General features: G+C 47.2%; 1 protein-coding gene, 2 long non-coding RNA genes and 1 other non-coding gene across 9 annotated transcripts; 3 read left to right on the top strand and 1 right to left on the bottom strand.

Moving 5' to 3' along the window:
- The first annotated feature begins 16,385 nt into the window (after positions 1–16,385).
- LOC119859585 lies at positions 16,386–16,492 on the top strand. Its single transcript, XR_005294251.1, has one exon. It is a non-coding gene; the product is annotated as a U6 spliceosomal RNA (small nuclear RNA).
- Positions 16,493–48,802: 32,310 nt separating this feature from the next.
- On the bottom strand, positions 48,803–164,297 carry PAX2 (paired box 2). 6 transcript variants are annotated; one of them, XM_043518890.1, is made up of 10 exons: positions 164,031–164,297; positions 147,720–147,888; positions 146,457–146,654; positions 108,350–108,435; positions 106,270–106,389; positions 82,446–82,621; positions 80,574–80,700; positions 60,259–60,360; positions 53,659–53,745; positions 48,803–52,481 (listed from the first exon to the last, which is right to left on the bottom strand). In XM_043518890.1, the coding sequence occupies exons 1-10, from the start codon at positions 164,053–164,055 to the stop codon at positions 52,360–52,362; spliced, it is 1,212 nt and encodes a 403-aa protein (XP_043374825.1). In that variant the 5' UTR covers positions 164,056–164,297; the 3' UTR covers positions 48,803–52,359. The 6 variants fall into 6 exon arrangements, with proteins under 6 accessions (XP_043374825.1, XP_043374826.1, XP_043374824.1 ...); XM_043518891.1 differs by having other exon boundaries at positions 147,720–147,885; XM_043518889.1 differs by lacking the exon at positions 164,031–164,297 and adding an exon at positions 151,323–153,712 and having other exon boundaries at positions 147,720–147,885.
- Positions 126,553–128,714, top strand: LOC122461049. Its single transcript, XR_006282747.1, has 3 exons — positions 126,553–126,697; positions 127,754–127,860; positions 128,310–128,714. It is a non-coding gene; the product is annotated as an uncharacterized LOC122461049 (long non-coding RNA).
- Positions 158,836–176,012, top strand: LOC122461048. The gene is made up of 4 exons (XR_006282746.1): positions 158,836–158,939; positions 159,515–159,807; positions 161,292–161,369; positions 175,908–176,012. It is a non-coding gene; the product is annotated as an uncharacterized LOC122461048 (long non-coding RNA).
- Positions 176,013–288,358: the final 112,346 nt, after the last annotated feature.

Genomic DNA, 288,358 nt, shown 5'->3' with positions numbered 1-288,358 from the left:
GCCTTGCTCCCTGGGTCTCACTGCAGCTAGTCTGTCTCTCCCCCACCTGAATGCCTTCCCATCTGTCCCATGGCCCATCCTCCCCTTTGCCTTCTATGGCAACAGTGACTGCCTCATTCTCAGGATACTCACCAGGCAAGAGGCAACCCAAGGCTACAAGCTGGGCTTCTTTTACCTTGGAAAGGAGTAGCCAGGAAGGGACCCCGTTTGCCTAGAACACCAGCATTTCTTCAGCCTGGGGGGAGGGGTGGGGAGGGGAGGTATTTGGGTTCAGGAAGTGGAACAGCTGATAGGTGAGGACAAGGCTGACGATTTTCCATCACCGCACAGGACTAGTCACCCCTGCATCCCCCCACCCAGTGCCGGAGAGGTTTGCTCCTCCTGGGAAGAGGGGGTGACTTGTCACTTGCCTCTGGATCCTTTCCAGTTTCTCTACATCCTTTCTATATGGTGGTAACCAAAAATTGGACGCAGTACTCCAGCAGAGGCTTAACCAGTGCCAAGCAGAGCGGTACTGTCACCTCCCGTGACTTGCATGCTGCGCGTCTGTTAATGCAACCCAAAACTGCATTTGCTTTTTTCACTCCAGCATTGTATTGCTGGCTCATGTTGAGGCTGTGATCCTAATGGACTGCAGGGGGGATTTTCTAAAGTGCCTAAGTGACTAAGGAGCACAAGCCCCAATAGGACTGGAGTGCCTCAATTACCTAGGCACCCTGAAGTCCAGCCTTGCTCTCCAGTGATCATGCAATTGGCCAGACTGACCTGCACGGTCACGCTGGGGAAGGGGAGCCAGGTTGGTCATTGCCAAGCCTGGCAACATACGCTAGCAAGGCCTTGGGGAAGCTGTCTGTGGGAGTCATTGATCCCCATCTGCAAAGCACTACGCTAGATTACCTGAAGGCATGGGAGGGGCTACCCAGCCCTACCTAAGACTCACTTGTCAGGGAGTGTCCTTTGGATCAGCTGTCCGCGATGCTCTTCTCTCCTTACCACTCAGCCTCCTGCAGGCGATTCCATTATGGAGCCTTGGGGCCAATCCCAGTCCTCCCCTCCAGCCCTTCTATGCTGCCCCAGCAGGATATTTGGGAGCCAGGGGAGTCACAGCAGCCCTATACTGACTGCCTTAGTACAAAGCCCAGCACAGGCAGGGTGGCAGGAGCAGGACCAGAGGTGGGAATGGCCATGGTGGGGTGGGTCTGTTACTCACACTGCTACAGAGATTAAGCTGCTGTGGACAGTAGATAATCCTTAAGGGGTGGCCATGAATTAGAGCATTCCTGGGGCTGCTCTGATTTACACTGGGGACCCATTTCATCCCCGGCATAGCCCAGTATCCCAAGGGTGCCAAAAATGGCTTAAAGCTACCTCCTTCTGTCTGGAGGTGCAACATAGAACCTCAGCCTTATCGTTGTCACAGCTGAAGCTTTTAGAGTGTGCCCATCACCCTAATAACCTGCCTTCCCCCCTCCTCTTCTTCCTCCACTCTTCCTCCCGGTCTTCCTTTCCCTTCTCTCTTCCCCCTCTGCCTTCCATTCCCCTGCCTGAATTTGCTGCTTCTTGATTAAAATGTTGACTTTAACTTGGAATTAACCTGATTAATGTAATTGAAAGTAAAAGTCCACTACTCAGCACTTTGGATGATGAGTGGAGATGGATTGAGAAAGAAAGCTTTCAGATTGAATACACTTCTCTCCTCTGGCTGTTAATTGCACCGTTTACTGGTACCTGACTCACTGACCGTCAGTGTTTAGGCCAGTTAATGATGATACACAGTCCATACTTTCCAGAGATAATTAAAAAAAACATTTCAGCAGACTCTGTGCTGCAGGGAGCTTTCCTGCCTGTCGCAGTCAGCAGGCCCCAGGGCTTGCAGCGTTTGAAGATGGAAACGACTGCTCCTTGGGTGCACCGAGTTGAGCTGGCCTTTGTTCTGCTGTTGGGTAGGGAGGAGCAATGGTAGCAGTTCTAAACTCCTGCTCTAATGTCCTGAGTGAAGATAGTCAGTGCCTAATTAGCTCACTAGGGCGGGAAACTTGTCACCATGCTTCCTACAAGGAAGGCTGGTCTTGTGAGTAAGGCCCAGGGCTGAGACTTAGCAGCCCTGGGTTTGATTCCTTACTCAAGGCCAGATTTTTAAGTATTTAGGAACCTAACTAGGCAGATAAGCACCTAGCTGCCTATCTCTCATTGAATCCCACGCGACTGAGGTGTTGATGTGCATTTAGAAATCCCCTTATCTACAGCTTTAAACACCTAAAGGCTTGTTAAAATCTGGCCCTCTGTGCTTCAATTCATGATCATGAAACATTCGCTGAGAGAAGGGGCAGATGGGGAGTTTCAGAGTCCGTATGGAAGCAGGAAGGCAATGGAGGCAGGGAACCCAAGAATGATATGTTTAATGGCGCAGTGGCTCAAAAAGCTATTCAGATCAAATCTGGTCATAGCCACACCATGAGAAAGGAACGTCAATTATAGTGAGAGAAACATAAGATGCAGGTTGGGGTGATGAAGAACTTTGTCTAGCAAATAACCAACCACATTCAACAAATAGCCAGACATCCTTTACGTAGCCCAGAAACATAACACCTGGCAAAGAATCAGCAGGAGCTATGAGAGGGATCAGAACATTGCAGAGAAACTAAAACCATCTCGTTGTGGCAATCTTCACTGCAGATGATGTTGTGGAGATCCCTTCCCTGGACCTAGTCTGTTCAGGCAAGAAAGGTGAGGCACTGTCAGAGACTGAGGTGTTAGAAAAGTATATTAGAACAAGCTCCCAGGTGTAGATGGTTTCACACAAAAGTTCTGAAGGAGCTTTAGAATGAAGTGGCTGAGCTGTTGATACAAACATGGACTCTCTCATTGAAATCAGCTACTATATCAGAGGGGGGCAAATGTTACATGTTTAAATGGCACTAGAGGTGATGTGGAGAAGTGCTGAAAACCTTTACTTCAGTACTGGGGTAAATTGGTTGAAACAAGAATTAAAGGCAAATGCGATTGAAATATCAACAGTATCTAATGGAAGGAGGTGAGAGCACATGGTCTAACAATCCCACAAGCTTTAAAGTGGCCAGTGCCCTCACACAGCAGTGCCTGCATCCCCACTCATGAGAGACCTATCTAATGGAGGAAGGGGAAGCCCAGGACAGCAAGTTAAAGAGAAACCAGCCTGGTGTCTGTGAAAGAAAATCCTTCCTCTCCAGTCTACTAAAACTCTGAGAGTATCAAGAAAATCAGAGATAAAGGAGAATTGATTGAGATCATTTTACTTGGGCTATGCCTACACTACGAAATTAGGTCAAATTTATAGAAGTCGATTTTTTAGAAATTGATTTTATACAGCTGATTGTGTGTGTCCCCACTTAAGATCATTAAGACCATTAAGTCAGCGGAGTGCGTCCACAGTACTGAGGCTAGCGTCGACTTCCGGAGCGTTGCACTGTGGGTAGCTATCCCACAGTTCCCGCAGTCTCTGCTGCCCATTGGAATTCTGGATTGAGATCCCAATGCCTGATGGGGCAAAAAACATTGTCGCGGGTGGTTCTGGGTACGTGTCGTCAAGCCCCCACCTCCCTCCGTGAAAGCAATGGCAGACAATCGTTTTGCGCCTTTTTTCCTGGGTTACCCGTGCAGATGCCATACCACGGCAAGCATGGAGCCTGCTCAGCTCTCCATCACCGTATGTCTCCTGGGTGCTGGCAGATGTGGGACTGCATTGCTACACAGCAGCAGCCAATTGCCTTGTGGCAGTAGATGGTGCATTACGACTGGTAGCCATCCTTGTCGTTTCCTGGGTGCTCTTGACTGGCCTTGGTGAAGTCAGTCGGGGTGCCTGGGCAGACATGGGTGCTCCTGGCAGATCTTGGTGAGGTCTGTCAGGGGGACCTGGACATAAATGGGAGTGACTCAGGTCATTCTCTTCTTTAAGTTTTGTCTAATGGAAATTCAGTCCTGCCTGGAATATTGGCAGAGGGATAGCTCAGTGGTTTGAGCAGTGGCCTGCTAAACCTAGGGTTGTGAGTTCAGTACTTGAGGGGGCCATTCTGCCACTCCAGAGAGGGCCCCCCCCACGTTCTTGGGCATCTGGGTGAGGAGGCTATGGAACTTGGGGAGGAGGGCGGTTGGTTACACAGGGGCTGTAGCGGCGGTCTGTGCTCCAGCTGCCTTTCCTGCACCTCAACCATATGACGGAGCATATCAGTTTGATCCTCCAGTAGCCTCAGCATTGACTCCTGGCCTTCTGTCAGCAAGCTGACGCCACCTATCATCTTCAACCCGCCACTTATTATCTTCAACCCGCCACTTGTCCTCGCGTTCATATTGTACTTTCCTGGACTCTGCCATTGTCTGCCTCCACACATTCTGTTGGGCTCTTTCAGTGTGGGAGGACTGCATGAGCTCAGAGAACATTTCATCACAAGTGCATTTTTTGCGCCTTCTAATCTTCGCTAGCCTCTGGGAAGGAGATGATAGTGTGAGCGTTGAAACATTTGCAGCTGCGGGCGGGGAAAAAAAGGGAGAGTAGTAGTTAAAAAGACACATTTTAGAGAACAATGGGTAGATTCTTTCAGGGTGAACCTTGCTGTTAACATTACATAGCACATGTGCATTCGGTACAAGGTCGCATTTTGCCTCTTATATTGAGGGTCTGCCAGTTTGGTGTGAGAGATCAGGGCCGGGCAACAGAATTTGGCTTTCAGGCAGCCATGGTAAGCCACAGTCTTTTAGCTTCTTTAACCTTCATAACATGTGGGAATGGTTTCAAACAGCAGTGCCCTCATTTCCCATACCAAACAGCTGTTGGGTTGACCATTTCAAATGGGTTGGCAATTTAAAAGGAGGGGCTGCGGTTTTCAGGTTAACGTGCAGCACAAACCCAACTAACCCCCGCTCCACATACCCAATTCTCTGGGATGATCGCTTCACCCCTCCCTGCACTGCATGGCTAACAGTGGGGAAGATTTTTGTTCAGCCACAGGCAAACAGCCCAGCAGAAATGGCCACCTCTGAATGTCCCCTTAATAAAGTTACCCTATTTCAACCAGGTGACCATGAATGATATCACTCTCCTGAGGGTAACAGAGAGAGATAAAGAATGGATGTTGCTTGAATGCCAGCAAACACCGGGACCATACGCTGCCATGCTTTGTTATGCAATGACTCCAGACTCCGTGCTACTGGTCTGGAGTGGTAAAGTCCTACCATGGAGGACAGAATAAGGCTGCCCTCCCCAGAAATCTTTTGCAAAAGCTTTGGGAGTACATCCAGGAGAGCTTATGGAGATGTCCCACTCCATCCCCAGACACGTTAACAGACTTTTCCAGTAGCTGTACTGGCTGCAAATTAATCATTAAATATGCTTTCTTTTAAACCATGTATTATATTTACAAAGGCTCCAGGTCCAGGGTGAGAAACAGTTCCTGGCTCTCGGTTTCTCTGCTTGCTTGCTGTGCGCTATCTTCAACCTCCTCCTCATCTTCCTCGTCCCCAAAATGTGCATCCCTGTTGCGTGATAATCCATTGATGGAGTCAAAGCACAGGGGTGGGGTAGTGGTGGCTGCACCCCCCAGAATGGCATGCAGCTCATCATAGAAACGGCATGTCTGGGGCTCTCACCCCGACTGGCCCTTTGCCTCTGTTTTTTTGGTAGGCTTGCCTGAGCTCCTTAAGTTTCATGTGGCAGTGCTGCAGGTCCCTGTTATAGCCTCTGTCCTTCATGCCCTTGGAGATTTTTTCAAATGTTTGGGCATTTTGTCTTTTGGAACGGAGTTCTGATAGCACAGATTTGTCTCCCCATACAGCGATCAGATCGCATACCTCCCATTCGGTCCATGCTGGAGCTCTTTTACGATTCTGAGACTCTATCATGGTCACTTCTGCTGATGAGATCTACACACATGGGCAACTTGCCACGCTGGCCAAACAGGAAATGAGATTCAAAAGTTAGCAGGTCTTTTCCTGTCTATCTAGCCAGTGCATCTGAGATGAGAGTGCTGTCCAGAGTGGTCACAATGGAGCACTCTGGGATAGCTCCCGGAGGCCAATACCGTCGAAATGCGACCACACTGGCACAAATTCGACCAGGCAAGGTCGATTTCAGTGCGAATCCCCTCGTTGGGGGAGGAGTACAGAAATAGAGTTTAAGAGTCCTTTAAGTCGAAGTAAATGGCTTCATCATGTGGCCATTTACCCTTCGTCGTGCACAGGGTTAAATCGATCTAATGCTGCTAAATTCAACCTAAACTCGTAGTGTAGACCAGGGCTTGAACTTGTAAAAAGCCTTTGACAAAGTCCCCTACAGGAGATATTAAGGAAAGAAAGTAGCCATGCGGTGAGAGGCAAAGTACTGTCCTGGATCAGAAATGGGCTAAGGAGTAGAAACCCAAGAGTAACTAGTCAATGTTCAATGTGGTGAAAGAGTAGCATGGGTGATCCATGGCTTTGTAATAGTGCCCAAGTTGTTTAGCACAGAATCATAGCAATGTCAGGCTGGCAGTGTCCTCAGAAAGGTCATCTACTCCACTCCCCACATTGAGGGAGGCTTACAAACCCCTAGATAATCCCTGGCAGGTACCTGTGTAACCTATTCTCCAGTGATGGGGATTCCACAACCTCCCTTGGTAACCTGTTCCAGTGCTCAACTAACCTTAGAGTTAGAAAGTTTTTCCTAATATCTAGCCTAAATCTTCCATGTTGTAAACTGAGCTGATTCCTTCTTGTCCTGCCCTCTGTGGACACAAAGAAAAATTGATCACCATTCTCTTTATAAGAACATTTGATATATTTGAAGACTGTTATTAGGTCCCCCCTCAGCCTTCTCTTCTTGAGACTAAGCATGCCCAGTTCTTTCAACCTTTCCTCACAGGTTGTGTTTTCTAAACCTGATTATCATTTTTGTTGCTGTCCTCCGGATTCTGTCCAATTTGTCCACATCATTTTTAAAGTGTGACACCCAGAACTGGACATAATACTCCAACTGATGCTTCACCAATACTGAGTAGAGTGGGACAATTACCTCAGGTTTCTTACATACGACACTCCTGTTAATATACCCCAGAATGATATGAGCCTTTTCTGCAACTGAATCACACATATTCAGTTTGGCTCATATTCAGTTTGTGATCCACTATAATCCACAGATAGTTTTTGGCAGCACTACCACCTACCCAGTTATTCCCCATTCTGTAGTTGTACATTTGATTTTTCCTTCCTAAGTAGAATCCTTTTCACCTCTCTTTATTGAATTTCATCTTGTTGATTTCAGACCAATTCTCCAAGATCATTTCGAATTCTAATCCTGTCCTCCAAAGTGCTTGCACCCCTCCCAGCTTGGTATGATCTGCAAATGTTGTAAGTGTACTCTCCAGTCCATCAAAGTTGTTAGTGAAAATAATGATGAGTACCAGACCCAGGACAGGCCCCTGTGGGACCTTGATATGTCCTCCCAGTTTGACAGCTGAGCATGGTTTTGCAACCTGTTGTGCACCCACTTTATAATGATTTCATCTGGACCCCATTTCCCTAGTTTGCTCATGAGAATGTCATGTAGAACTGTGTTAAAAGCCTTGTTTGAATTCATTCACTAACAACCCATGTGAAGAGCAATCTGGCCCAGAGACTCATCAGCCACGATTAGATCCCAAACAAACAAAACTAGCCCAGAGTCCAACCATCCTTCGCAGCAAGTTTCCAAGCACTGAGATTGCCCTGCATGCCCCATTTTCCCCCTCCAGCACAATGTTTCCAGAGAAGTCCACTGTCCAAGTGTTTCAGTTTAAAGGGCCACTGTATGGAATTAAGACTAATGCACCGACCATCCCACCGAACAGTGGTGATAGCTTCACCTGTTGCATTGCTCCAGCGGAAGCTAATTCAGTGCCATTTGAAGTAAAATACATGCATGGGAAACTCATTGTGGACACAACCGTTAATTCGGGCATGAGTAGAAGTTGCACTTGCACTCGTTTCTCAGGAAAGTGCCAGGTAAGGGGCTGGGTGGGTGCCAGTGGCCAGGGAAACATGGGTCAGGGAGGACACTGGCAGGGACAGGAACTGTGGAGTGTCTCCAATTATTGTCCCTTTGCTCAGGCCTTGGAGGAATCGTGTGCAGTGCAGGAACTGCATGGTGTTTACTGAGGAGGGGCTCAGGACGATCTGCTTCTGGGAGTGAAAAGAATGGGAAGAATTGTTAGGGATAGTCCAGGGCTTGAACTAGAAGAGGGGGATTCAACAGGGTTGGGGATCCAGTTGCCATTGGACGCTGGCACCTAACTGCTTTCGGTGCCTTTGAAAGTCTCCCCCCAGGACAATGGGGAGATCTGGCTGGCCATCAGGGGAAGGTTTCCTGGCTGTGGGCTAGATCCTGCCCATGACTCTGGTGGGGTGGCACAGAGGGAACGGAGCACCCAATATGGTCTCCCACAGGAAGCAGTGGGACCCAGAGTGCTGGAGTTACAGAGAACTGGGCCCTTCCAGGGATGGAGTAGGGGTTCTAATAGGTCTCTAGTAGAGTCGGTTCCCTGAGCCCTGTGTGAGGGGGTGGCACTGCCCAGACTCCTTAGGGGTAGGGGCCCCACTATGGAGTAGGACGAGCAGCAGAAGGGGTCGCTGTGGAAGCATGGAGGCCAGCCAGGCTCTCCTTTGCTATTCCACACACACACACACACAGCCCCCTGCACTAAGTGACATCAAGCCTCATTATTTTCATCACAGGCCACATTTGTAACCTGTTACCAAGTAAATTGTGATAAAATAGACTGCAGCAGCCCCGGCTCTGACTTTCTTCACTGAGAACCTGCAGGGAGCCTAGCAGCAAGGCAGAGAGCCTCGCACAGCTAACTTCTTAAAGAGGCAGGGCACCTTTCCGTACAACAGCAGGGCTTAAAGCATGACAACATACACCAGAAGGTGGTTTAACAACATTCCCCTCGCACTTTCCATGCAGGGATCACAAACATGAATTGGTTCATCCTCACATCAGCCCCAGGAGCTAGGTCAATATCATTATCCTCATCTTACATCTGGGGAAACTGAGGCACAGGAGATGCAACCTGCCCAATGTCACCCTGCACCTGGGCTGGGAACAGACTCGCAGCCTCCTGACTTCCAGTCCTGTGTCTGAAGCACAAGACGGGCTCCTCACGGTCTAGGATTAAAGTAGCAGTGTGAGCAAATGTGAAACATTTCTCTGCCTCCTCCACGCCAGGTGAGTCCTGCTGAGCCTGGACAGTGCTGGGGTCCGCTGCCTGCTGGGCTGTCTCTCTTTGGAGAGACTGAAGGCAGCTCAGGGTTTCCCAGTTACTGAAAGAGATCTGCTTGTAGAAACAAGTTCTATCTTAGCTTCTTTGCAGCCCCATGACCACGGCATCTGAGCACCTCACATGGATGAATGTATTTACCCACCCCACACTGCTGGCAGGTAGGGCAGTGCTATCATCGCCCACTTTACAGAGAGGAAACTGAGGCACGGAGCAACTAAGGCTCAGATCCTCAAAGATATTTAGATTTCTATACTCCATGAAATCAATGTAAGTTAGAAACATAAGTACCTTTTAGAGTAGCAGCCGTGTTAGTCTGTATTCTCAAAAAGAAAAGGAGTACTTGTGGCACCTTAGAGACTAACAAATTAGTACCTTTGTGGACCTGGGCCCAAGTGACTTTCCCAAGATCACATGGGAAATCTGTGGCAGAGCAGGGAATTGAATCTAGGTCTCAGGCCAGTGCCCCAACTCCATGGCCATCCTTATGCCATATTCTGGTACACAGAAAAGTGGCCATCACAGTCACTGTATTCACAGCAAGGAATTATGGTCATTCTTTGTATTCTGGTGGCACCTGGGTTCTCAGCTGAGATCAGAGCCCAATGGGTGCAAGGTACTGTGCATGCACACTGTTAAAGACCAAAGGGATACACTTCATAAGATGATACCCTCGATACATGGTTTATAGCTTGGATTACTAGCTGTTATAGGCATGAGGAGCATGTGTTTTCGATGGCCACAAGCACAGCAGTAAAAGGTGTTTGGGATGGTTAGAAGCAACCACTGTTGGACTCGAACAACTGGTAACAGCAGATTGGCCATTTATTAAGACATCTGTTCATCAGGCATTATCCTAGTTTAATCATACCTTAATAGAACGTGTGACCCATTCTCTGTCTGCGTCTTGTCCAGCAGGCAAAAGGAGCACTAGGCTCTGCCAGGTGACACAAGGAATCTACGGCAAAGCCAGATCTCCAGAGTCCCTCCTTCCACTCACACCATGACCTGGGTGAACATAATTTTTAAGCCAGTCTGGTTTATTGCTAAAGCTACGCCACTGCAATAGGTGGCTGTGCTGGCTGGGGAATGTAGCAGAACTCCATTGTCACCCACCTCTACTGTCCAGGGCACCTGCTCTTCTGGTGCTCAGTAATGTCATTTAATTAGTGATATTCTTCTCCCTCTCTTTCCTTCCTTTCTTCCCTCAGGCTGGTATCCCTGCCTCTCCCCTTACCTTCCCCAGATGTGTTCTGGTCCAGACCTGCAATCCTCACTTAGACAGTACTCCCGTGGAAGTGCGGCCCATGCAAGGGCTGAATAAGGCCTCCAGCATTTGGGCCTCTGTTTATTCCTCTGGGGTTAAAAGACTTGCCCAGTCACAGGGCTAGGAATAGAACCAATGTCTCCTGGCTCCCAGGCCAAGTTCCAAGCTTGTTTTGTATATTCCAATCTAACCTTGCCCTCTCTCACTGTGTTCACTCTTTAGACTGTACCTTTCTACTAGCTGACTTCCCCACTTCTATTTTCCCCATGTGCTGTTAGCACTCATTCAGATTTCTCCTGCCTTGTTGTAAAGAAACACACCTCTTGTTACGGGTTGGCACCTCCACTATTTAGACTTAGATTCCTTAAATAAGACATTTCCAGACAAATCAACACTGACCCCAGCACCCAAGGTGAAGTTCCTTCCCCCCCACACATAGGCTACCAGTCCTGGGTCATCAACAAATACGAGAGCCCTGTATGGTGGGAAGTTCCATCATTCCAGCAGATGGGTTCGTGGAGAGGACAGCGTTGAAGCCCTAGACGCAGCACTGCAGGCAGCCCCCTGGGTGGTGGTGGTTTCCTGAAGGGTCAGGACTGCGAGTTCTGCTGTACGTGAAATTCTCTTTTCTTTCATGAATTGAGGGTTGGCTGGTATGGAGAAAGTGACTGGAATAGCTCCCTATTTGGACACTGTTCTGGAATGAAAGTGATTTGATTCCAGAACAATGTTGTGGAAGTGCATTAATATTCCAGAATAAAGAATTATTAATCCAGAATTATTCTGGAATGGAGTGTCCATGTGGAGACATGTTCTGGTCAGTTTCCGCACGTAGACCAGATATATCCATACACACTTATACTTTGGCCAGGTGACAGCTTCGTCCTCACAGCCTAGCAGTCTGGGGCACACTTGGCAGGTTGGCTTCTCTGCGAAGGGACAGCCCTGTGTTTATGGCAGCCACTGCTTCCCTTCGGAGAGCATTCCATAATTGACTAGATCTCACTGGAGGACGGACCCTCGGGCTGAGCAGCAAACACACACTACTCCTCTGAATAGCCTCATTGACTCAGATGGGCCTACACATGGGAGCAATGTTAGTTACATGCATAAGTGTTTGTAGCATCAGGCACTGAATTTCTCCTTCTTTAATTCCACCCCATTACTCCTCTTTATACCCCCAACTCACTGCCAGTAATTCCTCTCCTGCCTTGGAGTCAGACCCTAAATCATGCTGAGTAGCACCTGACTCCGTGATTGGTCCATTGACTTCAGTGGCATAAGATGCTATTCAAGGTGCTAGGTGCCCAGACACAAAGATATGGGTGTGGTACAAGAACCCAATTATTTATCTGTATTACCGTAACACCTAAGAGCCCTAGTCATGGACCAGGAGCCCATTGTGCTAGGTGCTAAACAAATACAGACCAAGCAGACAGTGATTGCCCCAGAAAGCTGCCTTAAGTCCCTATCTATAAAATCACAGGATATGGTCTGCTTTTACAGTGGGGTGCAGAGTACAGACACTGGAGTGGGATCAGGTCTCTCCCCACCCATGAACAACTGCTGGCGATTCCCGTTTGTGAGGTATGAGGACAGCAACCCCTAGCCCAGGTATAAATAGCAATGTACACAGTGAGGCACTGCGTAGGCGAGTGGAGGGCAGACAGGCCTGAACCCCTAGGGTATATACCATACACAGCTTTCTACGTGCCCAAGTAGTGCCTTGCCCATCTACACTGCTAGGCTATGCCTCTGTGCTGCCGAAGCCTTTCATTGCTGCCTGTAGCTATACATTCCCTACCTGCAAGGGTAGACCAGGCCTAAGAAGACAGGCATTACCCAGGATGGGCCAGATTCTGCTCTCAGCTGCATTGGTGTAAGTCATGGACGATCCCACTGACATCAGTGGGGTTCCTCTGCATTTTCACCAGCATAAGGATGGGGGAGTCTAGCTGTAGACATTCCTAGATGGTAGGGTTGCCAACCCTCCGGGATTGGCCAGGAGTCTCCCAGAACCAGCCTCAATCTCCCGGTGACTATTAAAGGCAACCCGGGAGATTTTAATAGGCCAAAGTCCGGTGGGCAGTGCAGCGTGGCTCCCGGAAACGGCTGGCATGTTCAGCTCCTAAGTGCAGGGGTGGCCAGGGGATTTCTACGTGCTGCCCCCAACCCGAGAGCTGACTCCACAGCTCCCATTGGCTGGGAATCACAGCAAATGGGAGCTGGGGGGTGGTGCCTGCAGGCAGGGACAGCTCACAGAGCCATCTGGCTGCCCTGAGCCTAGGAGCTGGACATGCCGGCCAATTCTGGGAGCGGCCCGAGGCAAGCACCACCCAGCTGGAGCCTGTACCCTGCAATCCCTCCCGCACCCCAACTCCCAGCCATGAGCCCCTTCCCACACCCAGACTCCCTCCTGGAGCCCACACCTGGCACCCCAACCCCCCAGCCCTGAGCCACCTCCTGCACCCAAACTCCCTCCTGGAGCCCACACCCCAAACTCCCTTCCACACCCCAACCTTGGCCTGCAGAGGCCTCACTGGGGGGTCAAAGGCGAATCAAGTCTCCATGTGCATTAAATGCTGGGGTTTCCTCATCCCAACTGGCCTGGAGAGGTGGCCTGTGGAATGGTCCAGGGCCTCCACCAGGTCTCTCTAGTGCTGAGTAATTCAGATGGCTCAGAAAGCTCGGCACCAGCAGCTATTCAGGGCTCTATGGAGAGCTAGGGATTATGTCACTGAGCTGATTACAATGGGAGCCAAGATAGCCACCGGCCTGGGATCGGGTGTTGGGAGGTGCGAAGGCACAGTGTCGGGAAGCTGCATCCCAGCTGCCTCGGGCACCAGCTCCTGCTTGCAGCCACCTGCACCTTGGTCAAAGGCATCTTGGATTATTCAGGTGCCCCTGGAAAACTCTCCTACGGCAGCAAGGAAAGGCTGTTTGGCTAGGAACGAAGTGCTCATCGTAGGCGGCAGGGCAAAGTCTCACTCCTCCTTTGCACACACAACAGCAGTGGCAGGAGAGCTCTCCGCCTTCATCACACCAGGCCTCATAATTAGGCCAGGACCCTGTGATGTGCAGTGCTCCTTCCACTCCCATTAGCTTCCAAGGGAGAACAGCATAAAGTCAGGCCCATTTCACAGCCCATCCCTGCTCTGCAGATCCAGAGACGACTTGGGGCCTGCTGAGAGGGGGGCAGAGTGCGGGCAGCCAGCTTCACCAGCATTACTGAGCATGCTCAGTACAAGCGAAGCAGCAAGTCTTGGGGTGGGGCACCTGACCCCGCATGCCCCCATCCACCTGTCACCTCTGATATGTATCCCAGCATCCTTTGTGCTGCCTTCCATAGTGCTTCAGTCCTATGGAAATCAGCACCTTTTTTTTAAGGGAGCTCCTGGAACACCCCCTTTCATGGCATTCCGTTTCTCCGCTCATTTTGGTCCGGAAGGCTTTTATTTTACGTTAAAGGTGAGCAAACAAGATGGCACCAAAGTGCAGCCTACATGAGAGTGAGCGCTCTGTGCTCTCTCCACCGGCACCATGCTGCATCTGCCCTGCCCCATGCCCAGGCAGCTGCCTCCAGTGACAGCAGCCTCCCAGGCATAGAAAATGAAAGCCTAACAGTTGCACCACTTAGATAGATTCATAGATTCATAGATACTAAGGTCATAAGGGACCATTCTGATCATCTAGTCCGACCTCCTGCACAGCGCAGGCCACAGAATCTCACCCACCCACTCCTATGAAAAACCTCAGCCATGTCTGAGCTATTGAAGTCCTTAAATCATGGTTTAAAGACTTCAAGGAGCAGAGAAGCCTCCCTCAAGTCAACCATGCCCCATGCTACAGAGGAAGGCGAAAAACCTCCAGGGCCTCTTCCAATCTGCCCTGGAGGAAAATTCCTTCCCGACCCCAAATATGGCAATCAGCTAAACCCTGAGCATATGGGCAAGATTCACCAGCCAGATACTACAGAAAATTCTTTCCTGGGTAACTCAGATCCCATCCATCTAATATCCCATCTCAGGGGATTTGGCCTATTTACCCTGAATATTTAAAGATCAATTACTTATCAAAATGCCATTATCCCATCATACCATCTCCTCCATAAACTTATCAAGTAGAATCTTAAAACCAGATAGATCTTTTGCCCCCACTGCTTCCCTTGGAAGGCTATTCCAAAATTTCACTCCTCTGATGGTTAAAAACCTTCGTCTGATTTCAAGTCTAAACTTCCTGGTGGCCAGTTTATACCCATTTGTTCTTGTGTCCACATTGGTGCTGAGCTTAAATAATTCCTCTCCCTCTCCTGTATTTATCCCTCTGACACTTAGGCACCACCGATTAAAAGCCTAGGAAAAGGAACTGGAGTGGGGTCAGGTCTCTCCCCACCCATGAACAACTGCTGGCGATTCCCGTTTGTGAGGTGTGAGGACAGCAACCCACAGGCTACACTGAAGCAGAGACATCTCAATGTTGACAGATGCTGCTGTCCTGCAAGGAGGGACCACGTTCTGTCCCCACAACACATGTACCTTGTGTTTGAGCCTTGTGTGTGCAGCCAAGCCTGGAACTGCCCACATAAAATGGAAACACCACAAAATGAAGAAAAAGGAAGCAAAACTTAATGACATCTACTTCCTGAGCAAATGCAAGAAACAAAACATTGCCAGAGGTCTCACCATCTATAACCTTCTGACCGCTACACACAATTCCAAATGTGCTGAACAGCCTGCAGACGGACTTCAGAAAAACTGAGGAACCACTTCCTGCACCTCACATACTTCAGAAGGGGCCACCTCAAACAAGAAATCACCACACGCTCCCACACATTGCAAGGTGTGTGTGTGTGGGGGAAACCGGAAATTTATCTGGAAATCATGTGAGAAGTCCAAAACAGCTACCAAAAAACCTGATGACAGCCATCCAACACAAAAAGAAAGTGGAACCAACTACAACTACTTCACAACCCACAGAACACCATATCTGGGAGAAGCCATGGCACCTGTATCTACCCCATGAACACTACACAACACCTGAACATCAGTTTACCAAGACTACCCTGAACTGGAGCTGAATTAGCTGTACTCTAAGGGAAATGAACTTCTGCCTCACTACAAAACCTTTTACTGTACTAACGTGGAGAATTCTTCTGCCGACTCCACCTAAAAAATTCTTTCACAACAATTTCACAATTACCATGTCCCCACAAACAATCATAAGAAATAAGAATCCTCTGACTGGACAGAATGCATGAAGTCACACACTTGATCATTACATTGATTGTCTCAGAAAAAATACTGACTGTGAAATCCTTAACAAAGATCACATCCACCACAGTCTCTCCGCTGCCAAGAGGACAGTTATGCAGTCCCTGAAATCTAACTACCAGATAGATAAAGGTTGTAGTCCTCAACCGCAATGACTACATTAATGAGGCCAATCATTGACTCTCCAAAACCATCTACTAAAAAGTACTCAAAGAAGTACTCCACACCACAATTTACCCAGGAATTTAAGTTTATCATCAAATCTTTCCCCAAACAACTTCAAGAAAAACTCTACAAGCTCATCCACCAAGAAGCCACCCCCAGGGACCTTCTGCATACTTCCCAACATACACAAGCAAGGGAACCCAGACAGACCATATCTGGCCACAGCGATCTTACTGAAGGAATGTCAGGACTCACAGAAACCATCCTCAAGGCCACTCACCACAAAAAGAGCCAGCTTCTTCCAGGACAGTACTGGCTTCCTCCATAAACACCACAACATTAACAACCTCCCTCAGAACACTATCTTTGCCACCATGATTGTCATCTCCCTATACACCAACATCTCTCACAAGGACAACATTGCTGCCTGCCTAGCACATATACTAAAACTGGAATGATACAGAGAAGATTTGCATTGCCCCTGCGCAAGGATGACATGCAATTTCAAATATTTACAAGACAATGGATAAGTCTCAGTTCTCCACCCCAAAAACACATTGTCAAACTCATCCCTTTCATTCTCACCAATAACAATTTTATATTCAACAAACACTTTGTCCAAACCCTGGGAACAGCCCCAGGTACTAGGATGGCTCCCCAGTATACCAACTTCTTCATGGGTCACTTTGAAGAAGAATTTCTGGACAAATGTGCCACAAAACCAATGATATACCTAGTTTCAGAGTAGCAGCTGTGTTAGTCTGTATTCGCAAAAAGGAAAGGAGTACTTGTGGCACCTTAGAGACTAACAAATTTATTTGAGCATAATCTTTTGTGAGCTACAGCTCACTTCATCGGATGCATTTGATGAAGTGAGCTGTAGCTCATGAAAGCTTTTGCTGAAGTAAATTTGTTAGTCTCTAAGGTGCCACAAGTACTCCTTTTCTTAATGATATACCTGTGATACATTGATGATATTTTCATCCTCTGGACAGACAGAAAACTCCCTCAGATTTCCATCACAACTTCATTAAACTCTCTCTGGCACACTGTCACACTAGCATCAACTTTTTGCACACTAGGATCAGTTTCAACAATGGACCCCTACAGACAACTATATACAAGAAACCCACAGATCACCACACATACCTTCACAGATCTAGTAAACAGCCCCAAACACAACAAGAAATTGGTCTTCTATAGCCAGGTACTCAGATACCACAGAATATGCTCCAAAGAGAAAGTCTGGGATATACACCTTAACACATTCAAAACCATCTTCAACAGACAAGGACACTCCACCAGAAAATTATATTGCATCATGGAATGGGTCACCCAAATAACCCAAGAGAACCTGCTTCAATTAAGAAATAAAACCCCCTATGATTGCATACCCTTAGCTGTCACCTACCATTCCACATTGGAACCCATAAAGGGTATCAAACTACTACAACCCATACTCAATGGGGATCCCATCTTGAAAGAAATATTTCCTAAACTCCCTCTTCTGGCCTTCAAACAACCCCGCAACCTCTCCAAACTCATCATCACAAGCAAGCTCCCCATAGCCCAGGACACTCCAACTCAAAGCAGCACCAGACCCTGCCAGAACAACAGATGCAAAACCTGCAGACACATCTCCACTGCTACAATGATCAGCATCCCCCATAACACACCTTTCAAGATCCATGGGTCCTACACATGCCTATCACAGCATGTGGTGTACCTCATCCAGTGCACTAAATGCCCTAATAGCAACTATATGGGTGAAAGCAGACAATCACTACGCTCTCAGATGAACTCACACAGCAAAACTGAGACAAAAACACCATACCATCTGTGGGTGCAGACTTTTCAGAAAGCAATCACTCTATATCTGAGCTCTCAGTCCTCATCCTCAAAGGAAACCTGCACAATACCTTCAAAAGATGAGCCTGGGAGCTTAAATTCATAACTTTGCTAGATACTAAAAATCATGATCTTAATAAAGACACTGGATTTATGGCTTATTACAACAGTGTGTAACCCACTTAACCCTCCTTTTTGTCCTGTGACTATAGGGCTCTTAACAGGTCACTTCACCTTGAATGGTCCCTTAGAATATGTGCTAACTACTAATGCTAAATTATCTGTTCGATCTTGTATTTAGCTGTGACACTCTCAGTACCTTTCCCAGACTTCTCTGTGTAAGAAGAGTGTGGTGTAAGTTCAAAAGCTTGTCTCTCTCACCAACAGAAAAGGTCCAATAAAAGATATTACCTCACCCACCTTGTCTCACAATCTCAGGCATTTATGTTGCTAACTCTCCTGATGTTATCACTAGTCTCACAACGGTTGGTGTTTTTCTTAAAGGCCCAGCTCCCAGAGTCAGGTGATTGCATGAGAATCTCAGCTTTTGTTTCTTTAAAACAGATACATTTCTAGCTGTGGTTGCTGAGGAGAAAGGCTTGCAAATGTGTCCTCAGTGCACCCTAAAGGATCAGAAATCAGAAGGCAAAGAACCTCCCCCCACAACATTTATTGAAAATTTCATGATGTTAAAATAATCTTATAAATGTTGATAATGCTTGTGTATGAAAACATGGATTTCAACAATACTCACTGGTCAAATGTCTCATCACCATGGTCTGCTGCTACAGCTGAGCTGCTTATGCTATCAGCCTATAGATGTGAGTGACTGGTCTTCCTAGGGGGATCTGGGCTATAGAAATCACTTTTCCCACTGGTTTGCTAGAATGAGAAGATGTACTGCAGCATTCTGCCCTGCTGCGTATCAGGGTCATCTGCATCCCAGTGCACTGTGTCCCTGAGCTGTAATCTGTGCTGCCCGACAGCTTGTCAGCACCACCTGCATCCCAGTGCAGTGTTCTTGCAATATACTGCTGCAAATCAATATCATCTGCATCCACTGCAAACCCCAAAGGATGCTGCAGCATTACTGCAAATAACTATAAACTACAGTTCAAAGTAACTCTCCAGTGGCCATTAAAGCGACTTGATGCAGTACAGTGAAGCATCCCACATGGACTGGGAACAAATTGATCACCTACACACCAACCCAGGGAAGGAGGCTGCCATGCACTGCAAGGGGACAGTGCTCTGAGAAACATACTGCAGGAAGGCAATGCCAGTATGCTGTGATAGCCCCTGTATAAATCTCTCCTCTGTTTTTTCCACCAAATGCATCCGATGAAGTGAGCTGTAGCTCACGAAAGCTTATGCTCTAATAAATTTGTTAGTCTCTAAGGTGCCACCGGTACTCCTTTTCTTTTTGCAAATACAGACTAACACGGCTGCTACTCTGAAGCCCCTGTATAGGTTCACATCAGCAGTGCAGGGCTATTTGGAGTGACAAGGAGAGACCAAGCACTGCACGGAATTGGGAGATGGAGATACTGTCTTTCCCATAGAGGCAGTTTTCCTAGAAATGGGCTAAAGTGCATTAGCAGGCCAATGCAGGGAACTTTACATTGACATTACTGCTGTTGTGTCAGTTGTGTTGAGGAATAGATAACTCACGTCTCCAGTACTGTCAATCTTACATCTCTGACATATAATATGGCAATCCCCAAGCATTCAAAAATTGAGAGTCAGGCCCCCCAAATTCATGATATTTGGCTTAAAAATCAAGAGATATTCAAAATAATAGCTTTGGTGTCCTACTTATTTTACTTTTTTATTCTTTACTGGCCACATTTCCCAGCTTTTCTCTACAACCACAAGAGCTAGAAAGGTGCCTCCTTTTAAAAGAGGAGAGCTGAGTCTCTCCTGTAATCCCAAGACTTCAGCTGCTGGGGTCTTACTAAAAAACAAAAACAAACCCCAAATACTTCAAGACTCATGATAAAATCAGGAGAGAACTTGGCAACATTGGTAAGAGAAGTGTGGGTTGGTTTGGAACAGCTCAGGGAAGCCTACTGCATTAGACTAAGGCCATGTCTACATTACAAAATTATGCCGACCTAATTTACGTTGGCATACAACAGCTGCAGTAACTACATAGCTTGTGTGTGTCTACACTTTGCTCCTGGTGTTGGTGGTGCGTGTATTGATTGTACTGTCAGTGTGGGGCATTGTGGGATGGCTCCTGAAAGCCAGTAACAGTCAATGTCAGCAATGTAGTGTCTACACTGTCACTGCGCTGACCTAACTACATCGACCTTGACTCTATGCCGCTCGTGGAGGTGGAGTTAAGTTGGCATAGCCAGGCAGTTACTTTGGCAGGAGCGAAATATCAGTGTCGACACTGCCCGATTCCATGTAACTGGTTTCTAATTCAGTGGGGAGCCAACCTGCAAGACCCTGCTTCTGATACTGTTTGCCAGTGGGGCGAGGCTGGTGCCCAAAGAGGGGCAGCAATAGACTAGATGAGATTTCTCCCAGTACACTCCAAGGGTGCTACAGAGAAGCGTCTTGAATGAATTTGGTCCCTGAAGAAGTGCAGCTCTGGTGTGCTATAGAGAGGGGAGGAGCCCAAATTCCTGAATGGGCTGAAGACTTGTTTACCCTGTTTCTCCATGTCGGGTACTTGCACAATAGCATCACCATGGCACCTCTCTTTCCACAGCCAGACAAAATGGCTTCTTTCCCTGGCCCAAAGGCTCTCTGAAGTGACCCGACAAGGAGAGGTGAGATGATGCCCTTTCCTTCTGTACTCTAAGCCTTGCACCACAGGTAAGTGCTGATGAGGCTATGCACTCACCCGTGCTGCCTGGCTTCAAGTACCAGTACTAGGGATGACTCCCTGCAGCCAGCCACAGATCGTCTCTATCTGTGTGCACTCCTCAGTGGAGCTGGCTAGAAAATGTGGCTTTTTTCCTGGAAGTTTTTGATGAAGAAAAATCTTTTTCCTCTAAATCAGGGGTCAGCAACCTTTCAGAAGTGGTGTGCCGAGTCTTCATTTATTCACTCTAATTTAAGGTTTCGCGTGCCAGTAATACATTTTAATGTTTTTAGAAGGTCTCTTTCTATGTCTGTAATATATAACTAAACTATTGTTGTATGTAAAGTAAATAAGGTTTTTAAAATGTTTAAGAAGCTTCATTTAAAATTAAATTAAAATGCAGAGCCCCCCGGACCGGTGGCCAGAACCTGGGCAGTATGAGTGCCACTGAAAATCAGTTTGCGTGCTGTCTTTGGCATGTGTGCCACAGGTTGCCTACCCCTGCTCTAAATCTTCCACAAAAAATTGATTTTTTTTTCAAATGAAAATTTAAATAATGAAAATTTTCTGCCAAACCCTGAAATACTTCAGTTCAGAAATTCTGCCATGGAGTTGTAGGTTGGGATGCCTCATGCTTCCATTGTCTTCCACAGGTTGAGCTTCTTGGTTAATTACACCTCTCTTGATGCACCACACTTTCCCCTCTTGGAGAAGGGCAGCCATGCATCAGAGAACTCCCTGGCCATGGTGCATCATGGGAGATGTAGGGTACAGCTAGGAAGCTTAGACCATAGCAGAGAATAGGGACATGAAGATACCAAACTTCCTCTCCTATGAAGCATCGTGACAGCATTTCCAAATCGAAATATTTCAGGTTTCTGGTATTTGGGATTTTTTTGGAAGGGAGGGTGTCAAAATTTCCTGTGGAAAGCAAACTTCTCACAAAAATATTTGTTTAATTAAAAACCACCATTTTCTGTTGAAAAACATGGTCATTAGAAAATTTTCAACCAGATCAACTCCTCACACACTAACAGAGGCCATGCCACGTTGGGCAGTGCTCAGGTCATAGCTGAAGTGCTAAGCACTGTTGCATTTGACAAGCACTTGGGTGGATAACCTTCAAGGAAAATTTGGGTTCTGGAGGAAGAGAGATTTGGATTGTTTGCCTGAGAAAGGAGATGAATAAAATGGGATAAGATAAATGTATATAAACTAATGAATGGTCTAGTGAAGGTGGACAGGTAGAACAGAGGCCCCCAGTCTTGTAATACAAGAACAAGGGGATAGCCAAGGAAAATGAAAGGCAGCAAACTCACAACTGAAAGGACACCTTGTACTTTTTCACTCAGCTGTGGAACTCACTGTCGCAGAAAGTCATTGAGGCAAAGAATTTAGCACGATTCAAAAAGAAATTGGACATTTATATGGATAAGAATAGCCAGAATTATCATCAAAATTAATGATAAACATACTGGAAGGGATATTAAACCTCCTGCTTCAGGGCTTAAGCCAGTCTCTGACTATTAGGACTAGTCTACACTCCTGTGCTACATCAGCACAGCTGCATTGCTGTCGCGCAAAGCTGAAGATGTGCTACGCTGACGGGAGAGTGCTTTCTTGTTGGCAACGATCCCTCTAATTTGTCCCACCCCTGTGCAGAATGAATTTTGTTATGTGCACCAATATGGAGGGGATGTGTGACACATCACCTTCATATTGAGGCACATAAAATTTATGTGTTGGGGTGGGGCTGAGGGGCTTGGAGTGTGGGAGGGGGCTCAGGGCAGAGGGTTGGGGTCGTCCTGGGAGGGGTAAGGGCTCTGGTTGGGGGTGCAGGCTCTGGGGTTGGGCTGGGGATGAACGGCTCAGGGCTGGGGGAGAGGGTTGGGGGGAGTGAGGGCTCCAGCTAGGGGTGCAGGCTCTGGGGTGGGGCCAGGGATGAGGGGTTTGGAGTGCAGTGGGGTTCCCTGGGGCTACAGCGGGGAGAGGACTCCCTCCAAGCTCTCTGTCCCCGCAGCAGCACCCTGGGCTGTGGGGGGAAGGCACCTCTTCCCACTGTGGCAGGTCCAGGCCGGGCAGGGCAGGGGGAAAGGTGCCTGTGGCTGGGGGCCAGGCTGGTTTTGGACCGAGGGAGGGGCGCCTGTCCCCCAGCCACAGCAGCTCCAGGCCAGGCTGGGCCAAGGAGGGGTGCCTGCCCCCCGGCCACAGCAGGTTCTGCATTGAGCTGGGTTGGGGCTTGGGAAGAGGCATCTCTCCCTGCCTCAGCCCTGAGTGCTTGTGTGGCACTTAATAGGCAGCTGCGCGGCCGCACAGCTTAGAGGGAACTTAGCCCATTGGCATAATTACTCCACTTCAAATGAGAGGCAGAAGCGATGTCAGTGACGGAGCATCTCCCGCTGACATAAAGTGGAGTCCACATTGGTGCTAAATTAATGTAAATTACATCGCTACAGGGGATGGCTTTTTCACAGCCTTGAGCAAGGTAACTTGCATTGTCTTAAGCAGTAGTATAGACAAGCCTTTAGAGACCAGGGTGAGACCTAATGGGGGACAGATTATTTCATGTCTGCTTCTGTGGGTTCTTACACCTTCCTCTGAAGCAGCTGGTGCTGATTAGTGTTAGTGATACTGGACTACATGGGCATCAGGTCTGATCTGGTCTGGCAATACCTATGTTCCTAGAAGTGTTAGCCTTACTATCCTGATCAGTCTGAGCAATTACATCCTGCCTCCCTCAAGTCAACCTATTGTTTCAGCTCCACGGGCTTTTCTCCTTCCCTGCTACTAGTACAAGTGTAGTACTGCTAAACAGCTGCCACTTTCCACTCAGAGGTGGCTGCAGCTCAGTGGTGGTTGAGGCACTCTCCATAAATGGTTATAAGGCTGAGGGTTCCTTTGAAAGGCAAGGTGCTTTATAAAGGACAGCTACTATGTCAGAATTGAGGATTACTCCAAACCATGCCCTGAGTGGGGATCAGTTCTGACTGCAGGCCTCAAGGCTTTAAACAGGGCTGGGGATGACATGGAGTGGTGCGATAGAGACCTGGCTCTGTCTAGAGCTCACTTACACAATGAGTGGGTGCACATCTGACAGGGAAGGGGAAGTGGTGCAGAGGGGCACGTGAAGGGAGATGGCTGTGGTAGGGGCTGCTGACCCAGTTTGTGTCTTCTGACTCCTTCAGCTGCTAGGACTTGATATATTCTTCTGCTTCCCCTTCAGGTAGGTCCTGGGTGGACAGGAAGCAAGGTGAGCACATCAGGGTCTTCTCTCCCTCCACCTGCTTAGTCCAGGGAATGGGTGGGAGCACTGAGAGCTTTCTTGCAGGGGATTTTCTAACTCCCATCCCCATGTTTGGCTGGTGGGGAAGGAGCAGACTCTAGGGGCAGGCAGAGAGCAAAGCATAATTGCTTCTGCTCCCAGCTTGTGGGCTGGGCAACTGTTCATCAGCTGAGAACAGCATGAAGATCTTCATGCACTTGGGCAAATCTAATTTTCATTAGCCAAGCCCCTCAGCACTCACCTTTATGCACTGCATGTCAGACAAGCCAGGCGGGCTCAATTTGGAGAACCACATTTTAAAGACACAAATCTGGGAAAAGTGAAGGGGAGAGCAAATGAAAAAAGTGATCCCAGGGTTTTGGGAAACAAGTCTCCTCAGGGCAGAGTACGAGCTGGGTGTGGGTGCAGGGGGGCCAGAAGAGAGGGGGAAGATCCAGTGGTTAGGGCAGTAACCGGGTCTTGGCAGACTTGGGTTTAGGTCACTGTTCTGCCACAGACTTCCTGCATGAGCTTGATCATGTCACTTACTCTGTGCCTCAGTTCCCCATTTCTGAAATGGGGGATAACAATATGTCCCTAGCTCCCAGGGGTGCTGTGAGAATAACCACATTAAAGATAGTGAGGTGCTCAGTTACTATGGCAATGGGGGCCTTACAAGTACCTTAGATAAATAGGATAGGCAGCATAATGGTCTTGTGATCCAAGCAGTGCTGCTGTTTGCTGTTAAACATGTTACATTCCCCTCCAGAAGTGGCCGTGTTTCAGGGGTGACTAAAGTGACCGTTGCACTAACTGATGTTTGTGAAGTGCTTTGGGATCCTTGGGGATGAAAGAAGCTAAATCAATATAGAGTGTCATTCTAAAGTGGTTAGGGGTTATTCCTGTTGCTTGCTAAGCACAGGTGACCTGCTTCCGAGGCACATTGGTGGACCAGGAGGACAGAACAAGGCGAAAGGGACTTTAGATGCAGCAATGAGAATTCACAAATCTCTAGGGGCCACAGTCCTAGCTGGGGTAAATCGGCATTGCTCCATGGAAGCTACACCAGTTTATGTCAGCTGAGGACCTGGCCTGCGACTCTACAGACAGGTTGAGAATGGGGCAAGGTGCCAGCCAAGGGAGGTAGTGCAATAGATGGCACTAGAGAGATTCTGGACAATGGCTCTCAAGGGCTGGTCAATGTAGTGAGGGAGGGACTAGACTACTACAAGATTCTAACAAGGGAGGTTTCACATTGTACATTTCACAATGGTACTCTGTCTCCTCCCCAGGCAGGGAATCATTTACAAACAGTCCCTGAAACTACACCGGTTTCCTCGGTGCTGAGATAAAATAAAAGCCTGAATTTACGTGTGGCCTCTTCCTGAGCTGACACAGGAGTTCCATCTCATCTTGGCTGATGGGTCTGTCCTCCCCACTCCAGCCAGACCACTAGAGTCTTAGCTGCACAGGGTATCCCAGTGAGCAGGGCCTGGATTCCACACACACTGAGAGCAGGTAAAGGCATTTAGGAAAAGTTTATAGAGGAGATCTATGGCTCTCCCTCTCTACAGAAGATATGGACCAAGACACAAACCCCGGAGCTGAACACTCCCAAAGTTCAGACCTGTCTCAGGAGCCAAACACTCAGCAGAAGCCCTGTATCTCTTGGGCCTAGAGTAAATGAGGTGGGTATAGGAGGTGCATAGATACCTGCAGCTCTTTACTTGTCAGTGGAAGGCAAACCACCCCAGGATGGAGGGAGGAGTGTCTATTCCTCCCTGGGATGCTTGAATCAGAAAACATACCCTTGTTTGAGAAAGCTGGGGAACCACTGCTGCCTTCCTGTGCAGGAGGACCATTGCTGCCAGGGGCTAGTTAGCAGTGAAGAGACACAGTTGCTCAGGCTTTCACAGGTAAGTGAGGCTAGAGTACCCCGCCCACCAAGTCAATTGCAAAACTTGTATTAAGTCAAGTGGCCAACATTTTCCCCAGAGTTTTCCACCCGGAGATGGGAGATTAGGGGTTGCACATGGCTGATGTGTAAACCCCTGGCAGGCACCAGTACATGACAAATGTCAAACAGGGTTGCAAGTCAGTTGCATGCTCCTGTCTAGGACTGTAGTCAGGAGTCTCTTCCAGTTCCTGTGCAGATTCTTTAAAGGGGAAGCATCACGCATGTGCTTCCGAGCCTTAAAGGCACAGTGAAGGGACAAATCACCAAACTCCCATTCCAGCCACTTTGCCTCCCACCCCGCATGGCTTTTAACTCTTCCCTGCCTGAGAGGGCCACTTCTACCCAGAGCACCAGCACTGCTCTTGCTGGCTGGCCCCCTTGGTTGATCACGCTGGGGCAGTGGAAGGGACTGGGTGCAGAAGCGACCCTTCTGCCCACATGCTGTGGGATCGCTTCCCAGTGACAAGAAGGAAAGTTGATGAGTCTGTACTGAGACAGCGAAGTGGCCGCCGTGCTGCTCCACATAATTAATAAATAAAGCACTGGGGGAGTTTTTGCCATGGCGGCTGCTATGACAGGGCTGTCTACGGTGCACTTAAGCATTAAATGACCAATTTCTGTCAGACTAACTTCCCAAGCCTCTCTCTCTCTCTCACTCACAGAGCTAGCTTCCTCGCTCCCTGCACTTGGAGTTTTTCAGCAACTGATGGCTCCTGGTTCATTTCTGTGGAATTAATTGGTCCCTGAATGAATTCTGTTGACAGGGCAATTTATCATGTGTTTGGGTTGACAGTGCTGGAGAGTGGCGGTGGGGGGTGGGATGAGTGGAGATGGACAGGATGGGGGTGGAGGACAGGAAGATGAGGAGAAGGAGGAGGAGGAGTGGAAGAAAGAGGAGGAGGGGAAAGGAGGAGGTTGTTTTGGGGGGGAAAATAAAATTCTATTTATCTTTTGCTCCCTCCCCCGCCCCAGCCTGGTGCTGTGAATACGAGAATGGGGTGGCTGTTTGCCTTCTGATGGCTCCTTGCCAAAAGTCACACCACTGGCTGGACAAATAACACAGACAAAATAACTTTCCTGGTAGCTCCAGGCTTAGCCCCAGACCTCTGCACCGCCAGCAGGATCACAGGGCAGATCAGATTAACTCTTATAATGCCATCATGTCCCAAACAGCTTCTCCAGCGGCATCCCTCTAATAAGGCACAACCTGAGTTACCCTCATGGCATGGTTAGCCACAGTACTCCCCTGCTGGCCATGGTTATCAAAGCCAGCAAGGGGATTTGTGTGCCACTAGTTTTAATGGGAATTGGCCTTTGACAATCTCAACCTTGGCATTATGTCAGGTCATCCAGGTTTTGGACAATAAGGGAATTGTCACTGTAATTAACATGGGGGGGTCATCTTCCTGTAGCTCAGGGACATACCTATATATAGGTCTCACTACAGGAATCTCCAGGTGACAATCTGATCTGTGCTATGCAGGTCAGCCTAGGTGACCATAAGTGTCTTTTCCAGCCCTGGGTTCTAGGACACTTCACATGGGACGAGATACGGGCTCAGCATGCAAAGAGTTAAAACCAACCTCAGCAATGAGGGAATGAACTGGCACCTAGAGAGAGAATGAGTTGGGTAAATAATCTAGATCAAGTCGCTGGTCTCTCTTCCAGACAGCTGGTAGGCCTTTGTGTAACTTAAGGACACGGCCTGGAAACCCCCGTGCTGAAGCCAGGTCTCTGGGGTGTCAGTAGCAGCCCCAAACATTATCTTCACCTTTGTCCCCATACTACCTCCCTGCCACAGCCCTAGCTCTGCCCTCCACAATGGACCTCGGACTTTCCAGAGCACTCATTGTTGGCCTGACTCTGCTCCTGCTGAAGACAGTTTGAGGGTAGGAATTTTACTATTGACGCAACTGGAGTAGAGTTAGGCCAATGCTGTTTGCTTCTGAAAGTCTGGACTCTGCTGGGACCTGCATTTGGCCAGTGGAGGCAGGAGAGGCACTGAATTTTCAGTGGCCAGGCCAACTGAGGATGGTGAACCATCGAAGTTACACAGGAAGTGCACCAGGATTCATCTGCAATGGGCTAACAAAGCTCTCCTGGGATGAAATACAGGTACATTTCTACTAATGCTAGAAGGTCCAAGATGCAGTGGAAGACTTGGGGCTCTTGGCTTACAAAGGGGACAGATCAACAATTATTGCTGATGGGACTTAGATTGTAAACTCTTCAGGTCACGGCATTTTTTGTTCTGAGTGTTTGTGCAGAACCTCACAATGGGGCCTAGGTACTAACAATAATAATAAATAACAAATGGGGCACTAGGTTTCCCTGTTACAAGTTATACAGGAAGGATAAGTTAGCACACTGAGCTTGGGGAATGTGAGAGATATAGAAAGGGGATCATTTCAGGCTGGGGTGTCTGAAGGTGGAATCTAGCTGGTTACAAATTCCATGTAACAGAAATACCTGCCGAATGGTTTTCTATAATACACAGCCATTTGTACAGAAGCTGAGATCCAATGTGGTCAAATAGGTTTGATCTCAGAATACAGATCATCAATGTTTATCTTAAAGAAGGTTAAGCGGTGACTTGATCATTGCCTATAGGTACTTATGTGGGGAACAGAAATTTGATAGTTGAGGGGTCTTCAGTCTAGCAGACAAAGGTATAACAAGATCTAATGGCTGGAAGTTGAACCTAGACAGATTCAGACTGGAAATAAGGCCCAAGTGGTTAACAGTGGGGATAACTAAGCACCGGAACACCTTACCAAGAGATGGAGGTGTTACGCTCTGTACCTTGGGGGAACACCCAGCACCCCCATGTTCATCCTTGTAAAATGATTGTGTGGTATCCAATGCAAAGTTTGACATCTCGGGTGTCTTCGGAAGGCTCATGATGCACTGAGCATTTTTGTTATAGTGATGTTATAGGTTATAATTTCATGTATATAGTTTGAGGCTGAAAATGTGTCTTCATGGCTTAAAATAAGCCCAGTCAAAAACTCTCCAAGAGCAGAGAGGCAGTTCACACGTCATCAGGGCAGGTATAGGACAAACCCAGCCCAGCCTCACAGGAACAAAGGATGCTGGCATAGGCAGCAACAAATGGATCTGTTGGACTCTTGAGTGAGTCACTCCCCTTCCGTTGGTCCGTTTGGAACTGCGATGAGGTAATGCTCACCTGACTCTGAAGGGGGGTGGGGCACAAAGCCAAGAGGGAAGAAAGGACACGATAAAAGGGAGAGACATTTGCTATGCTCTTCCTCTCTTCCATCTACATCTACAGATACCACACCAAGTGACTAAAGTGCTGATCAAAGGGAAGAGCCTGGCTGAAGGGCAACCAGCCAGCCTGTGGTGAGAAGCATCTAAGTTTGTAAGGGCATTGGAAGTGTAAAGATCAGCTTAAATGGGTTTTGCTTTTATTTCATTTGACTAAATCTGACTTGTTATGCTTTGATTTATAATCACTTAAAATTTATCTTTGCATTAATAAATCTGTTTATTCTACCTGAAGCAGTGTGTTTGGTTTGAAGCGTGTCATAGACTCCCCTTGGGATAATAGGCCTGGTACATATCAATTTCTTTGTTAAATTGACGAACTCATAAGCTTGCAGCATCCAGCGGGCATAACTGGACACTGCAAGACAGAGGTTCCTAGGGTTCTGTCTGGGATGGAGATATTGGCTTGTATCATTCCATTGTACAATCCAAGGAGCAGCTTACATGCCAGAGGCTGTGTGTGAACAACCCAGGAGTGGGGGTTCTCACAGCAGAGCAGGGTAAGGTTGGCTCCCAGAGTCAAGGATTGGAGTGACCTAGCAGATCACCCGTCTGGATAACACCAGAGGGGAACATCACAAGTGCATTCTCCATCACTACAGATTTTTTTTCATACAGATACAATCAAGATTGGCTGTGGTTGAACTAGAACATCTCAGAAAAACAGCCATTGAAACAGGAATTAATGCAGGGAAATTCTGTGGCATGTGTTAGACTAAAGGATCACAGTGAATCTTTCTGGCCTTAAGAAGTGATTATGAATCTGCTCTGGGATAACCGTGGCAATGAACTTGAAAAGTTTAAGCTAGATTCCAATCTCATGTAGCCCCCTTTTACATGAGTGTAACTTCACTGACTTCAGATACCTGATTTACATGTTTCAGAGTAGCAGCCGTGTTAGTCTGTATTCGCAAAAAGGAAAGGAGTACTTGTGGCACCTTAGAGACTAACAAATTTATTTGAGCATAAGCTTTCATGAGCTACAGCTCACTTCATCAGATGCATTCGGTTCCACCAACTGCATCCGATGAAGTGAGCTGTAGCTCACGAAAGCTTATGCTCAAATAAATTTGTTAGTCTCTAAGCTGCCACAAGTACTCCTGATTTACATGGTGGAAGTTGAAGGAGAATCAGGCCTTCTGAGAAAGAAGACTGTATGGAACCAGCCAAGAGAACATTGGGTTGTAAAAGGACATTGTTTCACTGAAGTCAATGGAAATACAGCAATTTAAGCCACATGAGAATTTGGTCCATTGGGTCATAAACACCGATTTTTTATGAGATACATAAGAAAAGTCCCTTTAAGAAATCAATGGCTATTAGCCAAGATGGGCAGGGATGGTGCCATTTGCCAGAGGCTGGGAGTGGGGGGCAGAGAATGGATCACTTGGTGATTGCCTCTTTCTGTTAATTCCCTCAGATGGATCTTCAGTCTCATCCAGTATGACCGTTCTGATGTTCTTAAAGTGGTGAGTAAAACCTATAATTTGAAATGGAGATGAATGTCAGTTTTAGGGTTGAAAAAAACCCATCCATTAAAATCTGTGCTTTAATAGCACAGATACCAAGTAAGCTGCACATTGAAACTAGAGTATGAGGGACAAATAGCCAAAGATAGTAGGACAGAAAATTAACAAATTATTCAACACAATCTGCATGGGCTGGAGAACTGATTGCTGTTAGCATTTAATGAAAGAGGGCTGGTGAGATCTCCTCCCATTCTCTCACACTGTGGATTTAGGAAAATAGGAATTGCCAGGTGGGATGAGACCTGAGGCTCATCTAGCCCACTATCCTCTCTCCAACAGTAGCCAGCACCAGATGCTTCAGAGGAAGGTGCAAGAACCCCCAGAGTAGGCTGATGTGGAATAACCTGCCTTCTGCATTAGGACACTTCCTCATCACTAATAGCTAGAGATTGACTTAAGCCCTAAAGCATAAGATTTAATATCCTGCCAAAGTTTGTTGGCATTAATTCTGGCAATTTTGGATATTCTTGTTATTCATATTCAATCCCTTTTTAGCCCTGGTAACTTCTTGTCCTCAAGGGCATCCTGTGGCAGTGAGTTTCACAGTCTAGTTGTGTTGCATGAAAAAGTTTGATCAGTTTTGAATTTTGCTACCCTTTACATTCATTGACTGTCTCCTTGTGCTCTGGTGACTTGCCAGGCCTGGGAATGCTAAGGAGGCTGCAGGCTCAGCCTCTAGGGAATGAGGCACTATGTACTGCTTGTCAAATAAGTCCTCCTTGGCCAGGGAATGTCCCTGAGACGCTGGGCTATGCAGATAGCTTAACCAGTTCAATGGCCAATGAAATGCAGCACGGCTAGAGGTAAGGGAATGGCTCTGGGGCAAAACTGAGCTGAAGTCCTTGTAGACACTGGTGGCCCCTGAACTTTCAGGATACTTTGAAAAGGGACCCCCTGGAGTCATTGTGGATGGTTCAGATAACATTTCTGCCCAGGGTGCAGTAGCAGCTAAAGTAAATGGGATGCTTAGTGGAGGAGACAATACATAGATTATCCTGACCTTACACTGATGGATGGTTGCCCACAAGTGGAGGACTGTACCCCGTTTTGGTTAGCTCACTTTAAGCTTAACACAACAGAGATTGAAAAGGTCCAGGGAAGGGCAATGAAACAGACAGCAATACAGCAGGACACATGCATAGATTAAGACCCAAAGGGCCCATTCTGATCATCAAGACTGACCTCCTGCATAACATAGGCCAGAGAACCTCCCCCAGTAACTTCTACATCAAACCTGGACTTCTGCTTGAGCTAGAGCTCCCTATCATTAACCTAGGTAACTGTAAGAGAAAATGCAGGCAGAAGCTCAGTGGGGGCTATCCTGTTTATTGCACTCAGTGTAGCATGTATGATTACCTGCCCTGTGGGCGGGTGGTGTGTGTGTGCATTTGGTGCAAGAAGCTCCTGGTCCTCAGAAACCATATATGGGCTTTGGAGGCCAGGGTGGTGGAACTGGAGAAGCTAAGGGAGGCAGAGAGGTATGTTGATGAGGCTTTCTGGGACACTGTAGATTTGTCCCACCTCCGGTCAGACAGCCCCTGCACTATTAAGGAGGATGAAAGGCCCAGAGAAGGAGAGCAGTCAATGGGAACAGAGGGAAACCTTCCCATAGTTGGGACCCTCCTTCCAGATGATGTTGGGGTATCCTGTCACACTGAGGTTACCTCTCCAGGGGAGGGAACTCCAGTCATTAGGAAAAGGCAGGTCTTAGAATGGGAGATTAGATCATTAGAAACATAGATAGATGGAAAAAAGAAAAGGAGTACTTGTGGCACCTTAGAGACTAACAAATTTATTAGAGCATAAGCTTTCGTGAGCTACAGCTCACTTCATCGGATGCATCCGATGAAGTGAGCTGTAGCTCACGAAAGCTTATGCTCTAATAAATTTGTTAGTCTCTAAGGTGCCACAAGTACTCCTTTTCTTTTTGCGAATACAGACTAACACGGCTGCTACTCTGAAACCTATAGATAGATGGGTTTGTGATGACTGGGAGAACCGTATGGTGACTTGCCTGCCTGGTGAGAAGGTTGCAGATCTCTCGAGGCATCTAGATAGACTTGTGTGTAGTGTTGGAGAGGAGCCAGTTGTCATGGTACATGTAAGTACCAGTGACATAGGGAAGGGTAGGGGAGATGTCCTGGAGGCCAAATTTAGGCTGCTAGGAAAGAGACTGAAATCCAGGACCTCTATGGTGGCATTCTCAGAAATGATAGCAGTTCAATGTGCAGGGCCAGGTAGGCAGGCTGAACCTGGTGAGATGTGGATGAGACGATGGTGTAGAGAGGAGGGGTTTAGATTTATTAGGAACTGGGGAAACTTTTGGGATGGGGGAGCCTATACCGGAAGGATGGGCTCCACCTAAACCAAAGTGGATCCAGACTACTGACACTTAGTTTAAAAACTGCTCTGCAATCTTTTTAATGTTAAGAGATGGGGGAAAGCAGATTGCTGCAGAGACGCACGTAGATTGGACAGAGACTTCTCTTAGAGGAGAGTCTATTGATAGAGAGTCTCTAGGTTTTAGTCAGGAGGAGGGGATGAAAGAGGATAAAGTATGGGCCAGATCAGACGAGAAACATTCACATAAAGAATCTGACACATCAGAAAAAGGCAGACAAATAAACAGAAGTTTTTAAACTTCAAACTAAACTTTAAACTTTTAAACTAAAGTTTTTAAATTGTGCTTGTACACAAATGCTAGAAGTCTAAATAATAAGATGGGTGAACTAGAGTGCCTCGTGTTAAAGGAGGATATTGATATAATAGGCATCACAGAAACCTGGTGGAGTGAGGACAATCAATGGGACACAATCATTGCGGGGTACAAAATATATCGGAAGGACAGAACAGGTCATGTGGGGGAGGGGAGGTGAGTGGCACTATATGTTAAAGAAAATGTAGAATCAAAGGAAATAAAAATCTTAAATGAATCCACATGTCCCATAGAATCTCTATGGATAGTAATTCCATGCTCTAATAAGAATATAACAATAGGGATCTATTATCGACCACCTGACCAGGACAGTGATAGTGACAATGAAATGCTAAGGGAGATTACAGAGGCTATCAAAATAAAAAACTCAATAATAGTGGGGGACTGCAATTACCCCCATATTGACTGGGTACATGTCACCTCAGGACGAAATGCAGAGACAAAATTTCTCGATACTTTAAATGACTGTTTCTTGGAACAGCTGGTACAGGAACCCACAAGGGGAAAGGTAACTCTCGAGCTAGTCCTGAGTGGAGCGCAGGATCTGGTCCAAGAGGTAACTATTCCAGGACCGCTTGAAAATAGTGACCATAATATAAAAACATTTAACATTCCTGTGGTGGGCAGAACACCTCAACTGCCCAACCCTGTGGCATTTAATTTCAGAAAGGGGAACTATGCAAAAATGAGGAGGTTAGTTAAACAGAAATTAAAAGGTACAGTGACTAGAGTGAAATCCCTGCAAGCTGCATGGACACTTTTCAAAGACACCATAATAGAGACTCAACTTAAATGTATACCCCAAATTAAAAAACACAGTAAAAGAACTAAAAAAAGAGCCACCGTGGCTTAACAACCATGTAAAAGAAGCAGTGAGAGATAAAAAGGCATCTTTTAAAAAGTGGAAGTCAAATCCTAGTGAGGTAAATAGAAAGGAGCATAAACACTGACAAATTAAATGTAAAAATGTAATAAGAAAAGCCAAAAAGGAGGTTGAAGAACAGCTAGCCAAAACTCAAAAGGTAATAAAATGCTTTTTACGTACGTACGAAGCAGGAAGCCTGCTAAACAACTAGTGGGCCCCCTGAACAATCGAGATACAAAAGGAGCACTTAAAGACAATAAAGTCATTGCAGAGAAACTAAATGAATTCTTTGCTTCAGTCTTCCCACCTGAGGATGTTAGGGAAATTCCCAAACCTGAGCTGTTTTTTGTAGGTGACAAATCTGAGGAATTGTCACAGATTGAAGTGTCCCTAGAGGAGGTTTTGGAATTAATTGAGAAACTGAACAGTAACAAGTCACCGGGACCAGATGGCATTCACCCAAGAGTTCTGAAAGAACTCAAATATGAAACTGCAGAACTATTAACTATGGTTTGTAACCTGTCCTTTAAATCAGCTACTGTACCCAGTGACTGGAAGATAGCTAATGTAACACCAATATTTAAGAAGGGCTCTAGAGGTGATCCTGGCAATTACAAACCGTAAGTCTAATGTCAGTATCGGGCAAGTTAGTTGAGACAATAGTAAAGAATAAAAAGATTGTCAGACACATAGAAGAACATAAATTGTTATGCAAAGTCAACATGGTTTCTGTAAAGGGGGATTGTGTCTTACTAATCTATTAGAGTTCTTTGAGGGGCTCAACAAAACATGTGGACAAGGGGGATCCAGTGGACATAGCGTGCTTAGATTTCCAGAAAGCCTTTGACAAGGTCCCTCATCAAAGACTCTTACGTAAATTAAGTTGTCATGGGATAAGAGGGAAGATCCTTTCATGGATTGAGAACTGGTTAAAAGACAGGGAACAAAGGGTAGGAATAAATGGTAAATTTTCAGAATGGAGAGGGGTAACTAGTGGTGTTCCCCAAGGGTCAGTCCTAGGACCAATCCTATTCAATTTATTCATAAATAATCTGGAAAAAGGGGTAAACAGTAAGGTGGCAAAATTTGCAGACGATACTAAACTGCTCAAGATAGTTAAGACCAAAGCAGACTGTGAAGAACTTCAAAAAGATCTCACAAAACTAAGTGATTGGGCAACAAAATGGCAAATGAAATTTAATGTGGATAAATGTAAAATAATGCACACTGGAAAAAATAACCCCAACTATACATACAATATGATGGGGGCTAATTTAGCTACAACTAATCAGGAGAAAGATCTTGGAGTCATTGAGGATAGTTGTCTGAAGATGTCCAGGCAGTGTGCAGCGGCAGTTAAAAAAGGAAACGGGATATTAGGAATCATTAAAAAAGGGATAGAGAATAAGAAGGAGAATATCTTATTGCCCTTATATAAGTCCATGGTACGCCCACATGCGTACAGATGTGGTCCCCTCATCTCAAAAAAGATATACTGGCATTAGAAAAGGTTCAGAAAAGGGCAACTAAAATGATTAGGGGTTTGGAACAGGTCCCATATGAGGAGAGATTAAAGAGGCTAGGACTTTTCAGCTTGGAAAAGAGGAGACTAAGGGGGGGATATGATCGAGGTCTATAAAATCATGAGTGGTGTGGAGAAAGTGAATAAGGAAAAGTTATTTACTTATTCCCATAATGTAAGAACTAGGGGCCACCAAATGAAAGTAATGGGTAGCAGGTTTAAAACAATAAAAAGAAGTTCTTCACTCAGCGCACAGTCAACCTGTGGAACTCCTTGCCTGAGGAGGTTGTGAAGGCTAGGACTATAACAGGGTTTAAAAGAGAACTGGATAAATTCATGGAGGTTAAGTCCATTAATGGCTATTAGCCAGGATGGGTAAGGAATGGTGTCCCTAGCCTCTGTTTGTCAGAAGGTGGAGCTGGATGGCAGGAGAGAGATCACTTGATCATTACCTGTTAGGTAGACAGGATACTGGGTTGGATGGACCTTTGGTCTGACCCAGTATGGCCATTCTTATGTTCTTATATAGAGTTTGTCTTTTAGAAAGACACCCAATTGTACGTCAATACTGCAAGTAACAGAGAATCCACTCTGATGGGAGCTGGCAAAGGCTGGAGCTAGCATCAGGGGATAACTCCAGTTTGCGTTTTGTACTCAGTAGCTCACATGCTACTATAGATGAGGGGTCATTGTGGATCTTTTCCAGCCCTTTCCCACTGCAACTCATCCTAACTCCAACTCCATCCAATACTTTTACCCCCCACCCCTTTCTTTGAATTATTTACTTATTTAAAAGCCAGAAGCCACATCTCTGGCCTTTATGGAGTCTGGCACAGGGCATGCTTCATGGGCTAGGGAAGATAATATTGATGGGAGTGGAAAAAGAGAGAGACACTTGGCCATCTGTAATTTTTCCTCAAAACATCATGCACCTCCCTCCCACACAGAGCAAAGCAGACAGTCAGAAGGGCTTCATGGAAGTAGCCTCCTCCTTTCCCCCAGGAAGGCTCCACCATTACATGGCAATCCCCTGAGCTTCTTCTGACTTCCAAACAAAGACCTAATGAACAAATGTATGCTTCATATGCCTGCACCCACACCTCAGACCCAATATAGCCCCGGGCATAAGCAGGCACAAGTCTTTAGGAGCTATGTCCACTTAAACCAGGGTGAAGCTGGGCCCAGATTTCTAGCTGTCATCTTCATCTCAAACCAGACGTGTGACCTTGTGCAAGTCCCTTCACTTTTGTACCACAGTTCCCATCTGTAACATGGGGGCAACAACATTCTTCTCCATCATGAAAGTGCTTTGTACGACACCAGATAACCTGCTAAATCTGGCCATTCTAGTTCAGCCATTTGTGAGTTATTAGCATGGGGGGAAATCCCTGGAATTTCCCCCAAACTCAAAGGTCTCATATGGAGTCTCAGGCCAGGAAAACCTTATTCTGGAAAGGGACTAAAATCAGAAAAGTTGTTCTCAAGCAATAAAAGTGTAAAACTTCACTAGGGCTCTATCCAGCCACAGGATCAGGACTTTTGATTTGGAGCTTCTCCACCAAGTGAAAAGTGGTTATTTCTACTACGGTATTGCCTGGAGCCCCATGGTGCTTGGCACTGTACAGGCTCCAGGCACTGTACAGGCTGAATAAAGAGATGGTCCCTAGCCCCAAACAATTTACAAGCTTAGTGAGAGACAAAGCAGGTGAGGTGATATCTTTTACAGGACCAACTTTTGTTGGAGAGAAACAAGCTTTCAAGTACACAGAGCTTGAGACCTGAAGAAGAGCTGTGGGGAGCTCCAAAGAATGTCTCACCACCAAAGTTGATCCAATCACAGATATTACTTCACCCACCTTGTCTCTCTAATATCCTGGGACCACCACTCACTGCAAGCTACCATCTTAGTAAGACAAGGGATAGCAGGCAGATGGGAGCACAAGGAAATAGATAGTATTGTATAGCATTGTATACAATGTTGTACAAGCTTAAGTGTTTTAGGAACAACAGAAAGGTGACACCATTGGCACTCCCTCTCATGGCCAGGCATGGCAAATTCTCCTCATTCACCACCCCCAGCTGACAACCTCTTTGGGCTGCCCCTTCTTCCGACTCAGCCCTCCAGCTGGACACTTTTAGTCCCACCCCTTCTGGGGTAACAAAGAAGGCAATAAACTGAACTCAGATCAGCTGAACTCTTCTCCCTTTCTAGGCTCTGTAGGGCTTGCCTCCCACTTCTGTGTGGGGTTACACCTCCAGGGCCCAGCTCCAAACACAATAGTCCATCTTCCCCTTGTGTCAGGGTATTTCTGCACAACCTTTTGTAGGGGAACCAAGCAATCCCCTTTGGGAGCAGCCCAGGGACCCCATAGCAAGCAGCTACACCCCTGCTCCCTCAACTCCTCACTGTGTCTCTGGACTCCTTCCTATCTTGACTTGCCTCTGAGTCTAGATCCTTCCCCACAGCTCCTCTGTGGGCCTGCTGTACATTCACTTCTCTCTCTAGGTCCTTCCTTCACACCCTAGCAGCCAGCAGGACTGTAGCCTCCTTTCCAATCCCCTCCCTTTATACTCACCACCAGCTCCTCGCCCCGCTGGGCGTCCTCTCCAGTTGGGCCAGGCCCTCTCTCCATGTGCAACCAGGTGCACTAATTGCTTGTGACCTCCAGTTAACTCTTGCATTACCTGTGTGGGATACACAACCCAACCCAGGCACTTACAGAACCAAAAAAGAGCTTGAGTGGAACATACCATATACCCCAGCTGGCTGGAGAACTAGGGGCAGATTTTTCATAAGGATTCAGGGCCAGAGTTTTGGGGGGAGCCAAATGCTCAGCTCTCCTTTAGGAACCAAAAGAAGGGCCAGATTTTCCAAAGCACCTAGCAACTCCCAGGGTGACACCTATTGCTGGGTTGTCAAAAGGGCTCAGTACCCAATGTGCACCCAATGTCCTGACCTCTTATGAAAATCGGATCACTTCTTTATGTGCTTAAGAGGGAGCTGGATTCTGCCCCAGACTGTGCTCCTTTCCAAATGTCCACCAGGCTGGAGTTGTGACCCTCTGGACATTCTGTGAGTGGTCAGAGATCTAGTCTTTCTTCTGGAGACTTGTGTGGCTTTGTAAAAAGGCAGCATTTCCTAGTGGCTAGGGCACCACCATGGGAATCTGGAGAGCTATGTTCTTGACCTGGAACTGCCACTGACCTGCTGAATAACCTTGGTTGAGTCACTTCCCCTCTCCATCATGTTGATTTAGTGTATAAAATCTCTGGGGCATGGACTACCTCTCATGCTGTGTTTATACAGCACCTAGCACATGGAGCCCTGATCTCAGCTGGTGTCTCCAGGTGCTACTGTAATATGAATAAGAATGCACATAGATTGCATGTTGTTTTCCATGCCTGGCACCTGTAACTTCACCATTTTCTAGGCTCATCCAGTACCCCAGTGCTGGTTGCTATAAGTGCTGACTTTCTCCAAGCTCTTTTCCAGAGCTTGACCAATGAACCATGATGCACAGTTTGCAGCTTGATTTCACAAGCCACGCCAGCAAGCGTCCATGTGAGTGTTAGCTGGCACAATCAAGCATAGAAACTAGCCAGTGTCTCAGCTGGTGCATGTCTCACTTGCCTGAAGTCATATGTTCCAGATGCATTATATTGCCAAGTCCAAGCATTCAAACGTCAAGAGTCAGACTCCCCAAATCCTGAGAGCAGCTTTTTATGAGCTTTTTTTTAATCATTTTTTCCCCTTTGCCTTGTGGGTTCTATGCCTGTAGGTCACATTTACATTCTCAAGCTTTTCTCTACAACCTGGAGGGCTAAAAAATGAGATTCTCCCCTAATTCCAGGATTCCAGGAACTAGGTTTAAAGTGCCAGATATTATAAGTCCTGTGATCAAAGTGTACAAGTTAGCAATGCTTCCACACAATCGATTTCTGAGAGAAGTGGCTAGCTGCAGTTGTGCTAAGCAAATTGCAGCAGCACCCACTAGACAGTACAAGAGACCAAGGGGGGATAGAAACAAAACAGAAGGAAAGAGAAAATAGAAAGTGAGCAGGGCTGGGTTTGTGGGGTGGCTTGAGAGGCAGATCTGCAATCAGACCGCAGCATGGCAGGGGGAACAAGCTGCCTGGGAAGGCAAGGAGCTAGTGTGAGGAGAATATTCCAGTTCGGACACTCTCAGAACTTTCACCCAAACTGTGCTAGAGGCTCCAGAGCAGGGAGTGCTGTTGCCATCTTTGCTGAGGGCTAAAGAAGCTTCCAGGAACCGTGTGTCAGACATCTTTGTTGTGGGCAGCAGAGAAAAGTACAGAATCTTATAGCAGAAACTGGTGGGAGCAGTTCAAAGGGGCTGGCTACTGAGAATCTGCAATACCAGACTAAACAGGAAGGATGCAGCAATGAGTTAAAAGAAAAGGAGTACTTGTGGCGCCTTAGAGACTAACAAATGTATCTGAGCATAAGCTTTCATGAGCTACAGCTCAGTTCATCGGATGCGTTAGTTACAGGTTTGAAAGCAAACAACATCAAAGAGCAATCAGTGGCATGATTGTTGTATTGCCTAAGATCCCAGCACGGAAGGGATGGGCTTTGTCTACTCTAGCACTTTTGTCAATCAGGGATGTGAAAAAACACACCCCTGACTGACAAAAGTGCCAGTGTGGACAGCGCTATGTCGGTGGGAGACACTGTCCTGCCAACATCGCTAACGCCGCTTGTTGGGGGTGGTTTAATTACGCCGGCCGGAGAGCTCTCTCCCACTGGCATCGAGCGGCTGCCCGGGAGACCTTACAGCGGTACAGCTGTGCTGCTGTAAGGTCTGTATTGTAAACTTAGCCTTACTCGGTATGGCAGAAAGGGATCAGCAGCATCAGACATCTGTTGGGTGCCCTTGATACTGAAAGCCCTCAACTACCTATTGCCCTTCTGCCACGCTATGGCCCAGACTGTGACAGCGCAGCCAACTCTGCCTGTCCAAAAATCAGGATGCAGGCCTGCAAACAAACTCTGAGATTAGATTCAAACTAACAAATGTGGGGTTCTTTTTATTTGCCATCTGGTTTTGAAACCTTTAAGGAGAGCTACAAACTTTTTTTCTAAATATCTGAGATTCCCACGTAACTACCAGACTCCGGGAGCTGGGGCTCTAAGACAAACATCAGACATCACTAGACTCACCATCAGAGCTGGCAACACAGCTGCGAGTGGCCCATCTGCAGCTACATGGAGGGTGATGTAGTGATCAAGAAGGCTTCCCCTGCTCCTGCAGCTGCCTGGGGACTGCCCCACACCAGCTGGCCCTGAACTCTGCGGAGTGCTCATGTTTGCTCTTCTCCTGGGAGCATAATGCCGAAAGAACAGTGGGGAAGAGGTGGGGCCATAGTGGAGAGAAGGCGGGGCCATAAGTGGAGAGGAGGCTGGGTCATGGCTCCCCATTTTGCTGTCATAGAGTGTGAGTTTCACACAAACCATGACTAAGTCCTATGGCCATACCAGGCCACTCATTGCTGGTAGACCCAAGCACTGCCCAGCCTCACGGTGCCTGTTTGAATGTCACTTGAAATCCCCTCTAAACAGGTGATAGCTTCAATAGGCAGGGTGTGAAGTTCCCTGGACTCCAGTCTCCATGAGGAACAACCTGCACCCCACAGCTCTAACTTCCATGGAGTGTGTGGAGTAGATTATTGCTGCTTGCTATCCAACCTCTCTTTCCTGTGTCATCTTAAACACCCCTTCCCTCTCACATCCAGGGTCTTGCACACTTCCTTTCTCCAGGGTCCTGGCTGGCAGGATCCTGTGTCTTCCATTGGATGGGCAATTGGACCTTGGTGGGGTGCTCAGAAAAGTGTAGGGAAGGACTTTGGTGGTGTCACTTCCCACCCAGGCTCTGCTGTGGCTCATCTCCCAGAATCCCAATGGCATAATCTGCCAGATCAAACAGTCTCGCAACGCCTTTCCAGTCATCGGGAAATCTGCCTGCGCCGAGGGGTCGCGGCTTTAATTCACTACATGAGAAATGATGTACAGAACAAAGCCGATGGGGGCCCCAGGCCTTTCCCAGGGCCAGGAGGAAAGGGACGAGCTGCGGATTTTATTGAAACTGAAAAAGGCAAACTCCCCCCTCCCTCTTCCCAAACCCCAGCCACCAATAGGAATTCAAGGCTCCATGAAGAGAGTCCCTCTGAGCACAGGGCTGAACCGGAGGAGTGACAGGTGCCTCCTGATATGCCTAAATGAGAAGAGCCAATAGGAAGAGCCTGCTCAGCTTTTGTTGTCATCTGGCTTTGCTCGCAAAAGATGCGTTTGATTGACAGATGCATCAAGGTTCACAGTTTATTAGTTTTTGCAAAAGAGCCAGATCTGCCAATTTAGACAGGGGACTGACACAAAACTTTCCATCTAAATGGACTAATTTTACCACAGGGAATTCCCAGGCAGAGCGCGCCAAGGCAGGCGCAGTCCTGTTTTATTTTTTAACAAGGACTGAATGACAAATATAAACGACAGTTCGAGGCTGATGGAACATCAGCATTTGACACTTCACAGGGGAGCAGTGAAATAAACAATAGGCAGAGAAATTGAATTAGAATCAGCTGAGAGTCAGGGGTGCTAGAGGGAGAGAGATGGCCTGATCCTTCACAATCATTTACATCAGGCCAAAGTGAGTGCTAAGTCGGTGTAACACAGCTTTGTTAGCCGTTTGCATCCATTTGCATTGATGTACATGACTGCACAAAGATGCATGGCAGTGGAGACCCAAGCCTGAGGGCAGCTAATACCTCTCTCCCTGCTAATTCAGGTAATCCAGAGCTGCGTTATTGACAGAATCATCGAAGTTAAAGATGGCAAAGAACTACAGAATGGTTTAATTGATCTCCCTGCCAATGCTGGACTGTTCTTTACAGGACATTGTCTAGGTTTCTATCCACTCTTGTTCATTCTGCCATCTGCTAACTTTCGAGTGCTTGGTTTTACAGCCTAATTTTAATTTCATTTTTTGTATGGAACTTCATAGATCACAAAAATAAATAAAAAATCGCCATCATGTGCAAGTGTAACGGTCCTGCCCATAGGTCATCAGCCTAGGCCTTTCAGCTTAACAACAGAGCCATTACCACTTGAACTATAGGAATAACGCTGTTAGCTGATAGCAGTAGTAGGCTGTTATCCTCTTTGTGCACAAGCCACTTAGGGAGATGTGACTTACACACTTAGCCAGGGGTGTGATTTACACACAACTATTTGCTACACTAGCATGCTGGGAATTTGGATTCTTAGGTTTATTCCTTGTTCAGGGGTTGAGAGTGTGGGCTTGTCATCAGAACCCAGCCAGGGGACTGGAGGGATACTGTGATGTAGGACTCTTAGACAGAGCTGGGTGCATCACTGATTTTTATTTATTTTTTTTTTGGTTTCGTGGTCAAACCAAAATATCTAAAAACAATTTTTTTTATTTCACACAAAACAACAATTTTTCCTTTTTTTCTCACCAAAATAATAATAACTCTCTCCCAAAAAGGTATCGTTTCAGGCCGAACAAACATTTTGTTTCACATGAAACCAAATGTTTTGTTTTAAATATTTTTAAGCATTTTTGTTTGTAGTTAAATCTGGCTAAATTGAGAGGTGAAAAGTCACACCATCTCATTCAGAAAATGTCGAAACAAAATATTGTGACTTTTTCAGAATTTTCCCCCATTTTTTTCTCCAGCTGAAACTATTTGCCAAATTCAACTTGAATTCATGAACAATTTTACTCAACCCCAAACTGCATTTTTTTGTAGTGAAAAAACCCTCAGGGGATCATGGTGAATGCAGAAGGAACTCTGAGTGGACAGGAGAGTGGGAGAGGAAAGGGGCAGAAACACGGGGACCATGTGCATGGCAAAGTCATGTAGAATGTGAATGGACAATGTGAGTGGGACAGAAAACTGGGTGGGAGAAAGAAGGGGCCCACTGCAGGGAGAGGCAGAGCTGCTGAGGAGGGCCAAAGCATAGTGAGAGGAGCGGGGGATGGAGGGGGACAGACCGGCAAATCCCCCATCCCAGGGGTAAGGCTAGGGTAAGTGGAATGCCCTCTCTGCAGCCAGGGAGGAGGCTGCATTTATGTTTATGAATTTAACATTGAATCTGGAACTTGAAGGGACAAACACACCTCGGAAGGGTGGCTTCTCCTACAGACTCAAACATCAGTTGGCAGCAGGGAAAAAAAAGGATATTTTTGTTTTTAAAAACCACCCCAAGACCTCACGATTTTTCAGTCAGTCTCATGATTTGTGTGTGTGCCTGATTCATGCTTTTTCAATGTTTATGCTTGGCAACATTGCTCTTCCTTTCCCCTCCCACTGCAGTCCCCACTCTCCTCTTCCTCCCTGTCCCAGCACCTGGAAGCTCTAGGGAGGAGTGGCGGCAGGGAACTGATAAGCCAGCTACCACCAGCTTCCGTACTATCCCAACTTCTGGGTCTGTGGCCTTGTCAGCACTCAGGATATTATCCTAAGTCTTGTGAGATTTGGGGCACTTCCAGAAGCTCCAGCCCCTGCAGGCCTGCAATGACTTGAGCAGCTCAGCTTTCATTAAAAGAGAAGCAAGTTTCTGGCTCTCAAGATTTGGAGAAAAACTTGAAAATGTGCCCCAAGTGCTCCCAAAGGCTCCAAAACCAGAGGGCAAATAAATATTGGGTTCCTTTTAATATGCAGGTTTTTAAAAATCTCATGATTTTACCCAAGCTCATGATTTTCAGAGGGCCGGACTTGTGACTTTAAAATGATTGGGCTTGGCAATCCTGGATTTGACAAACTTCCCATGATGCATCACAGGAGGTGGGGGCAGCTCCTCTGTGCTGAATCATGGGAAGTTAATTGGCCAGACACTGCCCCCAGCTGCCATGCCAATGCAGTCTAGTTTTTGTTATTTACAAATCTGTGCAGTTTATTGTCCATGTCTCCATTAGCCTCTAGCTATTCCGTGAGTCTTCCCCTCACCTCCATATTTCCCCAGTATTTTACTCCGGATAAAAGGACTAATATGTAGACGCGTGAGCTGTTAATTAGCAGAATCATTCTTCTTTTCTTTAGAAGATGGGTACCATATTTGTTTTTCTTCCATCCTCCCCAGTCGCCATGGTTTTTCAGAACTGATTGCCAGTGGGACAGAATTCATTAGCTAACTCAATATCCTCAGATGCATACATCAGGACAAGTTGGCTGGGACCATACACACTCATGGATTCCAAGGGTTCTGTTACCTGCTCCTTATTCAAATCTCTTTTTATAGGGCCTTCGTCATGTCAAAATAGTTCCAGCCTCTTTTTCTTGTCCAAGTAGCTATAAAAAGGAATACATTGTTTCGGTCATTGTTGTGCAATCCCTTATTTCATTCCCTTCCTTGTTAAGGCTCAGATTCTGATGCCCTTACTCATATTGCATAGTATCTTCCCCTTGAGAATGGCCGTGGGCTGCAGTAGGATTAGTAGAGGATGGCAGAATCTGGTGCTTTCTACTATTTCTTTTTTCCAGGCTATAACAGCTCCTGAGACTGGATGTCTTTCTCAAACGATGTTGTAATTCAACCATGAATTAAAGGCCTAGAGGCCGGAATTAGAGTGAAATTTTCTGGCCTGTGCTACGCAGGAGATTAGACTAGACAAACAGATTGGCCTTAAAATTCTATGTAGCTATTATTAAAACAGAATGAAATTTGAAAAGCCATTTTCCTTTTCACCAGTGACACTGGTTGTTGATTCTTAGTCAGATACTCAGCTCTGACAGTGAATGTAGGTTGGTCAATTTCCTTTGTTTGTAATCAGGTTCACTTCCCAGTTCTCACACATCAGCCCATTGCTATCCTGGGGTACAGAGGTGCTGGAACAATTTGCATAGTGGGGGTGCTGAGAGCTATTGAACCAAACTGTAAAACCTGCATATGATGGAAGCCACTTCAAGCCGGGGGATGCAGCAGTACCCTCCGCGCCCCTAGTTCCTGCACCTATGCCTGGGCGGATTCCTAACACCTGCAGCTGTGCAGAGAAAGGTAGTTTCGCTTTGTAGAAGATATTGATATTTCAAAATTTGGTCTTGTTCTCATTTGGAACAAAACCCCAACATTTCAAAATTCTTTGTGAAAGGGACTGGTGGCTCTGGGCCTGCCTGCCTGCCTTGGGGAGCTGCCATGAACGCTGGCTGGAGGCACTGGGGTCTCTGGCTCTGAAGCAGTCCACCAAGTGGTTCTGTTGCAACTTCGTCAATTTCGACAAATTGGCATTCTCCGAAAGAAAAAATGTTCTGGAGAAAGCAAAATTTAATTTGAACCGTTTTGATTACAAAAACCAAATCCAAAACAATTTCATGGGAGCCTTTCTGTCCAGACTTCAGAGGAGCCTTGCTGCTTTACAGAAACTAGGGATCTGGTCCATTGATGTCAATGGAACTATGCAAATTTACATCTGCTGAGGATCTGGCCCGTTGATTTTGTGTAAAAACAGTTTAAAGAAGCATGAAAAATGTGGATGCAAACCTAGTTTGGCCAAATTGCGAGCACCTTGCTAGGGTTTCACTGGGCCTATACTAAGTTAAACTTCCTTGGACTTCATGTTGAGCAGACGCTTGAGGAAACATTGAGTAAACAGGTCAGGATATGGCCTGTTTACGGTGCTCCTTAAAATAACATGCAGCTATTTCTTATGCAGAGGATGAATACTAAGGCTGGTGACTGGGCTATTAATGATGTTGCATTAAGTTTTGTCCCTCAACTGACCAGGATGATTCAGAATAGAGAGGAGGGTGCAATAAAGAACCAGGTTACAGGGATTCCACTCATGGAAAGAAAGCATATGTCTGTTAGTATAGCAGAGTGGCAGGGGTCAGCTCTGACAGCTGTCAATCATCCTGCCTTCTGTTGAGGCTTTGCAAACTACACCCACTCTGTCCAATTACTTTGGTTGAGAATTGGGCCTAACTCCGGAAAGTTAAAATATGCCCGGAAGACACCTTGAACAAGTGATGCTAACCCCCAAATGAGACTACAAGGAGGCGGGAGAGGGGTGAAATGGGACTGGTGCCCTAGGTCACTGTAATGCAATGGCTAACCCAATGACATCTGGACTTCTTGGGAGACACCAAATGTAAGTGTATCATTGGGAGTCCATTGAGAGAGATCAGTGGAAGAGGGAGTTCCGCTGGCACTTCACAGGGCTGGGAAGCTGGGCTAGTGGAAGCTCACAGAGGTGGGACGCATTGCTAGAATGCATATGGTGCCTTCTATCAGGAGTGTGACAGTTAGAAGTAGTGGTGTTTATTGATTACAGGGTGCCTAAAGGTGTAGGTGCAGGGAATGTGACAATCCAGAAATCCTGGAGTGAATCTACTGGAAAGAGAGAAAGAGAAACAAGCCAGGAGCCACCAAGGTGACATACAAAAAAAAATTGTTTTTATTTCTCATGTGCGCGCACACACACACACACACACATACACACACACACACAAAAGAGAAGAGGAGGAAGAAGAAAGAAGAAAAGATTCAAACTGAATTGAAGCAATGAGGAAAAGCCAAGAATGGCTGCAACAGCCTAGAACAGATATGACCCTACGCCTGACAATGCCCTCCTCTCCCACCCAGCATCCTCCCAGTGGCCACCGCTAGTTCTGGTTCTGGTTTGATTGTGTTGTCAGTTCTTGATTTGTTATTTGATCCCTTTTTCCTGCCTTTCAAATCTTTGTCACCTTCCCAGACCTGAGCGAGGAGCACATTGCAGTAGCGTGGGTGGGTCCTACAGAAACCATCATCCAGTCGATCCCGAGCAGGACGGGTCTGGCTGTTGTTTCTTTCCCTAGGGGACTGCATATCCTTTGGGTGAAAAAAGTCTTTTTTTTTTCCAACAGTTCAGTAAAACAAGATTCCTTTGGGGGGGGAAATGTATCCAGAATAACATTCGCAAGGAGAGATGGATGCAAGGTTGTTTGGGTTTTGTTTGTTTAATATCCTCACATTCATGTTGGGATTAGTTCTGAAGCCTTGTTCTGTATTTGACTCAGCACTATTGATGGGTCAGAAAGCATGCAGACATGTCCCCTTTTCAGCACGCCGAGGTAAAAAACCCCACATTTACAGGTCATAAAAGGTGTCGCTTTAATAGAATTGTCCCTCCCCCATTGCCCCCACATCCCAGCAAGGCCGCTAAACAAGAGGTCAGTTAATGAGAGGACACAGGAATTCAGAGAACAGGCCTCAAGTGCCACCTGGTTCCAAATGCCACACTTCCTGTTCCTTCCAGCAAAGCACGTCATTTGCGACAGCTTGTGGGATTCTTTCCCCCGAAAAAAAAAAAGGGGGTTGTGCCACCTTTCTGCTTGGTCCGTTAGAAAAAGCAAACGTGGCGATGGAGCAAAGAATGAATGAAAAAGACAAGGAGAGCAAGGAAGAAGAGTAAAGAAAAGAACAAAAATAAAGAGGAGCGAGAGAGCGAAAGGGGAAAGGAAAAGGAGAGGGAAGTGCAGTGCAGTGGAAATCATTGCTATTGCTAATAATACTTTACACTTCTGTTGAGCTTTCTATCCAAGGACCTCAAAGCAGTTGGCGAATGTAACAAATTCAGCCTCACCCCACCTCTGTAAAGTAGGGAAGTATTATCATACTCATTTGACAGGCAGGGGACTGAGGTGCAGAGAGATGATGTGGCTTGACAATGTTTACCCAGAGCCAAGAAGAAAACTCAGGAGTCCTATCTCTGTCATCTTCTCTGACCACTGGAAACACCAATCCCCTCTCCAGAAGTGATGGTGGGCTAGAAATGAAGGCATAATGGAGGAAGAAATAAAGGGTGTTGAGGAGGGAGATAAAGAAAATAAATGAAAGGAGGGAGAGGAAAATAAAGGAGAGCGAGGGAAGGAAAGAAAGCAGAATGGAGGAGAGACGTGAAACACAGCGACAGATTTAGATGGATTTTGCATAGTGATTTTTTTCCTTCCAAACTTTATTTTTTGTTTGTTTTTTTGTTGTAATTTTTTTTTAAGAAAAATGAAAAAAAATCCACCTAAAATAAACTAAATCCCAGGCTCCTGGGGAAGGAGCCTTTCCACAATTTGGCTGTTCCCTCAGGTTCTGGGTTTGTGCTGTGCTTTATTGAACAGATAGTTTTGTTTTCAGTGAGCACAACAAGACTTGCACAGTACAGACAGCGCGTTCCTTATGTACAGGATGAGACGAGGCTGTTTTAATAACTACCATGATGAAGATGGAGATGAACTTATATACAAGAGGAATTGCCTTCACATTACACACATTATCTTCCTACAAAGCAGCAATTGTTTTTGCAAATAACATAATATTAAATAATTGGTAGAATTTCTGTGTTTCCTGTATAGTCCAATCTAATGGAATCTATATGAATATTGATGGTTTTCTTCTGCATAATATCACCACATAAATCCCCGTGTCAGCTATTAGACTTCAACTATAATACTGCTTTACAATGCATCCATTGACTGTAACTCAAAACAACCAACACAAGAAACTCTTTGGCAAATGTCATTCAGTACATTCGCATGGGGCTTTACGGGGGAGGTGATGGAAGAGGATAAGACTGCCTGGTCCTCTGCATATTACTTCTGTTTTCCTGATCAAACCCACTTGCTGTTCTTTTAAATTTTCCAGGCCAAATCAATGAGTGGGGGAAATCCCCTTGCATCAGTGGAGTTAAACCAACTATGAATTTGGCCCTCTGAGCATCAAATTAAGCCAGCCATGACTGAGCCAACCAAATCCTGCCTTCTCAGCCTATCTTGTCTCTGTGAAATGCCATCATAAGAGTGGACTTTTCTCAGCAGCTAGCTGCTTTGGAACAGGCTTCCTGAACTGCAGTTTGTCCAGTGTGAGGTGTGTCAGTCTCATGTTTTCTAGCCCCTTGGGTTATTCTAGTTGTCATGGTTGGGATTAGATACTTCTGGCCTTGACCGCATGCTAAGTGAAGCTGGATTTTGGACAAGGAGAACAAAGGTACTATTGAGAGAATCAAATGGGGACATCACGGCTTATGGCCCAGCATTTATCTAGTATGTGGGGAACAAACCGAGGGGATGATGAGGGTGAGTTTTTTAAAATGATTAACCATTGTCTCTTTTTTCATTTGAGATAGACTGAGACAATAGGCAAAATTCTTGACCCAGTCACATTGACATAAATCTGGATAAATTCCAATAACCATTGACTTCAGTGGGTTCACAGTAATGAATCTGGAGCAACGCCATTGACTTAGTGGGAGTGGAATAACTCTATTGACTTCACTGGAATTACTCAAGATTTACCAGAACAGATTTTAGGCCCTTATCTTCTGTGTAAACAAAAACACTACCTCTTAGCATTCTGGGCCATCCCATTGCAGAAAACGCATCCATATAGTCAGCCTGAGATGTGCAAGTGCTGAAAAGAGCTCTGGGTGAGTGGGGTCTTTGGGACCATTACAGCCAGTTGCTGATGATGGACTTTTCTTGCCTTCAGGCTAACCCTGGAGACAAAGCTGAGTCCATGCGCACATTTCATTCAGGGGCTGGGAACCATGGGCTTTATACAAATGCTAGTTTCAGAAATTGCTCCATGGTTCACATTTCCACCCTCAATGGGTTGACTTTATCTTGCCTTTATTCATGGACAGTGGCCCACTCATCTTATCCCAATCCTCTCTAAACCAGCAATGAGAATCTACCTCTTGCTGCCCATGAAACCGGCTCTAGCCTTCATGTTTTCTTTGACTAGTTTTTGGGAGTGTCAGTCCAAAGAACAGGAGCAGCTGAAGTTGCCAGCAATACAGGAGTAATAAGCATTTCCACTGACAATCAGCCTTTCGAAAAACAGTGCTTGGGAATCACTGGGGAACCAAAGAGAGCAGAGAATCACAACAGAATCATTACAAGAGCATTCAGAAATCAGGGAGTGAATATTACGGTGTGAAATATAGGATTGAGGGTGCAAGGACGAGAGTATAGGGGATAGATGTTAGGGTGCACAACACAGATAACTAAGCATAGGGATTAGGGTAAAGGGACCGTGGGAGTGGGATAGGGCATAGATAGCAAGGCTGTAGGGGCTTGGGAATGGAGAGTAGAACATGTAATGGGGCTGTAGGGATTAAGGTGTAGGTATTCGGGGACTGGTGTAGAGCACAGGTATTAAGGTGTGGGAGTTAAGATGTCAGGCTGACTGAGGCAGGTATGGGTGAAGGGAGTAGGTGCAAGGTTAAGCACATGGGAACCAAGTGGTAGGGAACCAAGCAACAATCCCAGCCAATTCTGAATTTGTCTGTCTCAGATCTGCTGGCTGAAGGGAGATCTAATGGACCTGCATGAAACCCCATACATTCCTTTCTACCACAAGCACAGTTAGAGCAAGAGACTGGGTTTGTTTTCTTTGTTTGATGACAATGGACACAGAAAAAGCTGACTTCCCAGGGGGTGCGTTTAGTTGGCTGGTTTGTTTGGTAATTTTTTTTTTGCCAGATGTGAATTGTCCACACTGCTCCCCAGAGAATGGGATTGGGATTAGGAAAAGAGGAGGTGATGGGGCAGAGCTGGCTTCCAATCCTCTCCACCATCACATTCTAGTGCAAAACAGAAAGGAAATGAAACCCAAGAGTGAATGGGGAGCATCAAACATCAGCGGAACTTGTGTGCCATTCGGGCGAGGGGATTTGGGTTTATTTTTGTAGGGTTTTTTTTATTTTGTTTTTTTGTTGATTTTCTTTTTTTTTTTTTTAGAAAACTGGGGATTTGTTCATTTTTTTCCTTTTTACAGACCTTCATGACAAAGCATAAAAACACAGTTATATTTATATATCTATTTATATATTTCTTCATTTCATCGGTCGGTTGGTTGATGTCGCTCCATCCTCCTGTCTGAGCTGATTGTGTGTCACAGAAATCATGTTTGTGTGTGTTTCAACCCAACTCCGCCCTGTGAGGTCACAACATGCCGGGTGTGGCCTTCAAACAGAACCTTGAAGGAAGCCAAGGCATGAAGGGAAGAGTGGGGATGGAGCACACAGAGAGACCCGGGGGGCGGGAGGAAATGGAGAATGTTACGCTTGGGCCTTTCCTTCACTGCCAGATGGGTTGCCTCATCCCCATGCTAGCCAGACCATTCCCTCAGGCCTCTGAAACAGGCTTGTCGGTTAGCCTTTGGAAGCTTCCACCACGGAAGAAAGTTTCTCGAGGGAACAATTTGTTGCAGGTGGCTTCCTCCCCGCTTCACCCTGCCTCTACCACTCCCTGGAGAACAGGGTCCTGTATAAACAAGGGTTGCGGGTTGCATTGCTTGAATTCCCCTCAGTCTTCAAAATCAGGGAGGCCTTGCATGGCTGAACTGTGCCTGGGATTGTTTGAAGGACTACAGCAGCGGGTGAGCTGGCCACAGGCCTTTCCGGTTGTCCATGGAAGTAGTTAGGTTGGGGCGAGGGACAGAGTGCAGGGGACGCGTATTTCTCAGTCTGATGTCACGAGAGCTCCGATCCAACACGTTCTGCGGGGAAGGGGAGGGATAGCTGGGCGTGGAGGGGGACGGAGAAGTTCTCTTCACTCTTCCCAGGGATGGAGAAAGTTGATCAGACAGGTACAATATGAAGGCCTAAGCTGTCGCCCTGCAGTTTCATGTGGTTTCCATGGTAACTAGTGGCGGTCATAGGCAGCGGCAGCAGTGGGAGGTGCAGCGCCTCGGGATGTGGCACTATAATAATAAGGGGAACCTGAAAGTTAACACAGGAGAAGAATGGACTGGTTGAAAGGACAAACAGTAAAAAAATAAAAATTAAAAAAAAAGAAGAAAAGAAAATGAAACAAAAGAAAAGAACAAAAGGAGAAGGACCAAAGGAAAGACCTGTGGCCAGGAGCAGGTGGGCCAACACTCCCACCCACCTGCTGTATTTCTCTGAAGATACATTGCCACACATCATGCTCCCAGCAGAGCTGGTCTCTCCGGGGCTGGGAAATCCTTGTTCCTGTAGACTAGCGGTTCCCATGCTATGGGCCCCGCCCCCACTTGGGGTTATGCCATCAGCAGGTGAGACTGCGATCCCAATTGAATATGATAATGCCTCTGCCAAATGGCGCCCTCTGCTTGATCTTGCAAGCACACCTATTTCTGCTGGGGCCCTGTGGAGGCCCTGCAGAATGAGCACCTAGCCTTGGATTCTTTGGTTGCTTTGCTGCTGTCTGGCATTGCAGGAATCAATAAGTCTCCAAATGGGGGTGTAAAGGCAAAACATTTGGGACCTGTTGCTGTTGCCCTTCTGCAGAGGGGCTCAGAGGTCAGTGTGTGAGCATCACTCTGGCAGCACCCCGTACCTAAGCTGCAGCAATTCATCTGCAGTAGGCCTCTAGGGGTTGGATTGACTGAACAGATGTGATATGGAGCTGTGAGCCATCTCCAAACGCAGCTGGGGGAGAAACAAAACAATTGTCCTTTGTTTCATTGCTTGGGATTTTGGTCACACTTGGAACAGAAGCCCTCCGGGTGGTTATTGGATGGGAGTTAAATAGTGATTGATTATTAAAATCACATTTGTTGAGGTTTAACAACACTGGAATAAAATGTGTATCTATTACCCAGACCTAATCTGGAATGGACTGTGGGTGCAAGCCATGGAGAAAGGAGAACCTCAAATGGATTTCTGACCCCATCTGAAGTAGAGTTTTGGAGCAGCCTCAGGCTGGAGAAAAAATAGATGTCATGAAAATACCCACTGAGAGGCCAGACTGGAAAGTGAGGGAAAAGACCTTTAGCCTGGCCAGATACTTGCAGACCATTTCAGAAAACAAACGAACAAACAAAGAAAAGAAAACAAAGAGACGCACAGAAGGAGCGCGAGGTGGGTGTGTGTGTGTGTAGGCAGGCAGGTACTCACTTAGTAACGCTGGGTTGCTGAATCGCCAGGCCTCATTGTAGGTCGTGTACTGAGGGTGACTGTAAGGGTTCCCCGAGAACTCGCTCCCTGCAAGGAATAAAATAGGAAATGAAACACAGTGGGAAAGACATGTCTCTACCCTTCCCCCAAGCTGGTGCTTAGGTCCGTCTGACCCAAGCCATACCAGTTTATGTAGTTTCTTCACCCACCTGGAAGTGCAATTTAAGGATATACAATTCTTTAATGTTCAGTGCAATGCTGTCGAGCCTGGACAGTCAAAAAGCATGAGTCATGCCCTCAAAATCACAAGATCTTTCTAAAATGTTTAAAATATTGGTTTCTTTTTCTTTGCCACCTGGTTTCCAGATCTGCAGGTGCACTGGGGAGTCATATTTTCAAGCTTTGCTCTGCAACCATGAGGAACTTGCTTTTTTTTTTTAAATGAAAGCCAAGAGCCACACCTAATCCCATGACTCCAGGAGCCGGGCCTTTAAAAGAAACACCAAATATTGCAAGACTCATGATAAAACCATAGGAACTGGCAACACTGCCAATAGTAACTCGCATTGGTCAGTTTTGTTCTTAATAGGATGCTGGGGATTGTGAAATGGGGAAGTTTGTGAAGGAGGAAATCATGGGTGGTGATCATCAGAAGCACTTCACAGAGAGGTGAGGGGAAATGCTATACATGAACTTCAGAGTGGAATATGCATGCACAGCCCTTTCTTTCCTCCCCTCTCCATAGCATCATCCAAGCCACAAGAGTGGCTCGGATGTGATGGGCGCCCCATTGATATTCTCTCAATGACTCTCTCAAGTACATAAAAGGTTATTACAAAGAGGAGAGAGAAGAGTTGTTCTTCTTAACCTCTGAGGATAGAACAAGAAGCAATGAGCTTAAATTGCAGCAAGGGAGGTTTAGGTTGCACATTAGGAAAAACTTCCTAACTGTCAGCGTGCTTAAGCACTGGAATAAATTGTCTAGGGAGGTTGTGGAATCTCCATCATTGGAGATTTTTAAGAGCACGTTAGACAAACGCCTGTCAGGAATTTTCTAGATAATACTTAGTCCTGCCATGAGTGCTGGGCACTGGACTAGATGACCTCTCAAGGTCCATTCCAGTCCTATGATTCTATGACTTCCATACAAAACTTGCTCAGGTTACAAGTCAAAAGGTGATTTTTCCAATTGCTAATGCAATGGACGCTGCTTGGGTTTGAAAGGTGAACTGGGTTCTTTCTGCCTCTGGGTTCTCTTTGTCTCTTCATCTTTGCCTAAGATGGGCCCAAACCAACATGACTATGAACTCTGTGAAATGCTAGAAATCTGGACCAGGATCCAAATTTTGCAGCTTTGCCTCAGAAGAGCACTCAGTGCACCTTCCATAGCTATATGGGCTCTTCAGAGCTCATGAATTTGCAACTTGGAAGATATGACTGGAATACATATGTTGAAGTCAGACTGGGTGATCATAATGGTGCCTTCTGATCTTAAAATCTATGAATCTGTTGAGTAAGGAGATGGCATTTTAAAATAGATACTTGTCTGATCATCACCTCTCTTTAATGAAACTGCAGGCAGGCTGGGAAAGAGCAATGTAATGCACTCAAATGACACTAAACATAGGTCTGAACTTTGACAGTGGGAAAAGAACAAAGCGGCCATGGTGCCTGGTCTGTACAGTCTGATAATAACTTGCCAGCTATTCTCTGTAGAGACCAGAGTCCTTGGTAGAGAAACAATCAGTTACAAAGCATCCAGGCCTTCTAATAGAGATCTAATAGCATGGAGGTTAAAGGCAATAAAGCAAAGTACATGGAATGTCTTGGACACAATTATCAAAGAGATTTCAATTGATTATTCTCTAATCTCTGCCAGTGCTTCCTTCTCAGGAGCATTAGAGCCAATGGGCCATATTCTCTGCTGGTGGAAACTGAGTCCATGGAGTCAACACAGCTACAATGATTTACCCTTGATAAGGTTCTATTGGGTTTTCTAAGCAATTCAGAATAATAGCATAAAGTAGTCACCATAAAAAGGTCAACTTTTGTCAAGAGCTACACCCCTCTTCCATCCTCCCCTCTCTGGGATCTGAGGTACTGCAGTTACAGTAGTTCTTACTTTGAGGGCTTGTCTGCACTTGAAATGCTACAGCTGTATTGTTGTAGCTCTTCAGTGTAGACACTACCTACGCCGATGGGAGGGGCTTTCCCATCAATATAGGTAATCCACCTCCTGGAGGTGTGATAGCTAAGTCAATGGAAGAATTCTTCCATCAACCTAGTGCTGTCTACATGGGGACTTAGGTCGGCTTAACAGTGCTGCTCAGGGAGGTGAATTTTCACACTTGACTGATGTAGTTAAAATGCCCTAATTTTCTAGTGTAGACCAGGCCTGAATATAGGGAAATAGTTCAGATTCTCAGATTCTACCAAGTGGGAGCTGTTGGCAAATATTGACTTTATAATGGCAACTACTGAGTGTGCTTCCAACCCAGAAACATCCAGCCCTGGAAACCCTGATGGATAGATGGGGGATAGTCACAACATCCCTGCTAGAGAGAACATGGGATGCCATGGGGGGCAGGCAGAGGGAGACTACACAGAGGCAGAGTACCAAGCATGGCCCTGCTGTAACACTACTGAAGTGAGCTGCTCAGCAGAGTAGTACCAGGGAGAAACCTAGCCCAGAGAGAAGGAAAAGGCCAGCCAGATGGGCATTTCTGCTCTGAGCTGGTTGATATAGCATAGCCCATGTCTCAGTATGGCTGCAGGGGAGAGCAAAATTCTGATATTTCAAGGCCTCTCTCTCTCTCTCTCTCTCTTCTCTGTTGTCATCCTAAACTGTTACTGTGTTCCTGAACCACAGGTTAAGTAGTGGAGAAAGAGCCCCACTCTGGTGCAGCCATGGGGAGCTGGGGAGGATGGAGGGCAGTCACTGGAAACGGTGTTTATTGACGAGGAGTGAAAGCATGCATGCAGCAGGATAATGAGCTTTTGAGCTCAACTGTGACCAAGAAGAACTGAGCTATTGCCTTTCCTGATCGCTAATGAAACAAGTGTAATTTCCTCATCAGCATTGGATTCTGTTTAATGCTCCCCCCGTTGTTGCTACCAGCCCTCTGCAGGCTCCATGCTGCTCTCTCTAAACCCCTTCTCCTTTTGGAGAGTCCTCCAGAGGGTTTGCAGAGCGACTCCAACAGGCAAAGGGATTGAGGCTGGGGCTGACGGCTTCTCTAAGACAGAGGGGGAAGGGAGACAGGGATGGAAGGTGTCCTGTCACTTGAGCACAAGCCTCCCAAGCCTGGAACATGCACAGATCCAGCATAACATTAAAGTAATGTCTGATTAATCCTCCTTTGACTGACCAATTCCTGCCCTTTGCAGGAAGATGCACTCAGTGACCTAGTAGCTTCCATCCATCTCTAGAGCCAGTGAGCCTAAGTTGCAGCTGTGAAATGTGTGCAAACAGGTGACTGTGAATGCAGGACATATCTTAAGGCAGCATCTGCATGAGCCAAAGGGATACGTGCACCCCAGATTACCCATTTTGCACATGCCTGTGTGTCTTTAAGGGGGACAAACTCCCTTCTGTTATACCAATGCAAACCCATGGATGTCAGCAGGGTTTTACTGAGCTAACAGAGATACATTTGGCTAGAGCTGGTCAAAAATTTTTAGATGGAAAAGTTTTCCTTCTCAAAATGCTGCTTCAACTAATTTGAAATATTTCACAGGAATGTGTAGATTTCAATGAAATTTTCAACAGACAAGCTTCACAATGATTCAAAATTGAGTATTTCGTTTAGACTTGATTGTTTTGTTTCAACTTTCTCATTTCATCTTAACTTTCTTCTTTTGTTTTATTTTGCTTTGACATATATTATTGAAACTAAGCATTTTGATATTATCAAAATGTTTTGTTTCAATGTTACTGCATCAAAATATTTTGGAATATTTTGTTCCACCAAATATTTCAATATTATGATTTTTTGTCCCAATTTGAGATAATTTTTTTTAAAATGTTGGAATTTTCTGCAGGATAGAAATTCCATGTGTGTCCCTTTGGATCCTGAATGAAATCCACTGAATCTGAACCTTTCTTCACAGAAGTCTGTGTTGTCTCTTATGATTCATTTCTAAGTTTAGGCCATACATCTGCACTTCATGTTCAACCACAGAATCACATCTATGCTCTGACATCTGCATCATGGCAGCTTAACACAGGAAACAATAAATCAGGGAGGACCCAAAGAGGCTCCAGTGGTGAGGACCTAGCCTCAAGATCCCTGCAGTGGAGTGTATGTTCAAAGCAACTGAAAGATGCAGCTCTCTGGCATTTCGGCACATTTGATTACATACCAGGAAGATGTTCTCCGATTGGTCAGCAGGGAACCTTCTCTTGCACACTGCCTGTTTCTGATACACTTAAAGAGTTCCTGCTATTTGTATCTAAGTCTCTGGATGTTTGCACTTCACATTCCCCATTAGGCCTATCAGCATCTATCTTATGTTCTATGGAACACAGTTATGTTGGCTCCAGTTGGCCTGGGATACAGGAATTGCCAGACCAGTGGTCCATCCATCCAGTCCAGTATCCTGTGACTGAAAGTGGCCAGCACCTGGCACTTCATAGGGAGGCATGTCCAAGTAGGTCCCAGGAAAAATTTCTTCCTAACCTCAGATTGGCTTAAGCCCCAACATGGTTGGATTTTCATTTTCAGAAGGACACCTATTTGGCTTGAATAATTTCCGATGAAGTGAGTTGTAGCTCACGAAAGCTTATGCTCAAATAAATTTGTTAGTCTCTAAGGTGCCACAAGTCCTTTTCTTTTTGTGGATACAGACTAAAACGGCTGCGACTCTGAAACCTGTTCTTACACATTGTAATTTAACTAGCCTGTTTTTTTTCCCTTACCTTCCTGCTTCCATTCTTTGTTTGGGTGTCTGCATGCTCTGGGTGTCAACTCTGTTGTCATATGAATAAGCTGAATTCCCTTACCCTTGACTTAAGGGTCTCTCTGACTAGCTTCCTCACTGTTGTCAAATGCACATTTTCTAAAGTGGACTGTCCCAGCCTAGTTTTTGGTATGATCTCTGCCATGGAGATGATGAACTTCATTATGCAGTAGTCACTAGTATCGAGTGCCTCAAGGAGAATTACTTCTTAAATAGACTCCTGTGGGTTACTAAGCCTATGTCTACACTGCAAAAAGAGGTGTGTTCTTAATTTGGGTTAAAATAGTAGAGAAGGTATGGCAACACTGCTTTAAGCATAAACTGATTATAAGCTTTAAATATGTGGTTACCTGAATTCACCCATTATGACTGGTTTTTGACTGCTATACATCATTTTTGTGTTCCCCTCGCTCTCAAACCAGCTGGGGGCCAAGCCAGCCCTTGGCACAACTTAGAGCAGGTTTGGGGTTGTTCTAAATGATGCTGGCTCTGAACCACTTGGAGATTTCAACACACAGATAGCTGGCGGGGCAAACTTTGCAGCCTCTCTGCACTGCTGGAGTGGTGCAAACGGGCTGGAGTGGTGCAAAAGGGCAGGAGTGGTGCAAGGAGTGGGAGCCAGAATCTGACCCTATCACTTTTCCTGATCCTATAATCTTACAAGTATATCCCCAGTTATCTTAGAGCTGTAGGCGGGTGGGTAGTTTGTTAGCCCTGGGCAGAGAACACTACTACTACTAGCCAGTACCTCTAGGGATATAATCAGGGATTAGTCAATTAAGAATATTAGAACTCAGACCTGCACACATTTATCGACAGTGATAGTGCTCACTGTTGTGAGTAGCCCCAGTGACTAGCAGTATGCTCAATAAGGTTTACCAGATCAGTCCGTTAGCTAGCTATTCCTGGGGTCTGGGCAATGGCTAGTTGGCCTTTCTGTGAGCAGCAGGCAGTACAAGTTAGGCATGCATGTGCTGAGTGAAAATATTTATCCCTAGCCAATGGGTAGCAGAGAGCCATTTGTCTCTTGGATGCATGGAGCAGGTAGCTAGAAATCCTTATTCTGTGGGTAGTGGCTGTGGATAAGAGCAGGCAGTCTGTGGGTGGCTGGTTAGCCCTTGGGTTGTTACAATAAGTAGTTTTCCTTGAACTGTGCAACTTATTCTTGGTATGTGGGCAATGGGTTCTTAGTGAGTCTAGGCTGTAGCACTGTAGCCACCCATGGCTGTAGATATTAAGTTACCATTGGCATCTGGTTCTTAGCTGTCCTGGGCTTGGAAAAAGATAGCTTGTTACCGTAGGCAGTGGGTAGTTAATTATTATGAGCCATGAATAGTGGATAATAATTTACATGGACAGTTGGAAGTTAACTATGATTGTTAATGAATACTAAGATTAATTAATTACCATAGGTTATAGATAGCTAGTTGCCCTTAGCTGTGATTAATCAGTTTTCATGGGCAGTGGGTAGTGCATTATGTTTGACTGTGAGTCATGGGTAGCAGGCAGGACTTTAAGGGCAGCAGAGACACTGATGGGAAGGGACTTAGAGCGTTAGCAGAACACTCCATTGCCTGAGCAGAATGATCAAGGCCTATACACTGGCTAAGCACAACACAAATGCTTTTGGCATTGACTTACCAGGTACCATTCCTGCGAGAGTTGAGGTTGGGTAGCTGCCCTGTCCAGTCGGTGGGACATGGGGTGGGTAACCGGGCAAGGTGGTGCTTGCCATGTCACGACCTGGAGAGAGAAGGAAGTGGGGACAGAGGATGAGCAGTGACTTGAACTGAGATCCTTCAGCACAGAACTGGTGGCTCCTTTGTCCACACCAAGTGGTCAGGAGCCTCTTGGGCAAACCACTCTGCCTGGGACCTCTGACTTTCCTTTTCATTGGAAAATTTTGTTTTGGAGATCTTGATGCTTTTGAGTCCAAGCTGCAAAGAGGGCACTGAAAAGGAGCCTCTTCAAGGCTCAGAGTTATTCATTTCATCCCACAGTACACACTGAAGCTCTTGGGCAGCTTGGATCTATTTCACCTAATCAAAGCAAATCTAAGCTGCACAGGAAGTTCTACCTCATTCATCACTGGAGTAGCTGAGCTCCTGCATGTGGTGCAGGCAGAGATAGGTGGCATGGTCCAGTGCCTAGAGCTATCAGGAGACCTGTCTTCCATTCCTAGCTCTGCCACTGTGCATCCTTGGGCAAGTCACTTCACTTCTCTGTGTCTCTGTTTCCCCTCCCACTATTTGTCCGTCTAGGCTGTAAGCTCTTTGGGGCAGGGACCATCTCTTCCCACACATGCACAATACCAAGCACAATGGGGCCCCTCTAGGTGCTGCTGTCATACAAATAAAAAATAGGACCTGAGGTTTTAATTTGATTCCCTCTTTACTTCTGTCACAGATACAAGTTTTCACTGGTTCTTTTGCAAGCTCCAGAGTCAGGTCACCTTCCCCACCAGGGGATGGGTGCAGGAGGAGAGGGGCATAGGCCAGTAGATCATAGAGGTTTATTTTTCACCACTGAGTAAGTGCAGCTGTAGGGTCCTTGCTTGCTGCCAGAGGCATGTCCTCATTGGGTTCGCCTGAAAGCAGGCCAGCGAGAAGGGCATTTTGCTGTGAGTGCTCATTGCATTTAAATGAACTAAAATCATCTCAGAAGCTGCTGGGAATTTCAAGCCAAAACGAAAATAAAAATCCCTCTAAATAAATTAAGACAATCCTTTCCCCACAGCTGCTGGGATCTTCCCAGCTCAACCTCCTATGCTACCTACTGAGCCCTCAGCCCACACCAGCCCTCTAGATTCCTATGCTGAGCTGTAGCTTGCCATGGAGTTTGTGCCATTGGCTGCTGCCTTGTTAAATCCATTCTCTGTTCTGTTTGGAGACCTGGGTCCCAATTCTTCTTCATCTGTGCCAATGTAAATCAGGACCAGTAACCCCCTGGAAGTCAACATAGTAGCACTGGTGTAAGTAAATGTAAGGAAAACCAGGCCCACTGTTTCAGCTCAGTTTATGGGACAAATGAAATCTGTGGACTGGGTCCTGGAACCAGCCTTACACCTGGCACTCAGAGTAAATGAACCCTACTTCCCAGCAGAGGGTGGTTCTCTCTAGGGTGTGGTGGGTAGAATCAGTGTCACAGCTTTTGGGTTTTGATTAGTGATTGGTGAACCAGACTGGTTAAAATAAGAAGAAATGCAAGCCTTGGTCTGTCCCTTGAGAGAGTCCTCACCCATTGCCATCTCGCCTCACCCTTGATTGTGGGAATTGGTGTGTTGGTTCTGCTGCATTCTGTCCATCATGCCATTCTATTCTCTTCTATTCTATAGGTTCTTATCCCACCCTCATCACGGTGGTATCCTAGTGATTTCCAGTTATGCATTATGACGAGATAACTGGCTCTGTGGATGAGGGGAAAGCAGTGGATGTGTTGTTCCTTGACTTTAGCAAAGCTTTAGACATGGTCTCCCACAGTATTCTTGCCAGCAAGTTAAAGAAGTATGGGCTGGATGAATGGACTATAAGGTAGATAGAAAGTTGGCTAGATTGTTGGGCTCAACGGGTAGTGATCAATGGCTCCATGTCTAGTTGGCAGCCGGTATCAAGTGGAGTGCCCCAAGGGTCGGTCCTCGGGCCGGTTTTGTTCAATATCTTCATAAATGATCTGGAGGATGGTGTGGATTGCACCCTCAGCAAGTTTGCAGATGACACTAAACTGGGAGGAGAGGTAGATACGCTGGAGGGTAGGGAGAGGATACAGAGGGACCTAAACAAATTAGAGGATTTGGCCAAAAGAAATCTGATGAGGTTCAACAAGGACAAGTGCAGAGTCCTGCACTTAGGACGGAAGAATCCCACGCACCGCTACAGACTAGGGACCGAATGGCTAGGCAGCAGTTCTGCAGAAAAGGACCTTGGGGTTACAGTGGACGAGACGCTGGATATGAGTCAACAGTATGCCGTTGTTGCCAAGAAGGCCAATGTCATTTTGGGATGTATAAGTAGGGGCATTGCCAGCAGATCGAGGGACGTGATCTTTCCCCTCTATTTGACATTGGTGAGGCCTCATCTGGAGTACTGTGTCCAATTTTGGGCCCTAAACTACAAGAAGGATGTGGAAAAATTGGAAAACGTCCAGCGGAGGGCAACAAAAATGATCAGGGGACTGGAACACATGACTTATGAGGAAAGGCTGAGGGAACTGGGATTGTTTAGTCTGCGGAAGAGAAGAATGAGGGTGGATTTGATAGCTGCTTTCAACTACCTGAAAGGGGGTTCCAAAGAGGATGGATCTAGACTGTTCTCAGTGGTAGCAGATGACAGAACAAAGAGTAATGGTGTCAAGTTGCAGTGGGGGAGGTTTAGGTTGGATATTAGGAAAAACTTTTTCACTAGGAGGGTGGTAAAACGCTGGAATGCATTACCTAGGGAGGTGGCAGAATCTCCTTCCTTTGAAGTTTTTAAGGTCAGGCTTGACAAAGCCCTGGCTGGGATGATTTAGTTGGGGATTGGTCCCGCTTTGAGCAGGGGGTTGGACTAGATGACCTCCTGAGGTCCCTTCCAACCCTGATATTCTATGATTTTACAATTAAGCAACATAACTAACATCTGTCATATGTGGGTTGTTCTTTTTTTCATCCTCTCCCTCGGGGGAGAATTGTGTGTACACTGGAACGTCCAGGCTTCGGACTCACTGGGCTTCCCAGGCTGAGCAGCCTGGCACATTATAGAAGGTGTCAAGTGGGGAAAAATGTCACTGAAAAATGGTGGAGAATTCTAGGCTTGACATCCCTGTACTGAAATGCTGCCGTGGCAGATGAAGGACATACACACTGACATTCCTACTCAGATGTGGGCACGCAGGCACATGCACACAAATCACATCAGATCTATGCACACTCAGATCTAGGTACACTCCCTTCAGATTCACACCCAGATCTAGGCACATTCAGATCTAGGTATACCGCCTTCAGGTTCATATCCAAGTATAGGCTTCCCCACCCACGCATTCATACCCAGATGTAGGCACAGCCCCCACCCTACATTCACACCCAGATGTGGAAAATCCAGTGGGAGTTGGACACCTAATTCCCTAAGGCTCCTTCAACAGTGCCAACCTGGAAAAAGAAGGTGACAGCTCTCCTCCATCTGGGTCAGTGTGGTGATGCAGACTGTCCTACCATCTTGGCTGTGGTGGAATCAGACCAGATTACACATCAGCATTTCTCCATGGGTTTCTCTGCTGACATCACATGGGGGCCCTGCTTTACTTTGCTGCGATTTCACTTGGTCGTAGATTAGTAGAACCTGTGACACTCTGGGGTCACAGGGGATAAAGCTGCCTAGTTCTTTAGATGGTGTTTTGGTTGCCTCTCAAAAAACATCAATGGCCACATTGCGGAACCTTTTTTCAGGGTGGTGAACACTCACTGACATCAATGGGACTATTCAAATAAAGAGAACAGCAAGGGGAATAAGGGTTCTGCAGTGGAACCCTGAGCATGACCTGCACACAAACTTCTTTCAGTGTCAGTGCGCAAACAGGCTCAGCACCTAAGTTCCCTGTAAGCTGCGTGGCCGCCATGCAGGCAGGGAGAGGCACCCCTCCCCCAGCCCAGCCCAGCCCAGCCCAGGCTCACCAGAGCTGCCGAGGAGAGAAGCCCCTCCCCGGGCTTGACCCAGCCCAAGCCCGCAGGAGCTGCCGGGGCAGGAGCCTGTCCACCGGCCCCGCCCAGCCCAGCGCAACCCAGCACCGCTGGAGCTGCTGGGGAGAGAAGCCCGTCTGCCGACCCAGCCCGGTCCAGCCCAGCCCAGTGCCATCAGAGCTGCGGGAGCCCATTGCCTGGCCCAGCCCAGCCCAGCCCAGCCCAGCCCAGCCCAGCCCCGCCGGAGCTGCCAGGGAGAGGAGCCCCTTCTCTCTCCCAGCCCAGCCCAGCCCAGGCCCACTGGACCTGCTGGGGAGAGGAGCCCCTCTCCTGGTCTGGCCCAGCCCAGGCCTGCCGGAGCTGCCATGGCTGGGGAGAGGCACCTCTTACCTGGCCCCAAGCTGCTGTGGTGAGAGAAGGCTGGGGGGGGTCCGCTCTCACTGCCACAGCCTCGGGGCAGCCTGCATCCCAAACCTCTCATCCCTGGCCTCACCACAGAGCCCGCACCCCCAGCCTGAGCCCGTACCCTCTCCCACACCCTAAACCTCTTCCCCAGCCCTGAACCCCTCACTCCCAGCCCCACCACAGAGCCCGCACCCCCCACACATCCCAACTCTCTGTCCAACCCTGAGCCCCCTCATGCACCCCAATCCCCTCATCCCCAGCCCCACCCCAGAGCCTGCACCCCCAGCCAGAGCCCTCACCCCCACACACCCCAATCTTCTGCCCCAACCCTGAGCCCCCTCCCACATTCCAGACCCCTCAGTCCCACCCCCACCACACATCACCTCCAGATTGGTTCACCGAACAAAATTCATTCTGCATATGAATGTAAAAAAATAGAGGGAACACTGCTCATCACCCACCTGAGCTCACAGGTCAATGACAAAGTCCGATTTCTGACAAGCCTCCATTGCCAGGCCATTCCCGCAACCCAGGAACCTCCAAAGTGATCAAAACGGAGCCCTCGACTCAACTGTGGCTCTGAGCTAGAGAGCGGAACCTTGAGCTTTCTCCCATCTACAGTTCCCTGGCCTGAAGGCAGAGAGATACTGAAGGAACCTGCGTCTCCTGAAACATTTCACTGTGCTCTGCTCCAGAGGCTGCTTGTTCAATGTGCAACTAGAAGAGCATTAATGGAGATAGCTTGGGCTTGGAGAGACACAGAACTCAGAAGCACCACGAGGCTGCTTTAAAGCTTGGACCAAGAAAGCTCACAATACTGTTTTGCTCTCTGGTTTCCTACTGGGAGGTCCTCAAAAGAGCCAGAAAATGAGGAATAGAGATTTTAACAATGCAAACCTTGAGGAAAAGGGAGACATTAGAGCAGGGGTGGCCCGAGGGCCACATCGGGGTGTGAAACTGTATGGAGGGCTCGGTAGGGAAGGCTGTGCGTCCCCAAACAGCCTGGCCCCCACCCCCTATCTGCCCCCCTCAGAACCCCCGACCCATCCAACTCCCCCACTCCTTGTCCTCTGACCACCCCCTCCCAGGACCCCTTGCCCCTAACTGCTCCCCTGGGACCCCACCCCCTATCCAACCGCCCCTGCTCCCTGTCCTGTGTTTGCCCTGACCCCTATCCACACCCCCGCCCCCTAACCTTCCCCCGGGACCCCACCCCCATCCAACCCCTCCTGTGCCCTGTCCCCTTGACTGTCCCCTGGGACCTCCTGCCCCTTATCCTACCCCTGCGCTCCCCACCCCCTTACCATGCAGCTCAGAGCAGCAGGAACTCGCAGCCCCGCTGCCCGGCCGGAGCCAGCCACACTGCCAGCATGGCTGCAGGGGAGGGGGACAGCAGGGGAGGGGCCAGAGGCTAGCCTCCCTGGCAAGGAGCTCAAGGGCTGGGCAGGACGGGCCCATGGGCCACATGTGGCCCACGGGCCGTACTTTGCCCACCTGTGCATTAGAGGGAATAACAACAACATAGGAAGTAGAAGGTAGAGGTGGCACTGTTTGCACTGGGCACTTTCCAAATGTAAAGTAGTCATGGGCCCTGAGCTGAAAAGCTTAATGCACTGAAAGAACATGAAACACATTCCCTAGATGGTAGAGTCAGAACTGCCACCTTGGGTCATCCAGTCTGAGTCACCACACACTTTTGCAGGATGGAGTTCCTACTATTTGATAGACTCCAAGGCCAGAAGGGACCATTGTGATAATCTAGTCTGACCTTCTGTATAGCACAGGTGAGAGAGCTCCCCCCAAATAATTCTTGTTTGAACTGGAGCAGATCATTCAGAAAAACATCCCATCCTGATTTAAACATTTCCAGTGAGGAGGATTCCACCACAACTTTTGGTAAGATGTTCCAATGGCTAACTACCTTCACTGTTACAATTTTACACCTTATTTCTGGTCTGAATTTGTCTAGCTTCAACTTCCACTGCCATTGGATGGTCTTAGATCTTTCTCTACTAGACTGGAGAGCCCATTATCAAATATTTTTTCCCCATGTCAGTACATCTAGACTAAGATCAAGTCACCCCTTAAACCTCCTCTTTGTTAAGCTAAATAGATTGAGCCCTTTGCATCTATCACTATAAGTCAGATTTTCTAAACCTTTCATCATTCTTGTGATGAAACCCACCTCTGAACCCTCTTCAATTTGTCAACATCCTTTTTTAATTGTGGGCATCAGAACCGGACACAGGATTCCAGCAGAGGTAAAATAACCTACCTGCTCATCTAACCTGTCTTTGAATCTCTGCGGTGTTGGTCCCTCAGTTGCCTCCCACAGGAGTCTGTTCCATTGTCCAACTGCCCTGGCTAGTAAAAAGTTTTCCTAGTATCTAACTCAGATTTTTCCTTCTTTGACCACAGGCTTCTGCTCCTTGTCTTAGCAGCTTCTTCCACTGTGAAGAAGCCTCTTTCTTCATTTCTATTGTTAGCTCTAAGGCTGGCCCTTCTGAAGACAACATAACTTTATCACCTCCGCTCTCTCCCCACCACACCTCTTATCTTTCAGCCTTTGTACCATTCTTGTATTAGCTCCAGGTTCTTGATCTCTTTCCTTAGCTGGGGGCTAGGACTGTTCACAGCAGCCTGGAGATGCATGCACCAGAGCAATGCAGAACAGCACTACAGCCTCTTTAGTTCATCCCAGGATTCCCCAGTCCCAGTGGTTCTCAACCTTTTCCATATTTGAGCCCCACCTCAGCTCCCACTCCCATCTAGTTGTGACCCCTTCTCCCACTTAACTACATGCAACCAGGAAACCTCTTTGTGACCCCCCCCCTCCACCCACGTAGAGAACCCATACATAGAGAACTCATGCCTTAGATACAGCTCTGAGGATAGCACTGGCTTTGGGGCTTGCTCTGTTAGCTCCTGTTCACTTTTTTAACTGACATTTCAGGAGTGTGCAGTTAATCTCCTCCTCAGATGGGACTGAGCCGCTCGCCAGCAGCATCCCCTTTATGCATGAATAATCCCTGTTCCCTGCCGTCCGAGGCTGGCTGCTGGACTGCCCAGAAGGGGTGCCATGGTGGAAGGTCATGAGGAAGGACTGGAAGTCAGCCTGCCCACAGCTGGCCAGTGTGATGAGGGTGAAAGGGGTGAGGGAAGCTCCTTGAGGCTCTTGCTTTATCCCGAGGGGAGTGAAGAGGTTTTCTGTAGTAGGGCAAGGGATGGACAGAGACAGACAGACAGAGTACAGGGAGAACAAAATGTGTGGATGAAAATGGAGTGATTAAAAAAACAACAGGGAGATTAATTTAAAAAATGACAAAGGTTGGGGGTAGATCCAAGGAGCTGGAGTTGAGATAACAGAAGGGAATATATGCAAGGGCCCAGGTTCTGATCCCAGTGATGCCTCTGCTGAGATGGTAGGGAGCAGTGAAGCAGGGTGGGGAGGAGAGGGACGCATAGGAGGGTGTGGGGAGTGGGATGCAAGAAGAGGCAATCAGGACAGGATAGGGTGTGGGGGGAAGCAGTGCAGGGGGCAGGGATGGAAGAAGGATACTCTGAAGCTACTGGACTGTTCTTCCTGCTCCTCTGTCCTCTGTGGGGTCAGGGTGCATGGCAATGTGGTGCCAAAACCCTTTTCCCTAGGAGAAGTCACTGCTGTGTCATCTCAGACCCAAGCTAGGGTTCCTTGGTGGAGGAGTATGGTACATCTCCATTGAGAAACTTATGAATGGGAAACCCAGATGTGGCAGAAATGGGCCAGGTCAAACTGGCCCTCAGAGTACTCAGTGAAGACCCAGGTAGAACCTAGTTCTCAGGGAGATAGGCTACCAGACAGATACCCTGGGCCCCCAACCTAGGTGTCTATGTCAGGGACTCACCCAGCTCAAAGATCTAAAATGTGGCTATAGCCTAGCACCCACGGTCGTTTGTGCCCTCAAGAATGAGGCAAGTGTCAGAAAATCTGGAAGAGAAGACTGTATGGTGGGATCAGGCCCAATCCAAGTTTGATATGGCAAACCATCTACCCTCATGTCAATGAATGGCATCACTCTGCCATCATGGTAGGTATTGCCAGGGGCATAAAGGTGAGTCAGCTTGGGTGACCTTGATTTGTACAGAGTTAGGCATGTGATAGATGGCAAAGTCTTTCAGACTCTCTCATCACTTGGCCGGGCCTTATCAACTTCAGGTGCCCGAATTGATGCTAGGTTATAATGCCTGTCTAGGTGGTGAGAGAGGGGAGAGTTTCTATCTCTGAGTGCTGCTTACTGTGAGTGCACCATACGATCCCCAACATATCTGCCTCCAGCACATCTGTCTCAAATGCTGGTAGTCAAAAAGGCAAATTTTCTATGTATGGTCTCCTCCAGGGCTCTGGAACCTTTATGGACAACAAGGAACCCTGAGCACTGGGACCTCTTTGCAATAAGTCTGTCTGCAGTGAGGACACACGTATATGGCACATTTCAGTGCAAAATGACAAATGTGGTGAATCAGTGCCCAGGTACCTGTACCAAGTGCACTGTGGTCTAGCGTGATCACTCACTACCTTTGTAGCCTGGAGATTTGCATGGCAACCCAGCAGTGTAGAAGCTGAGCATCTCCCACATAACTGGGGAGAAGCTGCCCTTCCAAACTGGGGTTCAATAACCAACCCAGGACAGATTAGCATCAGGCATTTGCAGGTCTGTATATCCCAGCGTAGCACAGCAGGCATGGCTGGCACCCAGAAGGAGAGGGGGTCAGAGAGCAGGGCTGGTGGAGGGAATCGTGGGTGGGCAGGAGTGAGGGGCGGTATGGGCAGAGGTTAATCCTGTTTGCACAGCCCCCAGGCACATGGAGTTTTTCCAGTCCCTCCTCTGCTTTATTTCTCTTTTAAAGCATTGAATTTTCGGCTCTAATCCCTTCTAAACCGCAACATTTTTCAGGTGCTCTGTGTAAGTGAAACCATAATCTCTGGTAAAACAGACTGCTTAAGCTGCTGCAGCATTAGGCCAATCTGATCCAGCCCCTGGATTTCCTCTCTGCCCAGCCACCACAGAGAGGATTTCAGTTTGAAAGGCTGACTAAAGCCCTTGCAATGGGAACAACAGCACCAGGCCTTGCCTTGCAAAGCTTGGCAGGGTTAAGGGACCAGAAGCTATTTGTCCCAGTGTTATGAGGTGGTTAAAGCCCCTGCCAGACTTGCAGTGGAGATGATCCCAGACCCCACTTGCACACACCAGGGCTTAGGAAGAAAAATTCCTCACACCTTTCAAAGGCAGCACCTCGTAATCAATGGAGAGGGATATAGGGGTGGAGAGCAACACGGCATGGGCAACAGGGATGCAGATATACCAAAGACTTTCCTCTGGTGGGCAAAGAGTGAATCATCAGAGGGCCAAAGATGAGCATCTGTCTGTCACTCCACACTAGGAAACTGCATAGTTGTAACTCACTTGCAATACAACTCCACTGGTGGACAACACATACACACATCTACCACCATGTTATCTAACCCTGTCCTGAGTAAAAGCACCTATGTTTGTCTGCAACATAGCTTTCCCCATTTCTACCACTGGTAGAGCTACCCAGGTAGTGAAGTACAGCTACACAGTCTTGTCTACATGGCTACACTTGCCATGTAGACAAGATTGATCAATCGAACCCATCCTCCTAAGAATCTCTCTCTCTCTCACACACACACACCTAAGCACCTAGAAGAGACACCCATTTTTCATTTTAACCCATCCCAAATTTCAGTTTCAGATTCAGTCTGGATCGTTGGCCCTTTCCATTGATTTTCACTGTAGCTCTTTAATCCTGTGGTATTTCAGGTAAAGGAAGGCAGACCTCTCCCCACATCTCCCCCCATGCACACACATCCTGGCAGTGGCATCAGTCCAACGAGCCGTAGTGCTGCAACATACTGGCTTGTCTCTTTCTCATTGGGAGGGGTGTCCCTCGATAAGATTGCATTAGGGAACCCCAGCGGTATCTGTCAATGTCTTATTACTATGGAAATCGACCAGCAATTGAATCAGAAATGGAACAGCTTGTGACCACTCCCAAGAAGTGGAGAGCCTCATCCTAGGCTCCCTACACATTGTAAAGGGCACTCAGTGTCCTGATGCTGCCCAGAGTCATATTGGGGAAAGTTTTGTGGGGCCAGGGTGTGGGGGGTGTAGCTACTAGGACACTCATCTGTGACAGAACAGCAGAGGACTAAATATCTTCCCCACTTTCAGCGCTTCTCTCCCTCCTGCACTGGCTGAGTTATGGCTGTTTTCCTTCCCTCCTAACACTCTCCTCTGTTATCCTGGCGGGCAGGCGGAATTGGTGACCTCTGGCCTAAATTCCCCCCACGATTTTGGCCAGACAGTGAGCGGAAGATTCACAACTTTGCGTTCCTTCAGAGACTCATCTCGGCATTTATTGCCCTCTCTGCGGCTGATGGGGGAGTGGGAGAAGCGGGTTGGTTTGCAGGAGGGATAAGCTGCTTGTTTTTCAGTGCTGATTTCCTGGAGGACAAACTAGCTGCATTCGGGGTTTCTTTTCTTTACACAAAACAAGGAAGGAAATGGCATGTCCCCACTCAAGGGGTCACTAGGCACACCCTCTTAATGCAATGTCATACACTGTCTTACCAATATTTTGTAAGTCCCTCAGCATTTCCCTGGTCTATCTAACATCCTTATCTGGCCCCCATTCCTATTGTATCTGAGCACTTTCTGATCTTTAGTGCATTTATCCTCACACTGCCCCTGTGAGGTAGGGTGCACCATTATCAGCTATTATGATAGCTCTTGACTGACTCTGATGTAAAATAGATTGGTGGGTCCATATCACAGAATTGAGGCACAGAGAGGCTAATTAACTCACCCAAGGTCACACAGGAAGTCTGTAGCAGTGCAGGATCTTGAACCCAGCTCTCACAAGTCCTATGCTAATGCCCTAACCATTGAACCAGCCTTCTTCCCCATGGCAACTCCCCCTCACTTAGAACAGATTGTCCAGGGCAAACTGGCAGGGCCAGATCCTGAGTTGCTGTAAATTGGTGAAATTCCACCAAAGTCAACAGAGCTGTGCCAATTTCCATAGTCAGGATCTGGCTCCAGAGGTCTTACGAGTCCTGCAGGTGTGACATACTGTATCTTGCACTGTGGCTATTTCCACTCCTCATTCCTTGACCTTCCTTTTGCAAGAATGTTATGAAAATCATGCTCCAGCTAAAAATCATACTGTATTTAAAACTCTCTCCCCCTTTCCCTGTGTTATAACATCCTTGGTTATAACAATGGAAAGGATGCGAAGACTCTAATCTGCTTTTCAGGGCCACTGCTCTTGCTTTCTGTTTGCACTGCACTCTGGGTGGACAGCAGAACATGCAGAGCTAGTTTCTGTTTCTGCTCCGATTCATTCACCATTTTCCAAGCCTTAGCCCAATGCTGTCCTTTGAGTTCTCAGCACTGCAGGGAATTGCTGAAATACATATGCAAAGGAACAACCCCAGACCTGTTTTTTCTTGAAAGTCAAAGCTGTTGTGATTTTATTGATGTTTATATCAGGTTTTGTAATGCCCTTGCACCTTCCTTTTTAAAACTGTATTTTACAAAATCTACATTTTTGAGGTCGACAGTAGCTCAGTAGTTGAGTGGATGCATGCATTCTGTCGGAACATGCTTAACGTTAATCAACTGTGTAGCCCCATTGAAGTCAAGTCTACATGGCTCTAGGAACATTTATCTGCAGATACAACTGTTAAAACCTGGACAACGAATGATGTGCCTGGTAAATTTGGCAAACGCATTAATTCAGTGCAGCCTCATTTGTTGACTCCTAGTTCATTGGGAGGTTGCATTCACATGAGAATATTTACATGCTTAAAGTGAGGCACGTGTTTAAGTGCTTTGCTGCACTGGGGCTTAAATGTGGCCAACTAAATGAAGGTGCCTTCAAAGTATGCTCAGAAATACTATCAGAGCAGGAGACATGTCAGTTTCCAGTATACCCCAGGGCCATCCTAGGCATGTGCAGTCTTTCCTCTGTAGAGATATTCTTCTATTGATACTGAGGCACAATGAATTTTCCTGGAGAGTCCCTCCCCAATTCTACACTGATGAGAGAAGGCCAGAGCCTTCCACACACTATCCAGCTCTCTGAAACCATGCAGGGGCAGCTCCCACTCTACTGGCAGATGGCCTGCCTGAATATAGCCCAGGTTGGTGGAGCTGAAAAGTCACTGCCATTTAATGATAGCTGTTGACTGACTCTGATGTAAAATAGATTGGTGGGTCCATGTCACAGAAATCGCCATCACAGGAGGCACTCATTGGCAGCCTCTTAAGAAAAGCCTAGGACTGAGGGGGCATGGGGACTACATAATCTTCTTCCCTAGAGGTGGCCCCTTGTGTTCAGGGTTGAGGCACAATTGCAAGGTCGTACCTGCACTGAGGCCAAAAAGATCTAGGAATGTCAATTCACTACTATCTCTAGCACCAAACTAACTTAAACATTAATTTAAAGGTGGCATCATTTCTTGCAGGTCCAGCCATATCCAGCTTATCATGCCCATCTGCCTTTCACGCCCATTCAAGCCTGAGATTCATTAAGTCCTTCCTCTTCAAAATCCTTGTCTATTCCCTCCTCTGTGCCTTCACAGTTATTCTCAATGAACCTCCCCTGAAAGCTTGGAACTACCTCCTCTGATTCCTGTTCTCTCCCTGCTATTGCTAAGCTGTCTGGCCAACCATCACCTTGGGCCATTTGGTCCTGGAAGTCATTAAGCGGAGTGATGCCTTTTGCTTTCCCACCTCTTCTGATAAGATTAGGAGATAACATCTCTCCTGGTGCTGGAAAGTCACTTCTTGTCTGCAGACGTGCCGTGAGATCTATTGCTATCATCTGATCCCAGTTAGAGAAGGAGCTTACGCTACATCTAGGCTCTCCAAAATCTAAACAGGTATCTTGGAAGGATACAGTTGCGGATATTCATCCTCAATGCAGTTTTCCCTTTCCTCTTAATCTGCACTGGCTCTTTGCACTTGACCTAATTTGACATATTTCCATGCTGCAGTCTGTCCTTCTAACAGAAAGTATGTCCATTCTGCTGGAGGAGCATAATCAATCCTAGTAACAAATGATCTTCTCAGGGCTTGCAGCAGCACCAGGTGTATTTGTCCTTTGCCTCTTGGTGACTGCCATTCAGTAGAGGCACTGGTTATGCAGGACTGAGCATTTGGCGTAAGAAGTTCCAGCCAAGAGAGTGACCTGTAAAAGCTCAAAGGTCTGTCTTTCTCTAGCTTTTGCCATCTATGAAGCAAATTCCTAACTCCCAGCAGTTAACTGCAGAGGATCTCAATCCCTGAGCAGAATTGTTCCCTAGAGTCAGTGGTTACAGTAGATTGGAGCAAGAGGGGAATTCTCACCAACCCAAGCAAGGAGCAGGGGAGGTTGCTTCTATCTCAAGCCAGGGAGAGGAGGGGGAGTGTTCTGCCTCATTTTATTCCCTGGCTACAGTATTGTCTCAAGTTCTTTGTTCAGTCCACCAAAGCACTGGGGCTCTTACCGTGCCATTGGAGAGACTTTTCTAACTGGAGCTCACTGTTAAACTGTTTCACTGCAGCTTGCTTGAGTGGCAAAGACAGCAGCTGAAGGTGTTTGCTATAGAGGAGATCACTATTTCAACAGGTGGTGAATTCTATTTTCTTAAATGTGGACCATCACAAGCACATTGCTGTGCTTCCAGGAACTAGTTCAAATGCATGTAGTTTTGCTCCAGAAAGGAACAGGATCAGGTTCTCTATTACACTCATTCCATCCTTTCTCCATGAGGATATCCTCTTTTCCTTTCCTCTGATGCACAAGGTCTTGAGGAAGGTGAGATTTTAGGGCACTTGCACATTTCTGGTAGCCTCTGCTTGGGCACATCATGGGTTAGTTCTCAGTCCTTGACACTCTGGATGCTATTTGTTCCTCTAAGGTCAGGCCTTCTTTCTCAGGGAGAGGGAAGGGTTTTTGACGAGAGCCAGTCCCCCGGCACTTGGTGGCTTTGCTGCTGAGAGCCATGATGTGAAGCCTATCCTGCTCCTGTCCATCCCGCTAACCAGATCACTGCAGTATCTCAGAATCCTCCACGTCAGAAGACAAATGGAGGTCCTTTTCCATTTCAGTTGATCACAACGTGTTTTAAAGTACCTGTTTGCCCCTTTGATTGTATCATAGCTTAGTCTGGACTGCAGGTGGCTGCAGTTAAGGTTCATTTAGCCGATACTGCACCTTTCTAGGAGCGAACTGAGGGAAAATTTTTCTTTTCCTTGCCTACAGACAAACTTTTCTCAAAGGGCCGTCTCCAGATACAGCCGCCTGTGAAATAGAATGTTCTCAAATAAGCTTGCAAGTCAATTGTGAGTGTTCACTAGGTTTTATTTTACTCAATATTGGACTTCTCACACCTCCTGATGGCTATCCTGTTGGTTAACCCTCCTTGATTGAATTGAAGGACCTCCATCCTGATACCAAGCTATTACTGAAAGCCACTTGAGAATTCCATCTCAATATTCTCTTCTGTTCTCAGGTGCATATTCCAAAAGGGGAGACTTTCCTCCATATGGTGGATGTAAAGGAGGAATACAAAAATTAAGTATATATTTTCACATTAGTGTTGCTTTTTGCTTTCCCAGTACTACATACCTTTCCCACTCACGTCTATGGGGACTATCAAAACACATAGGAGGGCCAAAATCACCAAGGGACGTGATGGATTCTCCATCACTTGAAGTCTTTAAATCAAGATGGGAGCTCTTGCTAAAATAAATGCTCTAGCTCAGTCACAAGATATGGCTGGGTGCAGGGATCACTAGGAAACATTCTCTGTCCTATGTTATGCAGGAGGTCAGACTAAATGATCAAAAATGTCCCTTCTGGCCTTGAAATCTAAAAAAATTGGCACATGTGGGTGGCTCAACATTAGTCACCTCACTTCCTAGTTAGGTAAGGGGCCCAATTTTCAGAGGTGCTGAGCACCTGCAGCTCCTACTGACTTCAGTGTAAAACACCTCTAAAAATCAGGTCTCGCTCTTTCAGGTTCTCAGATATGGCTGCAGCTGCCTAACTTGAGGCCCCTAAGCTTGGCCTTGGTTTCTGAGAAAGCTGTTCGGTTCCCAAGGATCTGGGATTTGCCCGAAGTTTCATCTCCCAAGCACTAAGCTTGCTGGCATGAAGGAGCCTGCCCTATCCCCCTACGCATGCAGAAGATGAGCTGAAGGAAATGGGGCTGCTAGCGGTTCTGAGGCCATCCTCTGGCACCTGGGGGACAGCAGCAGCACACTACACAACTGCACGGTATTAGCTTGGGAAGGAAACGGCCAGCCGATGTTCCAGAGAAAGCGTAAGGGTGGTCCGCCCACTCCACTGTGAACCAATGACATCAGGTGGTCTCTCTTCAGGAGGTGGCGGGGCAAACAGATCATCAAAGGTGTTCCAGATTCACTGTTTGGAGGCTAGTCCTCAGTGTTGGCCGTGCTAAGCAAGGTTCTGCCTTTTGTAACCACACCACTGCAGCTGCTCTTGGAATATGCACTGTGATATGCTGCTAGTGCTCTTGGCAGATTCTTCCCTTCATGGTGGGGAGTTCCCTGTCTTCTTTGCTTCCAGTAACATCATGCAGTGTCGGTGACCAGTGGCCCTGACTTTCAGCACCACACACTTCCCTTTGCTCTCAGTATTTCCCTAGAGCACTCTGTGGATCAAGGAGCCTACTGGTGAACCTGCCCTTGCATGGGACACCAGAGGAACACAAGCCATGCTCTGCAATCCCTCTGGGGTTACGGGCTGCAATATTTAATTTACACACCTCCCAATCCGATTTCACAGACAGAAAAGACACCATCAACCCTTGCCAAAGTAAAGCCACTCACCATATTATTCTTTCTGGAGACTTCAGAGAGAGCCCTTCCTTCTGGCTCGAGCTGGCTGGAGCCCCTGGAGAGCCACTCCCTCCATCCAGCCCCCTCCTAAACTGGCCAGAACTTGGACAATAGGCAGCACTCTACAGTCTCAGAGTGTATCATGTCCAGTGTTCAGAGGCATCGCCCTTTCCACAAGCTGAGATGGCGCGCTGCTGGGAATCACAGAGACCCCCAGCAGTACAGAAGAAAAGGGTCCCTTAGGTATGGGTGACCCCGAAGCCCCTTTATCTCATCTCCCAGCCTCATAAGACTTGGCCCTCATCCTAGCACTCAGTTGTGATGGTCATCCCCATGCAACACACTGGGAAAATGAGACACTGAAACCTCACATGACTTGCCCAATGTTACACACCAAGAGTGAAATTCTGGCTCCACTGAAGTCAATTGCAAAACTGCAGCAGGGCCAGAATTTCAGTCCAAGTTAGAAACAGCCAGGAACAGAACCCAGTTTTCCTAAGTCCCAGGCCAGTGCTGCATCCACTATGCCACACTGCCTCCTCCGAGCACCCTGAGCAGCCAAAGCCCTGAACTTCAGGCAGGCACATCCAGTGTCCCTTTGCTGAAGGGGAACCTGCTTTGCCACAGAGTACCCCTCATGGTCCTGCCCCCCCCATAGCTCCTGGCCAATGGATGATCAGGAAGTGAGGCGCTGCTCCTCACCTTGACAGCTCCTCCAGAAAACTCTGCCTGTCCCCATAACAAACACATTGTGAACCATTCATCTTTAATGGCTTATGCAAATCAGGGGGGACATCAAATCAATGAAGATCAATAACTGCAGCCGTTTAATTGCCAGGAAAAACATTTTAAGAATGAGCATTATCTGCAGCCCTTTCTCGGGTAATGGCGCCATTAATCCAAATGTTGGATTCCGGCCTAAGTGCGGAGGAATAATCCTCCACCCCTTGTTCTCTGCCCCTCCCCGTGCCTCTTGGGTTGGGTTTTATCCTCTTTTCATTTCCAGTATCTGAGTTTCCCCGTCATTACCGCTGGCAAACAGCTCCCAACGTTAATGGTTCTGCTTTTGTTACTCTGTGCCTGATTGAAATGTCGCATACAGATTGAGATGTTAGTGCTAAGTTGCCACCTGGGAATGTCAAGCTGGGCCTGAAATGAACTTTTTCTCACTCTCAGATCCAGATGGATCAGGCGGGGATGTTCCCAAGCTGAGCTGGGAGTGTTCCACGGTGCAGGGTGGGTGGATGGCTGGGGGAGGCACTGAGCTCAGTTTCTGCAGCAGCTCAGGGCCCCTTTTATAGCCCCTCCAACCCATTCCTGAGGGTCAGATCCAAAATGTGCACAGAGTCTCAGGCCTACTGGGATTCTGCTCAAGTCCCACATTGGATGACGTTCTCTGGCCTGTGCTATGCAGGAGGTCAGGCTAGATCATCTGATGGTTCCTTCTGGCCTTAACAGCCGTGAATCTTTGTTCCCCTCCCCCATCACAGGCCAGTGGAAGGAAGAAGAGGGGATGTGCTGTGTCTGATCCTGCTCCCTGGGTCAGAGAGGTGCCTGTGTGAGAGAGATAAGGGTGTCCTATTCTTCTGGCACTGCCCCATAGGTGAGCGAGGTCAGGTCCCCCAGATTCTGTGCTCTTTGTCAGGGAAGCACCCTTTTTTAGAGGTGTGTCCGGCCCCCTCAGCTGGTCTGTGCCCAGAGGTGCATCTCCAGCCATATATATCTGAGTAGGAAGGAGGAGAGGCACAGTTGTCCCACAAATTCCATCTGTCTAAGTAGCTCTGTAGTGCTGGGCTGGGTCAGCCTCATACATACCCCAGGTCAGGCTCTGATATCAGCCAAACCAAAACCTATTCCCCAGGAAGTCTCAGGACTCACATCGCTTGGCTCCCTCAAACCGAGCCCCTGACCTTGCCCCAGTGCTCAGTAACCCTTTTCAGGCCTCTGGCCAAATAGCCCAGGTATCTGTGGGTGACTCTCACTTATGCTGCTGGATCCCACCTGGCAGTCAGAGGTCTCCAGATCCTAACATGGCATCCTGCAAAACCCTGTGGTCAGTGACTACTCTGGGAGAAGCTGAGAGATGCTGGAGTCAGCATTGCTGGCTGCCTAGGAGCCATACCCAATTCGGCCACCAGCCACACTGACCCTGTGGGCTACTAGGCAAGACTGTTGCAAGGAAATGTGGGAGTCTCCTACAAAGGATGAGTGAGGGCATATGGTCCCCCCGGAACTGTCCCCTGACTGGCCACAGAGCATTTTCCATTTCAGGGGACTGCTCCCCAAACAAATCACCTAGGCAAATGTAACCTTGGAGATTTGGGGTACTAGAGCCATCCACCCACTGGCTCAGCTGCCTCTGAAGACTGGAGAGCAATGCCATGGCCCTTAAAGACAGGGTATGTCCCATGGCTCGCTGGTGCATTTCCTCTGAAGGATCAGCAAGAGTGTCTGGGCCCAGCCTGAGATCCCAGCCAGCTGCTTCCCTAATGAGGAAGATGGCTCAGCTCCATCTTGCTTCCTTTGTCATTACCACCAGTCCTTAGTGCCATTGTGCTTGAGGTCATTGCATCTCCCTGTACCTCCCCTATTCCTCACTCAGTCATGAGATACTTCCGCATCTTCCACCATTCTCAGTTTTCCTGTCTCCTGGGGAGCTGCCCCTTTCTCTTAGAGCCTCAAATGCTTCACCTACTGGAGTTTTCTCTAGCACGTAGCCTTTCCCCCATGGTAGGCTTCCCCAGGGCTATCTGCAAGCAGCTGCACCCAGGCTACAGGCCTCCAGGAGAAGTTGGGGCCAGCTCCTTTTCCTGTTGGATGATTTGAGGCCAGTTCTGTGGCTATGAGTCAGCTATTTCTCTTGCTGATAGGACCTGAGTGCCTGGCTTGTTCTATTCATAGATACCTGGGCCATTGGGATCTCCTGTATAGCACAGGCCAGAGAACTGCCCCAAAAATAATACCTAGAGCAGATCTGTTAGAAAAACATCCCATCAAGACTTAAAAATGGCCAGCGATGGGGAATCCAACATATCATTCCTATGATTAGTTACCCTCACTATCAAACATTTACGCTTTATTGCTAGCCTGAGTTTGTCTAGCTTCATCTTCCAGCCATTGGATGTTGTTAGATCTCTCTCTGTTAGACTGAAGAGCCCTTAATTGAGTACTTGTTCCCCATGTAGATACCTATAGACTAATCAAGCCATCCCTTAGCCGTTCCTCATCTTACATTGCTATGAAACTAGACAGTCTAACTCCGGCCCAAGGGTGCCACCCCCAGCATTAGCATCTTCTGAGCCATCCATGGCATGAGGATGCAACAATGAAAGAGCCTGCTGGCTCAGAAATTGTCTGTTGCTCCTTTGTTCCATGGTCCTCCAGCTGTCTCGCATTTGGTTTCATTTCCTCCCTCTGGCTTCCCACTAACACCTGATTTTAATGTGCCTGCTATAAGGGAGAGGGGAAGCTGGGAGCTGAGCTATTTTGACAGATGCTGTAGGAGGCACATGTGCTGAGGGGTGGGGGAGCTTAGCCAGGATAGTTTAGCAGCCCTCTCTTACAAAGGAGAGTCCTAGCTTGCAAGTATCCCTTCCAAACATTAGGGCCAAATACAAACCTAAACAGCTAGTGCTCCCTGAGAAGTCCAGGTGTGAGCAATGAGTCTGTTGTTCCAAACATGAAGGAGAAATCTAGGACACAGCAACACAGGTTCTCTTCTCTGTCTGTCTATCCTATCCCAGTTCACAGCTGGGCCGACCTGTCCCTGAGTCACACCTGGGCACACCTGTATGTACCCCTGGCTGCCAGTGCTGTGAATTTTAACCTTGTCTTTACCTCTTATATTCCTCAGGCCCCCTTGCTCTCTCTGTCTATTCCGGTGTTAGCCACAGAGCTGCATCTTGCATCGGGAGAAAAAGCAGAAGCTAATGGTGATGACTAGGGAATAAACGAAAGTCTTAGGAGTGCCATTTGGGCAGGCAGCTTACCGGTCACCACGGGGTACGTCTGGGGTCCTGACACGTTGGTCCCCAGGTCTGGGTTAGCAGAGGCAGATAGACTTGACTTGACTTCATCAAGACCAGGGGTCAGAGCTGGGAGGGAGTACTCATTACCCTGGGGAAGAGAGGAGAGAGACAGCTCGCTATTGATACACCGAGAGGAAGGGATCAGCATACAGATGGGGGGAGGAAGAGGAGCGATGCCAAACGCTGCACAGATGGGAAAGAAGGAGGAAACGGAGCAGATGAAAGAAAAAGGTGGCTGGGGGCAGGGAGCTGTGGACGAGACCCTCACTTCTGCTGTGAGCAGTGGCTCCTTCCCCATCTGGGTAGCAGCGATGAAGAGGGACCAACAATGGGAGTTATTCTGCTGTGGCTGAGCACAGAATGTGGCCCATTCCCTCTGGTGTGGCCAAGCTTTCAGACCTGTGGGCGAGGGGGAAAGTTTGTGGGTAGAAGCTCAAGGGGGAGCAAGAAGGGATGTGGCAGTCTCTCTGGCGAAGGAGAGTTAGGGTTATGGCTAACACATACGTCCCCATGGTTGGGGCAGGATGTTAGAGTGAAATGACAGGGATGTCGGGGCATTTCTGCTGCAAATAGGGCCTTGTAGGCCGGTGGCCATTGTATCTGAGCTCAGTTTGCTCGGAGATTCCGCCCACCTCTTTCCTGGCTCTTGAGAAACAAAGAAACCTCATCCCCCACCTCTGTCACTTTGTGCATCGGGGTATGAAATTGGGGAGGGGGGAGAGCCACATGGCTAACAGAAGGCTAGGAGGGGAAGAGCCACTGAATCTGAAAGGGTGTCCTGTCCGAAAGGCTCTGGTAATTGCCTTTTGATTGTGGCAGCCTCCAGACCAGACGCGGAGCCAGAGAAACCAGAGGGACTACAAAAACACAAGAAAAGTTGCTCTGATTAATATTACGTTAAATTAAAACTGATTTTCTGCTCTTTCTGCTCTGTTTTTTTCCATCCACTTCCCCAACCCACCTATCTACCCATATGCTGCCTGTAAGTTGCCCCATCCCTGCCCCCTCCTGTCCCCATCCGGCCACGATTGCCTAGTCATTTCCAATTCCTTCTCGTATTGATCTTCCTGTAGAAATCAGTTTTGTAATTAGCTGCAAATTAGGCCTTCTACTGGGGGTGAGCCTGCCCCCTGATTTATCACCAGAGTAATTCACTGTGATCGGAGAGAAATTAAAATGAACTCAATTAGGCTTTGGATTTGCTTTATGGGCCCTGCTCAGAGTTTCAGGGGGAAAAATGACGGTGTCGGTGTTTAATAGTCTAATGAAAGTAAATAAAGGTTATTCATTGTAATAAAGCCAGGGACTCGGGGATGAAGGGAGCCACAGCCAGCTTCTCCTTCCCTTCCTTTGTTGGTTTATGGCTTGGGGCGGTTTAAAAAGACTTTTGATTTTCATTTTATTAAGACAAACAGCTTTTGGGATAAAAGGCGGAGTGTGGGGCAGACACTGCTGAAGCACAGAGCGGAGTTGGGCTGTGAGAGAGAAGCCCATGGGTTTTGGAACAAGCTCGTAGCTCCCTGGTTACTGGTACATTCTGAAGTTGCACATGTTTCCATACAATGACGTGTGCATGTGGATATGCAGAGGGGTGCATGTACGTGTCCATGTGGAGAGGGCCGTACATGTGTGTCCATGCAGAAAGGGATGCATGTGCATGCGTTTGTCCATGAAGTGGTATGTGTACATATACATAAGTGCCAAGATAGGCATACATGCAGCTGGTGTGGGTGTCAATGGTGCATGGGAGAGGAAGGAGCTCACTCCCTGCCATGTCCCCCGTGTGCCTGATTAGAACCCATTTGTACCCATGTTGCCAGGCAAAGCCCCCACCTGCTCAGATTTGATGTGCTCCGATGTTTGAAAGACATCAGGGTAAGAAGGACGTTCAAAGACTCGATCTAAAGCTTCCAGCTGTTGCTGGGTGAAAGTGTCGGCACGAAGGTGCTTCCGCAAACTGTCCACGCTGCTCTGGGAGTCTCCGTTGGGAACCGAGCCCTCAGACACATCTGTGGGACACAGACAGAGAGAACAGGGAGTTAGCTCCACCCAGTCCCTCAGGAGAGGTATTTGTTGGCTCAGATCAACACATGATGCAGTGCAAGGCCCAAACGGGCTAGGAAAGAAGCACTCCCCCCGCCCCCCAACTCCAAGGGAGCTGCACCTGTGGGAATGGAAGGCTGAGAGGCCTTGGGGATGAGCTCCTGTGCCCTGCCCTCACCTCTGGCTTCCATGGGGAACATTACTGTGCCCCCGCCCAGCATGCCTGGGGCCATGGAGAATGGCACTCAGCTCGGAGATGAGTTTCAGTTCCGCTGATTTCCAGTGTTAAAAATCACCAAATCTCCATTGCGGAGCGTAAAATGGGAGCAAAGCACAGATATTAGCATTGCTAGGGACCACCGGAGATGCAACTCATGCCAAAACGATGGGCCTGAGGAATGGAGACATGTAGCCAAATCACAGCATGCCAAAAACATCTGGAATTTAGGGAGTGCTGTGGTGCGGCATCAAAAGATGTGGCAAGATGTGTCTGTATTATAACAGCCTGTTCCATCCAAAGAGACTCCGTCCGCGTTCTAACCCCCCTTCCCGCCAGAGGCAAGTCCGTCTGCGTTCTAAGCCCCTTTCCGCTAGAGGCTAGTCTGTCTATGTTCTAACCCCTGTCCTGCCTGAGGTCAGGATCTCCCTCTTTCACTTCTCCTTCCCCCCATTAGTGTTCAGCTCTGTTTGTTAACCTCCTCTCTGGCAGGCCTCTCTGTTACACCCCCATTCCAGGGATTGTGCCATCTCCCCAGATGCCAGGCTCTCTCTGAGTCGCCCAATCTGTGAGGCTCCCGAGTGAAACTCATCCCTCACGACATGGTGCAGGGTGCAAGCACCCACTTTGGCCTCCCCCTGCTGCGTGTCATGGTGGCCTGCTTTTGGCAGGGACAGTGACCCAATTAGCACCTTGCCCCCCAGAGCCCTGCTGTCACTTGTCTGACCCTCCCGCCCTGGAGCGATTGCCTCCACGACATAGTTCCTACCCCTACCTGAGACCAGACTGCAGTGGCCCAGAGGAATAGCCCAGCCTGCTCCCTCCTAGCTGTAAGATATATCCCTTTATAGGTGATTATATGACATGATATAATCAATAGTACATTATATACAGTAACCTAGTACAGTGCCACTTGCACGACCATAGAAAATATTACATATTGATTTGTCCCAGCTGGCAGCCTTCCCCTGCAACAGCCCCTTCTTGCTCTCCCTCCTCGGCCTTGGAGGGGGGCAGCACTTCCTGGCACTAAGCCCTTTTTCCCTCTCTCTGATCTTATTCCCTGGGGCCATGTCCTGAAGTCTTTATCCAGGCAAAGCAAGGATTTCAGTGCGCAGGGCTTGACTGTTGAAGAGCTAGGCGTACTGGGTGTGGTGAGCTTTGGGTGAACTGGCTGTTATGTCAGGGGGTGATGTTCAAAAGTATCTCAGGCATTAAGGAGCACAAGTCTCAGTGGCTTTCAATTGGCTTGAAAATCATCTCTCCAGGTGCCGAAGCAGCAGTTAGGCTCTTTTGAAAATGCAGGCTTCCAGTTCAGATCCCAAGGAAAGCCAGTGCAGAGCTCTTTGGAAAATCAGGATCCACACTGAGAAAGAGGAGCATGTGTGTGTTGATGTATGTGTGTGCCTCAACCTGTCTGCATCTCTAGAGACCCCCATCTCTCTGGAGAGAAGGATGTGTATCTCTTTGGGTGTGTCTGAGTCAGTGGGCATGTCTGCACGAGTGTGGTACCTCATATGTCACTGTGTGTGTCTCTCCACCTCGGTGCTGTGTGTACTAGTACAAATGTGTGATTCTAGGCCTCTGAGGGCTTGCATCAATATGTGTACCTGTTATTTCAGTTATTTGTGTGTTTGCATGCCAGTATGTCTGCATATCCATGGTGTATCTAGGTGGCAAAGCTCCCACTGACTTCTGTGGGGCCAGATTTCACCCTCTCTGTTTCTCTGCTTGGTAGTTTACATGCTTTTGTGTGCATGTGCTTTTTGCAATTTATACATGTACATCTCTGTATCTGCTATGGTTCTGCACTTGTGTATCTCCAATGTCTCTGTGTGTATGTGCACGGGCACTGGCCAGGCTTGTGTGTGTAGGAGCTTTCTTAAGTTGCTGCAGGAGTCTCTTTTCCTTCATTTATTCAGGGGCCCTTCAGATCTTGACAAATCTGTCACTCTAAATTTGCGAGAGATTATGGTGCTCTCTCCCCAGCACGGAGAGAGGTGATATATGATATCTGCTGCCTCTATTGATTGCCTGATCTGGTGGCAGAGGGCTGGCGAAATGAACTTGAAATGAACATCATGCCTCAACTCATTGTGCGTATAATACACTACTTAATCCCACATTTTTCAGCCGCTATGGAATTCAATTGATCAATCATGTCCCACTGATAGTACTGTTTTTAGGGGTTATTGCTGCTCTGCTCACTGACCTATTTATTTATTTATTTATTTATTATTTTTGTTGGTAAACTCAAGACCTGGTGATAAGACAGGGCCTGCACAGTCCCTGAGAGACGGGGCAAAGGACGAGAATGGGGGGAGGGAGGAAGGGCCAAAGGAAGAGAGAGGAGGAGGGACTAGATGGGAAATGGGTTTGTACCAGGGACATAAGGAAAGTTATAAAGAGAAAGAGACACAGGGAATGCTCTAGCTCAAAGAGGAATTATGGGCTTGGTGCAACAATCGCTGGGTGAGGATCTCTGACCTGGGCTAAACCGGAGGTCAGAGTAGGCAATCAGAATGGCCCATGCTAACCTTAAAATGTACGAGAGATGAGGAGCACGGCGCAGAAGGGAGGAGCGAAGGCTGGTCTGGCCTAGGGTCATCTCCTAAACTCTCCCTCGGGGTAAGAAGGATGGTTCCGTAGCCTATGGCTTGGGAGAACCGGGTTTAATTCCCTGCTCTGTATGACCTGGGGTAAGTTATCAAGCCTTGCTTTGTCTCAGTTCCCATCTGTAAAATGGGGATCATACCACCTCCCTGCTTCACAGGATAAATATATTCAAAAACTTGCCACATGCTTTGAGATCTACCACTGCCAGGAGGTAGGTGTTTTTATTATAAACACAAGAAAGCAGGGCTACAGTGCAGTGCTTTGAGTTCCCTACACTGTCCCTGAGAGGTGGCTTATGAGCAGAGAAGGTCAAAGATTTGGGGGTTTCCAGGTGGAGTGTCGCCAGCTCACAGAGTTCCACCATTATGAGTTTGGCCCTCAAAAATCAAGTGAACTTAAAGGAGGTTCTATAATTATTTGTGTTTGCCTACTGCCATCGGACCCTGTCAGGTTTCCTTTTCAACTGCAACCACAAGGGCTAGAAACTTACTTCTATTTTTTAAAAAAAGGGAGCTGAGATTCTCACCTAATCACATGACTCCAAGAGCTGGGGCCTTAGGGAAAACACCAAATGTCATGAGAATTGTTATAAAATCCCCATGGTTAACAGCACCATGGGTGGGAGAGAAACAGAGGAGAGAGACACTATGAAGAAGGGATGGGGGATGACAGAGGACACTGGGTCAGAATGAAGGAAGGATTTGGGGGAAAGAGTATGGGATGGGAAAGGGGAGGAGATACCGTGGAGAATGGGCATCGTGATGGGCCAGGGGGGACTGTAGAGAGTGAGACGTAAGAGGGAGGTCCTAGGGCTGGCTCAGGAGTAGAGGATGTTGGAGAAAGAGCCCGGGGCTGTTCAGAAGGAGGAAGGGCAAAGAGAAGAGCTCACGGGGCGAGAGAGCTTCTGTGGGTCGGAGGGCTCATGGAGGAGGGCGAGGGTCATGGGGAAGGCTCAGGGGAAGCAGGGAGATTCTGAGAGGAGACAGGGTTCAGCTAGGGAGGGACCACTGTTAGGTTTGGTAGAAAGGAAGGAATGACAGAGAAGGGCGTTATTATGGTGAAGTGAGGCTGCAGGCAGGATTATTGGACAGGTGACAGGCAAGAAAGTGCCCAGGCAGGTAGCAACACTTTTGGGATTGGCAAGAGAACCCCCCATTCGTGTCTGGACCAGGGACCCCACCAGCCCAGTGACACAGGGCCCCCATGTTGGATTAGGAAGGCCTGCACGAATAGCTTGAGAGCTGGACCACAGACCACAGTCACAATCTTTCTTACAACAGTGTGTGAATGGTGTAAGTACAATCAGAACCAATCCTACACACACAATGGGAACCACATCTGCTCCCAGCAGGCTGCCAGGAGAACCTGAAAACAACTGCACAACTGGCATAACCGCCTGACAAGAGACACATCAACACCCCTGTGTGTGTGACAGAAACACCCCGACTGGTAACATGGAAACACACTGCCAAGTGACACAGAAACACACCCATGGTTATCGCAGAAACAGCCCTACACGTAACATAGAAACACGCTGCCAGGCGACACAGAAACATCCCCATGGATGATACAGAAACAGCCATACAGGTAACATGGAAACGTGTTGACAGGTGACAGAGGGACATCCCCAGGATGTCACAGAAAATAGCTCTACAGTTCAATGTGTTTCCATGTTATAGGTGACACAGGGACACCCCTGTATCATAGAAACAGCCCTACAGGTGACACAGAAACACTTACGTCTCTCATGAGAACATCCATACAAATGACATAACACTCACACTATGTTCTCTTTGGAGCAGGGACTCTCTCACTGTGTGTTTGTGTAGTGCCTAGCACGGTGGCATTACCAATAATATTCACACTCATAACAAAAATGGATGTATCTGACCTGTGGATACCTGCCTGGTGACACAGCAACGCTCATCAGAAGTTCAGGGGGAATGCATCTGGGTAAGCGAAGCTGCGACAGAAACGCTGTCCCTCTTCCCCAGCTTTGTCATCCTGGGGATGGTCCCCGCCATCTGTCTGTCCCAGCACTACCCTGGCCTAGGATGACCAGATGTCCTGATTTTATAGGGACATTCCCAATATTTGGGACTTTGTCTTATCCAGGCACCTATTACCCTCCACCCTGTCCCAGTTTTTCACACTTGCTGTCTGGTCTCCCTGTCCTGGCCCTCTGTCTGACGGCTGCTTCAGCTCTGTTTTAACCACACACACATCTCTCCCCTTATAGCAACACTGCTCTTTCCTTTCCTCCTTTTCCCCTTCTCTTTTCCCCCCTCTGATGTGTTGCCAGGTCCCAGTGCAGCCAGGGCCTGTCAGGTATTTTTCCTGGACATCCACTGTGGGGGCTTTCACAGTAGTGCCAGTTGTTGCAGTTTCAAACTCAATTGTTCTCCTCGGTACTGAGGCAAATGGAGTCATTAATTACCTTCCATCGGCTGGGCCGAGTTCAGAACGCGATCAATACTCAGCGCTTGTCATTCACGGCAGCCAGCCCTGCACACCCCCTGGCTCTCACTGCATTCAGCACAGGCCCACGGAGCTTTGCTCCAAAGCCCTAGGGCAGCTCTCCTGGAGACGAAGCAAAGCCCCAGCTCTGGAAGGGAGATTAAACCTCCTGCTCAGGGTTCAAGCTAGTCTTTGATATGGGAGGCCAGAAAGAAACACAGCAGGGCATATCACTCCACCTCTGCCCACTGCAGGGTTTTTCCACTTCCCTCTGATGCATCTGGTGCTGGCCACTGACAGGATATTGGATGAGGTGGACCTGGAGCCTGATCCAGTCTGACAGCTCCTGCATTTCCAGACACCTCAGTTTGGCCCCTCTATGCTTATATCAATACTAAGCTTTTGTGACGCCTGAGGAGGCCTATACTCGTGGCAGGGGGCAGAAAGCATCTTGTCTGTGACGTTCCCTGGGCCCACCCAGCAGGGGAGGCTGAAATATGGGGGTCACAGCTCCCCCCAGAGGGCTCTGCCCTACATTTAGGGTACCACCGTCTCTGGGTGAGTCAATTCCATGTCGAGCAGGGCTGCCAGAACACATAGGGCTTTGACTGAGGATATTGGTGCAGACAGGGTGGAAGGGAAGGGCAGGGATTCAGGTATGCTGACAATTCAGCTGGGAAGGAGCTCACGGGGATGGGAGCAATGTTTGAAGGGTGCCAGGAAGGTGGGGAGGGTAATGAGGTGGAGAAGGGATGTGTTAAGAATATTGCAGTAGTGGGAGGTTTTGCAGGGAAGCAGGGATAGTGGGTGGGGGGATAGCAGCTTGGTAAAAGGATATTAGCCTTCAAAAAAACCAAATATGTATTCAAACCCCCATGTCCATATGCATCGGGTAAACCTATGTGTCTGAACCTCTTTATGCAAACCCCAGGTCAACAAACCTATGTCAGTTTGTAAGCAGGGATCTCTGTCACCAATCAGCATACAAACTAAGCACATTTGCTGTGTATCTGGACAGGTGGAGGGACGAACGGCAGCAAGGCTGTGTGTTCTGGCATCAATATACAGCTAGGATTATGAATCTATGAGTGAGGAAGACTGCATATACACAAATGTGCATGGGTACAGAATGGATAATGTGGTATGTGCATTGGGCATTTAATACAGGAGGTGCAAAAATACTCTTAATTGTGGGGGCTAAGGTGCATTTAATATTGTGTGAGTGTGCAAATGTGCACTGGATGAAGTCTGTGCATGCAAAGAGCATGCAGTTAATGCTGTGTTTATGTGTGCAAATGCATATGTATTAAGGTCTGTGTGCAAATGTGCATTGGATTACTGTGGAGCATGCAAATGTGCATTTAATGAAGTGGGTGTATGCATACAAAAATAAAATGCATTCAATACAGTTTGCAAATGTACAAATTCAAATTCAGAATTTGAATTTGAGTCACTCTGGGTTTATACCAATGTAACAGAAAACAGAATGTCGGTCCAATAACTCTTGCTAACTGTGTTAGGTTTGACCCTTTAGAAGATAGAAATGCGGCTGTCCTTGGTGTGCGTACTTCCCTTGTTTATATCAGTGGAGCAGTAGCAATGGTACTACACAATGGGCCAGACCCCCGACTGGTATAAGTCAGTGTAGCTCCATTCATTTCAATGGAGCGATGCTGATTTATGCCAGCTGAGGATCTGGCCCTCCAATCCTCTCCCCAGGTGATGCATACATTTCCTCTAGCACGGAGATGGCAGGCAGAATGCTGCTGCCTAGCTAATGCAGAGCAAGCAGGGCTACTGCAGCTCCGTCTCCCAGGACAGAATACCTACTTGGCTTTGTCATGGGGTACAGCTCTCTCCCTTCAGATCTTGAGCCTGTGTGTCGTTGTGCTGGACCTGGTGAGGATCCCCTTGGTGAGTTTATTAAAAATGGTGGCTTTTGTTAGCTCAAAAGGACACAAGCAAGGCAAAAAATTACATTGCATGCAGCCCTAACTATGCTTGTTTAGAGAAACTGCTTGCATTTATGAAGCCTTTGGTGCGGAAAGCAGGGTTGCAAATGACTGCATCAGATCGACAGTAAAGGCCATTAATTTCCTGTTATGTTTTCCTGTGTTGGGGGCTTTATTAATTTAATTTTACACTGTCGAACAACAGCGAGCGCTGACACCGCCACGCTCAGAGGGGATTTTTTTTCCCCAAGCAGCGCTTTGCCTGACATGCAAATCAACACCATTACCGGAACCAATAAAGATGAGGAGGGAACGGTGGTACCCTTGCAACCCCATCTCCCTGCTTCTTGAGAGGCTCGGGTTCCCAGTCAGGGTGCTGGTGCCTGATTTAGCAGTTGGTTGCCTGAGATCAATTGACCTGTCTCAAGCCCCAGGCAGCTCTATGCACTCCCCAGATTTTATTGGTTTCACCCATCCTCTCCTCCCAATAAAATACTCCTTACTTCCTCTCTCCTTTCTGTTCCATTCTGTTCTCTCTCAATCCCAGATCCCATTCCCCCTACATCATCCTACCCTGGGTCACCTCAGAACCCACAAATCCCTGTCCTTTTGCCCCATTCCCATCATTCTCCCCATCCCCCACATACACACCAGCAGGGGCAAACGCACACTCCAGTCCTGAGCCAGATGCCAGTGAATCATTTTATTGGACACTCTTCTGAGTCAGCAGTGAACCAGTGCCCCAGAGGGGATGTTGTTAGAGGCTGCCATCTTTTTGATGTGCCATAAAACAAAGGCTCTGATCACTCTGAGTTGTTAAAATTCCCATGGCACTTTTTGCAAGAGTGCAGACATTAACCCGGCTGGCCTGACAAATTCCAACCTGAGTGATTACTCACTGCCTAGCTAAATGCCCTATGCAGTTTCAATTGGACATGGCAGTCTCGTTCCTAAACTGCTGTGTCATTGCTCTGCACTGTTCAGTAACCTCTGTGCTCCACCCCAGACTTAGCTGCATCTCAGTGAGGACTAAAGTGGTTCCTATACAGTGAAAATTTCCAAAACAGCCTGTTTTTTTCTGTCACTAAGCAACTGAACTGTGACAGAAAGGTCACTGAAAAGTGCAATGCACTGAAATACTGCATGCATGCAATGCTATAATACACTGCAACTATCTGGGATGTGCACTCTACTTCAGTACCATATAAACAGAGTGTCACTGTACCCTAGTTCCCCATAACTCCTGTAACTAGCTGGGAAAGCGCTTTGGGATCCTCCTAAATGAAAGGTGCCATATCAATGTAAAATGAAACTGATGAAAAACAGTCCCTTAAAGCAATATGAGTTCTGCTCATCATTAGCAAAACAGTTCCAGACACACAAAAGGGAGCAGGGCAGAAAAAACCCAAAAGACCTTTAAGGCCCTACAGGATATTTATTTCTCCCACTGGGAGGCTAAGATGCACCCAATGTCATAGAGGTGAAAGCATATGGGACTCAACCAAATCCTCCCAAAATATGGGAAAGTTCAGATCTGAATGCAGGGTCAAACTCTGTGCTTGGAGCCTATCTCTCTAGAACTTCCTGCCTTCTCCCCCTAGCCCAGAGTTCCCCCCAGCCACAAAAGCCTTCACCCCTCTGGGAGCCCAGTTATGGAAATGTTGCACCACCTCCTGCAATGGCATTGATTGTGGAGAAGCGTCTCCAGGAGGGTTAGCAGGTCCTCCAGAGCCTGGTGCGTGTTTCATGTGCAATTGGTGTCACGTTAAAGTTTAATTAAGTGCCTAGTGAAGACACTTCATTAGGAGCCTGTCCCAGGGAGACATGCAGACCCCCTTGCTTGGCCCACCAGCTGCGCCCATGGAAATTCTCTGCCTCAGCAGCTGTACGACACCTGTGAGCTGCTGACAAACACAGCACGAGGGGGAGAAGGGAAGCTCCTCAGCCCGGGCTGGCTGCCTCCCTGAACCAAACAACACTCTCCGCGCTCTCAGCCCCCGCAGGCTCTTTCCTTCCCGCCCGGCTTGGGGGAAGGGGGAGAACCAACCCCTACAGCCCATGTAGCTGGGCACTCGACACATCTCAGCAGAGAGCTACATGGAGGGAGAGCGAGAGAGTTCAATAGAAAGGTGGACAGAGGCAATTACTGAGGCCTTTATTCTCCTTGACACTAAGGCCCCTCCCTTTCCACCACTATGGTAGCCTTAAAGTGGGCACAAATTACATTGGGACCCACTTGAAGCTGCCAGAGCAGTGCCAAGGGGCTTTCCTAGATATGAGAATGAGGTTCAAAGAGTTATAGGCAGATTAGAGAGGCAGGTAATCCATCCCCAGGGTCCTACAACTACTGGAGACGTCCTCGATGCACAGGATCATAACCTCGCCCCAGCCTCGGCAGGCTGACCCAGCCAGCGGGCGCGTCTGTTCTAGGAGCCATTTGGCAGCAATGCTGGCGTTTGGAGGGGATCCAATGTTCCCTGAGAGGTGAATTAAAACTTCATAAACTGTGTTTTCTTGAACGCAAGTTCCTGTGGCACAATTCAGCCAGAGCTCCTTCTCTCTCTCCCCATCTCCAATCACCTTCCCTCCTCTGCTTCACTCATAGTGGACTAATCGCTAGGTGAGATCTCCCCACCTCCCCTGGATCAAGTGAAATGCAGCTGGAGGATCTGATGCCGTCCCCAGACAAGCAAAGAGCTCCTGCTCTTCTTTCAAATAAGGACAACCTTTCTAAAATCCCCAACTTCGGGGGATTTCCCCTGGCTCAGACCAAGACCAAGGTGCTCAGTGCATTCCCTTAGCAGACGAAGACTTGCCTCTGGAGGGGTGGTTTCCATCTGCGGGCAACAAACAACGCTTAATGTTACGTCATCTCCACCGTTGGCTTGTGAGCACAGAGACGGCCAAATTAGGAGCGAATCGGCACACAGGGGATTGACTGTCAGGCCCCAGAGCCGCTTGGATGTGGTCGAGGAGAGAGAACACGAGCCATCCTCCACCGACGCCTCCATAAAGGTTGGGATTTCTGAGGCCGCCGTTGTCTACTGCTGTCAAGGTCAGCAGGTTCGGGTTCACTGAACGGTCAGGACGGTTTGAATTACCGGCGCTGCCTGCCGATTCCCTCGCTGATTGCGATCCGTCTTCCAGTGCCTGGCCGTGGGATGCCGTTCCCCGCCTGTGTGCCATGCACAGTGGGGGGAGGGACGGGGGACGCGCAGGGACGTGGGAGAGGCAGGAGCTCTCCAGAAAGGAGATGAGTTTTCAGCCACATTTCAAGAGCGAAGTCAAAGAGAGTGCGGGACCCGCAGCACGCTCTCCGCGCACAGGGAGAAGGCGGAGAGAGATGCATATCCCATGACTCTGAGGACACCCCAGCTGGAGATTATGCTTTCAATATTCACCTCCCTCTGGGGACTGAACATCCCTGGTCCCCTTACCCCAGCCTGGAGATCTCTGAACTCCCTCCACCCCCCATCTCCACCCTCTACAGAAATGACGGGAACTAAAATTTACCAAGCCCTACGAGGGTGCAGAGGGGGACTGTTGGCCATGAGCTCCATCCAGTTCTGTGTACATGACTTTAGTAGTCGGAGAGCATGGAAAGATATGCAGGCCTCTACAGAAACCATATTGCAGGGGGGTCCTCTGCCCCAAACACACCTATATGTGTGAACAGGAGAATAAAGGGCTGAGCTAACTCAGTGTGCGCCTAGATTCATCGCCCCCAAGGGGACATGACTGCTGGGCTGGGGTGCAAAGTTTCTGTATGGAGGAGTGACATGACTTGAAAATGTAACGGTCACCCCAGCATTTGTGCGAGAGAAGCAGCATGGGTGCCGGTGTGAGTGGGCGCACATATGTGTGCATTGCATACATAACAGATGTGAAAGTGAGGGGGCAAGGGTGACAATGTGCACGTGAATGAGTGTGACATACAGGGACAAGAGAGTGATAGTGGACTCACGTAAATAGCCTTTGCCATCGCATGTTACATGTAGGCTTGGAAGGGTTCCATTTTCACTGGTGAAGGTCTATGGACATTGACGTCACTGTACCCGCGCAAACCGATGAAACATTATTTCCACTGATAACTGAAATTTACAGCTAGGCAAAGTAAGAAAAATGCTGCTTGAGAACTTCTTAGAGGTTAAGGCTATTTCCTTTGTATACTTTGACGTGATGTTGATGGTCATTAAATAATTATTATCTGCTCCCCCTCCCCAGTTTTCTGCAACTGTGGAAATTTAAATAGATCAAAATTGAAAAAAATGCTTAAAAAGAAACATTGATGTTATCCGTTGAAATTATAAAAAAAATAAAGGTTGACTTCTGCCAAGCCTAGTTACATACATGTCTTTATAGGCCAAATTCACCCTGGGCATCATTCCACTGACATCAGTGGGCTTGCGACAGAGATGAACGTGGCCCAGTACATACATATGTTTATAGTCAAACCACATGCCTATTTGTGTATAAGCCCCTGCATGTACAGCTGTACATGTGTGTATCTCTGTCTGGCTACCCCGTATATGTGCATCAACAAAGGTCTGCGCATACCTGTGCATCTACCTACATATGTACACCTAGGGGTGTATGTGTGGTGGGACTGTCCAAGTCAGAGACTGAGGCTGTGATAGGCTGACCATAGCTGTTCACATACACTCCCAAGGCTCAGCCTTCTCCAGGCCGGCAAAGTCAGAAGCCCAGACCCTACCCGCTGCCAGATACATCCTACCTGCCCCTCACTCCCCATCCTACCCCCTCCAGCTGTGAAGAATGAAGGGGGCAGTACCCAGTGTCTTTCTGGTTTACATTAATGAGATACACACAGCGTAATCCGGCAAAGGATTCAGCTCTACAAAGGGAAGTAATAGCAGGCTGCCATGCACAGAGCAGCTCAGGTAATTGGTTTATCTGTCTAGAAACAGTGGTAGCAATCTCTGCACAGACAGACTAGCAGTAAAGTCTCTTCCTTAAGGCTATTTCCTTTGTCTTTTCAATTGCTTGCACATCCATGTGAGATAGAGAGAGAGGGAGAGAGAGAGAGCTAGAGAGAGAGGGAGAAATGTTAATTTGTGAATTAATGGCTTTTCTCAGCAGAATTGTAAATTCAAATGTCACCTCGCACGGTGACACTGCGGCTGGGCTGCTGAAGAAGCAGCGATCACATACCAACCCCCCCCAAACACACACATACTGCCGTGCACCTCCCCTCCCCAAAAGGTAGCTGCAGAGTGGAACATGCTACTTTTAATTTGCAATCCCACCACAACAAAGGTATGCAACCAGGCTTGCTCTCCAACCATCCTGGCCACAACCCGGATGGCTTGCCCGCTGCACCTCACGCCCCATTTCAAACATGTACAGCTCTAGTCCAAGACAACACATTATCTCACCCCACCCTCGACTAATCAAAGGATGTTTGTTTTTAAGGGAGGGCTTTAGAACGCATGCTGCTGCAGCCCTCTCTTCTGCAATAATCAGGTGAATTAATGACCCTGAAGTTAAAGTGAGTGCGGGTACTTGGGCGCTGCATGGCGTAGGGGAGAAAGCTTTCATTGTTTTCGAGCAGGAGGCGGGCAGCAGTGAGGGAGATTCATGGAAGGAGATTGAATATGCAATTTTCTTTCACCTTGCCAAGAGCTGCCCCTGGGCTGTGCCTGGCCTAAATTTTTTTTTTTCCCTTTTGCCATCTCTGCCTTATCCGGCCCTCCCACCTCCCTTCCATTCTTTCCAGAAAATTACCTTCAAAATTGATTTCCACTTTTACAAACAAATATAATGGGAACATGAAAAAAAAACAAAAACTTGGGCTGTGATGAATTGGGGCTGTCAGGTGCTTCCAAGTTCCTTTGTTTTTGTTTTATTGCCCGGTAGGTTGTTTGTTTTGCCAGCAGCTGATACCAGCGCCCCTACCTGCCCCATCATCAAGGTACACGACCTCCATCATGGTGATACCCCCGGTGTTATCATGGTGTTAACCCCGTTACTCCTGATTCCCCACCTCGCCCATAGTATTGCTGCTCCCCATCACTGAGAGGCTACCTGTCCCCATTACAATACTACCCCAATGCTACTGCGATGATACAACTGAGCCCCCATCACTGTGATACAGCCAATCCAAGTCACTAGGCTACCCTGATTCTCTAACACAGAATCTCACCCCCGGCCCCTCCCCTGCTGTCCCCCCTCCCCTGCAGCCTCACCTCACTGCGCCGCCTGCCGGGCAGCATGGCAACATGGCTGGCTCCATCCTGCCGCTCTGAGCGGCATGGTAAGGGGGCGGGGGGGTTGGATTAGGAACAGGGAGTCTCAGGGGGGCAGTCAGGGGATGGGGAACAGGGAGGGTTGGATAGGGGGTGGGGTCCCGGGGGGCGGGGGTGTGGATAGGGGTCAGGGCAGTCAGGGGACAGGAGATGGGAGGTTGGATAGGTGTGGGAGTCCCAGGGGGCCTGTCAGAGGGCGGGGATGTGGATAGGGTTCGGGGCAGTCAGGGGACAGGGAGCAGGGGGGGTTGGATAGGGGGTGGAGTCCTGGGGGGGGTGTTTAGGGGAGGGGGGTCTCAGGAGGGAGCGGTCAGGGAACAAGGAGCAGAGGGGGTTGGATGGGTTGGGCGTTCTGAGGGGGGCAGTTGGGGTTAGGAAGTGGGAGGGGGCGGGGGCCAGGCTGTTTGGGGAGGCACAGCCTTCCCTACCAGGCCCTCCATATAGTTTTGCAATTGCAATGTGGCCCTCGGGCCAGAAAGTTTGCCCACCCCTGCTCTAACACCACTGATCCGAGTCATTAGGCTACCCTGATTCTCTAACCCCACAGTACAACAGATCCCCATCACTGTGACTTGGGCCTGTCACTACATAGACTTGGCTCCTATTGGCATGTTAAACAGATCCAGTTTTGCTACTTTGGAGCTTCATCACTGTGTTACTCCTGTTCTCCTTTGCCACGTCAAACTGACCTTCAGTGCTGTTACCCCGACTGTACTGTAATGTTACATCAAACTGGGGTATCGCCATGTTACCCCATGTTCTCATTTGCCTCATTGCAACATAACCCCTGATTCCCATTGCCATATCATCCCGATCCCCACTGCCATGTTCCCCTGATCCCATCACAACTTCACCCCTGTGCCACATTGCCATGTTACAACATCACCCCTGCACCCCATCGCCATGTTAGCCCTGTGCCCCATTGCCATGTTACAACATCACCCATATAGATCATTATATTAGCCCTGTGCCCCATCGTAGCCTCCCCTCTGCACCCCATTGCCATGTTACCACTGATCCTTGTCACATCACCACCCAGCGCCCCATTGCCATGTTACCCTGGTCCTCCATTTCCATGTTCCTCCTGATCTCATTGCATCATCCTGCCACACATTACCATATAACCCCTGATCCCCAACACATCACCCCTGCATTGCACTGCCATATTACTGCTCATCCTTGTCACAATATTGCCTGGCGCCCCATTGCGCTGTTACCCCATTGCCTTGCTATCCCCCATTTCCACCACTGTGCTCCCCCATTCCCCCTCACCTTCTTAGCCCTGACTCCAACCACCATGTTATCCCTGACCCCCATCCCACTCAAAGTCCAGAACAGATTCAAACATCCACCTCTTTGCCTGCAGACAGCAGCAGTGTATACCTGGACTGCAATAGACAGAAAGACCCTGAGACCCGAAGAGACAGATGTCCACCAAGAGATCTGGGATGAAACACACAGAGAGGACACACAAGATGGACCCGGGAAGGTGCTTTTCTGAAGCATTGCTAGGAGTTTTAGCTGCGTGATTCCCATTGGACATGTCAATGGGAACTGGGTAGCTAAAGTAACTCACCCTCAGAGACACAGACGGAGTCTCCAGAGTTCTTCCACCATGGACACGTGCAATCCCCTGTGTCCAGGTCTCCTGGGCTCTACCTAACACAACTCCACAACAGCCAGTTGCTACCCCCAGCTCCAGCTTTCTGTATACACAGGGCTGGAAGTGGTCTGAAAAATGGGGGGTCTGTTAGAATCCGGGAGCTGCAGATTAGATTGAGCTAAACCCCTTCAGCAAGCTGGCTTGATTGTTAAATTTCTCTTTTTGCTGGGGCTGCAACCCCTTGCAGCCCTCTCGCCCCTTCAAGCACTGTGTATACTTTGCAGCTCACGGCAACAAAGAATGCCTGCCCTCTTTAGGGTAATAACTTAACGTGCGCAAGGCTCTGACAGCAATTTGTCAACCTGAACGCACATCCACTGATGTTAACACACAAATACACAACACTCACACAAACTATGCACACAAATGCCCAACTCTTGCACAAGTACACCTATACCTAATATACATACAAATACACAAATACATACACGTACATAGCACCCACCCACATACATAAAAATATACACACAAGCACACCCCATTCACAAAATACATATTCATACACAACACTAACGTAAATCCAGCTACACACAACAATGCACAATACTCACACAAATCTACAAAACACAAAACTTCACACTGTTCACACAAATACACTCAAAATATGCACACAGATGCAGTGTTCACAGAAATACACAGCATTCACAGAAATGTATAACATGCCTATACTCACAATGCACAAATTAATATGCACAGTGCTCGCACAACATGCACAAAAATCCAAATACACACGTTCCACTCTGCCAAGGACAGATGTACAGACAAGTGGAAACCAGACACACTAACACACACAAACATAACAAACAAATACACATATGTTCTTGGAGCCACAAATACAAATGCAGAGAGGTACACACACACAAACACACTCCAGGACAGATCCGCTTGTGCTCAGTATTACTGATCCATGGCAAACTAAACAGCAACTCCAGCTTTGCATGTGTTCTGCCTAACCAGCCTTCTTTTAACTCTGTCTTACCTACAACTCTGCTCAGTAGTGGCACATCCATCACACATCTCCCCACCATCCCTAGCGTGCACGTGCACACACACACACACACACACACACACTCAGGCTGGCTGTCTCTTTTGCTTACAGACAGATCTCATGCAATCACAACCCATATTTCTGGCACAGCCACACTGGCACCTGCTAATTCTGCCCTTTTTCATCAGTGCTGTGCTGCTTATGCCTTGTTCTGCCATCACCTCTTCCTCCTCTTTTCCTCTTTTCCTCCTCTTCCTCCTCTCTTCTTCCATGCACGCTCTGCCCTTTCTGGCCATCCTTCCGCAGTTCACTCAGAGAGGTGCGGGGCAACTGGCAGGTGTCGCTCATTTCTACATTCTAATCTCTTGCTGTTGAGAGTCTCACCAGCGTCAGGACTATGGGGGCTTCACAGACAATAAACTGCCTCTTGGAGCTACAACTTCATCTGGTGCATGAGGGAGCTGTTAACTACATCTGCCTGCATTGACACAGCCTTGCTGTAGGTTCAGCACAGACACTGCTGCCTCCAGGGATACAACACGGCCATGGGCAGGCACAGCACGCTGTCTGAAACAACACAATCATAGGGCCGGGGGATAAAATCACAGCACGAAACAACACAACCACACCTCACACACAACCAGATTTGCCAAAAGTGACACATCCAACACCCACCTGCGACAATAAGAACACATGGTTATCACATGGGGCAACACAACTACACCCATCTGCAGTTCCACAAACACAATCATTCACCTGCAACAAGGCAATTGTACAGAATAATGTGAACACCCCTCTGGGGTGACACCGAGGCACAGCATGAAACAACACAACCACACCACAGACAATGTTGCCAGGCTTTACCTGCAGTGACCTCGCATACTCAGGTGACTTTTACACAACCACATGGAATTACACAAACTCATCCAACTGCACTCACACAAACACACATCAGCAATACACTCCCATGGCATGATACAAGCATCTTGTTTGCAGCACTGCATTTAAAAGCACAAATGCATATCCCTGTAATGACACAAACACTTCTCTTTTTGCTGATACAACCAATAAAAAGCAACCACACTACCGATAATGGGATAATCACACTACAGGCAACAACATAAATACGCTACCTGTAATGCCATAATCATGGAAGATGGAGCAATACAACTACACTCCCCAAAATAAACATGGTACAACATGATAACACTGCCTGAAATGACAACATCCAGCACTGCAATAACACAACCATACTGCCTGCAGTATCACAACCAGATGGTACAACCCTTCCACCTGCAATCAATGACAACATCTGTTGCAATGACACAACATCCTCAATGGAAGTGACACAACAATACTGCCCGCAATGGTGTACTGATGATGCCTACAATGGAACAACCTTACTGCCTGCAGTGACACAAACACACCATCAGGAATGATTCAATCATTCCTCCTTGAACAACACAGTTGCTTCAGCTGCAATATTGCAAAATTGCAAGCAATGATGCAGCTATACCGTCCTACCAGCAGTAATGGTAGACCCCCCAACATGAGTACCATGGCCATGCTGCCAGTAATGACACAACCAAATCACCTGCAATGACAACCATACCACCGCTAGTGAGATAACCATGCAACCTTGAACAATACAATTGTACCACAACGTCAATGACACAACCAGCTGCAGCAAGTCTGCTCAAGCACATCACTTCTGCACTCACATCACACCTCTCCTTGTGCAAAAGTCTCCATCCTGATCTTCACGGCATGGGCCTGGGGTATTTAAGAGCCCAGAGCTCCTGGATGGAGATGGTGGTCGACAATTCCACTCCTTTGACCCCGAGGAATTCTACAATAAGGGTTAAGCCCATCTGTGCAGCGATTGCCAGTTCTGGACTGTGGACTGAACTCCCCCAGGAGCTAAGGGCCAGCTCAAACCTCCCTGCTTTCCGCTCTAAGAGCGAGGCGCATATCTTCGCTCACATAAACACGGAACCATGTTAATGGGAAAAAAACCAACCACCAAACTAACCAACCCAACTGAACAAAGCAAATCCTTTTCCAAAACCAAACCACTCTGCCACACCGACGATTCTCCCCCTGGGGAGAGGAAGAACCACATTTGATGGATGTTAGTCACATCCTGAAATGACAGGACGCACCTTGAACACCACAATCATACCACATGCAATGACAGGACGCACCTTGAATATCACAATCACACACACCCCCACTGCAATGACAGGACGCACCTTGAACAACATAATCACACCACCTGCAATGACAGAACGCACCTTGAACACCACAATCACACGCATCCCTGCAATGACGCAGCCACCTTGAACAACACAATCACACCATCTGCAATGACACAACCCACCTTGAACAACAAAATTGCACCCCCTGCAACGACGTAGCCACTCCACTTTGAACAACTCAATTGCACCCCCTGCAATGACAGAACTGCCCTGCCTGGAACAGCACAATTGCACCCCCTGTGATGACACAGCCCTGTGTCCCATATTTAGATGTATATCATTCCAATCATCCAAACGTCAGACTACAAAAGAGAAGGAAAACACTGAACTGCATTCAGCCTCTCTCCTCCTGGGGATATCACACTGGAAGCACTCTGGGTATTATTGCCACTTATACTAACAACCACCCGTCCACCTTCTCTCCCACAAAACCACTGCTGATATTAGTGCTGATAATGCTAACAGCCCTGTGGGTTTTATTACTGCTGATAATAATAATACTAGACACATTACGGCTGCTCCTGCCAATAACATGCCGCCGATATGATCCCTGCTAATGCTGACAGTACTTGTGGATAATATCGCTGCCATTGTCAGCACCGCAGATCTGATTGCCGGTAAAACCAACAAATACTGCTATTATTGTTGCGGGCCACTACGAATAAACACTGCCGTTGTTACAGCGGAGGAATTATCAACACCGGAACAGGAATCCAAAATGAGAATTTGGATCTATAAAAGAAATCTGCCCAGGCCCTGCTCTTGAGAGAAAGAGCTGCCTTTAATCATGACGGTTTTCTAACGATCACAGTGGTCTTGCCTATCATATGGAGCAAAAGTCCTCCTGGGAGCCTGAAGAGGCCAAAGGGTACAAGAGGGCACTGGGAATGGTGCTTTGATTATTCATTCATCCATCTCCCCATGTGCCCATCTAGCTATCTAGTTTGTATATAATGCCCATCACCATCGCAGCTGAGTGGAACTCATTTCTTTATTAGAATCGGTGGGTCTGAACAGGGTTTCCCCATTCTCTCACGTGCCCCTTCTGACCCTGTTGAAAGGAGGGAGAGAGGAGGAGGGGAATAGCCAATCGCTGTCACCACCTTCTCACTGGGGGCCTTCGTGTCTTCCCTCCCACGGCCATAGTGCTGCCATACCCGGCTGGACCTGCTGTGCGCAGCAGGGAGAGGGGCTCAGCCTAAGGCAGGGACCACAGGAGTAAGAGCCAGGGATCCTAGTGTGGCTGTGATATGGGGACAAGGCTCTCTGTGGCCTTGAGCAGGTCCATTCCCCTCTCTGTGCCCGGTTCTTTGGGGACGGCTGGGTGGTAACAATGGATACATCTGCCCTACGACATGGCCATGGCTAGCCCGGGTCAGCTGACTGCCTGGGCTCTAGGACCCTGCAAGAGGGGTGGGTTTCAGAGCCCGGGCTCCAGCCTGAGACTGAACGTCTACACTGCAATTTTATAGCCCCGCAGCCTGAGGCCAAGTCAGCTGGCCTGGGCTCTGAGTCTCAGGTTTTTTATTGCAGTGTAGACACACACCCCCCACCCCCCAAAAGGGCTGAGGATTCACCTGTGAATGTCTACAAGGGGCTGGAATGACAAGAAGTACTAAGAAAAGGAGTACTTGTGGCACCTTAGAGACTAACAAATTTATTAGAGCATAAGCATCGGAATGCATCCGATGAAGTGAGCTGTAGCTCACGAAAGCTTATGCTCTAATAAATTTGTTAGTCTCTAAGGTGCCACAAGTACTCCTTTTCTTTTTGCGAATACAGACTAACACGGCTGCTACTCTGAAAGAAGTACTAAGTATTCATAGGGGGACAGACCCTGCAATCCTTAAGCAGCCTTTAGGGACTGTCCCCTTCCTGACTCTGATTAGCGGGCACACAGCATCCCTTCCCACAGCCCGAAGCGATCCCCTCCACCTAGCCCCCCATCAGCCCCCTGAAAGTCCTCCCCTGCAGGGACACCTGGCTGCCAGTGTCCCTCGCCTAGCCCAACGCATGCAGCCGTCTCGCTACCTCTGCCTGACTTGGGAGTTTGGCTACATCATCCTGACACATAATTATCTCCCCTCTTCTTAATCATCTGCACCGATGTCTAATGCAGGCACCAGCTGCCGCAAGGAGGAGCGGGAGGGGAGGAGTGGACAAGGGCGGAGGCTCCTCTCTGCTCCCTTTCCCCTCCAAGCCGCCCTGCTAATGACGTTTTCAGAACCAGGGGCAGCCTGGATTGTCCCCTCTGCTCTGACTGGGACTTCCTGAGAGAGCACTCCCACTTACCCCATAGATGGGAGGGGGAATTGCCAGGGCTGTTCCCTGCCCCCTAGCATGGCTGGGACTGCAGATCTGCCTTTGGAAGCAAACTCTTGCTCTTTAAATGCAAGAAGCAAGCCCCAGCCGGGAACAGATGCAAGTAGATCACGGTTATGGACATAATTCAGCACCCATGGAACACACCGGGAAGATGACTCCTTACAGTACAAAATACCAGCGGCTTGCCAACAATCACCCCTTCCAGTCTCCCATGCCTCCCACCCCTCTCCACCTTGCAGCTAAGACAAATTGGAGCCTGCCAGGCTAGGAGAGCACTGCTGGAGAACAAGAGAAAGGTGCTGGATGCAGACACACCACCTTGGGAGAGCTCCTGCCAGGAAAAGAGATCTGAAGCAGAGGATCTCCAGTTAGTACTGTTGGTGGGTGGGGTATGATGCCGGGGTATCCGTGGGAGGGCAGGATGGAGACATATACGGGCAGAGTCCTCGAAGGCACTGAACACACGCTGCAAGATGCAGCGGCCACTGGCAGCACTGAAAGCTGAGGGTGCTAAGCACCACACAGGGAACGTCCGACGACTCACCCGGCTCCTGGCTGGAAGCAGGGACTGCAGAGAACTCCTTTCCTTAATAAATCAAATCTGGGAGGAATCAGAGCATTCAGTAAAAGCTGCCCTGTATGTCTGGGTTTCAGATCCCTTTTTTTTTTTTTTTTGGTACTTTCATTGTACTGCGCCAAACAGCTCAGATTCTTGGACTGAAATCTAGGGAGTGGATCAGTCTGTCACGGGCAATGTTTGGGAATAGCAAAGTACTGATGCCAGATGATCTGCTTGGCATTATACTGAGTACTAAGGGATCCTGCCAAGAGCCAGATCACCGCAAAACTCCACTGCAGGTGAAACTTATCAAATCTGGGTTTTCCTGACAATGCCAAACACAGCCGTGATGTATCTAGAGGTTTGCAAATCTATAGGGGAATCTGGCCCCTCAATTTCAAGTGAATCCAGGTCAATTTATGCTTTAGGTGTAACCATGAAAACTACCGGAGGGTTTGCATTCCAGTAGCAACAGGTCAAAACCAAAACCCTGAATCCTAGCACTCCCAAACTTTGAGGCAGTAGTTCTCAACCTTTCCCTTAATGTCCACCCCTTTCCATAGTGGGACTGTCCCAGGACCTCACTGCCATCAGTCTGGGGACTGGATCTGCACCTGGGTCCTGATCCAACTCCCAGTGGAGTCAGCGGGAGTTTTCCCATTTGTTTTAATGGCGTCTGAATCTCTGCGTTCCAAATGACACGGTCCCTGGTTTTCATCAGTAACCTGGCAGGATGAGGCTGCTGGAGCTAAGTTTTGCTAGGGGTTACTGGGTTCATTTGAACCTGAAACTCAAAGTGAAACTCAGGAGTGCGTGAACCCTATGAGAACCGAAGCCATGGAAGTAGCTGGCACAACCCCCCATACAGCTCTTCTGCTGAGATATAGCCTTCACCTCTCCCCAACCCTCCAGATAACACGGGCTCCCTGCCATTAACTTACCCCCATTTGGCCTGGGGGTTGTAGGCAAGTCAGTCTCCTACTGCTAGGAGGCACCATCCACACAACAGACAAGAGTGGGAAGTGACAGAGTAAGGCAGTGGTTCTCAATCAGGGATACACGTATCCCTGGGGGTCTGCAGAGGTCTTCCAGGGGGTGCATCAACTCATCTAGATATTTGCCTAGTTTTATAACAGTCTACATAGAAAGCACTAGCAAAGTCAGTACAAACTGAAATTTCATTCAGACAACTTGCTTATACTGCTCTATCTACTATGCCAGTATTTCTCTACCTGGGTGTGTCAACGGGGAGTCATGGGATGGGTTTAGAGGAGTCTCAAGTGCAGGGCTAGCATTAGGAGTGGCAAGCAGGGGCCCTACAAAGCTAAGATACATACCAAAGCCTGAGCCCTCTGCCCAGGGCTGAAATCAGACTCGTGACAGAGGTACAGTAGTCTGGAAAGGTTGATAATCACTCAATTAAGGCACAACTGAACGGGTCAAACAACTCAGGCCTCACACTCTGAACAGTCCCTCCCCAATTTTGAGTGCATCCAAATACAAGAGCAGATTTAAGGCAACAAGTACGCAACCCTTCCCCCCTCCTTCTCTCCTGAATGCTGAGACTCCACTCCCACTCCTTACACTGCCCACCTGGAAACACACCAGCGGGTGGGCTTGGCTCTCCAGCTTTTTGCTCATTCCAAGATCTATTTAGCCATTAATCCACCCTGTGTGGGAAGGGGAGAAGAGAAGGAGCAATCTTAATCCCTAATTTCTGTTGGTTTGAGGGTGGGGGTTAGATACTACCCCTAGGGCCAAATACTTAGTAGGTCTCCTGTACTGTGCAAGCAAGTCTGTTTGGTGCAATGAAGGAGACCAGCTGAAACTGGGGCCCTTAATGTCACTGTAAATACGTGGCTGATGGCACGTCGTAGGGAAAGGGCTGCTCGCACAGGGAATCTGAGAGTCACATTTCCTCCCACCCTGCTGCAGGTGCTGAGCCGAGATGGCGTCAGGTTAGGAAGCAAGTGAGTCAGAATGACCTGGTTTCCCCGCAGTTCAAAGCGCGGGCACCTGCTGGCACCTGGGGAGTTGAGTTCCAGCCCTTTCCAGCGGAGAATGGGCTTGGGATCAGCTCCAGGAATGGAAGCGGCCGCTCAGCCCGCCGAGCAGATGTCTGGAGAATGTAGCCTGTCACGAAAGGCCTCGGAAGAAGAACATTCCAAGCCAGCAGGGCGGTGCGGAGAATCGGCCGCTGCTGCTAAAACTGATCTAGCCCCGGAGCAGCTGCAAGGCCTGGTTTGAAATCGGAGCCTGTGCATGGGGACAAAGAATATAAAAGGGGAGGATGAGCCTCTCCCCTCCCCCTACCTTCATCACGTTTCCTCTTCTCGCCATTCGACCGAGGAATGCCCAGGATCCCGTTAATGGAGTAAGAACCCACTGGATCATTGGAGGCACTGGAGACGGGAGGGGATGCTGTATTGGGAACTGGACAAAAGGAAAAGGGAAAAGGGCCATGAGGAGAGCAGCACAGCACTCAGGGAGCACCCAGCCGAAAGCTACCCCTCCCCGCACTCTCCTAGGAAAGCCCCTGGCACCAAACAAACCCCAGTTTGTGTCAGCAAAGGAGCCATAGACTGATATTCCATAGACTGACACTGCCTCTTGCTGCCTCTCAGTCTTGCCACATATCTCACCATACAGCAGCTCCACAAACCCCAGTGCATACCATCAAGCAGCTACAACCTGCCAGTAGATCCCAGTTTAGAGCAACAGCTCCCCAAATGCCTTCCAGTGGAGTCCTATGCAAGGTCTGCATGTGCCACACAAGCTAATGGCCACCCAGTCTGTCCAGGTTCAGCCAAGTGCCTCCCAGGAAAGCCCAGTGTACAGCGTTCTCTCCCAGTATGCCCCGTTCGAGAGGTACCTGTAGCATCACATCCCAGACATCCTCCCAGTGCAGCCTCCCCTCCAGGATACAGCCGAGCACTGATGCACAGCATTTCAGTGCATCTCAGTACAAGCCGACACCTTCTACAATCTCCCAGTGCAGATCAAGAGCTCACAGTACGTATCCCAGTACAAATTAACACCATTGTGGTGCATTCCAGTACGGACCATCTTCCAGTATAAGCTAGAAGTCTCCCACTGCAACCCATGGCCATCATCTCTCAACAGTTTCCAGTATAGCCCACTATCCACTCAGAAAACTCCTTCAGAAGAAAGAGAGCAGGTGTGCAGGGTAGTACACTGCATTCCAGGAGGCATGCCATCACTTCCTGTATGCATCCTAGCAATTAGCAGCACAGTACAGATATACATCGGTGCTCTCTTGTGCAACCTCCCCTGCACACCTCTGCCCCCACTCCCATGAACATTGTACTGATGTGATCAACACTCCTCTGTGCAATAGGAGCTTTTCAGTACAGTACAGACTCTGCCAGCCCCATCTAGTATAGACCAGTACAGCCCAATATGGCATCACACTTCCAGTGACAGTACCCACAACACCATTCCATACAGGCCAAGGCATTCTATCACATTGCAGGACACAGCACTTTCCTTCCAGTACAGAACAGAACCCACCAGCCCCGTCCAGAATAGACCCCAGCACTTCCCAAGAGATCCCCGTACAGTGCTTGATTTCCAGGAACAAACACCCACCAACCCCTCTCTAGACAGGCCATCACATTTCACAACTTCCCCAGCATACAGCACTGTTCTTCCAGCACAGATTAACAACCCCACCCTGTACCCGCAGGAGCAGAACATACACACAAGACCACAGAGCCAACAGTAAAAAATGCCTTCTACGCCCTTAGCATAGACTCGGTAACACTATAGACTAGCAAACTCTCTGCAGATATTATTACAGGCTCAGAATCCTGCACACATCATAGTCAAACCATCTCCCATTAACGTCTCAGTAAAATACCGGCACTGCTGGACTCAGTGGCCAGCTCTCGGGAATGTCTTTTCCTGTTACATGTGTATCCTTGTCTCTGAGAAATGGGCTTATTCCAGGGATGGGAGAGATGGATAAACAGAGAAGTGAAAGAAGACGAAGAGTGTGAAGGAGGCAGGAAAAGGGAAGGACAGGGAGAAATGTGCTTGGACACTTAATATACAGGGAGGGAAAGGAGAGAGAGGACAGATAAAGGGAGGTAGAAGGATAAAGAGTGACTCAATACTGTATGAGATTCCAACCTCGTCTACCTGCTGAGTCGCATTCTGACTTGGACGTAACCCACTGACCACATTGGAATGAGGCCAGTGGAGAATTCGTCCCTCTGCCTTTAGCTGTGCTGACTGTTTGGTGTCTCTCTCATGCTAGTCTGCCCTAGTATCCCTCTTTCTTCGCTTCTCCCCCCTACACATCCTTATTCCCTTGTGTCTAGATCTGCCTGCCCCATCCCTCACTGTGCCGGCCCCTCCGTGGCCTTCTTACCGATCGTGTGTCCAGGTGCAGTCACTCCAGTCCCAGTCCCATCTGGTGTCGGGTGGAAAGGCTGCTGAACTTTGGTTCTGATAATCCTGTAAAAGAGTGAAACTGGATCAGAACTCAGCTCCTTCCACAGCTCCTCCAGCCCCTCAGAGCCCATCAAATGCTGGTGCTGCCCTCACCAATCCCAGCTGCCAAACAGGAGGCCCAATCTACTGTCAATGTGCAGCCCGGAGCAGGAAATAACCCTGTGCAATGGCTTCTTCTGACTCATAATAGCCACAACATGGTCATGGGGGTTTCGCCAGCCATGTCAATGAGAGTCCCTCTGAGTCCTTCTTGGATGGGAGTTTTCTCTGCAGAGCTAACACAGCTCAGAACGAGCACCAGGAGTAGCAGCCTGTCTTGTGTGTCAGCAACTAGGTTATCATTGATGTACTGACTGTTCAGGACCATTATTCCTGGTGATGCTGTGAGAGGCTGGACGAACCCAGCTCAGTTGCCAGACTCCGGCAGCCTTAGCAACTCGCAGAATCACTGTTTAATGTGTGAGTGGTGCAGATCTGATCTGTAGTGTGACTGAGAGGGAAATACGTGTAAAGGGTGACAGGGCCCAAGGACATAGAGTCATAGAGTTAAAGGGTAGAAGGAACCATTAATTCATCTAGTCTGACCTCCTGTATGTCACAGATCATAGAATTTCACCCACTTTCCCCTGTATTGAACCCAATAATGTGTAATTATGACCCATCTGGGTGTCAACATCATACTCCATGATCAAGAAGCTCTGACCCAAGAGAGCAAGAGACTAGAAATACAAAGCACTTTGTTATTTTTTAATATAGTAAAGCACTTATTAACCAATTAAGCATTACAAGGGGCGTTTCCCTGGATAAGTGAGTGACTGGGGGCATGCAGCCGAAGGAACTGGCAGGGGGATATAGATCATAAGCAAAGACAAAGCTCCCACAAGTATGCAGCTTCGGCATTTATCGGGCAATGAATGAACATAACTCAGAAGCAGAGAGATGTGTTGGGGAATGTGACAGAGCAGAGGAGACATCCCAGAATGAAGATGGAACGTTAAAGCTCAGTTTATGTTCCTGTCCTTGTTACATGAAGTTTTTCGCCACTAGATCACTGGTTCAAATCCAGCTGAGGTCAGTGATGAAAGAAAATCATTACCTCCTGATGGCTGATGGTGAAAAGGGCTGGAGAGGTCCCTAGCCTGTGCTGATGGGCAAGTGTTTGCAATCCAAGCACCATCCTCACTATTAGCCCTCTTGTTGGCGAGCTCAGCAAAGCCACCAAGAATTGGAGAGGTCATGAAGGCTGAATCCCCCTCAGACCCTAAATGGGGGTCCTTCCAGGTCAGGGATGAGGCATGGAGTGGGGAGTGGGGGACTGCGTGAGGGCTGTCCATGCTGTTCAGGGATTGGTTTCCAGGACTGTCAATCCTGTATTAAACTCACTTTAAGTCCTGTCCTAAAGTTCCTCCTAAAAGTGAAAGCAAACAACTTAAGGTGCCTGACATCCTCCCCTGCTCCACCTAAGGTGGGAGGCACATATGTGGCAGAGCTCCTACTACAGAGCAAGCTGGCCAGACTTCAAAGAGAAAAGGCATGTTCCACAGCCCAGTGTGGGCTAGGGGGAGCCGGGCCAGGGCCAGGATAGTGTAGGTAAGGCCGGGATTATGGGGGCTGTTCCCAGGCCAGAGAATGGTATTGTGGGGTTGAGCATCTGAGAAGCGTCAGGATGTTTAGGTGTTGCAGGTGATGGAGCCTGAAGTGTACTGGAAGGGGCACGTGTTGCAGAGGATGTATATGAAGGCAGGTAATGTAAAGGTTTGTATCTGAAGAGGCCCAGCTGGTATAGCTCCAGTTATGTCAATGGTTCTGTTGTGATTTACACCAATTGAAGATCTGGTCAAGAGGTATTTGAGGGCCTTGTACATATGGGTCCAGATCCTGAAGCTATGCTGATTTACACCAGCTGAGGAGCTCACCTAAGAAGTCCATGAAGGGGCAGGTATTGTAATTTTTTTCTTTCTCCCCTCTCCCCCATTCCCTCGAAGCACCCTGAAGTGCCACTGTGCTTGTGTGAGTTTATTGATTCCGTCCAGCCCAGAGAGAGCAGAAAGTGGGGCTGGGGTGCAGGCACAGGGCTGGAAATAGAAAGCTATAAATTATTTGTGACAGGAAAGCAATAGTGCCAGAGAGCTGAGCACAAGTCCCGTGTCACTATTAGATTCCTTTTAGCCTGATGACACTGTAAAAGAGGTTAAGTGTCTGATGGAATCGTACACCTAGGGGGCAGGGGCAGGCTGGGAGCAGAACAAGCCACACAGAGCGGGTATATCAATTCTCCAGGCCAATAATATTCCTCTCATTGATCGCAACACAAAGTTCAAAAAAATCTCATTACAGCCAGGCAGACCTGGAACTTTTTAAAAATCAATGGAGTGATATAATGTATGTATGCTTAGTATAAATGTATCTATTCATCTATCTATCCATCCAAATTCTGCCCCAGGGGCGGGCTAGAGGGGGGGTCTGAGTTAACCTACACATTATACTGTGTTACATTGTATTGTACTATATTGAAATGAGCGAGTTAGAAGAATTCCCCTACAGCCTTAGATGACATACCGTAAAAAGTCCTATTAGCAGGGAGATGACATCAGACATCCCTATTCATATTTTGAGATGACCTCATACTATACAAAGTTATTCTGTACAGGTGAAAACAATTCCTTTTGAGTCTTACCCTAAATACAGTTAGAAGAGCATTGGAGTGACATCAGAGGCCCTCATTCGTACTAAGGTGACCTGAAATGCTTCCATTCACAGGGATGCCAGCAGGACTTTTTTGAAGTGAGAAATATAAACAAATTAAATTTAAAACAGAAATATCCTGGCCTGCTGTTACAAGACATAGCCCCTCTGATTTGAGGGCAGCCTCTCTCACAAGCTCTGTTCGCCAACTCTTGGTATTACATGGTTGGTTTTCTATTCAGTTTGATTCCCAAGATTTTCACTTTGCTCCAGAGAGTCTTGATGAAAGCTGGGCAGAGGGGAAGAGCAGATGAGGCATTTAACATACCAGTGAAGTAAATCTGATCTCAGAGGGTGGGAAACTGTCCTATAGGGAAATTTATCTCCCTCCCTCACCACCATATTACCTGTGTACCTCACAACATTAGCATATTTAATCTCACAGCACCCCTGGAAGGCAGGGAAGCTGTAGCCCCATTCTCAGAGGGGAAACTGAGCCAGAAACAGACGAAGTGATTTACTCACAATCACACAGAACGCCAATGGCAGAGCTGAGAATTTAACTCAGGCCTCCAGAGAACTACACCCTGCCCTCCCTACCGCACCATCCTTCATAGCTTGGTTGGACATGTAGTATTCATGTCACTCTCTGGGAGGTTTTAGTGAATTCAGCACGGTGAAAGGTTCTGGACTGACAGTCCAGGGGACAAAAGGCCTCCTTATCCACAAAACAGCAACAATAGCCATGCAAGATTCCCCCGCTATGTCCCACCAACCCATGCAGGGGTGAGAAGGGAAGCTCAGTCTCCATATCCACCCACACCTTGGACTTTCCACTGGGAATGCCATTACAAGGTTGCCAGGTAGGGCCAGTTGGGATGGTGGTTGCTGAGATGTGTCCATTAGGAACTGGATCTAGACTCACCAGCAGCTGGTCATTTTTGGTCACTACCAACCAGGACCAGAGTTCAGTCAGTGACCTGGAGGTGATCGGCTCTGTAGAAAACATTCCTGTCTCAAGAATGAAGCTGGTTTTGTGTCACAGGCTCACGAGAAAGTGGGTAGAAGCACTGAGGTTGTGTTTCTGCAACCCACCAATAAATCTGATCAAAGTAATTCTTAGAGAGACAAGGTGTATTGCTAAGAGAGACAAACTTTCAAGCTGACACAGTGCTGAAGGACCTGGAGAAGAGCTCTGTGTCAGCTCTAAAGCTTGTCTCTCTCACTAACAGAAGTTGGTCCAATAAAAGATATGACCTCATCCACCTTGTCTGTCTAATATCCTGGGACCAACACGGCTATAACAACGCTACATATGTAGTAATTATTGGCATACCAGAGATAAACCCAGTAGAGGTCTCAGAATGGAAGACATTTCCTATGGCTAAAAACAACCTGGAACCCTAAAAGAATCCTCATGTTGCAATCATGACGCTGTTGGAAAAGAAAGAATGGAGCTTTTGGATGGGTTTGACTATAACTCTAAATTGAAATATAGAATGTGGCCATTCCATTACCTTGCAGTCTATCTGTGGATGGAGCTAAATAATCACACTAACAACTAAAGCGCAGTGAATAACTGATTTTTTTTTCAATTTTCTGCCAATTCTGAAAAATCAGGAGGAAAATATCATCTCTGGTTGAATGATTTTTTTCATAATTTTCAGTGAATTTGAAAAGTGTAAAAAAAAATATGGATCAAACAAAATGTTTTGTTTTGATTTGGAGCATTTTTTAACATTTTTGATTGTTTCTTTAATAAAATTGAAATACATTTGAAAACAAAAAGTTGTGTTGAACCAAAACATTGACATGCTCCACTTAGAAAATGACATAAAGAAATGTTTCCTTTTTTTACTTTTTTTTGGGGCAGGGTGGGGACGACACAAATTCACAAAATGTTTTGGTGTTGTCAAATCAGCATTTTTGTATGAAGAAATTTTGCCCAGCCCTACTAACTACTACTTCTGTCACTTTAAGAGGTAAAGTGAGCCCACTGTAAACAAGAACACCTGAAGCATGGTCCCCAGGGAAACAGCCGATGAAAACTGAACAGAATTGACCCAATCCTAGCCATAGCAGCAACCCACACAGCATAACAATGCAACCCTTAAACACCAGGGTTTTTCTGAACTTTGAAACTTCTGCCACATGTGATCCCTAGGTGTCCCTGAAACCTGGGCCTTCTGGATTACTGCTATGGGAGAGCAGAAGTCCAGTTCACCTCTTGCTGCTGCTGCTGACGCATTGACATTCCCTAGCCAAGAAGCTGGAAACAGCCACGCTTTTGACCTTCTTGCACAACTACTTCCTGAGTCCTTCCAAAATGGGGAGAAGCCACAATTCTCAATGACTCGGGTTGTCACCCAGCCAATGCAGTTAACTTCCTTGCAGTACATGTGAATCCTTTCAAAGTTCTTTTATCGAGACAATGTCTCATTGGGCTAGAGCCATCCCTGGTTTCACCCCCTCATAGTCAATGACTGATGTAGTAACATCATTTGTGTTTAACTGAGGGCAAACTGGCTACCAGTACATGGGCAAATTGGTAGTTATTGTAAATTCCCATTTTCATTTTCTAATGGAAGACTTTTGCACAAGCAGTGAGTGTGCAAATCGCACAGGTGCAACTCTGATACTGGTCTTTGAAAACACGGCTCCTTCAAGTTTAGTAGAATATGCACAAGATTTAATATATAAGCTTCTGAAGCTTTAAATTGTGGGACATTTAAAGACATTTGATGGCAATAAAAAAACTGAAATTCATTTTGCCAACTGAGTTTAATATGCGATATTATGTTAAGTGATGGTACATTATATCATTACAGGACATGACATCACACTGTGAAATAGTGTCTCTTTCAGGAACCTGTGAGTTATTGTACTTGGTTCTTGGTGTAACCCTCTATAGTTTATATTGCAAAACAGTTCCCACTGAAAGCAACCCCATTTTCAAACGCTCATAACTTCCTGAAACATTCATCGTTTGGACTGAAATTTTCCATGCGTGGCCTCTGCCCAGATGTGATTATTTTTTTGGAAAGTTTAAGTTTAAAGTTGAGTTTAAATTTATTTTTGGAACGTCCCTTCGGCTAATTTTGAGTTCAGAGAGATACAAAAATTCACCTCTCCTGTTATTAAGCATAAATCGGCTAAGCTGACTTATCTGATTGAGGCTATGCAACAAAAATGATTGATAAAATGTGAAGTTCAGCCACATGGCCATAATCCTCACTCACGTGTAGCACCTATGCTTCATCTGCAGAGCATTTCTCGCTCCCCCCCCCCGATAAACAAGTGATTGAAAAATTCCTTCTGTTCAGTGAGAATCCAAGATTGTAATTGACTGTAAGAAAGTCCCTACCCCCTTTTGTGACATCATTACATGTTCTCACTTCCCAGCCTGATAGGCCCTAGGACTTCTATCTTACTGCAGCTTGGCATGTTTGTGAAAGGAAATGGTGGAAAGGAAATGGTGACTCGGTGGAAAACACACACACAGTCAAATCTTGCCAGAAATTGACACAGCGCTGACCACAGGAGAGAATTGTGAAGTCCAGAATTTCAGGGTTTCTGCAGCTTGTGCCACACTCTACAGTATTCTTCAGAGTCTTTTTCATTACAGAACTGAAGGTCAATGTTTTCAAAGTTGGATGCCAAAAGCTAGGCACCTACATTCATATAGGCATTTACATAAATAGCCTGAGTTACTGCAGCAGTGAGCACCCACCGTTCCCATTTACTTGCATGGGAAGTAAAGACGCTCAGCGGCTTATTAATTTACTTATTTAGGTGCTCAACTATGGATTATTAGTATTATTTATTTTAAACAAGGGCTTGAGAGGCCAGTGCTCTGCACCTTGCATGAACTGAGGCCTAAATAAGTAATTTACTAGCCTATTTATATTCTAAAATCCGCACGCCATGCAGTGTGGCCATGTTATGTCACCGTAGCTCTCACACGTCCTGCCTTTAGCTGATTTAAAATGGATGAACCAAATACATTCTCCCTCCCGCATTTATTACCAGAGTGGGTGTAACAGTGTGGTGCATGTACGACACAGCGCACAGCAGACTAAGCCATCACCATCACTCAGAGACCCTGCTCTATGGAAGTAGACGGTAAGGACTTTTCCTTCACAGAAGAACTCAGTAATGCTTTGCACTTTTACATAGACAATGAAAACATCCACAATTACATTAGACAGGGTAAGATGATAGAAAAGATAGATCCTTGTGTTTCTGTGCATAAAGTAACCACTAGACAATAGGGATTAGGAGAGAAATTTCCCTATGGACAAATTTTCTGGTCCTGGCCACTGTCATAGACAGGATACTGGATTAGATGGATCCCTGTTTTGATCCAATTTGGCAATTCCTGTGGTCCCAGCAGAACCAAGTAGCATCCCCTGGGGGCAGCAGAGGAGTGGAGGGCCCGTCCACCCAAAGAAAAGTCTCTACAGAGCTGCTGACTCGAATAAGTCCCCCCCCATTTCATCAGACCCTTCTGCCATGCTCTATTTTTCAGACCAGAAGGATACATTCAACAGAGCACACAAAGTATTTAAAGTGTGTATGTACAATATTATTAAGGCTCCCTATTAGCAGCCCATTAGAAGCCCTCAAGGTGTGGGTTACTGGGCATTTAAAGCACTTCTTGGGAGGTTAAAGTTGCAATACCTTCGGCCTCATTCTCCACAACACACCCCAAGAAGGAGTTAATGGCCGAGGAACATGCACCCTACCTCGTCTCAGTGCTTAATTAGCATGTGCCTGCACCACTGCATCATGGGCAATACAGAAGAGGGCCCAGATGGCAGCATGGCCAAGTATTGGGTAAGAGCAGCCACTACCAAAGACCAGTGTGGCATCTGCTCTGCACTGGATTAGTTCCTTAAAACAGGCTGGTGTCTGTCCCCACAATGTCACTCTCACGGGAGCATGTCCGAAGAAGAGGTAGATCTAGAAGAACGTAGTGGGAAAAAGACTCCTCTTACTAAGTAAGGGCCAGATTTGCTCCCACTTACTCCTTTTGCATAGCACCTTGCTCTGGGATAGCCCCAGGGAAGCCAGCAGGCTGGCTTATGGAAGCAGGTACTACTCAGTGGGAGTAAGGGGTCCAAATCTGGCCCTGAACTGAAACAGGAGAAAGTCCCTTCTTTTCTATGCAAGAATCTGGCTTCAGTTTAAATCACAGTATGTGAAAGAGAAAGGGAAGAGGCCTTCCCTGTACAAGCAAATTTCATAGCTGAGAGCAAGCATAGGACACAAACTTCATAGTCTAGGAAAGCTGGTCTAACATTTAAGCCACTAGCCTGCGATTTGGGAGAACTGCATTCAATTCTCGGTTCCGCCACCAACACTCTGTGAGACCTTGGTAAGTCACTTGTCTCTCTGGGCCTCAGTTCCTCATCTGTACAATAGGGATAATAGCACATCCATGCCTCACAGGTCAGTCGTGCACACAACACCATTACAAATTGTGAAGTGCGCAGATACTACAGTGATGGAGGTCAAATAAGTATGATAAATAGCTGAAATTCAGCACTGGTGTAGCTTCCTTGCTTAGTGGAATGTCTAGTGTAGACAGGTTCTAAGAGTAGGATTGGACATCATGTTGGTAAGAACACCTGCAGCCTATCTACACTCAAGCTCCCAGTAGGGGACTTGCATTGGTAGTGAACTGCAGCTTTGCATTTGCTCATGCAGATGCAGCCAGAGAAGTCACTGCTCCGTTCTGCTGTTGTGTACTATAGCCATAGTGTATTTTGCACCATGGTGTGACATGGATAATAGCCTCTCCCATTTCTGCTAAGATGTACTGTGACACCCATGATCCAAGGAACAATGGTTGATGCTGGTAGGAGCAGCAGACACAAGTTGGTAGCTGGCCTGAGGCTATGGCGCACCTTGTCCTGGGTTCAGAATGTCCCCAAACTTCAGCGCTTTCCGGAGGAAACACAAGACCCACATATTCACCCAAACTTTCCCTGACAATGAAAAACAAATACACCTCTTCCTGCTGTTGAGGTGGGGAGAGACAAGAAGGGAGCTCAGATACTGTGGTGGTAAGCATGAAATGGGTAACTACATACTAGATCTGGGAGGACAGGCAGAGGGAATGTATTTTTCTGAAGCTTTGAGGTGATTGAGGGTGGGGAAGGAATTCAGTCATGGTCTCTGATCAACACACTCAAGTTTCATACCTTCTACCTTGTGCACATCAGTCAAACTGTGCTGCCTGTCCAGCTTTGCACACTAGGGGCACGTCTACACAGTGAGTTACTGTGCGGCAAGCCAAGGTGTGAATCTACACCCACCAGCTTGCTGTGCAGCATTCCATATGGACAGCGAAAGTCCAGCCATGCAGCATGTCCTACTACACTTGCAAGTAGTCATGCACCGAACTGCACTCTGAGATGCTGCACTGTGGCGGTGTCCACACGGAACGTTACTACATGGCAAGCTGGTGCGCTGTAGAGTCACACCCTGGCTTGGCAAACAGTAATGTGTAGATAAGCGCTGGGTGCCAGATCCCTGACTGGTGTAATTCACTGTCACCCCAGTGACTTCAATGGAACTATGCTGATTTACACCAACTGAAGATCTGGGAAAAAGGAACCAGTCTCTCCCAACTTAGCCTCAACCCAACCCATGTGCAAGAGAGAAGCCCAATCCCTTCCCTTCCCCCACAAGTCTCTGACGAGATTTTCCCCAGACTGAGAAGGCTCCTGGCATGCCGGAGACAGGCAGAATCCTCAGTAGTTTTACCATCTGAAGGGCTTAGAGGGGCTGGAGTTTGTTGTTTTAAATCGGTGACCCGTGATGACACCATACGGTTTTATTTCATTTAATTTGAGCAGAGCATTAACGTCAGCTTGTAGCAGCTCCTTGGCCGTCCCAGCTCTGCTATGCGGTCCCCAAGTAGAGAAGACAGGTGGAGGAAAGGAAGAGCGGCAGCCAGATCAGGGAGGGGGAGGTGTGTGTGGGGGGAGCAATTCTGTAGGGCTGGATTGTGAGGGCTCTAACTCATGTGGGCGAGCAGTGATCTAAGTGCATCCCATTGGCTTTAGTGGGTCTAGTTAGCATAAGACTTGGGCAACACTTCACATTTAGATCAATTTAGCTACATTGCTCAGGGGTGGGGGAAAATTCACCCCCCTGAGTTGCATAGTTAAGATGATCTAACCCCTGATTAAGATGCAACTTGGTCAATGGAAAAATTATTCTATCAACCTAGCTACAACCACTTGGAGAGGTGGATTAACCACATTGATGGAGAACCCCCTTCCATCCACATAGGAAGCATCTGCTCTATAGCACCCGTAGTGGAAACATGGCCTAAGCCATGTAAAGGTTGCACCATGTAGCCATGAGTCTGGCTGAATAGACAACTTTATTATATTATGGGAAACAGGCTCTCGCTACCATAACTGCCATCAACTTTTTTTTTATTTTGTGTTTTTATTTTATCTGACAGGTCACGGTATGTTTGTATTTATACACTCAATAGGTCAGATGCTTAGCTGTAAACACAGGCATAACTCCACTAACTGAAGTCAATGGATCTATGCTGATTTACACCAGCAAGGATCTGGTCCTATCTGGCCATACCCATGGCTCTACTTGGCCCTACAGCGTAGTTTTGCTTTGGGTTAATTTTCTGTGAATTCTGTGCCAGGAGCTGGGAAAGGGACCCACCCTACACCAAGCCCTCGGAATCACTAGCCGAGCAGCCCCTCTATTTGCATTGGGGTATTATAAAGCATCCAGGACTTGGCACACAGAATAGCTAGAGAATCCAGGCAATGCGGGGGAGACTACTGGGAAAGACAAATGACAAAGCAGGGTGTCAAAGTCACTCTGGGGAGAAGGATGGGTTATATTTTTAGGTTGGGCTAGGATATACATTTAGTCATAGAATATCAGGGTTGGAAGGGACCTCAGGAAGTTATCTAGTCCAACCCCCTGCTCAAAGCAGGACCAATCCCCAGCTAAATCATCCCAGTCAGGGCTTTGTCAAGCCTGACCTTAAAAACTTCTAAGGAAGGAGATTCCACCACCTCCCTAGGTAACGCATTCCAGTGTTTCACCACCCTCCTAGTGAAAAAGTTTTTCCTAATATGCAACCTAAACCTCCCCCACTGCAACTTGACACCATTACTCCTCGTTCTGTCATCTGCTACCACTGAGAACAGTCTAGATCCATCCTCTTTGGAACCCCTCTTTCGGGTAGTTGAAAGCAGCTATCAAATCCCCCCTCATTCTTCTCTTCCGCAGACTAAACAATCCCAGTTCCCTCAGCCTCTCCTCATAAGTCATGTGTTCCAGTCCCCTGATCATTTTTGTTGCCCTCCGCTGGACGCTTTCCAATTTTTCCACATCCTTCTTGTGGTGTGGGGCCCAAAACTGGACACAGTACTCCAGATGAGGCCTCACCAATGTCGAATAGAAGAGAACGATCACGTCCCTTGATCTGCTGGCAATGCCCCTACTTATACATCGCAAAATGCCACCCCGTCCATCAAACCACTCCAGAATTCCCACCGGGGTCAATCAGTAGTTTACACAATGACCCAGGATAGAATATTTTGGTTTTGTATAGGAACTTAACTTTTAATTACTCTCGTTACTTATTATTGGCTTGGTTGGTACTTTTAGTATTGCTCAGTGGGAAAGTATGCTCTCCTTTCAATCCATGGCTATTTCTGCCCTCTATTCCTTTTGCTGGTTTTCTCTCTCTCCCATCTTTCTATATTTCCCCCGCTCTTTGGTCTACATTTCCTTCTCTTCAGCTCACGACTGCCTGGTGAGCAGTATTCAGCAGTGAAATAGTTAACGGTTACATTTTTTTTTAATGTTGTGTTTAATTTAGTGGTTGTGATTAGGTTTGAGGTGATACACTCCAGAGATCAATAGAGGGCAGGGGAGTTCACACTTCTCAAAGTGATTATTTCAGGCTGGCTGCAGACTCAGGCAGCCAGTGCTTTGATTACATTCAGTTCCCATTTGAGAAGTTTTCTTTGCAAACATGAATGCTGAAAACTTCTATTAAACAAAAGTAAATGGCCATATTCACAACATATAGAATGCTGTGAAAGCTACAAAAATATGGGAAGCAGGCTGCATTCAGCCATGAGGCTGAGTGGTTGCCATCCCTACTAGAAAGGAAACTGAGGAAATTCTTTAAAATGACATAGGCTTTGCTGGCTCCTAATTTGTCTTTGAGGAATGAAGAGTCAATCCTTTTGGGAGAGTCTGACTCAGCCTGTAAGTGTCAGACCGTAGCTGTGCCAGCAGGTGAGTTTAGAAGACCTGCAGATGTCCTGAGGCATTCCAAAATCAAATGCCTTGGTATGGAGCCTTGGAACATTACCTGATATTTTGGCTTTCAACCCATTTCCAGTTAATAACTTCACATTTAAAGTTCTGAATTCCTCATGGACATTTCATTTTGAGTAACAATAGACAGGCGCATGCTACGAAGGGAGTCCTGAACTAGGAAGAAGCAGGTAAGTAATACCGACTCTTGCAATTCTATTCTAAGTCTCGCGCGATTTGGTGTTTTATATAAAGCCCCAAACCCTGGAAGCGACTGATTGTGTGAATCTGAGATTTTTTTTGTTTTTATTATTAAATGAAAAGACACATCCAGCCCTCATGGTTGTAAAGGAAAACTTGAAAATGTGACATAATTGTACCCTACTGGCTCAAACCAGACAGCAAAGATAGAGAACCCCAAATTAATTTTTATTATTCAAAATCTCATGATTTCTAAGTCAATTTTGTGACTTTTGAATGCTTATGGTTTGGAACACTGCAGGTAATAAATAGGTGGCAGTAGATACATTATAACTGTTTATGTATTTTTGCATGCTGGATCATGTGCTGGTTTTGTAACCTCCGTCTCTGTATTTGGTTGTATCTCTGTGTGTATGTAAGAGAGCATGTCTGAGTATTGATCGATTTGGTCAAAGATTTTCTGATGAAATGTTTTTCTGTGAGCAAATGCCATTGTCAAAATCAAAATAGAATTTTGATGCAGAATGTGTTGCTTTCAACCTAAAGTTTTTTGGGGAAAAGAAACAAACTGAGATGAAGCATCTAGACAAGATCTCAACCTTGTTGTCAGAACAGAACATTTCAATTCTTCATTTCAAAACCAAGTCAGTTCAAATTTTTATATTATCCTTAAAAAGTCAAAATCAGAAGGAAACATTTTGATAGTCTTAAAACAGAATATCTTGATTGAACCAAAAATTTTAAAATTTCATTTGGCGAGAAACTTAAACAAATTCAGATTCAGAATGAAAAAAACAAATTTTTAAATGTCAGAATTTCCCACAGAACAGAAATTCTGAGTTCTAAACAGCACTAGTTTTTTTTTTTAAACTGTGGGAGAGATCCTGAGCTGATGGAAATCTGCCTCACTCCATTGAAATCATCGGTAGGAATGGAGGTTGAGAAGTATGCACTGTGTTTGTGTATGGAAATACATAGGGAGAAAAACCAGTGTATGTTTTATGTAGTGTATATGGGTGTGTATGTATCTGTGCATACATATTTACAAAAGAATGGCACAAACCTGTAGGAACAAAGTCAGAAAGGCTAAGGCACAAAATAAGTTATACCTAGCAAGGGACATAAAGGCAATAAGAAGAGGTTCTTAATATATTAGGAGCAAAAGAACAATGAAGAAAGTGTAGGCCCTCTACTTAGCAGGGAAGGAGAGCTAATAAACTGATGGCATCAAGAAGGCTGTAGTGTTTAATGCCTATTTTGCTTCAGTCTTCACTAAAAAGATTAGTGACGACTAGATATGCAACAATTAGTATTAACAACTGGTGTGGGAGGGGAGACAAACTAAACAAACTAAAATAGGGGAAGAGCAGGTTAAAGAATATTTAGATAAGTTAAATGTATCCAAGTCAGCAGGGCCTGATGAAATTCATCCTAGGATAATTAAGCAATTAGCTTGAGCCAGCTTGGAATCATTAACAATTATCCTGGAGAGCTCATGGTGGATGAATGAGGTCCCAGGGACTGAGATAAGGCACACCATACCTATCTTTAAAAAAGGGAAATAAAGAGGACCTGGGGAATTATAGATCAGTCAGCCTAACTTTAACAACTGGAAAGATACTGGAATAAATTAATAAACAATTTGTAGCACCTAGAGCAGTGGTTCCCAAACTTGTTCCGCCACTTGTGCAGGGAAAGCCCCTGATGGGCCAAGCTGGTTTGTTTACCTGCTGCATCTGCGCCGGTTTGTTTACCTGCCGCATCTGCGCCGGTTTGTTTACCTGCCACGTTCACAGGTTCAGCCAATCGCGACTCCCAGTGGTCGTGGTTCGCTGCTCCAGGCCAATGGGAGCTGCTGGAAGCGGCAGCCAGTATGTCCCTCGGCCCGCGCCACTTTCAGCAGCTCCCATTGGCCTGGAGTAGTGAACCGCAGCCACTGGGAGCCGCGATTGGCCGAACCTGCGGACGTGGCAGGTAAACAAACCGCCCTGGCCCACCAGGGGCTTTCCCTGCACAAGTGGTGGAAAAAGTTTGAGAACCACTGACCTAGAGGATAACAGGGTTATAAGGAATAGCCAGCATGGATTTATCAAGAACAATTCAAGCCAAACCAACCTAATTTTCTTCTTTGACAGGGTTACTAGTCAGGTAGATGGGAAAAAGCAATGGATATGATAGGTCTTGATTTTAGATAGGCTTTTGACACACTCCCACATGACATTCAGGAAAATGAGATCCAGGTGAAATTACTATGAAGTGTGTACACAACTGGTTGAAAGACAGTACTCAAAGAGTAGTCTAGTCATCAGTGGTTTGCTATCAAACTGGAAGGATTATATAATGGGGGGGGTCTCACAGAGGTGGGTCCTGGATCTGGTACCTTTAAATATTTTCATTAACGACTTTGATAGTGGAGTACAGAGTATACTTATAAAATTTGCCGAGGACCCCTAGCTGGGAGGGCTTGCAAGCACTTTGGAGGACAGGATTAGAATTCAAAATGACCTTTACAAATTAGAGAATTGGTCTGAAATCAGCAAGTGAAAATTTAATCAAGACAAGTGCAAAGTTCTTCACTTAGGAAGGAAAAAATCAAATAGATAACTACAACAAAGGGAATAACTGGCTAGGTGGTTGTACTGCTGAAAAGGATCTGAGGGGTTAGAGTGGATCACAAATTGAATACAAGTCAACAATGTGATGCAGTTGTGAAAATAATATCTTTCCAGGGTGTGTTAATGGGGGGGTTATATATAAGACAGAGGGGGTAATGTAACTGTCCCACACTACTCAACATTGATGACACCTCAGCTGGAGTATGGTGTCCAGTTCTGGGCACCACACTTTAGGAAAGATTTGGACAAGTTGGAGAGAATCCAGAGGAGAACAACCTGATATTTGAGTAAAGGTTAAAAAACCCGGGCATCTTGAGAAAAAGGAATGGGGAGTGGGGGAGAGAAGAGAGGGACACCTGATCACAGTAATTAGATATGTTCAGAGCAGTTATAAAGAGGATGGGGATCAATTTTTCCTTCATGTTCACTGAGGGAAGGACAAGTAGTAATGGGCTTACTCTGCAACAAGGGAAATTTAGGTTAGATATTAGGGAAAACTTTCCAACTCTAAGGATGGCTAAACTCTCAAAATAGGCACCCAAGGGAGGTTGTTGGAATTCTCATCACGGTTAAAAAAAAAACCCAAACACCTGTCAGGGTTGTCTGGGATTACTTAGCCCTGCCTCAGCGCAGGGGGCTGGACTTGATGACCTCTTCCAGCCCTACATTTCCATGATCTCTAGGTCTATCTAGAGTTAGACATTTGGGTCACACTTTATATTAAGATCCCCTTTATAAAGAGTTAAACAGAGAAGGTGGGTGAGATAATCTCTCTTATTGGATCAACTTCTGTTGTTGGAAGACACAAGCTTTTGAACTACACAGAACTTTTCTTCAGGTCTGAGTCCAACTTTTCTCTCTCACCAACAGAAGTTGGTCCAATAAGAAGCCCACCTTGCCTCTAATATCCTGGGACCAACACTGCAGATAATAGATGCTTTACTAAATGCTCAGTTGTCAGAGTCCAAGAGGCCCATAGGTTGTTTCTAACTGTCTTATAATCATCAAGAGCAGTTTATACATATGTCCTTATAACCCTCTAGAACACTTGAAATTCAAGTCTGTAACATGGTGATAAACGGCTAATAAATGACTTGGATGTTATGTGCTAGCTCTAAATGGAATCTTAATATAGAAGGTCTGATATTTGTGCACATTTGTGAGCATACATTTCTGTATTTTTTTGAAAGCACATATAATGCATCCTTCTGCTAATTTGCAGAACCATATAACAACTTGCACTTTGGACAACTGTGCTATTGTTTATAACATATCTTGTTCCAGTTGCAGTAGCAGCTAGAGGGTCCAATTTGGATCTGGGCCCTATTGTGCTAGCCATTGTATAAACATAGTCCCTGCACTAGGAGTTTGCTGTCCAAGACTGCATTCTGCCAACACAGCCGTCTTATCAAAAACTACTTCTAAAATGCCAAACCTCTGAACACCTTTCAAACAGTTGTCATACTTAAATAAAAATAACCTGCCTTGTGACAGGGCTGGCCAAGTCCTGAGCACCCCCTTATGGCCTCACAATACAGCAGTCCTGCCTCAGTTTCCCTTCTTCAGGGTTCTCTCTCTCTCTCTCTTTCTCTCCTTGTTCAGCAATACTCCTCCTTAGGGATGGATTTATTAAAACAAACTCACTCCTAAAAATAAAGTTCTGGGAGTTACATTAAATCTGTGCTTCTACTGGGAGTCTTCCAGGCCCTCCCAGCCGGAAGCCTTTTCCAGGATGGCTCAGGGTTCTCGCCAGATAGAGCCATAGGATTAGAAGGGACCACAAGAGTCATTTAGGCCTACCTCCCTGCCAAGATGCAGGATTTGTTGGGTCTAAACCAGGGGTGGGCAAAGTACTGCCCAGGGGGCTGCATCTGGCCCTTTAGATGTTTTAATCCAGCCCTTGAGCTCCTGCCGGGGACTGGGGTCGGGGGCTTTCTCTGAACGGCTCCCGGATGCAGCAGCACGTCCCCCCTCTGGCTCCTATGCATAGGGGCAGCCAGAGGGCTCCACACACTGCCCCCGTCCCAAGCACCACCCCCACAACTCCCATTGGCCAGCAAACAGGGCCAATGGGAACTGCAGGGGCAGCACCTGCAGATGGGACAGCACACAGAGCCGCCTGGCCATACCTCCGCATAGGAGCCAGAGGGGGGACATGCTGTTGCTTCCAGGAGCTGCTTGAGGTAAGTGCCGCCAGAGCCTGCACCCCTGACCCCCTCCCACACCCCAACCCTTTGCCCCAGCCCTGATCCACCTCCCACCCTTAAAACCCCTCAGTCCCCCCTCCAAACCCTAGAGCCACACCCTCAGCCAGAGCCCTCACCCTCCCACCCGCATCCATGCCCCAGCCCAGAGCCCCATCCCACACCCTGAACTCCTCATTTCTGGCCCCACCCCAGAGCCCTCACCCCCAGCCAGAGCCCTCACCCCCTCCTTCACCCCAACTCCCAATTTCAAGAGCATTCATGGCCCACCATACAATTTCCATACCCAGATGTGGCCCTCGGGCCAAAGAATTTGCCTACCCCTGGTCTAAACCATCCAAGACAGATGACTGCCCAGCCTCCTTTTGAGCTTCCAAAACCTCCTTATGCAGCCTGGTCCATTGTCCTACTGTTCTTACAGTTAGGAAGTTTTTCCTGAGCTTTAGTCTAAATCTGCTATGCTGTAGAATCATAGACTCATAGAATATTAGGGTTGGAAGAGACCTCAGGTGGTCATCTAGTCCAATCCCCTACTCAAAGCAGGACCAACACCAGCTAAATCATCCCAACCAGGGCTTTGTCAAGCAGGGCCTTAAAAACCTCTAAGGATGGAGATTCCGCCACCTCCGTAGGTAACCCATTCCAGTGCTTAGTTTGGACCCATTGTCTCTTGTCCTGCCCTCTGTGGCAAGAGGGCACAACTTTTCTCCATCTGTTTTATGGCAGCCTTTCAAGTACTTGAAGAGTGCTATCATGTTCCTCCTTAATCTCATCTTTTCCAAACTAAACATACCCAGTTTCTTCAGCCTTTGCTCATATGGCTTGCATTCCATCCCTTTGATCATCCTTGTTGCTCACCTCTAGATCCCTCCTACATCCTACTCACTCCCAGCAAAGTCTTTCTCATTTCCCCCCAGTACCACAAGGTTCCTTATTAGGATTTACTCACTTCTTGCAGCTACTCTGGTTTGCATCTTCCTGTTGCTCTTTATAGGGAAATCAGCTCCCCAGCACCCCGCTGGAATAGGGGAGTTCCTGTTAATTAAGCCCCACACTCCCTCCAAGATATGGAGGCAGGGCTAATTAGACTGGGCTGGTCAGCTCCAGGCCACCCCATTACATACTCCAAAATGTTTCCTTTCCCCCCCTTCTTCCTCCAAAATATAGCATTTCTCCCCCAACATGACGTTGGTCTGAGATACATGACAAAGGCAATACTCAATGCTGGACTTGTAACAGGTATCAGGTCTGATATGCCACAAGCCATCAGGGGTAGAAATAATGGGCTGGCTGCTCAGTGGATCTAAGTCTTCACAGGTTAAATCTTGACTGCAGTGGCTCCCTGATGAAGATCTGACTTGTAAACTGTTCACTACTAAAGAGCTGAAAATGTTGCATTGCCCATGGGGTACAGCACTTGTTTCTGAGTCCCGACAGGTCACAAGAAGTTGCTTCTTAAAATCATGACATTGTAGAGGACCTGGGTTAGGTCATTTTTAGCTAATGCAGTTATTTCCAAATGGGGTGCTCTTATTCTGAAATGAGTGTTTGCTCACAGAATTGAATTGAAATAACTATGGGTGTGAATGAGAACTGATTTAGTTATTTTGTTAGTTAGTCCGTTTACCATGTAGACAGGCCCTAAGAAGATAGATTTGTAAGTAAAGAGATATAAAAGAACAGGGGCAAAGACATCTGTAAAACCACCCTAAGCTATTTCTACATTTGTTTTTTTCTGCAAAATATGTGGTTTAAAGAGAATACTTGATGGCCTGGGGTGGCATGAAGATTTTACCTGCATTTTTAAAAGAGGAATTGCAAAATCAGCCATGAGCAGAGGGGGTTTGGAAATACAAGAAAACGTCTTCTTTTTTTTTTATTTGCAAAAATTTTCACTTTTTAATATATTTTTCCATCAAATTCTTGACATTTTTCATGAGATTTTTGAAATAAAAAAAAACTCTGCATCTGGTCAAAACCCACCAAATTGTGAAAAAAATTGTTAAACTGTTAGAGGGATTTTGGAGGGAATTCAACAAAAATTCAAAACGGTAATGAAAAATTTCATTAAAAATCAAAGTCTAGAAAATTTCAACCAGTTTTATTCATGAGTAATGCACTCATCCTGAACTCTGGCAGAAAAAATTACCCTTTGTATCATCCACACCATCATGTGCTCTCTATTTACAGGGCTATGAAACTTTGTGCATATCTGTTGTTACGTTTATACGTGCTTATGTTTCTATAGGTGTATGTGCTTACGGATTTATATCACTGTGTGTTTTGCAGGCTCAGTATAATGGCCAAATCCTGAGTAGTGTAAACTGTCATAGCTCTATTAAAACCAACAGAACTACTCCAATTTATACCAACTGAGGATCTGGTCCATCGTGTTCATATATGTATGTACAATATATCTATAGCTACATATGCATCTAGATGAACAGAAATAGCAATAAATAAAATATGTATTTGAATCATTTCATGTGTTTGTATGAACATCTGGGTATATTTGTGTGTATATACATCTGTATGTGCAGAGATTTAATTTGTATCTGTATATGCATTTGTATAAACATCCATTTGTGTTTGTGTGTCAATCTGTATGTATGTTTCTGCCTCTGTATTGAATCTGCCTCTGTGTTTTATGAATAGGGATAATGGCAGTGTATGTGTTTATATATTTGTGTACATCTCTCTCTGTGTGCATATATAGCTATATATGTGTGCGCTTGTGTGATGCATCTGGATGTGCTTATATTTACTGGTTTATAGATGGTGTGTGATGGTGTCTCTGTTGTGAGGGGGGATCTTCTGCATTAATCTCTGTGTTTTTATGTACCCTTCACAGCTCTGAGAGGCAGCATGACCTAGTGGACAGGGCTCGGAACTGGGAATCAGGAGGTGCAGCTCCGCCGGTGATCCGTTGTATGACCTTGAGCAAATCACTTCACCTCTGGTTCCCCTCCCACCTTTCATCTATTTAGACAAATATCTTTGGGGCACAGTCTGAATCTCACTGCACATGTGCAGCACCTCGCACGATGGAGCCCTGATCCTGACTGGGGCCTCTAGGTGCTAAAGTAATTGCATTATAATAATCATCATCTCTGTGTGCATATGCACGTACAAACCAGTGAATGTGTGTATGTGTTCACTTGTGTGTGTGTGTTCCTAGCTTTGTGTGGGTGTTTATCTCCCTATGTGTATGTGCAGGGCAGGGGGAGATGGCAATCAAAGAGTTATTAAATGCCAAGCGGATAGGCAATAAATCCCATTGATTTTACAAACTCCAACTTGTCTTCAGTCTCCTTCCATTCTTTATCCTGGGGGCATTGCACCACAGCCCTGTTTTAAATACCTTTGCTTCCCCTCCTCCCATGCCTCCCCAGCGCCCCAAAAAAGTGTCAATATATTATTTGGATTTTTAACTTCGCTCCATAACAGTTGTTTGACCTCCTGACTCAGGCAAGTCACATAAATTCTGGGACTTTATTCAGGAGCCATGTTCCCGCTATTGAATAAGCAATTTGGGAGGGTGAATTAATGACTTGTGCTGCTGCTGGAAAGTCCCTGAAGAAATATTAAAATTGCTTGCAGACTGAATCAATACCCACTGAACACCCAGGATGAGGAGCTGGGCTTTTTAATGGCTATGAACAGAAGCATTTGGTAGAGGAAGGGGAATTCCTACACACACGCAAACAGCCGACAGCATCCGCTCCTCCCCTGTCCTTGTTGTCATCTCCAATAACAGCAAAATCATTTTATGCACAAAAACTGGTTACAGCTGATGTGTCCAGTGTCTGAAAAGTGACTCAGAGGCTGGTTCCCTTCTCTCACTCTCACTAAGATCACATAGGACTTGCAAAGACTGGATGTGCTGACTCTGTGTTACGTGGTTGCACTGGTGTGCACTGGCCAGGGCACCCGAGCAGTTGTGTTAGCATTGGGGAGCACTGATGAGCTTGAGGGAGGTCTGCTGTTGTGTTGGAGTGTAGGCTTGTGTCATTGTGACCGTGTTTTGTGGGGGTGCCCCGTTGCATTCCAATGTGGTGCATGGGGGAGACAGCAGCATGGGGATGTCTGTGTTACTGTGTTGTGAGGGATGGTTTTTGTGTCATATAGCAGTGTAGCTGTGATATGTTTGTGTTGTGTGTGCTCAGCACCTTTCTGGCTCAGACTCTCTGTCACTGTATTTCTTTTGCAAGGGCACTAATTTTCACCCACAGGCCCCTGTGCTTATGTTGGCTTTTGTGGTCACACTTTAGGATTCCCTTTAAAATGTAGCCCACACGGTTTGGAACTGTGTGTTTGAATGGCTGTGCTCCACATTAGCCAGCTGGGCAGCCATTATTGTGTATTTATCCCCAGGTGTGTGCTTTGTATGACTGCATGTCTGTTTCATTGATTTGATCGGGATGATTTTGTAATTGTGTGTCTCCATGATTGAGTTAGTGTGCATCTCAACACTCCTGTGTATTGAATAATGATGACAGGGCTTGTGTTGTTGTTTGACTGACTAATGGCCTTGTTTCAGTGCTGTGAGTGAATGTGTCCTTCTCCTGTTTCCATGTCTCTGCTGGGGTTGGCTAATTTACACTAGATGATTCTTTAAGGTGCTCACATGAAGTATAAATGTCTCCTCAGCACCCAACTTGTCCTCTTTATTGGGCTGTGCTCGGACTACAGTGCTTGCATTTGTGTGAGAAAGGACATGGCTTGCAGCTACTTGCTTCACTGAATATTGTGAAGTCACTTAATTGTGTGCATCTGCATGATTGTGTGTATGTCTTGTGTATATGTGGGTCTGTATGGCTGCCTGTACATGTCTCTAGGCCTGGTGTGTGCATGTGCATGTGTATTTCTCTGTGCGTACATGTATGTATGAATGCATACATGTTTGTGCATGTGTTACATGGCATGAGTGATTGTGTGATTGTTGCACACATATACAACTATATGTATGAATTTGTGTAGAGGACTATAGGTATATACAAGAATGCATGTGTCCGTCTCTGTGTCAGCAAGCCTGTATTGTGTGTGTATATATACAAGTATGTTTTAAAAGATGTAATATATGTGAATGTAGATATATGTGTGTGTGTGCGTGCAATGTGTTTTCCCTTTTGGAGACATATTATGATCCATTGTCCCATGACAACTTAGCCTCACGCGGTGCTGAAATCTGGATCCCATGGAAATCAGTGAGTGATCTCCATGGTTTATTTTTATGTCGATGATGAGGGTTTTTATTTTGTTTGTCTATTTTACATATTGTCAGTGCATTTGACACTGAGTTTTCCCATTCATTTTGGTGCCATCAGGATTTGGCCTAGAAGCAAAGTAATCACAGGGGCATTAGAGGTCTGGAAACTGTTTGAGGGAGCTCTCGGATTTCTTCCTTCACCGAGGTAGCCCACCGGGAGATGGCCTATACACTGCTCTGGAGCCATCTGCAGTGTACGGACTCAGCAGGCCAGTAAGTCTGGCTGATATTTCCCTGTGAAGTTTTTCACAGGGCAACTCCTCCTTGCATTAGCTAAATCCTTGTGACTGTCTCTGCTACCTCCCTCTCTCCTCTTCATTCTCTCCCACTCTCTTTTTCCCTTCTGCCTCTACTCTCCCTGCCTCCCTTCTGCATTTGACCTTGAACATACAACTCTATCCTTAGTCCTCCCTCCTGTTAAACACACACACACATCCCTCACCTCACTCAGGAGGAGCAGCATGGGGGTGGGTGAGCAGGGGGAAGAGACCTGGTTGCAAATAATTTGAGGCTGTTAAACAGAGGAACACAGAATATCACTCGGGTAATGGAAATAAATTCCATTATATTTGCATTTTAATTTTCCACATAAACAAAGGCCCAGTGTGTGCCGGCTTCACCAGAATCACCGGCCGGAATTTAATTAGAAATGAAAAGTTTATAGGGCCCTCTTTAATGCGATTAATGCACGGTTAACATTTATCACATACATATGCTGGAATCGCCTTTTTTAAGCAACCACCGTCCATGAAATGAATTTCTTTTCAACTTTTTTAGCGCGTGTGAGGAAGGCTGTCTCTGGTGAGGCGGTCCAGTGAGCACACTCCTGACAGCTTGGTAAACTGCAGCCCTCAGAGGCTCAGCAGCCCCTAGATACCAAGACAAGTTCAAGGTGGCTTGGAGGGAGCATGGTCTAGTGGTTAAAGCACAGTGCTGGTTGTCAGGGGATCAGGGTTATATTCCCAATTCTGCCGCACACTAGCTGTGTGAATGAGTTACTCTCTGAGTCCCTTTCCTCAGGTGCTTTTTTATAAGAGAAATGAGCCAAAACAAGGAATCTCATATCCAAAGCCCTTTGCATTTCAGGGGAACTTGGATCCAGATCTCTGGATCTGAGCCTGGCTCGGTGGTTTGGCTTCTAGATATTTCTAGATCAGCTTCCATCATGAGATTTCTGACATTTTGGATCAGAACAGCTTGTGAGATTTCAGCACATCAAATCTATTCCCAACCCCATAGGGCTGATTCAGCCTCTTGCCTGAAACTCAAACCCTAACCTAAATCTAATCCAGATTGGAGTCCAGTTACTGCCTCCATCTTTAGTAAATGGAATAATTGCACTTCCCTAATTCAGAAGGGCACTGTGGGTGAAATTCATCAATGTTTGTAAAGTGCTTTGAAATCCTCTGATGGAAGGCATTCTAGAAGAATGATCCTAAAAACTACGGTGATGTGCCCATTAGAAATATAGAGAGTCAGACAGCAGATTTTTTGCTCTTGCTCAGTACCTTCCCCTGACAGAGTGAGACACAGAAGTAAAGGGTCAAGAATTTCCACCTGTCCTAAGTACTGTGTGAACCTATGCTCCCTGCCCCACTCCAACATCAGGAGGCAATCACACTTGTCACATCACTGCCTCCTCCTGGAGCCAGGAGTACTACACTTGTCCAATCGCCTTTTATCACCTGCCACAGATATTCTTGACTGTTCCCTCTCGCTTCCTCTTTTCCTGCCCCAATTCTGTGATGGATGGGGCTTTGCAGCCACCCCACCACCCCACACACAGACACATCCATGTCTCTCTCTCTGACTTGCAGACACACAGAGTGATTAAACCGGGCCTGTGGACAGACAGAGAGTGTTAGGGATGCAGCAGAGAAAGGGGGAATATGAAACCACTATTGGTCCCTTGAGGAATGATGTCCTTTCCTTATCTTATCAGCTTCTCTTCACTCTTCAATTATAGTCTATTGAGACTGGCCTCTTAACCCAAACAAGATAACCTGGGTAATGAGGAGGAAAGTGTGAGGGGAAAGGAGAGACTGGGGGCTGAGTCTGATATATCTTATACCGCCCCTACACCCATTCGTACCCTTCCTGCAAACACTAAGACACTCCCCCTCATACACAAATAATCCACCAACACAAGAATTCCTTACCACACATATACACTGTTCCAAACGTAATGCCTTAACACCCCCACTCTGTCCTAGGCACTAACATTCACGCACACTCCCTCATGCACAATATCCCACAAATAAATACCTGATGGGCTATACACACTTATTCATCCACATCATCTCAATATGCATACACTCTACCATGTTCATGACTGCATACATACCCGCTCACCCATACAATCTCAGCACACCCACACCCATACTGTGTCTCTCACATACACACTCTACCATGCCCACTAGCATATACAGATTCACCCATACAATTTCACCACGTACACACATTGCAATGCACACACTACTACACATACACACTTGCATTATACCCACCTCACACATACATATTCTCCCCAAACACATATATGTGATATGATTTCCATATTACAAAACACACTGTCCCTGAATGCACACATAGACTACCTCAAACACCTCCAGTACTAATTGTACATTGCTATCATGTGCTGTCCCCAAACACACAACTGTGGTACAGTATACACTAACAAACTCCTCAAATGCATTCACACTGCTGCCCAAATGACAGGATATCACACACGTACTCAGACAGGAACACAAACAGATCCCCACAAAACCATCCTCCTAGCACGTATCTATGCCCACGCATGCACCGCCACATGAACACAAATTCCTAGCATAGGCCCACAGACACATGATACATTCTTACAGATATGACCCTCCCCATTCCTCATATAGACCCCTAATACATACAGTCACATTCTAGTCACAAACATAACATGCCCAGACAGACACATTTCCTCATAGACCCACCCCCCCCCTTTCTCTTACACGTTGTGGGGTAGAGGTTATGCCTCACCTAAATATCCATTACAGGGACAACATCTGATCAAACATTACAGGCCCCATGGTGAGCCCTCAAAAATGCGTGTGTCTGTTGTGTTCCCACGCCACTGCATTTGCATGCACAGATCAGTCAGCTGTGCATCTAATACCCAGTGGCATGTACGACTGGTGCAGTCAGCACTTTCTCTTTGGCAAAGATGGTCTTTTGAGTTATACAAATGATTAGCCTGAATGCCCCCGCCTCTTCCTTCCACTCTTGCTCTACAGGGCTTCTTTACCCTTTGCATTCCCAAGGATCACTTTGCCCTCTGCCTACCCAGCTCAGGGGTCGTTTCCCTGCACACACATTCTGTGAGCTGCAGGGTCACTGTCCCCACCAGCTCTGCCACTTACAGCTGCCTGGGAACCCTCAGGCACCAACATTCCATCTGCCAATACTGTACATTCCCTCTTCGCATCTCACGCACCCCTAAGAGGAACTGGATGGTGGCCACAACAATGCTATGTACAAACACCCCAGATTTATGTTCAGTGATAATAATCTGGCTAAATCTTGCTTAGTCTTTCACTCTGTTCCTACTCCCCTGACTTCATGAGATGCTTCTTTCTTCTCTCAGCCCATCCTACCCAGCAGCCACGTTTGCTTTCTCCCACCTGCTACAGAGTCATCAGACCCCAACATTCAATTTAGCTGCTCTTAAAGGGACAGAACCCCACATGCTTTGTCTATTTCAAACTTTTGCTTTGTTGTTTGATCAGTGGGAGGAGGGCCTACATCACATTGTTCCTATTCCAGTCTCCCTCCACTGCCACAGGCGTGGTCCTTGTGTAGGAAGTGCATACAGAAACACACTCTCTCCTCCCCCGATAAATCCTTCTTCGCACAAAAATAATCCCCTCCACATCCCCCCTATATCATTTGCCTCCACGGTCATTTTATAAATAAAGGTCAACACTTTCAGTCCTTCAGAATTAAAGCTGGGCTTCTGTAGCCGTATTCAGGCAACTAAATGTGAATTTGAGAGCTTAGCTTCAGGCACCATGCTTTGGAAATATTAGCCATAAACAATATTATGCAGCTGCATTGGGCTGCAGTGTTTTCTAAAGGCAGACTGGCCAGAAACCATCCTTTAAAAAACTGTTAGAAGAGCAATGGCTCTTTATAAGGTGATGGTCCCTTTAAGAGGCATCCAAATGTTAATGTCTGAAGGTTCCATGGCAATTTAAAGAAAGAGCTTAGAAATGGACATCAGTTTAGAATATAAAGCCAGGAGGGCCCACCAGAAGATCTAAATTCTAATCTGATCTCCCATATCTCACAGGCCACTACCACCACCCTTCGCCCTCAAGCTAAACCCCACAACTAAAATTAGACCAAAATATTACAGCCCACAGGAGACTAGACTACTATGTGCCACAGAAAGACAATAGGAGGTATTGAGGTGCAGTGGTGCTTGAGGCCCCTACTATGGCAGAGAAATGGTTAAGTGAGATATACCCAGATAATCCTGGCAATGACCCGTACTCCATGTGGCAGAGGAAGGCAAACACCCCCCCCCCAAGGTCTCTGCCAATCTGACCTGGGGGAAAATTCTTTCCCGCCCCACATAGGAGAATCATTTAGACCCTGAGTGAGATCACCCTGCATTGTATCTCAGCCCCAGCCAAAGGAAACAGAAGGTCTGTTAACTGTTAATCACAAAAATTACAGCTCTCTGTAGCAAACAAAGGACTGGGATGTTAATGGAACCAGTCAGAGAATGGGTTTTCTGTTCTACAAAAAATGGTGACATTTTGAAGGTTTTTTCCATCAGTGTTTGGGACAAAAAGCCAAAATTTTGAATTTTATTACAAAATAAACTTCTGAAAAAATTTGGTTTTGGGTCAATCAAAATGTTTCATTTTGAGTTCAGTCCTTTTTATTTTTTTTCCAACATAAAATGAAGTAAATTTCAAATTGAAAAGTGGTTTCAAAACAAAAACAAAAAAATGGAACTTTTCATTCTGAAAATGTTAAAATGTTTAGAAAAAATTGGAAAATAAACAAAATTTCATTCAAATCAATACAATTTTGAGAAAAAATCCGTTGCATAACTATGGCATTTCTGACGGGGAACTGTTTCAATAATTTTTTCTGACCAGTTCGAGCTGCTAATCCTTCTAATTAAAGGGGGGGGGGGAATTTTGTTGTTGTTAACAGTATAAGCTAAACCACTGTTAAATCAGAGAGTCAGGATTTTGTGTAGAGCAAACTTGCTACGGAATAAGTTAACACATTTTGTGCCTCTCTTGTTTATTTTGTCCCTTCTTCCTCTTTTTCTGTTGCATTATTCACTTTTCCTTCTATATCTTGATTAGAGGTTTGGACACCTTCCCCCTCAGCCAAAGTTGGAGGCTGTTTGGCTGTGGGGTTTTGGCGTAGGCCCACATCTAATCTTGGTGGGATTTGCTCTCCCTGTCAGAGATGAAAGTGAACCCTGTGCCCTGCAGTCTACAGAGAGGGAAGGGGATTTACCCTTGGAAATTAAGAAAAGCTGCTCAGATGGGGGCCAGGAACAAGGCAGGGAGAGTGCAAGGTAAAGACTGTGATTGATTCCAGAGAGAGCACAACTAATGGAGGCAAATCCCAGTGTGTGTGTGTGTGGGGGGGGGCTTGCTAAGGGTCCTGGGGAGAAGGTGCCACCCACAGCCAGTGAGATTATGGGAGGGGCATTGCTATTGGATGAGAGGAGCAGCAATGTTAAATTTCTGGTCTTTGGACAGGGGGTTTACATGAGATGAGAACCTACTTTCTCTGGTTTTCCCCAATTTCACTCAGAGCTTTGGGTAGATTTCATTGGCAATGTTTCTGAATGGCATGTTCTGTGTAACAGCCTGCGAGCTCAGGGTTATACCTGCAAGCATGTTATACTTCCCTCTTGCTTTGCACACACATACACTACCTACAACCTCAGTCATACGTTCTCCACCCTCAGACACACACATACCCTGAAAGCCCCAAGGAATACATTCATCCAGCCACATATACACTCCCCACAAGCATACATAGCCAAGGTATTTACTTCTGTCAATTTACTCGCACTCCCTCTCCCCATATGTACGTATATATACCTCCCAAAGACTATATGTTCCCTGCGTACAGACACTTAGATACACACATATAATCCAATCAACACAAACACACTCCACATGCAGTCCCTATACACATGTCCACTATACTCACAATGCCGCTCACAGAACAGACATACACCCCCAAAAACTCATCCACAATTTACATACACATATACACAAATGTACTATCTGCATGCACACGCACACACACACACACACACACACACACACACTCATTCACTCTTCCTCACACATATCTATAGGGGCAAACTCATGTGTGCTGTCCACACATCACACATGGTCTTTTTCTTTTTTCTCTCTCACCCCCAACAACAGCTAATCTCCTCCATGGCCCCAATATTGAACTATTGTGTTGTCCATTTCCCAGTGACAAGGGGTCTAGTTACAGGGTTATTGATTGGTTTTCATGCAGACAGATGGATCCGTCCTGGTCGCCCATCGAAACCCACCTCTCTTTGGGCTGATTGTTGCAGCTCCGGGGATAGGATTGCACAAAGAGACCACCCTCCACTCCAGCATCCTTCACCCAGACCGCGGATAGTAATAAATGGAGTCAGGCTGAGCCGTAATAAAAGCAATTGAGTGGGTTACCTGTGCAGACGTGGATTTATACTGCCTCGTATTTGATGTGATTGTTTTATTGAGTTCTCAGCACAGTTAGGACCCCATTTATTTATTTATTTTGTAGCACTAGCCAATGTCCACCTTTGATCTTTTTCTAAGATGTGCCCTAGGGGAACAGGAATGGACAGGACCCCTCCAGTTTTGCTCTTCCTTATAGGCCGATGCTGATGATGCTTTCGTGGGAGATCCCTAGTCACAAAAAGCTCCCTTATTCTGCAAATCTGACTGGGAGCTAGCCATGTATATTTGTTTAACCCTTAAAATGCTAGATTTTTTTCTGGACTGCCAGCGAGAGGAATGTTGAGGTCCACTTGCTCATTTTCAAGAACAGCCTCAACTCACATCCACGCAAATGCAGTGTTTGCACAGTGCCTAGCACAATGGGGTCTTGATCTGTGAATGGGACGCAATTCAAATGATAAATAACAACAGTAACTCGGCCTCTGAGTCGGTACTCACATTTGGGTGCCCACAAATAATTGCAAGCATAAATTTCCTGGGTGCGAATATTTCTAGGCATATTCTGAAGCACTTGGGTGCCCTGTGATCTGATTTGCAGGTTGCAATCAGGAAGATGGCTGTCTACATGGTATGGAACGTGCTCCCAGATATTTGCACTGTGAAAATGGGAGGTTGCCTCTGAAAAATCGCTCCCTGTAGTGTTTTATCAGAGGTGCCATAGTATTTGCTGTTCTTCTTAAAGCCCCAGCTCCTGGGGTGAGTTGATTACATGAGATGCTCAGCTCTCAGTTTTTAAAAAATAGTGAGTTTCTAGCGCTTGTGGTTGCACAGGCCAGGTCTACACTATAAACTTACATCGGCAAAACTAAGTAGCTCAGGAAACCCCCACACCCTTTAGTGATACAGTTATACCAAGCTAACCCCTGGTGTACACAGTGCTATGCAGAGGGGAGGGTTTCTCCTGCCGACATAGCTAGCATCTTCACTGGTGAGTTAGAGCAGGGCAACTGCAGTGTTTTAAGTGTAGACCTGCCCTGAGAGAAGCTTGAAAAAGTGACCCAAGTGTGACCCAATGGCTCTGAAACCAGAAGGCAAATAAAAACACCCCCCAAATGGATTATTATTATTTTTTAAACTCAGGATTTTTAAGCCACTCTCATGACTTTTGGGCCCTGATTCATGATTTCTGAGCACTTGGACTTGACAAATCTGCCTGTAGATTGATAGCATATGACAAAATAATTGGGGATGGGTGAGACACCCCCTCCCGCCCCCGCATTCTAATCAGCTTTTTCTATTTCAACAATGATGGATTGACAAAGCCAAGCAGAACCTTTCTGAGTAGCCCTAATCATTGTCATAATCATCCATACTCTAGGTGGGGTCTTCTACAGCATTCATCCTTGGCCTACCTCAGCTCCTATTGACATCAACTCCCATTGACTTCAGTGAGGGCACAGTTAGGCCGATGCTGAGCACTTATGTTTAAGTGGCCCCTCGCATCAAAAAGGATGCCCATGTACTTTGTTGACTGAACCCTGCCTGCCAGACCCTCAGATGGAGAACTGACACACCTCCCTTGAAGTCAATGCCAATTTAATTCAGGCCAAGATCTGGCCTAGTTTAAATGTTTTCAAAGTCAAATCCTGCATTTTTCTTTTTTTGCTATAACATGAAAATCATTTGATTAGATGGGGTTATGGAGAAGCAGGGGCTTTTCCATGTGTTTGCTACACGACTTCCTGTTGAATCAATCATATTATCCTATCGTAAAGGTTACAGATGGACTATTAGATCATCCAGTCCATTTCTCTAGCCAAGACAGGAGTGTCCCCTACATTTTCTTGTGTTTTTATCCCATCTATTTTTAAATATTCCTAAACAGTGAAGAATTCCACTGAGAGACAATTCCACAGCCTAATAGATCTCACTACCAGGAAATTCCTTCTGCTACTCAGTTAAAATGTTTCCTTTCTTAATTTAATCCCTTTACTCCTAGTATACCACTTTATACAAGCCTGAATAACTCCTTTTCTCCCTCAGAGGGTCTGAACCCTTCAGATATTTGCAGATCATTATCTTGTCCCCTAATTTATTTGTCTCTTAGCCAAGCTACTTATTTCTTTACTCATTCCCCCAAAGTCAAATGAGTTTTTCGGATAACAGAGGTTCTGATAAATGAGGTTTGATGGCATAGGACTCATTCACCCAACACCGAAATGCAGCTGCCTCTAGGATGTAGCACAGCAGCCATTCACTATATGCAAAAACTTGCACAAGCTTAACTTGCAACAACAATGCACTGTTGTTGCGAGTTAAGCTTGTGCAAGTTTTTGCATATAGTGAATGGCTGCTGTACTACACCCTAGTCCATACTAGACTGGAAGGGTTGAGATTTTTAAAAGGCAAAAGGTACATGCAGTCTCTGAACATATAGAGTTGCAGAGCAGGTAAGAAAAATGCCAGGAGCTAAGATCTCTCCTTTCCAGCCCTTCATTGGGCCAGATAGGAAAATCAGAGGAAATATGATTAACTCAGTCCATGCATCACGATACAACCTGCCAATGGCCAGATGTGAGGAATATGACAAGTAGTGGTGCCACAAGCAAAAATGTACTCCTTTAACTGAAGCAACATTGTCTATGACCTCAGTTTTATGGGCCTGTCCTTTATTTGCAATGATGGAAAGGAGGTAACACTGGGTTTGTGTGTGACTAGGGGAATCTGGGTTTAAAAGGAGGATGTAATGAAGTCCTACATGACCCAATCACATTCTCCACTCAGTTGAAACTAATTGGGAATAGGAGCTGCTCTCCTTGGGGTGGGAAATTGAATGGAAACCTGGTATCCAGCATTAGATCAATGGGGAGATCGTAAAAGGTGCCGGCCCCTTGCTGGGATACAGAAAGAGTTTATTTTGTGTGTGAGGAGAGCTGCCAGATTAAGAGACCTAAGAGCCATGGCCCCTATTTATCCAAACAGAAGATACAGCATTAGGGCAAGCATTCCCCACCCCTGCCCTCCGTCACTGGATTACAGGAACCCACCTCGAGTCAGAGGCTTGTTTGTTGTACCTGGGAGTGGTTAATCCCTGGCCGCTCTGCTGAGACAACCAAGAAAGTGGCAAATTAGCACCAGCTATGGCACTATGTTTATGTGATATGGACACTGAGAGGCATGTGATATGGTCTGAGAGGCACCAACTCATTTAATATAGACCATCCAGTAGTTGTTACTTTCGGTCGTTATTGACCTCACTCACATTACTGATGCTCTGAGCAATCTAGAGTCCTCAGAAAAATCATTATCCATCCTCCAGATTTCTTATCTTAGCGGGATGAGGAAGGTGGCAGAGACTCCTGGACTCAGCCACAAGTGACAAAGATGGGTACGGGATTCTTTTGGGAAAACTCACAGATTGAATTACAAAAGTTGTGTCCTACAGAGGAAGAGAGAGATGGGTGTTTATAGAGATTAGACAGATAGATAAAATGATGGGTGTATATGGGGATGGATGGATGGATGGATGGATGGATGGATGGATCAATCCTTGACTGATGTAAATCAGCAGTGCTCCAGGATTGGATCTGTAATAACTCTACTTTGAGCTATATGGGATCTTTTAGGCAAAGACTGCACAACAGTGGCTTACAAAGGTAACTAAGTATCTTATTTCCATTTTACAGAGGATGAAACTAATGCACAGAGAGATGAAGTGAATTCCCCAAGATTACATATCGAATCAGTGGCAGCTTCGGCAAGAGAACCAAAGTCTCCCGACATGAAATCCCCTGCTCTGACCGCTAGACGAGGCTGCCTGTGGACACTGATGTTTATAGCCACATGCTCAATATTTCACAATACTACAAACACAGTTTCAGGGATGATATCACCTGAATCAATGTCTGTCTTTCCATTTGTATTTATAAAAGAACCTCATAAAAGGAGGCAGTGTGAAGATCTACAATAACTAGGAATCATTGGCCAATTATTAAATAACGTAACAGAAAACATTTTCCAAAACCAATCACATAATTCTAGAAGTGCACATATACTAGATACTTCTTGGGTGGGGGGGACTGAAAAAGCTTTATCCTGCCACCTAGCATGTGACAACCCAGCTGAGGTTTATCATGTCCAGCAAACTGCACACCCTGCTATACGAATCAGAGAAATACACAGTCCAAAGAGTAACCATAAGCATGCAAACTGACTATAATATTATTCCACAAGCCTGTGACTCCTGCATTCCTCAGATAGGGATCATGCCTGTTTCTCACAAACTGCAAATCTAACAGTACTGAAAGCTACCTCAGTACTGGAATGGAGGCGCACTTTGTCTGTGGGCTGGGTCCACACTTGGGAGACTATACAATATATTGAGTGTTAGAGGGAGGTAAAAAAATAATGCTTAGAATAGAATGGGGGTTGAATCCTTAACTACGGAACTATGAACATAGTTCCATGATGTGCTGTTCCCACTAAAGCACACAGCATAGCTCGTACAGATCTCAGTGGGTTATCGTAACATGCACAACCTGTGTTCTTAAGGTTCTCCAAGAGCAGCAAAACAAAACCAACACCCCTATTGACATCAGATAGCCTCGTCCCAGTGGGATGTGATATCCGACACCCCAATTCATACTAGAAATGCCACTGTACTGCTAACAGCAATGCGGACGCAAACCCAATTTAAATAGTCCACATTTAAGTGATCAGAGATAACCAGTCTGCTTCCCTGTGATAATGGAAAATCTCTCGTCATTTGAGATCAACATTCATTGTTTGCTATGTTGATAGAATTAGAACTTTATGCCATTTAATTGCTTCTCAACGATATATACAATATCTGTCCTATAGGTATATAATATATTAAACCTGCACTAATTTATATTATATAATATATGAAATGTGTACTGGAAATCTCCCATATTAGACAACCACCCATCTTGAGACTACCAGTTGAAGTCTATTTTGTCCATTGACTAACGCATTGTGTATATTTATTTGCCACCGTTAACAGAAGACCACCAACTGGTAGGCAAATGATTTTTGCTGGTGTCTTGAGGGTTACAAAAGGTTTTTCAATGTACTCTGTATGTAGAGCTAAAACACAGTGTTGCAGCAAAGAGGTTACATCGGCACAAATTTGGGATGATCGTGTTACTCACAAGTGGCCCAGCCGAGAGTGAGTTATAAGTGTTGTCCCAAATGCATGCTGATCAAACTTTTACAGTCCAACATGTATTCTGTAGGTGATACAAATTTAACAGACAATCTATTTGAAATGGTTTTAGGAAGATTTTAAAAATTTCACATTGACTATTTTTTGTATCCTTGCACCTAGAAACCCATGTGCCTTTGTTAGTCTTAGTTCAGTTGTACAGAATTCAGAAAGAGCAAAATCAAAATGTAATAATACATTTTCAGAACTTCTTAAAATGCCCTCAAATAGATTTTTTTTATACATACAAATGTCACACATGGCTTTAAAGTCTAATATATTTGATCTTTCCAGGGACAAACGTTATTCTCATTTCCTGCTAGAAAACCAGGCTTCTGCCATTTCTGCAAAGATCTAATTTCTAGAGCCCCTAGACACTGGACTTTAAACCTGTCATTAGGGCACGTCTGAAAACTGCCCGCGGTGGACTTTGGGCCAGTACAGTTTTGGGGGTAAATTCCACATTGCAAGGGAAATGAAATGTTTTTTTGTGTCATGTTGGCTTTAAGAAATGGTGTCTGTCTGAAGCCATTCAGGGCATTGGAATGTTAGAGTCAATCTAGGGAGGGCCAAATTCGTGATCAGAGGGCAGTTGAGGTGGACACAGGTGTATGATAAATGCAGTTTGCCACATGACTCGGCAATTTATCACACATATGCGATGTCTACATGATCTGGTTATTTCAAAATGTTTGCTTCAACAATGGAAGAGAATGAGAATTTGCATTTTAATTATAAATGCAGTCCTGTCTCTTTCTACTATCTTCTCAGTGTTGTTCCCACTGAAGTGAATGGTAAAACTTGCATAGTTAATGGCGGCAGGATTGGGCCCTTGTATTCTCTCTATTTCCTGTTGTGCTGTGGTTCTCTCACAACACACTGCTGTGTTCTTCCCCAGCACACACCCTAAAATGGAGCTTTTTCTATCATTGTCCGCAGCCATTAAAGGAATCATTTCCTTGCAAGTCTGGGATTCTGGGAGCCTTACACAAAGTTAATGGGTGAACGAAAAGGAGGTTGGGCCTGCATTATGAAAGAGATTGAAGAGAGTCTTAATCACCAGAAACTGAAAAGATCCCATTCTTCCTTGGCAATCTCATGCTGAAATATCGCAGTGGTGAGAATTGGGGCATCACAGTTGGGCCTCTCTGATATAATAATATTTACCATTTATAAAGCAATTTACATCTCCAAAGAGTTGTAGTTAGCTAACGTACAATGTCCCCGACCCCGACCCCTCTGAGATATGTCAGTATTATTATCTTCATTTTAGAAGTAGGGAAACTAAGACCCAGTAACATCAAGGCAGCACAATAAATCAGCTGCAAAGATATGATTAGACTTGGAAAGCATGTGGCTCTGGTCTTGTGTATGAATACTACACCGTGCGGCCCGCTGCAATGTGCTACTCTTCCCCAATAGGTTACAAGTCCCTGCCTTCAGTGGCTATAGGATGTCAATTTGCTTTGGGCTAGTTAACCCAGCATGCATGTTCCAGCTAAGCAGACTGCATCTTTGCTCCTCTCTGAAAGAATGTGCTGTTCCTTCAAAGAACCTAAAACCCTTCCTCTGGACTTCTGGGACATTGGCTTAATTCCTTTCAGGGATATCTGGCTGTCCTTCCACAGCTGCCTTGTAAGGTGTCTGAATGTCAAACTGTTATTATTTCAATACCTGACTGAGAGAGTAACTGGGACCTGGAGGTTTTTTAGGAGGCTGTATAATTACTCGATCAGTATTATGTTACCCTGTTCATAACTTAATAACCATTTTAATACAGATGGCACACACAGGGATAATTTCCTGGGGTAGCCTAGCAGTATATTACAGAGACTGTGTGTCTGAGGGAATCTTCTTTAGCCAAAGTACATTCTACTAGTTAATTCTACCTGCTGTTTTCAAGATGATGTGGGATAATGCCATATCATTTGCAAAATATGTAAAGCTATTTATATAGGATGTGAATTTGGGAAATATATGCTGTTTGGGTTATTAGAATTATTTTGATAAATCTCCCATGGATAGCACAAGACAAAAAATACTGTAGTGTTTCCCCAGTGTTTATTTTTCCTGATGTTGGTGTGAACATACCGGGTTTTTCAACATCCTGGCTACACCTAAGTGTAAATATACAGGCATATGCATGTATGCGCTCACTAGATACTACCATGCTGGTCAGTGTGCATGTGTCTCTAAGGTATGTGTATATATACTCCATGTAGTGTGTGTATTTTTGTGAGTGTGTATACTATATATATATATATATATATATATATATATATTATTCTATTGGAGTGGTATTTGTATCTGAGTGCGTACATGCGTATGTTTTTGTAAGTGCCTGACTACATGTGTTACAATATTTCTAATAAAAAGAAAAGGAGTACTTGTGGCACCTTAGAGACTAACAAATGTATTAGAGCATAAGCGTTCGTGAGCTACAGCTCACTTCATCGGATGCATTTGGTGGAAAACTTCTTTTTGCGAATACAGACTAACACGGCTGCTACTCTGAAACCTGTCAATATTTCTAATAGTGCGGCATATGTGTGTGTAAGTACGTTCAGTCTTGTGTGTGTTTGTATCTTTGTGTTATTCTACCTGGGTCGGTGTGATATTTGTATATGCGTGCATAAGTGTCTACTTGTGTGTTGCCAGTGTGTGACTCTCATGCATGTGTGTGTTGTTCATATATGATTATATGCATCACAACATCTTGCAGCATTCCCCATTTGTCACCTGGAATATATCCTTTTTGCCACCAAAGAAGGGATTCTTTCCCTAAGGGGTGGGGAGGGGTGGGTGATTTGTTTTACATCCATCCCGCTGCAATGAAAACTTCTGCAAGGGGTTGTGATCTGGGCAGGTTTGAAACAGCAGCTAGATGCCTCATGGAGCTCTTCTCTGCCTTCAGAAGAGGCGTCCTCGCTGGCTTAGCAGCTGCCCCTGGGGGTGGGGGGAAGGAGCCTCGCATTTGGGAAGCTAAGTCTGTTTGTTTAAGATAAACAAACATTTGGTGGTTTAATGGCTCAGGAGTGCGGGCTGTGATTGTCTTTAGATATGGGCGCTTTTAATCTCCCAGTCTTAATTACTGAAAACACTGGCATCCACTGACACGAGGGAAGGAGCGCTAGAGAAGCAGGACAGAAGGAAGGAAGGAAGGAAGGGAGGAAGGAAGGAAGGAAGGAAGGAAGGAAGGGAGGAAGGAAGGAAGGAAGGAAGGAAGGAAGGAAGGAAGGAAGTCTCCTGGCAGGTGCCTACCCTCGCACTCCCAGCCCTGCCATGCACAGCCTGGCAACACCCCGCGGCGCGTACTTTCACCCAGTCATTTCACCCAGCTCCCTGCCCAGCCGGTCCCCTCCGGGGGCCGCCCAGGCGCGCTGTCTCCGAGCTGGCTCCCAGCACCAGCAGGCCCCAGGAGCGGAAAGCCCCGGGCGGGGGGTTGGCCGCGGGGTAGGGGCACGGATGGGGCGCGCTGCCTCCAGGGACTGGCCCAGTCACCCCGGGCCTGGGGGAGCGGGGAACTCCAGGGCCGCAGAGGAGGCGGGCGCCTTAGAGGGGGAAATGTGAGCGCCCCCCGGCCCGGGTAACCCGCAGGCTCAAGGAACTGGGGGGCTGCCAGCTGGGAGAGCTTTATGGGGGCCGTGAAAGGGCAGTGGCCGTGGGGGGAGGGGAGCTGTGGGGAAGGTGGGTCGGGCTGGGCGCAGGGGAGCGGGGACTGGCCCGGGAGCAGCGAGCGCATGGCCGGCCCCTGGGGAGGGCGCTGGGTGCCGGGCCGAGGGGCGCCCTTACCTGTTGATGGAGGAGACGCTGGGCACCGTGTCGTTGTCGCAGATGCCCTCGGCCAGGAGCCGGTCCCGGATCTCCCAGGCGAACATGGTCGGGTTTTGTCTCTTGTACTCGGCGATTTTATCCACTACTTTGGGGGTCGCCACTTTGGGCTTGGAGCCGCCGATCACGCCGGGCTTGATGCTGCCCGTCTCGTAATACCTGCGCCAGAGCAGAGCGCGGTCAGTGCCCGGGGCCTGCGCTCCCCCGCCCGAGCTCCCCCGCACCTGGCCACCGGCTGCCATGCCCCTGTCCGGCCCGCGGCCCCGCGCCGCCCCGCAAATCTGCCTGCCCTTGCTGCCCAGCCGAGCCTCCCCCGCCTGGGGCCTGGGGGGCGCGCGGCTTCGGGGCTGCTGCCCCGGGGCGGGGGGACCTGGACAGCGGAGGTGGGGCTGTGCCCTTGTGCGGCAGCGGGGTGTGTTGTGTGTGTATGTGACGGGGGGGGCGGCTCTTTTTTCCACCCGAACTCCAGGCCCAGCCAGCGATGGGGAAAGAAAACGGAAACCGCCCCCCGGATAAAATCCAGGGGGATGGGGGCCAGTGAGGGGCCCGGGGACACAGCCGATCGCTGAGCTCACCCCCCCCCCTTTTCGCTGGTGTTTTCTCCTCCTTCCCTGGTCCCCCATTCTCACCCCAGCCCCCTTATTTTCTCTCCCCTGCTAGAAGGGCCTGGCTGTGCCGGAGGAGGCGGAGAGCGGGTTGCTTGGCCTGGCTGCGCAGCGGGGATTTCGGGGTTCCCCGCCCTCTCGGCTCATCTCTGGACCTGGCACCCCCACGTCCCCGCGTGGCCATTAGCTCGGCACGGTTTGGACACCGCTTGTGCAAAGGGCAGGTCGGAGGAGGGCCGGGAGGTTCCGGCACAGGCAGCCTGTTTCCTTAACCCCAAGGCCGGGCTGAGGGAGGTTCCCCCACCCGAGCTGCCTCCCGGGAGATTTCACACCAAATTTGGTTGCGACCGTTTTTTTTAAGGCTGCTCGGCAGAGTGGGGGTGGGGTGGGGATTTTTCCCCTTTTCTTTCCTACTCACAAAATGTTCCTGCTTCAGGTTGTTTCCCAGGCAAAGGGGAGGGAGAGGTGGCTGGGGGGGGGCTGTTTGTCCTGCCAATTGCTCTTCTCCCCTTTCGGGTTGCGTGACAACCTGGGGGCGCAGAGGGGGACCCCGGGGGACGGGACAGGAGGCTGTTTGGAGGAGGGGAGGGGATGCACACGCTGCTCGCCCGAGCCTTACCTGCCCAAGATCTTGCTGACACAACCGTGGCTGACCCGCAGCTGCCTGGAGATGTCACAGGGTCGCACTCCCTGGTGAGCCAGCTCGACTATCCTTTGTCTCACCACGTCAGGTAGGGGCCTGCCGTTCACAAACACCCCCCCGAGCTGGTTCACTCCCCCATGCCCTGCTGGGGAGAGAGAATAAAAAACACAACAACCCACGCACCCCAGAAACAGACCGTTAGTCGGGGATAGTTAGCGACCCGCGGGCAACATCTCCAGTGACTAGCTATGAATGGAGGCGATGGAGGGGGCGAGGGTGTGGGGAAGCACAAGAAAGACAGACAGACAAAGAAAGAAAGAAAGACACCCTAACCCAGAGGAGTGAATTTCTTACGAATGTCACTTTCCTCCCTCCACACACCCAGCTACTCTCCAGCGGCGATTGTGCCCCTTTATTCCCAGGATCTCTGATGGAGCAGCAGAATTTCAGGGTCATTATTCTGGGGACAAGCATCGATCCCCAGGCTAGTGCCGGCTCGGCGAGTTGGGAAGAGATTTTCTCCCAAACTCTTGAGTTCCTCTTCTAGAGGCTCCAGACAGAGCCCTCTTCCTGCGGCTGCTCCTTCCCCTCTCACTTCATTCCCGTGCCATGATTTTCCATCACATTGCCTGCTGCTTTTATTTCCGCACCCCTCACCCCGGAGAATTTTTACCTGATATAGCTCGTTTTCTCCATTTATTTTCGGATAGCTCTAAATTAAAGGGAAAGAAAGAAAGAAAGAAAGAAAGAAAGAAAGAAAGAAAGAAAGAAAGAAAGAAAGAAAGAAAGAAAGAAAGAAAGAAAGAAAGAAAGAAAAGCTGTCTTTGTGTCCCCCAAACGATTACAGTTTATATAAACAAAACCTCTCTCTCTCTCTCTCTCTCTCACACACACACACACACACACACATAAGCTTTCGGTCTTTTAGGGGGGAAAAATCCGCCAGAAATAAAAACTCGCCTTGATTTTTTTTTAAACAAGGATTCGGTTCAAGAGGAAATAAACATTCCCCATTCAACCCTCTTAAGACAAAACCCCAGCTCGGTCTTCCATGGGGTGCCAGAGTTGCCTTTCTTCGGTAATCATTTGGATGAATACGGGAAGGATGGGGCTTTGCACCTGCTAAATGTTGTCAGGCAGGAAGCGGCTGCCAGGAATGAGGAAATCTCTTCATTCGGATATTAGCAAAATATGAGCTGTATTTGTGACGCTTGCACCTAAGTGTGTGCGCGAGAGCTACAAATGCGCATTCTAGATATGTGTGTGTGTGTAAATAAATATTTAGAGAAGGTATATCTTCATTTGTCACGATCCCCGTGTATCTGTAGCGAAGACCTGGGGAGTGTGTGTATACTGTGTTTAGAGCCTTCCTTTCACCCAGAGCTAACCTGCCGCAGCTTCTCCTGGAAAGAGATCTTCAGCTGGTTTTGCAGTTGGCTGAAAAATGATCTGTTTATATTTTTGCTGATTTTTTTTCTCTCCTGCTTTTGACACTGACTCATTGGCTCTGAACTTAAGTGGGAACTCTCATTGCCCTGCGATCGATCCAAGTCCTTCTTCACAAATAGAGTTTTTTCATCTCTCATAACCGCCCCCCAAGCCCCCCCATTAACACCCAAGAAACACCCTCCAAACTGCCTTGAGCATAACCCCGGGATGGTTTCTTCAGACCGTTCTTTTTGGCCCGATTAGATTTTTTTTAAAACCCCTTTGTGAAAAAAAATGTTTGGGGTTAGTGGGTGGTGGTAGGGGGGCATTTCTTTCTGCCCTCCACCCCCCCCCGTATCTTTCATGAATGGTGTGGGTGGATTTTGTCTTCATGCGTCCAGACCACCTTTTGCACATGTTGCCTCTAAAGTTACAAGCCAGCCGTTTCTTCTGCACCTCGCTGATAAATAATTCAAGGCACCTTGGATAACTCGAATTACAGAATATTAAAAGGCAGCAGATGCAAAAAAGATTAAAAAATTAATAATTCAAATTATTGCACCCAGTGGTTCCCCCCTCCCCCCAGCTTGTTTTAGTTTAGATCGGTCCCTTTCAAATCTTATTTTCTCTCTCTATATATATACACACATCTGTCCCTTTGAACAGAACACAGTCTGGAGTCTGTATACATGTGTGAGCGCGTGAGGAAATCAGCGCTTATGTGTATTATAATTGTCCGCTAATATATGGATTATATATGTGGCTCAAACTGAATCACGCTTTTTTTCAAAATTCGGCAGCAAAAATAAAACGTTCCCAAATCTGCCTGGGTTTTCTTTAAATCATCCGCTGTGTTGTGAAATATTTCTATCGATTAAATACATTTTCCAAATTAAATTAAATGCAAAGGTATTGCAATCAATTAAAAAGAAAGCCGCCGCCGTGCAAATAAAATATTTCCAAACGCTGGGAGTATTTTCAGTGAATATACTTGGGAAACAATATTTTTTCGCTAACAAAATCGCTCAGAAAGCAGCAATTTTGAAAAAGAAATAAAGCTGCATCCAACCCTCTTCGTGGGCTTTATATGTTTGCTCTTTTTCTTCTTGCAAATCATTTTTAAAAACCCCAAATATTGTATTGTGTATCCTTTAAATATTGGGTTATTTTTAACAGCTGGCAGGGCAGCCTCTTGAAAAGTTTCGCCGTGGAAAGTTACAAATTGTTCTTAATTATTCATTTCCTGACTCAGTATGGTCTCTATCTCAGATTTGTATTTTTCCTTCTGTCTTTTTAAATCCCTGAATTATTTTCCCTGCCTGTGGTTAGCTCAAATAATTGCAATTTCATTATTACAATAATTGTCATGGGTTGTTGTTTTTTCCTTTCCCCCTCCTTCGATTGAAATGAGATTCTAGACTGAAAACATATCAGAAATCCACTTTCTTGTATGTCAATAATGCATTTAAAATGCACCCCAGGGATCTGGTAAATAAATAAATTTAAAAGAAAAAGAAAAAAAGGGGGATTGTGACTTCTTAATAACCCTCAAAAATGCCGGATTTCCAAACAATATAATTGTCCTCTTTCTTCCTCTAATTCATCCTTAAAACAAACAATCACCTTCCCAGTCATTTAAAAATGACATTTACCCCCTCTTCAGTTTAAAGAACAAAAAATGACAGGGAGAACTGTGGTTCCACACATATATATGTATTAAAATTTAAAAAAATAAAGCTTTGACCCACGCTGCAGATTAAAATATAAACGATCAAAAATACAAGTGGACACACGCGTCGGAATCAACTACTCCCCCTCGGAGGCACAAATTTGCAAAGTGGATTTGGAGCAAGACCTGATTTTGTTGTTGTTGTTGTTCCCGTTCGCACACACACACTAATTCCCTCCAGTAAGTTTGGGGGGTTCCCAGGCTCCGGGATCCCCTTTGGTGGGGATCTTAGCCCTAAAGGAGATAGGGAGCAGCTGTGGCCGGTGATGGCAAAGCAAGGCAGGGGTTTCGGAGCCCACCTTGGCTGGGGGAGGCGGCAGACGGCTGGGAGGATGGCCTGGAAAGAGGATCAGGTGAGGAAGAAGGGTTGGGGAAGGAGGCATGGAGGGATGCAGGAGAAGGAGCTGGGCTCCGGTACTCACGGTGCATTGCTGAGAAGGGGTCTGCCTTGCAGTGCATATCCATGGGGAGGCAAAGGAAGGGGAAGAAGTCGGCTGAAGCCGCCGTGTCGCCTCTAAAACTCAACTTCAAGACTTAGGGGAGAAAACAAAAAAAAAAACAGCCAGCAGGGTGAGGGGAGGCGGGGGGCGGGCGCTCGGCCCTGCCCGGGGAGCGGAGAACTTTCCGGGGGCCGTGGACCGGGAGCTGGCTGGAGCTGGGGCAGAGCAAGCGGAGCCCGATGGGTTCTGGTCAGCAGGGTCCCAGCGGGCAGCGAGAGACAGCGGCCGGGGGGCAGGTGGATGTCATGGCTGGAGCGCCCGGGTCAGATCATCCCTGGCAGCCGGGTCAGCAAGGGGCTGGAGGCTAGGGCGCGTCGGAAGCAAGGTGAGGATGATGATGGTGGTGGCGAAGCAGCAGCGTCGGCAGAGGATGATGTGGCTTCCTTCCTCTTCCTCCGCCAAGTCTGGGGCTAGTTCATTTAAGTTCAAAGTGGAGTAGAAATCCCCGGGATCTCTGAGCACCGGCAGCCCCCTCCCTGCGTCCCCTCGCCGAGGGTCCCGCTCCTGGCAGACTTTCTGGCAAGGTGGGATGTGTTTGCGAGGAGCTTTGGCTGGAGAATGGAGCCTCCTCTCCCCGCGTGTGTCTCTCTAAAAGCTGCAAAGCCCCCTCCAGATCTCTCCCCCCCCCCACCCTCCACCCCCACCCCTCCTCGCCCTCCCCCTTTGCCGGGAGATGGATGACTTGTCAGACAAAGGCAATAGATTCCAACACTCTCTGATTCGCCAGCGCGCGGAGCCGGAGCCCGGGCGAGGAGGTCCGTGCTTCTGTCACTCGGGCCGAGCAGAGGGGGAGGGGGGAGTGCCGGGGCGCTGGGGGGCGGGGAGGGGGGGGGGATAAAACTACAGAGACAAACGAAACTAGCGGATAAGGCAAACTCCAGATAAGGGCTGCAGCGGGGACGGGGATCAGAAATTGAGGGGGCACGGGAGGGTGCGCTGAGCTTAAACAGCCTGATTCCCTGCTTTGTTTCTGGCTCCTCCAACTCCCCTATTTAAGCACATTCTCTCCCCCCACGCATACACGGCGCTTGTCAGTTTCATCGGCCTTTTTTCTTCTTTCTTTCTTTCTTTTTTTTTTTTTTGCACCCTCACCCGCCGATGAAAGTGCTTTCCGCCTTCCGGATCCAGGAGATCTCTCGAGCTAAAGCGGATGGGATTTGATCCACATCAAAGCTTTCTCGGTGTTTAACTTCAAAAACAAAACACACACACACACACACACACAAAACCCCCCAAAAACCTTCCTGTTGTATCGCTTTGAAGTGGCATATTTGGGACTGGGAGATGACAAATCCGGGGGTTACAAAGTTTCTCTGGTTTTGCGCGCGCGCGTGTCAAAATAAGAAAATAAAACAATCCCGAGTCTCCCCCCACCCCACTCTTTGTTTATTTTTTTTCCTTTCAGGCAGAGGATTTATAAAGTATTTCGGAAACGGGTCGAAAAGTAAAAGAGATGGCTTTGACCTAACAAGAAAGCAGAAGTGAAACGCCTACCTCGGGATAAATAAATTCACACACGTGAAAATGGGGCAATTTGCAGTGAGCTCAATGTTTGTTTCCATATGTGTTTATCATCATATGAAACGCTGTTCCTTTCCCCTCTTCCTTTCTTGGTCCCTCCTTCCCCACCTCTTTGCTTATCTGTCACAAAATACCCCCTTTGTTTTCTAACTGGTTAAGTAAAGAATCTCCCAGAGATCTTTATGAAATATTTTCCACCATCTCATAAATCATGTTGGCACTTCAGCTGATGTTTTATCTCTCTCTTTCCCCTGAGTTTGCAAAGCCTGATTTAAAAATCTTTCCGACGCTATATATGGTTAAATGCAGAGAAAGACAACAATACCTCTTTCCAGTGTGTACATTAAAAAAAAAAAAGGTTAAACCAGCGGAAACCAAAATATCCAAACACTCCCTCTGAAGGCTACGTTTTTCTTCTGTTTTTAATTGAGGTTTGGAGTATTTGCAGTCGGATCAGTAATAATAATTATTATTGCTGTTACAGTTAATGCTAATTTTTATGAATGTTCATTATTATTGTTATCAAGCCCGGCAAGACTGTGATTTTCCTCCCTGATTTTTGGAGAAAAATCCCAGGACTGAATTTCCACCAGGTGCAAAGTTTGGAAGAAGCTTGTGAGCGGTTCTGGTTCAGAGCCCCTGTGTGTGCGTATGGAAATACTCCGTACTGAGCGTTATTACTTCTGATTTGGGGGAGGGGGGCATCTGTGCCCCTTTCTGGAGAATTCATTTCTCCCCTCTGCAGCTCACATAGCCCTAGTCTGCCACCGGCAAACTCACTGCGCCCCTTGCTGAACCCCCACCCCTGCCCTCAATCCTACCCCTTCACTCTTTTCATTGCCTCCTACTTTGCTAGCTGCCTTTCTCCACTCGCCCGGCTGAGGTGGTAGATCAAAGAGGGATCCTTTCCCCGCTCACGCACGGAGCATGTGGGGGAGGCGGGCAGGGAGGAGGAAGGGGGCAGTGTTCAGGACTGGACGGCTGCAGGTGAAGCGGGCCTCACGGCCCAGAATCAAACCGCGTGTAAGGTGTGCGGGAAGGGGGCGGACGTTCCTTTCCCTCCCACTGCCTGTAGATGGCGCTCTCCGGTTTGCTTTTTGTCTACGGCTCCAAATTGATGCACATCAACTTCTATCGCCAGGGAAAAGTTTCAGACTAACCGGATTTGAACTTAATCTGCCACTCAGCAGCCGCAGCAAATATTAGCAAATGGCTGACAAACCTCTGACACTCACCGGCCAGCGCTGGGCAGAAGGAAAGGGCAAGGGGTGGAGGGAGACAGACTGATAAACACACAATTACAAAGACATTTGCCATGAACTCTTCCCCCCCTCCAATAACTTCGGTTTGCAATGGGGACTGGGAGACCCAGTAACTGTCCTAGTTTTAGCCCGCTGGCTCCCTCCCTGTCGGATAGCTCCTTTCCCTGATCACCGCGCCCCAGGGGCCTCCGCTGCTGGGGGGACATCCTGGGCGCGGTGATTAGCGCTTCGGGGAGTCCTTTGTGGGAGCTTCCGCGACGCAGATGCTCTTGGGGCGTTATCACTCCTGGCTGCGTGTTAAGGACACAGCAACTTTCCTCGGGTGAGGGGGGGGCGGGGAGAAGACGAATTTCCCCCCGAGCCTGCGGTAGTTGTCACTTTGACCTTGTTCCCCTACTACAGTCCCCGCATTAGGAAAGGGGTCCAGGAACCCGCAATGACTCCGGAGCCGCATCGGCGCCAGCGGCTCGCCCAGTGTCTGATCCAGTTAAATCGGGCCAATTTTCCCATGTGGACAAGGGAGCCTTTTGCTTCCCCAAGAGGGGAGGAGATAATCTCAGAGAGCTCTCCCCTCCCCACCCCCGCCCATACCGCACCGTCACCTGGTGCCCCTTCTCTCCCCACGGCTTCCTGGAAGAATTGTTTTGTCAACATTCAAATCCACAGAACAATTTCTATTTGCGGGGGGCGGGGGGAATATCCACGAGGATCTATGAGAATATTCCCCGCTCACGTTTAATAATTCGAGATCAGGAACAATGCAGAATTGTAGGGTCCGTTGAGAGCTCCCACTCTTCTTTTTAGGTGAACCCCCCCCCCCCCACCGGGCTCCCATTCAGTCAGGGTTGGGTGCTTTTTCCCGTCCGACTTTAAATGAACCTTTCTGTCTCTTTCTTTCTTTTTTTTATTCCAAAGAGAGTCTCTCCCCTTCCCCTAACCCAACCCCCCCCCCCCAATCTAGAAACATTTACACTTCAAAAGAGGCGACCGCCTCTCTGCGGAAATTTCAAGAAAAATAAACTTTTGGAGGAGTTGAAGTGATACCGATCTTTGGATTTGCTTCATTAGCTGCTTTTCGCCGACTGATCAAGCCCAAATCTTTCCTATTGATCCCACTCACCCCCATCCCTCCCGCACGCACCCCAGTGCCCTGCTCAGCTCCCCTCAAATTTTCGCTGAATGCTCTGGGGTTGTTCTTCAAAGCTGGCAGGTTTGTAGTCTCCCTTGGAAGGGAGTTAATGAAATGTTAGTTTGAACAACCGCCTCTTTCCAGTCCCGCAAAAGTGGGGAGCGGGAGCGATTTCCGAATCTGAAAGCGAGGAGAGTGGGAATCATGATCCGAGCCTTGTTGTTCATTTCTTTTGAGGATTCGGGCCTATTTTAAACAAATAGTTTGGACTGAGATCCTTACGTCCAAAACCATAGCCCGCACCCATGTTGTTTCGTCGTTTTATATGCATCCCTAGGGTTGGAAAGGCGCCGAATCTACTGCTACAGAATTGGCTTGTTGGGGGACAATTCTCATATTTATGTTATCGAAAAATGTTGCTAACTCCTGAGCGTCACAAAATCAACTTTTCTTTTTGCAGGCTTGTGAAATGATTCATTCTAAATATCCTTCGTTTTTAGGTGGTTTATTTCAGGGGGCCTACACACACACACACTTTATGATTTTACATTAAAATCCACCCTAACTACCCTCCCCCCCTTCCCAAACTCTGCAAACTCCTTTCACCCCAAGTGGGAAAAGAAGGGTCAAGAACCTTATTCCCAAGGAAGAAGAAAACCCGATCCTGTAGGTTGCTTCTGGGGAGAGAGTCAATTTGGAGGAAGGGGGTTGCCTCAAGATGAGGTGTTTGAGGGTTTATGGAACCATTGTGTGACTGCTTGGATTTGATCCCCCGAGTTACAGCCTGATTTGAGGGGGTAGGGATGGGGATACACCTTGGATCTGTCCTTGATACCCCCCACCCCGGCCCGTATCCCTCTTACACACGCGCGGGAGGGGTATGTGAGAACTCCGAAACCCAAAACTTTTTGTTTATCTGCTTTCTCCTCTTTCTTCCCAACAACCCAACTGGGGAGCTGCCCTCGGGGGATTTGGGGGGGGGGGTGACTGGGAGTAGGGAGAAGATTGCATTCAAGAAATTCCGAAATTTAAGGGCGGCTCAAAGGGAGGACTCCGGACTTCAGGGGAGCTGGAGCAGAGAAGGGGCCCTGGGAGAGGAATGGGGGGGGCTGGTTAAAGTCCCTGGCGCACTCTCACTCACACCCCGAAATCGATGTATCGGGGAGATACGAGGCCACTGCTTTTTCCCCTTGCCTTTTGAAATAAAGTTAGCTTCAAACGAACAATTAAAAACGCCCAATATTTGTCTCGGCCTTTCCCCCGTGTGTCTCCAAGCCCCCCTCTCTCTAAGCACCTCTGGTCACGTTGGAGGATGAGTTTTTTGGAGAGCTTCTGGTACAATATGGAGCACCATGGGCTGCAATTTCACACTCCACAGCACATTCCCCCTAAAGCTACTTTCTTTCTTTTTCTTCCCCCCTCCCATCTAAGACCCCCTCTCTCTTTCTCTCTTTTGTGACTCATGGGTGGGTTCCATGTCTGGGGGACAGGCTCCTTGGGCATCCTGGCACTGGGCAGAAAAGGAAGGAAGGGGCTTTTCTCTGCTTCTTTGCTCTGCCTGCCGCTGCTACTGTTGGCTTTCCCCTCTCTGCATTTGTTTGCCCTGAATGGTAATAGCCCACGTGTGCTGCTCTTTATTCAGTAACCGACACTTTAACCTCTCCTCTTTACAAGAGAGCGTTTGCCACAAAAACGAGACTAGCCGGAGACCTTTTACAGCCTCATGGGGTGGGGGCGGGGGGGGGGGAAGAGCCAACATTGTGGAGAGACACTTCTGCAACAAAGCCACCTCTTAACGCACTGGGCCGGCCAGAGCTGGAGGCAGACCCTGGCCAGGGCTGAAAAAACACAGCAAGTAGCCTCTCAGACCATGGACATACGGACAGCTTTAGTGCAAACTTGCGTGCATGGATATAACCCTCTACTAAGTGTGCATCTAGAGAGCAGAGATACATGCATGCAGGCACACCACCAACACGCAGACACACAGGCTGCAAACGTCCATCAACATACAGTCTGCAGATAATAGTACCATGCACATACACCACCAAACACACGTGTGTACAGACAGACTGTAAATATTCATGCATGTGTGCACTTCGTCACGGTGCATGCACGCAGATGGACTGCAAACATTCATGCAAACACACCACCAATACACCGGCACACGAACAGATGGCAAATATGCATGCAGACTTCACATGCATGTGAGAGGTATGCTGACTGTGATCTTGTGTGTACTTATCATGACTGCGGTGAAATGTTTACAGATACCAGACATATCTGCAAACAGACTGCAAACTTGCATGCATCTAGACAGACCCCTTGCAGCACATACATACAGCGAACATGCATGCAGAGGCAGACAGCATACCCACAGGCCCAAAGCTGTGGCATCTGGAGATGTAGGGATAAAACCCTGCCGGATCTCTTATATTTCCCCTGAATATCAAAATATTTGAAATCCTAGTTCATTTCTTCTTCCCCTGGGGATATAGGGAGGACAGAGGGCGCTTCTTATAAGTATGTGCGGGGAGAGAGAAAGGTGGACACTGCTCGGCTGTCCCAGACAAACTAGGTCCAAATGTGTCTTGATTTTGGTATGGAGCTCTGGGAGCCATAAAGCCAGCCTGTGCTGGGTTTCCCTTTGCTCCGGGCAGGAGGTAGGGGTAGGGCCTGGGATTTTTTTCCCCTGCTGGAGATATTTTTTGTCCTCCTCTAATTTCTCCATAAAATTCCAGATGACTGAATTAGACGCTTTTTAAAGTCTCCTTTTAATCAGCGTTAAGGGGAGACCCTCCTTCTCTTCCCTTCGTCTCTGGTTCTCTCTCTGCCCGTCCAAGGCTAGTTTGCCTTAGGGGCATTTGCAAATGCTCGGATTTACAGTTCTCTCACACACAAACCCATTTCTATAACCCCACTATAATACCCCCATAAAACGGGGAGAGAGCGAAAAGTGCTGCGGCTCAGCGAAAACCCCTTCGCTCTCCCATTAAAGTCCCTGGAAAGGGTAATTCCAGCAGTCCCAGGGGCCGAGGTGTGTAATGACTGCCTGGAATTCATTTCCAAAAATCATCGCACAAAGAGACCTGAGGACAGAAAGGCAGCGACTGCGTCCGGCACCACAGCCGGCTCCCCATGTTACAGGGCCAGGCGGGCAAGTCTGGTGGAGACTTCTTCACACTCGTAAGAAAGTAACATATTTCCCAGTAACTGCCCTCCCTCCCTCCCTCCCTCCCTCCCTCCCTTCTTTCTTTCTTTCTTTCTTTCTTTCTTTCTTTCTTTCTTTCTTTCTTTCTTTCTTTCTTTCTTTCTTTCTTTCTTTCTTTCCGAGCTAAGTAAAGGCCAATTCTTTAGGTAAATGAATCCATCAGAAAGAAAGTTTCAAAATGTGTCATTTCTAGCAGCTCTTTCCACTCTCTTTGTAACCCTGCCGCTCCCCCATCCCCCCCTCCACACTTTGTCTCTCTCCCCCCTCCCCCGGTCCCGTTTCGGAACTGGCTGGGTTTATAACCAGAGGGGATCTGAGGGGGAGTTTCTTTGGGGAAGGAAGGCCCAGTTTCGCCACTGAACAAAGAATGAAAATGAACCACAAAGGGATCCCCCTCCCCAGTGAGGGAGACGCAGGTGAGGAGAGGGCTTGGGGAAATTTGCCAGGAGCAGTCAGGGGCTCCGGTCTAGGGAGTGTATTTGCATATGGGGGCATTTTCTGGATCCGGGCACAAACGGGCCGTAAGTTTCTGGGGGAGCCCCCACTTTCCTTCTGGGAAAGCAGCGAGAAATGGCGATTTTCGATCGTCTTTGTTTTTTTGAAGGCGACGATTCCCACCACCGGTCAGAGCGAAAGCCCGAGTCTGACGCCTAATTAAAAAGAGTGTCAGCGAGAGTCATTCATCTTTAGCATCAGCTGCTAACGGGCTCGCAGTTCTAGTGACTCCGAGGACAGGACTGTGAGAGAGGGGAGTCGAGAGAAGCAGGCGAGAAAGGATTTAATCAGAGCCACTGGGAAAGGGAAGGAGAATTTACAGAGCGGGGGGGGAGGTGGGAAGGGGAAAGAGAGAGAGAGGAAAGAGAAACGAACCCCCCAAAAGGAGTGACTGGATGAAAGCAGGCAGGGAAGGATGAGGGGGGCAGACTCCGGCTCCCCAGTTCTAAACTGTAAGCAGGTACCAACCCTTTCCATCCCCCCTTTGCCTCTGCAGGATCAGAGAAGCGAGAGAGACATCGGGGGAAAAACCACCCGGGCTAGAGAGAGCCAGGCAAAGGAAGAAAGGATCTCCACTGAGCTGCGGAAGGTTTTGCCCACCTCGCCGGCCGCTCTCCTCCTTTGCCACCCTGCTCCCTTCCCTCCGTTCTCCTCTCTCTGAGGTTTGCAAACAAAACGTCACCAATCGATAAGCCTCTGTCTGTGTGTGTGTGCGTGTGCGTGTGTGTGTGTGTGTGATCCTGACCGGCCGGACTCCCAAATCTGCAGCTCCTGACTCGTTCACTACCTGTAAGTTCAGAATTACAACCTTCTACTTCTATGCAAACTTTTCTTTGTAAGCGTATCCTTTCTCTGGGTGGGAGGGAGGGAGGGAGGGAGGGAGGGAGAGAAACAACCAGCAGGGGATCAGTTAATTTCTGACACGCAGGTTTGCCGCCCCAAAGTGGGCAAACAAAACAGCCCCTGTGGATTTTGTTAACAATATACAGAATCAATAATTTAAAAAATTATATGAATTGTGATTAACCGAAAGAAATCTTTAATTTACCAGGCTGAGGGGGAAGACTGTGGCATTCATTCTTTGGGGGCGAATACACATGTATGCCCAGGTTTGGTTTCCAATTAAATTAGCTCTAATTTTCAGTGTGTGTGTGTGTGTGTTTAAAATGTATCTACTCGGTGAAATTGTGGTCGGGGCCACTTTAAATGAAAATCTACCTTTCGCCTCCAGGGCTCCTTTATTAAGGGATAGCCGGGAGCGCAGCGTCCGGCAGAAAACTAGGTTGTACTTTCCATTAGGAAATGCCAATCAACCCTTTTCAATATACCAATTAATAAATCCGATTGGTGATAGCGCCTCCAGGGTACCTCTCTGGGTGGGAGGATAAGTGAGTGGGGACGGCGAAGTTAGAAGGAAACTGTCCTCAAATAGTAGCCAGACCCCTTTCCCCCCTCCTCGAGGCATGTCCTGAGAAGCATTCAAATCCTGAGCTTAAAAATAAGTACAAGGATCTCCCAGCCAAAGCCAGAATGAAATCTCAAGCGAGGCAAAGGTTTGGGGAGCCAGTGTAAAGCCCTGGCCGGTGGGAAACAAGCCGGGTGTTAGAAAGGGGGACACAGAAGAACGGAAGGGAAAGAAAGAAAACAGAGAGGGGGGAATGAAAAGGAGAGAGAATTCCCTAAGTGGAGCCTTCAGGATGAGTCTCTAAACCTCCCGTGTAGTTAAATTAGTACACTTTAGTGAGATAGCTCAGTGGCGAATATTTTGTGTGCGTGTGTGTATATACACACGCGATTAGAACAGGGCCTGTAAATTCCCCTCGTTATTTTATTTATACTTAGCCTGCACTTATTTAAACTACACCCCCTCTCCCTACCCCACGCCACGCAACTCTAACCCGGGGAATAAACATCATCGGTTTTGTTCTGTTAATTTCAAAGTGAACTGCAGCCCCAAGGTTTCATTTTTCATAATTAAAAGGGGGCCAGGAAGCTACAAAACTCCTCCAAGCTGGCAATTTCATCCTAGGTGGGTTGGTTGCTCTCTCTTCTGGTGCTACGCTCTCCACATATACAAATCAGAGGGGAAATGGGGGGGGGAATAGTGGCTTTATTGTTATTTTTTTAAAAGAAACGGGTAAACGTAGAGCATACGGGATAGTGTCGTAGGACTTCGATGCTCGCTCTGTAATGTAGCCATGACATCGGGTGTCCTTTCTTTGAAATGACGCTGCTAATGCAAAACAAAACAAATGTTGTGAATATTTGTGTAGCTGTAGGAAGCCACAAGAAGTTCCCAGCCAGGCGAGCGGCCCCTTTGGCGGAGGATGGCGGAGCTGGGACAGGTGCAGGTATGTGGTGGAGGTGGGAGAGGATGGGTGACGGGGCAGTTATGGGTTGTGAAGCCCCCTAACTGGCTACATTTCCAGGTTACTCCATATGGCCAGAACAACTATCTGCATATTCCCTTCCTGCCAGCCTCGCCTCCCTCCAGGGAAGCACTCACATGCCATTTCAGACTAATAGTGCTAAAGGAACTGATCACTTTTCTCAAAGCTGAGCGAGTCAAAAGGACCCTTAAAACAGAGCGCGAGGTTCCCGAGAAACCTGGGTACTAATAGCTAAATAAAGAAATAATACACAATAATAACAATAACCAGGCCGCCTGTCTTAATAAAGAGGAGCGAACGAGAAAATTCATATTATTGCACGTGGTTTCACCCTGAAAATCGAGATTTATTTTTTTTACACTCAAGGACGGTGGCGGTTTTGGTGGTGGGGCAAAAGCCACTTTTGCGAGTCTCTAATGTGCGGTGTAAACACAGAGCAGAGGGGAAAGCGCAGCGGGGGCTGATTTTACCGGTTTGCGCTTCAGAAAGGAGAGAAGTAAAAAAGAAGAGAGAGATTGAGAGAGAGAGAGAGAGAGAGAGAGAGAGAGAGAAAGTCTCTAAGGCAGCCTGATCCCATTAGCTCCGTCCTTGGGTTGCATATTTATACGGTCTAGGAGGTGAACAGATGGACTATCAATTTAATTCCATCTTCAACACCATCAGAGATTGATTTTCTACTCGCTTTTAATTTTGCCATAATTAATTAGATCATTACAACTGTTTGCTATTGATCTCCCTACTTAAACCTCAGATGCAAAGGGACTTCGGCAGCCCCTTTAAAAACACAGAAGGGAAAAGGAACACAGGGTATATATTCACAATCAAATCCACTATATATGCAAAACGAAGTACCTATATTATGGATATATAATCCTACTCATATATATGTACTAGACCTGCCACAGGGGTCGTGTGCATATGTATGTATATATGTATATGTATCTCTCTCTCTCTCTGCCTAGATCTGTATACATGCCCGCCCGCATTGCCAGGTTCCTAGCTCGTGGATATTGCATTTTATGACTCGATCAGAAATGGCAAAAGAAAATCATAGCAACAAACATTAGTTACCAAACGTAACATGGAATCCTCCCCCCCCCAAAAAAATCCTGGCTCTTAGCAGCAGCTAGACGCTAAGACAGCGAACGAGTCAGCTCTGACTCACAGCAAGGTTTGTCACATAAACCTCAACTAGGGTTCTGTTTTTCACAATGAAATTAAAAATCCCAGCTCTAGATGTAATTTGAAAGAATCAAACTGCACAATTGTGCTCCTAGCCCGTGATCAGCCGGTCAGGAGCCCGGAGGAAATTCTCCTGCACAGAAGGGGTTGTTTGAAGCTTTGTTTGAAAATCAGTAAAAAATAAAATAAAACAAACAAACAAAAAACAAAAACAAAAAACCCCGTCCATGGGAAAGGAAGATTTCCCTGTCAGGGCATGGTTTGGGGGCAGGAGGTGGGTGTGAAGTAGCTAAATGAAGCCGAATCATTAGCTCCCAGTGTAAACCTCGCAATCCCTGTTCCGAGCTCCAGATCCCAGCGCGGAGACCTGGACTCTCCTATGTTGCTCCCCCAAACCAATGCACTGACTCACAACAAGCACACCAGACTCAGGGCTCACAACACACACATGCGAGAACTGCTCGCTCCTCACACCCCACACTCCCACTGGCAAGGCGCAAACAACCTTCAACACACACGGGAAACCCCACACAAGCACCAAGCAGCCCACGGGAAAAGCGTCCGAGGGGAGTTGAATACAATGACTTTAACCTTCTCCAGACGGGACAAAACTCGTGCTAGGAAAAGTAGAAGTTTCAGAAGTAAAATTATTTACTGGGTAGGGAGGGGGTTCAGTTTGCTACAGATGCAGCCAGCTAGACTGGGAAGGGGAGAGCGAGCGAGAGTAAATAGGAGGAGCCCAGACAGTGTGCTGAGGACACACACACAAGCACACACACACTGCATGTCACAGACTCACACACACAGAGTGCATGTCACACAAACAGTGCATGCCTGTCACACACACACACAGAGTGAATGCATGCCAGCCACACACAATCCATGCATTTTGCACGCACAGGCACACACACACAATGCATGTCACAGACACACACAGCGTGCATGCATGTCCCACGCACACAGTACATACATGTCCCACACACGGAGTGCATGGGTGCCAGCCACACACAACGCATGCATCTCTCTCTCTTTCTCTCTCTCTCTCTCTCACACACACACACACACATACTGCATGTCACAGACTCACACACACAGAGTGCATGCATGTCACACACACACACACAGTGGAGGCGTGTATGTCTCTCACGCCCATCTGGACGGGTTCTCTTGCGGGTTGCCTGCAAAGCACCCACTCTAAACAAGGTGAGAAACCAAGCCTGACGTGGTCTGAAGCGCGGAGGCTGGAGGAAGTGTGCGGGGGGAGGGGTATCTAGCAGGTGGGATGGAAGTGCTGGGGGACCTGGTGGAGGAGAGGAGGCCCAGGCGGTGAGGCAGCGGCCTCCTGCCAAGGGAGGGAGTTGGGGTGACTGGCTCATCCCCTCCCTCCTGAACAGTCAGGGCTCGCCCCCTCACTGCACCCTCTCGCCCCCGCCCCCTTACCTGCTCTCCCTGAGCTGTGAGCCATGGATCCTTTGCCTAATGGTCCGTCTCCCCGGGACGGCTGCAGCCCAGGAGATCCGCCGCGGCCTTGGCTTGCTGCGCCTCCTCCCCGCCTGGGTGTCCCGCTTTCCCCCGCGGACTCGCAGGATCTAGGCGCAACCACCCACAACTAAACGGTTTAGATAAGAGCGCGCACCAGCCGCCCCGCGCACACACAGAAAGAGCCAGCCCCGGAGAGAGAGCCGCCGCTCCACTGAGCCGGGGCAGGCGCGAAGGAGGGGGAAATAAATCACAACCGACGCCAGTGCAGCGCGGCCGCTTCTCAAAGTGCAGCGGGACTCACCTGACCCCGGCAGCGGGGCTGGGCAGGGACAGGGGCGCGAGGTGAGGCAGGGCTGCGGAGGAACTTCCTGGAAGTTTACAGGGAGGGTGCAGGGCGAGCGGGGGGGGGGGGGGGGGACGGAGAGAACTGGGTGCAAGCGAAGGGAAAGCGGGGTGGTGCCAGGCCGGTTTCCCAGCCGGAGAGAAAGGGGGTGGGGAGGCTGGGAAGTGGACAAGGAGGCCGGGGTTCAATGCAGCTCGTCTAAACAGATGGCCAACTCTGGAGGCTGGCCCGAGGGGCTACCCTGCCCCTTTAGGCTCCAGACATACCGGGGCTCGCTCGCTTAGAGGGAGAAGCTCAGTTTGGGTACATATGCAAGCAGTTTTGTAAAGTCTCTGTCCGTTATGATGGAGTTTTGGCTGTGTGTTTCAGTGAGAGGTTTTAAATCACCTATCTACCTATCTATCTATATCCGATTGTCACATGTTGGAAGCCCTGCTAAAGACCTCACAGTTTCAAAGCCTAAGAGCGGTGAAGAAAAATCCCCAGGGTGAAGACACCCCTGAGCGAATGTTTTTCTTTCTCTCTTTCGCTTCCCCCCTCCATCCTTGCATTGATTGAAAATCTCTCTCAGCTCCAACAAGGAGTCCCAGGAAAAATGAACCATTCTCCTATCGATTCTTCATTAAAATTGCATTTCTGCATTTGCTAAATTGGTTTTAAAAAGCTTCCCCTGTTATTATTGTCTTGTCAGGGCCGACAGTACTGGGCAAACAGTATTTAAAAGCTTAGGATTCCCCCCCCCCCCCAAATGAGGCTGAGTTGTTGTTTTTTCCCTAAAGTCTTCAAGAAAATGTTAACACCAGATACAGGGGGACCAAATGCAGCGAAGTAGATGATTGTATAAAATACAGAGGTGGAATGAGACGTTGGTTTCATCACAGTTTAAAATAATCGATTGTAGCTTCAAGCAAAGAAAAAAGTTTCCCTTTAAATATTAAAATAGGAGACAATAAGAAGTCAGTGATCTCAGGAATGATTATTTTCCGAAGTCGTCATCACAAAGGCTACTTTGTGTTATTGTCTAGTGAAATTCACCAGCTCCCTCACCCGGGCAGAATCACTGCTTTGAAACTTACCTCCACGGGGAGATATTTAAATAATTCCAAATACCTCCCCCCAACACACACACGCACCCCGGATTCCTCCAATCCAGCCCCCAACAGCCGCCGAAGGATACCCCTCCCCAGCTAGTGTGGGGGGAAAAACACAACAAAAGGGACTCTGGGAGATTTACTTTGAGTTCTGCAAACCTCTCTCAAAAGAGCAGGGAAGCAGAAATGTCTTCCTGATGTGTTTATCCCCTAATCAGTTCATTAGTTATAAACAACATGACATTAGAAGTTTGGAGGCAGTTGATATTAATTTTTATTTAACTAGTTGATGTTTAATCCGTCACGCCAGGCTACATCGGAGTGAGAAAGAACTGCCTGACACAAACCAGTTAGAACTTCACACACCGCGGGCATTGTCCTGGCCCCCCGACAAACAAACGGGGAGCGGGGGTGTGGTGTGTGTTGGGGTACTTTGGGGGGAGATGGGGAAACAGAAATAACTCAGGGGAAGGGAAACGGACCCTGTGGGGAATGAGAGAGAGAAAGGGGGAGAGAAAGAGAGGCTTACAGGGGCAGGGGGAGATCCCAGGGCAAGGGCAGAGAGAAAGAGAAAATCAGGGCGATGAAAGAGAAAAAATAGCGGGAGCAAAGAAAATAAAAGGGCGAGGGAGAGACACAGCGAACGGGGGCAGGAAAAGAGCGAGGGGTGGGACAGGAGGGAGAGGGAACCAGAGAGTGAGCAATGGAGAAAGGTAGGCAGAGTGGGACTACAAGCGCGAGGGGAGGGGGGGGACTCCTTGTGCCAACCCTGGCTGGGGGAGAAAGGGGCTCCAAGTATCGCAGAGAGACCCGTGCGGTGTCTCCGCAAGCCCGGGGCTGTGGGGCTGTGCTGTATACCGGGGCAGTCGCAGATCGCTGCTGGCCAAGGACCGGGGAGCAGAGCCCCGCGCGTGTCTCAGGTGCAGCGTGGGGCTGGGCGCTTCTCTGCAAAGAACACTTCTTCCTCTTCATTCAAATAGGCACCATTTAATTAGAGCGGGATTGGCGGAGGGATAAAAGCAACACATGGAAGGATCCGGATTTATGTTGGTCGCTCTCTTCCCAGATTTCCGGGATGTAAGATTGCCTATTGGGGTCAGGCAAGGGGGCACGGATCCTTTGTTCTTAAACAAAAAGCAAAAGTGCTTACCGAAATAATTTCCGTAAATCCCTGAGTGCCAGATACGTATGTGTATGTGTGTACCTATGTATGTACACACACAGAAATATCAGCTATATTTGCTAAACGGATATACCATTAATTAGAATCTAGAAATATAGACACACCTGCTATATCATTTATTTTCTTCCTATATTAACATACAGGGTGCACACGTATATATTTATACATAGTGCGGGTATGTAGAAGTATATGCATGTGTATATACAATCTAACCAGATATTTACACTATATATATATATACTTACACACTGTGCACATTCACATCTATATGTGTGTAAATATCTAGTTAGATTGTATATACACATGCATATACTTCTACATAGTGTATGTATGTGTGTGTATATATATATATATATATATATATTTACACGTATATCGATTTGAATGTATATATCTATATCTATATATCTACATTCAAATCGATATGTGTGTAAATATATAGTTAGATGCTAGAAAAAGACGCACGAACTATATATATTCTCTATATTTTATCCCTATATAGGCAACAAATAGTACACACACATATATTCTGTATACGTTTATACATAGTCTTTTTCTTTAAAATGTATTATAAACATCGATTTATCTATCTAAATGTATATTGTTTTAAATATAAAGCTAATGTTAAAATTATCTAATACACAGGTTAAGGAAAGAGTGTTTTTACATCTGGGTATAATGCTTAAATTATCCCAAAGTACAAAGTTTAGTTTAAAAGTCATAACATGCATGCAGTACATAATCTCATATAGTACATAATTACATTAGTAAGTGCACATATTAAACAATTAAAATACTGCCCTGCAAACACAAATAAAAGAGAGAATCACTTTGAGTGCATGAATTAATTTCTTTTCTTGTGGTCTGCATAGATCTATATTTGTATTTCTCTGGGCGAGGTATATCTAAAATGAATACACATATTAGCCAGATTTAATTTTAATATCTATTTTCAGATTAATCAATCACTCCGTCTATCTCCCGTATAAAGGAAATAGTTTACATTCCGAAGAAAATTGCTAGCTTTCCAGCAGTTAATAGTTAACTCTAGAAGAGAAAGTTCCCAGGGAAGTGCAGGGAGAGAGAAGCGACTCTCCCCTGCAAAGTGTGAGCACCTGGCACTCATTCCTATAACTGCGATAATTCAGTTCATAAAACCCCCTCTTGGAGAAATCTGCTCCTTAGTTCCGGGCTCAGATCACCAGCTGACTCTGGTAGTTTTAGGAAATAAATCACGGAGCCAACATTTAAAGAAATAGAGGAGACGGGGGGTGATGGCACAAATCACCTTCTCCATAGGTCAAGAAAGATTTCACTGCAACAGGCAACACTGTCACAAGCAACTGGCTTCCTTGGGGTGGGGCTGGTACATTTTAGTGTAGAATGAAAATGCAGGTTTCTCGCCTGTTTTCCTGTAGAGAATCGCCAGGAAGCCGAGACCGTTCCGTTTTCCTGCCATTGCCTACCGATTAGTCCAATGTCTTTTAGCAGCCAGGCTCCACAAAGCAGGGCTCACTCTCCCCACTTCCTCCGGGTGCTTTCCCCGGACACTGAGCAGTGAGTGTCGGGGAAGGAAGGTAGCTGGGGGTGAGCGCTGGCTTAGGACAGGCGCTGCTTTGGACAGGCGCCTTCAGGCTGGCCTGGTCGAGGGGACTGGAGTGGATGGGCTCCGGGGTTAGAAGTGGGGTGGGCTGGTACAGGGGTGCAGGGAGGTTAGCTGGGTGCTGGGGTTGCCATTGATTCTTTAAGGTGGGTTGGGCACTGACTGCCCAGGATAAGGGGTAGATTGAGAGGAGCCTGCGTTTGGAATAAGGCTTGCTGGAGCAGAGTGGTTTGGGATTCGCTCTGGTTCAGAGTCTGTGTGTGAACCGGCCGCTGGGGTGGTGTTTGGTGTGATGGGAGTAGCAAGGAAGAAGGGGGTGCTCCTGGGCGCTGTCAGACTGGAACTGCGGGATTTTGACTTGGCCCCCAGGGTTCACAGCAGAAGGAACGGGTGGGAACGGGGTCCACGTTTGCAGTAGGTCCCACCTAGAGCAGGAATGGGATGGGGGGGTTGGATGAGGAGTCCGTTGGGGGTGAAAGTGCGCTGGGATACAACTGTAGCTAGTTTGCTGTGAGATTAGCGCTGGGCTGGCTTCATGCATGGGCTGGGTTGGCCGGGACTGGGCTGGGTTGGAATTAGCTGCGAGACTGGGACGGAGCCAGGGGTTTAGGCTGCAGTGAGACGGGGCGGGGAACGCCAGGGTTCAGGAATAGTGATACTTGGGGCTGTAGAGGGTGGGCAAGAGGATGGCTCTTGGGTTTAGGAGTGGGGTAGACGAGGATGCTCATCTGATGCTATAGGGAGATGCAGAGACGTGGTTTGCAATGAGGGCTGGGGTAGGCCAGGGAATATGGACCCACAGGGCCTGGGCGATTAGGGAACAGGTAGAGGAGCTGCCATGGGGCAGGACTAGGATGTGGGCAAGGCAGGCCAGGTTACTGGGTGAACTGGGCCGGGCCTGGCCTGGCCTGGCCTGGCCTGGGGGGATTTCAGTGCGTTGCTCCCTGAGGGATTAGTGACTAAACCCCCTGGGGCCAGGATCTGGGCTGGGCCGAGTGTCTGGGAGTTCTGAGGGGGGTTATGCTGGGATTTGCGTGGGACACATTTGAAGTGACATGGCTGGGTGCAAGGCAGGGACCCAGCGGAGCGAAAAAGCGAACGGGCTGGACCGGGGGTTAAAATTGCAGTCGGAGTAGATGGGCCTGTGGGGCAGGGCCATTTGGAAGCCACAGCAAAGCGCATTCAGCCCAGGTTGCAGTACTGGGCTGAGGGGTATCATTAGCATCATCGTTTGGAGCTCCAGGAAATGATTAACCAAACTGTTCAGAACATTTGTAATTCAAACACCTGCCCTCGCAAAGGGAATTTTAACCATCTCTCTCTCTCTCTCTCTCTCTCTCTCTCTCTCTCTCTCTCTCACACACACACACACACACACACACACACACACAAAGTTGGAGCGCCTCTATCCATCCTTGCTAAAGGGAGACTTTTCTCCCTTCTGAAACAACCGCGGGTTAAACTTCCTCCCGAAAGCTATACCCGATGCCTGTCGATTCTGACCCAGGCACTGGGAGGAGGACGCTGGCCCTAGCCGGTTGCTATTTCAGGCTAAAGCCCCCGCAGTAACTCCGCTCGGGCATTGCACTGGGAGCGGATCAGTTCACCAGAGGGGGCAGTGCAGCCGGCCGGTGCGGGGAGCTACTCCCCACCCAGAAACTCCTGCAGGCTGCAGCTCTCTTCTGCGGTGTCTCCCCCAGGCCAGGTCCTCTGGAGCACTGACGAGTGGGAGATAATTTTGGACACCCCCTGCAGCTCAGCTATAAAACAAGATCCATTCCCAGCCGCTCCCCACACAGAGCCCCCACCCAGCCGAGAACAAACCCCAGCGAAGTTGCTCTGAGATGCAATCAAACTCCCCTAGGTGGCTGCTCAGAGCACGAAAGTGAGGAGGAGTTGCTAGAAGCGGGCAGGTTGCAAGCACATGGGTTGGTGAACTATTATTACTTTTCTTTCTGGTGGGTTCTGAATAGTTTCTCGCTAGAGATCGGGTTTGCCGGGTGAGGAGCTGTCAGCTGGGTTTGCCCTCTGTAAAGGACAGCCTGGGATGAGTGGAGGGAAACACCTACTATAAAGTTAATAGCCTGGATTTGTCCGTGTGAATTTGTTGGGGCTAAGGTCCTTAGCAGAAACTGAAGGGAAAACAGAGAGAAAATCAAAAGGAGGAGGGAGAGATATAAAGAGAGTGAGGAAATTTTATTAGCATGAAAAAGAAAGGAAAAGGAGAACATAAGAGGATAAAAGTGAATGATAGGATAAAAATCAGGATATATATATATATTCATATATATTTATCCTATCATTCACTTTTTTATATATATTATTAACAAAAGACAAAGGGAGAGAATAAAAAGGGGGCAAACTGAATGAGAAAATGAAAAAGAGGGTAAATAGATAGATTATAGTATTTTATTAGTAAGAAAGAAAAAGACAAACCAAGAGAATGAGGAAAAAGAAGGGAGAGAGAAAGGAAGGAGGGAAGCAGAGACATGATGAGATTTTTTAAGGGCAAATCAAACTCTTGGTGGATATTAGCATGAAAAAGGAAAAGCAGCAACATTTATCACACAACGTGACGAGGTGGTTTTTACACTGGAATTTTATGAAGCCCCTAAATCGCTGTTTTAAATTGTTTTTCAAGTTTAAGATTTTTTTGCCACATTTTTTTTTAGCTTGAATTTTTATTCTTCGGTTTAGGATTCTTTGAGAAAAGAAAAGGAGTACTTGTGGCACCTTAGAGACTAACAAATTTATTAGAGCATAAGCTTTCGTGAGCTACAGCTCACTTCATCGGATGCGAATACAGACTAACACGGCTGCTACTCTGAAACGATTCTTTGAGAGGGTGTGCGTGTGTGTGTGCGTGTGTGTGTGTGCACGCGCCCCTCTGGGAGGGACACACACACTCACAGAATGTTTAACGCTCCTTTTTTTCCTGAAAGTGATCCCGGGACAGTTCTTAGAGGAACTGGGGATTTGATTAGGGAATCGGGCCTTGCTCCTGTTCTTCTGCGGCGCTGGAGATCCCATTTATATCTATTCCAATTCATTTCTCCTCTTCCACTCTCCACAACGAAACAATAATACATTATACTAATCAATAATCGAACGCCCTGAATGACTCCCAGAAAACTTTGCCAGGAAGTTTGGTCTGAGCTGACTACAGCCTTCGGCTTTTGAATATAAATCCCAGAGGACATTGCGGGGCACAGTCTCATATTTCTCAGTGGCTTGCCTCTCTCCGGAGCCAGAACTGGGTGGCTAACACAGAGATCCCCGGATCCGATACCGTTGCTACTACAAGTTCAGTCCCCCAAGGGGACTCACACCCAAGGAGGAAAAATCAGCTTGGTAGAAGTAGCCGTTTGAAAAACAATAGAGAGCTGGACAGCCGCCTTCCATAGGGAACTGATTTCTAAAAGAGCAGGGATGAAATCCGGGCCCGTTGCTGGTTTGAATGGAGCCGGGATTGCACCCTCGGTGGTTTATGTGACCACACTTGAAGGTTCAATAGACTGAAATCCATTCTCCCCTCCCAGCGGGGGAAAAGAAGATTTGGAAGTGTGGAGATTTGGAGGTGTGGAGAACTGAAGAAGTTCCAAATACAGTGTGCCTTCCCCGATAGTCTGTTTTGAATGGAGGAGGATTAGAAATGCTCTAGGAAAACAAATGATTATAAGTAGAAATCATTGTAATAATACCTCCACTCTTCGCTCCGGACTGGCTGAGTTCTGCTGTGTGAAACCTCTCTCTGCATATTCAGAGAGCGACAAGATTTTTGTATTTGGGGGGAGGCTAAGAACGCCACTAGAGACTGTAAGAGGCGGGGGTGGGATGGGATTTAACTATTGGGCCTGCCACCTTATCCCAGGACCAGCACCCTGTGTTCCTGCTATGGTCTGGGAGCTGCAGAGAAAAGGAAAGTTGCAGGTCTGTCTCCTAACCCTGTTACGGCCGGCTCTCAACCAGTTGATATGGGGGGGGGGTTCCAATCTCCCCCAGGGAGGGAAAAGGCTGCAGGGGTAGGAACAAGCTAATTTCAAGCCGATTTCTCATTAGTCTCCTTAACGTCTATAAGGGAGAGAAAATTAGGCACCCAGCACACGTTTTGGCCACTTCATACAAAATGCAGATTTGAGAGATGATGTGAAATGTGCCCTCGAGTCAATGATCACAGATAGCTGACTGCCATTTTTTTCTCTCCTATTTGGAGCTGAGATGAGAAATGCCCCTGAGCTCTCCAGGTCCAGGCAGGGTCCTTTAATAACTGACAAATTGGCTCAAGATCTCCACCCACCCCCATGCAGCAGGAAGGGAAAAAATCCTTGCTTTTTCCCCAGCCAATCAATAGGAAAGCTCCCTTGTTTCCAAAGCGATCCCTGTGCAAGCAAGGACAGGATTTAGCAACTGCGCGACAGGACTCGCCCCTTTCCAAGATCTCTGTAGCTGCACCCCCAGCGCAGCCAAGTGACTGGGGCAGCTTCTGAGAGCGGTCCCGCACAAACAACCAGCTGCATTAGAAAAAGAAAGCAACCCGCCCAGCGGCTGCCAGCCCTGGAAGTACATTTCAGCAGAGAAAGTTGCTAAGGGCGGTGTGTGATGGGCACCTCTGGCTGCAGGGATAATTTGTCGCCAGGCCAGGAGTTCAATCTGCTGGCAAGTCTTGAGACTAAAGTTTTGCAGAGTCGTGGAGGGATTCCCCACCCACCCAGACACAGAGACATTCCCCAGCCTTTAGAGAGAGAGAGAAGTTTAAGGAAACTTAAAAGGAAGCTGACATGCTTAGCCCTAAGTGTGCCACCTTCATCTCTCTGGCACCCATTGGCATGGAGGGGCCAAGCAGATCTGGCTACTCACTCAGAGAGTTGGGCTTCTAAATCGAAACCAGCACGACAAATGCTGGAGCAGGAGGCTAGAATCAGGAACAAGTATCAATTAGGACATGAACATCCAGTACACTCTTTGGCATTCTCAAATGCATCTCCCCCCCACCTCCCAAACAGGGAAGAAGGGGGAGGTGGGGGAATAGAAAGGGGAGGAAAGGCAAGAAGAGGGGGAATATAAATAAAAGCTTTCCAGCCCGCTGGAAGAAGAAATGTGTATTTCTTTTTTCTGAACACTCCTAATTTTTCAACCCAATTGAAAATAATAAAATGTATAAAGAGAGCAGGGATGCAGTTTTCCAGAGCTCAGCTGCTGAATAACTCCTCATCAAATGCACCGATTTCTTTGATTAATCCCGAGGTCTAAAGCAGAAGCAGCTCCAATATGAAACCTTGCACGCCAAGCTGCTTCTGCTTCCCTACTTTGTTGGAATCGTTTATGTGCATTTTTTTTTACAATAATTTGAACTCCTTTCCCCCTTAATATACCCATTTTTCTGAAGCGGTACCTGCTCTCTAATTGCCCTGATTACAAATCTGAGGGTAACCAGACAACTGAACCCTTCTGGTAATTGCCTCGATGGTGCAGTAGTCAGAAACCTACAACTGCTCTAATTCCGAGTGGAAACCTGTATATATAGGTCTACATAGTCATATAAAGACTCGAGAATATATATAAAGATATATGTTTCTATATACGTGTGTTTATATATTATATCCGCATACATACATATACATATGTTCATCGCTGTGTATATTATTTTAGTCATATAAATAATTGAGAATATATATATATATATACTATAATATATATTACCAATTATTTATATATGACTATCTATGACTGTTCTTTATATTATCAATTCTAACTCGTTGTATTACCAGTTCTCTAATTCTCTGTATAGACCTGTATATATGTGTCCAGTAAAATATATAAGTAACCTATTCTCTATAAAATATAAAACATTTAATATGTAAATGTATTATTGGAGACAACCAATTATTTTTAAGACACCAAGTTAATATTTCACACACACATATATAGAAAGGTACACAAGTATATAGACATATGTGTATATATCTCTGTGTGTTTATATGGATATTGCTTTCTCTAGGCATGTGTATATAAAATATTAACTTGATGTCGTCTATAAAGAATTGATAAGATCTGCACAATTCTTTACTCTTTCGCAAGATGATTTTGTTGTTGCTAAAACAACACTTCTATTTCTCAAAGAAACTCCTGTTTCAGAGGTTTGTCACCCTAAATACTAATACACAATATTGAATAATTTCTCCAGCTCTTGTCCTGTATCATCCGATTTTGAATTAACCACAAGCGCCACATTTCAGCCTCTGATGAGTGTAACATTTGTCTGTGCATTTCAGCGGGGGGGGGGGGGGAGGGAAATAGCCCTGCAAAGGACACTACAATTGTGGTCTATTTGATGGCTACCTCGCAGGGATCGGAGTGGGTTTGATTCTTGCTCTGTTGGTTTAAACGGATTAATTTTCAATCCACAGCCCCAAATATGCTAGCGCCGAATCTCTTTGTGTGTTTGTGTGTGTGCAAATACATTTTTTTGGTCGCAAACTTATTTGAAAGGAACCCAAAGAGTTTTTGGCTGTGTCTGGGATGCCCAGACAGGGGGCTGGACCCTTTGAAGAATGTCAGTTCTGTGTTGTGTTTGATTTTCTTGCACTGGCTCAGGGCTGCTTCGCAGGAGGCGCTAATTGGAGTGTAACTGCCAGGTCATTGATTTCATGTTACCAGAGTTGTGGTGGGTTTTTTTTTTTTTTTTCTGTTTGTTTGATTGGCTTTTAGACGTGAAATTTCAGCCCAGATCAGAGGCACTTGGAGGCGGGTGCAAAGCGGCATCCCTGGCCCAACTAGTTCTGTCTAGGCGATCCCACAGAACCCAATTAACGCAATCCACAAGCTGCTTGGGAGAAAACCCTACAAACGCAGCGATCTTTATACCGTATTTTCCCTTTGGTGGAAATCTGAGTGCAGGAGAATTATCAGTGGCTTTTAAATAACAACAAACGGGGGGGGGGATAAAAATAATTAGCCTCACCCTCTTTGGGTTTCAATGGCTCTAATTAAAAACCCGAAAGGCAATTCCTTGGCAATATCTAATAATAGAATTAGCAATCGGTTCCATCATTTCACAGAGGGATTTACTTCGAGGGGTAGTGTGCGAGCTCTATTAATAATAATAAAAAACCCTGCTAACCCTCTTTTTAAAATTAATAACTCTGTAATTATAATAATTTTATGTGCCTTTTTATAAGAAGAGGTTAATGTTGCCACAGTCTGGGGATGGGAAGGATGAAGTGAAGCGAGATACTGCTGCTTAAACTGACACCTTCCTATTTTAGTAGGAGACATTATTATTAGCAGACATCTGCAGGTAGAGAATTAAAATTAAAATCGCTTTCAACAATTCAATACACTTTTTATCAGCCATCTATCTGAAAATCATGAACATTCATCATCAGAGGCATTCTCCCTGAAAACAAGAACCCATTCAAATTTTATACAAATTATCATATTTATCATAGTCTGAAACTCTGGAGTAACATCTCCACAAACTGTCTGCTAACTCCCCAGGGAACTGAATTTCACTCCATAGCAGCTCGTGGCAATTCTCTCTCTCCCTCCCCCCCCCCCTTCTTCCTCTGTCTTTCTTCTGGCCCTTTCACACTCCCTGCTTCTTGCATCTCAACAGCCTTGAGAATGGAGAGAGAGAGCGGAGAACAGAGAGAGATGCAGCCACAAGCAACATTAAAACGACAGACAACAGGGAAAGGAACCCCCCACCTATTGCAAGAGAAGTAAGTTTCGCCTCATGCCGTAATAGTTCGCAACTGTCAGTAACAGTTTTGGAAGCAGCCTGAGTACTTTCCCTTTAATTTGGCGTATTTACAACAGAACTGTCCCTATTAATTCTCAATTAATTATTATTATAACGCCTAATAAAGTCAGTAATAGAATAACACAATAATAGAATAACCTGATTTTCCTCCATGCAACATTTAAAACACCGCGACTGCTTTGGCGTGAAAAATTCAATCGGCGCTGCAAAATACATTGGCTCCCGTTTATCTGGGCACATCGGGCTGGCGACAAATCAAAAGAATCGATGCTTTGGGTTTGCTGCTCTGGATCAGACAAATCACTGCACAAGCCGCGCTAATGACAAGAAGTTCATAGGCTCCGCATCAGTGCAGGGCCCACATTGAACCCCGAAGGAATTATTGTGTAAAGACTGTATTCCTCGCAAAGAGGGAAACCAAATGACCCAGAGGCGCAGATTGCACTGGGGTGACCCAGGGCATTAATGCGCCTTGCTGATCAGATAATGCACAGGTGGGCTAACTTCACTCCAGCATTACTGCTTTTCATAGAATACCAGGCTTGGAAGGGACCTCAGGAAGTCATCTAGTCTAACCCCCTGCTCAAAGCAGGACCAAGCCCCAATTTCTGCCCCAGATCCCAAATGGCCCCCTCAAGGATTGAACTCATTGAACTCAAGGATTGAACGCAGATTGAACAACCTTGGGTTTAGCAGGCCAATGCTCAAACCACTGAGCTATTCCTCCCTTTCTTTCTTCCTTCCATAGCTAAACAATTTGCATTAAGTCGTTTTCTTTCTTTCTTTTTCTCTTTCTTTCTTTGGCTATCCATTTTATAATGGCTAGATCCCACTTTTCTGTGGATCTAACTATTCAACTAGGACGGATACAACTGGCCTCACGGTTTAAAGTAACTTTCCAGCACATTCAGATGATAATTCCCTCTGTGGCCACCAGCAAAATAACTCACGGCTGAGCGTAGCCAGGCCTGGTGCCACTTCCGGCTCCCCAGCTGCTCGCCCCTCCTGCCTGCCAGACCTTGGAGCCGTGGGGCTCTGGGGCTCGAGCCCCGTGGTTCCCGACTCCACGTGTGTAGTGGACACTGGCTTTGTAATCGCTGCAGTCCCCTTTCCAGGGCGGAGGGTGACATATGGGTCGTGCAGGGACCCACTGCAGAGATCCCACCCTCAACTTCCTGCCCCCTGGCACGCTTGGTTTCCTCCCCTTCTCTGCCCCACCCGCTCCCCTACTCTTCCCGCATCTCCGTCTCCTCTTCCCCCTTCCCAGCCGAGACCTGGCTCCCGACCCTCCTCGGGCACGTGCCCCCTGCAACAGCTGTGACTTGTTTTCCCTGCCCGGAGATCCGCGCACCCCGAGGGGCCTGGGGCATGGCCCGGGACTTGGCCCTGGCGAAGCAAGGCCGGCCGGGAGCGGGGGAGCAGGGGGGTTCCCCGTCCCTTGAGCCGCTGCCCCCCAGCCTTCTCCTGGGTGCTGGCATCATCCCCCGAGGAAAGGGACCCTCGATAGGGGAAAAGCCCCTTGCAAAGGGACCGGAGACACCCACCCCATCCCGACCGGCCCCCAATCCCCGCCCCCCAGTCCCTGCAATCAGAAGCGAACTGGCCGCCTGGACGTTTTCTTTGGACCACGGGATAACCTTTGGGAGGGGCGGGGGTAAATTGGGCGAGCGAGGCAAACCCTACAAGGGCAATTAGCTCCAGGGAATGGCTTTAAAGAGACCATGAGGCGGCGGGGCAGACGTTGCGACCGAAGGCACGGCGTGGAGGGGCAAGGAGCCCCCTGGAGGGACTGGGGAATGGGTCCCTCTGATGTTCAGTTGGGGCACCCTTAGTGTCCCCTCTGCTCCCCATGGAGCACCCGGCTGCATGCCACGCCTTAGACGTCATGCTGTGGGGCTGGAGCCCTGGCCCAAGTGGGATCCATAGATCAGGACATTTTCCACCCCCTCGCCTCCCCCATGCCCTGTTAGAAACACCGACCCCACCCCACAGCATCCCTCCCAGGACCCCACTGGTCACTCAGCCCCAACACCCATGCCACCAGCCGCCTCCACTCCCTGCTGGCCCCAGCACTGCAGCCTGGGCCAAGCGTATCCCTCAGCCCTGCAGAAAAGTAGTTCCAATACAATGTTTGTTAACTAGGTTAGCTAGGCTGTAGAAGATTTTAATGTTGAATTTTATGGCTTTACCACGCTCTACCGTCCTTGTGAATATTGTAATATTGCATTTTTTACAAGTTACTCTTCTGTTAATGTTCCAGCTAGTAACTTTTATAATCCTCCTCAATGAAATTTTTTTGTATTCTTCCGCACCGTTAACCTCAATGGTGGCACCTCAGCCCCTGGCAGGAGGCAGAGATGAAATGAATTCCTCTTTAATCAGAAATAATAATAATAAAAACACACACAAGGCTCCCTCTGCCTTTTATTTCAGCTTCCCTTTGAAGGGAGGGGGGGCGGTATTCAGAAGTCTCCATTCTCCCACTCTCTTGTGCTGCCTCTATTAGATCTGGTTTATTCCCCCACGTGGTGGGGTGTGAAATAAGGAGTCCCATTTCCTTCCCTAGCCAAGCTCTATCCAGTTCACCTGACCCTGATGTGCTGGGGAAAGGGACCGAGCGGTTAATCCTCCTGCACTGCTGAGTGTCATAAGTTGGCAGGTCTCAATAGAGGCTCTTCCAGGATTTTTTGGGGGTAGGGCCATTTTTGCACATGGCTGGGGGCTATTCTGATATGCATCTCCCATGGAAGTTGTTCTGTTTTATTTAAATAATTAACTGGTCATTGGGCCAGAGAAAGCATTAGGAGGACTCTATAACCCAGTGGTTAGGGCACTCACTGGAGAAGTGGGATATTCCTTGTCCTCATCAGGCAGAGGGGAGATTTGAACTAGGGGCCTCCTACATCTGGTTCAGTTCCCTGACTCTGGGCTAATGGTTATAAGGGAGCTAGCACTTCCTGCCCCTTCTTCCTCAGAGCTGTATTGTGTGACCTTGTATGAGGGGGCCGATTGGTAGGTGGTCTCTGGGCATGCCTAACGCACCTGGCTCTGCACATGAGTTATGTGGCTGAATGCCCATCTTCCCTGGTTTGTGACTTGCTGTGAAGTACAGGCAAGGGAAAGGTGTTCGGACACCTAGAGTGAGGCAGCAGTGCAGGCCCAGAGGCAGAAACGCAGGCACCTGGGGACCTTTTACTCCAAATATTTAGGCAATGAGCAAGTTTAGGCACCTGCAGGGTAGGTGGTAGCTAAATGAGAGTTTTGTCGGTCACAATGGTGCCTAAAAACAGGACTTAGGTGTGTAAGTACCATCGGGGAGCCCCCCAGAGGACCCCAAGCCCTAGACACCAGTAGAGCTGGATGGTACAGGATCTAGAACCATACCAGCCTAGCAGGGGTGAATTTTCAGTTAATAATGTGCTGAAACCTATTATATTAACTGCCTCCATATTTCCTTAGATTTAAATAGGAATAAAACCCCACCCAGACAAAAAGCTATCAGTGCCCTGATGATGAATTAGACTTGCAATGGCAAATGACCACCCAACAGGAAAACGAATCCTATCCCAATAAAAGACTGAATGCCACTGCCCCTGGTGAATGGGGAATTCTGAATGTATTTCTAACCTTGATTAGATGGTTTGTATTTCCCTTGGTTGTTAGCCTTTCAGAACTTTGTTCTGATATTCAGCCTAGACTGTGGCTGAGAGTGCAATATAGGCATTGCTTGCATATTCATTACAACGACATGAATAGGGGTCAGCTACTAGCTAGGGCTATATCTCAGGCTGCGGTCCCCTAGAGCAGCTAAATTGCAAATCTCACAATATTTGGTGTTTTTCTTAAAGCTCTTGGTGTCAAGTGGTTATGTGAGAATCCCAGCTCTCCTGTATATTAAAAAGTGTGTTGCTTGTCATTTTAGTTAAAGGAAAAAAGCTTGAAAATGGAACCCAAAATGTAACCTAAAATCTCAAAAACCAGAAGGTAAATAAAAAGAATCCAAGTTTTATTATTATTCTTTTAACATTTCATAATCAATAAGCAAATTTCATGATTTTTCAGGGGCCTGATGTGTGATTTCTGAATGCTTGGGGTTGGCCATATTGCTATAGAGTTATTAAGACAGCTTCTACCTTTTTTGCAAATACAAAACAGGTCATTTCAGTCATCTGAATGGCAAAGATCATTTCCCTAATTTAGAATGCTATTAGTTGATGGGTATGCATAATTTGTTTTAAGTTCAGAGTCTAAAGAATAACCTGAAAATGAAAACAAAACAAGCAAAAGCAGTTTAATTATATATACAATTTTCCTGATTTCTCATTTTAATTTTTGTTATTTTTATTATAACTATGCTTGGAAGATTTTGGTTTTATTATAATTTTGGGAGATAATACTGATGTCTATTTTTAAACATTTATTTATCAATTTAAATTTTCACAGTTGGGGAAATTATTGGAGGCATCAGACAATAAATATTTAAAGACAGTTGACGTTGATTTCAAAAAGTTAAAGCTTTAAAGCCATTAAAATACAAATTGTCAACATCACATCTTAAAATGTCGAGAGTAGATAGATTTAAATTAAACCCTACTAAGTTCTCAAGCAGCATTGTTCTTACTTTCTCTATCTGTAAATTTCTGTTATTATGAATGGAAATATTTTTTGTTGGTTTGTATGTGTGTGGTAAAATTGACATTTACCGATAAAAATCTAATCTTTCCAAGTCCAGTTGTAACAGTGTAAGTGTTTGTTGTTTATTTCATGCTCTTAATTTAAAGCAAATGAGTTGCACAGCTGCAAATTTCTCTTTAAAAAAGCAAGAGGGGTTATAATCTTTTAGTGGAACCAAATTATTATTATTATTTATTTGTGTTACAGTAGCACCTCGATCTGAGATTAAGGCTCTGTTGTTCTAGGTACCACACAAACACCTAATAAGAGACAGCCCTTTCTCTGAAGAGCTTGCAGTCTAAGACCCTTACTGAGGAAAACATCTCCTTGCAGGAAAGCAAGTAATTAATTTTAAGACCATTTGTTTTGCTTTACTTAACTTTAAGCACTATTGAAGTCAATAGGACTTAGCACATGCTTAAAGTTAAGCATATGCTTAAAGGCTTTCCTGAATCAGGGTCTAAACAGAGAAGGCATAAAAAGGGAGAATTATCCCCTTTTTATTGCTGAGGAGCAGAGACATAAAGAAGATGTCAAGTGATTTGCCCAAGGTCACATAGGAAGTCAGTGGCAGAGCTGGGAATTAGCTCAGCTCTCCTGAGTCTGGGTGGACAAGTGCCTAAGTCACAAGGCCATCCTTCCTTTCTAAGGGCCTAGTCATAGCAATGGAATGGCTCTCATTGACTTAAATGGTCTTTGGATCAAACCCCTCTCTGGTTTCTTAGTCGGGTGCTCATGCTGGATTTCATGATTTTTGCCCTACTATTTTATAAGGGATTATGAAATGAAATGTCTTAACTGCCTGGGAAGTGCCCTGGGCAAGGTCAGGCACTTTTCCATTGCGTCAGGAGGGGAGATTTAAGGACGTCAGTGACTCAGCGAGAGGTGATGATGGGGCTGTTGCAGGAGTGGGTGGGTGAGGTTCTGTGACCTGCAATGTGCAGGAAGTCAGACTAGATGATCATGATGGTCCCTTTTGGCCTTAACGTCTATTAACGAGTTAATTAATAAAGCAAAGAAGAAGCTCAATAACATGTTTGCTGGATGCACCAGTTTGTATCAGGCTTTTTGCAGCAGCTAATGCCTTTGCACAAACACACACTGGCAGTTGGCTCCTGCCAGCTCCACATTAGCGAAGGGCTTATGTGAGCCCTGCCTACTCTGCCTCAAGAGGTGCCCAAACTGGCATGCACGATGTGGTGTGCCCTTCTGCACAGAAAGCTATGTAGGAAATGGGTATTGGATTTGCCTTGCCCCTTTTTGACAAAGCCCCTCCATGTCTATAGGATCTACTGCCAGAGGCACAGAATTGCTGCCTGCCGAGGGGCACATTAGATGCAGAAGGGCTCCCCTTCCCCAGTTTTTGATGATTTATACTGCACAAAGAAGGCCTGAAGGTGGAGAAGTCTGGTTCTGCTGGAGAGCTATTTGGGATCTCACCAGTGTTTTGGTGACCTCTCGCAGCCTGACTTGGAGACACAGGGAGTGTAGAATGTTTAACAAAGATGTCCTTTCTCGCACATGTTCAGTAGACATCAGAGTTCAATAGGTGTTCACAAAACCCAAGAACTGTACATAGTCTGAGGAAAAATCCTTCTCCCTCTCAGCTTTTAGTTTCCTGTGATGTCATTGTCTCACTAATTATCTAGAAGCCATAGACTCTATGCCAAGTCTGAGGGTGCAGAAGGATCCCCACACCAGCATCTGGTGCCAGGGTTCACATTCCCAGCGTTACAGGTCAGTGATATCCTCACCCCGGAATGGTAGTCCAAGGAGTTACAATCTTTGGAAGAGGCTGATGCAGGGCCGGCTCTAGGTTTGTTGCCGCCCCAAGCTCCGAGAGTGCAACTGCCCAAGCAAAAAAAAAAAAAAAAAGGTTGCCCCTGGAATTGTGCCACCCCAAGCAGGGGCTTGCTTTGCTGGTGCCTAGAGCTGGTTCTGTGTTGATGGCCAAATCTCAGGACTCTGGTGCGAGGCTGTATATTATCACACTGTAAGTGCAGTAAAGTCCATAGCCCAGCCTATTAACACTGGGGATTTTACCTCTAGTTTTAGAACTAAGGGGAAAATAGCAGCTGTGATCCTGAATGAAGTTATAGGGATATTGCTGGGGTTAGACTTGGATTTGCTGCTTGGTGATTTGGTGGTTTTGCAACCTAAATGGAGGGTGCTGAGCCAGCCTTGTCCGAATGTGAGTTTAATATCAATTCGCATATTCTAAAGCCACAAGGGATCACTGTGACCATCAAGTCTGACACCTGCACAACACAGGCTAGAAACCTCCCCCACAATAATTCCTGTTTGAACTCGAATGTTGCTTTTAGAAACAATCCAATCTTGATTGACAAATAGCCAGTGATAGAGAATGGCCGGCAGCCCTGCTAGGCTGTTCCTATGGCTAATGACTCTCTCTTGGCTAATGGCTTTTAGTTATTGTCACTAGCAAGTCAAAAAAGAACTGGATAAGTTCATGAAGGGTAGGTCCATCAATGGCTATTAGTCAAGATGGTCAGGGACACAACCATGCTCAGGGCAACCCTAAACCTCTACCTACCAGAAGCTGGGAGTGGAAGATGGGGTGGATCACTTGATAATTGCCCTGCTCTGTACACTCCCCTGAAGCTCTGTACAGACCACTGTCAGAGACAGGATACTGGGCAAGGTGGGTAATGGTCTGATCCAATATAGGAGCTCTTATGTTCTTAAGTGAAATAAATAAAGCCCAACCAAAGCTAAATTAAACCCTGGCCAATAATTGACTGCTGTTGCCCTCAAGCCCAGTGAATATATGTATTTAGAATACAAGGCTGAGGGTTTAGCAGAGGGACATAGGGATGTAGTTAGCCTGGAGTTACAAAGTAGGAGGGCAAAGTAGAAGGTGGCAAGAGGGCTTGGTTGCCATAAAGGGGATGCTGCTAATTCAGTTACAGTGGAAAGTTCATATTAAGGCCCCTGTCCTGCAGGTTGTCCCTGGTGGGTGCCCTGGCCTTACAGAGAAGAGCAGAAGTATCTGCTGCCACATTATGAGTATCATTTATTATTTGTATTGTGGTAGAACCTAGGAGCCCCGGTCATGGCCCAGGAGCTCGTTGTGCCAGGTGCTATACAAATACAGAACAAAAAGACAGTTCCTTCCCCAATAACTCCTGGAAGGCATGGAGAAATAAAAGGGAGCATAGCCACAAGGCAAAGCTGAGCAATACCAGGACAGACTAGTGGGCAACAGAATGAGGGTGGGCCAGTGCAGAGGATGCACTGGGATCCTGTTCTGCTGTGAAGACAAAGAAGACTTCTGCAGCATGAAGGGATGTGACCGTGTCAGCCGAAGACCAAGCAGATGAATAGATCTATTGACAGACAGCTGCAGAAAGCACCACTGGAAGGGGCAAGACTGGCAGAGATTATGGTAATGCAGAAGGAAGAAGAAGGTGAGGAGGAGAGTGTGCAGGAATATGATCCCCAACAACTCCTGTTATCTCAGAAAGGGACTCGGTCCAGGGTCACCTCGAGGAGGAAAGAGGGGAAGGTGACATGATGCAGGACGGGATCACTGATATATTCAGGAACAGTCCATTGTAGTCAATGGGAGTCTCTCCATCCATTTCAATGGGCTTTGGAGCATTGAACTTGGACTCTAATAACTAATGCACTGAACTCAGAACCTAACATGGGTTCTAGTTCTATGTGGGATTTGTTTGGGGCACAGAGCTGATATTCAGAGTTTGCCTGCTGGCTGATTATGATATTATTAATAATAACACAAATAAATAATAACCGTCTATTGGCATAAAACAGGAATAACACAGTGATGAGGCAGGCACATGCTTTTCATTTATCCACAGGCAGAAACTGTGCAAAACTCCCTGTGCTGTCCCTATCCATGTCCTGAAGTCTGGCCTGGAAGGACCAGCCGTAAGGGTGGCCCATGCAGTCCTTGGCCTTGCTGTAGAGACTGTGGAAGAGGAAGCCCATCAGTGGTGCTGGTTTGTGTGATGAGGACACCTGTCCAGTCTGGAGGGAGACCTTTTTCACAGAGACCAGTGAAATGCAGACATGAGATGGTAACAGTTTTCACGTTCTGTAGATCTGGGTTGTACTCAGAGTGGTGATGATGAAATCATGCAAGACTCTATGTCCGGTTACTAGTTTCCTAGTTACCACGAAAACCAGCCAACCTGCTTTTTCAGCTATTTCAAAGAAAATAAGAAGTTGGCTGGCTGCTGTTGGGTACCAAGTGAAGGTAGAAGCTATGGACAATGGGGTCAGCTGAAGGGGAAACCCTAAAAGCCTATACTATAGTTCACTGGGATGCAATCTCTAGGGATAGCCTCAGTTTTCATTGAACAGTCAAACCACAATGAAAGCGGTAAGAACTGTTCCATTCTATACTCTGCTTTTTCTTCCCAAACCCACTGCTCCTGTCCTGAAAAGGCTGGAGCTTAGTGCCAAGCCAGAGAATGATCCATGTGGCTACTGGGAAGCAGTTGTGCCCACCTGTATTTAGTGAAAATGAAGCCTGTTTTTGACTTCCACTTAGCGTCTCACATATTTTTGGGGTGTCCTGATTCCAACACAGACGAGTTTAATAAATTCAAACTTTTCATGCCCTTAGATTTTCCTACTAGCCGGTGCATTAGCTACTTTTGAAAGAAATTGTTTTCCAACTCAAAACTTATTAAAGCTTTTAATGTGAATGGAGTGGTTATGAAGCAGCCACTTTGGAGAGGAACAGCCTTTGCATCAGCGACTGAAAAACTAGATATGCAGCAGGTACCGCAGTGGCGAAGTAAACACACATAGGAACATCTATGGCGAACTGAGTGTACATCAGAGAGTTTGCAGAGAACCCAGTGTGCAATAGGGAGTCGGTGGAGGGGAAATGGAATCTGTAGAGGATGGCTGGATTTGTGTCACTGAGCCAACCATGGAGAACAGGCTGTGTGACAGAGAAAATTAGGTATTTGTCAGCAAAAGAACTTGAACTTGCAATCTTGGGCCTTTAGGCCTGGCAGCCCCTTGCTTTTGTCTAGACGAGGGAACTATATTCATAGTTATACCAGTGCAAACAGACTTATTGCACCGGTGCAAAACAGGGCTTACACCAGTAATATATTCTCATGCAGTGTCAGGCCCAGAAGTGCAGGGTGGCATGCTGTGCCAAGTCCCGGGGAGAAAGGTGTCATGCTGCACTGCACACAGAAGTGCAGGCAAGAAGCAGTGGGAGAGGGAGCATGTACCAGGAACAGGGTGGCATTTCTGTCTTTTTCCAGAGGCTGGTTTGTGGGAAGGAAAACACTTTTAGACACACTCATATTAAATTATTTGCTGCTTAATATGGTGACAAAAACCTTCAGTTAAAAATTACTCCAGGTTCCTGCCACAATAATCTGGCTCTGAAGGGGTAAGCAGCAAGGAGCAGATTCCTAGCAAGGGAAGTTCTGCTCCCTCTCTCATGAGACTGGAATCACTTCATTTTCCAGTGCATCCTCATTCGGACATGTGCATGAATGTAAGTGTGCTTCTGAAAATGCCAGAGTCTCTCTAGGGGTTTGCATGCACTCTGTGAGCCTGGCAGGCATGTCTGAATATGTATGTAGTGTGTGTGTCCCTGCATGTGCATGTAGGTAAATATGCTCGTATGTGAGTGTGTTTGTGTGTAGATGCTTATGCATCTTTGCAGGTATATATGTGTTTGTATGTCTTTAGTGTGTGTGGTGTTAGTGTCCATCCATAGACATGTTTATATGCCAGTGTGTGTGTGAGTGGGAATGTGTAGCTTTAAGTTTGTGCATCTTTGCACATATGTGTGTGTGAATGTGTATGTGTACATCTATGTACTTGTGCATCGATGTGTGGGTGCTAGAGTGTGCAAAGATCCACAGGCCAACACACACAGAACATACAAATCTGCAGGGACCTACACATTCAAATCCACACCCCTAAACACAAGCATGCACATTCACAGACATACAATGATGCACACACATGTAATGTGTAAGTCTGCATTTGCATATAAATGTGTGGGTGCCTCAGTCTTTGCATGTGAATGTGTGCATACATGTTTGGTGTGGGAGGGGGATGTGTTTGTGCGTTATCTGTGTGAGTACGCAAGGCTGGATGTGCGAGTGAGTGTACACATCTCTTCTTGTTGCAGTACAAGTATAATGCTGCACTGTCAGGAGGACCTTGGCTGACAGCCCAGCAGTGTGGGACATGTTTGCAGAAGATGAAGCAGAATAGATGTCACAAAAGTTATTTTTGTCTATCAACTGAAGCATTATAGAGACATCAACAAGCTCTTGTCGCATGCCATCTTAATTCCTAGTTAATCAGCAGGCTGCTTGGGCAAACGAAGGAACTCACATCATGGGCTGATGAGCCAAACTTCTCGGCGAGGACTGGGGGTCCTGACAGGTGTCCTAATCACTAGTTTGGCTTTTGCTTGGATGCGCTGCAATGCTCCCTGCTGTGGTAGAGCCGCACGCCTTGTAAGTTGTACCTTGTTATCTCCTATTCTGCCAATGGGATGGAAAAGACTTGGTAGGTCGTTTTATCACCCCTTCCCCACGGGCCACTGCTGGATTGTGCTTTGCAGTATATGCTCCAGTGCTTTGTCCAGTCGAGTTGTAAATGACTCAAACCCCGAGGCTTCCTCTACTTCCATGGAGAGGCTGTTACACAGCTGCAGAGATCTCACTTTTTGCCAGGAAGTTTCTCCTGATATTTAGCTCAAATTTCCCTTTGCTCATTTCCGCCCCATCACTCTTAGCGTCATCCCTGTGGAAGACCCTAAATAACTCATCTGGCTCCTCACTGTGCTGGATGCCCTGCAGAGACTCTTTCCTCCCTGATACCTCCTTGGCCAGCTGACACGTCACCCAAACTATGCTGGTTTGCACTAGCTCAGGATCGGGCCCCTTTAGTTCTTGTAACTTGCCCTCCTGAACTGATCCTATAAGACTCTCCGGCATTATTTGTTGCTCTGGTTCACTCTGCTAGGGAAGGCCCATTCCCTGCCTGCTTCGTGACTGGCCCGTGTCTATCCCAGCTCTGCAGCCCAGCTCATTTAGTTTATTAATCACATGAATCTGGGTGACTCACCTGACACCCACTTTATGGGAGCTGCTGGCCCGTATCTGGTTACCCGAAGGTCCTTGAACAGCAAATAACAGGGATACGAACAGGTCACACTGACAACCACTGTCTCACTTGGCAGACTCTTCATGAACAGGTTTCTAACCTCATCTGATCATCTCTTGAACATGCTTCTAACCTCCTGGCTGCTTTGGGTTACTGGGCCCACTGGAGTCAATGGTAGGGCTCCCACTGTCTTCAAGCCCATTATTTATCTGTCATCTCTGGCTTTTGCAACTTCTCCCCTCTTAGTATCATCCACACATTCATTCATTTCACTTTTCACTCCCTTTCCCACTCCCTCTCAATATTTGAACACCAAACCTAAAGTTCCCGAATGGGCGTCTCCCTCAGCTCGGTGCACCACTGTATTACCTGACCCTTGCTTTCTGGTCCAGCAGCCTGTTTTCAGTCCACGTGATCCTGCTTCTACCCAAGTTGATCTGACATTGTTTTTCTAGGGGGATTTTGCCAGATGCTTTTCCAAGGGTCGCTATAAAGCTACAGGAACATTTGATCTCTCTGCTGGTTGTTGTACATACACATACCAGAAGACAGCCCCTGCCATGAAGAACTTACAGTCTAAATGGACAAGACAGACAAAGGCTGGGAGTGCAAACAGGAGCACAGAATGGAGAAGGGAGTTGCCCATGGTCACATCAATTGCTGGAGCACACCCAGATAGAAGCCACCTGCACCCACTGCTATGTTTAATATTTCCAAGTCTCCCCTTCCTCTTCTGTTTTTAAACCAACAGCTACAGCAACAAGAACCCCATTGTTCCCCGGTTGTCTGGACCAGTGGCACTCAACCTGAAGCTTGGAGGTGCGAGCAGCAGGGCGCATGGAGCACAGATCTCAGGAGAACGCCAAGTGGGGAGGGGTACTGAACAAACTGACTGTCAGTGGGGGAAGAAAGTAAGATCTGTCAGCTCTGCAGGAGGAAGGAAAGATCTGTCAGCTCTGCCTGGAAGTGGGCTCCTCCTCTCTGGAGATGGCTGTCCCCATACCCTGAGGGAAATTGTGATGCAATAGGACTTTGCAACTTATGTTTCTCCTTTCGTTTTAAAATTAATTGAGATTTAATACGAAAGCTGAGCAGATTTCAGTGCATAGATCGGATTCCCCACTCCTTGGCATGTGTGAAGTTTTTTATACTAAGGCAAAGCAGGTGAAAAATGTCACTATTCTGATTTAATAGTATTTGACATCCACCCTTCACTGGTTTATGTGGCTCCATAAGGAAATATAGAAGCAAGTCCCTGAGGCATGGGGACCAGATCACCAGCTGCTATAAACTGGTGCCATCTATTGACCTCAGTGATGCTCTGCTACCTTACACCGGGGAGGATCTGACCCTGGAGTCTGAAAGAGAGAAATCTGAATGAACTGCCCTGAAATAGAGGCTGAAGCGAAGTGGTGCGAAGGTCCCAACCTTGCATCCCAGGGGAAGGAGCAGCTGGCAAAGCGAAGCGTGAAATGATGGGGTCTTCTCAGGACTTTGGGATGAGTCACCATTAGATTGCTTGGCAGGCGCCGTTTCCCAAGCACATGGTGAGATAAGCTACATGCTCTCCTACAAGTGTTATAAGGTCACGGGGCATTCCACCTGAACGATGTTTCCTCCACCTTGTCCTTTCTTGCCTTTCCTTGCAAATGTTGTTTATAAAGATTACAGGGTTGGGCCCAGAGAGGTTCATCTTGCAGCCTATGGTGAGCACTGAATGGACATGGTATGTGGATGTCTGGGAGAGGCGTCTATGTCAGATGCTGGCCCAATGGCCTTGAGGAAGGCTGTGCACCACCCCAAAGAGGACTATCTTTTGCTCCCCAAGCTAGGCTATCCCAGTCTTCCGTGAACAGCTATTCCAGCACCGTCCCATTGCATGGTTGCTTGGTTCTGAGATTACAGCAATTCATATTTCAAACCACCCTGTAGCACTGCCATGCAGAGGGCTTTTGACTGCCCTAGAGCAGGCTGCATTTCAGTGGCTAATGAAACTACCCTTACGTGCAATGGTATATCAATTTGCTAAGTGCCTGGCCGATGAAAAGTGCCCATCAAAGTACTGCGATCACCATTGAACTGTGCACAGTTACCTTGTAGTACCGCCTGAGAAACCCCAGCCAGTGCCTGGTGGAGTGGAGGAGGAAGTAGATGTCTCAGCTACCACACAGGAGTAATTGGTGGCACCTACTGACTTGTTAATCACAGAATCATAGGACTGGAAGGGACCTCGAGAGGTCATCTAGTCCAGTCCCCTGCACTCAAGGCAGGACTAAGTATCTATATTATTAATGACTATCTGTTAATCATTACTATGCTCTTCACCTCTCCTCCTGCTCCGTTACCCATCCCAGAACAGGGTTTGAGGTTACATAGTTCTGTGCCCCCCCATCTTTTCCGCTTCCTTGCCCTAGCTCACTGCCTTTCTTAAAATAATTAAGTCCAGCCACCTCCCTGATCTCCCACTCTGCACCTCCCACCCTCCCGTCCCAGCACTTCTCTACAATGGAAATGTGCCTGGCAAACACTGTCTGTAAGGCCCTGGCCCAGAGCTTATTGGAACCCATAGGAGGGTGTCTTTTTAGTGATTGGGCTGGGTGCTGGATCAGGCCCTAAGGGAGTAACTGAAGTTGACAAGTGAGTGGGTTGCACATGACAGTGAAAGGGAATGAGGTGGTTGGAGATCCAGGGCTCCCCACCATTTAACCCCCTGGCATCTCTCTGCTTGTTAAGCCCTATCAGCCTCCCATGCCATATGTTTTTTCAGTGCTGCTGAGGGAGTTCAAGGCCTAGCCCCTTCTCCCCTGCTGGCTCCCTGCCTGCCGTTCCCAAAGGAGCTGTGCTGTAAGGGAGGGCATGTCAGAGAGCAGTGCAGGCTAGGAGGGTGTTCTGCCTTTCTGGGCAGCACCCATACCCCAGCTGCATGGTCCAGTGGCCACTCTTCACAAATGAGCATGAATGGAAACGCCAGACCTCAGGCGAAGTGTGGTGAGGAGCTGTCCTGTCGCCTCCATAGGGGGGAAGGAGGTCAGTCAGAGATGAAGCAAAGACTGCTAAAGTTGGACACTTATAGACACCAATATATGAGCTGGAAATTCCCTGGAAGTCCCATCTTGCCAGCCCCACTTTGGCTCGTCGTTTGTGATATGTTCTGCATCCTGCATGCTCTGGCCAGGCTAGTTTTGGAAGGACTTCTGTGATTAAGCTTTCACTCAGGTCCGGATGAAAATCTTCTGGGTGCCTAGGCCCACTTATCCCACCCTGTTTCTCTGCTCTAGGATCCTACCTTACTTTGGAGCCAGTGCCCCCTGGAACAGGAATATTGGGCTGGTGGACCCACATCCAGCTTAATCTGCCACCCATGCTACTGGGCCATGCTTATTCTTCAACACAAAGAAAAAGAAACATAGATGTTATTACATCAAGTAACAGTCCTGTTCTCAACCAGGATTGGGGGGTCTTCTGGCCCCAAGTAGCTGACTGGTCCAGTTCTGCCCCAGTCTACGGGCCTGCTTGATCTCTCACAACCTTCCGTTGCAGCCACATCTAAGTGCATGGCCAGCCCTCTCCTGGCCCTAGGCTGGGGCCTCCTTTGTATCTCCGAGCTGGGAATCATCAACCCCAATCACTTGCTGCTGCCCAACTGGATCAGATGCTTCCTGGCACTAGCCTGCTGGGTTCTTCTCTAGAGCAGGCTGCTCCCCGGCCCTGAAAGGAGCAAGAGCTGCAAAGCTGGAGCCCCACCTGTAATCCAAAGAAAGAAAAGGAGGAAAGAGCAGTTTCCTACTGCAGGCCAAGCAGGAGGGTGGGTTAAGACACATCCAGCTGTTCAGAGATCCATGCAGGGAAGTGGGGTAGAGAGCCAGAGGTGGGAATGTGGGTGCAGGAATCTGTGCTCTTGCCTCCTCCAGTCCCCACCAGGATGAATGCGGCTCAGAAGGAAAGCATGGCTTGTTTGGGAATGGGATTATAGGAGTCAGCTGCCTGCCCTGGCATGGGACTGGACTCGATGACTCAGAAGGTCCCTTCCAGTTCTATGTCCTTATGCAAGGACATGGCAGGTAATTGCCCCCGGGATCAAAGTGGGGGCCACAGGAGGGCGGTGGAAGAGACTGTGAAGAAAAGGAAGGACCTCTGTGTGAAGAGCAGCTGGAGAATGGTGTCATCTAGCCGAGGTTCAGGGGAGCAGCAGCAGGCCTATGCATCCAGGGGGCCAGTGGTCAGGACACCATACTGGTGAGCAACCAGAGAAAAAATCTGCAAGTGAGGAACTTATGCCATTGTGCCTCCACAGCTGCCTCTTTGGATGACTCTTTGGGATACTACTCGCCCCATCAATCCTGGCTCACACCTTCTGGCCTCTGAGTAATTTGCATGGCCTGAGAGACCCTGGTGGGGTGTCTACCTCACACAGGCGGTGAAAGGGTTAGTGGAGAGGAAGAGGACACAGAACCTGTGGGGGGAGGTAAATAATAAAACAGACAGATACAGAGCAATCTGGATAGCTTGGTACAGGGGGAACAAGGAAACAATATGTGTTTTAATACAGTTACATGTAAATGTATAAATCTAGGAACAAAGAATGTAGGTCATACTTCCAGGATGGGGGACTCTATCCTGGGATTCTTTAAAAGATTTGGGGGTCATGGTGGCTAATCAGCTGAACATGAGCTCCCAGTGGCCAAAAGAGCTAATGTGATCTTGGGATGCATGAACAGAAGAATCTCGAGTAGGATCAGAGAGGTTATGTTAGCTCTGTATTTGGCACTGATGTGACCGGTGCTGGAATCCTGTGTCCAGTTCTGGTGTCCACAATTCAAGAAGGATGTTGATAAATTGGAGAGGGTTCAGAGAAGAGCTAAAAGCATGATTAAAGGATTGGAAAACATGCCTTCTAGTCATAGGCGCCAACACCGTGGATGCTCCGGGACTGGAGCCCCCACAGGGAAAAATTAGTGGGTGCTCCACACTCACCAGCAGTCAAGGTCCCCCCTCTTTACCTCCTTCTCTGCCCCTGCAGTGCACCACGTCCTTGCTCCTCCCACTCCCTCCCAGTGCTTCCAGCCCACCGCCTAACAGCTGTTTGGTGGTGCTTAGGACTTTCGGGGAGGGATGGGGAGAAGCGGAGATGCAGCGAGCTCAGGGGAGGAGACAGAGAAGAGGCAGGGCAGGGGTGAAGGCTTGGGGGAAGGGGGTGGAATGGGGGCGGGAAGGGGGCGGGGCTGGGGTGGGAAAAGTCAGGGTGGGGCGGGGACTTTGGGGAAGGGGTGGAATGGGGGTGGGGCAAGGGTGATGCAGGGGCGGGGCCAGAGGCAGTGCAGGGGTGGGGGCTGGGGTGTCGAGCACCCACCAGGCAGAGAGGTGATAGACTGTAGTGATAGACTCAAGGAGATCAATCGATTTAGCTTAACAAAGAGAAGGTTAAGCAGGGGTGCTGGAACAATTTGTATGGTGGGGCCATCGAAACAAACAGTAAACCCTGGATATGATGGAAACCACTTCAAGCCAGGGAGTGCGGCAGCATCCCCAGCGCCCCTAGTTCCAGCATCTCTGAGGTTAAGGGGTGACTTAATTACAGTCTATAAACATCTACATTGGAAACAAATATTTAACAATGGGCTCTTCAATCGACCAGAGAAAGATCGAACACAATCCAATGGCTGGAAGCCAGAGCTAGACAAATTCAGACTGGAAATAAGTCGTATATTTTTAATAGTGAGAGTAACTAACCATTAGAACAATTTACCCAGGGTTGTAGTGGATTCTTCATCACTGAAAAAATTTCAAATCAGGATGGATGTGTTTCTAAAAGATCTGCCCTAGGAATTATTCTGGGGCAGTTTCCTGGCTTGTGTCATAGAAGTTAGACTAGATGACCACAGTGGTTCCTTCTGGCCTTGAAATTCAGGAATCTGTGATGGTGAGTCAGCCCTTGGACAGAGGATGTGAGTGCCTGTCCCCAGGGCAGAGGCGACTTGTACCTGCCCATAGTGAGAGGGCGGTAACTTCAGCAGATGTTACTGAGCATGCTCAGTAGAAGCCAAGCAGCAAATGGGGGGGGAGGGCATGGCAGCACATGACCCTGCATTCCCTTCCATGCTTCGCCTCTGCTCCAGGGCCACACACCCATGACGCAGTCCATTGCTTGTGACTCTGTGCATATCCAGCCACCCACTTTGACAATCCTCTGTGCCAGAGCCTCCTTCATTTATTGAAGGGAAACAAACAAAAATTATTATGCACATATCCTTGGCATCCCTTGGCACAAAAGGCACAATGTAAGTATAAGGTTATTACTAGGTAGTGTTACTGGGACAGATGGATCCCTCTGCCAATGAAGTCCCTGGGAAAGGGCCCCGGGGACAGGATATCTCTTCAGGGTGCACAGGCAGAGGTATCCCTAGATAGCGCTGCCCTTGGGATAATTTTGGCTGCCCTCTGAGGAACAAATGGGATTCCTGCCCCAGAAATCTTCTAGGGAATCCTCCCTGTGCCATCTCTTGACCCTCTGCTGGAAGCTTCAGGGGTTTCTTGGGAATGCCAGGAGACCATGGAAGCTGCTGTTTGGATTGTCATCTCCTAGAAGTTATCACATGTGAATAACAATGGTTCCACGACACAAGGAGCTTCTGGAGTCGTTCCAGTGTCTTCCTTCAACTGCACGAAGAAATCCGAGGCTGACAGCAGAATTTGTCATTGGAAGTAGCCCAGTGCCCTGTCTGTGCATGGAACAGCATCACAGCGTTTCCAAGACCCGCTGCCCCAGGGCCCTTCAGCATGTAAGTGGTGGTTTGTTGTTTCTGCTTCCTTCCCACTGTCAGGCAGTATTTTAAGAAAAATGGGTACAAACCCCTAGAAAGATGTGTCCTTATTAATCACTGTTAGGGCTGATGGTGGGGGGGGAGGACAGGAGTGGACGCTCTGTCTCACACATCCTGATGCAGCAGCGAAACTGGAAAGTCCACTTCCCATACTGTAAACAAGGCCCTGGAGCTGAGCCCAGAGCTACTCAGATGGAAGCAGAGGAGCTCTCAGTGTGTTTACAATCTGACACGGAGATGGACAGGGCCAAAGCAGGCTCACTGGGGCATTCCACACCTGCCAACGTTATCAAGAGCGTCTCTCCCCTTGGTGAATAGCAGCTCACCGGGGTCATTTACAATCTGGCTGAGCTGCAGCTAGTGCTGTGGTGCCGGGGGAACTCATGGAGATTTAGACTGATAGCGGCAAATGGAAGAGCAGGAACCTTTACTGGCCCTGCTGAGAGAAGGGCGATACAGAAATGGAGCCACATTTCGGGTTATGCTCAGCACTTTCTCAGCCTTTATTAACACCCATGGCTGGCTGTGACCAAGCTGGAGCCTATGACATTCTCTGAAGTGCAGCCCGTCTACCCCTGCTGCCTCCTCTTCACGCCAGGGGCTGCAGCCAAGAGGGAGCATTGCATCCGGGAGGGGCCATAAGGCCAGGCCACCATGTGGATCTCAGCCCTGTGCTCACTGCGCCATTTCTTTGTGCAGTAAAAGCTGCACCTCCAGGAGATCAAACCCACCCTCTCCCCATTTTGTATAGCCTCTTTACGTATCTATCCCGGATACAAGTGCATGTTGATTTCACCTTTAATTGAAAATCAGTTCTGCTGTCGGCAGCCCATTTTGGCTGGTTCCTTGAGATGAAGTCCTGATTTGTGGATGGGATTGCACATGGTCAGGATGTGAGCTGTGAGGGCCCTAGTACTGAAAAGATCCATAGGGTGCACGCAGATAGAAGCGTGGTGTGTAATGAGAGCGAGACGCAGTGGTTAGGGAACTGTGCTGAGACCCAGATTCAATTCCTGGCTTGGCTACAGATTTTCTTGGCCAAATCATTTAATCTACCTTCTTTTGCTGCTTCCCAACTGTAAAATGGGATAATTCTTCTCTACCCCCAGCGTGCTCTGATGATCAATTCATTAGTGATTGTGAGTTTCTCAGTTACTGTGAGGATATGAGGATGAGGATTGGGTAAATATCGTGAAGAGGATTACTCTAATACACCTCTACCCCGATATAATGCTGTCCTCGAGAGCCAAAAAATCTTACCGCATTATAGGTGAAACTACGTTATATCGAACTTGCTTTGATCCATCGGAGCACGCAGCCCCCCCCAGCGCTGATTTACTGTGTTATATCCGAATTCGTGTTATATCGGGTCGCGTTATATCAGGTAGAGGTGTTTTTCCATTGGCTTTGACTGTTCATTTGGCTGAATAGGTTCCAACTTCACCGCTGGCCTATTTCCATCTGCAAAATCAAAGTTTGTGCAGGGAAAAGAGCATGGACCCTCTGATGCAAAGCAGAAGTTTCTCCTGCCCTTTCCAGGTTATCTTTGTCTAGGACTCACCTGAGCAGAAACCTCCAGGGCTGTTTATCTTTGGGATAAACAAGGACAAACAGTGCTGCTGGCGGTAGAAAGCTCTGAATTTACTGGGAAGCTCTCAGAGCTCTGAGGTCCCCACGTTCTCCAGCTGATGTCAGTGTGTCTTCACTGGCTAACAGTAACACTGCAGGATGCTCTATGTTCTCCCTCTGATTTCATCAAATGCTTCAAATTGTGGGAGAACCTTTACCAGGATCCCTCAATTCTCCATCTTTCCTTGTTGTATAGGCAGTTATTAAACTTGTGGGTTGCTAATTCTTACTCCAGGCTCCCCGTCTGTGAAGAATTCCCAACATAACTGTGGGGGAGAGGATGTCAGCTAGATAGCCCTGAGCTTAGACAATCTATTGCATTCAGGTTTTGTTCCAGGAGACATTTGGTCCTGGCACCCAGAGGTGATGGGCACTGGCAGCTCCCACTGCTGATGGCTCTGAACATGGAGATCAGGCCCAAACAGGGCCTAATCCTGCCAGGTGCTGAGCACTCACGTCTCCTGTTAAAGTCAATGGGAGTTGAGGGCACTCAGTGTCTCTAAACAGTGCTCAGCACATAGCAGGATTGGGGCCCAAATAACTGCAACAGCCCATGAAACTGCCGAGGTTGTAACTGTAGCCCAGTGCAGGGTTCCAGGAGTGACAGAGCTGCTCATTGGCCTGCAGCAGAATTGGGATCAGAGCTGGCTGGAAAGCAGAACTTCCATCCGAAGGGAAATCTGGACGTTTGGAAATTTGTTTTCTTTCCAAACTGGAACAGAGAGGTGATAGTTTGAATTTTTTTGTGGCCTGGAAATTCTGAAAGATGTTGACCTAAAAACATAAAAATGTTTAATTTTGATCATGATACATTGTAATATAATGTCTTAAATATAACATATACTATAGGCAATACTAATATTAGAGTGTCACGTCAAAGTTGAAATAAAACCAGACTGTCGAACTGAAACATTTTTACTGTATCAAAATGAAGCATTTCGACATTATCAAACCGAAAGGAGGCTGTCAATATGATTGGTTTTGACACTTTTCCGTTAAAAATGTTGTGGGATGATGTCCCTAGCCTGTTTGCCAGAAGTTGGGAACGGGCGACAGTGGATGGATCACTTGATGATTACCTGTTCTGTTCATTCCCTCTGGGTACCGGGCATTGGCCACTGTCAGAAGACAGGATACTGGGCTACATGGACCTTTGGTCTGACCCAGTATGGCTGTTCTTATATTCTTATGAAATTGACATATCTGTGTGGAACATTTAGATTTCAACAAAAAAGTATTTTTCTGTTAAAAATTTTTTGACTACTCTTCTGGAGTCCCTGACGCTTTCTGTAGGTCCTTGGGAGTCATTTCATGATCTTGCAGGGAGAATACAGCAGATTCTGTGTCCTGGCTGTGACCTCCAGCACAGCTAGGGCCTTCTGCTCCATCCCCTCTGTATGGCACAAGCTGAGTGGAGTAAGTAGGAAGGAGAAGAATTGTCACTATGTGGCCACAGGCTTACACTCCCCTAGGGCTGCAGCATGGTGCTGCAGCGGCTGATGCATGTATGAACAAGAGGGGGATGAAAGGCGTGAGAGGACAGAGAGAGGAGTACAGAGCATCACTTCTTAATCTACGAAGGGCACAAGCACAGAGCTCTGATCAGCCACATGCTGGCAGCCATAGCTATGCCCCACACCTGCATCCTGTTTGCATCTCTGCTTATCCAGAACTGGAATCACGTCTCCTGGCCTACTGATAGGAGGGGAAGGTGGGTGGGTGTGGCTGGAATGCACCTTCCATCTAACAAACAAACAAACAAAGGAAGGAAGGCAGGAAGGAAGGAAGGAGGCAGGTGCCCCTTGGGCAAACACTTGTTACATTGACAAACTTGTAGAAAATGATTAAGGCTCTAGCTATTTGCACGCTGGAGGGGGCCTTCGCTGATGCCCCTCAGCTAAAATAAAAAAGGTAGTTTCTTGGGAGGGGAGTGGAGGGAGGTGAAACAATTATTGAATCTGCGGTGCTCTCTCTTGTCAGCTGTTGTTTATGTTTTCCCCAAATGTCGCAGCCTTCGTACAGGGAAACTGGCCCACTGATCCTCTGCAAAATAGTTACTGTCCCCTCTCTCGCGCCACATATAACCCTCTCTAAGCCAAACTCTGCTGGGAAAAGAACAGATTCATCAAGAGTGGGGCGATAATGCAAACACCCATCACGTATTTCGCATCGCCCTGGGATTTCCACTGGGACAGGCAGGGGTTGGCAGAGCAGTGAGCCTCCCCGAGAAGTGGCCTCTCCCTGTGTCATCGTCCCGTAGCATGGAAAGGCTGGGACTGGAGTGGCTGTGAGGTTCCCCGACACAGCCAGCGCTCCTACACACTTCCCTGCAGCAACTCCTGCTGGTAGAGTCAAGGAGCTCAGAGCCCATAACGCTCCTTCACAGTGTGCTACAGTGACTTCTGCTGGAGTAATGTTCCGCTCCTCAGAGCCATTGTCTCCGAAACCATCACTCAGCTCCTACCGAAGGGATGGGGGTTGGAGTAGTTATGAAGTTCTCCATAGCCCGGGCTCCTGTTACATGCTTAGAATGACAGTTGCTAGGGAAGGCAAGGACTAGAATATGTGCCAGGATCTCAGCTGTACTCAGCTCATGTGTGGTGCAGCTGGGGGTGGGTAGAGAAGGTGGCTCTAAGCCACCGTCTCAACTGCCCTGATCCTGGGGCTGCCAAGGGCAAAGCCACTGTTCTCTGGCTGCAGAGCTGCCATAAGGTGACCCATCCCTGTTCCTGCAGCATTTGGGTTTTCCTTGGAACTCTCCCATCTATGCATCCACAATGCTGATCCATTTTAGCCCAGAAAAGCAGATCAGGTCACAGCTGGAGGTGGCAGCAGGGCAGCTTGTAACACCTGTAAGTTTGCCCTCCTTGAGTGTTAATGGCTGGAAGATGCCCTGCCTGCCAAGGGGAGTTAGGAACACCATTCCGGGCAGATGAACAGAAGAAGCACATCCATTTGCAGCATCTCTGGTAACATGACAGCCTGCCATGTTGGCTGATACTGGGGATTGAACCAAGGACCTCTACAGCTGACGGCAGGCATCATAAGAGCTTGAGCTGAAGAGAGAGCTGCTAAGGGGTGGGGCTGTATCAATCCCACAGCCTCTGTGGAGCCAGCACCGAGCAGCTGCATAGGACACACTAACTAGTAGGCTACATTAGTCCTGCACCTTTCTGGAGACCTTCATCTGGGCCTTCCCACATCTCCCAGCAGCCACTTTGGCTGTTGTCTGAGGCTCCTGTACTGGTCAGAGGTGCTACACATGCGTGAAGCCTGAGAAACAAGTGGAGGCAAGTGGGCCGGGACAGCCAGGAATGAGGGCCTGCAGCTGGGCCTGGGACTAGCTAGTTCAGTCATCAGGCCTACTTCGGAGCCTAGATGGGCTACAGCAGAACTGCCTGATTGGTTGCAGGGAGCCAGCCAGCCTGCTCTTGAGCCCAGCAGCACCAGCAGGTTGCTGGCTGCTCAATGCTTCTGCCTGCAGCTGCCATCGCTCCTTGTTCCCAGCCCTGCTCAGTTCTTGACTCTGGGTTCTGACCCTCAACACTTCCTGGCTGCTGACACCAACTCTGACTGCTAGGCCTGAATGCCTATGTCCCCAGTCCTGACGGGCGAACAGTGACCATCAGCACCTATTTTTGCATCTCCAGATGTCCCCGTGCTTTCAATGAAACAAATCTAAACATGGCTGTGTCTTCAACCTCCCCATTCCTGCCCCACTCCCCAATGCCAACAGGCAGGCAGAGCTCGTCAAGAAAGGGTTAAGTACTGCTCCCCTAGCCAGCTTTGCGTATTTAAAGTGAGTAAAGGTTTAATTACCAAATGATGACAGTGTCATATGGTTTTGGTGATGGTGCGTGGCATCCGATGAATGCAGAAGAGGGGAGGATGTGAGAGAGACACTGCGTGGCAGTGGGGAAGCTAAAAATGCCAAAGACAGTAAAACATCTGTAATTTGCAATTCGCTAGTGTTCGCTGATTGCTCATGGATTAAAGATTAAAATCTATTCTCTGGCAGATGGGGGAGAGAGCGAGGAAATTCTTACGAGCATGTTTTGCATCTGCATTTCATTCTGCTCCTCTTTACAATAATCACGGATGAGGAAATAAACCCAGATCTGGGCTGGCGGGGAGGCGGGGAAAGCACACAATATGGGCAGGACTCAGCATGCTTCCTATGATCAGAAAATGCAAAGCCTGGCACTGCAAGAGGAAAAGAAATTGACATCAGAATCCCTTTTCTGATGCCCAGGTCTCTGCTCTAGCTGTTCTGGGTAGAACCTTGCTATGAGGCTCCGAGCTGCCGACAGGCTTTCTTCTGGTCACCCCAACTCCGCATTTGGGGTTTCTTTGATCCAAATGGGATGTTAGCCATCTGTCCTCTCTCCAGGGACAGCCAAAGCTGGCTACAGTGTCCGTGACATGATGCAAACGCTTGCAGGCAAACAATACAAGTAGAAATAATGTTTGCGGGTATAAATCATTTTTATAACTTCAGCTAATCAGAATCCATCCCTTTTATGGGCGTGATGATCTCCCTCTCCCTCTCTTTCTCCTTCTCCCTTGTTCCCTCGCTCTTGCAGAGAGTTTCTCAAGTGTGCAGGACATTAAAAGAAAAATGGATAATAAAACTGCAAATGTGGGGCCCAATCCTGAGAGGTGTGCCGTGTCCACAACTCCCATTGACTTGAGTGGTGACACCACTCAGGATCAGGCCCATAGTTTGAAAGGTCCAGAGCATCCCTAGCACCTGTCAACGGTGGGCAGCAATACTCACTCCCTAGCGACTTGTCAGCCATAGGAGAGTGCCCCAGAGTAATAAAATAAGCCTTGCCTTCTTTCTAGCACAGGATAGATATTGGCAGTGGATCCATTAGTTATAAGGATAATCTGTCCTTTAGGAGGCTATGAGACTGTTATCAAGCTGTAAGAGAAGGGAACTAGGAGTCAGGATTCCTGGGGTCTCTGCCTGGCCCCCACTAACTCATTGGGTGATTGTGGCTAAGAAGGCAAAGTGCTCCATGCCTCAGTTTACCCAGGTGTAAATGGGGATATTAATACTACTTGCTGCTCAGACTGAACCCGTGCCACCAAAACTAATAGGTGTGCCTGGGTGACACAGAGAGTAGAACTTAGTCCGTATTTATAAAGTGCCCTTGAATAGAAGGTGCCATGGAAATGCAAAGTCTTATTGACATTAAAACCCATTGGGGGAGATATGAATCCCATCCCACACCCTATTCATCCCTCTTCCCCCCCCCGCCCCCACTCCTTCTTGGATGAATAACAATCAGCCACTGAGCACACTGCATGGAACCTGTGCTATACCCGGGCATCAGTTCACTGTGACACTGACAAGAGAACGTATCCCTGGAACACCCTGAAATTGCCTTTGGGCTCACCAAATGCAGCAGGTGAAATTCTCTGCCTGTCACCCTTGGATGTCTAGTGGGCTTTCGGGGTATAACTTAGAGCAGCCTTTGGTCCCTTCATCTTTACCACCCGAGTTTGCTTAAAAAGCAATCCAGGCTGGTATTACAAATGAGCCAAAGGGAGTTGGGCACCCAGCTGCCATTATCCTAACTCCTTTTGACCCCATTAAAATCTCAGCCTGAATGTTCAGGTCATCATGAAGGAGCAGCAATGAGAATGGCTCTTGCGGCTGTAGTGTGACAAGCTGAAGTGGAGGAAGAGGGCCAGATTGCTGGGGGGGACCTAGTCTGAGATGATACCGAGGGCACAAGGATGGACACTGGAGCTAGGCTGCTACCACACAGACTAGAGCTTCAGAACGTAACCCCGGCCTCTCGGCCTGCTCATTAGAGATCTCTTTCCTACAACTCCGCCGGCCAGTGCGGATTGCTAGTGAAATGGGCCTGATCGGAAGTCCATTGAAGTCAGTGGGGGTCTGTCATTGACCTGTGGTGCATAGACAGATCCCTGGCAAGGAGGCAAACCCGAGACTGCTGATGTTGTGTGTTCTGGCCAGGCTCAGAGGTAGCTGGAGTAATTTGGGGGTGGGGGAGGGAATCCCAGCCGGACTGCCAAGCTCCAGTGAGCTAAAGTAACCCCCCCCCCCGAATACTGTTTAGCTCTTTATTGGCCATCCCCTCTGCAGAGCCGCTCAGGTCTCCTGAGATCCCCAGCCTATTTGTTTTCCATCTGCTGCCCGATGGCCTGGAGTGGCACTCATCTGTTATGAGCCCCCTGCGAAAGGCTCCATTGGGATAAGCACCTGAAAAGCATCAGTGTCGCTCAGAACGGAGCGGGTGGCACGATGGGGGAGCTGGCTCCTCCGTGGGGGCCTTGGGCTGCTCACCACTTGGTAATCCTGTCCTCTGTTACATTGTCACTTGGGCTGGCTGGGGGTTCAGTGGGTGACACTGACTGGGGCTGACAGTGCAGAGAGATTATGGGAGGTTACCAGAAGGAGAGGTTTTTCTCATTTTTCTGTTTTCACCCCTTCCACTCCAGTGCTGCTCTTCTGATGCCCTTTCCACCTCTATAATTAATAGTTACATCCTAAGAGCACCATTGGTCCATGGTTTTTTCCCTGTGGGGACACTCCTGCCACAACCTGCTTCTCCTTTTTAATCCTTCACACACAGATCAAAGGCCCTGCTATGTTTGGCTGCTGTTAATTAACCATGTGTGTGTGGATGTGTGAGTCTGTGTGTGTGAGAGAGAATATGGGAGGATCTGTGAAAAGCTCTGTGTGTGTGTGCATGTGTGTGTGGTGTGTGTGTGTGAATGTTTGTAGGTCTCAGTGTGTGGACACAAACAGGTGTATTTGCAGATGATGTATATTTGGTTATTTGTGACTGTGTGTTGTGGGTGCTACAGTGTTGGTGAATCTGAGTGTTTCTGTAAGTGTTTGTGTATTGTGTGTGAAAGGTTGTTGGTGAATGTTTTTGTGTGTGTGTGTTGGGGATAATAGGGGCATGTGTGTGCAAATGTACGTGTGTGATTACCTATGCTAATGTGATGTGCGTGAGTGTGTGTTTGTGTATGAGCCAATCCCTATTTGGGAGTTGGAGTGTAGGTATTTGTGTGGATGTGTGAATTCCTGGGTAATTATTCATGTATGTGTGTGTTTGTGCAAGTGTGAGTGTGTTTGTGTGAGCACACACATGTGTGTGAGCTGGAATCTCCCTGGCTGAAAGATCATCCATATTATCTTGAGCCCTTTCCTCTCCTGGTGCATTAATTCTGTTGCCGTAGGAAGATCCAGTTCCACAGAAGCTTTTTGTAGCCATTTCTTTTAATGCTGGAGACTGGCTGGGACAGTGGCAATTCCATTAGGGGCTACCAATGGCTGCCCCTGCTTGAGCATTGCTTGAAAACCCATTTACTAGGAAGGGGGGCCCTTGAGGTGAATGGGGGGGTGCTCAGAGAAAGGGCCATTGCTCTAAAATTTGCATCTTCCTGTTAAAAGTGCTGTCAGGTACCTGGCCTCAGGTTTCCTGTGGAGCACTTCTGCCATATTTGTGTTCTCCAGCTGGCAGGAGCCGAGCTGGCCCAGCAGGGCTGGAGAGGAAAGGATGGGACCATAGGTGGTAGCTGTTGGGCTTGTCAGAGTGACATGCGGTGACAAGCTGCCTGGCCCTCTGCTGCTGCTAAATCAAACTCTTCCTGGGAAAGGCGCTGAGACCAGCTGACCGGTCGGCCCCATGGAAACATGTCAGACATACACAGCCATGGGGGCCAAGAGAACATCTCCCAAGACCTTCATGACGGGCAGGAAGGCGGCTTTCCCTGGAGCTCCTCCTGCACAGTTAGGCACGGTGGTGTGTGTTTGTTTCACAACAGAACACAGAGAAACATAGGCCAATAAAGGAAGGTGTAACAAGGAGAAGTGGTTATGGGGAGCAGAGTGGGGGTAAGGGGCTCAGAGAGTGGAGAGGGCAGAGCAGGAGAGCAGGGGATAAGCTGTTCTGTGGAAAGGATCTGAATTTTAAAAAGCAAGAGGCCATTCTGCGGCTATATCACTGTGACCCTAAGAGACAAATCAGCCCTTTCTATGGTGCTGTGATACAGGGGAGGTGGATGGACGGACAGACAGGAGATGGACAATGACACCAAAGCATGGGGAAAAAAAAGAGAGAGACTAAAATTATATCTAGCTAGCTATCCAAAGAGAGTGAGCAAAACAGATAGAGAATGGAGCATATTCCACTCCCCTACACTGTGCAGAAGGCCGGCGTGCAGAAAGCAGGTGTTCTCTGTGTTCTGTAAAGCAGCTCGGAGATTTAAGGCATATGTGTATACTAAAACAAGAGTAATCAACAATAATGTGCAGTCTGGGATCCGTGCAGGGGAGACAAGTCGGTAAGTGAGTATGTTCTCCCCCTCATTGTGTAATCGCCTGCACCAGGCCTAGCCTGCTCGTGGTGAGGGATATGGAAGCAGGGATTGTGCCACTACAGGCAACCCCCCCGCAGCCTCAGTGCCTGAGCTGCAGTTTGTAGTGTAGGTTACCGGAGCGCCACGTGGCAGCTGCCATCGCCCTGAGCCACACAAACCCCGTTGGAGAGGGTGGAGCCATGGCTGCGAGGGGAGCTGCATGGCCACAGAAGGGAGCGCAGGGCCCTGTGCAGCTTACGGGGGCTAGGTGCTATGCATGGGGAGGCCATGGAGCTCTGGGATTTGGGTTTCCTGTAAATCCCATGCCCACTGCCATGCTCCTTTTCCACTGGTCTTGCACGCAATAGGGTGACATGCCACCCCTACCGAACCTTTGGGTCAGACTTCCCCTCCTGCACAGGTGCTAGGAGGGGAATTAGGCAGAGAGAGAAATGGAGGGATAAGGGGTGGGGAAGGGATGGATAGAAGGACGGGGGACCCAGGCCAGCCACAGAAAGCACTAAGACAATGTTTGATTAAGAAGAGTAAAACAACCTCCTTTGAAGCAGGCCATAATTGGCAGGCTAATGGGAGCACATTGTCTCTTGTGTGATCTGTTTTACCAAGCGAAAAGAGATGAGGCAACGCTGAAGAAAACTGAAGAAAGATCAATGGGAGGAGGGGGACAGCATGGCAGATATAATTAATTACTGCATATTAAAATGTTTGTTTACAGAAATGAACAGCTACAAGAGGTCTGATGTTAATTAATTTACAGCATTTTTCACCAGTCCCTGTGCCGTGCTGGCAGTCATGGAGGTAGCTCTGTGGCAGGTAAGCCAATGTCTCATTGGATTTGCATCAGCCTCTTTGAGGTGTGCTGGAAAGTCGGCAGAATTTCAACTGGCTGCTTCATCATGGAGATGGACTTGCAGTTTGGATTCAGGGGAATGTCTTAGAGCCAGGAAGAGGGAGGGTAATTTACGGACCTGTGGCCATACAAACCTGCGCTGTATGCCTGTCCTAGCTAAGTGGTGCTACCATGGGCCAGAACTTGGAGGGGAGATTTTCAAGAGAAAAGCAGGTGGTGCTGATGAATTGGTGTGCTAGGAGGTATCGATCCCCTCCCACAACACCTTGCCTTTCAAGTGCAGGGTGATGCTAATGGCTGGCTCAATGGCACTGTAGACAATGTATGACCATTAGCTTGGAGTCCTGGCTATGCTCTCTTCTGGGTAATTCCACTTTCTCCAAGAGCTGCGGTTGCATTAGGTATATATTTCACGTTGATTAGTGCTGTTACAAGCTGCCATGTGCTTCACCCCAGATCTGGTTGTGAATACAGTATGGTCAGTCTGCCCAACATCCTGCTGGCTGAAACGTATGTGATGCCAATGGATAATAGTTATCTTCTGAAGGGGAGGGTGCCAGACTTTCCAGAGTCTAACCTAGGGCACTAACTAGCTATCCAAAGAGTGAGCAAAACAGATAGAGAATGGAGCATATACCATTCCCCTACACCTTCCAGCAAGCTTCCTATAAAATGATCCAGAGCAGTTTAACAATTTGGGTCCTAATCCCAGGCCCACTGAAGCCAATGGAATTTTTGATGTTGACTTTAACAGAATCAAGGTTTGCCCCACTGAGAAATCTCCATCTGTGGTCACATGTGGCATTGTCTGGTACTCTAATCTCTCTCCCTCATCCACATGCTCCTCTGAATTGGCTTAGAGGGCAAAGTGTGGCAGAGGCATGCTTTGCATGCTTTCATGGGGGTAGCATTTCCCCTCCTCTGATGGCTCTCACTGCCCACCTTGCTGTGCGGGAAGCAGCCTGGCTGGGGAGGGACGGATGTCTGTCTAGCTGATGCTATCGCACAGGTTAGCTGGAATGGGGGCGAGGGTGCTAAGAACAATGTGTGAGCTGTAGAGATGGAGTGAAAACCCTGAGGTTATTCAGCAAGCTGATAAGGCCTTTCACACACTCTTCATAATGTGCCGCTGTATCGACAAGTAATTAACCGTGGAAAGGGATCAGAACCAGGGCTGCTAGGCTCTCCAGTATCATCCTCCCCAAAGGCAAGGAGGCGGAAGGCTAGATTTCACATGTGAAGTGACTCCTTTGTAAATATAATATGCAGACTCTCCTCCCACCCCACCCCACGCAGGCATTTACAAACACAGGGCTGTTAACACCACCAAGAGGAGTAACCAAACCTTCCTTGCACCCCAGGTCCCATTCCCTGCATCCCCAGCATCAAAGCCACCCCCTAAGAGAGCCATTTCATGGACACAGTAAAGTTGCTGGGCCAGCTGATGTAAATCATCCCTGATACTGACCCGTTATCAATCTTAATATTGGCCCTCTTACTGGCCCCTGTGATTTTAATTGGCTCTTAGTACTTGCAATTGTTTCTGGCTATAGCCTACTGCAATTAACTCCTGTAATTGGTTTAGTTCTAGCTCCTCCACACTGGCTGTTATTAAGAAGTCCTAATGTTGACCTATTTTAACTGGCCTTTAGCTACCACCATTTGCCCTGCTGTAGCTTTGAGCAGTGGCACTCTGCTTAGCCCTAATATTAGCCATACCACTGATCTTGACATTGGCACTTAGCTGTTGTAATTCTCCCTATTACTGACCCTGGCAAAAAGAAAAGGAGTACTTGTGGCACCTTAGAGACTAACAAATTTATTAGAGCATAAGCTTTCGTGAGCTACAGCTCACTTCATCGGATGTCAGCTGAGGAGCATAATGGTAACTGAGTTATAATCCACAGAAGAATGTCATACTGGCAGGACTACAATATGCTAGAAGATGAAACCCAGAAGGACTGAGTTAATATTTCATATTTATTAAATATGCAAATAAGGTAGAAAAGTTCTCATTAATACACCTGCCCCACTTCGCTGGGAATGTCCAGGCCCTTGCAGGTTTATATTTCACCATGTGGAATATATATTACCTTAACTGCATTTGGGGCTAGGGAATTACAGGAGGGTTCTAGGTGCTAACTGTGGCAGGGACATTCGCTTCTGTTGTTGGCATCATGTTAGCTCTGAGCGAAGCTGGCGAGGGGGCGAAGTCTGCGCTGAAGAATGATTTCTCAAACCATTAATGGGCTGGAAGTAGCTGAACATCTGGGTAGATACCGGAGCAGCTGTTGCTGCTCTTTAACTTTCCTTCTGCTTTTCCGTTAACCAGGAAGGAGCTGGGAGAAGGCAATGAGCGACAAGAGAAGAGGTCATTTACTCCGTGGCCAAAGCCACAGGGGATGACATCTTTGTGTGTTTTTGTACAGCACCTTGCGGGACGCAGCATCACTCCTGCTTGGGATAGTAAATAATAATTTCATAAAAATAATACAGCTACTTCTGCAGTCTGCCTCACCCAGGCTTTGCCATATTGCAGGCATGCTGTATTTGCATAGTTGCCATTTACTTTGCTCTCCCAGAGTATCTAGAGAGTCTAATGATAATCTGCTAAAGTACAGTGTGCAAATCCCCTGAGTGTGGGCCTGTGAGAGAGACACTGAGCAGGGACACTGAGCATAGGTAGGGACTGATTCTGATATCACATCCACAGGGGTAAATCAGGAGGAAACCCAATGAAGTCAGTGGGCTAGCTCCTCTGCTAGTGTAAATCAGCATAGTTCCACTGACTTTGACAGAGTCACACGGGTGTAAGAGGAGAATCAGGCCTGTGCTGAGGGCATATGCTGTGAATTGGTTATTTAGTATTATTATTATTTACTGTAACTTATTTATTTGTATAACAATTGTGCCTAGAGACCGCAAGTAAGATCAGGGATCCATTGTGCTCTGTGCTGTACAGACAGGGAATAAGAGACAATCTCTGCCCCCAGAGAGTTTACAATCTGAATAGACAAGACAGACCCAGACCAGGTGCACTCTGGGTATAAAGGGTGGCCTGCTGCCATAATTTTATTGCAAGTCTCATGATTGTTGGTGTTTTTCTTAAAGCCCCAGCTCCTGGAGTCATGTTGCTTTGCGAAAACCTTACTTTAATTATTTTTTTAAAAAGGAAACTTCTTGGTCTCATAGTTGAAGGGAAAAGACCAAAACTCTTTTGCTTAAGAGCAGCTCAAAAGAGAGTTTATGCCCACTTCTGGTTTCAGTTGAAACCGAGTGAAGCCTAATGAACTTGTAATCATGCACTGAGTGCAACATCACTGAGTTTGCTGCATTGGCATGGCAACCTGCACCAAATCAGGCCTGAATGGACCCTAAACCCTGTGGGAACCACATGAAACAAGAAGTAGGTAAGGATGTTGTTGAGATCTCTGTGAGCTGAAACTGATGAGGAACGTCCAACTGTAGTTTCCACTGTGTCTGAACATGAGTGAGAATTACATACACATTCATTTTATTTCTTTATTATTCAGATCTGAACATGCCATCTGTCTTTGTCAGGAAACAAATGGACACATTGAAGTGCATGGGGGGAGAGGAGGAAAATGAATAATACACCATCGATCGAAGTGCACCTTGGCCATGTGACCATGACTTGGAAGCTATGTACTAGCTGATAGTGGACCATCCTGTGGTTAGATGTGGCTATCGAAGCCTGGGTCTTACTCACTCACCTTGGCTTCACCGGCACCATGCTATTATTTAACGTTATCATTTTAATAAAAGAGAACAGATGGTGATTGCTAAAAGGCAGCTTTTGCCTGGATCATTCACCTTTATTCAAGAGGGCACATGGGGTGGAAGCACTGCTGGCTCTAGGAGGCGCAGCACAGAACTCATAGCCCAGCAGGAGGGAAAGCTATGGTGACTTTAAACCACCTTTGTACCCTAGCAATAGTGGCCAATGGGGCCTGGAGGGGCCCCCTGGGGGCCTGTCTTTTATGGCAGCCTCCCTGGGCCATGCTATAGGCTGAAGTGCTACCTGGAACGCAAAGCGCAGGGCCTGGAGTGGTCATCCCGATTCACTGTACCCCAGGGATGGCCCTGCCTATGGACTTTGGTCTGCTGCCATGCCAGGCTTTGCTTCATCTCCAGTCTCCAACTCCAGCCTGATTCTGACCCTGATTCCCGCTTCTCAATTCTAACCTTTACCACTGACACGCCAATATCAACCCAGGGACAAACAGGTCCAAATGTAAATACACTGGGTCAGATCCTCATCAGCAGACTGACAGTGACTTCAGTGGACCCATGCTGATTTACTCCAGTTGAGGAACAGTTGAGGACCTGGCTCATTATTCCTGGACACCAGCATATAACACTGGAATTAATATAATTCTGATAATCGCTGGTCCAACAAACATAGCTATGAAAATGCTCTGGGCTAAAAACTGATAAATCCAGTTCATGAGCTAAGACTGAAATGGAGGTCTTGTGCCTGGCATGACTGGCTTGCACTAACAAATTAATATAACTGGTAAATTGTTACTCCTAATACATACGTAAAGACACTTGACTGGTTGATGTCAGAGGAAATCGATGATGACTTTTCAGTGAGTTCTGAAAGGTCAAGTTACAGATCTGAGATATTTTCTGTAGACATCAGCCCACCCTAAATGAGGGCACCAAATTCCATTGTTCTAGGTCAGTGGGAAACTTGGTCGTTAGGGACAAAGTTTCAAACCTGTCTGAGTAAAATTAGGATCTTTTTGGACCAGACCCTGAGCTGATGTAAAACAGCATTGATCCATCTAATTCAGTGGTGTTATGCTGATTTACACCAGCTGAGGATGTTAAAATAATATGTAGGCACTGAAATAAAATTGGCCTGGTTTCCAAAGGTGCTGAGATCTGCTAGCTCCCATTGACTTCAGCGGGAGAGCTGGATTCAGAGAACTTCTGGAGATCAGGCCACTGTTATTTAGGTGCCAATGTGTGGATTTGGGAGCCCAACCTTCAGCACCCAGCTTTGGAACTCTTGAGCTATCACATTGGCCAGGGAGTGTGATCTGTTACAAACTGTATCTTATTTCTTCTCTCTTTGTCCTATTCCATCAGTTGGGGTCAATAGCTCTTGTTCTTTATTGCCAACTGTTCTTGTCAAGTGCATCTTTCAAGCTGACACCACCCTTTGTCTTGTCTTCCTTCAGCAGCTCAAACTCGAGGTCTTCCTCATGATCTTTGTCCCATGACTACTAGCTCTTGTACTCTGTGGCCAGTATATCGCACATAAACCACTGTATCATTCAAATGTTTGAAACAAGGGCTTTGATCCTCCTCTCACTTAGCCAGTGTGAACTGGAAGTACCCTCACTGATGTTAAAGGAGCTGACAGCGTGCCAGGCCCTATAGTGTTTGGTTCGGTGATGGTGTTCAACAAAAAACAGCTATCAACACAATGCACATCTGAGAGAAGGGCCTGAATCTAAACCTCCCATCTGGACATGCCTGACTTTGGGATTAGCTGAGATCTTTCTCCAAACTCTGGGGCTAATGCTTGTGCAGTTTGTGATGTGGAATTAGGGCTAAATGGCACAACTCCTCAATTGTGGGTTGACTGTGTGCTATGGAACCAAGACAAATCCAGAGGCTGTAAGGCTGACCCCAGCATGAAACATTGTTATATTTAACCACCAGTTGGAAAGGGGAGGAAGACCTTGACAGAGCAGCCATTCTGTCCAACTTCCTTGTTGCTCTGACTGTGTTACAAGTATCATTTGTAGCGATGATATGGTTTTAGGTGGTGACTTCTGTGTTCCTGGATCAGGATCTTTATTTTCCATTGGTTGAAAGAGGAAATCCCAGCTGTGCCACCGACTTGCTGTGCAGCCTTGGCTGAGTCACCTTGAGCCTGATTTTCAGAAGAGCTGAGCCCCTGTGGTGACAGTTGGCTGCAATTAGAGCTATGGGGGTACAGCCTATTGCAAAAATAGGCTGGTTACCGTTCCATGCCTCAGTTTCCCCATATGTAAAATAGGAGGAATGGTAGTAGCAATCATCCTCATGGGGGTTTTGTGAGGATTAATTAGCTGATGATAATAAAAACCTCCAAACCAAAACAAAAATAGGCCAGAGCCTCTGCTGGTATAAACAGTGCCGCTCCACTGGTTTCAGCAAAGCTCTGCCCATTTGTAGCAGGAAATGAGCTGCTCCAGGGCCTCAGATACTACAGTGGTGAGCGCAATTTACGAATCTATAGAGAATAGATGAGACTCTGGCTCACTGTGTTGAATGCTAAGGGTTAGCTGGTCATTTGGTGTAAGTTGCCCTAGCTCTGCCGGCTTCAGAGATGCTTACTCTGCATTACCCCAGCTAGGATCTGGCCCTAAGTATTGCTGATCAGTACAGTATGCTTGCGATTGTGTACACCAAGTGTACACCACTCTAATAGTATATTTCATGCTTCCGCCCACCCACTCCTCTCTCCTGCTCTCTTTCTGCGGTGTGGACACATGTCTCTTTCCCTTCTTGCCGAGTTGATATTGCGGTGAAATGAGCGGTAGCAAAGCCACCCTGTTTAAATGTGTTTTGAAGAATCAGCGAATGCATCTGAGCGGCCCCCTTCACGTCCCGCACTAACAAATGAAGCTCCTTGTGCCGTCAAAGTAAGATTGATAACTCCGCCTGCGTTTCATATTCACTATTCTGAATATTGAGGGAGGTGTGGGTTCCCCTGAGACACCAACCTGCTTCTTTCCCCGTTGTCTCGGGAGAACTGCCGAAAATGCACTTGCAGCGGCGCCGTGGAGCTCCTTCCTCTTCCAACTTCATCAACATTTAGTCTCTCATTTCAGAGCTTGGCAGCTGGAATTCTGTCTGCCATGCACGATGGATGACCCCATCCCACCTCCTCCTCTCCCTCAGAAGGGGCACTGAAATTGTTCTCAAAATTAAAATCAAACCAGGCCCATTTTTATGGACACGAATATGTGATATATTTCACTTAAGAACTTTTGAGAGGAAAAGCGGGGAAGGGAGGAGCCAAAACAAACCCAAAGCAGCTTCTTTTTCAATTTGCTGTCAAGTGGAGCTGTCTGCCCGCAAAGAACCAGGGACTGCTAAAGAACAAGACAATTTCCCATTGCGTTTCTCTCCTGCTCCTTCGCTTCCCATAATGTTAGGGAGTGGGAGGCAAGGGGAGGCAATTGTGATGAGAACCATTTGTGGCTTGTGGATGCTGAGAAGACAGTAAGACCAGCTGGTATAAATTGGCCTAGCTCTACTCATTTCAATGGAGCTAGGCTGATTTATGCCAGCTGAGGATTGGGCTGTAAATGTTTATCTTACAACAGCTAGTTAAACCATACCAGATCCCCATGGATCTCATCTAATACCTGCTTGTGATACTGAGGGCTCACCCCATGGTAATATGTCTCATTATGTACCCCGACATAACACTGCCATGTCTCACCAAATATACCAATATAATAGCATAGCTCATCTAGGGCATGTCTACACTTACCTCTGGAGCGATCGATCCAACAGGGATTGATTTATCGCCTCTAGTGAAGACGCGATAAATCGACCGCCAAGCACTCTCCCATCGACCAGAGCGAGAAGAGTAGGTTGAGTCGACAGGGGAGTGTTAGCAGACAACGTACCACAGTGAAGACACCATGGTAAGTAGATCTAAGTATGTTGACTTCAGCAAAGTTATTCACATAGCTAACGTTGCATAATTTAGATCGACGCCCCCCACACCCAGTGTAGACGCCCCCCACACCCAGGCCCTAGTAGCCTGGTACACACCAATATACGTTACTAGAGAGCCTGACCTTTGGTGCCAACCTCCTTCCCGTAATCCTCCTATAGCACACCAGCACGAGAATCAGTTGGGCATTTTTCAACAAAATGGTTTTGGTTTTTTTCCAGAAAAATGTAGGTTTGGCTAAATTGAAACTTTTCATGCGAAAGGTTCAATTCTGATGAATTTCTCAACTTGAAGAAATTTGGAAAAATAAAATGACTAATCTGTTGAAATGTCTTGTTTGGATATTTTTGAAATTAAAAATATCCATTTTCTGGTTCAAAATTACTTGAAATTTAAGCTAATTTAAGTGTAATTTTAAAAAATGGTTTTACATGGTTAAAATCAGAACAAAATATTTTGAAATTATTGAAATGAAAGATTTCAAATGATGTGAAACAAAAGATTTTTTTTGGCTTTTTGGTTTATGAAAAAATTTGACTTCTCGTCCCAATTCAGAACGGGAAAAACTCCTGAAATCTTATTTTTTGGTGTGTTTTCACAAAAACATTTCCCACCCAGTTCTGTCCAACTCAGAGTAGCTTTCTAAAGAAACCCCGTATGACACTGATGTATCATACCAAATATCCCTGAGTGATATCAACCCATCCCACCAAATACTGCCCATCTCCCGCGAAATCACACTAAAGTACCCCCTCTTGAATGCGGACAATAACACAGCCCAGTGATGGGTGAGCTTATGCCAAGGATGCAGTTACACTAGCTACTTCTAAAGCAGACTACTCTTACAGTGGGGCTGGGTAGCCGGTTCTTGGCTTACAGAGCTGCATCCCTTTTTCTAGTTCCCAGCACAGCGTATTCCAAGCACTGACTCATCCTGGAGACTGTGTCCCATCCAGAGGTTCAGACCGCAGCCCAGGTACAGAAAGGAGGTGTGTTCTAGATGGCTGGCGGTGATGTGAGGTAGACTGTACTGCCCAGTGAGAAGGAAATGTTATTATCCAGCTAATGGGAAGGGTTATAGTTCCCTGTATAGGAAATCCAATACCCAGGTTATGGGATGGTTATGGAATGGGCTGAACCCTTCTAATTGGGATAATGGTACTTACCCAGCTCACATGGGGGTTGGGAAGTTTAATGAATGAAGGTAAGTAATGTGTTCTGAGAGCCTGCTATGAAGGGTCTGTTATTATCATTATTTTATTACTATTTCTTTATTTTCCAAGCTGTCTCTTTCCCTCTCTAGTTCAACCTGGGGTATCGGCGTGACTGAAGAATGGGCTTTGCTAATGCCATCTACATGTTCCCATGTTAGTGGAGAATATAAATACTTAGGGCCTGATTCTCACCTTTCTTACCCGAGCTCCTGATTTACATCCATGTAAGAGACTGGGGATTGTGAATGAAAAGAAATTGCTTTGACCCAGTTAATTGTCACTGGCTCTGTCTGCCTGTGGATTGTGTTTGAAGGATGCTCCCTGTGGGTTGGGGACAAAGGGAATAGTTTCCTGCGGGATTATTGTTATTTGGAGCAAGAGGCCACGATCTCACTTGTGGCAAGGGCTGTACAAGTGCCTAGTGAGAGGTAGCTGCTGCCCTGAAGAGTTTACAGTCTAAATAGACAAGGCAGACCGTGGAAGTGTTGTTCCCCTCCATTTTACAGATGGGAAATCGAGGCACAGAGAGAATAAATGACCCGTCCAAGGTCACAGAGGGGGTCAGTGGCAGAGCTGGGAATATAGCCCAGATCTCTTAGATCCAGGCCAGTGCCGTGACTGAAAAGCCATCTAGCCTCCCTGCACCACCTGGAGAACCTACTGACTCTAGCTGAATGGTATATGGCCTGGGCACAACAAACAGAACAGTCTGCATAGGTGACCGCAGAGCAGGGCAGGGTGGAGGCTAAGTCCTGCAGAGCCAGACAGGGGCTCCCAGCCCTTGAATCCGTGTTGCACTGGAGTGGTTCCAGCACTCCCAGGCTCTTACCTGAAGCCCTAGAATGAGTGTAACTGAAGCTGTCAGTTCTGTTGACATGAATTAAAAGCAACACGGCAAGTGGCATTTTCTAGCTGCCGTAATTATCTCCCAAGGAGGAAACCAGCAGCTGCCTTTGGCGCAGCTCTGATCAGCTGCTTCAGGCAGGGAGGTTCTTACAGCTTCACGTGTTGGGTTCGCTCTCACGCTGCATAATGTGACGCTCAGATCAATGGGCTACGGGGCTCTGGAGGCATTGGGACAGTTTGGAGCTGGAGTCCCACTGCCCGTCTGAATTCTGTCACTAAAATGGGCTGCATAAAATCCCAGCTCTGGCCGCCTGCACGTTTGGATTTGGAACCAAACCTGGCACCCATCTCTGAAACAAACAGGCACAGGGACAGGGATGGGGGAGCAGGTCCAAACCCTTCCTTTGAGCTGCCCCCTGTTGCTAGAAGAGAAAGTTCTTTAGAGTTCTGAAATACTTGGACACATAAAAAACTTCCCAGCCATCTCTATACTTCCCAGGTCTGGACAGGACTGCAATCAGCTGTGACCAAACCCTCTAGGACAGATGTTCTCCTTGTCTTTGAGCCAGGGTATGAAGCAGATGTGCTCTATCTCTCAAGGGAAAGGCTGTTCTTGGGGAATTTGCAGCCCAGGTTCAATGGTTTGGATAAGCATCCCATTCTGAACACAAACTGGCCTGTAAGGGCCACAGGTCTATCAGTATAGTCAGTGATGCTATGCCATGGAGTGGAGCTATGACATTTCACACCAGCTGATGGCCTGACCATAAATCTTTTGATGTTCACCCTCTACTAGGAACATCTCCTTGGAGTGGGACAGGGAGAGGAAGGAAAAGTTGTTCTGAATGGCTCACCATTTAGCTGATTAACAAGCAACTCGTTACAGAGTCCTATCCCATACTTGGCCAGTATGGCAGTGGATATCAAGCAGAACAGGGGGTTACAAACACAGTGCAGACATCATGCGTGTATGCTGTACACACATGACTTGTGTGTTCCCATGTGTTTGTACAGCACCTAGCACAACAATGCATAATGCTGCTCAGGGCAAAGCAAAGAATAAGGATAATAGCATGTGTGGATATGACCCTGCTACTCCATCTGCTCCACTGATTGTCCCACCACCTCCAGGCTTTGAGCCAGCCCCTTGTGTTGGGGTGGGTTCATCCCTGGTGAATAAAAAGTCAGATTCATGGGCTGAGTGGAGATCCCTCCTGCAGCCCTTCAATGTGTCTTCAGCTGCCTGGTGAGGGTAAAGGAAAGGAGGCACCTGCAAAGTAGCGGAAAAGAGTGGAAATGAAAGGAGAAATGATTGAGTGACGGCAGGCAAGGAGAATCAAACGCAGGAGGAATGTATTTGTTTTTTATTCTCCCAGCACTGTGTCTGCTCCCGACAAAGCTGCTGGAAATTGTTACAGACAGATCGAGTGTCTTCCAGTTTCTGTGTCAGAGAGTTTTCCCGATTTCATGAACCATGCAAGAGAAAGGTCAGGCAGAGAGAGTGGGAATGACCAATTCAGCAGAGCTCTGACATTACCACTGATCCGGTCAGGTTCACTGGGTTTTAACTCTAGGAGCCAGTCAGGCTTGGAGACTCACAGGGTGTTATCACCTTTGGGAGGGTCACCTCAAAAGGCAGGTTGGAGACCATCTCATATAAAACACAGCCCCTGGGGAACACCTTGCCCTTACCCTGCTTAAAGCACTAGACACTTCGCTGCTCTCTGTCAAGAGTGATCACTGGTTATTACATTAAAAAATGAACAGGAGACTGAGGGAGGCTGGAGAAGAGTTTGGAAATCTACCCATCCTTGAAAAGAAAAGGAGTACTTGTGGCACCTTAGAGACTAACAAATTTATTTGAGCATAAGCTTTCGTGAGCTACAGCTCACTTCATTGGATGCTGTAGCTCATGAAAGCTTATGCTCAAATAAATTTGTTAGTCTCTAAGGGTCACAAGTACTCCTTTTCTTTTTGTGAATACAGACTAACACGGCTGCTACTCTGATACCCATCCTTGAGTGTTCAAATGCTGTCCTCTTGGCTCACTGAAGCACCAAGGAGGGACACTGCCCTTCTTAAAATATGGTACAAATGGCCAAGAACCAGTGTTAGGCCATTAACAGGTGATGCTCTTATAACTAGAGATAGGCCCGAACTAAATCCCTGGTACCAGTTTAGGTGTGGTTCAGAATCCAGCTCTGGAATTTGGGCTTCTACTTCTGCCACATGTTGTAGGATGTGGGCATATAATGATTCCAATATATTGAGCACTTCATGCATGTACTTTTAATGCATGGAGTAAAGCTATTGTCAAGCCTGGGAAGGATGGTGATGAGAAGAAAAATGCAGAGAGGCTCATTTTGAACCAGTACCTACGGCTGAGGTCTGCAATGCCACCTAAAAGATTGGACACCCAGTTCCTGTTAATTTGAATGGCTTGACCGAATCATCCCAAGTCTGCAACACTGGGCAGGAAATCTGAAAGCAGGTTCACCGTGAGATTCAGAGCACTTCGTGTAAGAGCCGGACCCTAGAAATTCAGAGGCAGCCACAGATATGAAAAGTAACAGGCAAAAGGTATTGTCATGTTTAGAAACCTCAATGACTGTTCAGCCCTGTTTGGTCTGGGTTTTGTGTGAAGGTTCGGTTGCTTGCTATTTGGTCTGAAGTGATTCATCCCTAGTTAAAGATTCAGATAAATTAATTAAGGGCAGATAAATGTGACTCGATATGAAATCCTTGCTATGAAGTGCTAACAATATCATCATTATTGTGAGCGAGTCACATGTTCCAATTCCCTAGTAAAAGACATCGCGCTACCTTAGGAGACCATGACCCACTTCATCCTGGTGTTCTCCAAGTCTTTACAAAGTATGGATGCAAAAATGGAGGGAGCATTGTCTAATGGTTACAGGAGAGGACTGGAAATCAGGACACCTGGGTTCTATCCCTGGATCTACCAATGTGTGACCTTGGACAGTCACTTCTTTGCTCCGTGCCTCAATTTCCCTAGCATAAAACTATTGTAAAATTTCCTATCTAATGATACTTACCTCACAGATGCTGAGGGCATTGCTATATGACTATTGCAAATAAACAGATGACTAGCTCTCGCTGAGCCCCCCAAATGTTAGTGAGAGATGGGGACCACACCCGGACAGTTCTATATGGAAGTCCAACCACCTGACAGCAAATAACACTGCAGTGCTCTGCATGGCTGCTTTACAAACTGAGCCTGAAGTCAGAGCAATAAACCAATGCCAGCTCTGGGGACGGCTGGATTAGGGAACAATGCGTACGCTTTGGTGATGGGTTTGGCTGACACTCAAGTGCTGATGCTGAGTTTCCAAATGACGTTTACAAATAACAGCTGGGCTAAAGCTCCTCACTAAACCAATGGAAACCAGATTTCCTGCTGATCGTTGGCCTAATGCCCTATGGAGAGAATCAGATGTAGTCTGGATTCAGGCAAATTGAAAATATGGTGCCTCTGCAGCAGAAGATTCCTGGGTTTTAGGTCAACTCATGGGAGGTGGAGAAGTCAGTGGTCTTTACTCTTATCCCCAGTAAGAAGTGGAACAGGATATTTGACTGTGCTAGCAAGGAAGACCTGACTAAGGTCTCTGTATGGACAGACTGGATTGATGGGATTATGACTATTAATTCCCATAGCGACTAGGAGCCCTAGTCATGGCCTGGGATCCCATTGCGCTAGGTGCTGTACAAACACAGAACAAGAAGGATGCCCCTTCCCCCAAAGAGCTCACAATCTGAGATGATACTGGGCTGCCACTGTGGAAGTCATAAAACAACCTTGTGGAAAAGCAGGACTTCTTATCTTCCATGCTCTGGTAGGTTCCACTTCTACTGTTAGTGCCTAGAGTCCAGGACATAACTGGTGTTTACAGACCATCCCGTAAAGGACTCAAGCCCAGATCACCAAGGTATTTAGACTTCTAACTTCCATTGAAATCGATGGACGTTAGGAGCCTAAATACCTTGGTGGATCTGGGCCCTCACTCCTGTGGCTTCTTAGCTCTGAACCTTTTATAAGGGCGTGCATTGATGGTGGGTACTGAGCCAAAGGGAAACAATGCGAGGCCACCAACACATGGCAGTTCAGGATCACTGAGCTCAGATTCAGACCCTGGCTCTGTTACCTCTGGGCCAGGCTGGCAGCATAAAGGGGAAGGAATGATGCCCTCAAGTGGCAGTTAGGGACCCCCACACTGCACAGGGAAATCTCTTGGTGGGCTTTATGCCACCTGCTTTGTCTCTCCTGCCATGCTGGGGGTGTGGCCAGCCGCACAGCCAGGTGGAGGGAACAGGGGAAGCAATCCAAAAAAAAGGCACCACCCGCTCTGGCGCTTTTACTCACCCAGTGGCGCTCCGGCAGCAGGCCCTCACTCGATCCGGGCGTCTTCTGCGGCACTGAAGGTCCCGCTGCCGAGGTGCCTCTGAAGACCCGGAGCGCCGCCAGGTGAGTAAAAGCAGGAAGACATTGAGCTCTGCTGATTGGGGGCTGTTGGAACAGTCCCTAGGATAGTGGTTCTATCGGGTTAGAGCAAGTTAGAGCAACTCTTGGGCTGCTCCTACTTACACTAGGCTCTGTTGTGATTTTTAAATGGTATCACTGTAGTGCTTAGAGGCCCCAGTCCACATTGGAGCCTGTGATGGGGTGTCTACCCAGCACAGGCAGTGAAAGGGCTAATATGGGCTGGAGAGGCCAATTTACACACCTGGTTGTACCTGGGCAGTGGGCCAGGCCTATCTAGAGATGAAGGCCGGCTGGGGAGGAGCTGGGTGATGCAATAAAGAGAGAGGTCTGGTGCTGAAGGCATCTCAGGAAGAGAAGGAGGAACTCTGCAGTTGGTGCCTTGGTAGCAGAGAGACCAGGAAGGCTCCTGCAGGGTGAGGAGGAGGGCAGAGGTTGGTTTAAGTTTGTACTGTTGGTTTGGGATTTTGCTGGGGGATTCCAGGGGAGAACCCTGCAAGTCCTGTCCTGAAAGAAGGGACAACCTGTGGGGAGAAGGCCCGGGAGAAGGCTACAATAGGAAGAAGTCCACGAAGGCAGCAGCAAGGAGTCTGATGGAACAGACCTTGGCTGCTGGTTATAGGGCCCCTGGCCTGGACCTTGGTGTAGTGGGAGTGCCTGGGTCCCCCCACCAGCCACTGTGGAGGGCAGCATGAGGCCCCAGAGAGGGGTGTGAGGGCCACACAGCACAGTGTCAGGGCCAAAGACCTTTTGTAAGGACACTAGACTTTTTTTTGTTGGACTTTCTGTTACCCCTGAAGGGGTGGGACTAAACCAGCCAGGGGGCTGAGATGGACTGCCCGGGACTGGGGTGGCCTCAGCAGGGGGCACTAGAGCAGAAAGAGCTGTTACCTCATGCCCAGCCCCTAGGGATACCCCCGCGGGGAGTCCACTCTTCTACAAGGCCCCACTGTGGTAGGCATCCAGCCTGCCCCAAAGAGCTTACCATCTAACAGAGAAGTCAGGAGAAGGGTGGGAGGGAAGGTGGAGGAGCAGAGAGGGGACGTGACCTGATCAAGGTCACACAGCAGAGCAGTGGCGGAGTTAGGGATAAGCCCAGTTCACAGAACTCCTAGGCCAAAGCCCTGTCCTGCAGGTCAACTGCTTCTCTGCTTGCTTAGTTCCTGCACTGCCAGCTTGACATGGGGTAAGGGGAAGCAAAGATGATGAACCCCAAGGGTGGACATTGGTTCTTCCCTCAGTTATTCCTGTGCAGTCCCACCAGAGCCAAAATAACCAAGAGGAGAATTTGGCCCAGTATGCCTATAGGGAAACCATTGGAGATGGGTTGAATGGACTATCTTAGCAGACACCCTCTGCTACATTCTTTTGGGGGTTTTATCCCCCCCATCATCACCTAATATCTGAGGCCCAGATATATGCTCAATGCTTTTTTTGCCTCTGTCTTCATGAACAAGGTCAGCTCCCAGACTACTGCACTGGGCAGCACAGCATGGGGAGGAGGTGACCAGCCCTCTGTGGAGAAAGAAGTGGTTCGGGACTGTTTAGAAAAGCTAGACGAGCACAAGTCCATGGGGCCGGATGCGCTGCATCCGAGAGTGCTAAAGGAGTTGTCGGATGTGATTGCAGAGCCATTGGCCATTATCTTTGAAAACTCATGGCGACTGGGGGAAGTCCCGGACAACTGGAAAAAGGCTAAGATAGTGCCCATCTTTAAAAAAGGGAAGAAGGAGGATCCTGGGAACTACAGGCCAGTCAGCCTCACCTCAGTCCCTGGAAAAATCATGGAGCAGGTCCTCAAGGAATCAATTCTGAAGCACTTAGAGAAGGTGATCAGGAACAGTAAGCATGGATTCACCAAGGGCAAGTCATGCCTGACTAATCTAATTGCCTTCTACAACGAGATAACTGGCTCTGTGGATGAAGGGAAAGCAGTGGACGTGTTGTTCCTTGACTTTAGTAAAGCTTTTGACACTGTCTCCCACAGTATTCTTGCCAGCAAGTTAAAGAAGTATAGGCTGGATAAATGGACTATAAGATGGATAGAAAGTTGGCTAGATTGTCGGGCTCAACGGGTAGTGATCAATGGCTCCATTTCTAGTTGGCAGCCGGTATCAAGTGGAGTGCCCCAAGGGTCGGTCCTCAGGCCGGTTTTGTTCAATATCTTCATAAATGATCTGGAGGATGGTGTGGATTGCACCCTCAGCAAGTTTGCAGATGACACTAAACTGGGAGGAGAGGTAGATACGCTGGAGGGTAGGGAGAGGATACAGAGGGCCCTAGACAAATTAGAGGATTGGGCCAAAAGAAATCTGATGAGGTTCAACAAGGACAAGTGCAGAGTCCTGCACTTAGGACGGAAGAATCCCATGCACCGCTACAGACTAGGGACCGAATGGCTCGGCAGCAGTTCTGCAGAAAAGGACCTAGGGGTTACAGTGGACGAGAAGCTGGATATGAGTCAAGAGTATGCCCTTGTTGCCAAGAAGGCCAATGGCATTTTGGGATGTATAAGTAGGGGCATTGCCAGCAGATCGAGGGATGTGATCATTCCCCTCTATTCGACATTGGTGAGGCCTCATCTGGAGTACTGTGTCCAGTTTTGGGCCCCACACTACAAGAAGGATGTGGAAAAATTGGAAAGAGTCCAGCGGAGGGCAACAAAAATGATTAGGGGACTGGAACACATGACTTATGAGGAGAGGCTGAGGGACCTGAGATTGTTTAGTCTGCAGAAGAGAAGAATGAGGGGGGATTTGATAGCTGCTTTCAACTACCTGAAAGGGGGTTCGAAAGAGGATGGATCTAGACTGTTCTCAGTGGTAGCAGATGACAGAACAAGGAGTAATGGTGTCAAGTTGCAGTGCGGGAGGTTTAGGTTGGATATTAGGAAAAACTTTTTCACTAGGAGGGTGGTGAAACACTGGAATGGTTACCTAGGGAGGTGGTGGAATCTCCTTCCTTAGAAGTTTTTAAGGTCAGGCTTGATAAAGCCCTGACTGGGATGATTTAGCTGGGGATTGGTCCTGCTTTGAGCAGGGGGTTGGACTAGATGACCTCCTGAGGTCCCTTCCAACCCTGATATTCTATGATTCTATGATATTTCGGTGCTATTCCAGAGGAATATGAGGGTGGGAGCCATGATTGTGAAGCTTGCATCATTAGCTTCCATCTGTTCTTCTCCCCCCCCCCAAAGTCTCTTTCTTTAAGGCCCCAGAAAGGAGTGATGGGTGGACTAGCCCTCTCTGTTATTATTTTGTCTACCAATTCGGCCTACTATTTGACGCACCAGCTTTGGTTTGTTAATTTGTGGGCCCACACTGTCTTGTTTACCATGCCTTTGACACAGTCCTTGAGTTATATTAGGAGGCTGTTTTGGTTGGACTAATTTAGTTTTTCTGTCTCATTTCCTTGCTCCTCTTCCCATTAACATTTGTGATTATAGGATATTGTGACATTTTATGAACTTACTTTTTTATAGCCAAACTCACAATTAGAGTAAATTTGTTGGCTCCTTGAATCCAAGAGAGTTAGGTACCTGAATACCTTTGAGGATCAATCCTTGAGCACCTTCCAGCAACGCATTAAGTGATTTGACTAATATTTGTCCCCTTTCTTTCTCTCTACGGGGAAAATTATGGGATTTTAAAAATATCTCTATTTTCTGCTTGCTGTGCTTTGTATGTGTTAGAGAAGGCAGGTGTAGGACATTGGCCTGGCACTTGGAGTGGGCAGTTGGCGACATTTGAGGCTGTCCTTAGATACTGGGGGAGTTCGTTCCACACTCTGGGACTGACTCCTCAGCAGCTCTGTCTCCTGCTCAGACTGTACGCTTGTGGTGGGCAGTTCCATCATCCCTGACGGGTGGAGTTGTCAAACACCATCCTCACCCTGGAGCTTCAGAGAGCTTTTAAGTGTCCTAGGCCCAGATCACTGAGCAATTTGAAGGTCAGGACAGCATGCATGAATTCGACTTGATAGAGTGAGCAGTATTCTAACCTCAAGCTTTCAAAAATCATGAATTTTGGGGCTTAGCCCCCAAATCATGAGATATTTAAAAATCAAGTATCAGGGGGTAGCCGTGTTAGTCTGTATACACAAAAACAACTAGGAGTCTGCTGGCATTTTAAAGACTAGCAGATTTATTTGGGCATAAGCTTTCGTGGGTAAAAAACCCACTTTTTCAGATGCATGGAGTGAAAATTACAGATGAAGGCATAAATATATATGTGCCAATATTCATGTGCCAATATATATTTATGCCTGTATCTGTAATTTTCATTCCATGCATCTGAAGACGTGCGTTTTTTACCCACGAAAGCTTATGCCCAAAGAAATCTGTTAGTCTTTAAGGTGCCACCGGACTCCGTGTTGTTGTTTTTTTTAAATCAAGAGGCTTTTTTAAAATGTTGGGTACTTTTAATTTTACATTCTGGTTTTTGAACCTGTCGAATATGCTTGGGACACATTTTCAAGCTTATCTCTGTAACAAGGGCTGACAGGGGACTGACTGGTAAAGTGCAGGCTGAGATCCTCACCTAATCACATGGCTCCAGGAGTTGGGCTTTAGGAAAACACCAAATATTGTGCAAGAGGTTTGGCAGCGCTTCAGGAAGAGACACTGTGAGCAATGGTGCATGGCTCAAGTAGGGCTGGTCCTAGGGCTCATGAGGGTCTGTGTAAAGCATATATACTTGGTCCCATTGGGCACCATTTTGGTCAGCTTCTGAGCACTTGGGACCTGCCCCCGTCCCACTCTGACTGACTGTCCCCCTACTAGCTTGGTTTCAAATCTATGCGTGTCAGGGTAAGGCTGGGGGACCCTGGGTGGTAACGGGCAGTGGGAGTGGGGCGGCCATGGGGGAGCCATCCAGTCATAGATGAAACATGACTGCCCTCCAGAGTGTGGTTGGTGCTTCTCCTGGCGTGGAAACGTGGGCAGGCACCCCTTTGCCATAGGTTGTTGGAGGCTTGGTGGCATAAACCTCTCTGCAGGAGTCATTGGCCATGCTCCCGGCAGCTTGCTCTGCATCACCATTGGCTGGGTCAGGAAGAAGTGCCTCACCAGTAGTCACGGAGACGAACCCGTTGTGTGGGACTCAGAGGATGGGGAGCCTTTTATTACACTGTGATTACAATTAGCAAAGGGTGTGTTTGTGCTGAGACTGGGGGGTGGGGAGGGAGGGTGCCCTGACCTCTCGTCGTAGCCCTGACTGTGTCCCCATCTGAAGGTCTGGCATATCCACTCTCACTACTTAATGATACTGACATTACCCATCCGCCCAGCATCGTGGGGCTTTTGTCTTCATTCAGGCAGAAATGAAGTTCTCCTGGGCGCACTTATCAATCACTGCAGAGCTCCAGCTGTTCAGGAGCCTTTGGATCGACTTCAACAGCCGTGCTTACAAATTGTCTCTGAATAGCACCGAGCTGAGACCCCCTTTTTTGTCATTGTCTTCCGACAAATGTTTTTTTTCGGCAGCCTTTCGCAGACGTTGCCGGCTGCCTTCTGCCGCGGTGATTGAAAACGGGCCTGTTTTGCATTCTCCTGCCGGAGTCCTGGGTTCAGGGAGCGCTCCCCGAGTGCCACTCCACCCGAGCGCCGTGCCAAAGCCAATTACATGCATAGTTTTGCTGATTGCATTAAAATCATTAGAATGAAAGATTCTGAAATCGTACATTAAGGGGGGAAATTAGAAAAAGCTTCAGAGACAGACAGAAGTGTCCCCAAAGTGAGGACTATACAATTAGCTCAAATTGTGTTACATACACACAGACTAGAAGTAGCTCCTGTAACAAATGACCTTATTATTGCCAGTCCCTCTCTCCCTCCATCTCTTTCTCTCCTTCACTTCCTCCTTCTCATTCTTTCTTTCCTTCTCTCTTAAACTTCCATTCTCTCTAGTACTTTCTTCTGCCCATTCCCCTTGCCTCCTTCTCTCCTCCCTCCTTTGATTTCTCTCTTCCTCCTGCATCCCCCTCTCCGTCCCTTCTTTTGTCCGAGTTGGTAGTTGTGCAGAGAATGAAAGGGAGATTGGGGATGGGGTTGCCAGGAGAGAACATATTTGGAGCTGCTTCGAAGGCTATTGAGAATCAGTTAGAGGAAACGGCCAAAGGGTGGAACCCTAAAGTTAACTTTCAACTGAGCAAGAGGCAGAAATGGAGCAAAGACATTGCTTGGAATGCTGTCTACACACAAGTGGTAAATGATAAGCCTATTTGCAAGCCTTAACCTGTCTAGCTGCACTTCATATCCAATGCCAGGAAGCAGCTAACATGATGGAAAAGAGCACTTGGAAATCCAAAATCCAGATTACAGTACCCCATAGAGAAACATAGACACAGGAGGAAGGAATTTGGCCATTTTCTGCATTCAGCTCCACTGGTATGAAATCCAAGTAACTCTGTTGAAATCCAGGGGGTTACTCAGGACTTACAGAGGTTGGCAAATTGGGCCTAGCTGTGATCTCGAACCCATGCTAGAGGGAGTTACTCCTGCATAACAGTGGTGTATTTTAGATCCGAATCAGGCCCGGTAGAGCTGGGAAGAGAATCCCAGCCCCCTGAATCCATCAAAACTTTCAAGCTTTAACATACATTTTTCTATTGTGTCTTATTTCCATGCACGATTCCTATCCACTGAGCTCTATATGCCCCACCGTTACAGCAAGTACTCCAGTATTCACCACAGACTCTTGGCTTATGTCCGCTTACTACTCATTGTAATCTGGGCACTCTGGCCCCAGATCATCTCATGTACGTTTGAGAGTCATTCAGATCAATGGTGTTGCCTCATTCTGTATCCCAGATTCTAGGTCCCAACTCTCTACCGTAGGATCTGTGTATCCTTCATCCTCTATGTACCCACTCTGTCGCTGGCACTAAGCGCATTAATTGCCTTCTCTGTATTTGCCAATATGATGATCATTTGTGGTTATTGCTACTACTACTACTAATCCCTTACAGCATTGTATGTTCACAGGCACTGTACAAACATTGAGTAAGAAGACATGTTCCCTGCCCTAAAGAGTTTCAGAGCAGAAATGGGATTCCAGTGCACAGGGCGCATGTAGGGATTATTGGCAAGGAGAACAAAGGAAGAAAGACTCCTGGAAGAAGTGAGTTAAGGGGAAGGGAGAGAGGGGACTTGGGAGACCAGAAGAGGGGCTTTTGCAGGTATAAGGGGCAGCATGAGGCAAGGCATGAAGCTGGAGTGGGACAAGGAGATGAACGAAGAGAGGTTATTGAGGAGGGATGGGAGTAGGTATGGGGGACCTACAAGCAGATATCTAGGTGAGTGGGATTAGGTGGTGTCCCATACTGTAGGTGAGGATGAGGAGCTTGATGTAGGCAGAGACAGGAAGCCAATGGAGGGGAGAGGCAATGTGGTCAGGGTGGAAGGTGACTTTCCCAGGGGCATTCTACAGACCAGAGGGGGCTGGTAAGAGGCAGGGAGACCAAGAAAAACCACGCAGGTGAGAGAAGACCTGAGGGCAGGGAAGGGACAGGTTTCAGTGACATTAAAGAGGAAGGAGTGATAGGTGTTAATGCGAGAGATTAGGTAAGGCGAGAGAATTGGAGGGAAGAGTCAGAGATGCAGGTCTGGGGGGCAGGAGAGTGGAGTGGTGAAAGGGAGACAGGCAGAGGACTGGGGGGAAGCTAAGTCAGGAGATGTCAGAGAGGAGCCTGGAACCATGAGACTGGGAGAGGCTGGGGAGCTGAAATGTTACTTTGAGAATCATCCACAGAAAAGTGGTAGTTGAAACAGTGGGAGTGTGCAAGGCTGCCAAGGGTCCACCAGTAGCCAGGACTCCTCCCAGCGAGGCTACAGAGCTGTCTTCGTACACAGGCATTCTTAGCCCATTGGCAGAACCTAGCAGCAGTTGATGGAGTCCATACTGGGTGATTCTATTCACGTCTCTAAGGCAGGTCCCTCCCTCCAGAGCTCTCTTCTGTGGAGTCCTACGGGGTTCAGTTCTTTCCCTTCTCTTCACAAGGGCACTGTGAGATGCTGGGGCCTCAGACGCCAGCCATACATTGGCAGCACAAATTTCTGTAGGTTTCCTCCCCATCGGCAGCAAAGCAGTCACTCAGCGCCCCCTGGAAGGGGCACACACCAGCACCAGGATGAGCAAACACTGGTTCAGGCTCAGCCCCAGCAGGATGAAGGTGCTGAAGAGGGCATGGGGAAGCACTGAGAGGGTCTGGCAACATCCAGGGAGTCACTCCCAGCTCTACACCTGAATGCCCAGGTGGCCACTTATTTCCATCTTCAATTGGTATGAAAATGGCGCCCCTTCCTCTCAGACCCAGACTGGGGCACAGTGATCCATACCTTTGCTCCTGCAATGCCTTCTGTCTGGAGCCATTCAGGCCATTCAGGAGCTGCAGCTACTCCAGAAAGCAGATGCCCATCTCCTAGGCAGGACATGTGGGATGAGACTATAGCTCTCCATTCAGTACCAGATCCAATCCAAGGCCTTCATCCTCACCTTCTAGGCCCTCCATGAGGTAGAGCCCAGTTAGATTAAGCGCCACCTCTCCCTTTGCTCTGCCCCCATACTGTGAACAGCTGGCTTGATGTCACTGCGAGGAAGCTCCCCACCAGTGCTGGGGATGAGGCAGTTATGAGGACAGTCACCCAGGTGTGGGCTTCTCTGCCACAGGGCATTGCATCTTTCCAAGAGCCATGAAAGACACATCTGTTTACATCAGCCTGTTCTCAACAGCGGCAGTGACATTTCTGCCAGCGAGTCCTCTCCTCCTTTTCATAGCCTGAAGAAGGGCAGCTGATGGAGGGGGCAGCAGAGAACACAGCCCTGCCAGGATGGCCTTGAAGCTGCAAATGTTATATCTGGTGCCCAGATATCAAGGTGATGGGCACATTAAAATACAGCAGAGAGAGAGAGAGAGAGAGAGGGCAGGACCTAGAATGAGACCAAAAGAAAGGGGGGAATGGAGGTTGGGGACCTGGCCAAGCAGACACTGTTTGAGCAATAGCCCAAGCACTAAATGCCTTTGCAGTATCTTGGTTCAGTGTGCACTTTCTGTGCCTGAGCTGTGTCTCTTCAATATGTACCTGCCTCTCCCTCTGAAATTAGGCTCTCTCTGCTTTCTTGTGCCCAGGGCTTCATATGCCATCTCCAGACTCTGAGCCATGTCCTTTCTGTACCTGGAGCACCATGTGGTCTCACTTTACACTCAAGGATCTCTGTGTCCCTCCTCTTTCTACCTTCGGTTCTATCTGCCCACTCTTTCCCTGGCTCCTAAGCATCTCTTCTCTGCTCCAAGCCCGTGGTGCTTTCTGCCCCCCTTTCTTCCCTGCTTGGGAATCAAGTATGATGAGGGCTGTTGGATTGAGAGGATCCAGCTTTAAAGGGCAGGGGGTGGGTTTGAGATGCGGATCAGAGATGCTGTTGGTTAGGTAGAACTGAAGCTATTACTTTTGATGCAGCTTATAAAGGTGTTTTCTCTTGTTTGCTTGGGAAAATGTGGAAGGACCTGCTGCAGCAAGCCCATGGGGTCAACGGGAGCATCTCCATTGCCTTTGGATAGGGCCCCAAGCAAATGAGTATGTTGGTGTGGGTGGACTGGCTGGGGGATGTGTCCTATGGTAGGATCAATGCTGAGAAAGGATGGTGCTTTACTGGGGGTGGAAAATGGAATTGTCACCATAGAATGAATGAATTGTACAGTTTCTCTTTTGTAACCCAGGGAATAATTAAGATAGATGGGTAGATGAATTAGCTGTCCTGCAAGGTCAAAAGTGGATTGCCTTATTACTCTATTATTTCACCGCTGTGGAACTATCACCACTAACACCTTTTTCATGATATTTTGTACATCCGCACCAAAAAAAAAAGGGAGAGAGATACAAATTGATCGTTTGCCGGTGAAATCAGTCTTCGTCATCGCCGGCAGTGCTTGGATTAATGGGATTGAAGGCTGCTGGAGGTTTAGCCAGAGAGACGGGCGGAAAAACAAGAGAAATTGGTTTGCCCCCCTGGGAATGGGATTGATGTGACTTGTACGGAACTGCTGCGGCGGCGGCTGCTGTGCTGTTAATGCTGTTTTAGAAACAGGGTTTGGAGATGGGCGAACAAAATAAATCTCGGGCTGGAATACTGCCTCATTGCAAGTGTAGGCTGCCATGCTACCCGCTGGTGCAGGCCCTGGGAAAATGTAGGAAACCCTCCTTGCTGGGCCTTAGGGAAAGATAGAGCTCAATCCCTGGAGAAACCCAACCACATTCACATCTCCTCCCACCACTCGGGTGGGGCTCTAATGACAGACTTTTGGATGAGAATTGGCAATTGCTGCGGAATTCCCTCCAACTAGCTTAGAGTGTTGTCCGTGGAGACCTCCCAAATGGACAGATAAGGTCCTGGCAGGCATGAGGGCCTGGCAGGTAGGGAAGGAAGATGAGCTGAGAGAGAGGTGGCCTGCAGAACGAAAGGGATGGGGACACACTAATCTAAGCAAACATGCTTTTGATACGGGGAGTGGATGGAGGAGCACGTGTGAGGCCTCAGGAAAAGAAGAGCTCTGTTTTCTGCATCTCCTGGGCTTTCAAGGCTGAAGAGATGGCCCTGAAAGGCTTGCCTTCCTTTGAGGTTCTTGGTTAGCTCTTAGGAAGGTGCGGGAAGCGATCTGGGGTTGTTCATTCCCCTGGCAAAAGGATATTTCTGGCCATGGTGCCCCAATCTTTCCCGGTGTCGGGGTATCTCTGATCTTCATGCTCACCAGGCATCAAGACTGGCATCAGCAGAAATTTCCCTCCATGTGCACCCAATGTCAATGGGCCTCTTCTCTTGCCCTAGTTCATTGGCAATGCACATCCCCCTGCCCCCCGCGCTCACCCAGTGTCAATGGACATTTCCCTGGGCCCAATGTTGATGGGTGACTATAGATCTGTTGGGATGTAGATGGAGAACAGAACTGGGCAATGCTGAGCTGAGGGCTGCGTTTGGCTCTGGGCTGCAGCACGGTCATAAATATATTATTTCTATGATGATCCAAGAAAGACCCAATCTCTGACACTCTAGATCCCCACTTGGTGTAAAAGGGCAGAGCTCCAATGGAGCAAGACGAGGGCAATTTATGCCCGCTGAGGCTCTATACACACTTTTTGTTATGCATCCCTTGGCCAATGATGGTTTGAAGGATGAAGGAAATGGTCTGGGAGCCTCAAAAGCGTGTTGTGAAACTGCAAATATTTATAAACACATGCCCACAGTGGCTCCAGGCCTCCGACTCCACTTGGCCCTCCCACTCGGAGGTGGGTTGTGCTCCCCAACCGTGCAGCTGTGACATTGTTAAACTGTTTCCATGGGGGAGGAGACAGGCCAGATCTGAAACATCAGATCCAAACACCCCTGAACTTTGGGAGTTTCAGAATCGAAACCTGGATCTGGATCCAAATTTCCCAGCTGTGTCCTGTCTACAATGGACCGTACTATGACCCTAGGGGATGCTCAGACTGATGATTGGCAGCAATGGCCCTAAGACTAGTCTGAGTACAATGGTGTGCTGGATAGGTTCCCTTCTCCCCTGGCATCACTTCCATCCTGCCCATACACTGTGGGCTATGAGAGGCAGTGGCATGGAGTCATTCACTAGCTCAAAACCCTCTGCACCTGAGGGCACTCCCTGGTGGCTGGTTAAACCAGCTTTCCTCCTACTTTATGATCCCAGAATAGCAGAAAGCAGAAGGAAAATGTCTCAAAATGAGGACCAGGAGGGTATAACACAGGTGTGACCTGTCCCTATTCCTCTCCATGGCCTGTTAACTAGTTGAAAAAGGAAGTTGAAAAGAAGATTGAAAGTTGAAAAAGGACAATTTCAATCTCAACCTAAACTATTTGGTTGCTGATTCTTTCAGCAGAAACATCCAGGTCTTCTGGGATTATGGGTGGAATTTAGGATTCTGGGTGGGAATTGGTTAAGTACCAGGACTGTATTTCCTTCCCCCCTCATTCTGACTCAGCGATTTTAATGTGGACTGGTGTGAGCTCCCTCTTGTTCCTCTGTGTAACCACTTTAGCCCCAGCACCAGCCAGACTGGGACCCAAAGTGAATTAGCCAGGCATAGACATAGAGCTTGCACGATGGAATGTGAACCCAGAAATCTGTACAGACTTTCCCAATCTGCTCCCTCCCTTGCTTGACACACAGCTCAGAATGGCCCTGGGGTTCTGGGAAATTTCTTTCCTGGCACAGTGAGCAATAGAAAAACCTTGATGCAAAACATTCCGGTGTTTGCGTCAAGCAACTGGCTCTGAAGATAGTCAGGGTGAGCTGAGCCTATTTAATAAGCAGGAAGAACAGACGCAGCGCAGGGCCACTGCCACTGGGACAATATTGTGCTCTTAGATCTGCACAGTGGATCCTGCCTTGTGCTTTCCACTTATCTGATGAGAGATCCGTGCATGCTTGGGAGGGCAGGACACTAGAGTCCAGAATCCCCAGGCAGAGCTGAGAGGAGTGTTTTGCTCTCTGCGGCTGGGAGTGGCTGCCTTTTAGTAATGCGGTGAAATGATAACAGCTAATCCCGGTGCTCCTTCCCCTCACCTCTCTGCTCCTTTGTCAGCTGATTTGATTATGACTCTTCCCAGAAGGCCTTGCACTATCTTTTCTCTTCCCACAACACTTTTTTAAAAAAAAAAATAATAATACTCCAGTTAAGGTGCCCCAGCAAACATTCTAGTATGGGAACGGTCAAACTGGTGCAGCCACATTGCACCTCTATCCAGTAGCTCTCCATGTGTTCTAGCACCATGGAAAAGCCTCTAAAAATATAGGGACAGATCCTCAGCTGGAGGAAACTGGTGTTGGATCTGGCCAACTCTGTTGGTAGTGCAGAGGCTAGTGATGCACTAATGGGGTTACAGCAGCTGTAACCAAGGAGAGAAAGTGGCTCCATAACCTTTTCACTAAATCTGAATTGGAGACACAGGACTATATCTTGCCCTTACCTAGACCCCAGGCCACCTCGCTGACTCCCATGGGTTCGGAGAGGGAGAAAGCGCCAGAGACCGTGCTCAGTCAAAGAAGCACCTTGCAGGACCTGGGAGTAGGGCTGAAGAGCAGAGGACTTCAGCGAGTGAGAGGCACTCCAGGGAAAGCGACCTGGGAATCTACAGCAGGGCAGGGAAGGACCTAAAGGGACTGAGATATGGACTGGCAGCCAGACAGGGCCCTCGCAGAGAACAAGCCCTATGAGGCCATATCCTGGTGTAAGGGGGCGCTGTGGCGGTGAGTTCTCTTCCCCCTCAGCATTAGGTCTGCACCTGGAGCTGTTTAGGAGCTGGCATCTTTGAGTGCGAGTGTCAAAGTGTCCCACGCATATAAGAACAGGCAAGTTAGTCAAAGCACAGTTCCGCCTTGTAAAGAGGAGGGGACTGTTATAAGCTCTGACTTGTGACAGTGTGATGCTGAGCCTGGCTCAGGATTGGGGAAGGAGAGTCTTGTGCTTCTCTAAGAGTTTGCACCAATGCAAAAAAGCTAGGAGCAGCCTGGCCATGCCTCCTCCTGCTCTTAGTGCCACATGTGCAGGGATGGGATGGGGAGGAGTTCTCCAGGGTGAACCTGCTCCCCTGGCTCTGGCCCTGTTGGGGAGGTGCCCTATGATGAGAGTGCTTCTAGGGCAGTGGGGCCTGCATGGCTGCTTAAAGGGGCAACAGAGCAGATGTGAATTCCCACTCCCTTCTGAGTGATAGCTACTCTTCCCTCCTACAGAGCCAAAACAGCCAGGAGGGCATGACCTGCATTTTGCTCTGGCTCATGCATCATCAGGAGAATTATTAACTGAGTTCCAGTTACCTGACTGATCTGTTACACCTGTGCAAGCCAAAGGGGGAGCCAGGGTGTCAGTGAGTGACCTAATTTGGGCTATAGATCCTTTACTCTATTAAAGGTGCACAGGCAGGAAAGAACCCAGCTGTCAGATCTCAGGCTGAGTTTACAGGGCTAGCAGTTAGAAAGACCCATGTTTTTACTTGCAGATGGGCTGCATTTGATCTAGAGTCACTGAGAGAACACCAGAACCCAATACAGCTTATTCCATCGCTTTTCAGGGTAAAACTGCATTTTTAAGGTGAAAATGTTCAAAGGTGGTCACTGACTAGCTTGTTTTTATGGTGCCCAGCTTGAGATTCTGCCCCCTGCTGGATGGAATCAAAATGGCTCAATGGTGTGTCATAGGCCCTGTGTTGTGAATTGCCTCAGTGACATACTTGCAGATCAGCAGGAACTGAGTTCTGGGTGCTGCTGCCAGGAGATTCCAAGCGATCCTGGCATGCAGCATGGTGATCACCATTAAGTTACCTGGTGGATTTAGTAGGAGCAGCATTGTGATCTGACACCGCTGCCTCTGGAGCATTAGGGCACCTCTGATTTAAATGAAATGACCAGCCCTTCTCTAACCCAGGTGATATCACAGCTTTAGCCGGCCCATGTCAACCTTTTCCCAACCCTATCTGCATCAGAGGTTGTCTTGTTTGCTGGGGTTTTTTTTTGGTTTTTGGGGTATTTTTTCACTGGTGAAGCAAAAGCAGTGCAAACCCTCAGTGTAGACATACTGAAGTGGTATGAGTTGGCGCTTGCACTATTGCAATTTAGCCTAGTAATTTACTTTTGCACCAATGCAATGCTATACCTTCATCAATGAATATGTCCCTAGTTTAGGCAAGCCCCAGCTGCCAGCAGTTCATGCTCTGTTCCACTCACACCTTTTGCCTGTCTGTACCCCACACCCCCTTACATCACCTCTGACTTTGGCCCACTGTCTTTTTATTATTATTATTATTATTTATTATTATTATTACTTTAGAAAAATGAGAGCTAATTAATCTAAAATGACATCAATAAAATAAAGTGAAGAGCATTTAATGAAAGTACAATCTTAAACTCGTGGCTGTACCTTCAAAAGCTGAAGTAGGCACTTTATCTGCTAGGTTACAGTCTCTGGTTATCATCTATGGGAAATTAAAGGTATTATTTTTACCACTGGAGGGCTCCCATATTTTTCTATTAATGCAACAGAAACATATTGAGAATGACTAATACACGGAATATGAAGGCTGCAAAGTTCAAACAAAGTGTATTCCCTAGTTCATGGCAAGATCTACATGCATGAGACATTTCAGGGAAATTAGACTCAATTATGTCTATTATGTTTTGTTGCTTTGACAAAAAGAGGCTGGACAGATTGTTTGGATGAATGAAATATTAGTGGGAGATATTGATGTCCAGGCATTAAAATCATGGAGGGCTGTTGGACTCGAAGGTCCAGATCCCTAGCTTGTACAAATCACTGCAGCTTTGTTGATGCTAATGCATTGACAGCAGTTTACGCTACCTGAGGACCTAGACAAGAGAATATAATTCACCCTTGTGCACATGTAACCCACACACCTCCTGGGTGTTGTGTTCTGTTCCATCTGGTGGCACCGAGATCACTTAGAGAGAGAGGTAAAATGAGTCTGCTCTACAGCCTTAGTTAACAGCCAGTTGGCTTTTAGCTCATGCGGTAGAGGCTCATGCATTAAGCTGCAGAAATCCCAGGTTTGATCCCTCCTGCTGACAACCAGGGTCTGTCAGCGTTACACACACATGCTACATAAGCCCTGTTTGTAGGGGTGCATAGAGCTTGTTCCAGCCTCAATAGAGGAAAGGCAGAATGGATGATTTTGGCCCACTGAGAAACAGGATAATTGGATTTTTAAAACTAAAAATGCAGTGGGGGAGGGAACACATTTCTTATTAATTTGGGGAGGGGAGAAAAGATTGTATGTGATGATTTGAGCTCCATATCATTCTGGTAGGGAGGTGTCCAGAAATTAGCATAATGTTCAAGGTGCAGTCACCCCGGAGCAACAGAGAGGGCACTATTCCAATAAATGAATGGATTTCACAAGGATCATGCTGTTCATTCAAGTGGGCAGGTCCCTCTCCGGTGCATAACTCCCCCACAGAACCCTGGGGGTGTGACATCACAAGAGGAACAGGTGCACACAGCTCAAAGCAATGGATGCTTTTAACATTTCTCTTACACAAAATCAACAAACTTGTTATAATCTTAACCAGAAAGGAAACAGTCAGCCAATGACTAATAGTGGATCTTTGTCTTACTAAAATAAAGTGTCTGTAAGAACACACACTGCTCTTTGCCCTACTATAGAGCCTTTCAACCTCAGGATCCCAAAGCACTTTGAAGGTCTTAATTGAGATGGCAGCATAATCTAGTGCAATGAATTTGGAATGAGGATCCCGGAACTCCTGCTCAGCCACTGATGAGCTGTGTCGTCTTGCACCAGTCGCTCAGCCTTTCTTTGCCTTGGTTTCTTTCTCTGTGAAATGGGTACTATGAGAAGTACTGTGGGAGCATCTCCGGGCCCAGTTGAGATCAGCGCCCCATTATGCAAAGTGTTGTACAAGCCCACAGCGAGAGACAGTCCCTGCCCCAAAGAGTTGACAATCTAAGCAGACTTAGACAAAACAAAGGGTGGGGCACAAAGACATGAAATGACCTTCCTAAGGTCATACAGCAGGCTAGTGTTAAAGTTAGGAACAAAACCTAGGCCACAGCTCAGAGAGGATGCATCAAAGGAACCAGTTATGGCTCCCTGATTCTGAGGTCCCCATATAGATTAGTACAGCCTCTGGGCTGCTCTAATTTATGCTATCTATGGCCTCAAGGCATTGTTTCTTAGCCAGGGATTGCTAGAACACACTAGCAGTCTAGTCACGGCTGCTCTCACACTGTGTTTTGGCCACGCCCCCTACCACCTCATAGGCTTGCTTCTAGTAGTTGGTGCTTACTTCGCATGGAAGGCACTCAGATATCGTGGTGACGGGTGACTGTACAAAAACCAAGACTGATAGATACAAAGGGCCACAGGCAGGCATGATGTAGGAGCTGGCTATTGCAGCTGGGATCTCTCCCATGCTGGGGAGATTTAGCAGTTTTCTGTCCCCTTTATTGTACCAAAGTGGCACAAAGTAACTGGAACAAACCAGAAAATCTGGCCCGGTATTTTCTCTCAGGTTACACAAGCTGTCTGGACTGCTGCTGCCCACTCCTGTGGCCAGCATATTGGTGGTATATTGATGTGGAAGCTGACAGGTGCGCACTTTGATCCAATTTGGATTAGACATGCAGGCCCTTCATGGCAGTGATTGACAGCTGATGTGGCAGGTAGAGTTCAAATCATGCAAATACAATTCTCCCCAATCTATTAGTGCTTTCTGAATATTGTTTTGTAGTGCTACAGCTGGCATGAGTCACTGAGTGAATTTACTCTTCACGAGGGTGCTGAGAGCTGTAGTAATGACTGAAAGCTAGGTTACAGGAACAGCGGCTCTCTTACTCTACCTACCTACAATCATCACCACCATGACCCTATAATGCAGTTTAACTTGCTGAGCAGTCGAGGCTCTGACTAGATCACACATGTGAAAGGCCTTTGGATTCTATCTTCAGCAAGTAGCATCCTCCTCTTCCAGGTGTCCTGTGGAGTTGCTTTGGTGAATGGAGGAGTTTCTGGAATCCTGCCCCTCCAGTCTGCTCATGCAATTTAAATTGAGTTTAGCTGCATTGAACATTAGAAATAGTAAGAGATTATTGTTTTTGCTAACTTGCCTCTGGATTCTTAATAGTGTTTTCAGCCAAATTTTCCAGTTTTTAATGGAAAAATTGGAAATTAAAATCCAAACAATTTTGCGTAATCTTTTTTTTCTGATCATTTTGAACAAAAATGGTAGTTGAAAACTAGATCTTTTTACCAAAAAGCTATTTTTTTTTACCAAGAACATTTTTTCAAAAACTGAAAATGTTTACTGAAAGCCAAAATCTGTTAGATGTTGTTTGTTCTGGAAACTTTTTTTTTTTCCAGTTTTCAATTTCAGTTTTTCATGGAAGAACTTTAAAAATTACGTTGGACATTTTCTTGTTGACTGGAAAAAATTTCCCATGAAAAATCATCAGTATTTTTCAACCAGCTCTAATTCTTAAATGCAACAGGTTAGATTGTGTTAGATAGCCACAGTTCCACACTGTAGGCTTAGGAGAGGGTCATGCCCTACAGGAGCCTCTGGAGTTAGGAATGATGAGATGCATCTTCTTTCGGTATCATTTGAACCTCTTTTGAAATCAGTGAAGTAAAATCAGTTGAGACTGGTGGGGGATCCAGCCTCCTGCCTCCTAGAGAAGCAAGAACACCATGGGGCTGGTAGCCAGGCCAACACAGCTGGCTGGAAATTTTTCAACACAACTCTCTTTTTTTCTATCCAAAAATGCCATTTTGTCAAAGTGGATGTTTTGGGGAAACATGTTGGTTTTAATGAACATTTAGTTAAGAAAGTTTCTCAGGTCCAAGATGGAATTGCTGGTCACAACCGGAAAGAAGGAGACATCTTCCCTCCCTGGCGGCCAAGGCACTCGAGTCCCTGGCCAGCTACTTTAGGAGAGGAGACTTGAACCTGGCTCTCCCACAGCCCCATTGAGTGCTTTAACCACCTGGCTATTCTGGGGTGAGTCTCTTGCTTATCTATTCTTCCTGACAAATTTCTTTTGTGAATCAGCATTGTTGTTTTCCAGCCAGCTGATGTCCTTGGAGAAAGCTTGATAGTTTAGGTAATTTGTTCCAGTTGGGACCTGTCTCTATTCCAGAGAGAGGTGATGCTTTTCCTGTTCTCAACTCCTCCTCTAAGACATTCTGGCTGAGGTTTTCAAAGCTACCTTGGGGATATGGACATCCATTTCTATGGGAATTGAGTGCCCAAATATCTTAGGGAGCTTTGAAAATCTCACCCTTTTGTGTGCTGATTTGGTTTACTCCCCCTCTTTTTAACCTTAAGTGCCTTCTCTCTCAACGCTCCCTCTCTGTCTTCCACCTGTTTTTATCCTCCCTTAGTTCCCTCCCCCCCCCAGTTTCTCTTCTGGAGGTCTCCTGAGATGGTGACCTCCTCACCCACTAAATATGGTGGCAAGAGAGTATTGGCTAGAGGACAACAGAGTGATTTTCAGCTCCCGCCCTCCACAGCGGGGCAAACTGACAGCCTTGAAACAATACACCTTTTCCTTTGTTTAACTTTACTGCTGTTAAAAGAAAAGGAGTACTTGTGGCACCTTAGAGACTAACAAATTTAGTTAGCTCACGAAAGCTTATGCTCAAATAAATTTGTTAGTCTCTAAGGTGCCACAAGTACTCCTTTTCTTTTTGTGAATACAGACTAACACGGCTGCTACTCTGAAACCTGTCTTTACTGCTGTTGTTTCCTAGATAGGCTGTTCTCCAACCATCCTGGGCCAAATTTAACTCTGGTACAAATCCACTGGCTTCAAATGGTTTACACCAGGGATGAATTTTCTCCTGTGTCTTTGTATGGGTGAACTGTTCTGCTTCTAATTTGTTCCTTTTGCGTACATGAAATGTTTTGGTTCAAACCATTGGGGCCTGGGTGCAATGATGATTAGATTATTATACTCAGGATTTTCCAAAGCACTGGGCAATAGCCTGTGTCTGCTCCTGTTGATGTTAGTGGTAAAACTCCCATGAGATTCAAGGGGTGCAGGGTTAGGCCAATGCTGAGTGCACTGGAAAATCCCACCCTTTGGGAATGAATGTGAATGCATGGATCTGAGGCAGAGCACCTCCTCGAAAATCAACAGACCGTTGCACACTTACATTGCCTCTGCCTTTGGCCCGCGGTTCACACCGGGCGAGTCAGCATGCTTTGCACTGCACTGCACTGTGTTGAAGTTTGTCTGATGCCGCACAGGTGTCATTCTTGGGAATGAAAGAGGGATTCTCGCCTGCCACACAGACTCTGAGTGGCCATCATGTGTGTGTAAACCAGCCCTGCATATGGACATAATTCTCTGCATCAGATGCAGGAAGCTGCCTCTGACAGTTGGACTGCCATCCCAACGGCAGTTACATGCCCTGTTTGGTTTGAACATCCTCAGCCTGTTCAGACAGGCAGATGGCTGAGCTGTGAACTGTAGTGTTTTTGCTTCCATTGGATTTGGGCTGCATGGAGAAAGGGCTAATATTTTCAGCAAAGTCCCCAGAGGTAGGTCTGGTGCCAGTGGTTTAATAGCTGCTGTGGGGCTAATCCTGTGGGTTTCATGCTGAAGAAGACATTGATGATTTCAATCTATGTCTCCAGCCCTCTGTTTTCTTCTTTCCTTCCAGCCCTCCCATCTCTGCTCTTCCTCTTCATCCTTCTGGTTTATTTCTTTCTGCTGATCACTCTTTTCCTATCTCCTCATTTCTGGAGCCTTGCCTTTCTTCACAATCTTCCATCTCACTCCCTAATCCTCACCCTTAGCTCACTCTCTCTTTCTTCCTTCCTTGTTCACCTTCAGATTCTCTTCCTTCAGGTCTGACCCAGTCATGTCTTCTCTTTACCCAGAGTTTTCTTGTTCTCCGTCCCATTTCTATCTTTGTCCAGTTGGCTTGGCGTACCTTTGTCTTGACTCCAGTCCTTGGGAAACAGTCCTGCTGCCAAACAATTTACAGTCTAAATAGATTACATAGACAAAGAAATGTTTATTCTTTGTTGACAATTGAAGTAACTTGTGCAGTGTCACACAAGAGGTTAGTGGAAGAGCTAGGAACAAAACCCAGGGCCACCAAATCTGGTGCCCTATTCACTAGGCCACATTGTCTCTATTTGATACTAAGGCCAATTTTTAAAATTTCTTTCTATTTGGGAGCGTTCCACCTTCTGGTCTTCAGAGGTCTGTGTTGTCTTCCCTTCACCCTCTCATCCTTTTGTAATCTCTTCTTTCTGGATGTCCTGTCTCCATCCTCTTTTCTCTATACCTTCATTATCTCCTGCTCTAAGGTGCTTGCCTCATCTAATCTCCGTATGGCTTTGAGCCATCTGTTTTCTTACGTTTGGAGATGTCCCAACTCAGCATTTTTGCTGAGCCTGAGGCTTCAGCTCCTTTGTAACTTCTCACAAGCTTTCCACATTTGAGGTTAGTGGGATTTCAGCCTGTAACAGTTTCCAACTCTCTCAAGTCATCTCCTAGGGCTGTTCTTGTGCTCCTGGAATATGAAATCCCATGGGCTGATGAAGCATCTCCATTTCTGGTGATTGAGTTCTTCAATCTTTTCCCTTAGTGTGTCTAGCAAGGTTACCACATGGACATGATCCTGCAGATCTTGTCCCCTGTTTAACATTCTTGTCCAACCAGCTGCTTCCTGCTGCTATGGCCCCCTTTCCTTGGCATTTCTGGGGGCAACTAGGGGGACAACATTTTCTGAGAGTGCAATGAAGATCATTCATCCCCATCGCACCATCCCTTTGGCTCTGTGGGATGCAGGCGTTGCTTAACCCACAACCAGCGCCCCATGCCCCACAGTTTCTGCAGATCCTTCTATTTGGTTTCATTTGTTTGCCTTTGTGCTTTGCAAAAGGCGGCACAGCAGCAGCTGTACAGCAATGGCGCAGCCGCTCGATTCCTGGCCAAGAACCCTGTGAAATTAATCCACATCTCGCTGAAATCCTACCCCGCATTCGGGTCACTGCCTCGTTCCAGCACCGCGAAAGGCAGGGATCCCGCGATGATTTATTACCAGCCCCAACGCACATATTATTATGAAATGAGTTTATTACACTCTAAATCTCCTGTTAATGTGCTACTGTTTTAATCCCTTTATCCAATTTTCAGTCTCTCAGGCTTGGCTGCCGTTCACTTGCACAAAACTCTCCATTCTGAAGGTTTTATTGTACGATATCCATATCCATTTATCCTGCTTTAAGGCTGCAGCGTGGAGGCTCCAGCAAGGAGGGGGAGCCGGGGAGCAGGAGAGAGGGAGGGGAGAGGCAGGAGGGGCTGGGAGAGGGAGGGATGAGGGGAGGGGGACAGGCGGCTGAGCTCACGGGACAATAAAGGGGAGCTGGAGGAGGGGAATCAGAGGGATGGAAGTGGGGGAAGCAGATTAGTGGAGAGGGTGGGAAGGTGGAGGTAGGGAGAGCAGAGATGGGCATGGGAGGTATAGCAGGGTGAAGGGAGATGGATTAAGGCAGAGGGAAGACAATGTGGGGTGAGATAGAGCAGTAGAATGGAGGACCATGAGGTTATAGGGAAAGGGGGAGGCCAGGCAGGAGCGGGAGGGGAATATTACGGGATGGAGAGGGGTAGGGGAGGTAGAGCGAGCTGGAGAGAGGGACCAGGGGAAGAGTGGTATATGGGAAGCGGGGAGTGGAAAGAGCTTGCATCAGGAAAACCACCAAGGAAAGGCTTCTGCAAGGACAGAGTGGCAATGCAGGGGGCCATGACAGAGTAGTGAAGGCCAGGGTGAGAGTGCAGAGGTCATGTCCCCTCACTGTCAAGTGTCTGGGTCTGTGTGCAGGCTCTCTGCTGCTTGGCCACCATGTCAGAGGGCAGAAGGACATGGCCTCCAAGCCAGCTGGCTTCCCGAGTGGGAGGTGGGTTATGGAACATCCTGCAGGTTAGCTCAGTATGACCCAGGATGGAAGCTCAGCAAAGATGGCCCCCATACACCCACATATTGTCCTCTCCGTGCTGGGCCCAGTTAGGGAAAACAGATCCCTGCTGTCATGGCTTTGCCCACCAACAGTGTGAAGGAGGCCCCCTGCTAGGGGTGCCAGACAGCAACCTTGGGCACAAGGGGATTTGTCCTGTGATGACTCAGCACACGTGCCAAAAATTGTGTTCTGAGATTCTTTCCTTTGAAATTCCTTCTCACCGTTCTTCTCCACCAGCCTGGGAATTCCCCACTCTGGCAATAAGGATGCAGGCCCTGTTGGGGTGTGTGTGTGTGTGCTTGACTCCCTGAGCTCCTTACATGAGAAAAGAGGTTTGAGAGAGTAGCGTGACTCTGATGGGGAAATGGGTCCAAGGTTCTTCTCGTTGCAGATCCCTAGAGATGAACCTCCTGGGCCAGATGCTCAGCTGATGTAAGGTGGCACAGTACCATTGATGGTACTGGACCTCTGCCAATTTACACCAGCTAAGGATCTGATCCAGGGCCAAATCCAGTTTTTGTGTAGGCGTACATTGAAGTCAATGGGCTTGCATGTGCTTACACCAAGCCTGGATTTGGCCCAAATTTTCTGCACAAAAAGATAGATCGGTAAAATGCCATTGCATGAGGGAACCAACTGAAGTCACATGCCATACCCCAAGTATATACTTTGACTGAGTTAATCCTCAGTTTCCTCACCTATAGCATGGCAATAATTAAACTCTTCTTTAGAAAGGTCGGCTAGTGTGAACCATCCAGAATGAGCCAAGATGCTTGGATTCCATTCCTGGCTCTGCCACTGACTTTTGGCATGATCTGGGGCAGTTCTCTGTGTCTCAGTTTCCCCATTTGTAGAATGTATACAATACTACTAGCCCACCTCAGCTCGCTCTGTCTCTTCAGATAGAAAGATACAGAATTACATGTGTATGCAAAATATATATGTGTGTCTGTACATGACACCTATGGACTAGTATTTTCAAAGGTGTCTACAGGAAATTAAAATTACATGAATATTTGGTACTTAGCTCCCTTAGGCTGCCAGCCATATCGCACTATGTATAACACCTATAATAGAATGTTCCTTTTATATATTTTATGACCTAGCACCTTGTGGTACTATTCCTTCCGGATGTATAGTATGGTATTATATTTATATAAAGAACATATATTATGATATTATATTCTGGTATGGAGTATTACATACAGGATGCAAGGTCATAAAATGCACTATTCCTTACTGATGTATAATACATTATATAAAGAATATATATTATGATATATTCTGGTATGGAATAATACATAACAAGGTACAAGGTCATGAAATGCAAGAGGGACACCTTGTTTGTGATGGAGTATATCTTTATGACAATTCCCCCAATTTTTATTATAGTTGTAAAACAGCCCATTCTTATTTTTGAGTTCAAAGGCATGACAAAACTTTGGGAGTTTGCAAATAAAGATTTAGAAGGAAGAATACTTTCAGCTAAAGATGGATCCACAAAACATATTTGGAAACAGTGGAAAAATCCAAAAACTTTAACTCAAGATGTAGAGGCAAAGAGCCTTGCTTAAAATAGCACGAAGCTCTTGTGCTAGAACTGCTGAGTAGCTAATGTCCTTGGCTCTTTTAGCTAGCCATTTATTTAAAATAGCTCCTGCCCGTGGTGTTTGCTTTATGCCATTCTTCTCTTTTCCCTCATCCTACTTGCTGTCTCACGTTCCTCTGAGAGAAATTTTATGCCCATGGAGAGATAGATACGGATAGATTAGATTAGTGGGTCAGGAGGCAAATATGTTAAATCCAGAAGAGGAATCCAAAAGTCCAAGAATGTTTGGATCCAGTCTTCTGGTTCGGATAGATCCATCTCCCAATATAACTGGCGCCACATGGATAATTATGACTGACTAGGGAGTAGACCAAAGGAATATAAATTCTATTCCAAGCTCTACCTGTGTGACCTTGGACAAGTCATGTCCAGGCTCTGTGCCTCAGTTTCCCCATATGTAGGATGATAATCCCTACCTCAGAGGGGTGCTGTGAGGTTTAAACAGGTCATGTTATGGGATCACATTGAGGCCCTTGAAGAGAAGGACTCTTACCAATACGAGTCACTCTGTTATTCTTTGGGGTGCTTTAATAAATGTTGGCCCTTGGTCTTTTAATAGGCAGCTATGGCCCAACTCTATCCTTGAAAACGGAGTTCAGTCCTGAGTCCCCTGTTTCCCACAGTGCCATTTAGAAAAGGGGCTTAGAGAGTTCTCCCCAGAAGAGTGGACAGAAGGTTGCTTAGATATACAGGGTGAAATCTAGCCCCATTGAAGTCAATGGCAAAAGGCCCATTGACTTCACAGGGGCGAGGGTTTCATGCCAACCCTCCAAAGCCAGTCCCCCTGGCTCCCTCTCATTGTGATATATCCCAGGTGACCCATGTCAATGGGGCTGCCATCTGCCCAGGGATCTGTAGCATCTTCCCAGCAGCCAGCCCTCCTTGGCCAGACTTCTTCCACTTCTACCCCCTTTCTCTGTTGCCCTCTCCCTCTGAAACGCCTCTCCTTCTGACACCCTCCTTTCCCCATGCCTCTGGTTCCCTCCCTCATCCATTCCTCTATCCCCAGACCCCCTTCTCCTCCCCCTCTTCCTCTGACTCACTCTCACTTCCTTTTTGTCTTCCACACTCCCCCCATCTGTCTCTTCCTCCCCTGTCTCCCACCTCCCTTCCCATTGCTACATTCCCTCCCCTTTGTTCTTCCCCTTTTCTCCCCGTCTCCCTCTGCCCTCCCACATCCCTCTCTCCTCCCCCCCTCCCTGCGCACTCTCCCTCTGATGTCGAGCAGTTGCCTCTACACTCTGACACAGAAGCCTGTATCACTTCCAAGGCTCTTGCTGTCAGCTGGGGAATAGATAAAGATAAATGATATTATGTTAAATTCCACTTAATGACAAATTTTTAATTTTCTGAACATGGTCATTTTCTGGCTAGTGAATCAAGTGTAGGGAGCTAATTACATGAAGATCTGAACAAAAATAACTCCTAATTTTCAAGGATAATGGAAGAGAAATGTTGGAGATTAATGGCACTATTTATCTTTTTTAAATTTCTATCTTTCTCTGTGATAGCAGTGCTCCCCAAGGAAAATATTCATAAAATGAAATTGAAGTCGTAACTTAATAGGTTATTAAAATTTTTGAGTGCATATCACTTTCCTTCCGCCGCACTGTAAATTTAAATTGAAGTTTGCGGCTCCTCGAGTCACCAGCGGAGTTTTTTTTATGATGGCACAATAGAGGGAAACATGCATCTTTGTCAGGAGGTATTTGCTATTCTAATTTTATGGCAGGCCGGATTATCAGAAAGGAATGTCAGAGCACGGGGAAGCTGACAACACTACAGCCTTCAGCCATGTGTTTCCATTAGCGCCCAAAGCCGTCCGGGGGTTTCTCTGGACTGTTATTTTCCATTTCAGTCTTTTATCTTGATTTAAAGTGAGGGTGCCGAAAATTCAGCTCCTGTCATTTTTCTCACTCTCTCTTTTTCTCACTTTCTTCCCTCCCACTCCTTCTTTTCTTTCTATGCCTCTGCTCGTTGTCTCTTTCATCCTTTTTTAAAAAAAATCCCCCTCTCTTCCCCCGGACATCTACCTCGTACCCAGCCAAGGCAGCCTTGGCCCTGTGTCAGGGAGGTGGCAAAGCTCGGGGCAGATGTTTGGGTCAAGCGGGCATTTTTTTCACCAATGTTTTAGAAAGGACCCCATACCTTGGGTCTCCGCTGGCGTGACCTCGCCTTCCACCTGCAGCTCTCACAGAGCACTCAGGTTATGCCCAGCTTGATTGTGATGGATGACAGTGCCAAGGCAGGCTTGGGGTAGGTGTTTCACTGCCCCGGATCCTGCCTCTCTCAGATGTAGAGAGGCAGCATGCTCTAGTGGCTAGGGCACACACTAGTAGGTCTGGGATCTGTTCCCAGTTTCACCATTGACTGCTGATTGAACTTGGCCATGTCACTTCACCCCCTCCCCACCTCTGTTGGTCTTGTCCATTTAGGTTGTGAGCTAGTTGGGGTAGGGCCTGTGTCTTACTTTGTGCATGTACAGCACCAAGCACAATGAGGCCTCGAAGGGATGCCATTTGTAGTGATTCTAGCATACGCGTGATGGCCTTGGATTGGTAGTTTCCTCCTGTCAGTGCTCCTAGTTTTGATGCTCTTCACAACTGTATATAAGTTACCTCCACTTACATCCCTGCTGGATTCAGGGGTGACTCAGTGTCTGGCTCTTCTATCCTGTTTGCCCTCTGGCTCCTACACGCCTGCTTAGGTGCCTGAAGCTGCTGCCCTGAGTCCCATTTATGGAGCTCTGGCTGACCCATGCGTAAGGCTGAGGCAGGGGGTACAGGTGGGATCATTGTCCCAGTGAGTTTGGACCAGATCCGCTGTGAATTTGATACTAGCAGCAGGCTTGGTTGGGGAAAAGGAGTTGTCTTGGACTCAGCTCCCATGTTACAAACTCATCACCGTGCTTCACACCCATTGGCAGACACCTCAGCAAGACTGAGAACTGCATGGGTCATGGAGACTGAAGTGGGAGTCCCCTTCCAAATCAGGTGAAGCCTGCTGGCAGGGCAGCATGTGCAGCATGCTTGCCCTCTAGATAAACCAAGGGCTTCATTCACCAGGGCTGCACTGGCACTAAACCTACATGATTGCTTGCAAAGCTGGAGTTTATGGCCAGATGCAAATCAGATGCAAATAGGCAAATCAGACCAGGAAACAATTTGCATACACTGTCAAAACTGGAGCTGCCCAGACCTTGGCAGCTCTGTTGGGTAGTCTTCCAGCCCTCCCCAACGAACAAACATGGTGACTTGGACTCTGAACCTGCCCCCCGCCCCAGGTTCTTTCTGCACCTCCGTCAAGTACATATTAACCTCTGTGGCTTGAGACTTTAAACCAGGGAGGGCACCAAGCCAAGACTCCTCTTAAAGTAAGGTTCAGCTCTTCGTCAATCACCTCGCTAGCACATTTCCTCCTGGCTAGTGCAGCTATTCCTGCTGCTCACTCTGGACTAGGACTGGGGGAAGGACCCATGCTGGGGATCTTTAACAATTAAAGGGGCAGAGGGACCCAAGCTGCTCTAGATCTCGGAGGCATTAGCGTCTGTGAGGTTCACGCTGAATGAATGCTTGGTAGCTTTTTCAGGATGGCCAAGCCCAGGCCTCCAAAAGTCATGAGTCTGGCCCCCCCTCCAAAAATCATGAGGTTGGCATGAAAATCATGAGCGTTTTAAAAACAAGAAATCCGGTGTTCTCTTTATTTGCCTTCCGTGGATTTTTTTTGAGACATTAGGGCTCCCATTTTCCAGCTTTACTCTGCAACCAAGAGGGCTAGAAACTTTCTGTTTTCAATGAAAGCGGAGATTCTCACCCAGTCCTGGGATCTCGGCTGCCTGGAGCTTTAAAAACAGCACCCAATGTGTGGGACTCAAGATAAAATCATGAGAGTTGGCAAACATGGCTTGTTTTTCCCTCCTTAGAAGAACCAGCGCAAAAGCCTAGGTATCTCCTTGTGAAGTGGGCTGGGCTGCCAGGCACCTTCCATTCACAAGCTACGTTCTACTCACCCCAGTGGGAACCAGACTCCGGGCCTGGCGGCCTGAGTTAATTCTCAGCGAGTTGGAGCCCTTCTGGAGGTGGAGTGACTAAGGGAGGCATTTGCAGGCCGCTTCCCTAAACGGAAGGCAGTGGGGGCAGGTGTTCACTTGGTGAAGGCCAGCTATGTGCTCTAGTGCTCAGAGAACAGGAGTGGGTGGAGCCAGGATCCCTGTTTTGGGCTCTGCTGCTGAGAGACCTGGAGCAAGTCATGAGGAGGCACCACTTTGCGCTCTCGTAAATCACATAGAGACTGCTTCCTGGCTCAGTTTCCCCATCTGTAGCATGGCAATAATAAAAAAGCTTCCCAGTGGCCTGCCAAGCTTAACTCGTTCAAATCGGCAAGGGGTTGAAAATCTATGTGGAAGGTGCAATAGAAATGACAAACCAAATGTAGACTTTCTCTGGAATAGCCTCTCTCACTCCCTGATGCAAGTGACTTTAGAAAATGCAGGTCCTTAAGGGATGAGAAGGAAATAAACGTTTTTCCATTTTCTTCAGCCTCTTTTATTTGCCTTGCCCATAGGAATCTGAGTAACAAATGAAACACGACTGCTATCTGTACAACTGATCTATTTGTCTAATTCTGTCTATGGACTCAGCCCTCAGTAGACACGTAGAAGGGGGGAAGTGGTGGACGGGTTGGGAGGATATTTATCCTAGACAACTTTTTGTTGTTGTTGATGACAGCCCATCACCAAGGCGAGCGGGAACGCACTAGGGCTCTGTTACCAGAGATGAAAATCTATTCAGGAAAGGCACAATTGCTAAATGGAAATGGGAAAGAAAGAGGTGGAAAGAGACAGCCCACCTCCCCCGCATCCCCAGGGGGAAGAAATGCCATGTTGTGCATGCTATGGGGAGGGAATGGCCCTGGCTGCTGCTGCAAGGGGAGAGATGGATCTGGGAGTCAGGAGGAGAGAGCAGGAAGGACATATAGGGCCAAATCCCCAGCTGGTGTAAATCAGTGTAGCTCCCTAGACGCCAAAGGGCCTCATCCCCGGTTGGTGTCAATCAGCATCACTCCACTGAAATTCATGGGCCAAATCCCCAGCTGGTGCAAACTGGCATTGCTCCAGTGCAGCTACACTGATTTACCCCAGCTCTGGGCCGCTCTTGTCAAAGCAGAGGAGCTGTTGTGAGTGCAGTACTGGAAGCGCAATCTGATACCGCTGGCTCCCAGGCCTTGGGCTGACTGCTCCTCTTGCTGCCATAACCTCTTGTACTTAATTGCGTCTTATTAAATTGATATACTAATGTGAGCAGCCTGGGCCCTGGTAAACCAGCCCTGACCCCGGAAGGGAGGGGGCCATGCTACCACCCCTGCCCGGACAACAGGGCCAGTCAGCCCTCAGTAATTGAGCATTAATGCACTCTGAGAGGGGCGTAGCTCCCTGGGGAACAGCCTCAGCTGGCAGCCCAGGGGAGCACAGGCCTATTGAAATCAGCAGGAAATTCATCCCTCCCCCCCACAACCCGGCAGGGAAGTCAGCTGGAAAACCTGACCCTGGGTTAGCCCAGCCCTAGGCCCCAGCGCATTGCCGGGTTATTGCAGCAGGAAAGCCTGGAGCATTCGAGAGAGGACCTGCCCCGGGGGTATTTCAGAGTGAAGCTACCCGCCAGGGGTATTGTCATAAGGCAAAGTGGCATGGTATGTTCCATAGCATGCAGCAGAGGCCATGTACTGCTCTGGCCTATGGAACTTACCTTCTGTCTCACTCTCTGTCACCCGCCCGGAGGGGATTTTAAGAGGACAGCCTGCCCCACCCAGAGTAGTCTAGAGTGAAACATGCCCAAGGGATCTTCTAGCACTAGTACCTGCCCACTTGGAGCATCCAGCTCTGGAGATGGGCTCCAGTGAGAGGAGTGCACCTCACGTTCCTTCCCAGCCCCCCTAAGCTCTGGGGGAGGTTGGATCCTGCTCTCGCTCTGAGCCAAAGGCAAGACTTGGGCCTCTCTCCATAAGGGGCTGGGATGGGAATGCCCACTCAGAAACGTGGAGGAATTTGAATTCCAAACTCCGGAACCTGGAGCTCTCGGTGCCCAGCACTAGGTGTTCCAGCCCTGGATCGGGGCTCTGGGGTGTTTCAGCACAGATACTCCATTGCCCAGCAGGAGGCGCCGTAAGGAATGGTGCGGTAGTGCTGGCTGTGGGGAAATCCTTCTTGGAGCTACAGCAGTGCCCACCTGTCCCAGCAGGAGTCACTGTTAGATAATAATAACAAAGTATGTTGCATTTCTCTAGAACATTTCAATGAATAGTCCCTAGGGCTTTACAAAAAAGTTACTGAAACCTTAATTGCAGCACTCTTGTGAGATCGGGCTCATCACCCCCCCCCCCCCCCATTTACTGAGAGAGATGCAGAGACCCAGAAAGCTTAAAGGACAGTGAGACCTGGAAATAGGTCCTGACTCCCATCCCTTAGCTCTAACCAGTAGACAGCATTGTCCCTTAGTGGCTTCTTATATGATCTCCTGTATCAGATGGCTAAGGCTTCCCCAGTTAAGTGTAAGTAACATACAGGTGCGCTGTTGTGTTTCGGTAGCACAGGTTTATATATCAGTGAATATTAAACTTTCTTTATAGATACTTCTCAGATGAACTGGCATGTGACTTTCATATATGGTCAGTGTTCAGCATATCCTTGTACATGGCAACTGGTGTAGGGTTTTATATGATGTTACACCTACTAAGGCCAGCATCTGTGTGGCTTTTATATTATATATAAGTACACATTAGCACATGTTTCTCACAAGCTAAATTGTGTGTAATGCATGTTATCACATGTACCACTGTACTTTCATGCAATTTTCATGTGGAATCTTACATATTTCCAGGCTGTCTTGCTGCTGTTCTTCATACAAGTTCTGCACATGTTTATTAACTGTACCATCAGTGATCACATGCATTATCAAACCATCTAATCTGTGCTTTTCACCTGAAAGTGCATCAGTTTCTAAGTAACTTCCAAAAGCCATAACAGACCATACAACCCAATCCAAATATAGCTAAAGAAGTGGACATGCAATTCATCTGAACAGTGAAAAAACCAAGGAGAGAGTGGAATTATTTAGCCTGGATCATATGGGTAATGGGATGAAATTAGTACATAAATTAAGAAAGTTTAGCACATACCATCTGCAGATCTTAAAATGTTTCACAAAGGTGGAAAGCAGAGCTGGGTGGGAAGTTGTTTTTTTGTCTCCCACAAGCATTTTTAAGATTTTGAATATTTTTTCTATCCTGAAATGGAGGAAAAAGTCAAAATCTCAAATATTTTTAGTGAATACTTTGACTCTGGTCAATTGAAACATTTTATTTTATAATTTTGAAAAGTTTCATTTTGATTTCAACCTTTTACAGAATTTTTAACTTTTTTGTTAGTATAAATTGACTAAAATTCTGAAACACAAAGTCATTTTGAAATAAAAAAGCAAAACTTTTCATTTCAGAAATAGCTCATCGGGGGATTTTGACAATCTAAAACATTTGCCAGAAAATTCCCAACCAACTCTAATGGAAAGATATCATTACTCTCAGTATCCAACTCTCATGATATTTGATGGTTTTCTTAAATCTCCAGCTTCTGGAGTCATGTGATTATGTAAGAATCTCAACTTTTGTTTAAAAAAGAAAAAGTTTCTAGCCCATGTAGTTGTGGAGAAAAGCTTGGAAACATGAATCCTAAAGGCTCATCCCCCCCAAAGGCAAGTAAAGTGAACCTGGTGTGTCATTTTAAAAATCTCAAGATTTTTAAGCCAATCTTGTGATCTGGGGTCTGATGCATCATTTTTGAATGCCCAGGGTTAACAGTACTGCCTTATTGCCAAAGAACAGATGAGGAAACCAAGTGATGATGTGAATTACAAGCAGCAAAGCCAGAATTAGTGCCCAGGGATCCTGCTCTTGTGCCCAACCCATTGGACCACAGATCCTTCCTTCTCTCAATGAAGGGAGAAAACAGGATGGATATCAGGGAAAACTTCCTACCAGTGGGGTAGAATGCCGTGTGGAAAAAACTCTCCCAGGGCCCAACGGGCACCCCATCATGCAGGTAGGTGACAAAGCATTGGCAATGTATTGTAGGGCACAATCCTGTGCCTCTGTAGCGCCGTAGCATAGATGCTTCCTACAGCGCCAGAAGAGGTTCTTCCATTCCTGCAGTAAATCCACCACTCCAAGAGGCAGTTGCTAGGTCGGCAGAAGAATTCTTCCCTTGACCTAGCCACAGTTATACTGAGGGTTAGGTCCACCAAGCATGCACCAAGCAAATTTTTCCCAGCCCTGTGTGGCGTAGCGAGGTCGAGCTCATTTTTAATTGTAGATCAGGCCCAGGTCTTTTCCAGCTCTAGTTTTTGCGCTCCCCACGATCCTGTGTGTGGCTCTGCCATTTAATCACATGTGGCCGACAGGTCAGTTCACGGGTGCCTTTTCCACCTCGCTGCGTGTACCACACAGGTCATCCCACGTTGAGCACGGCTGTGGGATGCTGCCGGCTCTTGTGTTTTGCTGCCTTCAGGCCTAGCGGAGCTGAGGCAGTGTCTGACTCCCCAGCCACAGTCTCTCGTTAGAAAGAAATTAAAAGCCACTCAATTTTGGCTAATATCCCTCTGTAGGCCTTTAACTCCACCTGTGACTAACCCATTCATAATAGCTTTGCTTTAGTGGCTTGGGTTGATGTATCCTCAATTAATCTGGGAGGCGAGCAGAATGGCCATATCTCTTTGTCTCCCCATTTTCTACTCCCCGTCCTGTAGTCTGTCTTTTCCACCTATTTCATCATTCCCCCAGTCCATCTTTTCCTCAGTCTGGCATTTTCTTCCCTAACTCCAGGTTGTGCCTTTCATTCCCCTTTGTTCTCCTCTTGTTCTTTAACTTCCCTCTTTCCCCCTCACCCTTCTCTCTTCCCCTTGCCTTTGCCACCACCTCCCTCTCTTTCTGACGTCTTCCTCTCCTCCCCTTCCTTTTCTTTCCCTCCTTTCCCCTTTCCCATTCTTTCTTTCCCCTCTCCCATCACTCCATTTCCCCCTTCGTCTTTCACCTTCTCTCACACACTCACCCGATTTTTCTCCCTCTGCTGCCCCTTTGTTTCATACCTCCCTTTACTCCTCCCCCCCCCCCCGCTCTCGATTATTATTAATGATAAAGGCTAAAACATCACATCAGTAATTTCTGAGTGAGTTTTGCAATGAAACTGGGGCCTTATCAGCCCCTCCCGAGTGCCACAAATTTTACTTTTGCAATTTCACGCCTTTGGTTATTATCACGCTGCTTCGTCCCTGCTCTGCCTCTCTCTTTCCCTTCCCCCTCCTCTGGAGAGAGTACTTAAACTTGTTTTCATTCCCTTATTCTTTATTTTTTTAATGTCCACTCTCTCTGGAGCCAGTAATGTTCTTCCTCTTTTTTCCTCTCCCATTTTCTGTTAATTCTGTGCCATCTGCCTTAGCATCTGTTAAAAATAAAATTTCCCTCACAGTGAGAAGCCCTCCCTGTCTTGCTTCTCCTCCCCTCCCCCCACGGCCTCAGCCCCCCTACTTTTCCTGCCAGTGTTGTCAGAGGCTGCTTCCTTCTCTCTTGGGGTCCCTCCCAATCCCACTCCCCAACTCCCTGCTTGCCTTTCAGATCTGGATCAGCAGCATCCACTGACACTTTGGGATCACCGACACTGCTGGGCTTTAGGAGAGAGAGGAGGTGAGCGCACACCCCCATGTGCATTTGGGTCTGCATTGCCTTTGCACCTGCGTGGCCCCTCTGTGTGGGCGGGCCTTCTCCTGGCACATATGGGTGTTCACAGGTGCATGTGTGAGGAGAGGGGTGCAGCTGACTGACTATATTAGGGGGGAATTGGCACACATGTGAGAGTGACTATGCAATCATGTGGGCCCAGTCTCGGAGGGCTGCACTGATCCCAGTGACGGGGCATCTCACTGGCGTGTGGCACTAGACCAGCTGGAGAAGGGGAGGTCTCTTTTGCTTCTGCTTAGAAGAGGGGGTAGAGTTCTGCTGAGATGAGCTTCGGTTCTTGTGTTTGGCTTTCTTGGGCATTGATTGGCATAGAACAGAGCTCCTGGGACACTGGGGCACTCAGCTGATCCCCTGGCCCATAGAGAAAGAGGCTACCTTCCTGCTTTGAAAGTCATTTCTGTATATGGACCAGCTTTGAATAAGAGACGGGCCAGAACCCAACCCCCAGCACTGCAGGGAGGAGGACTCACTAGCATGCACTTCGAGCACAGCCCCGGTTAGAAATCGCGACATCTGGCATGAGTGGGGAATTCTGCTGTGACAGCATTTGACACCCACTATGCACAGCTACTAGTGACTACCCCAGGTGCAAGGCAATGGAGAATCCAGCCCAGGGACTCAGGAGTTTGGGGCTGTGTTCCCAGCTCCATTCCAGACTTCCTGTGTGACATTAGGCAGGTCACAGTAATTTATATGTGCCTCAGTTTCCCCACCCAATGGGCTGGACTCAATTTACTGTTTATGAAGTGCCAAGCTCCATAGAAATGTCTATACACAAACAAGCACCCCTGAACAGAGTGGGGCTTCCAAATCTGAGTCACCATCTGGCTCCTGTCTGTGATGGGCTTATCCAAACATCCCCAGAAGACTTGGGGTGATCTTGGGTGAGGTTCTCCTTTGCTTTCAGTCAGTATCATCTCGGGGAGGCTTTGGGGCATAGGTCGTAAGAGGATTCTTATGCTGAGTGGCAGTTTTGACAATACTTACATAATAATCACTATAAGTAATCATTAATATGTCATCCATGTATAGCACACACAGACCTGGGGCCTTGAAATCCCATTCCCCAGCAGACTGATCTCTGTTGAATAACAATGGCTCAACTCTCCTGGTCTGCAGCATAGGTGTAGCTGTGAGGATCAAGGACTCAAGAGCTTTGTGGTCCTCTCGTGGTCCCATGTGGTAGGAGAATGGGCCTTCCTAAAGGGAGGATGATCTGCTGGGACTTTACTGGCCAGAGCTGCAGAAAGGGGTGTGCCATCGGTGCATGTGTGTGTACGTTTGCTATGTGTGTGGCTGCGCAGATGCACATTTGTGCGTCTTGTCATATGTCTGTAGGTGCATTGATTCGTGTGTGTGTGTGTATGTGCGCATATGGCTATGTTTGTTGGCATACGTCTTTGGGTGTCTGCATATGTGTGCATTATGTCTATGTGCATGTATCTGTGTTTGGCATACATCTGTGTATGTATTCATGTGTGTGAGCACATATATCTGTGTTATCATATGTCTGTGTGCATGTGTCTGCGTGCATATTTGTGTGTGCGCGTGCATATGTCTATATTCATCAGGCAATGTCTTTGTGTGTCTCGGGGAGGGTGTGTGCATGTGTTTGTGTGTATGCATGTATGTCTCCATAGGTGCATGCTGTATCATGTACATATGTGTCCAGGGGCTTGGGATGAGCAAAGGCCTGGAGACGAAGAGCCCTGCAAGTTTGCACTGAGCAAGCCCCCCCTCCCCCTCCCTGCAGCTTTTCCATTAACAGTCACATTCAGGGAGCTCAGAAACAGCACGATTGTGCCCCCGCACAATAACCTCCCCGGCTTTGATAACAACCAGCCCTCTTAAGCCCCCTCGCCTGTCCCCCCCACCCCCACCCCTCTGCTCTCCCTTTGAGCGGCGCCGACAATAGCCAGGCCTGCTGCATTGCTCCCCACAGCCGGGGCAGTCACACAAAGCCAGGGGGAGCTTACAGGCATTCTTTGGCAGGCTCCTGGTTGCTGAGGAGAAGAAGGGCCCTTCATACTCAGAAGCTGTCTCTTTGCCCCTGGCCCTATTCTCTCCTCATGTTTGATAGACACTGAGCCACAATAATCTCTCTGCCCCGAGGGGAACAACAGCTTTTGTGAAACAGATTTTTACAAACTGTTTTGACCCCATCACCCCCTGCCTTCCCCCAGTCCCCTTCAGATCACTGGCTGTATCAATGTCACATAATTAAATCAGCTTTCCTGTTTGCCTCTGCTTCCTGCTAATTGTTTGCTCACAGCCAGGATTAACCAGTCAGGGTTATTTTTCACATTTCCGCACGCAGGTTGGCCACAGGAAGCTGCATGCTGCACTTTTCCTTGTCCTCAGCCAGTTTCGCATCCTTCTCTGAAGCCCCACCAGCAAACGAGCCCCTGAAATGGAGGGACGCGGGGCAGTTATCAGGGGTTAGCTGGAAATGGTGAGCACTGATGGCTGTAGCGCTGCAGATTTTGGGGAGCAAGAGGCAGGATGGTTTCATTATTTTTCTGTTCCCTTTTGGAGGTGGGAGCCAAGATTTTTGGAAGAGACCAGTGATTTTGGGAGCCCAGCTTGACACCCAAACATCAGAATATGCCAATCCCCTGCTCTCTGCCAATCAGGCCCCTCTCAGGTATCTCAAGTTGCACCCCTCAAAAATTAGGGCTCCCAGTTGTTGCTTTTGAAAATCTCAGCCTAACTGTGGCAAGTTTTTATCCTTATTCTTAGAGGTGAGCCTGGAACATTGTACAGAGCTGGTCACTGGGAACTGATCAGACATTTTCCATCAATGCCTTTTTTTGTTTAAGATAGAAAATGGCTTTTTCTGACAAAACAGAAACATTGATGGAAAATGTCCATTTTCATCAAACACTTTCAGGGTTTTGTTAGTAACCCCCAAACTGAAAAAATCATTATTTTTGCAACCCTCCCTCTCCCCTCCTCCCCCAAATCCCAAAGAGCATTTTAGACCAAAACAAAGCAAAATATTCCATTTCTGTCTAAATTTCTTACAGGTAACTCCCCCCTGTCCCCGCCCCCTCCCCCAAAACACAAAAAAACAAAAACCCTTTCCCAACCAGCTTTACTGTTCAGCTTTGAATTTGGGGGTGATTGGAGGGGGCTGAGCATCCAGCCTGGCCTAGATACAAATTCAGCAGCAGCCCCTATTTATTTTATACTGAGCAGAACCAAAACTTTAGAGATGAACCTCCAAGAACTTCTAGAAGGGTGGGTTTTTCTTCTTAATCTGGCTCCAAATCATGCTGTGTGAGCCTATATATTATTATTAATAATCATGACTTATTCATACAAATAATGCTTTGCTCTCCTACAATAAAGCACCTTTCATCCGCACATCTCAATGGGCTTTACAAATGGCGGGCCCAACACGGTAAGCTTTATTTGCTTGAGTAACCCTGACTCATGCAAGCAGCACCATAGACCTCAGTTGGGCAGCTCTCATGAGTAAGAATTACTTGAGTGAGTACGGCTTGGTGGATGGAGCCTTAGGCAACACAGCACCACTCAGAATGCAATTCACAACTCTTACTGCTTTGCAAAATGTTTGCCCTTTCTGATTTTTTTGTGTTTGTTAGAAGGAAATTCCAACCCGTGCCTTATGGTTTTGATGATTGTGCTGATTCAAGGGGATTTCTGACCTTGGGAGATTCCAAAGGGGATAAGGATTTACTCTGAGGAAAATAACCACACAATCCCTTTGCAACAGAGAAGCACAGATTTGGTGGGGCCCAAAACGTCAGTGCATTAAGACTGTATTGCCAAAAAATAGTTTGCAAAAGGCTCAGCAGTGGCCTTGCCATGAGCCCCATGTATGAAGCACCACGTTGTTGCACTGCACCTGGAACAGCTCAGGACAGGTAGCGTGACTCAGGAAGTTGCATGCACTCTGCCTTGCAGCCTCTCCTTGCTTTGGGGAGGGGAACATACCTGCATCCCCACACCCATGTATGTGGTACAGTGTACATGCCCAGCACACCAGTACAGCTGGCACACGGATGGGAGGGGGTGGCTCAAAATCTGGTCCTGTGTAAACACTACAGGCTGAAATCCAGATCTCCCCAGCAGGGACATTCTTGGCATTCAATCAGTAGTATTTATATTATGGTCACACATAGAGGCCCCAACTGAGATTGTGTCTCCTTCACACTGGGTGCTGTACAAACACATAGGGAGACACAGTCCCCGCCTCCATGAGCTTTCAGTCTAAGCAGAGTCACTTGCTTAAATGGGGGACTATTCAATTGCTGTCTGACTAGTTGCCTGACCGCCCATTGGCTGGGTGAAGCCCTGATCTTATTCAAATCAAACTCCGACTGAAGCCAACATGAAATTTGCCTGAGTAAGTGATGCTGGATCCAGCCCTGGAAGTTTAGTGTCTGAATTTCTTTTGGGTGGATATTAATTAATTAGCTAATTATTAGGCTGATGGATGGATTAGTTGATGGCTGGGCAGCTGATGGTTGCTTCGTTGGATGGTTAATAACATTAACCACGGGAATTTCTTCTAATCCTGATTCTGCCAATGCTTTGCTTTGTATCCTTGAGCAAGTCTCTCTGCCTCAGCTTTTCCATCTGTAAGGTGGAGATAACAGTTCCTAGCTCAGGGCAGTGTTATGAACATGAAATAGCTCATGGTTGTTGAAGGCACTTTGAAAACGCAAAGTGCAATTACCTGATTGTCCAACTAACAAGCTGGATCTCTGATTAGCAGGGTGGTGAGCAAATAAGAAATAGCTGGAACAGTGTCATCTAATATTACAACACAATTTAGGCCAGGGATCTGGGCTAGACTGGATCCAAAATCAGTGTAGGGTTAGGAATTTGTATCCTAAGGGTCAGATTTGATGATTTACCAGTTTTCCTCCCAAATGATGGACTCTAGTGAGATCAGCTGCCCTTGCATGATTTCCATGGTAGTGGGCTGCATTCAAAGCAGATCTGGCTAACAGGTTCCTTTTGACTTTGGATCTGGCCTTCACCCAGAACTGTATGAGGGAGTGTAGGTCCAAGAGGTTAAACATCTCCCAAATTCATATGTGGATGGGATGCAGGAAGATCTGAGGTTCTAGTGTGGGCCCATCACTAATCACAAGTATCCTGGCACTGGAGAGCCTACAGCCATCAGCCCTTCTATGATCATTATGCAGATTAATCTTGCAGTTGACGCTGTTGCTCTTAGAGCACCAAATCTTGATGTCCTCACTCAGACAAACACCCACTGGCTTCAGCGGGGTGCAAGCTGCCCGAGCAAGAAGCATATAAAAATGGAGGCAGGGCTAAGAGATTCAGCCCATTGATATTTGATTTGTGGTATATTTATTACTCTGAATGCTGTTGTCATTCTAAGCAACGTTGAGGTCAGATCTCTGTCCATGGTGCTGAAAGATCCCTTCTTGTATAACTTCTCTATAGTTTTCCTAGAAACTTTCTGAAAAACATGCCATTGAATGAAACCTGTTGTTCTAAAACCATGACACATTTTCTATAAGATTATCCATTCAAAGGCTTCTGGAAGACTCATAAATATATTTCTGAATGGAGTAAAAACCTGGATTCTAGCTGTATTCTTACAACAGTGTTTCTTTAAGTGTGGTCCTGGGTCATCCATGGGTAAAGCAATCCCATGGGTTCTGGTGCCCTGTAGGATGACATGTTTTGAGAATCAAGCAGAGGGTGGCTTCAGGGAAGGTCTCAGATAGTCTGTATTTATTAGTGATCTGCAGAATTAAAGAGCTGAAGGACTCTTGTTCTAGGAAAAATAACAAGTTGCTCAGAAACGATATGCATGGTACAAACCATAAGTAATAAAATCAGGTTAGAATTCATGGCATTATTGAGTTGAAATATATCTGTTGTGGGGCCAATTGGCCATCCCCTTGCACTGGGTTAAGAATGATTTCAGGACAGTTTACCAAGGGCCTACTATAAACACTGCCTATCTCAGGGCAGTATTAACCCTTTGTGTTATAGGTGGTGTTGGTAACACTCCCTATTATTGAGGTTGGCCAACACTTCCCATTATAAGACCCTGTTTTCAGTTGCTTATAACTTTGGCAAACTTTGACTATTTGGGTAGAAAGTTTAGATGCTTGGTGCCTGCCACAGGCTGAATATTTTGGGAAATGTCACCCAAACAGTTCAGCCATTTCCATGAACAAAACCAGGGGAAAATATTTTGTTTTGCCCAACTTAAAAAAAATGAGGGAAGGCTTTTCATTGAGAGGCTCTAATGACCCCATGCTTTGGAGAAGAGACTTGACATTTGGCTGGGGTGGCCTTTGTGTCAGGGATGTGCCTTTTGACATCTCCATGGAAATCTGTCCACATTTGGCCAAGTTATAAGTCAGTGAAAAATCATAGTTTGCACATGCTCTAGACTTACTAGAGCATAACAGCTAAAATCTCTGCAGATTCCATCCTCCCTGAGCATGCTCCATGCCGTCACAACATCTAAGACTGCCCATGTGCCTTCTCACAAAGCAGCTGAACCATACTCCTGCCCCAGGGCTACAGGGGATCAGAAGGAATTTCCCTGTAATTGCTGCTCTGGGCCAGGGTGGGGCTGGGCATTGAGAGCAGGGAGCTTTCTCCCCTGTGCTGACTGTGACTGGTCCTGCTTTGAGCAGGGGATTGGACTAGATGGCTTCCTGAGGTCTCTTCCAACCCTGATATTTTTCTATGAAGGCAGCCTGGAGGAGGACACTCTCTGATCTGAATACAGAGGGGACAAAAGACAGTCCAGGCGGGAGGGAAGGGAGTAGATGGTATAAGGAGTCTGGTGGGACTGGACTGGATAGTGGGGGGAATGAAACTGATTGGGAGGTGTGGGTGGAGACCAGGAGTTGCTTGACAAGGAGACTGGGTGGTAGGGGAGGGAAGGTTGGGACTGGTTGAGTAAGGAAAGGGGACTGGGAGCTCATGGGGGACTGGGAGCCAGTGAGGGAAATGGTGGGTGGACTGGAAGCCAGGTTGGCTGGGAGGCAGGAGGGAACAGAGATTTGATAAGGAGCTGGGGGTGGGGGAAAGACTGGGACTGGCTGAACAAGGAGATCAGGATGGGGACCAGCATGTATATGTGGGAATGGGGCACTGGGAGTGGAGAGAGACCTGACAAGGAGCTGGGATGCTGGGGAGCTGCGACAAGGAAACAGGGCAGGAGGTGGGAGAGAATGAGATTTCATGAGGATTCTGGGGAGGAAGACTAGACTTGGGAGCCAGTGCGGGTGGGAGGGGAAAGATAGATAAGACCAGGAGCCAAGAGGAGGAACTGGGATTGGCTGGGCAGGGCGACTGGTGCTGGGTGTGGGGAGAAGGGAAGACTGGGAATGGGGAGAGACTTGGACTCAGACAGAAAGGCCAGAACGGGAGGCTAGGACTGGCTGGGCCTGGAGTCTGGGACTGGAATGAGAAGCCTAGGAAGTGTAGACTGGGACTGAGAAGGCCAGGAGAACGGGATTGGGACAAGGAGCCGGGGTGGAAAGAGACAGGACTAGGGCAGGTACAGGTGAAAGTGGATTGGACAGAAAGGGACAAGCATATGGGTGTGGGCAGGGAAGGCAGAAGACTCTGTGCCCAAAACAAGTCTGGATTGGAACCCAAGATTCCTGAGTCTTACCATTCTGCTGTTATCAGGAAATATCTGTGAAACCTAGTGTTGGCGCACACAGAGGATGACAGAGGATGACAACCTACTACTTCTGTCAGGTACTCCGTTAGCTGAAGTGTCAGAGATCTGTGTGATAGATTTAAAGGTTCCAACTTTGCTGATGACCCATGTGAATGTCATTTCTGTTTTACCAGTTTTCTCTTTTAAAAACCTAGGAAATCCCAGGCCAAAAAAGTACATTAAAAGAGCATTATAAAGGTTGCAAAGTCAAGCATTCAAAGGTTAGGAAATGCCAGAATTAAGGTTGCCTATGCATGATCAGTTGCTATTTTTCCCAGGGCTCCTGCCTCATTCAATGCACAGGATGGAACTGCTTTGGAGGTGATTCAGGACTGTTTAGTGAAGAAAACTGTAGTCTATACAGCCTCATTTGTAGCAGAAGTTGGAAGGTGTGTTGTGAAAGAGTCAGGGGATTGTGGGGAGAGAGAGGAGGGCCTCATTGTTAAGGTAATTGAATAGTGCCCTGGAGAACTGAATTCCATCCCTGCCTCTGCCACTGAGTTTCTATGTGATGCTTGGAAGTCACTTACACCAAACTTCAGGGACGGTCACTAGTTGTGTGTTCCTCATTTTCTGGGTGCCTGACTGAAGACTCTGGGGTCTAATTTGCAGAAGTGCTCAGCACTCCGAGCTGCAACTGAAGTCAATTGGAGCTGTGCTCTGAACGTGGAACATGCTACACAATGCTACATGTCTGAAAAATCAAGTCCTAGGGGTCTTTAATTAAGCACTCAAAACTTTTGACATTAATGTCTCTGTGCCTTAGCTCCCCATCTGTAAAATGGGAATAACGCCACCCTCTCATCTTGCAGGAGTGTTGTGAAAATAAATATGTTAATGTTTGAAGCACTCATATAACAGAATGTTGTGTGTCACAGAAAAGACTCTGCGGAAACAAATAATTCTGTCTTTGGAGCAGGGTTTGGACAGAGTGCTATACATAAGGCCTAGGGACATACATTGAACAATGAGAAAACAAAATATTGAATAACTGCTCATTAGCTGAGCACCATCCATCCTGTGCACTGAATGAGGCAGGGATCCTGTGGGAAAAAATAGTATGTCATCATGTCATTAAGGACTGTGTCATAATGTATATGTACAGGGGGCTGAATTAAGGTTCCACAGGCATCCTTAATTCTGGCATTTCCTAACTTTTGAATGCTTGACTTTGCAACCTGAATAATGTTCTTTTAATGTAGGGAAGTGTTATGGTCATATATATACATTTTCTGGGAATAAGAAATTGCTGGAACAGCATCATATAATAGCCAGATATGGGCCAGGGATCTTGGCCAGAGCTAGATCCAAAATCAATGTGGGGTTAGCGCTTTGTGTCCTGATTCAGGTCTAAGGGTCAGATAGATGGCTCACCAGATTTCAACCCAAATGATGAAATCTAGCAAGATCAGCTGCCCTTGCACAGATTCCATGATAGTGGGCTGCATTCAAAACAGATCTGGCTAAACAGGTTCCCTTTGGCTTTGGATCTGGCTTGTACCCAGAACTGTACAAGGACCTGCAGATCAAGGAGGCTAAACATCTCCCAAATTCATGTGTGGATGGGATGCAGGAAGATCTGAGGTTCTAGTGTGGGCCCATCGCTAGTCACAAGTATCCTGGCACTAGAGAATGAGAGCCCATAACCATCAGCCCTTCTATGATCATTATGCAGATTAATCTTGCAGTTGACGCTGTTGCTCTTAGAGTGTCAAATCTTGAAATCCTCACTCAGACAAACACCTGATGACTTCAGTTGGGTGCAAGTTGCCTGAGCAAGAAGAGCATAAAAATGGAGGCAGGGCCAAGAGATTCGGCTCATTTATATTGGATTTGTGGGCTGTGTGTGTGTGCGTGCATGTTTCTGTGTGTGTGTGTGTGTGCATCTGTGTTTTCACGTTTGTGATGGGGGAAATGCCACATTTTGATGCCAGAAGAGTGAATCTTGGACTCTACTGGACCTGAGAAGTGGTGATTTTGCTTTCCTATTTCACATTATCTGTTAAGTAGAGTGGGACAAAATATTTCCACATTTTGGAATTTCAATGACAAAACTGAGTTGAAATTTCAGATTTTGATTATAAAATGGGAAATATTTTTAATGACATTTTCATGATATTTTGCCCCTCCAATTTTTGACTAATATAGAGCTGGTGGGAAACTTGCACATTGTGAATAAATTTTCACAACAAAAGAAGAAAAAATAAATTGAAAAATAGTCACAATTCGACCTCTTCTCCCTGATTTTCCAACCAGCTCTACTGTTGTGTGCTGATGTTTTGTGTGAGTGGCTGAATGGTATCTCCAGAGACTGGTGGAATGTCTTCTTCTTTACCAGGTTAGGAAATGTCTCCTTAGAGCTTAGGAGGAAGGACATCTTTGTTCACATGAGCTCTTAGTTACTTGACTAATGAGAGTGTTTGAATTGATGATGGATCTTCTGTAATATATTAATGAGTGTCTAGCTTAAGCAGTGCAGTACAACTGATCTCAGTGCTGGAAGAGATGAAAACAGCTAGAGGGAGGGAGAAGGGAAAGGAATGTAGAGAAGGTGGAGGAGGAGATGGAAGAAGGGGGTGAGCCTGATCATTGCCTGAAGCTCTATAATCCAGACACTCCCTCTGGGCCATGGTAATAATATTGGCTGCTTTATACGATTACTGCTGTTTCATATTTGTAGATAGTATTGCTGATGTGCTCCTCCCCCTCCTGAGGAGCTTGCAGTCTTGGAGAGGTAGGTCCTGACATCACATAGGGATACATGTGATAGGTCAAAGGAGAGGGAGGAAGATTTATACCCCTAAGGTTAGGGGGCTGCTTGAGCTGGGTGGTACTGGTTGTGCAGGCATCTTTCACATGTATCAAAGTGATTTACCAGAATGCAGAGGATGGGCCTCTACTTGCTCACCTTCTCTTTGAAGTCAGGGAGGTGATGTGTGTGATCAAGGCAAACAGGATTCTGCAGACGGCGTCACCCACCACTGAAATGCAGCCACCTCTGGCATGGGATGCAGCACCACGAAGAACTGGGGCGGAGGGTCGGATTTGGAGAAATGTCCTTACTACTAAATGAGCATCACTAAGAGGTGGAAACTTACATCCTGCTACACCCAGAGCGGTACCCATACCTTCAACATACCATTTTATACCATGTATTTTTACTTATAATGTGTTCAGTCAGGATATCCATGTAACAGAGTGGTGAACTGAACTTAACATGTACATGTCACTGACTTACCCCTACTAGGCCCACTAGCTATCTGCCCTGTGATTAGTTCCAATATAATTTTTCTCTTTCTCAGTATAGTTGGGCTTATGGGAACTAAAATGTTAGCATTAAAATTTAACAGGCTGGAGTTTAAAAAAAATAGCCCCAATAACTTTCTCAAATGTTTCTAACATACTTTTTACTGCCAAAGTTGAGTCCTCTGCAGAAAACATGATGGGGTGGTAGAAATGTTTTACTGGTTTTCATTTGGGATGCTTTGCATAACTCACTCATGAACAGGTCTGGCCTGAAAACTCCAGTGAAAGGCAGATGTGAAATTTCTTAACAATTTTCATTAAATTATTTCCATTTTCCAACGAGCCCTACTCCTGAGTAATGGACACAACTCATACCCCACTGCCATTTGGGTAGGAGAAGCTAGATCATGTCATCCAGAATCTCTATTTCACAAGAGCTGATCTAGACTCCCACTCTGATCACACCAAGATTGTGAAATAGAGGTGGCTTTAAACACAGTAAAGCCAAGCGACTGCATTTCCTGACTATTGACATTCAGAATGCTGCTCCTTTAAATGCCTCTAAGCATCTCAAGTCCACCCAGGGAACTCTTCGCGGCCTACATGCAAGATAGGCCTGAGTAGCTGGACATTCTAGACAGGTAACGTTTTAAAAAGCTTTGGACTCTTTGGGCTCTATCCTGTGAGGTGCTTACTCACTGGACATTGTGGGTCCCAGCAACCCATGAGATCACACCCTTTGTTTGCACAGGACGTAGATCATTCTAGCAGAAGCAATGCTCAGATATTCCTCTTCCAGGGAAAGGGACATTCCCAAACCTTTAACAAAGCTGCTGCTGGAGATGGCCATGTTGGGAGCTCAGAGAAGAGTGGTAGGGCCCTCCAGCTATTTCCGAAGTTCTGAAAGCCCAGTTTTCACTAGAACACTGCACACTGGTACACAGATCACACTCCCCCAGGCAGACTGGTGAAATCCAATCTTTTAAAAACTCCTGCGGATACTGCCTTCTTCTGTGGCCTTCAAACATGGCCCCTTCCAGTTTTCCATTTGGATTTGGAAGCTGCAGAATGTTGTTTGTCCACTAGAGGGCACATGGGCCATTTCCTCCTAAAAATGTGAAACTGAAACATTTAAAAAGAAACACCGGCTAAGAAGCAGCCTAGTGAAATGGCCCGCAAGGCGTGCCAGTCTGGGTGCTAGCCTGACTCCTTTGCCCCTTCCCATCATGATAAGGGTCACAATGTATGATGGGTCACTTCCCTGGGAGGCGGGTGGAATTTTGCAAGGCTGACACAATGGAGTGTAACTATGTGCAATTATCCTCTGACCTGTTAAAGAGCTCAGCATGGAAACGCTCAACCTGGGGTTCTGATGATATCTGAGCGCTAATCCTGAGGGTGCCAGGAAAACTCCCATTGATGTATAGCTTGATATAGTCACCTGTATTCGTGTGTATCGCAGTAATACAGGTACATGTAGATATACACACACACATGCACCCTCTAGAGCTGGCAAAGTAAATTAGACTTAAATGACTCTTTGGAAACAAAATAAATCAGATAGGATAATAGTACCATCATTTTATCTCATTTGTTCCCATACAATTAGGAGTTTTACTGCCATGTTGTGACAGGTGACTGTGTTTGACCTTTGACGCTTGGTTGGCTGGCTGGTGCTCAAACTAATGAAGACCCTTAATGGATTGGCTTTTGTGAGGCTCTGAGCAGTGGGGTTAAAGAGAGAATGGTGCTGCAGACAGAGTCCAGAGAAGATCCTTCAATTAAGCCTGAAGTCTATTAGCAAAGAAATATTGAGGAGGTTGAGAGTTAGCAATGATTTAACCATCAGGTCTTCTTTGTGATTCGTTAGAATTAAAAAAAAATCGCCCTGGTTATTTATTGTTGGATGTGTGCGTGGACTACTTTCCAGTTGGGTAAGAGGGAGAAAGCAGACCCGTTGGCCTTTAGAGGCCAGGTATTAAGAGACATTATGCCTGGGTTGGCTAGCCTCTTTGTACTCCCATCCGATCTCACACTGGACAAGGGATTGAGGACAAATGAGGCAATAGCGGAAGCAAATGGAGAGTGATGCTGGAAAAGATCAAACTAGATCTCTGGGATAAATAAGACTTTTAGGAGCTTAATTATTTTTCATGATGTAAATAAATTACAATAAAAGAAGGGGAACAGACGGCTTGCGTTGAGACAGAGGGCAGCGCGGGGCGGGAAACGGGGACAAGAACTGAACAGGAGAGGATAGGAGGAGTCCAGTGTGGGGCAGAAGGGGGTTTGGAGCTGTGAGGAGTGGTGAATGGATATGACAAGGAGGGGCAGGAGGTCAGATCTTCATGAGATACAGGGAATCTGTAGAAACATGGGAGCATAGGCATTACTAGGATGGAGCTGACTCATGGTATCATGGTATCAGTGGCCAGTATCAGATATTTGGCAGGAAGGTGCAAGTAATTCCTCAGTGGATAGATGTGGGATAATCTGCTCCACATGAAGGTCTCATCCTAATCCTTAGAGATTGGTTGAGCTATGCAGCATGAGAGGTTTTATCCTTTTTTGTTAGCATTAACTCTTAGACCCCTGGATATTCTTGCTGTCCCTATAAACTCCCAATTCCATTTATGAACAGTGGCCTCAGCACCATCCTGTGCTAATGAGTTCCACAGTCTAGAAGTACATCCTTTGATCAGGTTTACATCTGCTGCTTTTCAGTTTCATTGGAGGTCCCCTTGCTCTTGTGTTTCGAGGCAGGTGAGACCAGCAGCTCGTTCTACCTGCAGTCAGGGAACAGAGCAGATGCAATGGGGAAAGCAGCAATGGCACATGTTGTTCAGGGGATATCTGCAGCAGACAATGTGGGTGGTACCTGGCCTCTAATGAGTCAGAAACATTAGCAGCTGTACATTCTGTAGTGAATACAGTGTTAGTATTTGTACTCCCATAGCAGCTAGAGGCCCTGACCCAGATCAAAGGCAACATTTTCAAAAGCGCCCAAGCGATTTAGGAGCCTAAAATCCATTTTGAAAAATGACTTAGGAGCCTGTGTCAATGGTAGTCAATGTGACTTAGGCTCCCAAGTCACTGGGGTGCGACTGAATATTTGACCCCAGTGCTGGGCACTGCACAGACACAGTGTGGGATGACCCTGCCCACAGCTCACAGTCTGCATAGACAAGAGGGGAAACAGACACCCAGCGAGGGGAGGGGCCTTGCCTGAGGTCACAGGCAGAGCCAGGCACAGATCCCACACCCTGCCCATTAGCCCGTGCTGCTTCGTCCATGCTGTGCACAGGTTCAGAGTGCAGCTGTAGGTGTGTCTGATTCTCTTACCACTGGCATGTGGAGGAAAGGGCCTCCTAGGAAGAGCATTCACTTTGGGAACATGGCCCTAGTGAACGTGCAATTTGTTCTGCAGTTTCTTTCTCCATGTTTTGTTGCCAAGGAAGTTTTCAGAACATTCCAATTTTTGAATTTTTAAGTTCTTCTGCCCCGGCTGCTTATTTCTTCGGTGATGTCATCAGAGCCATTTACCTGATGATGCCACAAATTATTGCTCTGGAAGTGACTGGGATGACAAGGACAAGGACAAGGGGTCCGATTCTGATCTCAGTGTCAATCTGGATTGACTCCACTATTGCCAATGCCTTTACACCTGTTTGTGGAGCCAGCTCTGCAGTGAGCTCTGTACAACTGCAGGTATCTGCCCATTGCAGGATCGGGTCTTACACTGGTGGAGTTGAGAGCAGAATCTGATGGTGGATCAAACGAAAAACAAATGATCCTAGTTTCATGTGCATTTTCCTTCTAATAAAAGCAAAGAAAGAAGACAGAAAGCCTTAAAGGGGACGTAAATCACATCCACTTTAAGGCCCCCTTTACACTGCCAGAAAGATGTAAAGGACCCCTTAGTGTCAATGAGAATCAGACCCTAAACATCTGCCACATACACAGAGTTAGCTCTGTTTGGTTTTTCCTGCATTCCACGAGGCATCAGGGGGTCTTTCCAGCCGCAGGAGTGGGCGTAGTGTCATAGAATCATAGGACTGGAAGGGACCTCGAGAGATCATCTATTCCAGTTCCCTGCACTCAAGGCAGAACAAAGTATTATCTAGACCACGAGTGGGTAAACTACTGTCAGGGGCCACATCTGGCCCTCCAGACATTTTAATCAGGCCCTTGAGCTCCTGCCGGGGAGCAGGGTCTGGGGCTTAGCCACACTCTGGTGCTCCAGGTGGGGAGCAAGGTCGGGGGCTTACCCTGCTCCATGCAGATCCTGGAAGCAGCGGCATGTCCCCCCTCTGGCTCCTACGCATATGGGCAGCCAGGAGGTGCTGCCCCTGCCCCAAGCGCCGCCCCTGCAGCTCCCATTGGCCGGGAACCGCAGGGAATGGAAATTGTAGCTCCCATTGGCCGGGAACCACAGCCAATGAGAGCAACAGGGGTGGTGCCTGCAGACAGGGCATTATGCAGAGTTGCCTGGCTGCATCTCCGCATCAGAGCCGGAGTGGGGACATGCCGCTGCTTCTGGGAGCTGCTTGAGGTAAGTGCCGCCTGGAGCCTGCACTCCTGCCCCCAGGCTCCCCTGCCCCAGCCCTAACCCCCAACCCCAGCTCTGATCCCCCTCCTGCTCTCCAAACCCCTTGGTCCCAGCACGGAGCACCCTTCTGCACCCTAACCCCACCTTGGAGCCCTCACCCCAACCCCCAATTTCATGAGTATTCATGGCCCACCATACAATTTCCATACCCAGATGTGACCCTTGGGCCAAAAAGTTTGTCCACCCTTGATCTAGATCATCCCTGACAGATGTTTGTCCAACCTGCTCTTAAAAATCTCCCTAGGCAATTTATTCCAGTGCTTAACCACTCTGACAGTTAGGAAGCTTTTGCTAATGTCCAACCTAAACCACCCTTCCTGCGATTTAAGCCCACTGCTTCTTGTCCTGTACTCAGAGGTTAAGAACAATTTTTCTCCCTCTGCTTGTAACCACCTTTTATGTACATGAAACTGTTATCATGTCTCCTCTCAGTCTTCTCTTCTCCAGACTAAACAAACCCAATTTTTTCAATCTTCCCTCATAGGTCATATTTTCTAGACCTTTAATAATTTTTGTTGCTCTTCTCTGGACTTTCTCCAATTTGTCCTCATCTTTCCTGAAATGTGGGGCCCAGAACTGGACACAATACTCCAGTTGAGGCCTAATCAGCATGGAGGAGAGCAGAAGAATTACTTCTTGTGTCTTGTTTACAACACTTCTGCTAATACATCCCAGAATGGGGTTTGCTTTTTTTGCAACAGCATTACACTGTTGACTCATATTTAGCTTGTGATCCACTATGACCCCCAGATCCCTTTCTGCAGTACTCCTTCCTAGGCAGTCATTTCCCATTTTGTATGTGTACAACTGATTGGTCCTTCCTAAGTTGAACCCTTTGCATTTGTCCTTATTGAATTTCATCCTATTTACTTCAGACCATTTCTCCAGTTTGTCCAGATCATTTTGAATTTTAACGCTCTCCTCCAGAGCACTTGCAACCCATCCCAGCTTGGTATCGTCTGCAAACTTTATAAGTATACTCTCTATGCCATTATCTAAATCACTGATAAAGATATTGAACAGAACCAGACCCAGAACCAATCCCTGCAGGACCCCACTCGTTATGACCTTCCAGCATGACTGTGAACCACTGATAACTACTCTCTGGGAATGGTTTTCCAACCAGTTATGGACCCACCTGATAGTAGCTCCATCTAGTCAGTTTGCACTGGCTGAGGTGGGTCAGAGGGCTCAGCCCTCTTTGCCAGGACATGGTTTCTAAACATAGCTTGAGCAAGATCCCCGCCAGCCCCTCCTTTCCTATTTCATCCCTCGACATCATTTTCATCAGTGATGAGCCCAAACGGAAACCCCAGATCTACACTTGGGTGAGTTGGGAGGGCAGAGTTTGAAAGCTGGATCCAGATCCATGGGGTCTTCGGCCAATTTGTATGGTGGGGATGCTGAGAGCCATTGAACCAAACTGTAATCCCTGGATATAATGGAAACCACTTGAAGCCAGGGGGTGCAGGAGCACCCTCAGCGTCCCTAGTTCCAGCACCTATGTCCAGATCTGGGGATGAATTTTATGCCTTCAAACTCTTTCTTTCTTTCTTTCTTTCTTTCTTTCTTTCTTTCTTTCTTTCTTTCTTTCTTTCTTTCTTTCTCCCACAGAGCAATCTCTCTCTCTCTCTCTTTCAAATATACCCCTCCCTCTCCTCCCCCCTTTGGCTCCCCCCACTTTGGGGATAATTTAACATGTTACACACTAACTTTCCAGTAATGGCACTCTGGCTTTTTAAAATTCTGCTTCCCTGTTTTATGGCTGGGCCTCTAATGGTTATCTTGCAGCCCTGCCTCTGGCGATCATGTAGGGAATAAATAGAAGCTGACACAGTAATTTACTTAAATCTTCTCTACTCTTTTGCAGCATTTTCCTCCAGAGGATACCCCCGAAACAACAATGATTTGAAATGTCATGCGTTCCTGCCCCTAGGCTACCAACAAATGAACATTAAATCTATTAACAACAAAAAAAATTAAATGTTTACTTTTCCGCGAAGGTAGGGAGACGCTGGCAAAGGGAAGGTTGCCTCCAATAAATTTCTTCTCAGTAATAAAGAGGTGTAGTTAATGTTCTCTCTAAGCAGAGATGGCTCTCAGCCCACATCTGAGGAGTATGGGGATAAGCTGCTGGAGAATCTTGCTAGGGCACCACTTACTGCCTTGATTTTCTGGGCTGGGGAGCTCCATTTTAGATCAGCATTTGTGCGTATTACCGAGATGTTAAATCAGCCTGGAGTCATTATGAGTGGGGCATTCCCAGGTGTCCATCTGTCAAGGAGCTCATGCAGTTGTATCTGGGCGTCAATGGTTTTATTCTTGCAATGCCCCCAATGGAGGTGGTGCATATTATCCCCATTGTACAGTTGGAGAAACTGAGGCTCAGGACAGCTTAAGCAACTTGCCCAAGGTAAAGGCAGGAAATCTGCCTTTAAGACAGAAGTCATAAGAACATAAGAATGGCCATACTGGGTCAGACCAAAAGTCCATCTAGCCCAGTATCCTGTCTTCCGACAGTGGCCAACGCCAGGTGCCCCAGAGGGAATGAACAGAACAGGTAATCATCAAGTGAGCCATCCCCTGTCATCCATTCCCAGCTTCTGGCATTCAGAGGCTAGGGATCCCCAGAGCATGGTGTTGCATGCCTGACCATCCTGCCTAATAGCCATTGATGGACCTAGCCTCCGTGACCTTATACAGTTCTTTTTTTGGAATCCTGTTATAATCTGGGTCTTCATAACATCCCCTGGCAACAAGTTCCACAGGTTGACTGTGTGTTGGGTGAAGAAGTACTTCCTTTAGTTTGTTTTAAACCTGCAACCTATTCATTTCATTGAGTGACGCCTAGTTCTTGTGTTATGAGGAGTAAATAACATTTCCTTATTCACTTTCTCCACACCAGTCAAAATTTTATAGACCTCTCTCATATCCCCTCTTAGTCATCTCTTTTCAAGCTGAAAAGTCCCAGTCTTATTAATCTCTCCTCACTTGGAAGCTGTTCCATACCCCTAATCATTTTTGTTACCCTTGTCTATACCTTTTCCAATTCTAATATCTCTTTTTTTAGATGGTGTGACCAGATCTGCACGCAGTATTCAAGATGTGGGTGTACAATGGATTTACATAGTGGCATTATGATATTTCCTGTCTTATTATCATCCTTTTCCTAATGGTTTCTATCATTCTGTTTGCTTTTTTGACTGCTGCTTCACATTGAGCAGATGTTTTCAGAGAACTATCCACAATGACTCCAAGATCTCTTTCTTGAGTGGTAACAGCTAATTTAGACCCCATCATTTTATATGTATAGTTGGGATTATGTTTTCCAGTGTGCATTATTTTGCATTTATCAACATTAAATTTCATCTGCTATTCTGTTGCCCAACTGCCCAGTTTTGTGAGATCTCTTTGCAGTCTGCTTTGGACTTAACTATCTCAAGTAATATTGTATTGTCTGCAAATTTTACCACCTCACGGTTTACCCCTTTTTCCAGATCATTTATCAATATGTTGAACAGCATTGGTCCCAGTACAGATCCCCAGGGGACATCACTATTTAGATCTCTCCATTCTGAAAACTGACCATTTATTTCTACCCTTTGTGTCCTGTGTTTTAACCAGTTACTGATCCATGAGAGGATCTTCCCTCTTATTCCATGACTGTTTAGTTTGCTTAAGAGCTTTTGATGAGGGACCTTGTCAAAGGCTTTCTGAAAGTCCAAGTACACAGTATCAACTGGATCACCATTGTCAACATGTTTGTTGACCCCCTCAAAGAATTGTAATAGATTGGTGAGGCATGATTTTCCTTTACAAAAGCTTTGTTGATTCTTCCCCAAAATATCATGTTTATCTATGTGTCTGATAATTCTGTTCTTCAGTATAGTTTCAGCCAATTAGCCTGCTATTGAAGTTTGGTTTACCTGCCTGTAATAGCCAGGGTTGTCTTTGGAGTCTTTTAAAAAAATGGGTACCACATTATCTATCCACCAGTCATCTGGCATAGAAGCTGATTTAAGTGATAGATTTCATACCACATGTACTAGTTCTGCAATTTCATATTTGAGTTCCTTCAGAACTCTTGGGTGAACATCTTCTGGTAGAACCCAGGTCTGCGTACCAGTCCACTCTACATATTATGGCCCTGCTAGGGACCTAGAGCAATAGTTGATTAGGCCCCTCTAAGTCCCTCGCAGGGCTCTCGCAGAGCTTGGGGTGGAACAACATAAATCATTCTAATTAGAGGTGGGCTGAAATTGGCCCCCCCGGATCTGAGTTGTCCCAGCCCTATCCCTAACCTGGATCTGAACTTTGAAAATAAGTTCTGTCTTTCTACTGGGCCAAATTCCACTCCAAACTGAACGCCTTCAGCTCCAGAGTACTCTCAATGTCCCAGAGTTGTGTTGAGGCACATTTTAATGTCAAAATCCTGTTGGGTGGATTAAGATTCACTAGAATTCCTACCTCCATCCCACCACATATACTCCTGTGCCCCGATCTTGTGCTTGATAGAGATGGGGAGGAGGTATAGTTTGAGGGCTTCTTCCCAAGGACTCATCCTTTGGTGCTGAGGCAGACAGACCACTGATGAGAGAGGAGTTCAGTGATTAAGGCATTAGCTTGACCCTTGGGACAAATCTGGCTCTTTCACCAACCTGCTGTGTGACCCTGAGCTAATGCCCCCAAACCAAAGGTGTCACATCCTTGGGTCACCATGTTCCAAAACCTCAAAGTGCCCTCCATATTTAGGACTGAGGTCCTGGCACTTCTGCCATTGCTTCTCTAGAGTAACACTGGAGAAACCTTTGAAGGGTCTGAGTTGAGGACCTCAAATGCACTGGAGAAGTTAGGTGCTCATGTAACAATCTTGGATCTGCGGAGCTGTTCTGGCAATCTGGTGGGATCAAGATTGGTAGCACTTCCACTTCTGGTTATGGTATAAATAGCTCCAAATCAGCCCCTAACACTGTTCTCCAGCCCTCTCAGTCCTGCTCCTAGATGGGAAGAAGAAGGGAAATTATCTGAATATTTCAGAGCCTTAAATAAGAGATGGGTCCAAAGCAAATCCTCAGGCCCAACTACCCTGCAGCATGGGGGTTCTTTGAGATCAGAATGCAGACCCCCGCATTTTGGCATATGGCTCCTGGAAAGAGCACCTTTGGAACCTTTTCAACTGAAAACAAATTTCACAGCAAATATGGGGTTTCATCAATTTTGAAATTTTTGTGGCAAAATATCAATGTAGACAGCATTTCTGAGGATTTTTTTTACAGAAACATTGAAAATGAAACATTTAGTTTTGAACAGAAAATGTCAGAAATGTTTGTTTCGACATTTCTAAATTGAAATATTTTTCTGAACATTTTGTGCCACAGTATTTTGACTTTTCCTGTTTCGGGATGAAAACAAATGTCTGAATATCGGGATTTCCTGCAGGATGGAAATTCTCTTCTCTGAGCAGCTCTGTCCCTATCTCTAGAATGAGCTGAGCCCATACCACAGATCCTAATGCCCATGAATTTGGGAGTTGTTCAAAATCTAGATCCAGTTTATGCAACCCTGAAATAACAGCCCCTAGCTCTTATCTAGCACTTTTCATCAGTAGATCTCAATGGGCTGTACAAAGGAGGTCAGAAGCTGGGCTGGGATTCAGGAGACTGGGATCTGTGCCCAGCTCTGCCTCTCCACATGACCTTGGGCAAGTTAAACCATCTCTGTACCTCTGTTTTCCCTCCCACCCATTGCCTATATTGTCTTTGAGTGCTTTGGGGCAGGGACCGTCTCTTACTCTGTGTTTGTACAGTGCCTAGCACAATAGGATCTTGGATAAGACTAGCAGTTGCTAATATGATGCATATTAATAATATTTCACCTTTCATATGAGAATCTCAGCCCAGCAGCCTAACAGTATTCCTAGCAGGGTAACATTTCCCTGTTTTACAGGTGGGAAAACTGAGACACAGAGCGGTTAAGCGACTTATCCAAGGTCAGCCAGCAGGGCAATGGCAGAGGCAGGAAGAAGTCCCATCTCCTCTCAGTCCTGTGCCTTAGCCACAAGACCACCCTCTCCATCTGCATGCTCACACTATCAAGTTTGTTGTCACTTGAAAATGAAAGCACTCACTATCCTTGGATTTGGCACTGGAATCTCCTAGTGTGTTTAAGAATTGCCCCCATATGAGTTAGAATTCACTGCTGTGTCTGGACCCAGTTCATGAGACCTTCTGCCTTGGCCATGAAGACTTACACCATTTTTGGTAACACCACAGTCAATGAAGGTTTGGCTGTGATAGTTGAGGATAGGAAGGGGCTTTAGACTATGGACATCATGGCTTTAGCTTTGTGATTTCCTGCGATCTTCAGGACTGGGAGATAAAGAACCCAAGGACCTGGGAGCCAGGGGAAAATCTCTCTTCTTTTCAACACATTTCAGACAAGCCTTGAGACTGGAAGAGAAGCATGTTCGAGAGAGTGGTGGAAGCCAACCCTGTGCCAGGGCAATCCTGCTGGCACCAAGTGGTTAGAGGACTCCGATCTGCTGCCCACCTCCACAAGTCACTGACCCAGCCTTCCAGCCTGTTCCCTTAAGCAAATGGGTCCAGACTGATGTTTGTCATTCTTGTTCATTGTCCCGGGATGGAAACATCTCATGAAACAGCACCCCACTTCCCAGAGCCAGTTCTGCCTTATCAGCTAGCCACTGAAGGAAAGACCCTGTGAGTCTCCTTCGTGCTTGGTCAATGACACCTCACAGGCCAATACCTCACTGCTACCCTTTGGGGCCAGTGAGTGCAGGGTCAAGACTGATCCTTGCTCCTTCCTGCCCTGGTGGATCACGGCAGGTGAGTTGGATTAATCAGGCAGGTTTCTCTGCACAAAGACCATCTGGCTTTCAGTACCAAATCAGGGTGAAGGCACTTCTGGGCAGGCATCTGTTGAGATAAGGCACTCAGGCAGAAATCTCCTGGCCTGGGAGATTATACACACAGGTATCTTCTGGCACTCACGGGGCTAATCTTTAGGGCTAGGGCACTCATAATAGCAAGTCTTGGGCCAGGTCTTCGGGGTATTGCTGGCCCCCTGGCATTTCATTTATTGCCTCCCTGGATCCTTCAGAAAACACCCGGGGAATGTCTTCTAACAGTGGGCCAGTCTGGCCTGCCCTAGCTCATGCTGATGAGTACCTTATGCCACAGATAACCCACTGAAATCAGTGGGAGTGTTGGCACAATAAGGAGCAACCCAGTACGAGTCAGGAGATCGGGATTTAGCCCAGTGTAAATAATTGGTGTTGGCTATTCTCACATCTGCTGTAGGTTCTCAGTTTTCCTCTAAGGGAGTGATCCAAATCTTGAGCCCCCCTGAGTCTGGGAGAAGGACCCTGCCTTCTACTCCACAGCACATGGGCTCACTGTGTCTTTCTCAAAGCAACTGAGAAAGTATGCTTGTTGGAAAGGATTGTGTCTCTTCCCTGCCCCAGGACCAGTCGGGTAGCTGATGACGAACAATCTGTGAAGAGCAAGTCAGACACGTTACACCGGACACATGTGATCCAAGGGCACCACGACACATGCACTTCATACAGGAGACAGCAGAGTGTGTAATATACACAGCGCATGGATAGCAATGGGTCTTATTAAGTATTTCCTACAGGTGTACAATAGACCCAAGAATAGATTGTTATACCATAGGCAGAGTTCATCTTATCCATGTAAATCATTGGTTGAAAAGGGAATAGGTCTCACCTGATACTAAAAAAAATAACATTCACACTTTCTTCTATATCCTGACCCAAATGAACAAGGGATCATGGCCTAATCTAATGGGGTAGATCCGCAACAGGTGTAAATGAATGTAACTCAATTGAAATCGATTAACACTATCTGAGGATCTAGCCCTGGCTTTCTGTTTCTTGTTCTAAACTACACTCCCGCATACTCCAGCATCACCCCTTTGTAACTAAAATAGCTTGAAATCGAGGGCAATGCAAACAAACTGAATTTGCGCTGAAAGTGACCATTTTTGCTGCAATAAACCTCTTATGGTGTCTCTTCTTTTGTCAGTTGGCTGGGCCTAAGTCTGATCCCGTTTCCTGATTTACACCTCTGGGATTGAGAGGAAAAGCAGCGTTCAGCTTTCTTTAGCTTTGTGTCACATTTTCTCGCTTTCTCAATTCCGAATAATGCCGGATCCCTTTATACAGCCCCTCCTCACTCTTTCAAGTGAAAAGATGACTCCTGCACTCCCCATCAAAGTTAAAGGAAGTCTTTAGAGGGGAAGGCTCAGCATGCTGGGGTTGTTGAGCCTGTGTTTAATCTTGTTGCCAGTTCCTGTGTCCTTCTGTTGCTTCCCTGCCAGTTTCTTTGTTGCTTAGTTTTTCATTTCCTTTTTGTGTGTGTGCAGCAGGTTGCCAGGCTGGCTGGAATGCAGCTGAAATCATCTTCAGGAGACATGTGTTTTGGGCCCCTGTCCCGGGTTCTACATGACCTGCCTCACCCCTCCGCTTAGCCACCCCGGAGCAGACCAGAGTCCAGCATACAGCCGGGGAGCAGTTGACAGGAAGCGAAAGGACAAAGTATATGACTCGCTACTGCTGGCAACTCGTGCTGGGTTACCATGTAAAACACTGAGCAGGATGTGGAGGAGCACAGGGTCAGAAAGAAGGAGATTGTGTAAAAGCCTTCTTGGCCCTCAGGTCACTACTGAAAATCCTGATTGGGTTAAGTGGGAGGGGGAGAAGAACAATTTTGGAATTGAGGTGGGGGGTGGGGAGATCCAAATGGACGCAGGTCCATTGACTTCAATGTCATACTGAGTCTTCTGGTCATAGGTGACACAATGGAGCTCCATTGATTTAGCTAAGATCTGGCCCTTTGGTTCGGACTGTTTTTGAAAATAATGCTGCTTTGTCAGATTATTGCTTGGCTGAGCAAGGCTCGAAAGGGCTGGAGCGCGGCCTAGACTGATCTCCAGGGGAGCGGCACAGGGCATTTTGACAATTCCAAAACGTTTTCTTTCCTCCAAATTGTTGTCGAATCGAGGGTTTGTTGAGGCTGGCCCATTTCCACATGCAAGTTTCAGTTTCGACGAATTAGGATTTTCTGATGAAAAATGTTTCATTGTAAAATTCCCACCCCGCTGTAGTTGTGACAATGCCTTTCTAACCCTGATTTTCACAGGGTAACACCCCAGGGGCTGGGACAGTGACCGGGTGGCCAATCCCAAGCATTTAAAAATCATGAGGCAGGCCCCCAAAATCGAGAGTGGCTTAAAAAACGTGGGATCTTTAAAAAAATACATTTTGGGTTCTTGTTTATCTGCTGTCTGGTTTCTGAGCCTGTAGGGTCACATTTTCATGCTTTACTCTGCAACTGTGAGTGCTAGATGTTTCTTCTCTTAAGAAGAAACAGTGAGGTTCTCACCCGATCCCATGACTCCAGGAGCTGGGTCTTTAAGAAAACCACTCAAAATCATGATAATCGTGATAAAATTGTGAGAGTTGGCACTACTGCAATGAGGAAACCACATAAAGTTTCCAAACAGGAGAAAAGGGATTCAGAGCCAGGAAAAGGCTAAATGCCAGAATGAATCCCCCCATCTCACTCTGTCTCACACATATACATACACAGGCCATATTCAAGGGCCTGGTGAGGTTACATCTTTCATTCTTTTTCCAGTCTCTCCTCCAGGTCACCTTTGCTGTGATGCACACAGAAAACTGCAAATGGCTAGGAAGGTGGCGTATTGCGATCACTGCCCATGATCGGCTAATGACACCATGCACATTATGACATTTGTTATGGTCTCCCATGTGCTCTCCCACACTGCTAGTTGCTTTATCCATCTGCTGCATATTTCAGACTGGGGCACGGATTGTCATTGATTACATGCCTGTATGGCATCTAGCTCTCTGGGGCCCAGTCTGGCTGTGACTAAAAAACAGTGATATTGTAGTGTTGGTCCCAGATCTGAGAGACAAGGTGGGTGAAGTAATATCTTTTACTGGACCAATTTCTGCTGGTGGAAGACACAAGATTTTGAGCTACTCAGAACTATTCAGAGGTCTGAGCTTGTCTCCCTCACCAGCAGAAGCTGATCCTCACCCTCCTTGTCTCTCAGATAATAATGGTAGTAGTGTGGGCAGCAGTGGGGCCTAGTTGATAGCGCACTGGATGGGGAGTCAGGAGAGCTGGGGTCTATTCCTAGCTCCAACTCTGATTTATAGTATAATCTTTGCCAAGATACTCCACCCGTCTCTGTTTTTCCACCCACACTTTTCCTGTCTAGTCTGGGTAGTATTATTTTTATCTTTATTACCATAGTGAAGACTCTTGTTTATCTCCTGGATGGAAAAACAGATGAATGCCTATGTTGGAACTATTATTGGAGAGAAGCTGATGTTGGATATCAATGGATGCAAACTTATGTACTTTGGTCATATTAGGTGCAAAGATGGAAATTACCTTGAGAAAATTATTCTGGAAGGAATGGTGGTGGGTCATCGCAGTGGGGGATGGTTGATGGGTGTGTGCTGGAAGGCTAGCTGCTGAGTGCTTAAAGTTAGTAAGAGATTGGGGGAATCCTGTAGAAATTTCTGCTAGGATGTCGCTGATATTTAGACATGAACTGGATTAGCTTCAAATGTCTGTAAAGATCCTTCCTTATTGTATATATATCTAAGGGCACAGTCCTTCCTTGCCCAAACCTGGGTCTGATTCATAACAAGCATAGGACCCCAAACAAATATAATACAATGATTATATATTAAATCCACATGCAACTTGTCCCCTGGGAAGAGGCAAAGAGAAGTGGAAAGAACCACATATGGCAGATGTTGGTCAGTCACTGAATGCACGCCTGGAAGATGCTCAGACACCATCGCGGTGGGTGCGGTAAAAGTACTTCAATAGAACTGACTCGAACCCAGATAGTAACTGTGTCAAGCCTCACTTCATACATCAAAATCCTTTATGTTAAGGGAATCAATCAAAATCAATTCCCCGGTGTTGGGAAAGCTCTCAGACCTGTGTGAATAACAGATTTTGTGGTTATCTGACAATTCTGAAAAACTGGGGAAAAAATTGTTTTGGGTCAAATCAAAAATGAATTTTCTTGAAATTTTTGGCAAATTGAAATTTTTACAAAAATTCATCTCTGGTCAAACAAATTGTTTGTTTTTGACAAAAGTGAAATGTTTCATTTGGATTTTGACTATTTTTTTTAAAGTTTTTGATTGGCGTTTTTTCAAATGTCAAAACAGTCGGTTTGAACCAAAAAATCAAAATGTTTTATTTCACACAAAATGAGGTGCATACATTTTGTTGGAATTATTTCTGGTTTGTTCTGCTCTTGACAGAAACAATTTGGTGAAACTGACTCCAATTCGGGAAATGTTTTGGGGTTGCTAAATTGACATTTTCTGCCAAAAAAAAGTTTCAATTGAAAAATTTCTCTCTGCTCTAGTGCCCAGGCTCTACTTCACACATTAAAATCCTTTGTGTTAAGGGAGCCAATCAGAATCAGTTCCCCAACGCTGGTGGTCAAAGCTCTTGGGGTTCCAGGATTAGGATAGGTGTCTTGTCTTTATTTTCCATGTGACACAAAAGGCACACATTTGAAATTGACCAACCTCCCTCCTATCAAACACTTGGGGCCTGATTCCCCACACTGCTGCAACTTGTGCTGTCATTGACATCAGGGCAAAGACAGTGTAAAAAGCTGCCATATCAGAATGGCAACAACAGGAGCTACTCATTTTGGACTGGGGCAGATCAATGGAGTATTAAGCGTTCGGCCTATTTGTCTGCTAACTGCCCAGCCACTGTGCCAGCACCTATTATCTCCATTGAATTGTTCCATTAACTTAGCTCAATACTACAATTCTGGGTGCTGCACTTTAGGAAAGAGGAAGACAAACCGGAGAGCAACAAAAACAATAAAAGGTTTAGAAAACATGACCTCTGAGGGAAGGTTAAAAAAACTGGGCATGTTTATTCTTGAGAAAAGAAGCCTGAGGGGGGACCTGATAACAGTCTTCAAATACGTTAAGGGCTGTTACAAAGAGGATGGTGATCAACTGTTCTCCTTGTCCACAGGACAAGAAGTAATGGGCTTAATCTGCAGTAAGGAGATTTAGGTTAGATATTAGAAAAAACTTGCTCACTATAAGGATAGTTAAGCTCTGGAACTGGCTTCTAAGGGAGGTTGTGGAATCCTCATCATTGGAGGCTTTTAAGAACATCTTGGACAAGTATCTGTCAGGGATGGGCTAGGTTTCGTTGACCTTGCCTCAGCGCAGAGGGCTGGACTTGATGATCTCTCAAGGTTCCTTCCAGCCATACAGTTCTGATTCTACCCTGGATGGATATTAAGCAGATGTGTCCTTCCCATCCTGCACACAGCAGCAATGTTTCCCATCTTCACCATTTTTGATGCAGCATGTAAGAGGCAGCTAGAGGATTGTGAGTGGTACCAGTGGGAGAGAGAACCTTGGTATCTCTGTTGTGCTCTAGTACCATTGGGTTTCTTTGTCCTTCACTATCACTGAGCCCTCTTTTCTCATTGCTCCCCAGTTCCAATGAACTGTCAATTTGAATGCATCTTGGGCTTTTCATTATTTCCGGCCCCTTTCAAGAGCAAAGCAAGGCAGGAGCATGTTATACGTCCTATTGTTTGAAGTAATCAATATGTCTTATTGTTTAGCGCAGGTGACTGGGAGTCAGGACTTGCTTGGGTTTTAATCCCAGCTCTGCTCACTGACTTTGCTCGGTGAGCTTGAGCAACTAACTTCCCCTCTCTATGCTTTGGTTTCCCCATCCATGTAAGCTCTGGGAGTTGAATATTGTGCTTTCCTGTATGTTTGTACAGCACCTAGCACAATAGGTCTGCTTGTGATCTGCAACAAAAATAAACAATAGCAATGACTAGCGCTGCCAGCCAGGTAGGTGTATTGTGAGCAGAGCAGGTTGGGACCTGATTTTTGCCCGGTGACAAATTTCCATGAAAATGGACACTCTTTTAATTTGCATCAAAAACTTTGTGGGAAAATGCTGGTTTTTCACTGAAAACCCAGCTATTAGCATCCAATTAGTTTTCCTGTGAATTATTTCTGACCATTTTCAGATGGAAAAAATGTCAACCAGCTGTAGTTGTCAGACTTAATAAACATATGAAAAGTGCTTTAAGGCTCCTGGATGGAAGGTGTTCTAGGAGGTAACTATTATATGGTGTATACTGGGATCACAGGCCTTCGTTGGTGCCAAGCAGTTAGCATTGCTGACTTAGAACAGATCTGTACGGGGCAATGTAGCAGTGCACCCCACAATGAGGAGCCAGGGAAGAGGAAACCAGAGACAGATGATCCATCCCCCCAACCACATTTCAGTATGGTTTCACCTGCAGCTACCTCCTCCTCTGCTCCCAGACTTCCTCACATCTCACCCCCTTCCCCTGGCAGCTCACTGCTCCCTTGTCCTCTCGGCTTTCCCAGCACTTACACAGTTCGGATCCTCAGCACCTCCTTGGCAATAAGGATTGGCTGGTCTGGCAGCAGCTGCTTCTCCTGGACCTGTCCCATGTGTCATTCAGAGGGGGGTGGCTGCCTGCCACAGTGAGATCAGGAGTCAGTCTGGGTCCCGTATCTGAGTGAGTAGGAGCCGGAGGGGGTATGTGTCTGGGTCCTGTATCTGGGTGAATAGGAGCTGAGGCGGGGGATGGGGGGAGAGGCTCTGGGTCCTGTATCTGGGTAAGTAAGAGCTAGGGGGAGGTCTGGATCCTGAATCTGGGTGAGTCAGAGCTAAGGGGTGGGTCTGGGTCCTGTATCTGTGTCAATAGGAGCTAGAAGCGGATCTCCACAGATCTCCGCCACCTTGGAGCTGGCCCTGGCCTCTCCATGCACATCACTGCTCTGCCTCCAGTGTGTGCAAACCTCCACCTCACCCTCCTACATTACTACCTGCCCAGGCCTCTTCCTCCAGCCAGATGCCAGGGACCAGATGGAGGAAGAGCCATCTGGACTCCAAGGAGTCCCCCAGCCCATTCCCAGGACAGAGCAGGGTGACACTGGAACAAAGGACAGAGCTGCCCAGGAGCGCCGGTGCTGGGGAACTCACAAGTGAGGCAAAGCCACTGCCCTGCAGTGCTCATCCCTTTGCTCCAGCAGCATCCTCTGGTACTGAGCTTGCTGGCCTGGTGGAAGCCAATGGTTCCTTCTCCAGTGGTTTCCCAGCTCCCTCACCCCAACCTGTTCTGCTGGCCTGTATTAGGACAATCCAGGCCAAGCCTACAGCCCCAGATGGCCCATTCCAGGTGGCAACCCCTACTCCAGCGCCGGCTGAGATTTTCCTCTCTTAGCTTCGGCAGCATTGCAGCCCAGCGCTCCAGGGCTGCCCACCTGGCGATGGGGCGGCGGAGATGAACTGAGGAGCCAAACAGGTCCCCCGACCCCCTTTTTGATTCTGAACGGTTCCCCCAGTGCTCTTTTCCCTCAGTCTTGTTTCCCTCTCAGCAGGGGAAGCTGCCTCGGCTCAGGTTTGTGCCGATTGTGTTGGGGAAAATCGTTAAAGAATTGAAAAGGAAAAGCAGTTACCAACTCAGACAAAAGAACGGTGGGATGTCCCCGCACAGGGCCAGAGGCCGCCTTCGTCAGCCAGCAAATGGAGCCAGTGCTCCAGCCATTACTGAAGAGGAGGGAAGGCCTGGCTTATACTTCAGGCCGGGGGTGGGGAGACAGTGGCTGGGTCTGGATGCTCTTATAAAGTGGGTCATCCCCAGAGTCAAAGGACAATGAAAAGTTAAATTAAGCTACAAAGCAGAAGACATCCATCGATCTATCGAAATATATATTCAGCTGTAGCAGTGTCCCTTCAGGCAAAGCTCCAAGCAGGGCATGGGGTGTAAACTGCCCCCTCCCAAGGAATAGCTCCAGCCACTCTTCTGCATTGAAATTCCACACCCCTGCTTCCCCTTGCTCTGTAGCTATACCAGTATCAAATAACTATAGCGATCCCACCCCACCCCACGCTGGTTCCACTCCGCTGGCCAGTGAGTACAGGGGTGTTGGGGCCAAAGCAGCCAGAGCTCAGTCCAGGGGATGGGGGGGGGTTCTGATCTTCTCTCACGCTCCTGCCTGAGCCCCTGAGCCAAGTCACAGTCCAGCCATAGCACTGTCCACTTTTTGACCGGGTCCACTGTAACCGAGCTGGGACTCTAGGAGTCACACTGCCCTCACTGCCTGAGAGCTGCCTGTGCGTCCTGGCCCACTGGGGCTCAGAACTCAAAGCCAGGGCTTCAAAAGCCCAGTGCCAACATATTCATACATGGCGGCCTCAAGTTTAGCTCCTGAGTCCATCTGTAGACATCTCAGTAAAAGGCCTGACTTTCGGGAGCCTGGACACCAGCTGAAGCCAAGAGAAGGTGCTGAGAATGCTTCAGAACCAGGCACTGAATTCGGAGCCTAACCATCGCCTTTTCGCTCTAGAGAAACACATAGATGGTTGGATGCTTAGACAAGAGTACAGCAGCCCCTCCCCCATAGGACTTCCCGGTCCTCAGCCCTCACCTCTACACATACACTTCCCTCAGCAGCCTCTCACTGCCTGGTCATGTCTTCTCGGGCAGAGGATGCTGCAGGTGCAAGGTGGCCACTTCGGGATAAAGGTTGGATCGTTTTGGTTTCTAGCCAATCTGGTTCGCTCCTCCCCTGGAGGCTGGTGGCAGAGACTGTGCTGGGGACAGAGGTTCTGGTGGGAGTGGGGGTTCTCAGTGTGGGGGAGCAATAGAGATTTCAGCATGGCATCTGGGGTTCTGTGGGAGCATTCTGAACTCCTCTGCACTAGAGCTGTGGGTTGGCATGGAGCTGGTGTTCCATTGGGAGCCCAGTTTCTGTGTGTTACCGTGAAGCAGCGGTTAAAAGGAAGTAATTTGCAGAGGGCTGAGGTGCAGCAGAGTTTCCAGGAGGGCACTATCTGGGGTACAGGAGTGCAATTTGTTCTACTGAGCTAGTATTTGTGTGCTGGGGTGGAGCAGAGGTGTCCCAGGCCACTCCTGCTTCCATTCAGCAAGTGTTGCTGGCTGGCTATATAGCCAAGGTCCCTGGCGGGGTGTGTTTAGTTACTTTGTAGGAATGGCTCAGTGTTGTTGTTTCTCGCTTTTGGGATGCAGCAAATATGCTGCTGCAGCCGATGAATTTCTGGAGTGCTGTGTGCATGGGGTATCCAGGAAACCAAGGCCTTGTGTTTGAACAGAGATTCCAGGGGGGTGGGTTCTAGCTGGTTAGGTCCATCATGGATTGTAGCGGGGCAGTTCCTGGATGCTGGATTGCAGAAGATTCATATTCAAAGATTCCAAGGCCAAAAGGAACCGTTGTGATAATCTTGTTCTGATCTCCTGGACAGCACAGGCCTGAAACCTGCCCCACAATAATCCCTAGAGCAGAGCGTCTAGAAAAAGACCCAGTCTTGATTTTAAAATGGTCAGTGATGAAGACTCCACCACCATCCTTGGTAAGTTGTTCCAATGGTTAATTGCTCTGTTAAAAATTTGCACCTTATTTCCAGTCTGAATTTGTCTAGCAGCAACTTCCACCCGTTGGATCGTGTCAGACCTCTGTCTGCTAGATTGAAGAGCCCATTATTAAATCAAGATAGTTAAAGACTACAGTCAAGTCACCCCTTAACCTTCTCTTTGTTAAACTAAACAGATTGAGCTCTTGGAGTCAGTCACTATCAGGCAGATTTTCTAATCTTCTAATCATTCTTAGAGACTAACAAATTTATTTGAGCATAAGCTTTCATGAGCTACAGCTCACTTTATTGAATAGCTCATGAAAGTTTATGCTCAAATAAATTTGTTAGTCTCTAAGGTGCCACAAGTACTCCTTTTCTTTTTTGCGAATACAGACTAAAACGGCTGCTACTCTGAAACCTAATCATTCTTGTGACTCTTCGCTAAACCCTCTCCAATTTATCAACTTTCTTCTTGAACTGTGGGCACCAGAACTGGACACAGGATTCCAGCACTGGTTGCACCAGTGCCAGAGACAGAGGTAAAATAACCTCTCTACTGCTACTCAAGATTCTCCCTAGTTAAGAACATAAGAATGGCCATACTGGGTCAGATCAAAGATCCATCCAGCCCAGAATCCTGTCTGCTGACAGTGGCCAATGCCAGGTGCCCCAGAGGGAGTGAACCTAATAGGTAATGATCAAGTGAACTCTCTCCTGCCATCCATCTCCACCCTCTGACAAACAGAGGCTAGGGACACCATTCCTTACCCATCCTGGTTAATAGCCATTAATGGACTTAACCTCCATGAATGTATCTAGTTCTCTTTTAAAGTTATACAACCCAGGATCGCATTAGCCTTTTTGGCCACAATGTCGCACTGGGAGCTCATGTTCTGCTGATTATCCACCAGGACCCCCAAATCACTGCTTCCCAAGGTAGTGTTGCACAGCCTGTAAGAACGGCCTACTTTCCTTGAGAGGTCTTGAGGGGACCAGTGCAAAACCTACTGAATTGTATAGGAATCTTTCCATTGACTTTAATGGATTGGAGTTTGGTGAGACTGCTTTTTGGATCACTTTATGTACAGTGGAAGTGGGTTAGTTTCTGGGTGTTGGGGCACAGCTTGAATTGGGCTGGATTTCTTTGCCCCAATCCTGATCCCATTGAAGTTAATGGACAAGCCTTGCATTGGCCTTCTGTGCTGAAGCAAGTATCCCAATGGGTTAGGTTGCTGCTGCAGAGATTCCCCTGTGTTGGTTACTGAGTATTGGGGTACAGCTTGTATTCTAGTGCTTTGTATTCTTCTGGGGAGCAGCAGAGCTAGTTGATAAGAACACAAATCAGTGTTCTGTTGCAAATAGCAGGGAAGGTTCAGGATTGATTTTCAAATGGCTTTACTGTACAAAATATGTCTTCCATTGATGGTGCATTTGCTTGTTTGCATCTGTTCAGTTACATGTGTGTTCTGGGGATATATCTGAATGCACATTTTCATGTTAATTTGTGTGTAATAGCATGTGTGTATGCCTAATGTATGTTTTATATGTGCATATATGGGTGTATGTTTATCTCTATGCATATACAAATGCCTGTTTGAATTTGCATAATTTTCATGTGTTTACAACATATTTCTCTATCAATAAATGTCCTGTTGGAACACACAGTGACCTCCTCCACATAGAGATGCATGGAAAGGATTTTGTGCTATGTTTTTGTGGTGTTTCACCCACTGTAATTTGCAACAGGCAGGGCAGAGTGGAATGCACACACATGTTTCCATGGGGTCTCAGGACGTACATATGCACGCACAGTGTGCTTTGTTGCATAGGGCTGTCAGGAACACACACTGCCTTCCTCAGTGTTTGTGTATTTGTGCGCTCACACACGCCTCTCTGTGCTCTTGCATGCAAGTGAGTGAAGACTGTACATTTAGATCCTGTGTGCTTCTGCATGGTAGTGATATATGTTCAAACACACCCACACCCCTCTGGGCTCCAGTGTGTAGTGGACTCTGTGTGTGTGTGTGTGTATGCTATTTAAATAAAAAAGAAAAGAAGTGAATCAGGGTCGTTTCCATTTTAATTGTAAAACAGATAAGCACTAAACACTTTGAAAAAGTAAATGACTTGAGAATAATTACTATCTATTACTCGGCGTCCCAGGGGGGCAGTTGGAGGAGCCCAGATGGCTACAAAAATGGGATTTAGCAGAAAATTGAAGACATTATTCACCGTAACACATTATCAATTACCTTCATATCAATTACAATAACCTTACATTAGAAGAAGGGCCAGGAGACTCTCTTCAGCCCCCAGCCTGAATAGTAATTGCACTACCCCTATGGATGGTGTGGGGGGGCAGGATTACAGGTCGGAGGGGAGTTCTGGCAGCCCCCGCTGTTGTAGCAATAATGTCACAGGGTTGTTTTTCCTTCCCTCCCCGCAATCACCTCATGGAAGGTTTTTCTCTGTCCTGTTTGTTTGGTTAATCGCTTTCACGGTAGCTGATGTGGCTTCTTCCAAGAAATTCTGCTTGGCTTGTCGTTTGGGAAGTTTGGAGGCTCAGCACGGAGGCTGCTATTTCGCACCAGCATCCT

This window comes from Dermochelys coriacea, chromosome 7, assembly GCF_009764565.3.
Source record: "Dermochelys coriacea isolate rDerCor1 chromosome 7, rDerCor1.pri.v4, whole genome shotgun sequence".
Classification (NCBI taxonomy): Eukaryota; Metazoa; Chordata; order Testudines; family Dermochelyidae; genus Dermochelys; species Dermochelys coriacea.
This window is presented reverse-complemented; position numbering and strand designations above follow the sequence as displayed.

Coding starts and splice junctions, on each gene's coding strand:
- PAX2 (XM_043518888.1), bottom strand. CDS start 151,365: ATGGATATGCACTGCAAGGCAGACCCCTTCTCAGCAATGCACC. Junction 146,655..147,719: donor GTCAGCAAGATCTTGGGCAG/GTAAGGCTCGGG, acceptor GCTCTGGCGCAG/GTATTACGAGACGGGCAGCA. Junction 108,436..146,456: donor AGCGTCTCCTCCATCAACAG/GTAAGGGCGCCC, acceptor ACTCTTTTACAG/GATTATCAGAACCAAAGTTC.